This window comes from Petromyzon marinus, chromosome 75 (genome assembly GCF_048934315.1).
Source record: "Petromyzon marinus isolate PM22_M1 ecotype Great Lakes invasive population chromosome 75, UKy_Petmar_22M1.pri1.0, whole genome shotgun sequence".
In the NCBI taxonomy this organism is placed as follows: Eukaryota; Metazoa; Chordata; class Hyperoartia; order Petromyzontiformes; family Petromyzontidae; genus Petromyzon; species Petromyzon marinus.
In genome coordinates this window covers 1,605,551-1,831,211 of record NC_133741.1, presented here as the reverse complement: position 1 = coordinate 1,831,211, position 225,661 = coordinate 1,605,551, and the positions used below count along the sequence as shown (strand labels likewise).

General features: G+C 47.1%; 6 protein-coding genes and 1 long non-coding RNA gene across 10 annotated transcripts; 1 reads left to right on the top strand and 6 right to left on the bottom strand.

Moving 5' to 3' along the window:
• Positions 1-6,847: 6,847 nt before the first annotated feature.
• ENDOD1 (endonuclease domain containing 1) lies at positions 6,848-19,952 on the bottom strand. Of its 2 annotated transcripts, none has more exons than XM_076056255.1 (3): positions 19,838-19,952; positions 13,531-13,864; positions 6,848-12,483 (listed from the first exon to the last, which is right to left on the bottom strand). In XM_076056255.1, the coding sequence occupies exons 2-3, from the start codon at positions 13,837-13,839 to the stop codon at positions 11,134-11,136; spliced, it is 1,659 nt and encodes a 552-aa protein (XP_075912370.1). In that variant the 5' UTR covers positions 13,840-13,864; positions 19,838-19,952; the 3' UTR covers positions 6,848-11,133. The 2 variants fall into 2 exon arrangements, with proteins under 2 accessions (XP_075912370.1, XP_075912371.1); XM_076056256.1 differs by lacking the exon at positions 19,838-19,952 and adding an exon at positions 17,105-19,810.
• Positions 19,953-52,225: 32,273 nt separating this feature from the next.
• LOC116957472 (protein mono-ADP-ribosyltransferase PARP14-like) lies at positions 52,226-162,147 on the bottom strand. Of its 3 annotated transcripts, none has more exons than XM_076056253.1 (19): positions 161,544-162,147; positions 134,094-134,161; positions 132,632-132,680; positions 122,958-123,113; positions 119,820-120,083; positions 110,023-110,256; positions 103,242-105,556; positions 100,711-100,794; positions 98,300-98,536; positions 96,497-96,718; positions 94,568-94,697; positions 79,602-79,751; positions 71,962-72,024; positions 70,569-70,739; positions 66,266-66,472; positions 62,909-63,517; positions 59,731-59,891; positions 54,587-54,773; positions 52,226-53,376 (listed from the first exon to the last, which is right to left on the bottom strand). In XM_076056253.1, exons 1-19 carry the CDS (start codon positions 161,722-161,724, stop codon positions 53,069-53,071), a joined length of 5,796 nt encoding a protein of 1,931 aa, XP_075912368.1. In that variant the 5' UTR covers positions 161,725-162,147; the 3' UTR covers positions 52,226-53,068. The 3 variants fall into 3 exon arrangements, with proteins under 3 accessions (XP_075912368.1, XP_032835533.2, XP_075912369.1); XM_032979642.2 differs by having other exon boundaries at positions 134,031-134,161; positions 161,544-162,145; XM_076056254.1 differs by lacking the exon at positions 119,820-120,083 and having other exon boundaries at positions 134,031-134,161.
• Positions 161,640-169,662, top strand: LOC142907130 (uncharacterized). The gene is made up of 3 exons (XR_012930819.1): positions 161,640-161,758; positions 168,718-168,833; positions 169,425-169,662. It is a non-coding gene; the product is annotated as an uncharacterized LOC142907130 (long non-coding RNA).
• Positions 169,663-185,566: 15,904 nt separating this feature from the next.
• LOC142907129 (uncharacterized) lies at positions 185,567-190,143 on the bottom strand. The gene is made up of 2 exons (XM_076056251.1): positions 189,717-190,143; positions 185,567-187,331 (listed from the first exon to the last, which is right to left on the bottom strand). Exons 1-2 carry the CDS (start codon positions 190,127-190,129, stop codon positions 186,698-186,700), a joined length of 1,047 nt encoding a protein of 348 aa, XP_075912366.1. The 5' UTR covers positions 190,130-190,143; the 3' UTR covers positions 185,567-186,697.
• Positions 190,144-191,551: 1,408 nt separating this feature from the next.
• Positions 191,552-197,370, bottom strand: LOC142907191 (dual specificity tyrosine-phosphorylation-regulated kinase 4-like). The gene is made up of 5 exons (XM_076056445.1): positions 196,775-197,370; positions 195,854-195,935; positions 194,653-194,825; positions 193,868-193,928; positions 191,552-191,673 (listed from the first exon to the last, which is right to left on the bottom strand). Exons 1-5 carry the CDS (start codon positions 197,162-197,164, stop codon positions 191,552-191,554), a joined length of 828 nt encoding a protein of 275 aa, XP_075912560.1. The 5' UTR covers positions 197,165-197,370.
• A 499-nt stretch (positions 197,371-197,869) lies between these two features.
• Positions 197,870-207,136, bottom strand: LOC142907190 (dual specificity tyrosine-phosphorylation-regulated kinase 2-like). Its single transcript, XM_076056444.1, has 6 exons — positions 206,276-207,136; positions 204,751-204,853; positions 201,497-201,651; positions 200,800-200,936; positions 198,040-198,186; positions 197,870-197,876 (listed from the first exon to the last, which is right to left on the bottom strand). The coding sequence occupies exons 1-6, from the start codon at positions 206,327-206,329 to the stop codon at positions 197,870-197,872; spliced, it is 603 nt and encodes a 200-aa protein (XP_075912559.1). The 5' UTR covers positions 206,330-207,136.
• A 5,538-nt stretch (positions 207,137-212,674) lies between these two features.
• Positions 212,675-225,152, bottom strand: LOC142907189 (uncharacterized). Its single transcript, XM_076056443.1, has 7 exons — positions 224,656-225,152; positions 223,735-223,816; positions 222,567-222,739; positions 221,781-221,841; positions 219,499-219,616; positions 213,016-213,466; positions 212,675-212,692 (listed from the first exon to the last, which is right to left on the bottom strand). Exons 1-7 carry the CDS (start codon positions 225,043-225,045, stop codon positions 212,675-212,677), a joined length of 1,293 nt encoding a protein of 430 aa, XP_075912558.1. The 5' UTR covers positions 225,046-225,152.
• Between the last annotated feature and the right edge of the window lie 509 nt (positions 225,153-225,661).

The following is a 225,661-nucleotide window of genomic DNA, read 5'->3' as shown; positions in this document are numbered from 1 at the left end:
CTGCCCGTGCTTCACGGGGGGACGTTGCCGAAAGGCAACGGACCCCCGGGAACCCGCTGAACCTAACCCCCCCCCCGGCGAGAGAGAGTGCGGTATGCGCCACAGAGACCCCCACAGGTGGAGGCGCGGACCCAGTCGACCGCCCGGCGAGCGCAGGGCCCACGACTCGGGACCCAGCGGACCACCCCGCCCCGATCGGACGGATCCAGGAGGACGTCGGCTGCGCCTTCCCGGGCCTGAACGACGAGCAGCTGAGGCAGACCCAGCAGCGGGATCCGGATCTGGCGGCGGTGGAAGCGGCCCTGCGGGAGGAGAAAAGCACCCTACCAGGGCCCTGGAGCGGTTTGTATGGCCGGTTGTGTGTGCAGAACGGGGTGGTACGGGAGTTAACTGAGGCCGGCCAGCCGGGGTGCATCTGTGTTCTCACCCAGGTGCGACCCCAGCTGCTACGGCTGGTACACGACCACCCGCTCGGGGGCCATGACGGGGAACGGCGCACTCAGGAGACTCTGCGTCGCCAGTATCTCTGGCCCAAATTGACGCAAGATGTGGTTGCCTGGGTGCAGGGCTGCCGCGCTTGTCAGCAGTGCAGACCGAAACCGGCACGATACCAGGTACCCCTAAGGCCGTTCCGTGTCAGTCGGACGAACCAGCTGGTCGGCATCGATCTCCAGGGGCCGTTCCCACGATCCCACCGGGGCAACCGCTATATCCTCGTAGCGGTGGAATACTTCACCCGCTACCCCGTGGCGGTGGCCATCCCCGATAAAACGGCCCTGGTAGTGGCCCGGGCGTTCGTGGAGCACTATGTACTTAAGCCCGGGATCCCGGAGCGAGTCCTTACCGACCAGGGTAGCGAGTTCGAGGCCGAGTTGTTTCAGGCGCTGTGCCGGGAGTTCGGAATCCAGAAAGACCGAACCACGGCGTACCACCCCCAGGCGAACGGTATGGTTGAGCGTATGAATCAAACTCTGGCCGGAAAGCTCAAGCGTATGGCGGCCGCAAACCAACGGGATTGGGACGAACACCTCCCCTACGCCCTGTTCGCCTACGCCACCACGGTGCACACATCGATGGGACAAACCCCGTTCCTAATGATGTTTGGTCGTGAGTCTCGTCTACCCGCAGACTTGCTGTTCGGCATTCCTCCACCCCAAACGGAGGAAGGGAGTCGCCCCGTGGAGCATCTGATGGAGACCCTACGAGGGGCCCGGGACCGGGCCTACCCGCAAGGGGAGGCCGCGCATCGGCGACAGGAGCAGAGCACCCGACCCCGCGTGGAGCCCCCCCTTTTCTTGACAGGCACCAAGGTGTGGCTACACACCCCTCGCGTCGGGGCCGGACAGGTGGAGAAGCTGACCACCTACTGGCGGGGACCCTGGACCGTGGTACGGCAGATCTCTCCCTGGACGGTATTAATCCAGGGTGGAGAGAGGGGCCGAGAAACGGTGGTTAACGTCCGCCGCTTAAAACCATGGAGGGCAGCCCCGGTGGGGGAGAACCTCGCCGCCCGAGTACCGCGAAATCCCGGTGCCCCTGCGCCACCCGTGCCCGGGGGCCTCGCGCACTACATGGGCCCCGCCGGGCCCCCAGCCCCGAGGCGTCCCGGCCCCGCCAGAGGACGGCGGGGACGCCGCGCCTTAAATCCCGCTGCCGCGGAGTTTGTTCCCCAGCCCCCAGGTGCCGAGGGACAGGAGGAGCCACTGGAGTGGAGAAGGAGACCGCCGCAGGAAACCCCGAGGACGGAGCCACCTCCCCCGAGGCCAGCCACGAGATCCGGGCGGATCCCCCGGACCCCGCAGCGCTACCTCGTGGGCGCGGCCCAGGCGAGGTGCTCCAGTCAACCCGTGACGGGGACTGGCACCTCGGGGGGCTATGTGAAGCCACCGCCACGGAGCCGATCGGCGGGTGGCCCACCTGCGATCTCGCCGCCCCGAGCAACGAGGCCGACATTGCTCCACCCCACCACCTCCCCACCCCCCCCACTGGAACACACACGCACGCACTCCCCCCACCATTAGAGCGCTTGGGGAGACATCCTGGCCGACAGGTTTTCACCCAGAAGCCCTCGTAAAAGGATAATCTTCACGGTTTCCTGCGGCCAGGGAATTGGACGGTCTCCTCCGACGCTAACACACACCGTGGCGCCGTGACTTGAGTAGAAATGACATGTTCACGGCGGGGCTGCCCCGCCACCGCGGTTAGTACGCACCTCACGCACACGGGTCGGCAGGGCAGGTAGGGAGGAGGGCAGAGCCACGAGCGGCGGGAAAGCAGGGTCGCCCTCTGGCTGGATGGCCGCTGAGCAGGTAAATTTAGATGCGGACGTCGCTGAAAGCAACGGCCTGGGGGATGCTGGGATACAGATGGGCCTACCGATTGGCGGGTGATCCCAGCGAGCTGATTGGCCCGCGAGTCGGCACCAGGTAGCCCCTTTGATGTAGAAAGAATAAAGCGGGTCAGGGCGAAGGAAAAAGGCTCTCTGGCTACTCGAGTCAACCCCAGGCCCGTCAACTCCCGAGTCCAGCCGCGCGAACGTCCGTGGGACGTATCGACGCGACGCGAGGACCAGCCGGCAGTGATGGCGAACCGTGAGTAAGGGAGGGAGAGAAAGAGGGAGTTGGGACTTAGCTTAAGAAGAAAACCGGAGAGGGTAAAGGGGAGAAGGACAGAGAGATAGATTGGTCCTGCCCCGCCGATCCCGACTGACTCAGTTAAATAAGGGCTCGCCGACCCGGTGGAGTAAATCGTCGGCGATTACATAACGAACTGGTGTGGTTTTTGCGAGGGTGTGGAAAGAGAGTGGAAGCGTGGGTGCGCTCGCTGTTCGCGGTGGTCACCGCGTGTGTGGAGTGGCGCCGCGTGGGGTGTGGGCGCTACAAACCGTCGGCGGCGGACTCCCCCGTTGCGAGCGGATACCCATCTCGCACGCATGCCCATCGCATAGCCCTTTAAACCCGTTTAACCCAATCCCCCCAATCGCCAGAGTGGGTACGAACGACGTCGCTTACCCTCCGACCTCTAACCCCCGGTTACCCGCGTGTGATTGGTGCGTGGGACCGCGCGGGCAGGGAGCGTCGCGTTCGGGTGCCGGCGAAGCGCTAGCGGGCCCCAGGGCGGTCGAGGGCGATGCCTCACCGGCAGGAAACCCGGACTCGGGGGGGGACAGCACAGTGGGGGGGAACAGGAGCGCGGCGACCTTTCCCCGCCCGGTGAGGAGTGCAGCGGCGACAGCTCCCACACTAGTGGGGAGTCTGGGAGCGTCGGTTCTTCGCGGACAGGGTCGCAGGCGGGAGAGATCCCGGGGGCCGGCGACCCTAACAGTTCCATGAGGTTTTGTGAGGATTTCCGATGACTAAACAAGATTACGATCACGGACGTGTATCTCCTACCAGCATAACAAAAGGTGCAGCATAACAAAAGGTGTTTTTACGTGCAAGTACACCACCACCTTCCCCAGAACCCCCTGCAGAATAACAAAAGGCGGCTTAACCCACCCACGTCCCTTCCTGGCTCCTCCCCCCCCCCCCTTTAACCTGTATATAATCTCGTGTGTCCCTGAGCTGTTCACTTGATACAGCTAATTTTGCTGTGTCTGTTCCATCTGAAGACGGAAGCTTGTGTTGCCTCCGAAACGTCGTGATTTATTTTAGTTGTTTTCATTGATTTTATTTTACCTACGTGACTTTACCGAAAAAAAACAAAGAGTATGAATCCTTTCAGTCACGAAAGCTTCAAATCTAGAATTATCAGAGTTGTTTTTTTTTGCATTCTGACTGCAGGTATTGTGGTTAATGCAAACATGATTCCTCATAAAAGGTGTCAGTTTTGTTGCAAAAAAAGGGTAAAAAACCTATTATTATATTTTGCTACTGGCAAAGGAGGCCTCATGATATTGACGGCTTGTTGTAGATGTGTAGGGGTGTCAGGGGAAGGATTCCCACCAATAGGAGAGTTGGTGGGACGGTGACAGGAGAAGGGGGAGGGGTAATCGAGGAGATATAAGGAGAGAACTGGCGGGAAGAAGGGGCCTTGGGCGGGAAAGAGATTGAGGGACGGCTGGAGAGAGGTGTGGATGAAAACAGAGGAATAAACATCGAACCCCCTGCAACCCTTGTGTCGGCTCTCCTTTACAGATGTATGGCCAATGATGTCGTGTATGTCTTGCCTACTAATGTACAACCTTAATAGGGTAGCCCACATAAGAGTTTAGTTATGATACGGAAGGGTCAAGTTGGGTTGTAACGCCTTCCCCCCCTTTATTCAAGGGCCTATGCTATGCGTTAACCCAGAGGTTAAATGTTATGCACTCAATGCGCCCAGCGTTGAAACGCTTGTGCGATCCCATTGTTGCCAACATACAGTCCCGATTTGTAGCCGGGACGGTTTTTTTATGGGAGGGGAGGGGGGTGTAGGGTACTGTAGATGGCAAGGGTTATAGTAGGGTCAGTGGAAATGGGTGGAAACAGGTGCAGGGCATTGTACAAGGGAAGGTTTGAGAAGGGAAGTAGAAGACGGTAGAGTCCGCTGGAAGAATATACCGGGGGAAAGTGCTGGAAGTTACCAGGGCATGGCCGAGCGGGTATATAAAGGGGAGCGAGGCCCGCGATCAGGGTGCTGGCTCAGGGCTGAATGACGACTGCAGGTGGACATCGGGGCCGATTGCTGGAGATCGACAATGTTGAAAACATCAAGAAGGACTGTTCGAGATTAATCTAGTGGAAACCACTGGGCTGCAGATAGTCATAGCCTTGCGAAACGTGAGTCGTACTCTCACCTTGTAAATACATTACTGTAAAATAAATCGCCTCGAAAATGGAACCTGCAAAGGAGCTTTTTTACATAGGTAATGCAAACACGACAGGCTACCAGATTTGTAATGGATAAACCTACGGTCATATGAGGTGGTACCAGCGTGGTGCAACTCATATCTTACACCGTTGATACATGGGCTTGTAACTGACAACCTGTGAACCAACTGGCCGAGCATTAAGTTTGAGATTTTGTGTGTGTGTGTTAGGTAGTGGGAGCAGTAGTGTAGTGGTTAGCGCGCTGTGCTATGACCCCAGCGACCCGAGTTCCATTCCCGCTCGCAGCCAACACCAGTGACGAATATCTGAACCGATTCTGGCCCTCCCCTAGGTCGATTCAGCCTCAAATGATTACCTGGTGTGGTGTGTAAACATCTTCATTTGGGAGACAAACGCGGTCGGGCGTGGTGCTGGCCACCCATACCCTCGTGTATTGTGCCGGCCCTCATAGGTGCTCGCTAACAACACTTGCCCCAACAGTCTGTTAAGGCTACACGGGGGGGTTCTTTGTATGTGTGTTAGGTATAGCAGTGTTCTGGTTGTGCCGGCACTCTGCCATTCGATCTCTTTTCTATCCCGGAGGGGAGGGGTGAGTTCTGATATTAAAAGTGAATTCGGATCCTCTAACTCCACGCACGCTACATGCCCAAAGACTTGCCTGGGGTTTTTTTTTCTCAAGTGATCCCAACAACAGAGGGAAAGGGTCTGGTGAAGGTACCCTGGCATGGACCCTGAGTTTCCTCACATCCGAGTGTGCAGCCCGTGTGAGATCACCTGTGATTCATGATCGCACGTATGATCGTGCACTCTGCTCATTGCTACGGAGAGTCATGTGCGTTTTTAATTATAATTATTATTATATGAGCATGCAATGATGATCGGGGATGGGACGGCGAGCATTACATACACAGCAGAGTATAGGGTATGACCTCCATTTGCGGGCCGTCCATAAATGACGTCACGTACCTGGGGGGGGGGGGGTCAGACATTTGTGACGATGTGTGACGATCGGGGGGGGGGGTGTTTGAGAAACGTGACGTCACATCAAAATGCGCAACTTTAAATATAGACAACACGTTCTACTTATATTTTTGGTTCTTTCGGTAAAGTCACGTAGAAGGGAAACAATAAAATATTTAAAATATAAAACAATAAAATTATCACGACGTTTCGACTGCAACACAAGCAATCATCATCAGGTGTGAAAACCACAGCAAGAAAATTTGAAAAAAGTGGCGGTTTATTATTTTATTGTTTCCCTTCTACGTGAATTTACCGAAAGAACCAAGAATATGAATCCCTGAAGTCACGAAAGCTTTAAATCAAAACGTTCTACTTAATTAAATATTTTTTTAAATAAATGTTTTCTCCTACAACATCAGAGTGCAGCGCCACATTAAATACGCACTACAATGACAATAGTTTAAAACGATTTGGAGCATGTTTTTTTTTAATTGGGGGGGCAGAGCTTTGTGACGTCATATTTGAGGGGGGTCTGACTTTTTGTGACGCTGTGTGACGAAGGGAGGGGGGGGTAAAAATTCGTCCAAAATCGCGTGATGTCATTTATGGACGGCCCCTCAGGTTTGGGCAGACTCCGTGCTGAGGAACTCAGCTGCGGTGTTGCGACATGGAGCGGGTGAGTGTTGCCTGGTCATTGTTGCAAAACACTTTTCAAATAATGTTTTCGCCGTTCCACAAACCTCCCAGCGCTCAGCTGTTGTTGAGTGGCCCACTTCTCCCAGAGGACCAAACACAGCGCGGAGTGTGTCTGGTCATCATCGTCTCCGAACTTTGTTCTTTGTATTGTCCATTGAGCTGACCTGTCTCCATCGTTAGGATTCGCGGGAAGAGAGGGATCGGGTGATACCAGCTACCCCGAGCCTTCCGTGACAATCGTCGGGGCTGAGAGCAGAACCCTTTCGATGATTTGAGAATCTCGGCGAGGATCTCGGAGGAGCCAACTGGGTGCGCTCTGACGTGTGGCCCACATCCCCTAACGCGACCTTAACTACAGTGAACACATTTTTTGCAAATGTTGGTCAAAACTTTATTAAGACAAGCACGCAATAATTCGGCTGATATCATTACATCATCAAATGCTAGTTTTTTTTTACAAGATAATCGAATACAAAACACTTTCAAACAAGCATGAACATAAGCCTAATAATTAATCTACGTATCTTTGCCGTCGCTGGGTAAGTGTCCTTCGACGTGTGCAGACTTGTCACTGCAGGGCTAGTTTCATTTCCAAGGTTATTATCCATGGATCTGCTCTTTATTTGTCTGACCCGTTATTACCATTGGACAATCCTAAAAATCTGCGACGCGTGTCCATTAACAGTTCCCAGATTCCACGCGCAATTTGGAGTGGAAGCATTGAATGTACCCACCCCAAAGTATCTGGAACCACCTCGGTCTCCTCGCATCTCCATTCTGCCATCTCTGTCCTCACTTAAAGCGACTGGTATTAAAATAACTTAAAGTTTCAGTGTGAATGTAATTTTACAACATAATATCTATTCCGTGTTTCTATTCAGCTAAAACTATAAACTATTTATTTTACCAGATAAGGCCCACTGAGCTATGTAGCTCTTTCATTTCAGATGCGACCTGGCCATCACAAATGATAGCTCGACGAAGTGGCTTATCGTATGAAAATGTATAGCGGCCAAAGGCATGTTTATAAATGTGAAGGGAAAACCCGGAGGACCCGGAGAAAAATCCACGCGACCACGGGGAGAGACACGCGAACTCCAAATATAGAGCAGGCGACAGGGTCTGGATCCAACCCACGACCTCCTGTATACCAAGCAAGGAAACAAACATCTCCTAGTCACTGTGGTGAGATGTTGCGGAATGCTTTGTCTGCCAGCTGAGTCGCCCTTGGGGGAAAAAAGAGCGTCTTTGCTCAAGAGGCTTTACTCTGGAAACTCCAACTGATTCTGATCTTCATCTACTGTCAGGAATTTACTGCCTAACCCAAGCCCCTGTCACCCCCCACGATCGTGAAATGTAACAATACAGCCAACATACATTAATAGATTTCATCTTTCCATCTCCTCGGTGTATGTAACCACGTTGAACAGAAAATGTATTTAAACTGGAGGAATCTAAGCTTTTTCACAGATGTTGTCAAATGGGGTCACGGGGTCAGAATGTTACACAAAATAAATGCGATCCAAAAACATGATAGGAGTATAAACTATAGGAAAAGTTAGCAGATCACTAAAACATACAAATAAAACTGAACTCTTTATATTCCATGCGCCAAAGCCCAGTGAGTGATTGAATTCGTGAGTTATTTGAACCTGTGGCGTGGTGGTTGAATGCAGATTGCGTGCGATTAAAGTTAGTCTGGTAGATTCGACATCAACTTTGCTTGTATGTTGAACTTCTTTCGCATTGCACATCGCCAACGGTGCTAATCTGTGGGTCTCTATGAGTGTCTATATGGGTGTCTGTGGGTATGTGTGAGTCTCTATGGGTTTGGGTGTCTGTGGGTCTCTGTGTATTTATGTTGAACTTTTATCGAACCGTTCGCAACCAACCGCGCTAATTAGAAGTGCGGCAGAACGACAACAAACTCGACACAAAAGCAGTTCTAAAGAAATGCATCCCCCTCGGGCGAGATCCATTCCTGTGGCAAGCATCCCATGAACAGTATTCACGAACTCGGTGCGCTGTCATGTAGCCAAACAAGCAAGGAATTATCTACCCAGCACAATCAAGAATAACAACCTTAAGTTTAACCACTTAGACTCTTAGAGGGAGACCTTAACAGTCATTTGAATGAACACAACGTGACGAGACGGGCGATATGCACTCGAGATGCTAATTAGTTTAATTGTTTGCGTTTCTTAAATGACTTTACACCGAAGCAGCCTTGGCTACGAGCACAACGCTTGTGCACTTGTGGTGCAGATTGTTTTGCACATCGTGTAGGATTTGGTGAGATGGCGGCGGCAGCAGCGGCCATCTGCTCGATCCCTACTTTCCCTCTTCCATCCCCTACCTCCACCTACCCCTCTCTCTTTCTCCTCTCTTCCCCTTCTTCCCATCCTCCACCACTTATTTGTGGTGTTGGAGGCGCTGCTCCCCGACCACGTCTCTTGCCTTCCCCCCCCCCCCCCCCGCGCCCACCGGGCCTCCTCTTGGTGGCCCGGCTGCCGGCGGTTCGCCTGTCGAGCCGTGCCACTTTGCGCCAGCCGATGCATCGGCAAGCCCCAGGATGTTGGGGGCTTTGTTCAGACCGCCAGGATGAGAGGTCGAGCTCCTCTGCCCGCGGCGGGAGTCTTCAACCATGTCGGTGTAGCCGCGCACAGAGGGAAGCCTTGCATTTGTGGCAACGCTGCGCTTCCTGTCTCGTTACGGGCCCAGCCGGGACTCCACTGCTGCACCCCGCGGACGTTGCGGGAACGTCGCCGGCAGTGCAGAGGACTCGACCACGGTAGCCCTCTTCTCCCTCCTGGCTCCAGCTCCTCGCCACCCCCTCTTTGAATTTGATATTATCAAAGTTGTCTTTTTTGTTTGCATTTTGACTACTTGTGTTGTGGTTATCGCAAACATGATGCCTTGTATAAAGGTGTCAGTTTTTGTGCCAGATAAAAGGGTAAAAACCTATTACAATATCTTGTTACTGGCAAAAGGAGGTATAATGTAAGTGCTTACCCCGAGCTCTCAATCCTCTGATTGTGCGCTGTTTTTGAGTTGTATGCCTTTTGGCGTCTTCTCGTCCAACACCATTGGAGACTGGGTTCTAAGAAAAGCCGTCTCGGGTGTGGACCAATCAAATTCAAGGACAGTGCATATTATCAGAGTTGTCTTTGTTTGCATTTTGACTACTTGTGTTGTGGTTATCGCAAACATGATCCCTTGTATAAAGGTGTCAGTTTTTGTGCCAGATAAATGGGTAAAAACCTATTACTATATGTTGTTACTGGCAAAAGAGGTCTCATAAAGTGTGGAGACTTTTCAGTGTGGTGCTTTAACAGACAATGGATGAGACCCGATGGTTATCCATAACAAAAGTATATAGGGTTGGATCTCGTAAATAGAAATGTCGTTAACCCACCACCACCCGACACGGCCAATTAGTCAAGTTTGTCAAGTGAACAAAACGTGCCGATTAGCCACTACAGCACATGGCCTGTGACGTCGTACTCTCAAATAGTGAATTCCGTGGGTTTACTCTCCTTCAAACCCGTGTCGTGTCACGGCTGTCACGGTCGACGTTGTAACACTCGCTGATATTTTTTTATTTATTTTACCAGGTAAGGCCCCACTGAGCTATGTAGCTCCTTTTTCAGAAGCGACCTGCTTATCAAAAATCATAGCTTGGCGAAGTGGCTTATCATGTGGAAATTCATAGCAGTATCCAAATACCCTAAACGCGTGATGTTGATTCTAAATGTGGAGAGGAAAGAAAACGGAGGGACTCGGAGGAAAAATCCACACGACCACGGGGAGAAAATGCAAACACCAAATATATAGCAGGTGCCAAGGTCGGGATCAAACCCACGACCTCCTGCATAACAGGCGAGGTAGTTAACATCTCACCACTGGCACCCACGATCCGCCAGTACGGCCTGGATCTTGCTCCCTTCAGACTACCATTTTCGGAACCCTAAAAGACTATCCGTAAGCAAGGATATTTTTGGCGACGGTGAACCAAGTCACTTCGAGAGTTGGGACAGGACTTTTACTGACAAGACTGTCGCAGCTCTCGTTTTTCGATGGCGTATTCTCACTTACAATGCTGTTGTCGGTAGATCTGCTCATTGTTTGTCTCACCCGTTGTTATTAAAAAAAAATCTATGACGCACCTCTCATTTTTGTCTATGAATAGTTCCCCCGATTTGGCATGCAATTTGAATCGAAAGTATTCAATGGAGCCGCCCCAACGTGATTGGGACCACCCTGAGTGTCGTCCCTTTGCATCCTGTCAACCCATACTTCTATGATATTTTTGGCACGTACGTATACTTCTACAGGGAAATTGAGTTTTCAGGTCCATACGGCATACAGCCATTTCAATACGGGCAAAAAAAATGTGTCTCTTTGTTTGTGTTTCTCCCCTGTGATGGGATTTTGTAGGATGAACATTGAGACGTATAATGGCACAGGGTGACCAATAAGGTCTGAATTGATCTGCAATAAGATTGGCACTGATAAGGGGTTGACAGGTATGGTCATGTCATAACGTAACTACGTATTGTATTTAGATATGGGCCTCTGCTGTGTGGAGGAATGAAAATTGCTTTATGAATCTCGAGTAATATAATAACGTTGTGGTGAGTAATTTGGCAGCTTGTAGAGGCTACTATTCCAGCCCATTACTCGGTGCCAGAGAGTTGCGACACTCTAGAAGTTTCTTCCCTATCACGTCGACGTAGCACCCGTCGAACGACTTACCATTCTTGTGGCAATACGTATCTGGTGCACAGCAATATTCCCAGTTATTGTTCATGTCCGTGTAGCACCAGAAGTACTGCTTGGAGTGGGAGCCACACGGGAAATCAAATCGGCACCGTCTCCCACTCACGGTCATCATGGAGTATGCCGGCGAGCACGAGACCCACTTGATGGCCGACATGCACACGTACCCATTGTGTGACGCTTGATAGGTGCACTCCGAAGTGCAGCAGTGGTCCCAGTGCTTCGAGTAGCTGGTATAACACCACGATGCCTTGTGATCGTGGGTGCCGCACGCGAAGTCGGGTCTGCACGGGATCCCGTGGGCAGTGACTGCGTTCTGATTGTGCCTCTGCTCCTCCAGTATACAGGAAGTCGCTGCCGTCTGTAATGCTAGCTCACCGGACTCCGGCAATGAATCAGTGTGAACGCAGGCCAGACCGCTCTCTTTACGCAGCACCCGCACGTGGTCGAACCAGTCTTTGTTGCTGTCGAACTTCAACCTTATCCTGATGCTGTCCACGTTGGTCCTGGTGCTGCTTGTCCCGCCGGAGTAGATGTTGCCAAGGCTGCTGTTCAGGAGTTTCTGTTCAGATGGCGAAATCGACTGTGGAAACTCTGCAAAGGACGCTGTGTACCTCACGATGTTCGCCGTGATCAAAGCGACGATGACATTGGCCGCAATGCTATTTCTCCCATTGCATGCGTCATTGAAGAGACTCAGTCTGCCGTACGAGTATAACCTCGCCAACTCTCTTTCGAGATGCTCAATTGTCATTGGCCGAATTTCCACGGCGGGAATGTTTTTCCCAATGTAGCCAAAACTAAATCCTTCGTTCCTGTGTACGTGGTCACAGCACACTGCTGACCACACGTAATCTGGAATGGTGACTCTGTCATACGCTCTGGTTTCATTTTCCAGTGCGTCGTCGGGATCGATGGGAATTTTGAACTTTGAGGGAATGGCACCAGTGATGAAGTAAGCTACAGAAGGCGATGGGCACTTTTCCTTCACGATGTATTGGGTTTCATTTTGGTATTTTCTCCATTTCAATCCGTTGAAGGACCGATCCAGCGGGACGGCATTCGTCAAGGTGAAAGTGGCCGTTCTTTCCTCGTCGCAGTGATAAGAACTGGGGTTGAGGTGGCCTCGGTCGTAGCTTGTCACCGCATAATCTTCGTTCACCGCCTGCGTGTAGGCCACACCCATGACGCTTATTTCGGGCGCCATGTTGTTGTTGAAACTGCGATTGGTGACCTGGAAAAATGAAGTGTTATTAAGACTTAAGAACAAACGATTTAGTTTTGGCTACATTGGGAAAAAAACGTTCCCAGCGTGAATCTTCGTCATTTTAGTGGTGCTCGTTAAATTAAATCCAATAACGTTGATGATAAAAAAGATACCTTAAGCGTAAATCCGCATTTCATAAGAATGGGGAACAGGCTCTAGGGTGGTGGCGTGTTTAATGATACCTTTATATTTTGCGCAACCTAACACAAAAAAAAACGTTATGGATAATATTTGGTCGCGAAAGTCTACATGTTAAACTAATTAATATTTTGCTTATGCTATTTAATAAAAAATATAATTAGATAAACTACCCTGATTAAACTACCGTAACCCTAAGATCTAAACCATAGGGTGCTATGGTGGCGATGTTAACTACCTCGCTTGGAATGCAGGAGATCGTGGGTTCAATTCCGACCTAGACACCTTGTGTGTCTCTCTCCCCGTGGTCGTGTATGTTTTCTTTCTCCAGGTCCTCCGTTTCTTTTTTTCCCTCCACATTTATAAACATCCACTTAGAGTATTTAGATAATTTTGCTGCTGTATATTACTACATGACAAACCACTTCGTTGAGCTATCGTTTGTAATAGCCAGGTTCCTTCTGAAAAATAGCTACAGTACATAGCTCACTGGGGCCTTCACTGGTAAAATCGTAAATTGTTTAGTTTTAACAGTTGCAGTAGCCATACCGGCGAACCCCTTGTCAGTGCCTACCTTGTTACAGACCCATTCAGACCTTATTGGTAATCCTGTGCCCTTATAAAGTTCAACGTTCATTCTACAAAGTCCCATCACAAGAGAGAAACACAAACAAAGAGACATATTTTTACCCATATAGAAATGCAGTCAATTTCCCTGTACAAGAATACGGGGTAAACCACATGGGTTGACAGGTATGTGTTTCTGAGAACGCATTCTGATTTGATGTGCCATAGGCTCAATTGCAATGCATAGTACAGTGTGCAAAACACATTGATATGCAACAATGGTGTGGTCATTGGAATGCTAATCATTACCTGTGGTTCAACAAACCAAACTCTTCGTTTATTGGGCTCCCCTTCACACAACGACCTCGAACTGTGCTCGTATTTGTACGCAGAATAGACAGGGATACGGCTGTTGGGGTTGTACAGGGTGGCGAAGCGAGTCCTGCCATTGTATGTCTGGCAGATTTTGTTGCACCATCGGCAGTTGGTCACTCGCGGTTGAAGCTTCTTGTAGAAGAAGTCCTCGCACGCGCCGCGCTGAAAATCGTTCACCACTTTCGCTCGGGTGAGCATAACGCTCAGGGCCAGAGACGTGACCAAGAAAAGCAGAGCCGCCATCTCCTCGTCCACCTCTGCGGTTTACCTGTGTCAAATGTGTTAGACACAAAACGACAGTCTCCAGTTATTAATTATATCAAGAAGTACGTGTTTGTAAAACGTGCGATGTTCATACGTCATCAGCTCCATTAAACAGTTCTGGCTTGCATTTTCTACTGAACCGGTTAAATATCTGCAAATAAGTCTCGAACATCATGCAGCAGAAGTGATTTTCAGGCCAATGGACCACTGCCTGGGTGGGTGAGTGGGTGGGTAATGGTTGAATGGGTGGGTGAGTAGGTGAGTGGGTCGGTGAGTACCAAGCCGATGGACCGCTGAGTTGGTGGGTGAGTGGGTAGGTGAGTGGGTGGGTGGGTGAGTGGGTGGGTAGGTGGGTGGGTCGGTGAGTACCAGGCCTAGGGACCACTGCGTTGTTGGGTGGGTAAGTCGGTGAGTGAGTGGGTGGGTGAGTGGGTTGGTTTGTGGGTGGGTCAGTGGGTGAGTGGGTGGGTGGTGGGTGAGTGGTTGGGTGGGTGGATGGGTGAGTGGGTGAATAGGCGAGTGGATGGGCGAGTTGGTAGGTGCGCGAGTTCGTAGGTGTGTGAGTGCATGGGAGGGTGGATGAATGGGTGGTTGGGTGAGTAGGTGAGTGGGTAGGTGAGTACCAAGCCGATAGACCACTGAGTGGGTGAGTAGGTGGGTGAGTGGATGAGTAGGTGAGTGGGTGTGTATGTGAGTGGGTGGGTGAGTGAGTGGTTGGGTGGGTGAGTCATTGGGTGAGCAGCTGGGTGAGTGGATGGGTGAATAGGTGAGTGGGTGGGCGAGTAGGTGCCTGGGTGAGTAGGTGGGTAAAGACGGTAATTGGTTTAACGAAACCAATTGTTAAGTGATTTGATCATTAGGCGAGTATAGGAGATACACATTAAAGGGCTTAATTCGTTCCGACAGCATCGAAATTTAAATCCCATTTTAACCCCCACAAAAACGTACTATATCATATTTACACGATGGATATTAATACACAGAGATACGACCAATATTATAAACGCGTGATATTACAAGAAACTCGATTAATAAATCCATTAATAAATATTTACTCTACCTATAAAAGCCCGTAGTTAACAGGGGAGTGGTTAGTAAGTGAACATATTTGGCTGTATGGAGGAACTACACTACTATACACTACATTATAACTACACTACTGTAGTGAGTTCAACTGAGTCGCAGACGTATACTTGGAGGCAACACATTTATTTAACTCCAACACATGGGCTAACATCCCCGTAACAGAATAACAACCTATGGTGGTGACCACCAGGCCAACTACACTAATTACAACGTAACTGCTACTATGGACCGGGACCACAGCTCGGGTCCAGGTCTAAGTGTTGGAGACTCGTTGATCGGAGAACGTAGACGAAGGTTTCTTCAGGATGAACAACAACGCCGGTCCCTCTGGGGGACCCGGCTTATATTCTCTGCGTCGTGGCTGGCTCCACCCTTGGCCACGACCACCTTCCAGAATCCTCGAGCAGAATTTGGACCCTGACCACGTGACCACCCCTAGCCCCCACTTGAGGCCCCTATGTAGACTTAATTGGTCACGCGTCCTCTCGGGTCAACAAAAGTGCCATGGCCTTTAGTAACCTCATTCGTACAGCCGGCACTCCCACACCCTGTCCTGTAGGGCTGGCACTGCACGCCAAGCGTGGTGCCATCCAGCGCTGTCAATCAGCGCTCACCGAGCCCCTCTAGGGCCGGTACTACACCCACACCATAGTGGTATCTGTGATGTCGTTACACTGCACGCCGTGCCTCTCTCGGGCCGGCACTATTGTACACTACATTATATACTACACTGCTTAAAACTACACTAACGTACACTACATTATATAATACACTACTGTACACTACACTACTATATACTATACTACTGTATACTACACTACTGTACACAATACACTACTACACACTATACACTTCAATACACTATACACTACACTACTCTACACTTTTCACGATACACTACATATTAGGCTCTATGGAGGCCTGTCGTTAAGCGATTAGTCGTCAACAGGGGTGCTCACTAAGAGGGGTTCTACTCTGTACTACTATACACTACACGACTATACACTACACTATACACTACAAATTGGGCTCTATGGAGGCCCATCGTTAAGCGATAAGTCATTAACAGGGGGTGGTTGTTAAGAAGGTTTCTTTTGTACACTTCTATACACTACATTATACACTACACTACTATACACTACACTACTATAAACCACACTACTAGACACTACATTATATACTAGACTACTTTACACTACACTACTATACACCACACTATACACTACACATTGGGTTCTATGGAGGCCCGTCTTTAAGCGATTAGTCTATAACAGGTAGTGGTCGTTAAGAGGGGTTCTTCTGTACCTATGTGCACAGCATTAAATCAACCCTTTGTTTATTTGGCAGCCAGTGCCGGCCATCTCACCAACGCTCGGTGTCACGTGGCCGTATTTGCCCCTTTTAGCACCATCAGACGCTGAGTTCAGGATGGGCCGGAGTAAATTCAAGTAAGGCATCGTTCCTAGAATATGTGCGTGCATACCGTGATATTCCCTTCATTTGCAACAAGCACAGGAACATCGTCTTAAATTGTCCTATTAACACACCAAATGGTGTCTTGTTTGTGTATTCCATTGGTACATAATAATTGTGTGTCCACAGTATACCCTCGTTATTCACGAACTTGCTACCCGCAATATTGGCTATTTGTGAATTGCATCTGGAACTCCACGCGACTGCATCGAGAAAGAGAGAAAGTGATGAGAGATAAAGTGATGAAAAATAATTGATGAGAGATAAAGTGATGAGAGATAAAGTGTTGCCTAGCATAATTTTAGGCAAGTTCATTTATCAAGTAATATTTAATACTTTATAATTTATATCATTTATGTTTATTATAACCAATTTTTATTTTTTGTCATAATTTTAATATATTTCATAGCTTAGTTATGTATTTTTATAAAAGATAAGAATTCGTAGGCCAACATCAATATTCACGAAATTTGCTATTCACGAGTATCTCGGGAACATATCCCTCATCGTGAATAACGAGAGTGCTGCAGTAGTAGTAGTAAGATTTAAATTCGGTAGTATCACCGATTTTGTAGAGGCAGTGCAGCTTCTTAACATGGGGATACGCGATACATGGCCAGATTTTTGGTAGATATTAATTAATCGAAAACACAAATGAAGCACGGTGCACGTAAGTGCAACTTACTTTGTTTCAATCTTGATTTGAAGCTTTCATGACTGCAGGAATCCATACTCTTTGGTTCTTTCGGTAAAGTCACGTAGATAGAAAATTGTTAATAGGTCACGATGTTCCGATCGCAACACAAGCGACCGTCTTTAGGTAAGAGAGAGAAAGCAACTGAAACAAGATCTTACGTAGTCTTGAGATGGGTGCAGCCTCAGGGTAAGAGGGCAGGGCTAGAGATGGTCTGCCTGAGGCTATGGAAGTGGCTATTGTATTGTGAAAGATTAGCATATCAATGCACGAGCTTAGTGTACCGCAGCATCGGTGACTTGCCTAGTATGTCGTAGCATCGGTGACTGAGAGAGAAGGACATCCAGCCCGTCAATACAAAGACATCCAACCTAATAATGCAACTCAGAGAGTCAGCTAAAATCGCAGGAAGGATGGAAACATCACCTGGTTAATCACGTCCTTCCAATGATTGCTCAATTTGTACCCATATTCTCAGTTGAAGTTGTGTCTGTGTTTCTTATCTGGATGGCTTCATGAACAAATCTCTGATGATAGCCAGTGGGTTTGCAGAGTACCTTTGCCTTGGAAATATCTATTTCGTATGTTCCCACAGTGTTAAAACAGATGTATTGGTCCTACTGTGCTTCAGATCTGCCTCGTGTTCGCGAACATGGTCCGAGACGTGTCGTTTCATTTCCTCAATGTAACTGCTGCCGCAGCCACAACTTAGTTTGTAGACACCAGGAAATTGCATGTCAGGAATCACATCCTTTACAGATGGGATCAAATCACGGATTTTGTGTACTGTACTTTGTTTCATCAAACCCTGTCTATTTTTTTACATTATACTTTGTTTTAAAGATTGAGAAGCAAAGGTGGTGCAAGGCTGCAGTAAAGGGTAATAACCACTTGTCTAGACACATGAGAGGACTGACACTTAATGGGCTGACTCCGCCCTTAGCCCCGCCCACCTTCCAGGCTTCTCGAGCTCCCTCTCGAAGGTTCCCGAAAGCTCTCCGGGACAACGTGACCGCCCCTCGGCCCCCGTCCACCGGTAGCCCCCCTCCAGTATCGTCTAGTCACGTGACAACAGGTCAGCCAGAATATCATGCTTCAGGGTAACCCTGGCTGGCTGACGCTCGCTCTCGCTCCCTCACTGGGAGCCGGCACCGCACGCTGCTCGCGGTGCCTTCGCGGTAACCAGGGATCACCCAACCACCACTAGAGTTGGTGCTGCAGCCCGCAACCCAGACTACCCGCAATGATAACATTACCAGCCGTGACTTCGTAAGTCCCGGCACCACACAGTGACAAGTACAGTCACTACAAATGCATCTAAATAAAGTATAGAAGTACAAACATTACTGCCAATTTGTCAACACCAAATGGAAGCTTGGGGCAAGGCAGCAAAACAACAACAGTCTCAGACCACACCAAGACAACAACAGTCCCAGACTACACCAAGACAATAACAAATACAGTCCGAGACCACACCACGACAATAATAACAGTCCCAGACTACAACAAGGCAACAATAGTCCCAGACTACATCAAGACAATAACAAAAACAGTCCGAAACCACAACATGACAATAAATTTCGATTTAAAGCTTTCGTGACTGCAATGATTCATCTTCTTTGGTTCTTTCGGTAAAGTCACGAAGAATGAGAATAAAATAATAAATTGATAAAATAAAATAACACAATAATATTCTCACGACGTTTCGGCCACAACACAAGCGGCCTTCATCAGGTGAAGGGACGAGACTGTCTGGTAGGACAGCGCTGGAGTGAAAGAGCCACGTTCAGATCACAAAGTTGAGGCTTAAAGGTCGTGATCTGAACGTGGCTCTTTCACTCCAGCGCTGTCCTACCAGACAGTCTCGTCCCTTCACCTGATGAAGGCCGCTTGTGTTGTGGCCGAAACGTCGTGAGAATATTATTGTGTTATTTTATTTTATCAATTTATTATTTTATTCTCATTCTACGTGACTTTACCGAAAGAACCAAAGAAGAAGAACACGACAATAGTAACAGTCCCAGACCAAACCAAGACAACAAGAACAGTCCCAGACTACACCAAGAAAACAACAGTCCCAGACCACACAGACAACAATAAGAGTCAATGGATAATTGAGTCATATTATACATATGCTACTTGATGGTGTCTATAACATTATAACTAATGTTTGTGAAAAACATTACTTTGCAGATTTCCAGGACGAAATATTTAAGGTATCACATTGATCTTTAAGTTAGACATCTGTTAATTCAACCTTGCAGATTATACATAGATGCTTTTGTCATTAGTCTATCAACTATTACACTTTTTATTTTAATTTACCAGGTAAGCCCCACGGTATAGACATTTTTCAGAAGCAGCCTGGCTATCACAAATGATCACATGATGGCCCAACGAAGTGGGCTTATCACGTGGAAATACCCGAAACGCGTGGCGATGTTGATAATCAATACATGTGGAGGAAAAAAACCGGAGGACTCGGAGAAAAATCCACGCGACCACGTGAAGAGAGACACGCAGACTCCATATATACAATCTAGATTTGAAGTTTTCGTGACTGCAGGAATCCATACTCTTTGGTTCTTTTGGTAAAGTCACGTAGGTATAAAATAAAATTTATGAAAGTCACGTAGGTATAAAATGATTAAAATACAATTTTATTTTATGTATACCTACGTGACTTAACCAAAAGAACCAAAGAGTATCCATTTATGCACTCACCACTCAATCGTATCGTCTCTTTCGCGCGAAGAAGCTCCTGCGAGATACGCCATAGGTCTCAAGAATGCGAGCAATATATATATACCTCTATTATATCAATATTATAAATATACAATGAATATAATGTGTGTAAATATATAAATATTGCTGTGGAAGGGGCCTCCACCTTTAAAACCACAGCCTGCGGTCATTGACCAATTATTGGTCCGAGACGAGGTTTGGGCAGACCGCCACATTGCGCAGTCATCAAATGCGAGACTGCGGGTTCGTCGCCGTTCCAGCGGACGCGTGGTATTGTGTGGTGTGCATGTGGTATGCGTGTGATGTGCATGTGGTGTGAGTGGTGTGCGTGGTGTGCTTGTGGTGTGCATGTGGTGTGCGTGTGGTGTGCTTGTGGTGTGCATACGATGTGCATGTGGTGTGCGTGGTGTGCGTGTGGTATGCATGTGGTGTGCGTGGTGTGCATGGTGTGCGTGTGGTGTGCATGTGGTGTGCGTGGTGTGCGAGTGGTGTGCATGTGGTGTGCGCGTGGTGTGTGCGTGGTGTGCGTGTGGTGTTGTGTGCATGTGGTGTGCGTGTGGTGTGCATGTGATGTGCGTGGTGTTGTGTGGTGTGCGTGTGGTGTTGTGTAGTGTGCATGGTGTGCGTGTGGTGTGCGTAGTGTGCATGTTCTGTGGTGTGTGTGTTGTCTGGGTATGTGCTTGTTGTTGTTTGGTGTAGTGTTGTGGGGTGTGCGTGTTGTTGTGGTGTGCGTGTTGTTTGGTGTGCGTGTTGTTTGGTGTTGCGTTGTGTGCGTGGTGTTGTGTGGTGTGTTGTGGCGTGCGGTGTCGTGTTGTTCGGTGTGCAAGGTTGTGGTGTTGTGTGGTGTGCGTGGAGTTGTAGGGTGTTTCGTGGTTTGCGCGTTGGTGTTTCGTGGTTGTGTGTGTTGTGGTGTGTTTTGTGGGGTTGTGTCCTGTGTGTGTTGTTGTGTGTTGTTCAGTGGTATTGTGTGGTGTTGCGTTGTGTGCGTGTTGTGGTGTGTTTTTGTGTGGTGAGCGTGTTGTTGTGTGTTGTTGAGTGGTGTTGTGTCGTGTGCTTGTTGTGTGGTGTTGTGTGGTGTGCGTGGAGTTGTGTGGTGTGTGGTGTTTTGAGGTGTGCGTGGTGTGTGGTTTGATGTTTCTTAGTGTGGGGTTGTGTGGTGCGTTTGGTGTTGTGTGGTGCACGTGTTGTTGTGTGGTGTTGTGTGGTGTTGTTGTGTTTCGTGGTGTGCGTGGTGTGGTGTTGTGGGGTGTGTGGTGCAGTTGTGTGGTCTTGTGTGGTGTGCGTGATTTGGTGTGTTGTGTCGTGTTGTGTGGTGTGTGTGGGGTGGTGTTGTGTGGTGTTGCGTGGTGTTGTGTGGTGTGCGTGTTGTGTGGGATTGTGTGGTGCGCGTGGTGTTGTGTGGGGTGTTGTTGTGTGGGGTGGTGTTGTGTGTTGTGTGGTGTGCGTGTTGTTGTGTTGTGGGGTGTGGGGTGTGTGGTGTGGTGTTGTGTGGTGTGTGTGCAGTTGTGTGGTCTTGTGTGGTGTGCGTGATATGGTGTGTTGTGGTGTTGTGTCGTGTTGTGTGGTGTGGTGTATGTGCAGTTGTGTGGTCTTGTGTGGTGTGCGTGATTTGGTGTGTTGTGGTGTTGTGTCGTGTTGTGTGGTGTGTGTGGGGTGGTGTTGTGTGGTGTGCGTGGTGTTGTGTGATGTGCGTGGTGTTGTGTGGGGTGTTGTTGTGTGGTGTGGTGTTGTGTGGTGTGCGTGGAGTTGTGGGGTGTGTGGTGTTTTGAGGTGTGCGTGGTGTGTGGTTTGATGTTTCTTAGTGTGGGGTTGTGTGGTGCGTTTGGTGTTGTGTGGTGCACGTGTTGTTGTGTGGTGTTGTGTGGTGTTGTTGTGTTTCGTGGTGTGCGTGGTGTGGTGTTGTGGGGTGTGTGGTGCAGTTGTGTGGTCTTGTGTGGTGTGCGTGATTTGGTGTGTTGTGTCGTGTTGTGTGGTGTGTGTGGGGTGGTGTTGTGTGGTGTTGCGTGGTGTTGTGTGGTGTGCGTGTTGTGTGGGATTGTGTGGTGCGCGTGGTGTTGTGTGGGGTGTTGTTGTGTGGGGTGGTGTTGTGTGGTGTGCGTGTTGTTGTGTTGTGGGGTGTGGGGTGTGTGGTGTGGTGTTGTGTGGTGTGTGTGCAGTTGTGTGGTCTTGTGTGGTGTGCGTGATATGGTGTGTTGTGGTGTTGTGTCGTGTTGTGTGGTGTGGTGTGTGTGCAGTTGTGTGGTCTTGTGTGGTGTGCGTGATTTGGTGTGTTGTGGTGTTGTGTCGTGTTGTGTGGTGTGTGTGGGGTGGTGTTGTGTGGTGTGCGTGGTGTTGTGTGATGTGCGTGGTGTTGTGTGGGGTGTTGTTGTGTGGGGTGGTGTTGTGTGCATGTTGGTGTGTGGTGTGCGTGTTGTGGTGTGTGATGTGGGGTTGTGTGGTGTGTGTGGTGTTGTGTGCGTGGTGTGGGGTTGTGTGGTGTTGTGTGGTGTGTGTGGTGTTGTGTGCGTGTTGTCCTGTGTGCGTGTGGTTGTGCGTTGTGTGGTGTGCGTGTTGTGTGGTATGCGTGTTTGGTGTTTCGTGGTGTGTGTGTGTTGTGGTGTGGTGCTTTGTGGGGTTGTGTGGTGAGCGTGTTGTTGTGTGTTGTTGTGTGTTGTTGAGTGGTGTTGTGTGGTGTTGTGTGGTGTTGCTTGGTGTGCGTGTTGTTGTTGTGTGTTGTGTAGGGTGCGTATTGTCGTGGTGTCGTGTTGCGTGGTGTGCGTGGTATGGTGTTTTGTGGTGTTGCGTGGTGTGCGTGGAGTTGTGTGGTGTAGTGTCGTGTGTTTTGTGGGGTTGTGTTTTTTGCGTGTTGTTGAGTGGTATTGTGTGGTGTTGTGTCGCGTGATTTGTTCTGGTGTCGTGTTGTGTGGTGTGCGTGGGGTGGTGTGCGTGGTGTTGTGTGGTGTGCATGGTGTGTGGTTTGGGGTTGTGTGGTGTGCGTGGTGTTGTGTCGGGTGGTGTGCGTGTGGTTGTGTGGTGTTGCGTGGTGTGCGTGTTGTGCTGTTTTGTGGTGTTGTGTGGTGTGCGTGTTGTTGTGGTGTGTGTGTGTTTTGTGGTGTGGTGTGTTTTGTGGTGTGATGTGTGGTGTGGTTTTGTGTGGTGTGCGTGTTGTCATGGTGTGGTGTGCTTGTTGTTGTGTGGTGTTGTGTGGTTGGTGTTGCATGGTGTGGTGTTACGTGGTGTTGTGTGTTGTGCGTGTTGCGTGTTCTTGAGTGGTGCTGTGTGTTGTGTGTTCTTGAGTGGTGTTGTGTGTTTGTTTGGTGTGCTTGTTGTTGTGTGGTGTTGCGTGTTGTTGTGTGGTGTTGTGTGGTGTTGCGTGGTGTGCGTGTTGTGGTGTTGTGTGGTGTTGTGTGTTGTGCATGGTATGGTGTTGTGTGGTGTTGCGTGGTGTGTGTGGAGTTGTGTGGTGTGGTGTTTCGTGGAATGCGTCTTGAGTGGTATGCGTGTTGTTGTGTGGTGTTCTGTGGTGTGTGTGTGTTATGGGGTTGAGTTTTGTGAATATTGTTGCGTGTTATTCAGTGATGTGCGTGATTTGGTGTGGTGTGCGTGGTGTTGTGTGGGGTGGCGTTGTGTGCATGCTGTCGTGTGTTGTGTGGTGTGCATGGTGTGGTGTTCTGTGGTGTGCGTGTTATGTGTTTCTGTGTGGTGTTCTGTGGTGTGCATGTTGATGTTTCGTGGTGTGCGTGTGTGTTGTGTGTTTTGTGGGGTTGTGTGTTGTGCGTGTTGATGAGTGTTGTGTGTTGTGTGGTGTGCTTGTTGTTGTGGTGTGGTGTGCTTGTTGTGTGGTGTGGTGTTGTGTGGTATGCGTGTTTGGTGTTTCGTGGTGTGTGTGTTGTGGTGTGTTGTTATGTCGTGTGATGTTGTGTGGTGTGCGTGGTGTTGTGTGGTATGGTTTTGTGTGGTGTTATATGGTGTTGCGTGGAGCTGTGTGGTGTGGTTTTGTTTGGTGTTGCGTGGTGTGCATGATTTGGTGTGGTGTTGTGTCGTGTTGTGTGGTGTGCGTGGTGTGGTGTTGTGTGTTGTGCGTCTTGTGGTGTGGTGTGCTTGTTGTGTGGAGTGCGTGTTGTTGTGGTGTGGTGTGCGTGTTTGGTTTGGTGTTGTGTGCGTGTTGGTTTTTGGTGTTGCTTGGTGTGTGTTGTGGTGTTGTGTGGTGTTGCTTAGTGTGCGTGTTTTGGTGTGCTGTGTGGTGTGCGTGTTGTCATGGTGTGGCATGCTTGTTGTTGTGTGGTGTTGTGTAGTGTGCGTGTTGTTTGGTGTGGTGTTGTGGGGCGTGCGTGTTGTCGTGGTGTGGTGTTGTGTGGTGTGGTGTTACGTGGTGTTGTGTGTTGTGCGTGTTGTGTGTCCATGAGTGGTGTTGTGTGTTGTGCGTGTTTTGTGGTGTTGTGTGTTGTGGTGTTGTGTGGTGTTGCATGGTGTGCGTGTTGTTGTGTGGTGTTGCGTAGTGCGCGTGGTGTGTGGTGTTGTGTGGTGTGCGTGGTATGGTGTTGTGTGGTGTTCTGTGGTGTGTGTGTTGTTTGGTGTCTCGCGGTGTGTGTGTTGTGTGTTTTGTGGGGATGAGTTTTGTGCATGTTGTTGTCTTGTTGAGTGGTATTGTGTGGTGTTGCGTGGTGTGTTGTTGCATGGTGTGCGTTGAGTTGTGTGGTGTTGTGTGGTATGGTTTTGTGTGGTGTTATATGGTGTTGCGTGGAGCTGTGTGGTGTGGTTTTGTTTGGTGTTGCGTGGTGTGCATGATTTGGTGTGGTGTTGTGTCGTGTTGTGTGGTGTGCGTGGTGTGGTGTTGTGTGTTGTGCGTCTTGTGGTGTGGTGTGCTTGTTGTGTGGAGTGCGTGTTGTTGTGGTGTGGTGTGCGTGTTTGGTTTGGTGTTGTGTGCGTGTTGGTTTTTGGTGTTGCTTGGTGTGTGTTGTGGTGTTGTGTGGTGTTGCTTAGTGTGCGTGTTTTGGTGTGCTGTGTGGTGTGCGTGTTGTCATGGTGTGGCGTGCTTGTTGTTGTGTGGTGTTGTGTAGTGTGCGTGTTGTTTGGTGTGGTGTTGTGGGGCGTGCGTGTTGTCGTGGTGTGGTGTTGTGTGGTGTGGTGTTACGTGGTGTTGTGTGTTGTGCGTGTTGTGTGTCCATGAGTGGTGTTGTGTGTTGTGCGTGTTTTGTGGTGTTGTGTGTTGTGGTGTTGTGTGGTGTTGCATGGTGTGCGTGTTGTTGTGTGGTGTTGCGTAGTGCGCGTGGTGTGTGGTGTTGTGTGGTGTGCGTGGTATGGTGTTGTGTGGTGTTCTGTGGTGTGTGTGTTGTTTGGTGTCTCGCGGTGTGTGTGTTGTGTGTTTTGTGGGGATGAGTTTTGTGCATGTTGTTGTCTTGTTGAGTGGTATTGTGTGGTGTTGCGTGGTGTGTTGTTGCATGGTGTGCGTTGAGTTGTGTGGTGTTGTGTGGTGTGTGGGGTTGTGTGGTGTGCGTGGGGTACGTGTTGTGTGGTGTGCGTGTTGTGGTGTTTTGTGGTGTACGTGTTGTGTGGTGTTGTGTGGTGTTGCGTCATACCCAGTGGCGTCTAGTGACATGTCCACGAGGTGGCGCTGTTGGGAGTGACCTCTGACAAGACGGTGTTCTCATTCAGAAAAACCTCGTCATGCTATTGTCCTTCCCGTGAAAGTGGTATCCCTGTCTTACCTACCAATGGTTGGCATTTATAAACAATACGACACAAAACAACAAAGCGCTAAAATGCTGTCCCCATGACCCTCAAGTCCACACTACACAACCCTTTTGACACTGCCAAATGCCTAGACTGTGTAGGAATGACTAATTCCTGGCAACCCCTTATTACAGACAAATTCAGACCTTATTGGTCACCCCGTGCCCTCATACATCTAAACTTTCATCCTACAAAGTCCCATCACAAGGGAGAGACACAGACAAATACACACAAAAAGTGTTTTGCCCCTCATGAAACGGCTGTATGCTGTATGGACCTGATAACTAAATTTCCCTGTACGAGAATACGGGTAAACCGTATGGGTTGACATGAATGCGTGTCTTGTGTGCTTTGCGTGTTGTTGTGTGCTGTTGTTCGTGTTGTTTGTTGTGCGTGTTATTGGTGTGTGTTGTGCGTGTTGTGTACATTGTTGTGCATGTTGTGTGTGCAAGATGGCGCCGATGATGGCAGCCTCGGCCGGTTGGTGCGCCCTGTTTTGTCCAGTTTTGTCTTGAGAGGGGCTTGCTGTTCAACACACTCGTGCTGGTGAGAGAGGCCTGCTGTTGAGGGGCCTGCTGTTCAGCACACCCGTGCTGGTGAGAGGGGCCTGCTTTTCAGCACACCCGTGCTGGTGAGAGGGGCCTGCTGTTCAACACACCCGTGCTGGTGAGAGAGGCCTGCTGTTCAGCACACCTGTGTTGAGGGGCCTGCTGTTCAGTACACCCGTGCTGGTGAGAGAGGCCTGCTGTTCAACACACTCGTGCTGGTGAGAGAGGCCTGCTGTTGAGGGGCCTGCTGTTCAGCACACCCGTGCTGGTGAGAGGGGCCTGCTGTTCAACACACCCGTGCTGGTGAGAGGGGCCTGCTGTTCAACACACCCGTGCTGGTGAGAGGGGCCTGCTGTTCATCACACCCGTGCTGGTGAGAGGGGCCTGCTGTTCAGCATACCCGTGCTGGTGAGAGAGGCCTACTGTTCATCACACCCGTGCTGGTGAGAGGGGCCTGCTGTTCAGCATACCCGTGCTGGTGAGAGAGGCCTTCTATTCATCACACTCGTGCTGGTGAGAGGGGCCTGCTGTTCAACACACCCGTGCTGGTGAGAGGGGCGTGCTGTTCATCACACCCGTGTTGGTGAGAGGGGCCTGCTGTTCACTTCCATGCTGGTGAGAGAGGCCTACTGTTCATCACACCCGTGTTGGTGAGAGGGGCCTGCTGTTCACCACTCCCATGCTGGTGAGAAGGGCCTACTGTTCAACACACCAGTGCTGGTGAGAGAGTCCTGCTGTTCAGCACACCCGTGCTGGTGCGAAGATGGCGCTGATGATGGTAGCCTCAGCTGGTCGGTGCGCCCTGTTTTGTCTTGTTTTGTCTGTCAATTCAGTGTTTTGCCAAGATTTTCGGAGTTCTCTAACAAGAGACGAACTTTTAAATATCAGGGAAACAACTCCTGTGGATTTAATTCCTACTTTTCTGCTTCCAGCGGCAGAATTAGTAGGCATTCTAGTCAATGCCGCGCTAGGCTTTGCTCAAGCAACGAAACGCCGCCCAAGGGGTAAACGGTCGGGGGCTCTAGTACGGCTACGCAGACGCGGGATCCGAACAGTGCTTCCGAGCTTTTTCCTCTCCAACGTACGTTCACTGTACAACAAAATGGATGAACTTCAGCTACTGATGGTAAAAAAACAAAGACTTTCTTTCAGCTTCTGCATTGTGCTTCACGGAAACATGGCTGTGTGATTTGATTCCGGACACTTCGCTACAACTAGCAGGATTCCATCTTGTAAGATCGGATCGTGACATAGCACTCTCCGGCAAGACGAAAGGCGGTGGTATTTGTTTTTACATTAACAGTGGCTGGTGTGTAGATGTCACAGTGATTCTGCAACATTGTTCTCCACTCCTTGAATCAATTTTTATAACCTGTAAACCGTTTTACTCGCCTCGCGAGTTCGCGTCGCTCATTTTGGTCGGAGTTTATTTGCCGCCTTGTTCTCAGGTTAAAGAGGCCCAACGCATGCTCGCCGATCAGATTCTGAGTGTGGTGCGAGCAAATCCAGATTCGTTGGTTATCGTACTTGGTGACTTTAACAAAGGTAATCTCAGCCACGAACTCCCCAAATACATACAATTCATTAAATGCCCAACCAGAGAAGGGAACACTCTGGATCACTGCTACACTACAGTCAGTAGAGCCTACCACGCCGTCCCCCGAGCAGCACTAGGACACTCTGACCATGCCATGGTCCACCTGATTCCTGCATACAGGCAGAAACTAAAACTCTGTAAACCTGCTGTGAGGACATCTAAACAGTGGACCAGTGAGGCTGTGGAAGATTTGCGGGCGTGCTTAGACTGTACTGACTGGGATATGTTCACGACTGCTACCAATAGTCTGGATGAACTCACAGAGGCTGTGACGTCCTACATCAGCTTCTGTGAGGACTGCTGTATCCCAACACGTACCAGGGTGAACTTTAACAACAATAAGCCCTGGTTCTCAGCAAAGCTCAGAAGGTTGAGTTTGGAGAAGGAGGAAGCGTTTAGGAGTGGAGATAGAGACAGATTCAAGGAGTCGAAGAACAGGTTTAGCAAAGTGGTGAGAGAGGCTAAACGACTGTACTCAGAGAGACTAAAACACCAGTTCTCTACAAAACGACGCTGCTTCTGTCTGGAGAGGGCTCAGGCAGATCACCAACTACAAACCCAGAGCCCCCCACACCACTAACGACTCCCGCCTAGCCAACGACCTGAACGAGTTCTACTGTAGATTTGAAAGACAATTGGACTGTCCTGAACCACCCCTTCCAACCCAAGAGGCCCCATCCCCCACCAATACTACAGAGACGACTATCTCCTTTCAGGAGGGAGAAGTTAATAGACTTTTCAAGAGGCAGAATCCACGCAAAGCAGCCGGGCCGGACTCTGTCTCTCCAGCCACCCTCAGGCACTGCGCTGACCAGCTGTCTCCGGTGTTCACCAACATCTTTAACACCTCCCTGGAGACATGCCATGTACCAGCCTGTCTCAAGTCCTCCACCATCATCCCTGTGCCCAAAAAGCTAAGGCCAACAGGACTAAATGATTACAGACCGGTCGCCCTTACATCTGTGGTAATGAAGTATTTTGAGCGCCTGGTCCTGGCACACCTCAAATCCATCACAGACCCTCTCCTGGACCCCCTTCAGTTTGCCTACAGAGCCAACAGGTCTGTGGACGATGCAGTTAACATGGCCCTCCACTTCACCCTACAGCATCTGGACACCCCAGCATCCTACGCCAGGATCCTGTTTGTGGACTTCAGCTCTGCCTTCAACACCATCATCCCTGCCCTGCTTCAGGACAAGCTCTTCCAGCTGAACGTGCCATACACCACCTGTAAATGGATCACAGACTTCCTGTCTGACAGGAAGCAGTGCGTTAAGCTGGGAACACAAGTCTCTGACTCCAGGTCCATCACCACCGGAACTCCTCAGGGCTGCGTCCTTTCCCCTCTGCTCTTCTCCCTGTATACCAACAGCTGCACCTCCAATCATCTGTCCGTCAAACTATTGAAGTTTGCGGATGACACCACCCTCATTGGGCTGATCTCTGGTGGGGATGAGTCTGACTATAGGTGGGAAGCTGACAACCTGGTGACCTGGTGTAGCCAGAACAACTTAGAGCTAAATGCTCTAAAGACAGTTGAGATGGTTGTGGACTTCAGGAAGAATACAGCACCACTCACCCCCATCACCCTGTTAGACTCCCCAGTCAAAATTGTAGAGTCCTTCCGCTTCCTGGGCACTATTCTCTCCCAGGACCTCAAGTGGGAATTGAACATCAGCTCCCTCACCAAGAAAGCTCAACAGAGGATGTACTTTCTACGGCAGCTGAAGAAATTCAACCTGCCAAAGACAATGATGGTGCAATTCTATACAGCGATCATTGAATCCATCCTCACCTCCTCCATAACCGTCTGGTACGCTGCTGCCACTGCCAAGGACAAGAGCAGACTGCAGCGTATCATCCACACTGCTGAGAAGGTAATTGCCTGCAATCTACCAACCCTCGAGGACCTGCACACGACAAGGTCAATGAGGCGAGCGAGGAAGATTATGGCCGATTTCTCCCACCCTGGACACTCTCTGTTTCAGCTACTCCCCTCCGGCAGAAGGCTTCGGTCCATCAGGACCAAAACCTCACGCCATAAAAACAGTTTCTTCCCATCTGCTGCTGGCCTGTTAAACAAGGCCAAGGGCTAACACTGTTTTTAACATTTGATCTACATAACGACACCTTGCCGATATTAACTATGTTACCCTATTTGTATTTTTTATTTTTAAATTATATCTTAAAGCTATTTTATATTCGATATTTATTAAATTTTATATACTTCAGCCCCTTGGTGTTAGACTTTTAACCCTTATTATAGTAAGACTTGTTTAAAACTTATTTAAGATTTTAGATTCCTATATGTTGAATGTATGCACCATTCTGCCAAAGTAAATTCCGTGTCGGTGTGAACTTACATGGCGAATAAAACCCTTTCTGATTCTGATTCTGTTGATGTGTGTTGTGCGTGTCGTGTGTTGTTGCGTGTTGTGTGTTATTTTGTGTGTTGTTGATGTGTTGCTGTATGTTGTTGTGTGGCAGTGTGTGGTGGTCAAAGTCATCGTTGTGCCCCATTGCCCCGAGCATCCATTTGGTGTTGACAAATCGACAGGAATTGTTGTGCCTGTGTGCAATCTGTACTTCTGTATTTACATATAAATGTTAATATACGTGAGGCACGAAAGAAGTTCTACATACATACACATTTGAAGCATGTTCAGAATGCGGCTGCTGGGGTGTTAACCAGAACAATCTTCAACATCGTATTACACCCGTGTTGGCCTCCTTGTACTGGCTTCCAGTTTCACACGGAACACGTTTCAAAATCCTCTTGTTAACTTCACAAAGCAGTGTCCTATCTTGCTCCAACCTACATCATTATCGTGCTGCACACCCCCATGTGTCGCCTCAAGGTCCCTAGGATCTGAGGGATGCAGATCTTTTCTCTGCATCCCCAGCACGATGTTTTGGTCTATGGGGTGATCGAGATTCGTCCCCGGGTTGCCCCCCAGGCGCTGGCATGCTCTCCCACACGAGATAGCAAAGATATCAAGGAGTCTGTGGACATTTTTTAAAAATGTCTCAAAACCTATTAATATACGCTTCGGCCTATTCAACTTTTAGTTAATTTAATAAATGGATTATGGTAAATGTTTATGCTGGTGCTGCTGCTGTGTGTCCTGTACAGCGCTTTGATATAATTGATGAAGATCCACTCTATCAATGGACTTATTATTATCATCATTAAATAACAAATCTAGGAAATATACAGCACAGCCGTGAAAACACAGGTAAGGAAGTCAGAATGACAACGCTGTTTGTGTGTGTACAGATACCAGTTTTGTCTGGACAGATTATCCAGCTTGCAAATTAACCCATGCTGCTTGAAATCAAATATGAATCATTAACAATTGCGTATTGTGACACCAGTGAGGCTTTCATGGAAAATAACAAGTTAAATATTTAATTAAACTGCTGAAAGCGGTAACTTACACGGAACATTTGGTTTTACCCACACCAACATTTTCAGTTTCTTCCTACCACTCAATTTGCAAGCACAAATGAGGCACGAGGCTTGCGTTGTGGTTTTACTGTGCCTTGCCGATACATTTTAAAGGAACTGTGCACTGAGAATTCATCTCCTATAGAAATAATTTTGGAAGTTTTAATATCCTTGTGTCTGTGTATGTCAGTATCACGCCGTGAGCGCGCTCCGCTTCAAACCCGGCAACCCGAGTTCGATCCCCGCTCAATAGCCAATACCCAGTGACGATTATCTGAATCGGTCATGGGCTTCCTCCCCTAGGTCGACTCAGCCTCAAATGAGTACCTGGTGCGGTGTATAAAAACATCGCCACTGTGGAGACAAAGGTGATCGAGCGTGGTGTTGGCCACCAATCCCCCCTCCCTCGTGCGTCGTGTCGGCCTTCACAGGTGCTTCTCGCTAACTAAACTTTTTTGAACTCATACACTTTACCCTGTCTGGCAATAACACGGGATAAAGAAGGCTGTGGTGTGTCGGCACATCCGTTTCAAAGACAACGCATGTAACATTATCAGAGCTTGTGTTGTTTGCATGTTGATCACAAGTACTGTGTGTGGTTAATGCAGTACTTGATGCCTTGCAAAATGTTTCATCTATTTGGTGTGTGAACATGTTGACACAACTCCTGTTTTATTACCAGAAAGGGTACAATCCTTTTCTTATTTTTCCATATTTTGATACTGGGCAAAAAGGTGTTCCACGATGTACGTATTGTGCTCTGGACTTTCAGCGGGTAAACATTTCATTCCCGGGCACACACGGCAAAGGGCAGAACGATGTGAATCGCCGAGTTGTCTTTAGCTTGGTGCTCGAGCAGTACCCTTTATGGGTCACAATGCGATAAATGAAATCGCTGAAATATACGAATGGGAGTCGAGTATATCCAACCAGTTGTCGAGGTAATGATTATAGTGACCCCATCCATCGGTGGTGGCCGCGTGGCTCAGAAGTTGGAGTGGTCAGAACTCGCCAACGAACACCGCCTTGTTGTGAAAGACCCAGCGCAGAAGGGTCTTGGGTTGAAAGTGTTGCGCAGGAGAAATATCCCAAGGCAAGCCGACATAACTCCCTGGGATATTCCGTCAGAGGAGACATCTTCACTGCAGGGCTATGTTCATTATTTACAAGGGGTTTTTTTTGTCTGTAGAGCTGCTATTTATGTCTGACCTGCTATTACCAGCGATCAATCCAAGACCGAATCTGCGACGTGCATCTGATTGTCCATTTATAGTTCTCAGATTTGCACACAAAGCAAAAGAGCCCTGGGGGTTTATCTTCCACGAAGCTGCTCATGGTCCACCCCGAACCACACAAACCATGGCCGAAGTAGATGCGGATACCTGATGATGCATAAATGGAAAATTAACAAACTCTCCAATAGTATGCGACTGTGGTCATCCAGAACAGACCGTTCCACGTATAGTGATACGACGCCCCGATCCACAAATACTAAGGAGACATCAAGCGATGATGATAATTCACTACTCCGATACTGCTCCTGACGCGGCTTGACCATCCTGAATGTGACATTGTGGTTGTTGGAAGAACATGAGACTCGTAGAGATCCTTTGAGATCCAGACCCATAGAGACGCACAGAGACTCAGAGACCCATAGAAACTCATACAGACACAGAAACTCGGAGATTCACAAAGACTCATAGAGACGTACAGAAACTCGGAGACCCACAGAGACTCGTAGAGATCCGTGGATACTCAAACCTCGAGACGCATGTAGACCCAGGCTCCGAGACCCACAGCAAAACAATTTTTGCTTTGGGTTTCCCACCTGATGATGATTGATTGTGTTGCAATCTAAACGTCGTGATTTAGCTTATTTCATTTTATACCTACGTGACTTTACCGAAAGAACCAAAGAGTAAGACGAGAACCGTCTCATGTGTTCAACAGAGATTGCTTAGAACGGATTGCGGAGGTCGTTTTGTGACATTACGATGTCGTGTACCGACCTCTCGAAGGGTTTCACTGATCTGAATGTATAATTTGTCTTATGAATATCATGACTTGGAACAGCGCAATAGGAATGGATTCCTGGAGAACAATATATGCGTATTAAACAAGTGGCCAGATTTGAGGGTGTGGATTCTCATCGTTGTTCACGATACATCATCCAAAGGAGCTTGACGGATCTGTTTTAATTATTTCAAATCTTCACCCCACCATTCTGTGGCCAGAGTAATAATAATCATACTCTATTATCGTTTGTATTATAATATATTAAGGATGTCATATTATAATATTATACTATTAATAATATTATATTAGAGCATCGTCAATGCAAAAGCTGCATCTCACAACGCTGTAACAAGGCAACATTAGTAAAATAAAATAAGTGAAATGTTGCGCTTTACAAAACGACAATTAAAGGCCGTTAGTGAACAACAACGTATTTTAAATGGCATTTAAATAGTGGAACAGGCGCCGCGTGGGCTATGAGATGTTAACTACCTCGCTTGGTATACAGGAAGTCGTGGGTTCAATCCCGGCCCTGACGCCTGATGTATATTTGGAGTTTGCATCTCTCTCTCTCTCCTCGTGGCTGCGTGGATTTGTCTCCGGGTCCTCCGCTTTTTCCCTCCACATTTTAGAACCAACATTTTAGAACCAACACCAGGCGTTTAGTATTTGGCTGCTATATATTTCCACCTGAGCAATGCAGCTCTCTTTTGGCTACAGATAACAGCTCAACGAAATGGCTTATCACCTGGAAATGTCAAAACCTCCTCCATCCCCCTACTTAGGCTCAATAAATAACTTATCTCTCTGAAAAAACCATCATACAATTGACCTCTTGTCTGCTTTAAATACAAAATCTATATCAATCGATTGACCGTGGTAACGAACGCCTCGATTGCTTTAAAGGAAAGTGCCGATGGGGCACGTTGCTTTGTGAAATCGACGGAATGCTCTCAGCTTGGCGCAGGTGGTCGACATGTTCAGTGTTCTCCCCCTTGCAGTGTGTGGGCTTTCGGAATTCACTCCATTGTCTACTTGTGTTCGCGTGCAGATAACGAGTGAGGTTTACCTCGGGGTCATAGTATTGCACACAGCTTGCTGAGCGCAGGTCCAAAATGGCCCCAACGTGGCAAGCGAGAGATTGAGCAGCAACATCGCAGACGCAGTCGGTAAGAAGAGAAAACATGTTATTCCATACCTGTCAACCCATGCGGTTTACCCAGTATTCTTGTCCAGGGAAATTGACTTTTCAGGTCCATACGGCGTACAGCCGTTTCAGTACGGGCACAAAAAAATTGTCTATTTGTTTGCGTTTCTCCCTTGTGATGGGAATTTGCAGGATGAACTTTGAGATTTATGAGGCTCGGGGTGACCCATAAGGTCTGAATCGGTCTCGAATAAAGCAGGATACTGATAAGGCGTGTGGAGAATGTGTTGGAAAGTTGTAGAGTAAATTCACAAAATTTACAATGAGTTAGAGAGTAAATCCAAAACACTTACAAAGTACGACGTTTCTGGCAAATCGCCCGATGATGCTGGATGTAATTCCCAGCAAAACAACGTACACACCGGTGGGCTGAAGTAGTAACTAATTGGTGCGTTTTGTTTACATCACAAACCTGACTGGCCGTGTCGGGTGGTGGATGGTATACAACACATTTATACTTATGCGATCTAACCCAAAACAAAATTGATCATGATAAATATGAATCTATTTACAATGGAGTATTGAAACCCAGTGAGGCTTTCATTGCAAATAACAAATTATATATTTAATTAAACTGCTGAATAGCGGTGACTTACACGGAACACATTTGGTTTTATCCACACCAATATTTTCAGTCTCTTACTCTCAATTTGCAAGCACAAATGAGGCACGAGGCTTGCCTTGTGTTTTTACTTTGGCTTGCGGTTACATTTTAAAGGAACTGTGCACTGAGCGAAGTTATCTCCTATAGAAATAATTTTGGAAGTTTCAATACCCGTGTGTCTGTGTTTGTTAGTATTCGCGCGCTGCGTTTCGAATCCAGCGACCCGAGTTCAATTCTCGCTCACGGCCAACACCCAGTGACAATTACCTTAACCGGTTCTGGGCCTCCTCCCCTAGGTCGACTCAGCCTCAAATAAGCACCTGGTGTGGTGTGTAAAAACATCGCCGCAGGGGGGACAAAGGCGATCGGGCACCACCCACTCCCTCGTGTGCTGCGCCGGCCTTCATAGGCGCTCGCTAACAGCGCTTGCCCAAACAGTCTGTTAAGACTATATGGGGGATATTTGTCTTTGTATCTATGGGACCTTTCTTGAAAAAAGGAGAATATCAGAATCAGATTATGTATGTACGAGTGTAATTGCTGTCATATGACGTGTTCATAAAAATGTAACTGAATGAAAAATACGAAAATGAAAATATTATATTGAATGTATTTACTCAAGAATGTATCTCTATATATCACATTTGGTGTAAATGGACGATCATCTCCCAAAAGTTTTCCTTGATATGAATTTTGTTCTCATTGGATTCTGTATTGATGTGAATAGAAACAAAATTTAAACTGTATATAATCCGGAAGGACAGGAGGTCGGTGTTCACTAATTTTCACAAATTTTGGCAACAAAATGTTAGCAGAAGGTCGCTCTTGCCACAATGAATATGGACTGAGTTACAATAACTTGCCAGATTCTGAATTGACGTGAATGTGGATAAAGTGAAACTATTTGTTATCAATCGGAAGGAGAGAGGTCAGTGTTCACACATTTTCATAACAATGATCACTCTTAGGTGCGAGCACAAATCATCAATGTAAAACTGCACCGAGTTCAAATTAAAAGCTGATTCTTCTTCTTTATTTCAACATCTATTCGATGTCCAAAACATACAAAAATTAACTATCGTCACGCATAAATTAAACGAAGAGATTATTTATTTATTGGTATTCTGTAATGAGTGCAAAACAAAAATATAAAATACTAAAAACAGCGGGGAGCACACGACTTTCATTGAATGCGGCCGCTGCGTATATTTATGGAGAAAACTGATCCTTTAACAGCAAACAAATAATGAACTACCATCTTAATAATAAGACTTTCATGGAAAACAACAACAACAACAACAATATTTCAATTGCATTAAAATCCAGGCAGTCTACCTGGGGCCGGAATAAGGCTTTAGGGGCTGCAGCCCAGGGGGCCTCCGCCAGCTGGAGGACCTCCAGAAATTAAGTGAAAAGCTGTTTAATTTATAAAAGCTGAATTTTATTTGTTGTTAGCCTTGTAAACATTTAATTTATTTTTCTTTAACTTTGTTTTCCTTTTGAAAATATTACTGGGGGCCTCACAGTACCTGTAGCCCAGGGGCCTACAAATCTTAATCCGACCCTGAGCCTACCCAGCGTTACAGCTTTACAGAGGTGTCAGGCATTAGCCACAGATCACCAAAACCATATGTACAATACTGCAAAAGAAATCCTATAAGCCGTAAAGCTATTTATTTCAGAGATGTCCAGTAAGGGGCACGGGGTCAGAACGTTATAACAACAAACACAATACTCAGAAACACAATAGGAGTGCAAAGTATAGGTAAAGGTAAACAAATCACTTTAAAAAAAGATAAGCTATGGTAGTTGAACACAGCATGCGTGGGATGAAAGTCAGTCTGGTAGACAGTTATCAACCATGCATGTATGTTCAACTTTTAAAACATTAAAATAATATACGGAATATATTTAAACAAACCCTACACTAAAATAGAGGAGCACAAAGAGCCAAATAAAAAGCGCGTCAGCATAAACCAGTGCAAGCAGAGCTATTAATGTTAATGCATATTTTGAATGCATGAGTATCAAGAAGAACAAGGTTACGTGAACAATAGTTTCGTTATCAATACCCACTATTTGTTTTTCTTCCAAAAACAAATGAGATCACATAGACCTTGAAGTTTTCCTATATTAATTCTCGACAATGCCGTAGTACATCGTCTCGTTTCTTTAATATATCCGCCCAATGGGCAGTCCTTGGCCGAGCAAACTCCATATTCTTTTTTACAATATTTGGTTTTCTTCTTAATTTGGGTGCGGTGGTGGCTAGGATATGTTAACTACCCAGCCTGGTATACAGTAGGTCGTGGGTTCAAACCCGACCCTGACGCCTGCTGCGTTTCTCTCTCTCACATCATCATCACGGTAGCTAGATGTTAACTACCTCGCTTGATATACAGGAGTTCGTGGGTTCAATCCCGACCCTGACAATGCCTGCTGTATATTTGGAGTTTAAATGTCTCTCTCCCCGTGGTCGCGTTAATTCTTCTCCGGTTTCCCACCCCACATGTAGATTCACGCGTTTAGAGTATTTGGCTGCTATAAATGTCCACATGATAAGCCACTTCGTTGGGCTATCATTTGTGATAGGCAGGTTGCTTCTGAAAAAAAGCTGCGTAGCTCAGTGGGGCCTTACCTGGTAAAATAAAAATCTTTAGTTTTAATTTCACTGCTCAAACTTTCATTAATGTCATAAAGAATCATCACCATCTCTTGCTCATTCCTATTCTCATGTTTGCCAAGCCTCCTTCCTTTCAGAACTTCTTTCATGAAGCTGCCACCTTCTGAGTATGCGTAACGAAAATAATACGTCCGGAATAAATGACTACTTGTGAAAACGAAAAACAAGGTTGGAAATTGTCATGTCAATAAATCATAGACTGGAAACTCAGAAAACCCAGAGAATACCCACTTGCAAAGAGTGTGTGCATAATAGAGGTTATTGGCTGTCATGTGGTGGCGGGTTTTAACGACAGATTATTATATTTACGCGATCCAACCCAAAAACCTCTTTCATGGATGATATTGATCACGAAAGCCTACGTTTCAAAGGGTGCGTGCCAAACATCCTCATTCAAACCCCTTCTAAAAATAATATTGAGACTTAAAGGAGGCTTTCACGATTCAACTATTTACATTTACGTAATTACGTATTAATGTGTGTGAGTGTTGAACATCTTTCGCACCGTACATAACCAACCATGGCGATGCAGGGGAAGGACAACAAACTACACGCAAAAAAACTTCTAAAGAAATTAGTTTTCATTCTGAAATATATGCCAATCTATGGGTGGTAAGTCTGTGGGTCTCTGTGTGGTGATGAGTATATGGGTCTCTGTGTAGTGAGTCTGTGGGTCTCTGTGTGGTGAGTCTATGGGTCTCTGTGTTGTGAGTCTATGGGTCTCTGTGTGGTGGTGAGTCTATGGGTTCTCTGTGTGGTGGTGAGTCTATGGGGCTCTGTGTGGTGAGTCCGTGGGTCTCTGTGTGGTGAGTCTCTGGGTCTCTGTGTGGTGAGTCTATGGGTCTCTGTGTCGTGAGTATATGGGTCTCTGTGTGTTGGTGAGTCTATGGGTTCTCTGTGTGGTGAGTCTATGGGTCTCTGCATGTATGTATGTTGATCTTCTTTTGCACCGTATGTAGCCAACTTTGCTAATCCAATGGGTGTCTCTATGGGTCTCTGTGTATCTCTATGTGTCCGGGTGTCTGCGGGTCTCTGTGTATATTAAACTTCTTTAGCACCGTGAGTAGCCATCCCTGGCGAATTGGAGGTGCGGGGGAAAGACAACGAACGAAACACAACCAAAAAATGCTGCAGAACAGCAATTCCTTTATAAGTGACTTATCTGCTGATACATTGCTAATTCCGACTTCCGCTTTCTACTTGTGTGCACGTGCAGATAATGAATGAGGTTGTATTGCGGTTGAATAGTTGTATTGTGGTAAAGAAAAGTGCAAACGAAAGGCAATGACCACATTAAAACTCTTTAAGTTGCAAAGGCTCAAAGGTTGCTAAATACGCGCACCTCTTGAAAATCACTCACCGCTGTGCTATGTTCTTCCGTATGTGAGACCAGGACAATATAGCAGTGCGTGGTGAGCAGTGCACAACTCTGTGTTGGAAAAAGGCCATGGAAGACGACGTTACGTGACACGTTACCGTTACTCGTAGACCATCGCTGTTCGCTGCACTCGGGGCACACGTTGTCGTGTCTTACAACATGTTTTTTTAATTAATGAGCAAAATCACACGTTTACATTGTCACGGATTCAAATCCTGCGAAAGGTTAATGTGGTTGCGAGTGTAGATATACGGACATTGTTGATCGAGATGAAAACATAAACCCACTTGGAAAATCCCCCGTTTAATCACGGGTAACGAGATTCAAAGCCATGGCAATAATGATATGAAAAATTATAATGGGTGTATTCTTTGGGTCTTTCGGTAAAGTTACGTAGATAGGTTCAAAGAAAATAACAAAAAACTACGGCATTTTGATCGCAACACAAGCGTTCGTCATCAGGAAAAGGGGGGTTAGCTTCTAAAGGCAAACTGTTTATAAAGGTTTGAAATGGGCGTAGCCCAAATGTCAGCAGCCAATGTTAATGTAAGTGGTGGGCAGCGACTGCGGTGGTGGGGGGTTTCCACCAAAGGGCTGCCAGGTAAAAATGAGCATGTTAATGTAAGATTGCCGAGCATCCTCCACGGCGAGCGCGCCAAGGTGGCTATATTAATGTGAGAGATTAGCATGTTAATGGAAGGTGGCCGAGCATCCTCCACAGTGAGCGTGCCAAGGTGGCTATATTAATGTAAGAGATTAGCATGTTAATGGTAGATCGCCGAGCAGCGACATCGAGAATGGTGTGCGAGGTAGCTTTGTTAGTGTGAGAAATGTAATTTGTTAATGTAAAAATTCAGGGAGCCGAAAATAACAACTAACATCGGAAGGTGGTAAGATGGAAACATCACAGCCAGTTATGACTTAAACTGGTTAATAACGTCCTTCCAATGATTGCTCAGTTTGTACCCATCTTCTCGGTTGAAATTTGTGTCTGTGTCTATATATATATGGATGGCTTCATGAACAAATCTTTGTTGATAGCCAATGGGTTTGCAACGTACCTTTGTCTTAGAGAAATACATTTCGTGTGAGCCCACCGCATTAAAACAATGATCAGCTGCGGCCGAGGTATTGGTCCTACCGTGTTTTAGATCTGCCTTACGTTCACGAACACGCTCTGAGATATCTCGCTTAGTTTTCTCAGTGTAACTGCTGCCGCAGACACAGCTTAGTTTGTAGACACTGGGGTATAGCATGTCAGGGATCACATCCTTCACAAATGGGATCAAATTTTACGTACTGTTGAAAACGTACCTGGATCATGTGTTTGCTCATGATTTGGGAAATATTTTTGGTTACCCCTGCTATGTATGGCAATGTGATGCTTTTGATTGGGTCCTCAAATGGTTCTTTACCAACGGTTGTGGTGATAGCTTTATGGATTGTGTAGTCTGAATATCCATTCATGCTAAGAGCTTGGTGTACGTATTCCAGTTCACTGGCTAGGTGATGATGGTCAGAAATACATCAAGCTCTATGGTGTAGCGTTTTGATGATGTACATTGAACACTTCTGTCTCAATATACCACTCCTTGGCACACGTGATTCTCATGAGGCCTTGACCCGACTGGTTTTGTGACGACCTGCACCAGGTGACGCGCAACTTGATTTGGTGTAACCGGTGGACAGGTTGCAAGGTGGAGGTCGCTGGACAGCACCGATCTTGCTGACGAGTGTCCAGACCCTCTCTGCTGTTCAACCTAGAGAAGTCTGCATTGGTCAGCGGTTCCTCCCAACGAGCACGCCGCACAATGTCGAGGCTGTCTATCGGATGAGACGCTTATCTCCGGATCACTAGGACGGTTCTTTTATTGTTGAAGTAGTTCGGCACACTCAGCATCAAGGCACAGCGTGTATTGACGGACTAAACACCATGTGGTACGGTATTTGTGGCTGCTTTTGTCAGTGCCCCCATAAAGCGCGAATAGGCTTCATCTCTTCATAAGAGGTTTTTGGGTTAGATCACGTAAATATAAATGTGTTGTTAAACCAGCCAATTAGTAAGGATTGTCATGAAAACAGAACAGGAGGTGTAACTGTAGTCACTACTTGGCCGGGATCATGACAATTCGGCCCAGCTAGCTGCAGCTTTGGTTTCCCCCAGAACATGGCTGACATGGTCGGCTCTTGCAGGGGACACGACCAGGACGTAGCTGCATTTGTCCTTGATTTTTAGTAGCGCAGATCACTGTTGCACTACCGCTCCCCAAACAAGCACGCACACATGCTTTGGATCATCATCAGTAAGTACAGTTAACTTATTGTTAACCCATTCCACGAAAACTACTGCTTACCGAAATAACTGTTAATCACATATAGGAATTACAGGAGTCTGCAAGGGAGCTCTTTCCACTGCCAAAACAGAAAACATGCAATGTTAACAAAACTTGTCGAGGACTGAACCCACTCATAGATGGTTATCGCTGATTGGCTGAGGGCCTGGCTCAGTCCCCACTTACGAGTGCTCAGATTGGCCGAAATTTATACCCTGCGTGCGTACCGTAAACAGGTTCCATTTCGATTTAAAGCTTTCGTGACTGCAGGGATTCATATTCTTGGTTCTTTCGGTAAAGTCACTTAGAAGGGAACAATAAAATAATAAAAATATAAAACAATAACATTCTCACGACGTTTCGACTGCAACACAAGCAATCATCATTAGGTGTGAAAACCACAGCAATAATTTTTTTCAAATTTTCTTGCTGTGGTTTTCACACCTGATGATGATTGCTTGTGTTGCAGTTGAAACGTCGTGAGAAATTAATTGTTTTATATTTTTATTATTTTATTGTTTCCCTTCTAAGTGACTTTACCAAAAGAACCAAGAATATAGGTTCCCTTTCGTCACAATGGTAATGTTACTGGAAACCACGGGGGTCCTATGGGAGGTGAAATGTGAACTGAAAAACCGTTAACCGATGGCACTGTCAACCGAGTGTCGACTGCACAGTATTTAATTAGTATTTGAACTATTTATTGTCTAGGAATGTTTTTTCTGTTCGTTTTTTTTACATTTTTCAGTTATTTAGTTTTGTTTTTTGGCGTACAGCCTGGCACTTGTTTCAAACGTGATCTTGTCTACTTGTGGTTGTTGTGTTCCTTAACCCCATTATTCAGGTGCAGCTTAAGTACTGAGCATCGCGTTTTTTTGGTTTTCGCAGCATTTTCCAAGAACGTAACCCCCTCTCCTCGAGATATTCAGGATTGGGAACATGTAGAGAATATGACTACCTCTTCGGCTGCCGCTATGTCGACTAAATGTAGGGACAATTTGATTTCCAAATTCAATCACCTCTCCAACAAAAAATTTGGATCCACACACCGAAAAGATAGACGTCAACAAAGTCGTAATTAATCACAGTAACAGTTCCATTTCTGATGGCCTGAAATCCGTTTTAGCTAAAGGTCTAAACTTTGCTGTCACACCGAGACACATACCGGTTAATGATATCATTGCCCATGTCGACGTTGCACTCAAGGGCTTGAGTCACATCCCTGCAGACGTAGCAAGATCAGAAATCGCTGCAACCCTCAAAAACGCTAAGATGCCACCTAGCAACATCAGCAAAGATGAACGCTTTGAATTATCTCAATTAAAAAAGAGAGATGATATTGTCATCCTCTCAGCCGACAAGGGCAATGCCACTGTCATCATGGACAAAACAGAATATAACAACAAAATTCAAGAACTACTCAACGATGGCAGCTATACAAAAATAAAAAGAGATCCCACCAACAGCCTGGTTACCAAAACGAACAAAATAATCTCTGATTCAACAGCATTAATTGATCAGACTGAACAGTTCTCGTTGAAACCCTCTGCTGCCAGACCACCAATATTATATGGCCTCCCAAAGATACACAAAGAAGATACACCCCTTCGTCCCATCGTCTCTACTATCAACTCCCCCACCTATAAACTGGCACGTTTTCTTGCTGATATACTACGACCTTTCACTGGAAAAACCACCTCTGCGGTACTAAATCCCACTCACCTGGTATCGACAATCAAAGGCATTTCCCTGTCTCCAGACGACCTGCTTGTCAGCTTTGATGTGGTGTCCTTGTTCACCAAAGTTTCGGTACCTGACACCATCGCTATCATTGAGGACCTGGTTCATCAAGGACTGCACACTGATGTACCCCCCCTGGTGAGACATTGCTTAACCAACACATACTTCACCTGGAATGGAACTTTCTACAAACAAACTGAGGACACCCCAATGGGCTCCCCCCTATCTTCGGTTGTAGCCAATTCGAAACTGACGCCATCCAGACTGCCACTCTACGCCCGACCTTATGGAAGAGGTACGTGGATGACACTTTTGTCATCTGGCCACATGGCTAGCCTGCTCTAGACCAATTTCGCGACCACATCAATTCCATACACCCAGCCATCAGATTTACCATGGAGGTCGAAAAAGATGGCAAACTACCCTTTTTGGATGTCTTAATTAAAAGGAGACCTGATGGTTCAATGAGCCACTCTGTCTACAGGAAAGCTACCCATACAGATGCTTACTTGAAACCGGATTCCCACCACCATCCATCCCAGAAGAACTCACTCATCAAGACTCTATACCATAGAGCCCAATGCATTTCCGACCAGGAACACATTACCAGTGAACTCAAGCACATACACCAGGCTCTCAGAGCTAATGGTTACTCCGACTACACAATCCGCAAAGCCATCACTCCAGTCAGGAAGAAGGATCCTCTTGTGGAGCCACTCAAAACCATCACCTTACCCTACATTGCAGGGGTCACTAAAAAGATCTCCAAAATCCTGAATAAACACAAGATCCAGATCCGATTCAACACAGTGCATAAAATCCATGATCTGGTTCCATCTGTAAAAGATGCTCTTCCAGACATATCCGGGCATTTATAAAATAAAGTGCTTCTGTGGTAGTAGCTACATTGGAGAAACCAAACGACATATCTCGGACCGCATCCGAGAACATAAAGCAGACTTGAAACACGGTAGAACGAACTCCTCTGCCGTGGCAGTTCACTGTTATAATTCAGTGGGCTCACATAACATTGACTTCTCCAAGACAGAGGTTCTTTGCAAACCAACCGGCTACCATGAGAGATTCGTTCATGAGGCCATCCACATATACAAACACAGAGACAATTTCAACCGAGAAGATGGATTCTGGCTTAGTAACCACTGGAAATATGTTTTAAACCATTTCGGTTCTTAATTGTATTTTACGAGGCCCTTCAGACTGCAGCTCTTTCGCTGGCACTGACTCTTAATACCTCTCACACCACGGTTAATGGTATGGTTCATAACATGGAGTATAACAGTGCCTCGCAGCTGTTTCTCCCCTCCTTCCTCCTCCGCTCTAACCATTGATGGACTCGTCCGTCTGAACGTAGCTGTCCGTGGTGCTGAAGTGGAAGGTAAGAATCCACCCGTTTTTTCACCATATAACATTGTGATATAACATTGAGGTAGTTTATATTTTAGTTTGTATTGGTTTACTGTATGGTATTCATTATATAGTGTAGTGTATACCCAGTTAATGTTAATAGCTCAGCTTATTGAAGAATATATTGAGTACATTTATTATATTGATGTAATTTAGAATTAGGTTTTTCACATCGGTTTACTGTATGACAGTTGAGTTGTTGCAGCCCCCTTTGGCGTCCATGTACGAGGTGCCTCTGTGGATGTGTAGGCTTTGACTTTAACATCTATTTCTGTGACCAATCACAAGCTAATCCCTTAGCTATTTCAATGCTAAATTACTAGTTGCCTCTGTGGATGTGTAGGTTTTGACTTTAACATAGACATTTCCGTGACCAGTCACAAGCTAATCCCTCAGCTATTTGATATGTAAACCCCTTTGTCAAGGTGCCTCACTTCTCCCAACCAGCTTCAGACCGCAGCTCTTTCGCTGGCACTGACTCTTAATACCTCTCACACCACGGTTAATGGTATGGTTTATAACATGGAGTATAACAGCGCCTCGCAGCTGTTTCTCCCATCCTCCTCCGCTCCAACCATGGATGGACTCGTCCGTCTGAACGTAGCTGTCCGTGGTGCTGAAGTGGAAGGTAAGAATCCACCCGTTTTTTCACCATATAACATTGTGATATAACATTGAGGTAGTTTATATTTTCGTTTTTTTTGTTTACTATAATGTATTCATTATATAATGTAGTGTATACCCAGTTAATGTTAATAGCTCAGCTTATTGAAGACTATATTGAGTACATTTATTATATTGATGTAATTTAGAATTAGGTTTTTCACATCGGTTTACTGTATGACAGTTGAGTTGTTGCAGCCCCCTTTGGCGTCCATGTACGAGGTGCCTCTGTGGATGTGTAGGCTTTGACTTTAACATCTATTTCTGTGACCAGTCACAAGCTAATCCCTTAGCTATTTCAATGCTAAATTACTAGTTGCCTCTGTGGATGTGTAGGTTTTGACTTTAACATAGCCATTTCCGTGACCAGTCACAAGCTAATCCCTCAGCTATTTGATATGTAAACCCCTTTGTCAAGGTGCCTCACTTCTCCCAACCAGCGTAAAAGTCGCTACGAATCTTAACAGCGTTCATTGAAGCTCTGTGGATGTGTAGGCCTTTACTTTAACATCTATTTCTGTGACCAGTCACAAGCTAATCCCTTAGCTATTTCAATGCTAAGTTACTAGTTGCCTCTGTGGATGTGTAGGTTTTGACTTTAACATAGCCATTTCCGTGACCAGTCACAAGCTAATCCCTCAGCTATTTGATATGTAAACCCCTTTGTCAAGGTGCCTCACTTCTCCCAACCACCTTAAAAGTCGCTACGAATCTTAACATCGTTCATTGAAGCTCTGTTGTCCCGACAGGTCTGTACCTTTCACCTGAAGACGGCCGCTTGCGTTGTGGCCGACACGTCGTGAGAATTTTATTGTTATTTTATTATTTTATTCTCATTCTGCGTGACCTTACCGAAAGAACCAAAGAAGATATTCAGGGGTCTCCAGTAGTTGACGCATTGTTTCAACTTAAACACTCCAGTGCAACAAAATAATGTTGGTTGTCTTCGTAAAGGCTTTACGATTGTAATGCAACGCGTGCTACGCTGCACCAATGTGCAGCGCCCCGTTCGGTTCTTTTTTCGAAGTTTACACCCGTTGTGTAACTAATGAACACTTGCATGAGGCACGATCCGAGTGATAAATTAAGATTCGTGAGAATTGGTATAATGGTGTTTACACACAAATGCAAGAAGACTGGCCCTTTTCTTTGTCCACAAGGTAAGGTCTTTATTCCACAGCACGGGTCCACACCTTCGTTCTCGCTTTATCCTACAACGCCCCAAACTCCGCCTCAAGCTCCCGCTTTTAACCTCTTCCTGGCTCTGCCCCTTGTCGCACTGTCTTCCCCAATTGTTGCAAACAGGGCTGTTAGCGAGCACCAATGAAGGCCGGTATGACAAACGAGGGAGTGGATGGCCCACATCACGCCCGACCGCCTTTGTCTCCCCAGCAGCAATGTTTTTACACACTGCACCAATAACTCATTTGAGGCTAAGGCCCAGGGCAGGTTCAGATAATCGCCACTGGTGTTGGCTGCGAGCGGAAATCGAACCCGTGTTGCCGAGTTCGTAGCGCTAGCCACTCCACTACCGCTCTCCACCATACAACAACCGCCATTCGCCACTAAATGGCGGTGACGTCACCACGACGCTTGTGGCAGGCTATGTGCACCCTGAGGCCACGTGAAGTGTCGAACGCCCGCTGGCAGGAGGTCACGGGGCAGACCCAGGTGCCACGGGTCGACTGACTGAGATGACTGGCTGATGCACCACCTGTGCCCCCTACTGTGCCAACCTGCTGTGCTTTAGCCACCCGGCGCTCCGCTCGTTGTTGTGAGCGTCGCTCCTCCGCCCTCCATTGTTGTCGGATGGCGACTACCTCCAACTGCCCAGTAGCATCCTTCACGAGCTTCCTCCACAGAGGCCGATCTTGACACCGCTGGTACCAGTCATCGGCAAGTTCACTCAGCTCCACGTCCTCCTGTACCACATCACTCCATCTCCCCTCTAGCCCGTGCCACGCCCGCCCAGCCCCCTCAATCCGGCCGAACAAAAGCTGTCTCGGCATGCGGCGGCCGGGCACGCGGGCCACATGACCAAGCCATCGCAGCCCCGCCCGCCGGAGGAGCCCACCGATGGGACCTTGCCCAGATCTTTCAAAGATTTGTGAGCTCCTCACACAATCCAGTCTGGTCAAACCCAGGATGGATCGTAGGCAGGCCAGCCTAAATGTTTCTAACCGGCGAAGATGCTCCATCAGGGGAGTCCACGTTTCGCAAGCACAGAGAAGGGAGGGAATGACCGTGGCCGAGAAGACCTGAAGCTTAGTGCGGAGCGACAGACCAGGTAGCTTCTACACAGCGTTACGCAACCGATGAAAAGATATTGCCGCTCGACTGATTAGGAGTGAGACCTCTGCCGTTAAACTGGAGCCAGTCATAAGCACACCGCCCAGGTATGGGAAACTCTCCACTCTCTCTACAACTGCCCCATCACCGATTGGGAGTTGTGGGGGTGGAGTGTCCGATGGTACAAAATACCCAGGCAGGTGCTTAGTTTTGGTGGGGCTGATGGTAAGGCCCCACCTCTTAGTGGCACGCTCCAGTTTCAGCAGCAGCGTCTCCAACTCCTCCTCTGAATGAGCAGCAATTACCAAATCATCGGCATACATAACGTGGTTGAGCAATAGGGAGCCATCCCTTGACCGCACCCGGGCATCGATCACCCTCCCATTATATCTGTACCATATGGAGATTCCCCCGGTACAGCTATTGAAGGCTTCACAAACTACGTGGTCAAAATAGATGTTAAATAATGTGGGAGCCAGAGGACATCCCTGTCGCACCCCAAGGTGTACAGGGAATGGCTCTGACTTCCGGCCACGTAGTTTTACCCGGGCCCGCTCACCATCATGAAGGTCCTTAATGATCGTGAGCAGAGGGTCAGGTACTCCAAAAGCACGAAGAACGACCCAGAGCCCAGGCCTACTGATGGTATCATAGGCCTTGACCAGGTCAATAAAGCAGAGATGTAGGTCTTGTTGGAATTCCCTACACCTCTGCTGTAGCAGACGGACAGAAAATATGGCATCTGTGCAGGACCGCCCTATCCTGAAACCGCATTGGGGCTCCGCAAGCCTCTCCTCAGCGTGCCTGGCAAGGCGATGCTGAATAATCCTTGCCAGGACCTTTCCCGGCACACTGAGGAGTGAGATGCCCCTGTAGTTGTTACAGTCTGTGCGGTTCCCCTTCTTAAAAAGGGGGGCCACCAGGGCATCCTTCCAATCCTGCGGAACCCGTCCAGTGGTCCAGACTGTTGTTATGATGTCATATAGGGCAGTCTGTGCACAAACGCCACCCTCCCTCAGCATTTCGCTTGGGAGATCATCTCTTCCCGCTGCCTTTCCTGGTCTCAGACTCCGGATCGCCTTCAGTACTTCCTCAACAGATGGCACCTCAGCCAGCCACTCACAGGGGGTGACTTCTTCCAATATTTGAGGCACCGCAGCCTCAGCAGGGTCATCCTCACTTTGTGCCACGATGTTTTCCTGGCTGAGGGATTTTCCCTCCCCCAGGACCTCACAGAAATGCTCAGCAAATCTGCAAACCTGTTCCTGGGGGTCAGAGATTGGATCACCGTTTTTTCCCCTAATGATGGTAATAGGTGTGGCGCTGCAGGTTACTTTTTTGATGGACTTAAATAGAGATTTGTGATCACGGGCCACTGAGGCAGACTCCATCTCCTCAGCAACCCGCGACCACCACCCATCCTTGCAGCGCCTCACGGCTCTCCGAACCTCCGAGCGAAGGCTGCGGTAAGCCTCCTCATTCTCTGACGTGGGATTCTGTAGCCGATGACAGTGGGCCTGTCGCTTTTTCTCAACCATCCTGAACACCTCCTCTGTCAGCCAGGGTCTCTGGGGAGGTCTGGACCGCGTACCCAAAGCAGCCATTGCAGCTGCATGAGTCACAGTCCTAACCGCCCATTTACCCTCGACATCAGGAGGAGTCGGGGACGATGCCAATCCCAGTCGCAAGCGATGATGAAATTCTCGCTTGCAACTTTCATCAGATAACTGGGAACAGGCCACTTTAGGTCGGAATAGGGTCCTGGGTGTACACCCACCACCGGAGTGGAAGAATGGCAGGTGCATCTTACAGATGACTAGTCGATGGTCAGAGGGCAGATCAGCTCCACGGTAGGTCCTGGTGTCAAGGACATGGGCTCGCATCCGCTGGTCCGTCACTATGTAGTCCAGCAGATGTTCTTGCTTGGACCCGGCATGCATCCATGATGTTGTGTGGATGCGCCGATGCCACCATACGTACACACACACACAGACACATACACACGTACATAAGACACGTACATACACACACACACATGTACATACACACAGACACGTACATACACACATACATACACATGTACATACACAGACACATACATACACACATACATACACACGTACATATACACGTACATACACAGACACAAACATACATACACACGTACATACACACAGACACATACATACACATGTACATACACACGTACATACACACGGAGACATACATACACACGTACATACACACAGACACGTACACTACACACGTACATACACACATATATATGTAGTGACTCAACTCGGAGACAGTAATACTTAGAGGCACTTATTTATTTAACGAGCATCATCGGGATAAACACACACCCTACGCAGTTGCACACTATTATACTTAAGACCGTCGATTGTCGACGGCACTACTTAGAACAGTTGAACAGGCTGTCTGACTAGCAGCGCCCCGGGATGGTGAAGACGGAGACGGCGATGAGGGGATGGTGACGACGACGAGATGGTGACGACGACGATCTCGAACAGCACGAAGGGGATCCAACTTCCAGCAACAGCCCCGAGGTCCCCCACAGGGGCCCCACTTCGACTCTCCACGTGGCCTCGCCCCCCCTCTGGAACCTACCAGCGGGTTCCCGAGGCTTCCCGATGGGCCCCCTCCCTGACGTTTCCCCTAGACGCCCCCCCTCTCGTGTCTATCGTGGTCTGCTGACGTCAGTACTGCCGTACACCGCAGATCTCCTTTTTTGCCAGCAGCCGGCGCAATGCCGCTACACATGGATGAAAGCCAGAAGCAGTGGTGCTGACAGCATTGGTGCTGACAGCAGTGGTGCTGACAGCAGTGGTGCTGACAGCAGTGGTGCTCTTGTAATAAATGCGTCGGTGTATCGGGATTGAACAGTGTTTTGGGATCTAACCCACAACGTCCTGTACACCGAGCGAGGTAGTTAACATCTCCGAGCCACTACGACGTCCGTCACGGCGTGCCGGGCGGACCAGGAGTTGTTGCCCCCTGCTGGAGGTCGGAGAAGACTGTCACGTGGCTTTGACTACGTGGGGCTAACATCCATTCACACACAATGTAACTCTGACATGCATAATAATGTAATAAATGACTTTCAATTGTGTATCAGGTGCTCTAACTGCGTGAAAGTCAAGTGCAAAAGCATAATAACTAGTTTCATTTTACCAGGTATGGTTACGTGTAAAAGTATTTTATAAACAAAACTATGTATAGCAGTAGCCAAATAATATGAACACACGTTGACTCTAAATGTGGGGAAAACCCGGAGGACCTGGAGGAAAAACTATCACGGAGAGAGAGAGACAGGCAAACTCCAAATATACAGCAGGCATCTGGCTGAGGTAATTAACATCTCCGAGCCACCGCTATACAGTCATACCTCGGTATACGACCGCTTTGGAATACGTCGAATTTGCTATACGTCGTGTTTTGACGAGAAAAAAATGTCTTGGGATACGACGTCTTGCTTGGGATACGACGCGCTTGCTATAACTTGTATGGGTCGGGATGAGCCACCGCGTACAGTACCCGCGTATACCACACCCCCAATAAAGCTCTAACAAGCCGTAACAGTATTGTGTGGAATGACCAGACAATGTCACACTTCAGGAACATTTTTAGAAGAAGGCAAAAACAAACTTCAATGGACAGGTTTTTGGTAAAACTCAAACCTGGTGAGCCTCAACAAGGTCCAAGTCAAGAAAAAAGACAGCAAAGAGAAAGAGAAAAAAAATGCTGTATCACTTGATATAGCAATCACTTGATACAGCAATTTTGCTGTGACGGTTTCCACCTGAAGACGGAAGCTTGTGTTGCTTCCGAAACGTCGTGATTTAATTTAGTTGTTTTCATTTATTTTACCTACGTGACTTTACCGAAAAAAACAGAGTATGAATCCATGCAGTCACGACAGCTTCAAATCTACAACCACATTAATGTATTAATGCCATATAAAATATAATTTCTTATACTCTGGAACGGATTATTTCCTTTCCCTGTATTTCTTATGGGAAATATTCGTTTGGTATTCGTCATTTTCGGTATAAGTCCTTTCTTCTGGAACGAATTAACGACGTATACCGAGGTACCACTGGAAAAGCACCCACGCTGGGCGTATGGAAGCTGCAGCGCCACCTTCAGGAGAGGAGGTGATCTTTAGGTTGATGATGATGATGCTGTGCCGAATCTTCAGTGCATGGGTAGCTTGGCTGTGAGTCTGTGTGGCTATGTTGTTGATGATGTCGTTGGTGTCGATGAAGTTGCTGACTTTGACAATCATGTTGTTGATTATGATGATGGTGTTGATGTTTGATGATGATGTTGTTGACGAGGAACGATAATGATGATGCAATGCTACCGCTGATGATGTTCACAGCAACGCTGATGATATGGATGTTGGTGATGACGATGTTGAAGTGAAAACCCATCTCTTCTGCCTAGCCCAGCATCATCATCATTATTCTGCCCCACAGCTACGAACAGGCCGAGAACAACATCTACCACTACCCCTATCACTACCACTATCACTACCCCCACCACTACCCCCATCCCTATCACTACCCCCACTACTACCCCCACCACTACCACCACCCCTATCACTACCCCCACCACTACCACCACCCCTATCACTACCCCCACACGTAACACCACCCCTATCACTACCCCTACCATTATCACTACCCCCATCACTACCCCCACCCCTACCACTACCCAACCCTTCCTTAACCACCCCCATCTGTTGTCACCATAGCTACACCACCACTGTCGTCGTAACATGCATTTTTATCTATTATTGTAAAGCCTTGGAATAAGGCCCTATGTTATTTCGATTATGATGATGGAAGTGGTGCTGATAACGGTGCTGACGTTGATGCTGTTGATGTTGGAGATGGTGATTTTTAATGCTGGCGATGGGAAGATTGATGGCGGTTTTGATGATGATCCGTTTAACACGTAGTAGTAGGAGGCTTTTTTACCAATATTATCCATAGTAGGATTAGATCGCGTGAATATATGTGTCCTCAAACCTGCCACCACCCAACACAGCCAATTAGTAAGGTTTATCATGTCAACAGAACGTACCAATTCCTTACTAGTACAGCACACCGGTGTGTTGTAGAGTACTCAGATTGTAAATGTTGCGGCTTTGTTCTCCAACAAACATACCGGTGTGCTCTACTAGTAACGAATTGGCACGTTCTGTATACGCAACAAAACTTACTAAATGTCTGTGTCGGATTGTGCCGGGTTTAATGACACATTAATATAACAACGCGATCTAACCTAAAAAAACCTGTTATGGATATTGGTCGCGAAAGTCTACGTGTTAAACTGCAAAACGTGCCGATTAGTGAAGAGTTCAGCATTTACCAGTTGTGCTGGAGAGTAAATGGTGTAGTGGGATTACTCTCCAACACAACCAGTTAGTGCTGAATTAGTAACCAATTGTGTCGGGCGGTGGTGGCGGGCTTAACGACGCATTTATACTTAAGCGGTTTAACCCAACAACAGCAACAACAAAAAACTCCCCGTTATGAATTTTATGATGATGACGACAGTACCTTGAACTTAATAATATGTTCAGGGTAAGCTTGATTGTCATTGAAGATGACGAACATCGACGGCCGGCTGGTGTTGTCAACCACGCTGTCGTACAGCAGCACCGAGTTGACGATGGGATCCTTGGGCGGAGGCTCGAGCATGCCCACACTGCCCGCCGTGTAGTTGCCCGTGAGCACGCGTGCCCGGTAGACGTATTTGATGCCGTCGGAGTCCGGTGGGGAGTACGTGTCGCGCGCGGAGTACATCGCACTCACCGCAAAGTAGACTCCGTTGCCATAGGCCACGGCTGAAAAATGAAAAAGTGGAACGGCGAGGGTGAGAGGAGGCCCGCGGAACCGTCACGCTACTTGAGACCGAAAATGGAGGGGGGATTTCTCCACACCTCTGGCTGTCGCCTGATGATGCTGCTGCTGCTTGTTGTTGTTGTGATTACCGGCAAAACGTCACGGCTAGTCGAATTGTAAATGTGTGTAGTGGGTTTCCTCTTCAGCACACAACCAGTGTGTATGGAACGAGTAACGAATTGGCTGTGTTGGGTGGTGGCAGGTTTAACGACATTTATATTTATGCAATATAACCCAGAAAAAATATGTTATGATTCAACAGTCGTTTTGTAATGGGGAATTAAAGGTATAAACACACCTGTTTATATCCCAGGCGTGGAATGGGAGTTCCACACCTGGGGTTCCACCAGGAAAGAGTCCCACACCTGGGGTACCACCAGGAGAGAGTCCCACACCTATACGACCACCCCAGTAAATGTGCGATCACCCCAGGAGTTGTGTTAAGATGTTCAAACCCCAAATAGACAGCTTTTGCAAGGCATCAATTGCCGCATTAACCACACGTACTTGTGGTAAAACAGGCAAACAAACACACTCTGATAATACTGTTAAATGCATTGTATTTGAAGCTGATTGGCCTACATCAGAGACAGCAGCCTTCTTGGTGGTCTTGTCTCTGCACCACCGGTGTTAGACCAGAGAACATCAAGAGGCAAACAGTGCAAAGACATACTCTTTGGTTCTTTCGGTAAAGTCACGTAGGTATAAAATAAAATAAATCACTACGTTTCGGGCGCAACACAAGCGTCCGTCATGTGTTGCGCCCGAAACGTCGTGATTTACTTTATTTTATACCTACGTGACTTTACCGAAAGAACCAAAGAGTATGGATCCCTGCAGTCACGAAAGCTTCAAATCAAGAGTGCAAAGACAATGCAAATATCAGGACACTTATAGCTCGGTTTGAGCAGTTACGTTTCTGGCATACCTTTCTTTGCCAGCATTAACGTACGAAAAACAAGGATAGACTTTCCCCTTTCTGGCAATACAACAGGAGGTGTCAAGATGTTCAAACGCCTCGGCCAAAGCTGTATCTATTTTTTGGTGTTTGGACGTCTTCACACGACTCCTGTTTTACCAGAAAGGGTTCACGCCGATTCTTATTTGTCATCGTCGTCTATTGTAGGTGTGCCGCGTGCACGGTCCCGTTACCGTTTTTGCCGCAGTAGCTTCTGTTGAAGCCGTTGGCGTTAATTTTCTCGCAGGTATCGAGGGCCGTCCCGTGGAAGAGAATCTTCTCCACGGGCGTCTTCAATGGAGACGCTTTGTCCGCGTTTTCCATGTCCCTTTTCTTCGTCGTGTACAGATTCCACAGCTCGCGATTCTGCACTGATAAAATCTTGTACACGTAATAAATGAAGGTTCATGTTATTGACACTGGGGAGGCAAAGGAGACCGGGCATGGTGCTGGCCACCCACCCCCTCGTGTACCGTGCCGGCCTTCATAGGTGCTCGCTAGCAGCACTTGTCCAAACAGTCTGCTCAGTGTTAGTCTATGGGTGATGTTAGTCTATGTGTGATGTTAGTCTATGGACTACATTAGTCTATGGGCAGTGTTAGTCTATGGGCGATGTTAGTCTATGGGCAGTGTTAGTCTATGGGCAGTGTTACTCTATGGGTGATGTTAGTCTATGGGCAGTGTTAGTCTATGGGCGAAGTCAGTCTATGGGCAGTGTTAGTCTATGGGCAGTGTTAGTTAATGGGCAGTGTTAGTCTATGGGTGATGTTAGTCTATGGACGACGTTAGTCTATGGGCAGTGTTAGTCTATGGGCAGTGTTAGTCTATGGGCGATGTTAGTCTATGGGCAGTGTTAGTCTATGGGCGATGTTAATCTATGGGCAGTGTTAGTTAATGGGCAGTGTTAGTTTATGGGCAGTGTTAGTCTATGGGCAGTGTTAGTCTATGGGTGATGTTAGTCTATGGACGATGTTAGTCTATGGGCAGTGTTAGTTAATGGGCAGTGTTAGTCTATGGGTGATGTTAGTCTATGGGCAGTGTTAGTCTATGGGCAGTGTTAGTCTATGGGCAGTGTTAGTCTATGGGCGATGTTAGTCTATGGGCAGTGTTAATCTATGGGTGATGTTAGTCTATGGGCGATGTCAGTCTATGGGCAGTGTTAGTCTATGGACAGTGTTAGTCTATGGGCGATGTTAGTCTATGGACAGTGTTAGTCTATGGGCGATATCAGTCTATGGGCAGTGTTAGTCTATGGTCAGTGTTAGTCTATGGGCAGTGTTAGTCTATGGGTGATGTTAGTCTATGCTCAGTGTTAGTCTATGGACAGTGTTAGTCTATGGGCAGTGTTAGTCTATGGGCAGTGTTAGTCTATGGACGATGTTAGTCTATGGGCAGTGTTAGTTAATGGGCAGTGTTAGTCTATGGGCGATGTCAGTCTATGGGCAGTGTTAGTCTATGGTCAGTGTTAGTCTATGGGCAGTGTTAGTCTATGGGCAGTGTTAGTCTATGGGCAGTGTTAGTCTATGGGCAGTGTTAGTCTATGGGTGATGTTAGTCTATGGGCAGTGTTAGTCTATGGGCGATGCTAGTCTATGGCAGTGTTAGTCTATGGGCAGTGTTAGTCTATGGGCAGTGTTAGTCTATGGGTGATGTTAGTCTATGGGCAGTGTTAGTCTATGGGCGATGCTAGTCTATGGCAGTGGTTCTTAACCTTGTTGGAGGTACCGAACCCCACCAGTTTCATATGCGCATTCACCGAACCCCTCTTTAGTGAAAAATAAAATGTGATTTTTTTCAAATTCAAGACATAGATATGTTTTTTACTGGTACACAAAATGAGCCGTGCATGAACATTACCTTGTTCAAAGAATAAAACCAACACAATGCATAAACTCACAACAAATTACATACCTGGAAATCAATGTGACTTCTGCTGTTGCCTTTGAGAGATCAGTTCAGATATGCGTGGCTTCACCTTGGCAAGTGCCACTCTCATGTCATTTTCACAGCAAAGTCTGTTCCTTTTCTTCGTTTTTATGTCCAGCATCCTCGAAAAGGATTGCTCACAAAGATATGTTGTAACAAATGGTATAAAAAAAAATCCAGGGCTTTCTTAGCAATAACTGGATACTTGTTCATTTGTCGACACCAAAACGTTGAGAGCGTTGTTGTTCTGAAGAGTTGCTGTTGAACCTGGCTCTGCTGAATTTCAATGATTTCGTCGAGGAATTCATCATTGACATCTGCTGTTTCAACAGCAAACGTGAACGGCTGTCTCACCCATGCTGGATATGACTCTCTTGTAGGGAAATATCCGTCGAGAGACTTTGCAAGCTCATCTAAGTGCGTGGCAATTGTTTGCTTCAGTTCCGTGGATGCAGAAATATCTCCGATTCCAGACACATCTTCGATCTTACTTGCACAGTCGTCCAGAAGCGGGAAGTTTGCGAAGTTATTGTTCTCTGTTCGTCGTTTCCATAACGGTAGCTTTTTTTGAAAAGCCTTCAGGTGTTCTTCCGCTTCCATGATATTGACTCCACCACCCTGCATCTGCTGATTGAGATGATTGAGAGCTGCGAATATATCAGCCATGTACGCTAAAATGAGAATGAACTCAGGATTTTTGAAGCAATCTGCATGGCAGTGTTGGTGCTCTTGCAAAAACAGGGCTAATTCCACACGCATGGCAAAAACACGATTCAGCACCTGTCCCCGGGATAACCACCGAATATTAGAATGGAGCAGAAGTACCTAAAATTCAGAGCCCATTTCTTTACACAGCTCACTGAAGATGCGGTGCCTCAGAGCACTTTTTCGCACATAGTTCACACATTCCACCACAGTTTTTAATACTTCTGCCATTTTTGGAGGTAAGGTTTTTGTTGCCAACGCATGCCTGTGCAGAATACAATGCGTCACAATGATGTGTGGTGCATCGGCCTTTACTAGCGCACCAAAACCAGACTTTCTTCCCAGCATGACTGGAGCTCCGTCCGTACAAACTGCAGAAACCATATCCCATGAAAGATTGTTGTCTCTGAAGAAGTCATCCACAAGCTTCTTCACATCGGCTGCCTTCATTGTTGTTGTAAGAGGCTTACAAAATAAAAACTCTTCTTTTATCATGTCGTCTTTCACATAGCGTACAAAAACAGCAAGCTGGCTTAGATCAGAAACGTCTGTGGTTTCGTCGAGTTGAAGGCTGAATTTTGCCGGGCTTGAAATCAGATCCGCGACTACTTGAGCCAAGATGTCTTTACTCATGTCTTCTATTCTGTCACTGACGGTGTCATTTGAAAGGGGAATTTGGGATAATTTACCTTCGGCCGCTGTTCCGAGTATCAGATTCGCCATCTTTAATGCAGCTGGTTTCACAAGTGTTTCACCAATGGTGTGTGGCTTGCCCTGCTTTGCGATCAGGTAAGCAACTTCGTACGATGCTGTCAGGATCGGTTTGTTAACAGGTACAAATCCAAGAGCAGGCAGAGTGGCCCTTTCATCGAATCTGGCTCTCTTCACCCTGAATTCAGCAAGTGTTGTGTTCTTGTATTCCCCGTCTCCATGCAGCTTCAAGAAGTGTTCCTTTAGTTTTGCCGGTGCAAGACTAGAGTTGCTCAACTTGGCGTTGCAAATCATGCAGATAGGACGCTCACTCCCATCACGTTCCGTGATACATGAGAATCCATGTTGTACATATTCGTCCGACCACTTTCTTCTTTTGCCCGACATAGTTAGTATGGATAAAATATTAAAGAAATCACACGACGTACGACAACAGTCACACGTTGACTACTGAGTATGCACTAAATTCCCCGCAGCGCTGATTGGCCAAGCAGTGTAGCATGATCATCTGCAGCCAGTGATGGCCAAGCGGGCCGTGTGTGTCATCACAAATTTACACAATAATTCAAGTGTGTCCGGACCTCCGTGGCGGGGGCTCTGCCGAACCCCTGAGATCGACTCACCGAACCCCTGGGGTTCGATCGAACCCAGGTTAAGAACCACTGGTCTATGGACAGTGTTAGTCTATGGGCGATGTCAGTCTATGGGCAGTGTTAGTCTATGGGCAGTGTTAGTCTATGGGTGGTGTTAGTCTATGGGCAGTGTTAGTCTATGGGCGATGTCAGTCTGTGGTTTTCACACCTAATGATGATTGCGTGTGTTGCAGTCGAAACGTCGTGAGAATTTTATTGTTTTATATATTTTTTATTTTATTGTTTCCCTTCTACGTGAGTTTACCGAAAGAACCAAGCATATGTAGAATGATGACCAGAAATTTGAACGTGATCCGATGCAGATCCAAGCCGATGAGTGCGCTTCCAACAGGTGGCACGCGAATCAAGGTGAGAATTATTGTGAAAAATACGAACAGGTTTTTTTACCCTGTCTGGCAGTACTAAAACAGGTGTGTCAATATGTTCAAATAACTTTTGGAAGGAATCAAGTGCTGCATTAACCACAAACAGTGCTTGTGGTGAACATGTAAACAAACACGCTCTGATGCATGCAGTGTCTTTGTACTGTTTGCCTTTTGAAGTTCCCTGGTCTGACACTTATGGTGCAGAGACAAGGCCACGAAGAAGGCTGCTGCTGTCTCTGGTGTAGGACAATCAGCTTCAAGTACAATTAATGTCACATCATTATCAGAGCATGTTTGTTTCCATGTTCACCAAGTACTACATTAACCACGTGTGGTTAATGTAGTTTGAACATCTTTAAACAACTCCTGTTTTATTACCGCAAAGGGTTAAAACCTATTCTTAGTTTTCATACTTTGTTACTGGGCAAAAAGGTTCCATGGGAATTATGAATGATAAATATCCCTCTCTTCTCCTGCTTCTCCCATCCTCTCTCTTCCCTCCTCCCCCTCCTTCCTTCCTCCCTCCTTCCTCCTCCCCCCTCGTCCTCCCCCCTCGTCCTCCCCCCTCGTCCTCCCCCCTCCTCCTCCCCCCTCCTCCTCCCCCCTCTCTCCTTCCCCCTCTCTCCTTCCCCCTCTCTCCCTCCCCCTCTCTCCCTCCCGCTCCCCCCCTCCTGCTCCCCCCTCCTGCTTCCCCCTCCTCTCCCCCTCCTTTCTCCTTACCCCTCTGCCCCCCTCCTCGACTTGACAAAAACTACAACTTACAGTCCGTGGCGGTTGCGCTGTCAGACCACTTTCCCCGGTCAGATTTGCGTTGTCAATTCCCCCCCAGAGGTGTCTTTACTATATCGTGTTGACCCCCCCCTCCCCTCCTCCCCCCCCCCCCCAAGTGAGCGAATGTTAACCGAGACAGGGGGCATGCTTCCGACTGCTGGTCCCTTTTAATGACGATGAAATAACTTTTTTTTAAGTGTTGCGTTACCTGTACAACTTTAAATCCGGGCTGTTGCGAAACTTTTCCCAGGGACTTTCTGAATTCCTTTTCGATTTGCTGGTATGCTTTGGAGGAGCACTTTAAGACTTCGATGAGGACTCGCTGATTCACCAGCTCGTTCTCGTCTGCCCAGTGAAGAGGAATGTCGTCTGAAAAGAGACGACAAGAGCATGGGACGCATTTCTACAGCCTTAGCCCGTGCTTGCCTGTGCACCGAGATGTTTGAATTGACGATCAATAATTCGAATTATTTGTTTGTATGCATGTGCAGCTTAAATGTGCAGTTTAAAAAACAGAGCTAAAATAAGTTGACTCACTGTGTGTGTAGTGATAGGGGTAGGGGTAGCGATAGTGGTAGCAATAGTGATAGGGGAATGGGTAATTATAGGGGTAGGGATAGTAATAGGGGTAGTGATAGAGGTTGGGTAGTGATAGTGGTAGGGGTAGTGATAAGGGTTGGGGTAGTGATAGGGGTTGGGGTAGTGACAGGGGTTGGGGTAGTGACAGGGGTTGGGGTAGTGATAGGGGTTGTGGTAGTGATAGGGGTTGGGGTAGTGATAGGGGTTGGGGTAGTGACAGGGGTTGGGGTAGTGACTGGGGTTGGGGTAGTGATAGGGGTTGGGGTAGTGATAGGGGTTGGGGTAGTGATAGGGGTTGGGGTAGTGACAGGGGTTGGGGTAGTGACAGGGGTTGGGGTAGTGATAGGGGTTGTGGTAGTGATAGGGGTTGGGGTAGTGATAGGGGTTGGGGTAGTGACAGGGGTTGGGGTAGTGACAGGGGTTGTGGTAGTGATAGGGGTTGGGGTAGTCATAGGGGTAGTGAAAGGGGTAGAGATAGGGGTAGTGATAGGGGTAGTGATAGGGGTTGGGGTAGTGATAGGGGTTGGGGTAGTGATAGGGGTTGGGGTAGTGATAGGGGTTGGGGTAGTGACAGGGGTTGGGGTAGTGACAGGGGTTGGGGTAGTGATAGGGGTTGTGGTAGTGATAGGGGTTGGGGTAGTCATAGGGGTAGTGAAAGGGGTAGAGATAGGGGTAGTGATAGGGGTAGTGATAGGGGTTGGGGTAGTGATATGGGTTGGGGTAGTGATAGAGGTAGTGATAGAGGTAGTGATAGGGGTAGGGGTAGTGACAGGGGTTAGGGTAGTGATATGGGTGGGGTAGTGATAGGGGTTGGGGTAGTGATAGGGGTTGGGGTAGTGATAGGGGTAGTGAAAGGGGTAGATATAGGGGTAGTGATAGGGGTAGTTATAGGGGTTGGGGTAGTGATATGGGTTGGGGTAGTGATATGGGTTGGGGTAGTGATATGGGTTGGGGTAGTGATAGAGGTAGTGATAGAGGTAGTGATAGGGGTAGTGACAGGGGTTAGGGTAGTGATATGGGTGGGGTAGTGATAGAGGTAGTGATAGGGGTTGGGGTAGTGATCGGGGTTGTGGTAGTGATAGGGGTTTGGGTAGTGATAGGGGTAATGAAAGGGGTAGAGATAAGGGTAGTGATAGGGGTAGTGATAGGGGTTGGGGTAGTGATATGGGTTGGGGTAGTGATATGGGTTTGGGTAGTGATAGAGGTAGTGATAGGGGTAGGAGTAGTGACAGGGGTTGGGGTAGTGATATGGGTTTGGGTAGTGATAGAGGTAGTGATAGGGGTTGGGGTAGTGATATGGGTTTGGGTAGTGATAGAGGGAGTGATAGGGGTTGGGGTCGTGATAGGGGTAGTAATAGGGTAGTGGTAGTGATAGGGGTAGGGGTCGTGATAGGGGTTGGGGTAGTGATAGGGGTTGGGGTAGTGATAGGGGCAGAGATAAGGGCAGTGATAGGGGTTGGGTAGTGGTTAAATAATTAATCAAATGTTTTATTACGAATCTTAAACGTGACATTTAGTCAGAAATCAAATAAAAGATCAGCTCAGTTTAGCGGGGTTGGCTACGCATGGTGCGAAATTGGTTCAATATACACACATACATACAGTACAGCAGCAGGAGCAGCACCTCAGATTAGCGCGGTTGGCTACGCATGGTGCGAAATAAGTTTAGCATACAGCAAATGCGTTGGAGAACAGTGCCGCGTGAAGCAAAACAACAATTCCCCCGTAAATAATGAGGTAGCGATAAGATTTTAAAGTAGAGGTTCGTCAGATCGTTGTAACGGAATGCGCTCCGTGTTGTGAGGGTGAGCGTCGTGTGGGTGAACCTCGTGAGGGTGAGCGTCGTGTGGGTGAGCCTCGTGAGGGTGAGCGTCGTGAGGGTGACCCTCGTGAGGGTGAGCGTCGTGAGGGTGAGCGTCGTGAGGGTGAGCGTCGAGAGGGTGAGCGTCGTGAGGGTGAGCGTCGAGAGGGTGAGCGTCGTGTGGGTGAGCGTCGTGTGGGTGAGCGTCGTGAGGGTGAGCGTGAGCGTCGTGAGGGTGAGCGTCGTGTGGGTGAGCCTCGTGAGGGTGAGCGTCGTGAGGGTGACCCTCGTGAGGGTGAGCGTCGTGAGGGTGAGCGTCGTGAGGGTGAGCGTCGAGAGGGTGAGCGTCGTGAGGGTGAGCGTCGAGAGGGTGAGCGTCGTGTGGGTGAGCGTCGTGTGGGTGAGCGTCGTGAGGGTGAGCGGGGACTTCCTGGCCAGTACCCTTTCTGGCAATAAAACAGTTGTGTCAAGATATTAAAACACCAAATAGAAACATTTTGATAGGAAGAAAGTCTGCGTTAACCACACATGTTAGCTGTGGTGAACATGCAAACAAACATGCTCTTTCATAAAGGTGGTAGTGGTAATCACCAGCAGAACATCACGACTACTCCAATTATAAATGTTGTAGTGCGTTTACTCTCCAACACACAACCGGTGGGTTACTGAACTGGTCACTAATTGATTGGCGCATTTTTTTACGTGACCAAATCCTACCGATTGGCCGTGTCGGGTGGTGGAGGGTTTAACGACACATTTATACTCACGCGATCTAGCCCCGAAGATAACATTTTTAATGACTGCGAGTTAATGTCTGGCTGGAATTATGGTTCATAGCTTGTCGAGTGTGAATGCGAAATGCACAGTGATGCCTTGCGAAGGACGTAGATGCACTTCAAAAGCGTCTCATATGAATGACAATCGTGAGCGTAATACAATTGACAACGACGACGGTAATTTCGTAGCGGTACACACGCTCAACTTCCACGCAATTTCACCGACTTGCCTGCAGGCGTCACCCGCTTAACCCTGAACGTCTTCCCACGTTCAAAGGTCACATTCATTCTGCTGAAGTCGACGAGCACCTCTTGGCCTCGAATGGAAACGCGCCGCTCGTCCCTGCGCAGGGCCTTCTCCAGAGCGACATTGTCGGCTTTCGAGAAGGGGGTGAACTCCTCGTCCTCGCCAAGGAACATCCACGTCACGGCCTCCGCTAGCTTATCTTCCTCCTCGGCGTGCTGCCTCCTCTCCCTCGCCTTGTTGATCATCGCCTGCAGCTCCAGCGCCACTTGGCTCACGTCCGTGATGTTGCCGTGGATTTTCAAGCAGTCGCCCGCGACCGCCCGGATCACGACCTGGTGCTTCTTCTGTAGCGCGTTGATCTCGTCCCCCGCCTTGGCGTAAATCTCCCCGATGATGGCGTCCCTCAACTCCAGCTTGCTCTCCTCGGTCGTCATTTTCTTTTCAATCTCCATGAACACGTTCTCCACGTTCTCCAGTGTGGCAGAGTACACCTGCACGTGCACTGGCTCGATCTCAAATGACACTGGCTGAATTTCCCGTTGGGCTTCGCTGCCCCCCCCGGACATCAGCGATGTCATGTACTGAAAATTTCCTGCGGATCATGCAACAGCAGTAAGTGGCAATTCAAACAATTATATTATGAAATTATTTTTTTCTTTAACCAGGCGTAAGGCCCCCACTACTGAGCTAAGTAGCTATTTTTCAGAAGCGACCTGGCTATCGTAAATGATAGCTCAGCGAAGTGGCTTATCAAGTGGCAATTTATAGCGGCAGTCAAATACTCTAAAAGCGCAATGGTGTGGAGAGAAAAACCGGAGCACCCAGAGAAAAAATATCGCCGTGACCGCGGGGAGAAAAAGAGACACAAATTCCAAATATTCAAGCTTCAGGGTCAGGATCAAACCCACAACCTCCCGTATACTGGGCAAGGTAGTTAACATCTCCGAGCCACCTCAACGCCCTATATATCAGTGTACAATTCTGTAAAGGAATGGCAAATAGATTCGAGGCCTGGTAAATATGTAGCAGTGTGAGATGCAATGGCATTCTTGTCTTGATTTCTTAGTTTTTCTTCATTTGGCAGCACTGCTTTGCTTGGCCTCATCTCTACCTGCAACACCGCATCTCCCTCCAATCTTCGGGCACACTCAACACTCCTCAACTCCATTCCGTAGGAAGGGCCACACTTAGGACAGCCTAGGATTGAGCGTTCACCCGACGACGACACTCAGGTGGACGAAACCTTCCCGAGCACAGCCCCAAACAATCTGCAACTCCGCGCTGGCTGCCACGGGAACATCCAGAATGGAGCGCCGAGTGTGCCGCTCCATTCTGGAACAAAGCACCGAGCGTGCCGTTCCATTCCTGTAGCGCTATTTCCTATTATGCTGTGGGTACGCATCTCCATTGGAACCATGTTATAGTGACCTCGTATAGCACTGTGGGTAACGCATTTCTATAGGATTCTTGTTATATTGACCTCCTATAGCACTGTTTCCTGTTGCGCTGAGGGTAATGCATCTCCATTGCAACCGTGTTATAGTGCCCTCCTATAGCGCTGTTTCTTATAGCACTGTCGGTAACGCATCTCCATTGGAACCATGTTATAGTGACCTCCTAGAGCGCTGTTCCCTATTGTGCTGTGGGTAATGCATCTCCATTGGAACGATATTATATTGACCTCCTATAGCGCTGTTTCCTACAGCGCTGTGGGTATGCATATCCATTAGAACCATGGTATAGTGACCTCCTATAGTGCTGCTACCTATAGCGTTGTCAGTAACGCATCTCCATAGGAACGATGTTATAGTGACCCCTATAGCACTGTTTCCGGGTTGTGCTGTGGGTAATGCATCTCCATAGTAACCAAGTTACAGTGACCTCCTATAGCGCTGTTCCCTATTGTGGTGTGGGTAACGCATCTCCATTGGAACCATGGTATAGTGACCTCCTATAGCACTGTTTGCTATTGCGCCATAGATAACGCATCTCCATAGCAACTGTGTTATTAGGACCTCCTATAGCACTGTTTTGCACAGTGCTCCATATACCGCCAACAACACCTCCTGAGAGCTATCGGAAGAATGCCTGTGCATAAAAAGACTTAAATAACCATCGATGTCAAGCAGCATTTCACTGATGTCTATCTTATTGCGAGCAGCTGCGGAGACACAGTGTGCTCTATTTGGCATGCACTCCACCCTTATGATGTAAAGCAGGGTGACCGTAACATCGAGGCATCGTTCCAGGCCACTCTTTGCAAACGAGACCTATCCTGGTCTCCTGAGTTCTCAGAATCAATATAATGTTCACTTCCTGAGTAAAGCCCAATGAGCTGAGAATATCTTCTTCAAGCATTCCACAAAATGTGTAGGTTCTTAATTCGCGAGTTTTCGCGTATTCGCGAGTTACTAAATTGTGTACCAGTTCGCTCTTCGCGACTCCGGTATTCCTCGAGTGTACGTAGCACCAGACCACCGATACCGGGGAGGTATGCCCAGAATGTTGTTACATTTGAAACGGTCTGCGAAGATTAGGCACGCCATCTCAGCTGCCCGCTTAGTCCTCAGTCAATCATTAATGCCGTTCCGAACTCGCTACTGTGGATTTTTTACTTTATATACAGTACACATAGTCAACTCGTTTATACGTCTTGGTATAAACGAGTCGAATGTGAGGTCCGTTAAAAAGGTGATTGCAATCAGGAAAAGTGTTGTGGCGAGCAGTCCGCCAGAGTGCAAAACTGATGACAACTGTGTGGCATTGTTATCAAAAGCCTGCATCTCCCGAAGAGTCATCCTCCTGCGTTCCTCACCATCACCACAATCACCAACCACCTCATCCATCGTCGTCAAATCATCATCACTCCCGCCATCATCAAAGGTCATTTAAAAACACACCGTTCTTTATAACGCATCGTGTGTTGTAGTCATTGTTATTAAGCAGTTACCATTTTCCCCCTATGTTCACTCGTACCAGGAACCCAAGTCAATTGTTCCCCTTGGAACGAAGTTTCTGCTGTCACGAATTCTGCAAAGACGTAACGCCCACGCACAGATAGGCTTTACTGTTCTGCTAAACAAAAACAATACCAGTTATGTTGTGAAATTACATTCACACCTAAAACTTTAGCGATATTAATTGAGGCTAAACAAAACACACTTAGTGATGACACAGGATTCCTATGTACACCGTTGCCTACAAAGATCCAATGGTGGTCCTCCTGACTTCCATTGCTTGTCTGTTGACGATTATTCTCATAACTGCGTCTAGTCCTTTCATGATCAGCAATGTTAAATATATAATATATAAAAAACAATAATACATCATGGTTACGTACTTGTCACAGTGGACATAATTCCCTTTTGCAATGGTGCGGGTTTGGACTGTCTGTTGAGTAGCTCCCGATGGAAGTCCTGCAGCATCTCCTCCATGAACACCACAACTCTCACTTCCATGAGACTTTTGGGCTTCTTCTGGACGTAAAACTCCGCGATGGCGTCCAGGATGATGGTCGCTGATTCATGCGGGTTTAAGCCGCCCGCGCCTGGACAACAACAACAACGTGAACGCAGGTCAACAAGCGACAGACGCGCTCATGCCTCGTCTTGCCCAGTGTAGATTTGCACAGCGCCTTACTTCAAGGGGCTTTTACGACAAATTAGAGGCGCTCTAACAGGATAAAATGAATCCGTAACAGTATGAATGATATATTATATTCTTAGTTTTTTCGATAATATATATTTTATTATTTTGTTGTTTCCCTTCAACGTGACTTTACCGAAAAGACTAAGAATATGAATTACTGCAGTCACGAAAGCTTTAAATCAAAAGTATGAATGATAAATTATGTTAATGCAGGAAACCCATATATGGAGTAGTGGGGTGTCGCTTTGCTCATAAAAGGAATACTGGAACGGGGAATCGACGTGTTTTTTAACAATTCAATGCTGGAATAAATGGGAATCAACCTGGATCAAGCGTGGATCAAGCATGGTGATTCCTGTCACATTATTTCTGGATCTAAAGAGACGATTTGTGGATCTAAAATCCCTACATTAGTAGGCCACCCCTTGACACTGATTGGCATCCCTTCCACATTAACATAATTTATCACTCATTCTGCCGCGGATTAATTTTATCCTGTTACAGCACAACTAACTCATGGCGCTTGCCCCGACAGCCTGCTGAAGGCTATAGGAGGGGGATGTTTTTGTATTCTGTTCCACTGGTAATTGTTTTGATCTAGATTGAAAACTAATTTCCTTAGAACTGCTTTCTGTGTTTACCATTCCCCCTCAACTCCGATTAGTGCGGTTGGCTACGTCCAGTGCCAAAGAAGTTCAACATATATACTGTACATACTACACTATACACTAAAATACACACTATAGACTACACTTTACACTACACTAAGCACTCCACTATACACTACTCTATACTCTTTGGTTCTATTCGGTAAAGTCACGTAACAAACAACAACAAAAAAATAAAAAATTCACGACGTTTCGGCCACAACACAAGTGGCCTTCATCAGGTGAAGGAACCGTGCTGTCATGAGGACAGCGTTGGAGTGAAAACAGCCAAGCCCAGGTCGCGTCCTTTAAGCTGTGTGGGAGGAAGCAAAGCGCTTGACAAAGGAATTAGTATAGAAATGAGCACGATATACGTAGGAGGTGTATGGGCCATGATGGACCAGGAGCGGGTGGGGACCATAACGGACCAGCAGCAGGGGGGGGGGAGTAGAGTGAGTGGAGTGAGTGAGTGGAGTGAGTGGAGTGAGTGAGTGGAGTGAGTGGAGTGAGTGAGTGGAGTGAGTGGAGTGAGTGGAGTGAGTGAGTAGAGTGAGTGGAGTGAGTGAGTGGAGTGAGTGAGTGGAGTGAGTGGAGTGAGTGGAGTGAGTGAGTGGAGTGAGTGAGTGGAGTGAGTGGAGTGAGTGAGTGAGTGGAGTGAGTGAGTGGAGTGAGTGAGTGGAGTGAGTGAGTGGAGTGAGTGAGTGGAGTTAGTGGAGTGAGTGAGTGGAGTGAGTGAGTGGAGTGAGTGAGTGGAGTGAGTGAGTGAGTGGAGTGAGTGAGTGGAGTGAGTGAATGGAGTGAGTGAGTGGAGTGAGTGAGTGAGTGGAGTGAGTGAGTAGAGTTAGTGGAGTGAGTGGAGTGAGTGAGTGGAGTGAGTGAGTGGAGTGAGTGAGTGAGTGGAGTGAGTGAGTGAGTGGAGTGAGTGAGTGGAGTGAGTGAGTGAGTGGAGTTAGTGGAGTGAGTGGAGTGAGTGAGTGGAGTGAGTGAGCGGAGTGAGTGGGTGGAGTGAGTGAGTGGAGTGAGTGAATGGAGTGAGTGAGTGGAGTGAGTGAGTGGAGTGAGTGAGTGAGTGGAGTGAGTGAGTGAGTGGGGTGAGTAGAGTGAGTGAAGGGGACAAGACTGTCCAGAGGGCAGCGCTGGAGTCCACACAGTCAAGCTCAGACCGCGACCTCTAAGCTGTGTGAGAAGAAGCCGAGCGCCCTGACAAAGGAATTAGCATAAAAGTTAGCATTTCATTGGCGGACTTAGAAAGAAGGACGATGTACTGGGGGGGGGAGCATGTGCAGACAGGCGAGGGGGAGAGGGGGGAGCCCACATATTGATGGTGTGAAAAGGGAATTTAAGCAGCTGCAAAAGTTTGGGATACCACTGGGTGGGGACCATGACGGACCAACAGCGGGGGGGGGGGAGTAGAGTGAGTGAGTGGAGTGAGTGAGTGGAGTGAGTGAAGTGAGTGAGTCATGGTCCCCACCCGCTCCTGGTCCATCAATTAAGCAACCATTGGAAAGATGTTCTGAATCAAACCAAACATTAAGCTAATTTTCAATGGTACAGTATATTTTTTAAGCAGTGGTATCCCAAACTTTTGCAGCTGCTTAAATTCCCTTTTCACACCATCAATATGTGGGCTCCCCCCTCTCCCCCTCGCCTGTCTGCACATGCTCCCCCCCCCCAGTACATCGTCCTTCTTTCTAAGTGCGCCAATGAAATGCTAACTTTTATGCTAATTCCATTGTCAGGGCGCTCGGCTTCTTCTCACACAGCTTAGAGGTCGCGGTCTGAGCTTGACTGTGTGCACTCCAGCGCTGTCCTCTGGACAGTCTTGTCCCCTTCACCCACTCTACTCACTCCACTCACTCCACTCACTCACTCACTCCACTCACTCACTCCACTCACTCACTCCACTCCCCCCCCGATGCTGGTCCGTTATGGTCCCCACCCGCTCCTGGTCCATCATGGCCAATACACCTCCTACGTATATCGTGCTCATTTCTATACTAATTCCTTTGTCAAGCGCTTTGCTTCCTCCCACACAGCTTAAAGGACGCGACCTGGGCTTGGCTGTTTTCATTCCAACGCTGTCCTCATGACAGCACGGTTCCTTCACCTGATGAAGGCCGAAACGTCGTGAATTTTTTATTTGTTGTTGTTTGTTACGTGACTTTACCGAATAGAACCAAAGAGTATGGATCCTTGCAGTCACGAAAGCTTTAAATCTAGAATATACACTACTCTATACTAAATAACTACACTATACACTACTATACACTACACTACATATACTACACTACGATACACTACAATACACTACTGTATACTACACTACACTATACACTACATTACCATGCCCTGCACTATACACTACACTACCATACACTACTATATACTACACTGATTAATTCACAGTGATGATGTCATCTTACTTTATTTAAGACTATTCTGCCAAATCGCCCGACGATGCTGGATGTAATTACCAGTGATACGTCGTACTAATCAAATTGTAAAGGTTGTGCATTTACTCTCCAATACACCAGTGGGCTGAAGTGGGTAAGTAATTGGCGCGTTGTTTACGTGACAACCCTTACTGGCGGTGTCGGGTGGTGGAGGAATACGACACATTTACACTGAAGCGATCTAACCCAAAAACATTTATTATGAATAATATTGGTTGCGAAAGCCTCTGTGTTAAACTGAGTACTATACTCTATAATAGAGGTTTTTGGGTTAGATCGCGTAAATATATAAATGTGCCATTAAAACCTGCCACCAATTGACACAGCCAACTAGTAAGGATTGTCATGTAAACAGAACATGGCAATTCGTCACACGTACAGCACACCGGTATGTTGGAGAGCCAAGCCACACTAGTACAGCACACCGGTGTGTTGGAGAGCCAAGCCACAACAATTGTAAATGTGTTGGAGAGCCAAGCCACAACATTTTCAATCTTTATATAGAGGTGTAACGAAACAGTAAGACTTCTCCAAAATCTGGCTGTCGCCTGATGAAGCTTGTTGTAATTACTGGCGAAACATCGTACACAAATTGTAAATGTTGTAGCTTGGCTCTCCAACACACCGGTGTGCTGTACTCGTGATGAATTGGCATGTTCTGTTTATGTGACAACCCTTACTAGTTGGCTGTGTCAGGTGGTGGCGGGTTTTAACGACACATTTATACATTTAAGCACTATAACCCAAAAACCTCTCTTATGGATGATATTGGTTCTATACACGACACACTATACTATACGCTACACTATACACTACACTACGATACACTACACTACTATACACTACACTATGATACACTACACTACGATACACTACAATGCTAGATAGCATTCACCTGTTCCAACAGCTGGCAGAGCAATGGACTTCAGTTGGACGTCTTCACACACAACCAATGCATTGTAGACTTGCTTGGTGAAGAGATTCTTGGCAAAAATAAGGTGGATGATTTTTTTCAAATGCAAATCTCCAGAGTCGGTCACGACCACCCCGTTATAGGCTCCCTGACCTGAATAAAATCGCACGCACATACAAGTGCTGTTAACGAGCAGCAGCGCCTATGAAGGCCGCCCCGTCGCACTGGGTTTCAGTTTCATTTATTTGGTATAGCCCTGTGAGCCATTCGGCTCTTGAATCGGGTGCAACCGCAACAAACAATAAACAAAAACATGAACATTAACAAGAAAACATCTTAAAGTGACTATGCGAGGGGGGTGGTGGGGGCGGCCAGCACCACGCCCGACCGCCTTTGTCTCATCAGTGGCGATGTTTAAACACCGCATCAGGTACTCATTTGAGGCCGAGTCTACCTAAGGGAGGCCCAGGACCGGTTCAGCTATCGGTCACTGTTGTTCACCATGATCAGGAATCGAACTCGGGTTGCCGGACTCGTAGTACAGCGTAGTGCTAACCACTGCGCAAACGCTTACCAATACCCATAATACCAATACCCGACATTTGCCACTCAATGACGGTGACGTCACCACGGCGCCTGCGCCAGGCCAGATGCACTTTGAGGCCACGTGAAGTGTCGAAGGATCGCTGACAGGAGGTCTCGGGACAGGCCCAGGTGCCGTGGGTTGATTGACTGAGATGACCGGTAGATGCACCAGCTGTACCCCCTACTGTGTCAACTTGCTGCATTTTGGCCACCCGGCGCTCTGCTCGTTGTTGTGAACATCGCTTCTCTGCCCTCCGTTGTTGCTGGAGGACGACTGCCTCCAACTGCCCAGTAGCAGCGTCCTTGACAAGTCTATGGAGGATGCTCATGAAGGACGCTACTGGGCAGTTGGAGACTCCCCACAAAGATAAAACCCCCCGTATAGCCTTCAACAGACTGTTGGGGCAAGTGCTGTTAGAGAGCACCTATAAAGGCCAGAAACGGCACACGAGGGAGTGGGTGGCCAACACCACGCCCGACCGCCTTTGTCTCCCCAGTGGCGATGTTTACACACTGCACCAGGTACTCATTTGAGGCTGAGTCGACATAGGAGAGGAATCCCAGGACCGGTTCAGATAATTGTCACCGGCAGTTGGCCGTGAGCGGGAATCGAACTCAGGTCGCCGGGTTCGTAGCGCAGCGTGCTAACCGCTACAAAGCTGCTCCCCACTTTGGAGGCTCCCAACACGCACACATGCACAGACGCACGCCCCGTGAACACAATTTGAACTTGAAAACGAATTCAAACGAATGCGTGGCAGAGTGATGCGGTGCAATAATGATCGCTTACATTTTCGCAAAAACTCTTCCCGTACTCTCTCTCCAGCCGCCTTCAGAATTTCGCCGCAGACACCTGAAAGAGTGAAGTCCCAAACAGAGTGAAAGCTATGAAAAAATAAAACTAGGTGTTTTACCCTTCCTGGCAATATAACAGGAGGTGTTAAGATGTTCAAATACCAAATAGATAATATACATTTTTTGGGGGGTTAGTTCGCGTAAATATAAACATGTCGCTAAACCCGCCACCAGCTGACACAGCAAATTAATAAGGTTTGTTACGCAAACAGAACATGCTAATTCGTTACTAGTACAGCACACCGGTGTGTAGGAGAGCAAATCCACAACATGTACAATCTGAGTACAACGTTTCACCAGTAAATACAACTAGCTTCATCAGGCGACAGCCAGATCACTAATTGGCTGTGTCAGGTGGTGGCGATCTAACCCAAAAATAAAACCTATATTATGGATGACATTGGTCATGAAAGCCTATGTGTTAAACCAAATAGAAACCTTTTTGCAAGGAATCAAGTACTGCATTAACTACACACAGTACTTGTCGTGAACATGCAAACAATCATGCTCTGATAATAATGTGTGCATTGTCTTTGAAACGGATTGGCCTACACCAGAGACAGACTTCTTTAGGGCCTAGTTTCACCAGTGTCAAACCAGAGAATGGCAAAAAGCGAGCATTTATAGATCGGGTTGGGCAGCTACAAAATGGGACCGTTTTGCCAGTATCAAAGTATGAAAAAAGAATAGGTTTGACCCTTTCTGGCAATAAATCCTGTTTTAAATACTGTGTTAATGCCAGAAATGGTAAACACCTATTCTTATTTTTTCATACTTTGATAATGGCAAAAAGGTCCCATTTTGTAGAGTGAAAGCTCGCGACGTTACGGGAACGCCAACAGCAGCAGCAGCAGCACCGACGACGCCACGCGGCCTTCACGATATCGGAAGAGAGTGGTAAGGGGAAAGATCAAAGAAATGAAGAGATTTACAACATTGTCACAAAAGGCAACACGATATGCCCCTTCGTGACTTTGGAGGTACGGATCCAGGCTCAGGGATACTCCCTCACAAATCAGATTAACTAAAACTAAACTTTTTTGTTAATTTCACCAGGCAAGGACCCCCACTGAGCTACACAGCTCTTTGTCAGAAGCGACCTCGCAATAGCGAATTATAGCTCAACGAAGTGGCTTATCATGTGGACATTTATAGGAGCCAAATACATATCTATCAACCACTTATCAATGCCTACCTTATTACAGACTAATTCAGACCGTATTGGTCACCCCGTGGCCTTATAAATCTAAATGTTCATCCTAAAAAGTCCCATCACAAGGGAGAAATACAAAAAAATAGAAGAAAAAATTGCCCACATGGAAACGGCTTACACTGTGTGGACCTGAAAACTCAATTTCCTTGTACAAGAATACGGGTCAACCGTATGGTATGATAGGTATGCAAATACTCTAAGCAAGTGGTGATGTTGATTTGAAATGTGGAGAGACTACTATCCACGCGACCACTGGGAGAGAGAGAGAAAGACATGCAGACTCCAAACATACAGCAGGCATGAGGGTTGGCATAAAAGCCACGACCTCCTGCATACCAGGCGAGATAGGTAACATCTCACCAGCACGGTGTTGCATATTAATTGGTTGGCATATAATTAATGTACAGCGTTCTGAGATGCAATTAGAACATACTATATGTTGACGTATGGTGAATTTATTTCGCACTCTATGCTATGTAAAATTAAATGAATAATATTATAATGTAGATTTGAATATTATGTTGATGCTCAGGGAAATCGAGGAGATTCCCATTCCAGTATTCTTCATTTAGAAAAAAACAAATACTTAATTGGCCAAAGTGACTGCCCAATTGCTCCACATATGGGTCTGAAACAATTACGCAATCTTATCATTAATTATGTCTCTGTATTCATTCTGTCTCCTCAAGAGGAGGCATCTGCTGCTGTGCTGCGTGTTGCTGCTACTGCTGTCTGCTGCTAGTGCTATCTGCTGCTGTCTGCTCCTGCTGTCTGCTACTGCTGTCTGCTGCTGTTAGTGCTGTCTGCTGCTGTCTGCTCCTGCTGTCTGCTACTGCTGTCTGCTACTGTCTGCTGCTGTCTGCTGCTGCCCGCTGCTGCTGTCTGCTGCATGGGGCTGCTGCTGTCTGCTGCTGTCTGTAACTCAACAGATAATCCATCCGTGGTTGGTTACCGATAAAATTAACGATGAACCACCTGCGGGTATTTGGCTGCTGCTATACACGTGACCATCATACGCCACTTCCTTTCGGCTATCATTTGCGATAGCCAGGTTACTTCTGAAAAAAAAGACCCACATATCTCTATATATATAAAAGGCAAAGCTGTGATTGTGTGTTGTGTGTCTGTTCAAAATGTTTAGCGTACTTCCCGACATGCACCAAACTTGAAATTTGCCATGTGGGTACTTTCCAGACTGTACACCATGTAAAAATGATAAAAATACACTTTTTTCGGGGGGGGGGGGGGGGAGCTCAATAATGCATATACTTTTTGCACGGCAGGTGAGCTGTGACGTCAAATTTGTCACGTGACCCTCGCATGTGAAAGCGTAACGCATTGTAGTGTAGCGGTTAGCGCGCTGCGCTACGAACCCGGTGACCCGAGTTCGATTCCCGCTCATGGCCACCACCGGTAATGAATATTTTAACCGGTCCTGGGCCTCCTCTGGGTCGACTCAGCCTCAAACGAGTAACTGGTGTGGTATGTGAATATCGCAACTGGGGAAACATCGGCGGGCGGGCGTGGTGAATCCAAGTCCCGGGCGAAGCCGGGTAGTAAAGCTAGTATATACAGTGAGGAAAAAAAGTATTTGATCCCCTGCTGATTTTGTACGTTTGCCCACTGACAAAGAAATGATCAGTCTATAACTTTAATGGTAGGTTTATTTGAACAGTGAGAGACAGAATAACAACAAAAAAATCCGGAAAAACGCATGTCAAAAATGTTATAAATTGATTTGCATGTTAATGAGGGAAAAAAGTATTTGACCCCTCTGCAAAACATGACTTAGTACTTGGTGGCAAAACCCTTGTTGGCAATCACAGAGGTCAGACGTTTCTTGTAGTTGGCCACCAGGTTTGCACATATCTCAGGAGGGATTTTGTCCCACTCCTCTTTGCAGATCTTCTCCAAGTCATTAAGGTTTCGAGGCTGACGTTTGGCAACTCGAACCTTCAGCTCCCTCCACAGATTTTCTATGGGATTAAGGTTTGGAGACTGGCTAGGCCACTCCAGGACCTTAATGTGCTTCTTCTTGTTGCCTTGGCCGTGTGTTTTGGGTCATTGCCATGCTGGAATACCCATCCACGACCCATTTGCAATGCCCTGGCTGAGGGAAGGAGGTTCTCACCCAAGATTTGACGGTACATGGCCCCGTTCATCGTCCCTTTGATGCGGTGAAGTTGTCCTGTTCCCTTAGCAGAAAAATACCCCCAAAGCATAATGTTTCCACCTCCATGTTTGACGGTGGGGATGGTGTTCTTGGGGTCATAGGCAGCATTCCTCCTTCTCCAAACAAGGCGAGTTGAATTAATGCCAAAGAGCTCCATTTTGGTCTCATCTGACCACAACACTTTGACCCAGTTGTCCTCTGAATAATTCAAATGTTCATTGGCAAACTTCAGACGGGCATGTATATGTGCTTTCTTGAGCAGGGGGACCTTGCGGGCGCTGCAGGATTTCAGTCCTTCACGGCGTAGTGTGTTACCAGTTGTTTTCTTGGTGGCTATGGTCCCAGCTGCCTTGAGATCATTGACAAGATCCTCCCGTATAGTTCTGGGCTGATTCCTCACCGTTCTCATGATCATTGCAACTCCACGAGGTGAGATCTTGCATGGAGCCCCAGGCCGAGGAAGATTGACAGTTCTTTTATGTTTCTTCCATTTGCAAATAATCGCACCAACTGTTGTCACCTTCTCACCAAGCTGCATGGCAATGGTCTTGTAGCCCATTCCAGCCTTGTGTAGGTCTACAATCTTGTCCCTGACATCCTTGGAGAGCTCTATGGTCTTGGCCAAGGTGGAGAGTTTGGAATCTGATTGATTGATTGCTTCTGTGGACAGGTGTCTTTTATACAGGTAACAAGCTGAGATTAGGAGCACTCCCTTTAAGAGTGTGCTCCTAATCTCAGCTTGTTACCTGTATAAAAGACACCTGGGAGCCAGAAATCTTTCTGATTGAGAGGGGGTCAAATACTTATTTCCCTCATTAAAATGCAAATCAATTTATAACATTTCTGACATGCGTTTTTCTGGATTTTTTTGTTGTTATTCTGTCTCTCACTGTTCAAATAAAACTACCAATAAAATTATAGACTGTTCATTTCTTTACTCTTTGTTTTTTTCGATAAAGTCACGTAGGTAAAATAAAACAACTAAATAAAATAAAATAAATAAAGGAAAACTAAATTAAATCACGACGTTTCCATCTTCAGTTGGAACAGTCACAGCAAAATATCTTGACACAGATATTCTGCTGTGACTGTTCCACCTGAAGACGGAAGCTTGTGTTGCCTCCGAAACGTCGTGATTTAATTTAGTTGTTTCCTTTTATTTTATTTTACCTACGTGACTTTACCGAAAAAATCAAAGAGTATGAATCCTTGCAGTCACGAAAGCTTCAAATCTAGAATTGATAATTTCTTTGTCAGTGGGCAAACGTACAAAATCAGCACGGGATCAAATACTTTTTTTCCCTCACTGTACATATAACTCAGCGGGCCTTACCTGGTATGTAAAAAAATAGTTGAATTCATATATAAGGGCCGTATCCAACGTAATTTACCATTCATTTTGTCGCGGATTAATTGTGTCCTGTTACAGGACGTAATGATGGCGTCTTTGTTCTGATAACTTGTTTGCTGTTTGTGTCTTTTTTTTGCTTTGGTGCCACTTCTTAAATTTATTGATGCATTTGTAATTTTGCTCGGGAGTTGTATAGAGGTGCTTTTCATCTGCTGAGCAGTGGTGGCTGTATATCGGACTTGATCCTCATGTATAATTACTCTACAGCATTATGGGATGCAATTAGCATGAATGACGTTCTATGAAATGGACGTATTATTATTACAGCGCCAATTTGCAACTGCTTATGGCTGATGACATAGTTTGCGGTGTCTCTCTCCCCGTGGGTTTTCCGTACCGAGGTTTAGGATCGACGTCACGCGTTCGGAGCATTTACCTGCCACTATAAATTAACCTTATGGCGGGACCCCGGGGTCCCGAATAAACGGAAGTCAAAATCGTAATTCATTCATTTATTTTTGGCGACTCCGTCCCACCGCGCACATAAACGCCGCGACCCACCAGAAATCAATCCTCTCGTTCTTCACCAAGCATTCGTCGTTGCCAACATTGCCGTAATCATAAACAAAAATTTTAAACTTTGATTAGCGCATCGTGTAGAGATCGTTGAGAGGAATAACGTGCCATATCGTTCGCCTTCAACAGACATAAAATGACGTCGCAACGCAGTTTATGCAAGAGCCGGGGCTAATGGGACCCCGGGGTCCCGCTATAAGGTTCAAATGTCCACACGACGACGATAAACCGCTTATGTTGAGCTATCGTTTGTGACAGCCAGGTCACTATTGAAAGAGCTCAAGTACAGACAGGGGCAGCCCGTTGCCCAGGGTGACAAGTTAAGTGGGGGGGGGGAGGGGCACCAAATTCGAGTGATAAAAATACAAAATAAAATAACGAAGATGTCATTAGTTCAAACCCCGTACGCGTATGGAGGGAATATGAATTATACTACATTTCTCAACATTTCCGAGAATGTATTGACAACAAATCTTTAAAATTTACCGCGAAAATAAATGCAGTCAAATCGCGGCTTGGTGGTAATGGCAGTTAAAGCAGGATAGCGTAATGGGTGATGTTTGGATTTGTAATCATAAAAATTGTAATTGACATTTTAAACGCATTTTCATTTGAAATCGGACATATATCGTTTAGCTGTCGCACACAAATCTATGTTGAAAATGTCGCGCGTCTCTATTTTACCTGATCTCGGAAAGGTCGGTTGGACACACGGATGGACGGACGGACAAACCGAAAAATGATGCCTCTTTAAAAACGAATACGCTTACAAAACAATTAAACGGAAGATAGGGGCAAAAATATTTTTCCAGCCTAGATCTTGCCCTCGGAGTTTTGGGGTGGGGACGCTTTTTGTGTGGTTCTCCCTCAGGCGCTGCCAGTCGCTGGCAGCAGCTAGCCTAGGGCCGTGCTCTTATATAGCTCAGTGGGCTTTACCCGGTAAAATAAAAATAATTTAGAATGTTATAGTTTGCAGCGAACACAAGGATTAAAAAGGCCATTGTAACCCACGTAGGACTCTTACCTCGTTCTGCTATCCAAATACTGGTTGTTTTACTTGTTTTTGCATTCCAATCGATGCACATCTTGGAAGTTGTGCATTTTATGGGAAAAAAATTGGGTCATTTTCGGAGTGGAGATCGGCTCTCCCAAGCTGCATTGGCTTCTGGGTGCCGAGCGAATGCCACATTTCGAGGTCGCACTCATTACAAAGTCGCTCGCCACAAACGAACCACAATTATCTCGCTGCTGTTCTGGTGAAGGAGCATAAACCACCATCACATGAACTCCGCTCATCCTCTCAAGAGCAGAAAATGTTGAATGGCCATCAAACAAAGACGGTCACTGCATCGTGCACGTTCAGATGCGCTTCTGCGGCCAACTGGAACGCTTTTTGTTCAGAAATTCGGAAGCCACGTTTACATCATCTTCTAGATTGACAAACTCACTTCTTTACATCTGCTTTTATGTGCATAAGAGGTTTTTTTTTGTTATATCGCGTAAATATATAAATGTGTCGTTAAAAAGCGCCACCACCCGACACAGCCAACTAGTAAGGGTTGTCACCTAAACAGAACGTGCCAATTCGTCACCGGTACAGCACACCGGTGTGTTGGAGAGCCAAGCCACAACATTTACAATATTTATATAGAGGCGTAACGAAAAGTAAGACTTCTCCAAAAATCTGGCTGTCGCCTGATGAAGCTAGTTGTAATTACTGGCGAAACATCGTACTCAAATTGTAAATGTTGGGGCTTGGCTCTCCAACACACCGGTATGCTGTAATCGTGACGAATTGGCATGTTCTGTTTATGTGACAACCCTTACTAGTTGGCTGTGTCGGACGGTGGCGGGTTTTAACGACACATATATTTATGGCATCTAACCCAAAAACCTCTATTATGGATATTGGTCGCGAAAACCTACGTGTTCAACTGCTTTTATGTGTTTAGTTTGTTGTCCTTCCCCCGCACCTCCGATTAGTATAGTTGGCTACATACGGTGCGACAGAGGTTCAACATACACACTGCCTGTAGACTCAACACTCTCCATAGACTCAGCACTGTATGTAGACTCAACACTGTCCATAGACTAAACATTGCCCATAGACTCAACACTGCCCATAGACTCAACACTGCACCTCCGATTAGCATGGTTGGCTATATACAGTGTGGAACTAAAAGGTTGTGTGTCTTGATGTCATCGCCAATTGAAATTGACGCGTCGCGATGCGCTACGTGAACATGTTTCCGTCCGTAGTACCCGTTTTGATGCTGCACGAGCTGTTGGTCACGTTCATGATGGCCTCGGTGTCCTCCTTGACGATGTTCCCGTGCTTTATGAGCACTTTCCCCTTCCCGAAGTTCATCTGCAGCGATCCCAGCCCGGGATCTATCAGATTTGTGTAGAAGTCTGCGGAAAGTCAAATATCGGAGTGTTGATTCATGCCGTTAAGCCCGCCAGCACCACCCGACACAGCCAATCAGTCAGGTTTAGTCATGTAAACAAAACGTTACTGGTACAGCGGTCACTGCTCGTTTGTTGGAGCGTAAACCCACTACACACATTTACAATTCGAGTAACCGTGACGTTTCGGCAGTAATTACAACAAGCAGCAGCATCATCAGGCGACAGATACAGAGTTGTGGAGAAATCTTCATGTGTCGGTCTATTATGGATAATATTGGTCGCGAAGGGCTGCTACATGTTGAACTGTTTTTTTTTTATCTCTGTACAATTCTCTGAAAGCAATGCATTCACTTCGAAGACAAATCCGCTAAAGTCCATCTAAAATACGTATAAATAAGTATAGTTCAAGACCAACACCATGAAGTCTGGCATAAATACATGCGTTAGGATGTTCCAGCTCATTGTGTGTGTATATATATGATTAATGTATAGCATTGTGGGATGCTGTTGGCATGAATGACGCCGCTATGTGAAATGAAAGTATTATGATTAGAAATTATAAAGCATATTCTTCTTCTAATTCAATATCTCGATACTGGCAAAAAGCTCCCACGGTTACAATGGCTTCTCAATCCAAGCCATGAGCACGTTGTTGGTGTTTGCTTCGTCCGTGCGCTAGTCACCTGTCAGCAGCCTCTGGCCCAGCACTGGTGGTGAGACAGGGATACGGAGGAGGCAGCCTCCGGTGCAGGCCAGGTGCGCACACGAATCGAAGCGTGTTCGCTGGCAATTTTTCTTACCATGGAGTCAATCTATTTGATGTTTGAACACCCTCGCACATTGCATTTACGCAAGAAAACATTAAGCCCCTTTTTTACATACATTTATTTTAAGTTTACCCGTCTGTCCGTTTATATCCTTTCAAATCTTTGCCGCTCTTAATATTATCCGATCTACAAAGCCTACCGAGCTGAAATTTTCTACAGATTCGTCGTCTGGCGTGACAATTCAAGATTTCATTTAAAGAACCGGGGCCAGGTCCAGTCGATCCTGGGCCTCTTCCTGTTTTATTGAATGTTTCGTCGCACAATTTCCAATACGTTCGAATTATCCAGACAAGAATACACAAGTATTATTGCCTAGATTGACATCTTCGAATTAATATGTACACAAATTATGTTTTACTTTGATTGACCTTAAAATAATATAGGTAAAAAATTAGTTTATCAATGCACACATACATTCATTTATTTACACTCAAACGTAGAAAATTTAATAGAAATGTTGATGTGCTGAATAAAAGTGGGTGGCTTGTATAAAAGCAAATTAAACATATTTAAAGTAAGCCACTCACTTTTATTAAGCACATCAACTTTGATTAATTCTGGAATCACAATAACGTATTTGCTACTGTTGAGCACAAGCAAAAGTGTGTGCATTGCATCATTCAATACCTTTAACCATTACTCCACCGTGCTGTGCCTCCTGCTGTGCAGCTCGATAACTGGCATACAAAAAAGCATGCCATGACTCTCTCCAACCCTTTCCTTGATTGTCTTATTTTGTCTTGGAAGAAAATTCGGATGTAATGGTGGAGATGAGGCGATTGAAATACAGGCAACCTGCGCACCCATGACCTAATTGGTTCCCGGATGACAGTCAGCAACTTGAGTCGTCGTAAGTCGAACCCTCGTTTCCCATAGGACACGACGTTATTAATTGGGGGTTCCGTACCTGGAAACCCATTACGTACCATAAAAATACCAAAATTGACCACGAATATATATGAAAATAACCCTAACAAACATTTATTGTAACTCAACATTGCGTTTACAAACATTTACTTTAACGAGTAAAAGCAAATACTTACATTTGAAAATCCTTCAGTACTTTTCTGCATGTGCATCACATTTACTCTTCTCAGACGAAGCGAAAGGCGAACATTTTTCAAAATTGGAAGAAAATTTTCAAAAAAAAGTGAAGAGCGTTGAGAAAGATACTGCTGGGTTCGCTCTCGGCACAGCTGGAGACTGTCGGGCAACCATGTACATATGCATATGGCGGAAGAGCAAAGTAGCGGCATCTGGCGACGAGTCTGCACATGACATGTCGCCTGTACACTACACTACACACTACTATACACTACACTACTATACACATCATTAGGACTATATGATCTGTATAAGCAGACAGAGTTATTCTCATTTCTGGCTCATTAACGACGAGCCCTGAAAGCCTTCTCCTTAGCAGGCACAGAAAATATTTCCAGGACAACTGAATACAGCTGCCCCGACAGGGGACAGCCTTGACTAATCCCTCTGCTGAAAGGAATGGGTGCACATAGAGATCCTTTCATCTTTATCAAACACTCTGCACTGCTGTAGAGCAATACAACGTGCCGAAGCAAGTTTCCTTCCAGACCAAATGCGCTCAAATTACCCAGGAGGTATGTATGGTCTACACGATCAAAAGCCTTCTCCTGATCTAGAGACAAAAAAACTAGTGGGATATTAAAGTATCCGGACAAGGTGATTAGATCCCGTTATGATGAATATATTGTATTGAATTGTGCATCCCGGAACAATGTATGACTGGTCTGAGTGAATTATGTGTGCTAGAACGACTTCAAGCCTATTTCATAGTACTCTTGCTAGAATCTTATAGTCAGTGCAAAGCAAAGACATGGGGCACCAGTTCCTAAGGTGCGGCAGATAACCATTTTTGGTATGAGGGCAAGTACTGCCCGCCTCTAGGATTTTGGCATCTCTCCTTTGTCCGTTGCTTTGGTTAGCACTTGTAGATATTCATCCATAAGGAGCTCCCAGAAACTACAGTAAAACTCCATCATAAGGCCATCTAGTCGGAGGAATTAATTTCGAACCGGTCCTTTGAGGGCTGCTGTTATTCTCCTTCCAGTATTTCGTTCGTGAAGGTCTAGTCATCCCAGGCTTAATTTCGGTAACTCTTGCCAATGTTCTTGTTAAGCAGCAGGAGGCGCAGATTCAGGGAAGAACAGATCTGAGTAGAACTTCCTCGTCACTCCGCTCAGGCTTTCTCCGCTAACTAGCTGACCCACCTCCATTGTACAGGCACGGTATGTGGCTTAACTGACCGCTCCTCTTTTCAATGCCGGCAAAGAATGTGCAGCCTGCATCAGCCACCTTGAGAAAGCTGAATCTTGATGGAACGTAAGCCCCTTTCAGCCTTGTGCAACTGGACTTTTCGAAGCAACTCTTTTTCTTCGTCGTATCTGTGTACTGCAGCAACATCGCCTGGGCTAAGTTCAGCCTCCAGTTTTAGTGCCTCCCTTTTAAGTACAGCAACATCATGTCTTGTACCAACAACGGTGAATGCGGCTGTATTGGGGTGGCGTTCTCTCCATAAGTCTATCAGAGCCCTGTCTTTTAGCAGCCACATGAGTTGCACACTGGCATAAGGGCTCTATCCCAGACCTATCCATTGGTCCAATGGTGCAGTTGAAATTGTCACCTACTACACATTCGTCCATATACCTGATAAATATGCAGCTACATGCTTAAATAGGGAAACATCCCTATCAGAGGTAGGTGCCTAGACATTGATGAGGTGAACTGTAGTTCCATGGCATTTTGCAACAATGTGAAAGACTCTACCATCTACTACGTTTTTTGCATTGGACCCCTGATGAGAACCCTGGGAATACCAGAGTTGCCACCCCTGCAGTTTTGTTAGAAAGGTGATTGAAGAAAATCTTATAATCCAGTCAACCTTCCAGCATATCTCACCCTCCTCCATGAGATGTGTCTCTTGTAGGAAGAGTGAGCACTTTTGCTCTTTTGCTAAATCAATTACGCAAAATCTGCGAAGTGCACTCCTGCATCCATTTACATTTAAAGACGCCAAAAGCCACGTAGCTATTAGCTAGCACGTGACTTTCATCATTCCCTCTTGTTGATGTGGCCTCGTCATATTGCACATCCGGCATTGGTTCCTTCACACATGTTGGCTGTTCAGCTGGAGTGATTGAGGACTCCATTTAATCTGAATCATGCACTTCTGTTTGTGGGTGCTTCTTGTGTCCCCCTCATGCCTCTTTCCACTGAGGCATGTGCATTTCTGCTGTATTGAGCAATGACCTCATCACTCTGTTGACTACAGTGGAGGGATGTCGCTGTCGGTATCCACCACCTCCATCTCTGTTTCTTGTGAGCTGAAACTAGATCTGTTGAGCTTCCTCTTGTAAGACAGCACAGGGCAGGGACATGCTTAATCCTGCATCAATACACTCAATTCGGGAGTAGGAACCGACGTTTGGCAATGGAAGTCGCGGCCTGAGGATGCAGCCCTGCTTCCACTGGTTCTAGCTACACCTCCTTGCCTGTTTGCAGGCTGTACCACAGTTTCACCACCCTCCAGTCTCTTTTTTCTTTGATTTCCCTATTATTGATGACCCTGGGAGTAGGACAGTTCTTGTGGTAAACTGTGAGCAATATCCTAAAAATGTCCACAATTAAGGTCCCTTCGCACTGCTCTTGAGGATTGAGCAGCACTTGCACATGGCGTTGAAAGGAAAGCACGTGTCTTATCCTGGGAGTCTTGGTCCCCATAGGGAACGGATAGAGAGGCGGCGTGATCGTGCTAAGCTTGACAATATGCTCTCTCAGCATTTCATCATGGGTGTACGGGGAGATATTGGAGGGAGCGATCCTCGTGGTTGGAGAGTCCAGTCTCCACAGCACGGTTCACTGCAGACTCGGTTGAGATGTAGAACACTGCCTTGCCGCTAACCTTTGCAGCTGCGCATGTGATTTCACGAGCTGGGATGACATCTGCATATGCATCCACGTATGCCTCGATGGTTACATTCGACGAGGCAAAACAGCGCATGCCGCGGTGTCGCATAGCCGGCTCACGTACATGACCATTACAATTATTAAAACTATAACACGGTGCTACACTAACATCAATGCTACACTATCAATGCTAAAGCTTTAGAGCATTGGTAGCAATGCCTAACACTAGATGTATTCATCGCTACTGCAGTTATGCTCATGTGTTTATGGGGGGTCAGGACACTGTAGTCAAGCCAAAAATTGGAGGGCAATACACGCATAAGAAATGTATCAATGGCAGTGGAGACAGTGATGGAAAAATAACTAAATTATTGAAAAATAACTAAATAAGGGTTACAAAGGGAGGCTTGCCTAGATGGTAGGCCTCCACAAGGCCTGATGCAGCATTACAAGACACAATAACATAAACCAGCTAAATATCGACAAATATCACAACAGATAAACACAGAGAAAGCAACAGAGATGTGAGTTAACAGAGGGAGAAGGCGGGAGGGCAGGCGTTTAAGCAAAGGGCTAGGCTAGGCCGATCTAGGCTAGTCAGGCCTCGCCTACACAACAGGGTGACAAGGCCTCACTGCCAGAAACAATTGTCGCATAACTATTTTAAAAAAACGAAATACATACAAGAATAAGACACGTAAGTATTCACTACACCTCCGCTAACGAGAAAGCAACAGATATGAAGATGTCCAAATTGTGATATTAAAAAAAATCAGCTGAGCTAACTGCTGCATGACATCTTTAAGTTGGTGTGGGTGTGTGGGGAGCGGTGGTGCAGTGGTTAGCGCGCTGCGCTACGAACCCAGCCACCCGAGTTCGATTCCTGCCCACGGCCAAAACCATTGACGATTATTTGAACCGGTCCTGGGCCTCCCCCAGGTCGACTCAGCCTCAAACGAGTACCTGGTGTGGTGTGATAACATCGCCACTAGGGAGACAAAGGCGGTCGTGCGTGGTGCTGGCCACCCAGCCCCTCGTTTGCTGATCCGTAGGGCTGAACGATTAATCGATTTAAAATCGAGAAATCGCAATTTGAAACAAAATCGCAAAGGCTGCGATTTGAAAAGTCCTATTACTTATTGGAATTGTTATAATTTTTATTATTATAACTTAATAATTGTCAGTTTAACAATTGTTCTATGTTTCATTATTCTATTTCAATTAAAACATTTTAATAAATGCATGTTGGAAGCAAATAATATATTTTAAGCTATCATTCTTGCATTAGAATATATAGAGCAGTTCATATTTTGATGGTATCACGTGGCAATGCTCCATCACATGTTTTAAATCTATTACACAGTGAATATTGAACTAAAGCTTGATTTAAATTTTTTGTTATCGCAAATCAAATCGTAATATCTCTCAGAAAAATCGCAATTAGACATTTTCCCCAAATCGTTCAGCTACTTCTCCGCCCTTGATAGGTGCTCGCTAACAGCACTTGCCCCAACAGTCTGTGTAAGGTGTGTAAATGCGTACGTGTGGTAATTGCTGCTCATTCAGAGGAGTTAGAGACGCTTCTGCTGAAACTGGAGCATGCCACTACGAGGTGGGGCCTTACCATCAGCCCCACCAAAACTAAGCACCTGCCTAGTTATTTTGTACCATCGGACACTACACCCCCACAATTCCCAATCGGTGATGGGGCAGTTGTGGAAAGAGTGGAGAGTTTCCCATACCTGAGCAGCGTGCTCATGACCGGCTCCGGTTTGGCAGCGGAGGTCTCACTCCGAATCAGTCGAGCGGCAATACCTTTTCATCGGTTGCGTAACGCTGTGTGGAAGCTGCCTGGTCTGTCGCTCCGCACGAAGCTTCAGGTCTTCTTGGCCACGGTCATTCCCTCCCTTCTCTACGCTTGCGAAACGTGGACCCCCTCTTCGTCGGTTATAAACATTTAGGCTGGCCTGCCTACGATTCATCCTGGGTTTAACCAGGCTGGATTGTGTGAGGAGCTCACAAATCCTTGAAAGATCTGGTCAAAGTCCCATCGGTGAGCTTCTCCAGCAGGCAAAGCTGCGTTGGCTGGGTCATGTAGCCCACATGCCCAACCACCGCATGCCGAAACAGCTTTTGTTCGGCCGGATCGAGGGGGCTAAACGGGCGCATCACGGGCTGGAGAAGAGATGGATTGATGTGGTATAGGATGACGTGGAGCTGAGTGGACTTGCTGATGACTGGTACCAGCCGTGTCAAGATCGGCCTCAGTGGAGGACGATCGTGAAGGATGCTACTGGGCAGTTGGAGGCAGTTGCCGTCCAACAACAACAGAGGGCGGAGGAGCGACGCTCACAACAACGAGCGGAGCGCCAGGTGGCTAAAGCACAGCAAGTTGGCACAGTACGGGACACAGGTGGTGCATCAGTCAGTCATCTAAGTCATCTCAGTCGACCCGTGGCACCTGGGTCTGACCCGTGACCTGCCAGCGGGCGTTCGACACGTGGCCTCAAGGTGCACATGGCCAAGGCACAAGCGTCGTGGTGACGTCACCGCGACTTAGTGGCAAATGGCGGTTGTTGTTGTACGTGTGTGTACGTGTGTGTGTATGTGTGTATCTGTACGTGTGTGTGTGTGCGTGTGTGTGTGCACGTGTGTGTGTACTTTGGGCTCGCCTTCCCATGAACCAGAGGCGAGGAGTGGCGGTCGTGATTACTTATGCCCCCACCGAAGACGAACATCCATGGAGGGATGCAGGTAAGACCGATGAGTCAGATGCCTTCTCTGACCTCCTGTCACAGGTGCTGGCTAAAGTGGCCCCTTGGGATAAAGTCATCTTGTTGGGTGACTTCAATGCCAGAGTTGGTCATGATGCCGGCACCTGGTCTGGAGTGATTGGAAGGCATGGGCCAGATCAGCTCAATAACAACGGTTGGAGGCTGCTAGATTTTTGTGCAGCCCATGGGCTTGTAATTACCAACATGCTGTTCTGGCATCAGCGCATCCACACAACATCATGGATGCATGCTGAGTCCAAGCAAGAATATCTGCTGGACTACATAGTGACGGACCAGCGGATGCGAGCCCATTTCCTTGACACCAGGACCTACCGTAGAGCTGATGTGCCCTCTGACCATCGACTTGTCATCTGTAAGATGGTGGTCGGTGTAAACCCGGGACCCAATTCCAACCTAAGGTGGCCTGGTCTCAGTTAGGTGATGAAAGTTGCAAGCGAGAATTTCATCATCGCTTGCAGCTGGGATTGGCATCGTCCCCCACTTCTCCTGATGTCGCGGGTAAATGGGCGAGGTTTAGGACTGTGACTCATGCAGCTGCAATGGCTACTTTGGGTACGCGGTCCAGACCTCTCCAGAGACCCTGTCTGACAGAGGAGTTGTTCAGGCTAGTTGAGAAAAAGCGACAGGTCCACTGTCATCGGCTACAGATTCCCACGTCAGAGAATGAAGAGGCTTACCACAGCCTTCACTCGGAGGTTCGGAGAGCCATGAGGCGCTTCAAGGATAGGTGGTGGTCGCGGGTTGCTGAGGAGATAGAGTCTGCCTCAGTGGAATGCGCTCACAAATCCCTATTTAACTCCATCAAAAAAGTAACCTGCAGCGCCACACCTATTACCATAATTAGCGGAAAAAACGGTGATCCAATCTCCGACCCCCAGGAACAGGTTGGCAGATTTGCTGAGAATTTCTGTGAGGTCTTGGTGGAGGGGAAATCCCTCAGCCAGGAAAACAACGTGGCACAAAGTGGGGATGACCATGCTGAGACTGTGGTGCCTCAAATATTGGAAGAGGAAGTTACCCCCTTTGAGTGGCTGGCTGAGGTGCCATCTGTTGAGTAAGTACTGAAGGTGATCCAGAGTCTGAGACCAGGAAAGGCACCGGACAGAGATGACCTCCCCAGCAAAATGCTGAGGGAGGGTGGCGTTTGTGCACAGACTGCCCTACATGACATAATAATAAGTCTGGACCACTGGACGGGTTCCGCAGGATTGGAAGGATGCTCTGGTGGTCCCCCTCTTTAAGAAAGGAGACTGCACAGACTGTAACAACTACAGGGACATCTCACTCCTCAGTGTGCCGGGAAAGGTCCTGGCAAGGATTATTCAACATTGCCTTGCTAGGCACGCTGAGGAGAGGCTTGCGGAGCCCCAATGCGGTTTCAGGAAAGGGCGATCCTGCACAGATGCCATATTTTCTGTCCACCTGCTACAGCAGAGGTGTAGGGAATTCCAACAAGACCTACATCTCTGCTTTATTGACTTGGTCAAGGCATATGATACCATCAGTAAGCCTAGGCTCTGGGTTGTTCTTCGTGCTTTTGGAGTACCTGACCCTCTGCTCACGATCATTAAGGACCTTCATAATGGTGAGTGGGCCCGGGTAAAACTACGTGGCCGGGAGTCAGAGCCATTCCCTGTACACCTTGGGGTGCGACAGGGATGTCCTCTGGCTCCCACATTATTTAACATCTATTTTGACCACTTAGTTCGTGAAGCCTTCAATAGTTGTACCGGGGGAATTTCCATTTGGTACAGATATAATGGGAGGGTGATCGATGCCCGGGTGCGGTCAAGGGATGGCTCCCTATTGCTCAACCACGTTATGTATGCCGATGATTTGGTAATTGCTGCTCATTCAGAGGAGGAGTTGGATACGCTGCTGCTGAAACTGGAGCGTGCCACTAAGAGGTGGGGCCTTACCATCAGCCCCACCAAAACTAAGCACCTGCCTGGGTATTTTGTACCATCGGACACTCCACCCCCACAACTCCCAATCGGTGATGGGGCAGTTGTGGAGAGAGTGGAGAGTTTCCCCATACCTGGGAAGTGTGCTTATGACCGGCTCCAGTTTAACAGCAGAGGTCTCACTCCGAATCAGTCGAGCGGCAATATCTTTTCATCGGTTGCATAACGCTGTGTGGAACCTACCTGGTCTGTCGCTCCGCACTAAGTTTCAGGTCTTCTCGGCCACGGTCATTCCCTCCCTTCTCTACGCTTGCGAAACGTAGACCCCCCTAATGGAACATCTTCGCCAGTTAGAAACATTTAGGCTGGCCTGCCTACGATCCATCCTGGGTTTAACCAGGCTAGATTGTGTGAGGAGCTCACAAATCCTTGAAAGATCTGGGCAAAGTCCCATTGGTGAGCTCCTCCAGCAGGCAAGGCAGACTTGGCTGGGTCATGTAGCCCGCATGCCCAACCACCGCAGCTTTTTTTCCGGCTGGATAGAGGGGGCTAAACGGGCGCGGCACAGGCTAGAGAAGAGATGGAGTTATGTGGTACAGGAGGACGTGGAGCTGAGTTAACTTGCCGATGACTGGTACTAGCGGTGTCAAGATCGGCCTCAGTGGAGGAGGCTCATGAAGGACACTACTGGGCAGTTGGAGGCAGTCACCCTCCATCAACAACGGAGGGCGGAGCAGCGATGCTCACATCAATGAGCGGAGTGCCGGGTGGCTAAAGCATAGCAAGTTGACACAGTAGGGCGCACAGGTGGTGCATCAGCCATTCATCTCAGTCAGTCGACCCGTGGCACCTGCACCTGCTGAGTCTGCCCCGTGATCTCCTGCCAGCAGGCATTCGACACTTCACGTGGCCTCAAGTTGCACATAGCCTGGCACAAGCGTCGTGGTGACGTCAAAGCCACTTAGTGGCGAATGGTGGTTGTTGTTGTTGTGTGTACGTGTGTGTGTGTACGTGTGTGTGTATGTGTGTGTGCGTGTGTACGTGGCTTAGTGGCAATTTATTAAAGGTGGAGGGGTTACCAGCCCCTCGCACCCGTCCATGTAGCCCGCATGCCCAATCACCGCATGCCTAAACAGCTTTTCTTTGGCCGGATCGAGGGGGCTGGGCGGGCGTGGCATGGGCTAGAGAAGAGATGGAGTGATGTCGTACAAGAGAATGTGGAGCTGAGTGGACTTGCCGAAGACTGGTACCAACGGTGTCAAGATCGGCCACTGTGGAGGAGGCTCGTGAAGGACGCTGCTGCTGGGAAGTTGGAGGCAGTTGCCTTCCAACAACAACAGACGGTGGAGGAGCGACGCTCACGACAACGAGCTGAGCGTCGGGTGGCTAAAGCACAGCAAGTTGGCACAGTAGGGCGCACAGGTGCTGCATCAGCCAGTCATCTCAGTCAGTCAACCCGTGGCACCTGCACCTGCTGTGTCTGCCCCATGACCTCCTGCCAGCGGGCGTTTGACACTTCACGTGGCCTAAAGGTGCACATAGCCTGGCACAAGCGTCGTGGTGACGTCACCGCCACTTAGTGGCGAATGGTGGCTGTTGTTGTACGTGTGTGTGTGTACGTGTGTGTGTGTACGTGTGTGTGTGTGTGTGTACGTCCGGCAAAACAACCCCCTACCTCCTCGCGGTGCCGGACGGGCAACTCTGTCGTGGACAATGCTGTGGGGGGAGGGCCAATTCCGATTGGTTCCTCCCCTCATGGCATCTGTGACCACCACAGGGGCTAAACGGGGGCTCTGGACGGGTGCGAGGGGCTGGTAACCCCTCCACCTTCAAAAAATTACCACGAAACTACGACTTAAACTTAAATATGTACCAAATAAGCTTGTGCCGGAGGCCCCGGGGGGACAGGCGTCTATGACGTCTCCTGGCCAAACCCCAATTGGCAGAGCCAGGAGATTGAATCTCAACCCTCGGGGCTCCTCCAGAAACAACGAAAAGCCATTACGGATGGCCACGTGGAATGTTCGAATGCTCACTGCGGAGGAGAGGCTACCACTCCTCTGTCGGGAGCTGGACCGGTACCGCCTGGATCTCTGTGGCATTCAGGGGGTCCGGTGGACCGGTTTTGGCTCCTGCCACCATGAGGGGTGGACAGTTATCTACTCGGGGCAGGAGACTGCCAAACAACAGGGTGTGGCTCTTCTTTTGAACAAAAGAATGAAGGGGGCGTGGGAGCGTGGCGGTGAGGTGTGGGAAGCTTTAAGCCCCAGGCTACTTTGGGCTCGCCTTCCCATCAATCGGAGGCGAGGATTAGTGGTCGTGGTTACTTATGTCCCCACCGAAGATGAACATCTGTGGAGGGATGCAGGCAAAGCTGATGAGTCAGATGCCTTCTATGACCTCCTGTCACAGGTGCTGGCTAAAGTGGCCCCTCGGGATAGAGTCATCTTGTTGGGTGACTTCAATGCCCGAGTTGGTCATGATGCTGGCACCTGGCCTGGAGTGAGGGCATGGGCCGGATCAGCTTAATAACAATGGTAGGAGGCTTCTCGATTTTTGTGCAGCCCATGGACTTGTAATTACCAAAACGCTGTTCCGGCATCAGCGCATCCACACAACATCATGGATGCATGCCGGGTCCAAGCAAGTACATCTGCTGGACTACATAGTGACGGACCAGTGGATACGAGACCATGTCCTTGACACCAGGACCTACCGTGGAGCTGATCTGCCCTCTGACCATCGACTTGTCATCTGTAAGATGCGCCGCCCATTCTTCCGCTCCGGTGGTGGGTGTACACCCAGGACCCCATTCCAACCAAAAGTGGCCTGGTCTCGGTTATCTGATGAAAGTTGCAAGCGAGAATTTCATCATCGCCTGCGGCTGAGGTTGTCATCATCCCCCACTCCTCCTGATGTCGAGGGTAAATGGGCGAGGTTTAGAACTGACTCATGTGGCTGCAATGTCTGCTTTGGGCAAGCGGTCAGGACCTCGCCAGAGACCCTGGCTGACAGAGGAGGTGTTCAGGATGGTTGAGAAAAAGCGACGGGTCCACTGTCATCGGCTACAGAATCCCACATCAGAGAATTAGGAGGCTTACTGCTGCCTTCGCTCGGAGGTTCGGAGAGCCGTGAGGCGCTGCAAGGATGGGTGGTGGTCGCGGGTTGCTGAGGAGATGGAGTCTGCCTCAGTGGCCCGCGATCACAAATCTCTATTTAACTCCATCAAAAAAGTAACCTGCAGCGCTACACCATCATTAGGGAAAAAAACGGTGATCCAATCTCCGACCCCCAGGAACAGGTTTGTAGATTCGCTGAGCATTTCTGTGAGGTCCTGGGGGAGGGAAAATCCCTCAGCCAGGAAAACATCGTGGCACAAAGTGAGGATGACCCTGCTGAGGCTGCGGTGCCTCAAATATTGGAAGAAGTCACCCCCTGTGAGTGGCTGGCTGAAGTGCCATTTGTTGAGGAAGTACTGAGGGCGATCCGGAGTCTGAGACCAGGAAAGGCAGCGGGCAGAGATGATCTCCCAAGCGAAATGCTGAGGGAGGGTGGAGTTTGTGCACAGACTGCCCTATATGACATCATAACAACAGTCTGGACCACTGGACGGGTTCCGCAGGATTGGAAGTATGCTCTGGTGGTCCCCCTCTTTAAGAAGGGGGACCACACAGACTGTAACAACTACAGGGGCATCTCACTCCTCAGTGTGCCGGGAAAGGTCCTGGCAAGGATTATTCAACATCGCCTTGCCAGGCACGCTGAGGAGAGGCTTGCGGAGCCCCAATGCGGTTTCAGGAAAGGGCGGTCCTGCACAGATGCCATATTTTCTTTCCGTCTGCTACAGCAGAGGTGTAGGGAATTCCAGCAAGACCTACATCTCTGCTTTATTGACCTGGTCAAGGCCTATGATACCATCAAAAGGCCTGGGCTCTGGGTTGTTCTTCGTGCTTTTGGAGTACCTGACCCTCTGCTCACGATCATTAAGGACCTTCATGATGGTGAGCGGACCCGGATAAAACTATGTGGCCGGGAGTCCGAGCCTTTCCCTGTACACCTTGGGGTGCGACAGCGATGTCCTCTGGCTCCCACATTATTTAACATCTATTTCGACCACGTAGTTCGTGAAGCCTTCAATAGCTGTACCGGGGGAATCTGCATATGGTACAGATATAATGGGAGGCTGATCGATGCCCGGGTGTGGTCAAGGGATGGCTCCCTATTGCTCAACCACGTTATGTATGCTGATGATTTGGTAATAGCTGCTCATGTAGAGGAGGAGTTGGAGATGCTGCTGCTGAGACTGGAGCGTGCCACTAATAGATGGGGCCTTACCATCAGCCCCACCAAAACTAAGCACCTGCCTGGGTATTTTGTACCATCGGACACTCCACCCCCACAACTCCCAATCGGTGATGGGGCAGTTGTGGAGAGAGTGGAGAGTTTCCCATACCTGGGAAGTGTGCTTATGACCGGCTCCAGTTTAACAGCAGAGGTCTCACTCCGAATCAGTCGAGCGGCAATATCTTTTCATCGGTTGCATAACGCTGTGTGGAAGCTACCTGGTCTGTCGCTCCGCATTAAGTTTCAGGTCTTCTCGGCCACGGTCATTCCCTCCCTTCTCTACGCTTGCGAAACGTAGACCCCCCTAATGGAACATCTTCGCCGGTTAGAAACATTTAGGCTGGCCTGCCTACGATCCATCCTGGGTTTAACCAGACTGGATTGTGTGAGGAGCTCACAAATCCTTGAAAGATCTGGGCAAGGTCCCATCGGTGAGCTCCTCCGGCGGGCAAGGCTGCGATGGCTGGGTAATGTATCCCGCATGCCCAGCCACCGCATGCCGAAACAGCTTTTGTTCGGCCGGATCGAGGGGGCTAAATGGGCGCGGCACGGGCTACAGAAGAGATGGAGTGATGTGGTACAGGAGGACGTGGAGCTGAGTGGACTTGCCGATGACTGGTACCAGCGGTGTCAAGATCGGCCTCTGTGGAGGAGGCTCGTGAAGGACGCTACTGGGCAGTTGGAGGTAGTCGCCCTCCAACAACAACGGAGGGCGGAGGAGCGATGCTCACAACAACAAGCGGAGCGCCGGGTGGCTAAAGCACAGCAGGTTGGCACAGTAGGGGGCACAGGTGGTGCATCAGCCAGTCATCTCAGTCAGTCGACCCGTGGCACCTGGGTCTGCCCCGTGACCTCCTGCCAGCGGGCGTTCGACTCTCCACGTGGCCTCAAGGTGCACATGTCCTGGCACAAGCATCGTGGTGACGTCACCGCCACTTAGTGGCGAATGGCGGTTGTTGTTGTTGTACGTGTGTATATGTGTGTGTGTGCGTGTGCGTATTCACCATCCTGTTGGCTGTCTCGCGACTGTGCTGCATCTTGTGGGCTCGGCACATGGAGGGCCTCGCCGCTTGCTGACGATTTTGTCTTGCTCGCGCTTTTTTCTTTTTCCTTTTGCATTTGTGCCATGAACGCCTGGTGTGGAGAGAGTTACAAACGTAAATCGTGAGCATAAAAAAACCTCACATTTAAAAGCCTTAAGTAAATTTTCGGCCTCATTATTCACAAACTCGCTATCGGTCATTGTGGCTGTCCGCAAATATTCAAGATTTTGGAGATCTTTTTTTGTGATCCTCGCAATGTAGGGTAAACACAAGATCCAAGTCCGATTCAACACATCACATAATATCCGTGATCTGGTTCTGTCTGTAAAAGATGTGATTCCGGACATACAGTACCCTGGCGTCTACAAACTAAGTTGTCTCTGTGGTAGTAGTTACATTGGAGAAACCAAACGACATGTCTCGGACCGCATTCGTGAACATAAAGCAGACCTAAAACACGGAAGGACCAACACCTCGGCCGTGGCAGATCACTGTTATAATTCAGTAGGCTCACATGACATTTACTTCTCCCAGACAGAGGTTCTTTACAAGCCATCTGGCTACCATGAGAGATTCGTTCATGAGGCTTTCCACATACACAAACACAGAGACAATTTCAACCGAGAAGATGGATTCTGGCTTAGCAATCATTGGAAGGATTTGATAAACCATTTCGGGTCTTAATTGATTGATCACGCTTAAGGTGGCTTTCAGACCACTTCCATTATTTTCGTCTCCCCCCTCCACTTTTTCGAATATAGATGGACTCGTCCAGCTGAATAACTGACAAATCGCTCTCCGTGGTGCTAACGTTAAAACAAAAAAACGCCACTTTTTAAAAAAATTCTTGCTGTGGTTTTCACACCTGATGATGATTGCTTGTGTTGCAGTCGATACGTCGTGAGAATTTTATTGTTTTATATTTTTATTATTTTATTGTTTCCCTTCTATGTGACTTTACCGAAAGAACCAAGAATATGAATCCCTGCAGTCACGAAAGCTTTAAATCAAAATTTAAGGGCAGTGTTAGTCTATGATGCAGTGTTGAGGCTAAGAGCAGTGTTGAATCTAAGGGCAGTATTGAGTTTATGGGATGTGTTGAGTCTATGGGCAGTGTTGAGTATGTGGGCAGTGTTGAGTCTATGGGCAGTGTTGAATCCATGGGCAGTGTTGAGTCTATGGACAGTGTTAGTTTATGGGCAGCAACAATCGCATATAGTCTGTGAGAATCATATCGCTTCATCGACCTAAATCGAACATGGACACACATTTAACTGAATAACAATGGGTATCCATGACATTTTTCGAGAAGAAAGTGCATCTAATGAAAAGCCTTTCTCGGACAATGAAAACATTGTGAACGAAATGCAATACACACGACAAACCCACCTGCACCCTAATTGGTTCCTGTCATAAGTCGAACCCTTGTTTCCCATACGGCACAATGTTATAAATTGGGAGTTCCGTTCCTGCAAGCCCGCTACGTACCATAAAATTCCAAAATTAACCACGAAAATAAATTAAAACTTCTTAAATAAATTAAAACTTCTTAAGTTTTAATTTATTTTAATTTATTAAAACTTAATTTGAAACTTCTTAAGTGCTTTTCTACATGGGCCTGGACTGGCTGAGGCTTCTTAAAATACGAGCCAATTGACACGGCGTCGGCAGCAGTCATTAGGCGGTCATAGATACGAGTTTTGGTTTGTAATTTTGGGACGGTGGGTAGCGTCTAACTCACTAAAATGAAGGTCGTAAAAGTGGGGGGGAGGGTCGCAAGTCGAGCCTTCATCAGTCGAGGGGGGTTATTCATTATTCGGTTATTTTTTGTCATTCTTGTGTCGGAACACAGGGAAGGGAGAATAGCAGGCGCCGGTGGTGTACACTCACTCTGAACACCTCCTCATCCTGCCCGTGCACGACGATCCTCACTGCTGTAAGTGACGACCGGGGGTTGCGTTTGCCAAAGCGTTTCACTTCGGAGAAAAATACTTCAGCGGTGACCTCCTTAGGGAATTGCAGGAAACCGGTGCCGATGACCGGGAAGGCGATGGTGCCATAGTTTGATTTGCTGGCCATGTTGAGGCAAGTTGAGATGATTTGCTCCAAAACCTTATGGATGAGGGAAAACAAAGGCGTTCATTTAACTTTTGCAAATTCACAACCGCGGGCATAAAACAATGTGGTGGGGTAGTTTTCTTCCTTTAAGAAAGGTTTTTGGGTTAGATCGCGTTATTTAGAAATGTGTCGCAACCCTCCACCACCCGACACGGCCAATCAGTAAAAAATGTGTCACGTTGACAAGAGACAAATAGTTCACTACTTTAGCCCACCGGTGTGTTGAAGAGTGAATCCACAACATTTACAATTTTTGAGTACGACGTTTCGCTGATTACTAATCATAACAATTGACTGATTGCTAATCTATCATATAATTACAATACCCCCCTCCGCCTCAAATCACTGCACCTAAATGGGTTAAATGATGACGTCACCCTTGCTCCTCTATTTAAGACCGGGAGCAAGTGGAGGGCTTCACTATTCTGGCAAATTGCCCGATGGTGCTGGATGTAATTACCAGCGAAACGTCGTACTCAAAAATAGTAAATGTTGTGGATTCACTTTTCAACACACCGGTGGGGTAAAGTAGTGAACTATTTTGTTTTTTGTTAAACGTGACACTTTTTTTTACTGATTGGCCATGTCGGGTGGTGGAGGGTTAAGACACATTTATAAATAACGCGATCTAACCCAAAAACCTTCATAATGAATAATATTGGTCGCGAAAGCCTACGTGTTAAACTGCCTTTCTCTATTGAACTTCACTTTTAATGGTTACGTTAACACTAGTTTCGTGATGTACAAGTCAACTACATTGCAGATGTATAATGTTCGATGAATGGAAAGTAGAGAGTGTGACAAATGTCTGTTTGTGTAGATAGTGATGTTGGTGTCTCGCGTTTACATAGTGGTCCGGTGTTTAGTCTAACGTTCATTAGTTCCCGCACCTCCGATAAGCACATTTGGCTATGCACGGTGTGAAAGAAGTTCAACATACATACTGTTTAACACATAGGCCTTCGCAATTTCTGGCGAAACGTTGTGGGTTTACTCCCCAACACACAGATTAGTGCTGTACAAGTTAATTGGCCACATTTGTGTTTACGTGACAAACCTTCACTAGGTGGCTATCGGGTGGTGGCGGGTTTAACGACACATTTCTATACGCGATCTAACCCAAAAACCTCTATTGTGGATATATACATACTACAGTAATAAAGATCCCATTCAAGAGAGGTATAAAAACAATGGAAAATGCTGAAACTGCATGAACCACAATACCTTGCTGATCTTATCAAGGAGCATAAAACATCATCCTCGCAGCTTTTGGCTAACCACCGAACAAAGACGGCGGTCACCGTATCACCGCGCGGCACTTCCGGGTGCGCTTCTGCGGCCTTCTGGAATGCTCTTCCCTTCCAATATTAGGAAGGCACTGTACCTATGCACTTTTAAATCATCATCTAGATTGACAAACTCATTTATTTACAACTGCTTTTTGTGTTTAGTTTGCTGTCCTTACCCCCACACCTCCAATGAGCACAGTTGGCTACATACGGTGCTAAAGAAGGTCAACGTATGCACATACATGTGGTTCTCATGCCTTTTTTGTGATACCCAATTATAGTTTACCTTTGTGGCATTTTTCGAGTTCCATCGACAACAGGCGGTGTGGTAGACCTCTTTGCAGGACAGGGTGGGCTGACTCCATCTCACAGCCATGGCGTCTCCGTCCGCGAGCGTTTTACTTTTTGAAACCTTCCAGGTGAGATCTTGCAGTAGTTGCCCAGCCTTCTTAAGGAGCGCTGCAGAAACGGCGCCTTGGGACAGGTCGAGGTTGTTGGAGACCGTGTTGACGATCACGTCTGCCTGTTCATGAGATCATCATTTCGCTCAAGACGTCCAATACACGGGACCCGTCGTGAAAAGTGGAACAATGTTTGACGAGTGCGTGGAGAAGCACGGCAGGGCGCATACTGGGAATTATTCCGCGACGCAGGAACAGGCAAACGCTTTTCACGGCTCTAGTAGGTAAGCGTTTGCGACCAATTCACGACGATCCACATTTACGATGTTTGTTCATGGCGTTCCCTCGTTATTCACGAACTTGCTATCTGCGATGCGTATATTGCACCTGGAACTCTGCACGACTGCCATCGAGAGAAAGATAGAGAGAGAAAGAAAGTGATAAAGTGACGAGAGATGAGAGATATAGTGATGAGAGATAAAGCGATGAAAGATAAAATGATGAGAGATAAAGTAATGAGATAATGCGATGAGAGATAAGGTGGTTGAGAGAAAGTGATGATGCACAGCATAATTATAATTTAAGGTAAGTTAATTAATAACCTATTATTTATGCTTTAACTCTTATTATTTACTTAATGTTTTATTATAACCTTTTTTATATTATGCTAATTTCCATAAATTTAAAGGTTCATTAACATATTTATTTAATGCAATTCATTTAAAAGATACGTTGTTGTAGGCCAATATTATTCATATCGAAATGTTGCTGTTCACGAGCATCTCCGAAGCGTGTCCTCATCGCGAATGACGAGGGAACACCGGAATGTGGATCGGTTTACGACCTTAAACTCGATCCACGATGCATCTTCCGACTCGACCCCTGGACGGGCTTGAGTAGCGTGGGTCTGTCTGGCTTCCCGACGTGACTTGGTGTTGAACTTTCTGTTGTTTTCACGTTGTTTGTTGTAATTTTTTGTGTGGATGTTTACCTCCATAATATAGGGTTTTTTGTGTCGCGTAAATATGAATGTGTCGTTAAACATGCCACAATTGTAAATGTTGTGGATTTGCTTTCCAACACACCGGTGTGCTATACTAGTAACAAACTAGCATGTTCTGTTTACGTGACAACCTTACTAGTTTGCTGTGTCGGGCTGTGGTGGGTTTAACGACATTGAAATTAACATGATCTAACCCAAAAACCTCGATTATGGACAACAATGTTAATAAAAAAATAACTAAACAAATTTCTTCATAAAAATCACCTGCAGTCTACCAATAGACCATACCCGATTAAGGCATCTGGCTACCATATATAGAGCAGCGTAATGGAGCGTGATCCACCAACAAAGCAAATCCTAGACCTATCAGGGTGGCATGAAATCCAGACGCACGATAACGTAATTGTGAGTAATTTTAAGCATTAAATCTTTTGATTATTGACTCTGTCACTGTGAGAAGGTCTTCCTCTACACCCAATACATGGTCCAGTAACTCAACTAACAATCATAAAATGTAGTTATAGACTAACATAGTATTGGACATACGGGGTTAAAACCCATCCATAGTCGCTAATTCAGTAAAAGTCGGGAGAAAGAAGGATCTTGCATAGCCCTCCACGCATATATATACATTATGTGTATACTATATATAGTATATATAAGGTAGCCCCTCACGCATATATTTTATATATAGTAATAATATATTATTAAATATATTTTATATATAAATTGGAAGAATATATTATATACTAGCTTTACTACCCAGCTTCGCCCGGGACTTAGATTCATCACGCCCGGCCGCCTTTGTCTCCCAAATGGCGATGTTCACACACCACAGCAGTTACTCGTTTGAGGCTGAGTCGACCTAGGGGAGGCCCAGGACCGGTTCAAATAATCGTCACCGGTGGTGGCCGTGAGCGGGGATCGAACTCGGCTCGCCGGGTTGGTAGCGCAGCGCGCGAATCGCTACGCAGTCGCTGCCACCCCCCCCCCACCGCTCACGGCCAACACCGGTGACAATTATCTGAACCGGTCCTGGGCCTCCCTTAGGTCGACTCAGCCTCAAACGAGTACCTGGTGTGGTGCGTTAACATTGCCACTAGGGAGACAAAGGCCGCCCGGGCGTGGTGCTGGCAACTCACCCCCTCGTGTGCTTTGCCGGCCATCACAGGCGCTCGCTAACAGCACTTGCCCCAACAGTCTGTTAAAGGTTATACGGGGGTATTCGTCTTTGGTATAGAATGAAAGGACGAGTGAACGGAAAGTTGATGTTTAAAAAAAATGTCAACTTACCATTTCGTTCTCTATATTTCCTTTCACAACGTTCATGCTCAGTCCAGACTTGGTTTTATACACATTCGACTGCAGGTGTGTCATCTGTTAAACATGAATGAAAACACATTGTGGAAATAAATATATTTATACACAAGTGTAGATATTGACCAAGCTGACCAGACGGGGTTCATAATCTTATACTGTACCTATTACAAGACGTAACAATACAGGGGCTCCTCTACTTATGAACATTCGACTTACGAACTTTCAGAGATACGAACAAACCCGTCCGTGCATCCAGTTACTTGTTTGGACCGACATTCGGAAGTGCATAGTGCATTGTACAGGCGATATGTTACGTTCACACTCGTCACCAGATGGCGGTGATTTGCTCTTCTATCTGCAGCTGCGCCGAGGGCGAACGCAACAGTATCTCTTTCTCAACGTTCTTAACTTTTTTTGTAAATATGCTACAAATTTTCACTTTTCGCTACGTCTGAGAAGAGGAAATGTGATGCACGTGCATAAACGTACTTAACGATTTTCATATGTAAGTGTTTGTTGTTACTCAATAAATTTTGGTAAAGGTTATGTTAAGTTACAATAAATGTTTGTTAGGGTTATTTAAATTATTTTCCTGGTCAATATTGGTATTTGTATGGTATGTAATGGGTTTCCATGAATGGAACTCCAACGTATAGCATTGGGTTTATGGGAAACGAAGGTTCGACTTACGACTGCTCGAATTGCGACACTCGTCCAGGAACCAATTATGTCGTAAGTGCCGGGGTCGCCTGTATACACTACACCACTATACACTAGTTTACACTACATTACTATAAACTACCGTATTGTACACTACTATACACCGCACTACTATACACTACGATACACTACTATACTATACACTACTATAAACTACACTACTATATAATCTTGAATCTAGATTTGAAGAGAGTATATAATCTTGATTTGAAGCTTTCGTGACTGCAGAAATCCATACTCTTTGGTAAAATTTTCTATCTACATGACTTTACCGAAAGAACCAAAGAGTATATGCTACCATACACTGCACCACTAGACTAAATTAAAAACACATTTCTTTAGAGCTGCATGTGGTGTTCAGCCTGCGATGCTCACCCTGAGCCATAAATACTCTGATAGTGCGTTATCTTTGTGCTGTTCGTCTTTTTGCGTTCACTGGTCTAACACTGGTTGAGACTAGACACTTAAGAAGGTTGTCTCTGGTGTGGGCCAATCAGTTCAATAGACAATGCCATGTTATCAGAGCATGTTTGTTTGCATGTTCACGACAAGTAATGTGTGTGGTTAATACAGATGGAGTGTTGTAAATACTGACAAATGAACTTCTTATGAGGCAACACTTTGGTTTATTGTCTTTACTACAAGGTCCCTACACGAAGGGTATACCGGTCTCCTCACCCGATACCTAGGGAGGTATGGCCTCCGAACTATATGGGATCTAACACTGGTAACCCGTTCCCTATCGTCCTCCGGCTGGCACCAAGGGGAGGCTGACTAACCCGACCTCCTGGTCCGTGGGTCCTGACCACTGGCCTCACTGAGCTCCGGCCCTTAGAAGGACTGCGGAGCTTGGGGTCCAGGGTCCTATTCTCCAGGGACCTATTCTCCCGTGACCACTGGCCTCATTGAGCTCCGGCCCTTAGAAGGACTGCGGAGCTTTGGGTCTAGGGTCCTATTCTCCAGCCCGGTCTTCAGTCTTCAGTGTGGAGATAACTGAGCCAGAGCTCTGAGTGCTCTGGCTTATATCACTGGTCTAACGTGGCTTGCTCCGCCCTAGCCATGCCCTCCTTCTGGAACTCTCTGGAAGGTGACATCATTCCTCCAGTTCCCCCCCACCCGGGAGCCTGGGGAATGTGTCCCAGGATCCATTTACTGGGATCTGCCATTGGCCCCTTTCTGGCCCATGGACATTTGCCCTGGCGAGGTAATGCCTCTGCCCCCTATTGACAATAGGTGAAACTACAGGCCTGCTGAATGGTGAGTAACAATCACCCCTACACAGACATGATTCTTTGAAAAAAAATTATATTTGGTGTTTGAACATCTTAACACCTGTTTAATTGCCAGAAAGGGTAAAACCTATTCTCATTTTTTTCAGACCTTTTCTTATTTTCATGCATGTTGTGTGTTAGTTTGCTGTCCTTCCCCTCCGCACCCTCCGATCAGCACAGTTGGCTATGCACGGTGCGAGGTTAGTTAAACATACATTGAATTAAAAAATACCCATAAAACATACCACAATCTTCTTTATGCATTATCCACGTCGTGTTACTTTCGCACAACGTTTTGAGATGATGCAGTTAGCATTCACACTCTCCATGAAGTCAAAGTGAAATGTATTTGCACAGAGTCTTGGCATTGTATTATTAGGTTTTTTTGTATCTAGATGCTTTGCAACGTTACATTTTACTGGGAGACGTAACTTTATACATGTACCGTAACAGGGCATGGGGAGAAGCAGTAGGTGTTAAACAACATTATTTATTGGTAATGTTTCGTCTTACCGTATTTGTTCGTTGCTGTTGTTTGTAATCGGGTCCAGGTGGTGATTGCTGAGCATCGTGAGGCACGCGACTGGCACTCGCTTCGCGCCCATGACGATGTTTAGCCAACGATTCCTCGCTCTCTGCAGCATTCAGCGGCAGTTCGCCTCTGGCAACGGGTCTGCGATCACCCCCATCGTGAATACTCCTCAAACACTTCTTGAATTCCATCACCGTGGCGTTGTCGATGCTCATCAGCTCCACGCGCCGTACCGACGTTGGCTCCTCCAAATGCCTCTCGCAGAAACCTCCCACCGCTGCAGTGATTGCCTCGCAGCACAGCGCGAGTGGGAAGCCAAAGCGCCTCTCGGTGCCAAGGGCGGGGATTATGATGGACTGGCACTTCATTTCCGCAGCGAGCTTCAGGCTCTGGGTGACCGAGTGCTTCAGGCCGTTCAGCATCGGAGTCGGTGGCTGATGGACATCCCACTTGATGCCAACCACATTGATCAGGAACTTGCATGGCAGCGTCCCCGCGCCCGTGAGCACCACGTCTCCTGATTTGAATGGGCCTCTGTTTGAAGCGACTTTCTTATCTCTTTCACTCTGAATGATTTGGCCACCCACGTCCACCAACGTCTTGGACAGGTGACCGACGATCTTCAGGTTTTTATCCACGGTATTGACCATCGCGTCCGCATGTCGAAGCTGCATCTCCCCCTTCTCGACAGACACTGTGATTCCATTAATGGCTGAAACACCATGTGGTGTTTCAGCCCTGAAGGCATTCTGCCAGGTCTCCTGTTGTTCTTCTCGTGGCTCTATCATAATAATGGATTTGTTTCTCAACTCCAAGAATTCCAAGAATATGGTGCCCCTGTCGTGTAAAAAATTGGCACCTCCTGGCTTTTGAATGCACTTCTTTTTCGAGACAATGCTCTTAGAGAGACTGTTAAAATGTTTGACCACCTCATCCTTGTCTTTAGCCATCAGAGTAACTGTGTAGCCGATCTTTTGATCGCTTTTCTCTTCTTTTATGAGCTTGCTAACTGCTGGTAGTTGGCTGTGCAGGTCACTAAATTTATCAATGTATTTCAGGACTCCCTTTGAATTGATTGGAATAAACACGGTTTCGGTTGAGTGATCAGCGATGAATTTTTTTACTTTTTGTACGACCCCATCAGTGACGTCACTCAGTCCCACGATAACTACTTCCCTGTCAACCTGCTTATCACAATGCACTTCAAAAGAGACTTTATCGGCTCCGGTAAGACCATCGTGGACATCACTGCTTCTAAGACTTCCCAAGAATTCTTCCCAATCACTTCCGTGCTGTTTTATGTCAAAGTCCTGTGTGAATTGGACTTTAGTGTCTACTAGCGCTTTACCAATCGCTCCAACCGCTCTGGTCATATCTTCAACGCTCGCTCCAATCACCATGACGACACCTTCCCTGTCATCAATCGTGGCCTTTATCCCTTCCCTGATGAATGTATTTTGAACGAAATCGTCATGGTTTAGGCCCAGAATGAAGGACTTAAGTTCTTGGGAAACATTCAATTGCGTAAAAGAAAACTGCATACACAACTGAACAAGCCTGGTGTACATTGCCGTACAAACTTCCTTGGGTCCTTTGAGAGCCACGGTGTTTTTTTGCAGGTCCTGGCGCATGTCAACTTCGGGGAATTGTTGTTGTAGTTTTGTGTCGTATGTGCTCTGTCTCATCAGATCCAAGCAACCCTGTTTCATAGTTAATTGGAACTGTGCTAGGTTTTGTATTTTGTCCAGCTCTGCCATCAGGCTCTCTTTGAGTGTGGACAACTGCTTCACGACAGCTTCCACCTCGGACTTTGGACCAATGACATCAACCCGACTGTCCCTCTCATCCGAAGTAATCTCAACGGTGTCTGTTTGGCATCGGAGAATCTTCGAAGCCAGGTCGTCGAATATGTGTGCATTCACTCGCTCAGAGTGGTGGGAATACCTGCCGAGAAATAATTGGATATGTTCACAAATATCTTGCGGCCATTTTTTACGCACAACGTAACTCGACGTGCGGAGAGACAAGGCTGGTGCGACTTGCAGGACCTGAGGGGAACGTTGGTTATCCCACAGAAATGTCGCTTTGTTCTGCGCCAAGAGCTCATCGAACTCGTCAGGGCGTTTCAGAATGAATTCCATGAAGCGCGGTTCCACCGAAATGGTCTGAGGATTCGGAAGCTCAATTTCTTCCGCGTCCAAAGAGATTAATGCCAACCGATGCTTCTCATAGTAACGGTGGGCCGTGAGAGCTTTTCCTTTGAAGGTCCACTTTCCATTCAGGACCTTCTCAACATCTGCAAAGGCAGATGCACGATCAAATTGTTATGATCACAGTATTTAAAATACATACGCACTAAATAAATCGATGTACAAATATTAGACGCGCCACATTCAAAGCATAAAGGTAATGGTAATACATTGGATATCCCAACACAGAAGATCTCTGGGTTTGATCTTCCACGAAGCTGCTCATCATCCACTGCAAAAACCATTGCAGTATATGCGGATACCTGATGAAAAAATGTAAAATGAAAAACTCTCCAGTGTGCGACTGTGGTCATCCAGAACAGACAATATAACGTATAACGACACAACGGCCCGATCCACAAATGAGGGAGAAATCACAGCGATTATGATGATACACTACTCCGCTACTACTCCTGACGCGGCTGTATGGGCTTGACCACCTGAATGTGACATTGTAATTGTTGCTCTGCATCTACATCAACAGCAGTACGGAAGAAGAAGAGACTCATAGAGACCCATAGATATACACCTCTATCTCTCACTTTACTCCCCCTCTCTTCCTCTATCTCTACCCCCCCCCCCCCTCTCCCCATATCTCTACCCCCTCCGTCCCCCCATTGTCTAACACACTTGGACTGCGCCCCTCGCCTTCAGCTCCACATCTATCTCGCATTTTATTCCTACATTAGCAGTGGCTGCCCCGCCCATGCTGTTTATGACGCACAGCTCTCCTCCTCGCAACCCTAGTCTCTCCGCCCACTCACTTTGGGAACCCTTATAAGCAGTTGCATTTGGAGGCTTGCCCCAAATGCACTTGTGTTGCGATTGAAACGTCGTGGGTTTTTTGCTTTTATTATTTTTACTTTATTTTTTTATTTTTATTTTCTATCGACGTGTCTTTACCAAACTAACCAAGAACATAGAGATCCACAGAGACGCACAGAGACTCGAAGACCCATACAGACTCACAGAGATGTGTAGACACCCACAGAGACTCGCAGAGATCCGTGGAGACTCAGACCCAGATACTCATGTAGACCCAGGATCAGAAACCCAAAGATTCATATAGATCCACAGAAACCTACAGAACGCATAGATCCATAGACTAATAGCGTCATCACATCAATGATGATGATGATTATACACTACTCTGCTACTGCTCCTGACATGGCTATCTGGGCTTGACCACCTGAATGCGAAGTTGTAGTTTGTGCAAAGGAATTTGAACATATAAGGGGCTTAAGGAGGGGAAGTGATTCATGTAAACGGGAAGATCATTCCAGTAATAAAAGTTTTCGCTTGTTGGTATGATGGTGATTGATTCATTCCAACTTATACAAAATGTATGTATGTTGTACGTATGTTGAACGTCTTTTGCACTGAATATAGCCAACCAGAGGTGATAAGAATCGATAAGGTGGGTGTTGTCTTGAAATTAAACACATTAAACTATCACTTTCACACGAAAAATGTGATTAGCCGTCAATTTCTACCCAACGCAAATTCAAGATCTTCCTCCTTTTGTATATAAGGCTGCCCTATGTCTGCCACAAAATGATATAAGCAGACTCTCGATTATCCACGTGCGGTTTATTCAATTTGTGGATTAACCGCGCATCTCAGATTTTGACAAATTAATAAACTCATGGATTTCCCCTTAAGTCCAAATTAATAATCTAAAAGCAGTTATACAAATTGTTATTCATGGAAATGTTATTACAAGTCAGACGGTGCTTAAACCAAAAAGATATGTGGCTCCACTTTAATCTGAAATCTGCGTGATCACCCTACAGTACAGTAGTTGCCATATCTTTACAACAGTTGGGCGTAGTTTGATTTATGTTTATTGGCTGTGGCTCTGCTATCATCCACTCAGTGGGATGAGTTTGATTGATGTTGATTGGCTGTGGCCCTGCGATCATTCTATCAGTAGGCAGAGTTTGAGTGATGTTGATTGGCTGTGGCTTTGCAATCATCCACGAAGTGGGCTGAGTTTAATATTGATTGGCTGTGGCTCTGCTATCGTCCACTTAGTGGGCTGAGTTTGATTGATGTTGATTGGCTGTGGCTCTGCTATCATCTACTCAGTGGGCCGATTCTTCTGCTTGGCAGCAGCCAGGAAAGTGTTATTATCACTGAGCATGTGCATCATCAATCGGTTGATTGTTAGTATTTGTTCGAAATCAAAAGAATAACAATCGATATAATCAGTTGTATTTCGTTTTGAGCGATTTGTCCGATAATTTATTTGGTGAGTTTTAACTTAAAAAGCCAGTTCATTGAAACAGAAACCCATTTTAGGAATTTTAAAACCCGTTTACGTCTGAGTGTGTTTTTTTGTTATGGACATTTGTATTTAAAAATATCAATACATTCTCTGTTACAAATGTTAATTTTGTTAAATAACAAACTACATTTTATTAACTTAAACACTAATTGGACAATCATTATTGTTGTTGAAAACAAGCTGACATTATATGGCTGCGGTCATGGTAGAGTCCTTGCTTTGTGATGGCTCTCATTGGTGATGAAGTTGGTTGATGTAATCAAGCATTGTGAACTCAAAACTGGAAATATGTTGCCGGTTCTCCAACGCGCAACCTGTGTGCTCAAGTGACAAATAAATTGGCATGTTTAACACAGAAGCTTTTGCGACCAATATCCACCCGAAACAGGTTTTTTGGGTTAGATCCCGTAAATATCAATGTGTTGCCAAACCCGCCACCACCCGAAACAGCCAACCAGTAAGGCTTGTCACGCAAACAGAATATGCCAATCCGTAAGTAGTACAGCACACCGGTGTGTTGGAGAGAAAATCCACAACATCCACAATTCAAGCACGACGTTTCACCAGGAATTACAACTAGCATTGTCAGGTGGCAGCCAGATAACAAATCAGCACACCGGTGTGTTGGGGAACAAATCCACAACATCGACAATCTGAGCATGTTCTGCTTGCGTGAAAAACCTTACTGGTCAGCTGCGTCAGGTGGTGGCGGGTTTAGCGACACATTTATATTTACGCGATCTAACCCAAAAAACCTGTATTATCGAAAAATTAGCATGTTTTGCCAACATGACGAACGTCACTGATCGGCTGTCGGCTAGAGGTGGGTTGATGACACATTTACATTCAAGTGTGCTGTGCACGTTGAACTTCTTAGGCACCGTACGTACCCAACCGTGCTCATTGGAGGTGCAGGGGAAGGACAACAAACAAAACACAAAAATAAGTGATTTGAAGCTTTCGTGACTGCAGGAATCCATACTCTTTGGTTCTTTCGGTAAAGTCACGTAGGTAGAAAAATCAAATAAAACAAAAAAAAACATATCACGACGTTTCGATCACAACACAAGTGGTCGTCCTCAGGCGGAAAAAACAATCCAGCAGTAGAACTGCTGAACCAGCGAGAGAGCCGTTACAACAAGAGGTTATTTACGTGGCGATGGGCAAGCAAACGGGGTCTGAGCTGGAAAGAAATTCCATCCCCGGACGCAAGCACGTCAGTTGTGTTAATGGGGGAGATTAGGGAGAGAGATTAGCATGAAATGAGGTTCCGTCGCCGTATAAGAGTATCGGCCCCGCATATGCGCACAACAGCAGTGTTAATGAGAGATTAGCAGCACTATGTTGATAGGAGAGATTAGGCAGGGAGATTAGAGGGATTAGCAAGTTAATGTCATGTCTATGTGTAACACAAGCTGCGGCGCTGCCAACTGCGCTGTGAGGCAAGCGCGTCCACGCAAGAAAACCACCGTAATGGTGGTCATTCCAGTGAGACACACAGCCCATCACACAGCCAGAACCATCGATACATCGAGGCTAAGGGAGCAGAGGTGGGAATGTTAGTGAGAGCCCGGCCCGTTAACGCAGAGGCACCTAACAGGGCAATGCAACTCAGAGAGTCGGAGATAACAGCCAAACGTCAGGGAAGAATGGAAGCACCACAGCAAGTTACGACTTTGCTTTGTTAATAATTTCTACCGACGTGACTTTACCGAAAGAACCAAAGAGTACACAAAAAGAAGCTCTAAAGAAATTAGTTTTCAATTTAGTAAAGTATTGTATAGTGTATAGTAGTGCAGTGTACAGCATAGTGTATGTAGTGTATAGTGTGCATTGTAGTTTATAGTCGAATGTATGTTGAACTTCTTTCACACCGTTCGTAGCCAACCATGCTAATCTGTGGGTCTCTGTAGGTCTCTATGAGTGCCTCTATGGTTGTCTCTGTGGGTGCTATCGCTCTATGGGTGTATATATGGGTCTCTGTAGGTAGCTATGGGTATGAGTGTCTGTAGGTCTCTTTAGTTGTATGTATGCTGAACTTCTATCCTTCCGTACATAGCCAACCATGCAAATAGGGGGTGCAAGGGGAAGGACAATGAACTAAACATAAAAATAAATTCGTTTTCAATTTAGATTTAAAAGTGCAGAGCAGATTTAGGCGATCTAACCCAACACAGCGTTATTTATCAATGGAGTCGCACAGACCACATCAGTGCATCACATTACCTTGCACACTGGACAGGTGTATCAGTGCTGTGTCGGCCGTCGATCCACGTTCTGCCGCCTCCACCTGAACGTTAGGCCCGCATCTGTTCTCCAAGTAAAGCATGAGGTGATCTTCGCTCCCCTCCTCTTTGAGGTTCTCGATGCGCACCACCTTCGTGATGGGAAGCTGCTCCGCCCTGATGACGACGTTTGCGAAACCTCTCACTTTGCAGCAATTGATGAAATACTCCATGTCTGCAGAAAGTGGGGCGCAGTTTTTTGCCATTGCTCACAAAACCCGCAGTCATCTCCTTCCTACGTACGTCGAACTTCCTTCATCGCACAGTACGTAGCCACCCGCACTGATCGGTATTGTAGGGGAAGGACGACAAACTAATACACAAAGAGCAGTTCTAAAGAAATTATTTTTAAATGATAGTATCGTGGTGCAGTTTATAGTAGTGTAAGCTTTTCTCCTGTGTCACTTCATTACCTTCGCATCCCATGGGGATGCTCCTTGCACGAACACAACACACCCTTGCTCCGAACTCCCTCTGTCTATACTCTGCGAGCCTGTCACTTTATCCTCTGCTAGCCTGTCACTCTATACTCCGCTAGCCTGTCACTCTATACTCCGCTAGCCTGTCCTGCTTCCCTCACACCTCCACCCTCGTCCTTGCCCCCAGCAGGGGATCAGCCAACACTGCTAGGGAGGACGAGGTGTGGGGGGCAAGATCCCAGGCTTCTTCTCCCCGACTCTTGTCCTCTTTATCCCTTGAGCTCCAACCAAAAACCACCCCATGTTGCTCCGCACACACCCTTATATACCCTCCTCATTAAGGGTCCTCAGTTACCCCCAATTTAGCTGGCGCCTCAGCGGCGCCTCCTGCACGTGCTCTCTCTCTTATCATCTCCATCTCCTGCCTCTCCGACGTCTACCCTGTGTTCTCACGCTCGCACCTGCCTGTCCCCAAATGCACCCGCTTAATTACCGCTTCTCCCCCTAATTGCTGGCGCCTCTCTGGCGGCTACTCCATGTCTTGACGCTTGCTCCTGCTCGCCCTCAAATGCACTCACTGTTTGCAAACCTCGTGCGTTACGCCACTACAGTAGTATAATGTACGTAGTATAAAGTATGTATTGTAGTGTATAGTGTATGTATGTTGAACTTCTTTCGCACTGTACATAGCCAACCGTGCTAATCGGAGGTGCGGCGGAAGGACAACAAACTAAACACAAAAATTAGTTCTATAGATATGATTTTGTCAATCTAGATGATGTAAAAGTACATGGCTCCAGCGGCTTCCTAATATCGAAAGGAAGAGCGTTCCGGACGGCCACAGAAGCACATCTGAAAGCGCACGATGCGGTGACAGTCTTTGTTCTATGGCCAGCAAAAAGCCACTGCTGGCAAGGATGACCGGAGTTTGTATGATGATGGTTTATGCTACTTGACGAGATCAACAAGGTATTGTGGTTCATTTGTGGCAAGCACTTTATGTGTAATGAGCACGACTGGATAATGTATTAATTTGGCAACCGTAAGCCAATGCAGCTCGACGAGCACCAGACGGACATGGTCGGATCTTGAAGTACCCATCAAGACACGCACCAGATAATTTTGTACACACTGCAGCTTGCTAATGAGTTGCAATAATCGAGCCTTGTCAATATACCACGCTACACGCCACCGTGTTTCCTACATGACAACTCATTAGTAGCCGAATGTGTCACAGAGCCCTGATATAAAAATTGCAGGACCTGACTACATATTGCATTTTGTTATCAATATCTGGTCGAGTATGGTGCCGAGGCTCTTTAATCAGAATCAATATTTAAGCTGCAGGAGGAATCTGATGAGCGATGAAGCTCTTTTTGAACAAATGTCCAGTAGGGGCACGGGGTCAGAACATAGCAAATACAATATTCACAAACACGATAGGAGTGCAAAGTACAGGAAAGGTAAACAATTACAAATAAACTACCAATAAACTATATTTATTCGACCAGGAAAAGTCCACTAAGCTATTCGTTTATTTAATAGAAGCGACCTGGCAAAAAATATTTGAGCACAATTTGTTTACATCTGGATGAGTATGTCGCCCAGACACCTCGCTTTCTTTACAGATGTCCAGTAGGGGCACGGGGTCAGAACGTTACAACAACAAACACACAAATACTCACAAACACGATAGGAGTGGAAAAGCAGGAAAGGTAAGCAAATCAAATGATGTATTCTGGTTCGCGTATGCTTCTGAGGCTCTTTAGAGGAGTACAAAACCGAATCCTGGAGTCCGCGACTGCCCTCGTCCTAATTCACCTTCTACCTTGACCCCGTGACCGATTCGATCGTCAGTATGACTCGATCGTCGCTATCTTGGGACTCCAAAAGCAGTCAGGGAAGGCTGAATCTTTTTTAGTTTTCAGCATTTTGATACTGGGAAATAAAAGGTCCCCTAGATATAGCTGCTCAACATGAGCTATAATTGATAAGCCACTTCGTTGAGCTATCATTTATAATAGCCAGGTCGCTTCTGAAAAAAGAACGTCGTAGCTCAGTGGGCCTTACCTGGTAAAAAAATATACTTTAGTTTCATTGTATTAATAATTTGATGCTTGCATTGCCTGTTTAATTATAGATTTTTCTTGTTTCATTATTTATTTTTCTTGTAAAAGCATTCGCTAAATTAAAATAGCATTTGTACTGTTCGCATTTGGCGTTGTTCGCTAACGCCTGTGGTAATAATACGTTTTTACCCTTTTTTCTGGCAACAAAACTGAAACCTTTTTACGAGGAATCATGTTCACATTAACCACAATGCCTGCAGTCAAAATGCAAACAAAAAACACACTGATAATGTATGCATTGTCCTTGAAATTGATTGGTCCACACCAGAGACCGCTTTTCTTAGAGCCTAATCTCATACGGTGTTCGACCAGATGACGCCAAAAGGCGCACTATGAAGAACAAGGCTGCTGTTTCTGGTGTAGGCCCATCAGTTTCAAAGACAACGCATGTAACATTGTTATCAGAGCTTGTGTTGTTTGCATGTTGACCACAAGTACTGTGTGTGGTTAATGCAGTACTTGATGCCTTACAAAATGTTTAATCTATTTCGTGTTTGACCATCTTAACACACCTGTTCTATTGCCAGAAAGGGTACAGCCTATTCTTGTATTATTATCACCAGCCTGGACAGTGTTTCTCCAATCCACTGTTCGACGTTTAAGAACCAGGGTCTTCCATTATCTGCCTTTCTTACACGTTGTAAAGGCGATGTTTAGCAGAGCGGAGATTTAATTGCTAAAAAAAAACGTAATGCTCTCCGCTAGCAGATCTGTACAATATTTTCCTTTAAGTTTACATCTTGCCTGGTAGATATGAGGCCATGACCAAATAAACACTCAGGTTTTTGCCTTTACTATGAGAGCATGAAAGAGTGTGTATTTAATTATTATAGCCCACTTCCAACCATGCAATTATTATTTTTGGTGTTTTTTTTAAAGACTCAGCACTGTCCAGAGACTCAGCACTGCACCGTAGACTCAACACTGCACCATCGACTCAACACTAACAATAGACTCAAAACTGCACCATAGACTCAACACTGTACCATAGACTCAACACTAACAATAGACTCAAAACTGCACTATAGATTCAACACTGCACCATAGACTCAACACTACCATAGACTCAACACTGCACCATAGACTCAACACTGCACCATAGACTCAACACTGCACAATAGACTCAACACTGCACCATAGACTCAACACTGCACCATAGACTCAACACTGCACCATAGACTCAACACTGCACTATAGACTCAGGACTGCCCATAGACTCAACCCTACTCATAGACTCAGCACTGCCCATAGACTCAGCACTGCACCATACTCAACACTGCCCATAGACTGAACACTGCCCATAAACTCAACATTGCCCCTGGACATGAAGCCTCCTCTCTCGAAGCCTCACCATTGCTTCTCCATCACCCTTTCCCTTCCTCTTCCCTCCCCTCACCCCTCCACTCCTTCCCCTCTCTCCCCGGTCGCCTTCCCTTGATCCCCTCTAAGCACCTCTCTATTATTATATTCTTAGTTTTTTCGGTAAAGTCACGTTGAAGGGAAACAACAAAATAATAAAATATATATAACAATATAAAAATTCTCACGACGTTTCGACCATAACTCAAACGGTCGTCTTCAGGTGTGTTGGTTTGCATAAATTTATTTTTAAACGGCACATTTATTTATTTATAAAAAACGTTAGCGCCACGCGCAACGATTTAGCAGTTTATTTAGGACTAGTCCATCTATATTCTGAAAAGAGGAGGGGGGAGACGAAATTTTTATAATATATGCTGTCTGAAAGCCACTGTAAGCGTGAACAATCAATTAAGACCTGAAATGGTTTATCAAATCTTTCCAATGATTGTTAAGATAGAATCCATCTTCTCGTTTGAAATTGTCTCTGTGCTTGTATATGTGGATAGCCTCATGAACGAATCTCTCATGGAAGCCAGATGGCTTACAAAGAACCTCTGTCTTGGAAAAGTCAATGGCATGTGAGCCTACTGAATTAGAACAATGATCTGCCACGGCCGAGGTGTTGGTCCTACCGTGTTTAAGGTCTGCTTTGTGTTCACGAATGCGGTCCGAGACATGGCGTTTGGTTTCTCCAATGTAACTACTACCACAGAGGCAACTTAGTTTGTAGACACCAGGGTATTGTATGTCCGGAATCACATCTTTTACAGACGGAACCAGATCACGGATTTTATGTAATGTGTTGAAACGGACCTGGATCTTGTGTTTATTCAAGATTTTGGAGATCTTTTTTGTGATCCCCGCAATGTAGGGTAAAGTGATGGTTTTAAAAGGCTCCTCAAGAGGGTTCTTCTTCATGGTTTGAGTGATAGCTTTACGGATTGTATAGTCGGAGTAACCATTAGCCCTAAGAGCTTGGTGTACGTGCTTGAGTTCACGGCTTATGTGTTCTTGGTCGGATATGCTTTGGGCTCTATGATACAGAGTCTTGATGAGAGAATTTTTCTGTGATGGATGGTGGTGGGAATCCGGTTTCAGATAAGCATCCGTATGGGTAGCTTTCCTGTAGACAGAGTGGCTCATTGAACCATCAGGTCTCTTTTTAATTAGGACATCCAAAAACGGTATCTTGCCATCTATTTCGACTTCCATGGTAAATCTGATGGCTGGGTATATGGAATTGATGTGGTCGAAGAATTGGTCTAGAGCAGGCCGGCCATGTGGCCAGATGACAAAAGTGTCATCCACGTACCTCTTCCATAAGGTTGGGCGCAGAGTGGCAGTCTGGATGGCGTCAGTCTCAAATGTCTCCATGAAAATGTTAGCTATAACTGGAGAATGGGGGGAGCCCATTGGGGTGCCCTCAGTTTGTTTGTAGAAAGTTCCATTCCAAGTGAAGTATGTATTGGTTAAACAGTGTCTCACCAGGGGGGGTACCTCAGTGTTTAGTCCTTGATGAACCAAGTCTTCAATGATTGCAATGGTGTCAGGTACAGGAACCTTGGGAATAAGGAAACTACATCAAAACTGACAAGCAGGTCGTCTGGGGACAGGGAAATACCCTTGATTGTCGATACCAGGTGAGCAGAATTTTGTACCGCAGAGGTGGTCTTTCCAGTGAAAGGACGCAGGATTTCAGACAAAAAACGAGCTAGTTTGTAGGTGGGGGAGCCGATAGTAGAGACTATGGGACGAAGGGGTGTATCTACTTTATGTATTTTTGGTAAGCCGTATAATCTTGGTGGCCTGGCAGCAGAAGGTTTCAACGAAAACTGTTTAGATTGATCAATTAATGCGGTTGAATCAGAAATTATTTTGTTGGTTTGTGTGACGAGGCTGTTGGTGGGATCTCTTTTTATTTTGTATAACTACCATCGTCGAGTAATTCTTTAATTTTGTTGTTGTATTCTATTTTATCCATGATGACAGTAGCATTGCCTTTGTCAGCTGAGAGGACTACAATATCATTCCTCTTTTTTAATTCATATAATTCAAAACGCTCATCTTTGCTGAGGTTGCTAGCTGGCATCTTAGCGTTTTTTAGGGTTGCAGTGATTTCAGATCTTGCTACGTCTGCAGCGATGTGACCCAGGCCCCTGAGAGCAACGTCTACTTGGGCAATTATATCATTAACTGGTATGTGTTTAGGTGTGACTGCAAAGTTTAGACCTTTAGCTAAAACGGATTTCAGACCATCGGAAATAGAACTGTTACTGCGATTAATTACGACTTTGTTAACATCTAACTTTTTGGTGTGTAGGTCCGGTCTTTTGTTGAAGAGGAGGTTAAATTTGGAAATCAGGTTTTCCTCACATTTGGTCGACATAGTAGCAGCTGAAGAGGCAGTCATATTGTCTACATGTTCCCAATCCGATGTGGACATTGTTGCCGTCAATGATAAGTGTGATTTGTAGAGTGTCTTGTCTAACTGATCTAGTTCGGTGCTTATAAGTCTGATTTTTTCTAAAAATAAATTTATGCAAACCAACACACCTGAAGACGACCGTTTGAGTTATGGTCGAAACGTCGTGAGAATGTTTTATTGTTTTATATATATTTTATTATTTTGTTGTTTCCCTTCAACGTGACTTTACCGAAAAAACTAAGAATATGAATTACTGCAGTCACGAAAGCTTTAAATCAAAATTTTATCGCCTCTACGGGGAGGGTTTTCACATAACTTTAAGATCCTTCAACAAACTCCGGGATAAGAAAGCTCAGCTGATCGAGTCTCTCACCTTCCTGAAGAGATGCCGCGACTCTGGGGTAATACCAATCGCATTTACACTGACCTCTGCTGCTGTAACTTCTTCTAATGCGAAAGGAATTCTTTTCAAAACTAGCTTAGCTCTTATCTCAGAAAAAAATCAGACTTATACGCACCGAACTAGATCAGTTAGACAAGACACTCTACAAATCACACTTATCATTGACGGCAACAATGTCCACATCGGATTGGGAACATGTATACAATATGACTGCCTCTTCAGCTGCTACTATGTCGACCAAATGTAAGGAAAACCTGATTTCCAAATTTAACCTCCTCTTCAACAAAAGACCGGACCTACACACCAAAACGTTAGACGTTAACAAAGTAGTAATTAATCGCAGTAACAGTTCTATTTCCGATGGTCTGAAATCCGTTTTAGCTAAAGGTCTAAACTTTGCAGTCACACCTAAACACATACCAGTTAATGATATAATTGCCCAAGTAGACGTTGCTCCCAGGGGCCTGGGTCACATCGCTGCAGACGTAGCAAGATCTGAAATCGCTGCAACCCTAAAAAACGCTAAGATGCCAGCTAGCAACCTCAGCAAAGATGAGCGTTTTGAATTATATAAATTAAAAAAGGAATGATATTGTAGTCCTCTCAGCTGACAAAGGCAATGCTACTGTCATCATGGATAAAATAGAATACAACAACAAAATTAAAGAATTACTCGACGATGGTAGTTATACAAAAATAAAAAGAGATCCCACCAACAGCCTCGTCACACAAACCAACAAAATAATTTCTGATTCAACCGCATTAATTGATCAATCTAAACAGTTTTCGTTGAAACCTTCTGCTGCCAGGCCACCAAGATTATACGGCTTACCAAAAATACATAAAGTAGATACACCCCTTCGTCCCATAGTCTCTACTATCGGCTCCCCCACCCACAAACTAGCTCGTTTTTTGTCTGAAATCCTGCGTCCTTTCACTGGAAAGACCACCTCTGCAGTACAAAATTCTACTCACCTGGTATTGACAATCAAGGGTATTTCCCTGTCCCCAGATGACTTGCTTGTCAGTTTTGATGTAGTTTCCTTATTCACCAAGGTTCCTGTACCTGACACCATTGCAATCATTGAAGACTTGGTTCATCAAGGACTAAACACTGAGGTACCCCCCCCTGGTGATACACTGTTTAACCAATACATACTTCACTTGGAATGGAACTTTCTACAAACAAACTGAGGGCACCCCAATGGGCTCCCCCCATTCTCCAGTTATAGCTAACATTTTCATGGAGAAATTTGAGACTGACACCATCCAGACTGCCACTCTGCGCCCAACCTTATGGAAGAGGTACGTGGATGACACTTTTGTCATCTGGCCACATGGCCGGCCTGCTCTAGACCAATTCTTCGACCACATAAATTCCATACACCCAGCCATCAGATTTACCATGGAAGTCGAAATAGATGGCAAGATACCTTTTTTGGATGTCCTAATTAAAAAGAGACCTGATGGTTCAATGAGCCACTCTGTCTACAGGAAAGCTACCCATACGGATGCTTATCTGAAACCGGATTCCCACCACCATCCATCACAGAAGAATTATCTCATCAAGACTCTGTATCATAGAGCCCAATGCATATCCAACCAGGAACACATAAGCAGTGAACTCAAGCACGTACACCAAGCTCTTAGGGCTAATGGTTACTCCGACTATACAATCCGCAAAGCTATCACTCAAACCATGAAGAAGAACCCTCTTGAGGAGCCTTTCAAAACCATCACTTTACCCTACATTGCGGGGATCACAAAAAAGATCTCCAAAATCTTGAATAAACACAAGATCCAGGTCCGTTTCAACACATTACATAAAATCCGTGATCTGGTTCCGTCTGTAAAAGATGTGATTCCGGACATACAATACCCTGGTGTCTACAAACTAAGTTGCCTCTGTGGTAGTAGTTACATTGGAGAAACCAAACGCCATGTCTCGGACCGCATTCGTGAACACAAAGCAGACCTTAAACACGGTAGGACCAACACCTCGGCCGTGGCAGATCATTGTTCTAATTCAGTAGGCTCACATGCCATTGACTTTTCCAAGACAGAGGTTCTTTGTAAGCCATCTGGCTTCCATGAGAGATTCGTTCATGAGGCTATCCACATATACAAGCACAGAGACAATTTCAACCGAGAAGATGGATTCTATCTTAGCAATCATTGGAAAGATTTGATAAACCATTTCAGGTCTTAATTGATTGTTCACGCTTACAGTGGCTTTCAGACAGCATATATTATAAAAATTTCGTTTCCCCCCTCCTCTTTTCAGAATATAGATGGACTAGTCCTAAATAAACTGCCAAATCGTTGCGCGTGGCGCTAACGTTTTTTTATAAATAAATAAATGCGCCGTTTAAAAAATAATTTATGCAAACCAACACACCTGAAGACGACCGTTTGAGTTATGGTCGAAACGTCGTGAGAATTTTTTATTGTTTTATATATATTTTATTATTATTTTGTTTCCCTTCAACGTGACTTTACCGAAAAAACTAAGAATATGAATTACTGCAGTCACGAAAGCTTTAAATCAAAATTCACCCCTCTATTGTCGCTGTCACTCATTCCTCAACCCTCGTAGCAACTCCACTGTTCCATTCTGCCATTGTTTTCTAAGCCACGTCATTAAGTGCCTTCAGTGAGTTTCCCATCCAGACGGTACTGGATGCTGATGCCCCCACTTTATTCTGTCTGGTGAATGAGGCGGGGGCGATCACACATCCCAGTCTGACACCCGTTCGGATAGGAAAGGCGTCTATTTCAGATCTCCCAACTCGCCACGGTGGTGGTCGTGTCGTCCTGCAGGAGCCTCAGGATGGTGACAAACTTCTCTGGACATCCAAGACGGTGGAGGACACGCCAAAGGGCTTCCCGTTTTTAGGGAGTCAAATGCCTTGAAGTCAAATGCACAGGAGGGAGCTTTAGAACGACAGACAACAACAAAAAACGCCCACCCTACCGGCATTCGGCGTTCGTCCGACTTACTGATATCATCGAAGAAAGTGACGATTCGGCAGTGTTCGTCGTCCGTCTCGTGAAGTTGGAAATTTTGGGTGCCACTGCAGTTCTCGACGAACATCCTCAGTATGTCCACGTTCATGGGAGCCGTGAAGCCACTCAGCAGAACCCTCCATGGGTCCAGATACTCTGGTGATCTCTGCACCGCCGCCATCGGCCCACCCACAAAGCTAACGCACATTAGCTCGTGTCCCTTCAGGGAATGCTTCCGCTTCAGCACCCGCTCCCCCACTAGTAAACCACAGAGACATCGACCACACAGTGAACATAATCAACTTGTTGTACGTACATACGTGTTGTACGTTGAACTTCTTTGGCACCGTATGTAACCAACTGTGCTAATCAGGAGGCATGGGGATAAGGATAACTAACACATAAAGAACAGTTCTAAAGAAATTGGTTGTCAATTTGGTATAGCGGTGTAGTGTATGGTAGTGTATAGTAGTGTATAGTGTAGTGAACGGTAGTATAGTGTTGTGTATTGTAGAGTCGTGTATAGTAATGTATAGTGTAGTGTGTAATAATGTAATGTATGGTAGTGTAGTGTATAGTAATGTATAGTATAGGGTGTAGTCATGTAGTGTTTAGTGTAGTGTGTACAGTGTGTTGTGTAGTGCATTGGGTAGTATGTATGTGTAATGTAGAAACTTCAGACACGGACTGTAGAGGGCTTCTCATTTATTCCTCGTCGGCATAGAGTTACCACTTTAATGACACAGTCACTAATTCTTATCCCTGACTGACTATATAACTGGCTGACTATACAGCGACAGTGGCGATGTCTGACTATACAGGTGGTCAACTATATAGCAATGACGACGATGTTTAACTATATAGTGAGACAGCTACATAGCGACAATGACGAAGAGACAGCAGCGACGACGATGATGACAGCGGGGACGGGCGAGGACCCCGAACTCCTCGAGCGCCCAGAATCTCATTCCACTCTCCCTTATATGCCCCTAGCGCGGCCATGCCCCACCCCTGGCCATGCCCCTCTTCATGAAGTCTCTCGCGGGTTCTGGGAAATTCCTGATAGACCCTCTCTTTGACCCTTGGCCTAGTTTTTCCCCTCTTGTGGTCACTCCCATATAATTAGACTGTGTGCTGTTTTGCCAACCGCGATTAGTCCTTACGGCCACCAGTCAGTGCACTGACACTACATATGTATGTTTGTTGAACTTTTTTGCAACCGTACATAGCTAACCAGGCTATTCTGAGGTGTGGGGGAATGGCAACAAACTAAATGTAAAAAAGCATTCCAGATGGCCACAGGAGTGCATCTGAAAGCGCGCGATGAGGTGACCATCTTTGTTCAATGGCCAGCCAAGAGCCTCTTCTGCTGTGAGGATGATCGGAGTTTGCATGATGGTGGTTTATGCTCCATGTATTGTTGCATTAAAACCTTGCCCGTCGCGGGTTTTCCCATCGCAGATTTCATCATTCGCGCCAAACTTATCGATGCATGAGTTCACCGACCGCACCCCCTGTGGCTCTCGACCATTTCCGGTTTTAATTTTTTTTTTATTTTACCAGGTAAGGCCACACTGATCTGTGTAACTTTTTTTTCACGAATCTTTGTTGATGGCCAGTGGGTTTGCAGAGTACCTTCGTCTTGGAAAAATCAATTGTTATAACGCTGTGGGCACACACGAAATAGATTTTTCCAAGACGAAGGTACTCTGCAAACCCACTGACTATCAACAAAGATTCGTTCATAAAGCCATCCAGATATATAAACACAGACACAATTTCAACTGACAAAATGGGTACAAACTGAGCAATCATTGGAACGACGTTATTAACGAGTTTAAGTCATAACTGGCTGTGGTGTTTCCATCCTACCTGCCGATGTTAGCAGTCATTTCCGACTTTCTTTGTTACATTACCAGGCTAAATGTCTCACTAACAAAGCCACTGCTGCTTCTTTCCCTTGATGTGGTGGTGGCTCTCGTTTTTTAACAGGCTAAATGTCTCACTAACACAGCCACCATTGCGGTGGTTATCTTACATTGGCATGCTAATCTCTCACAATACAATAGCCACCTCCACAGCTTTGTTTTCCTCTATCTGGCGGTGGTGCCTGTTTTTTTTACATGGAAATGCTAATCTTACATTAGCCGGCCTAATTCTCTCAACACAGCCACTGTTGCGGTGGTTTTCTTACATTGACATGCTAATCTCTCACAATACAATGGCCACCTCCACTGCTTCAGTGGCGCCCGGCTTTCTTACATTGACATGCTAATCTTACATTAACAGATTGACATGCTAATCTCTCACCCACAGCTTCGTTATCGTGGAGGTATATCAGCTCTCCGATCTTACATTTACACGCAAATTCCATCTCTAGCCCACCCTACTTACCCTTGGGCTACACCCATCTCAAACATATATAACATCCTGCTTCAGCACCTCTCCCGCTATATTTTTTCCTGCCTCAGCAGCTCTCCCGCTATATTTTTTCACCTGATAACGATTGCTTGTGCTGCGATCGAAACGTGGTGATATTTTTTTTATTATTTATTCTTTTTCTATCTATGTGGCTTTACCGAAAGACCAAAAAATATGAATTCCTGCAGTCACGAAAGCTTTAAGTCATGATTGCAAATGAAGTAAGTGCACTGATATGACAGCTCTGTGAAGATGCCCACTGTCAAACAGCCACGTGAGTTGCACTGCTCGATGTGCGACAGTTGCTCACAGCATCTATCCTGGAGTGCCGTAAACATCAGAAGTACCAATTGGGTCGAGGCTCAAAAGAAAGCCGTCCCTTGGTGTGGACCAATCAGTTTCAAGGACAATGCATATATTATCGTAGCATGTTTTTTGTTTGCATTTTGACTGCAGGTATTGTGGTTAATGCGGACATGAATCCTCGTAACAAGGTTTCAGTTTTGTTGCCAGAAAAAGGGGAAAAACCCTATTATTATATTTTGGTACTGGCAAAGGAGGTCTAATGATGGAGATACAGAAGTATATATTTTCAGACCGCTCGCCATCGCACAAAAGCGGCAAATTCTTATCTTTGAAACAGGATTTTATTTTTTTCGTGAGCAAAAAAAAAACAATATGAAGGCATGGCGTGAGTGTCCCGTAAGTCACCTGTGGGGTCTTCGAAAGTGATGATCCAACATTCGGCCTCCTCCTCCATGCTTGCAATGTCTCCCCCACCAGACCGCTTTTCGCTTTCAAAATACATAGACACAAAATCCTTGTCCAGATGCGCTACTTTGTCCACTTTAATTCCGGACGGGGGCACTGAAACAAACAACCAAAAGATATCTAAATTATACTTATATATCTTCTTGGTTCTTTCGGTAAAGTCACGTAGAAGGGAAATAACACAAATAAAACATAATAAAATAAATCTGAAATAAAAATAAAATACATATATACTGTAAAACCTCGTTATTTCTATATTTGATCCTTCGTAATTGGGGATAATTCAGCACAGCTGTGCTTTAGGCATATACACAGTATTAGTAATTCGCCATGAGCTGAATTGCTATACCGAATGGTCCAATTTCGGCATACCCGTGGAGCAACACCGTGCACCACGACCAAAGCAATGACTCAGTCTAGTGGTGATGTGCATGGTGAACATTAGTGCAGGCCTGTTGCTTTAGACTTTACCTTGTTTGTGCACTGGGCAAGCCAACCCTCTCAGATGTGTTGTCTACACCTACATCAAGAGGTAATAGTAAGGGATTGAAGCATAAATACCTTCGTCTGCGAGACAAATACGACATTTTGGATGGAATTGATGCAGGAAGTGAGTCAATGCGTGTGGTATGTGAAGAGTTTGGAAGTAAATATGGATTTTTTTTTATATAGGGACAGGAGGAACTGGGGAATACCATTGTACATAATTCGGAATATTTGATAATTTGGCAAGGCCAGAGCCCCATATGTCTCAAATTAGCAAAGGTTTACTGTATGTATAAGTACAGTTTATCATCGATTATCTGGCAGCTTCCAACATTATCCAGCTGGTCCCAGGCCAATCCAGCGAAACCGGCAAACACCGCTTCAAAGGCTGCAACGCAGTCCGGTGATCAGCACCGTTTTCGCGAACAAAATAGCTATGCTTGTTTTTAGTGTGAAATATTACATGCACTACATTGTACACTACACACAGTTTAACACTAAGGAGGCTTTCGCGACCAATATTATTAATAACAGTTTTTTTTGTTAGATCGCATAAATATAAATGTGTTAGTAAACAAAATTTTAGGTTTTAATTTTGATTTCAAGCTTCCGTGACTGCAGTAATTCATATTCTTAGCTCTTTCGGTAAAGTCACGTTGAAGGGAAACAATAAAATATTCTCGTGAGAAACAATAAAATAAAATATATATTAAAAACAATAAACATTCTCACAATAATTTTTACTGTTTTATATATATTATTATTTTATTGTTTCCCTTCAACGTGACTTTACCGAAAGAGCTAAGAATATAAAAAAATTTAGGTGACAAATCTTACTAATTGTCTGTGTTGGGTGGTGGTGGGTTTAACGACACATTTATGTTCATGGGATCTAACCCAAACACCTGTATTATGGACACTACACTCAACTTAAACAATGAAAATACTGCACATAATATACATCACCCCATGATGCAGTCTTCGAGATTAAAGCGGTAAGTACGGTACAGTAAATACGGTCACTTGTTAAGGTAGGGTGTTTGTGTCTATTTGTATGTTTATTCATGCCAATTGCATAGGGTAAACATGTCAAAAACTAATAAAAACATATAATGATGACGAAAAACGTAATGTCATGAGAAGCCGCTGAATAATTGATCAATAATCTACTGTATAATCGATTATCTACAGTAGGATATCGAATATCCGCTGTAATGACGGGGAGGACGTTCGCGGATAATTAACAAAAATATATATCTATTTTCCGCGGATCTCTCTATGCCAAAAACTAACGATTGATTATCCTCGCACTCAGTGATAATAATACTTTCCTGCTCCCGCCCAGCAGAAGACTTGGCCCACTGAGCGTATGATAGCAACGGCACAGCCATTCAACATCAATCAACTCTGCACACTTAGTGGATAATAGAGCCACAGCCAATCAACATCAATCAAACTCAGCTCACTGAGTGGATGATAGCAGCATCACAGGCAATCAAAATCAATCAAGCTCTGCCCAAAGAGTGGATGACAGCAGAGCCACAGCCAATCAACATCAATCAAACTCAACCCACTAATTGGATTATAGCAAAGCCAATCAACATTAATCAAACTATGTCCACTAATTCTATAATAGCAGAGCTATCATCCAATTCGGTGCGGCGCGGCCAACGGCCGCCATTTTGTACGCAGTGTAGGAAAGCGAAAAGGGCGCGTCGCCCCCACGGTACACGAGGGTGCGATGTGCCAATCCATGACGGCTGCTTTCCCCAGATAGGCTTACTATGGCTAACACCACGGTCCAGGCCTTGGTGAAGGAATCAGTTGGCAAATTCCGAGGTGGGGGTCCTCTTAACCCCATCCAAACTCGGGGCCTCACGCTGGTGGGTGCTCAGTCGATCGTTAGGACAGACCAGGAGCTGTTCCTGCAGGTGTTAAATGTTGGATTGATTGCAGCGGTTGTCCAGGCTGGTACGGTCTTAGCTGACGCGGCAGCTGTGTGTTGCGAGGATGTCGACACAGCTGCAGCAGAGGTCGTGGGCACGGTGGAAGAGAGAGGCGAGTCAAACGAGACATGGGCTGATAAATTGTGTACCGAGAATCCGGACCTGTCTCGAGATCAACGGGACAAGTTGCGTGCTTTGCTGCAGGAGTTAACTGATATTTTCAACCAAAGGAAATTTTATATTGGCCGCACCTCATTGATGCAATACCGCATTGATATGGGTGGCGCAGCTCCCATTAGGCAAAACTCGTCCGCACCTCATTGATGCAATACCGCATTGATATGGGTGGCGCAGCTCCCATTAGGCAAAACTCGTCCAGGCTGAGCCCGAGGGAGAAAGAACATGTTCAACAGGCGGTTGAGGAAATGTTGGCCGCTGACATTATTTCCCCCTTTGTGCTAGTTTAAAAAAAACGGGACAGGAGCCTGTGGTTTTGGGTAAATATTCATAAATTAAATATGGTGTCAGTGGCAGATGCATACCTGCTCCCTCGGATGGACGATTCCCTGGATGCGTTATCAGGTGCTCGGTTCTTCTCAACTCTTGATTTTCTATCGGGGTTGTGGCAGTTACCCCTTGACGAGGGACTCTAAACCGAAGACCACATTTCGACCTCTCCAGGGCTTGTTTCAATTTAACTTCATGCCTATGGGATTGACATTTTTTTACACAAATATCTGTGTGGTATTTGCGTTACATTGTCAGTGCTTTCGTCAGGTTAGCATCTTATTACTGACAATTCATTCATAATTTCACGATGATTCCAAACCGCTCCATGCTTTGACCACTAAAAACCAAAAGTTTCGATAGGGGGAGGAGGAGGGGCTGTGTTTGTCACTTTATGTGATCACCTTGATAACGCGCCCCCCCGCCCCCCCTCGGCTATCCTGATTTCTCCCTGCCATTCGTTTTAGATACGGATGCCAGTGATACGGGCATAGGAGCTGTCTTGTCCCAAGTAAAAAACGGTGTGGAGAGAGTGGTCGTGTATGGTAGTCGCGTGCTGTCCACCGTGGAGCAGTGCTACTCTGTGCCATGCAGGGAATTTTTGGCCATGGTATATTTTATACAGCAGTATAGGCCATATCTTTATGGCAGGGACTTTGTAGTGCACACGGACCATGCGGCTCTCCAGTACTCCTTGCGAATTGACCAGCCGTCCGGGAAGCTTTCACGCTGGCTGGAAATGCTGCAAGAATACTTGTTTATGGTAATCTACAGAAAGGGTCTAAGGCACTGCAACGCAGATGCACAGTCCCGCCTGCCACTGAGTGAGCATTGTGCATGCTCGGCGGGTGCTCCCAGGTGTAAACCACCTGCGATGGATTGCCGACTGAGGTGTCACGCCTGGGAACAGTACATTGGGCCTCATGCACGCCGAGTGGGGACGGCTGCATGTCACTACTGAACTTGCGGCACCGCGCTGACGTGAAGCACGATGATTCTGCCCCAGCGGGAGTGTCCCGCATAGTCCTTCGTGAGGGACTTTTGATGAGGTGGGATGAGGAGCTGCAGCACCATTGTAAAATGGTTCCCACCACTTTGCGCGGAAGGGTGACGGGGGTGCACGAAAATAAATTACTGCACCTCGGAGTCCGGAAAACGTTGTTGACGCTGCAGAAATATTTTTATTGGCCAGGTATGTCAGACATTGTGTACCATCTGGTCAAGGGCTGTATTGATTGTGCACGCCGGAAACCACTGCTGAGAATGGATCAGACTCCATGGCAGTCCATCATAGTGTCCAGAATTAATGAGCTGGTTGCGCTTGATATTCTGGGGCCGTTTCTGGCTACCCAAAGGGGAAACAAATTCCTCCTGGTCAGTGTGGAATATTTTTCCTGTTGGTCAATGGCTTGGCCACTACCAGACCAATCTGCAGCAGCCATTGCCGATGCATTTTTGCGTGGCTATGTGATGGACAAGGGAGCACCTGGGCAGCTTCTCACGGATCAGGGGCATAATTTATCGTCGAAACTGCTGCAGGAGGTATGCTATGCTTTTGGCACCAAAAAGATTCGAACGTCACCATACCATCTTGAAATGGACGGTATGGAAGAACGCCTGCACAAGACCCTAACATCGATGCTCTGTCAGGTGGTTAATGAGGCGCAGATGGATTGGGATTTGCACATCCCAGGGGTCCTAGTGGCATACAGGATGGCCCTACACACCTCGACAGGATTTCCCCATTCTATCTTATGTATGGGCGAGAGAACGAACCCCCATGGTAAAAGAAGGCCGCCATGCCTGTGCCCATGCAGGTTAAGCTTGCACGATTGTCTGAGGCGCGCAAAGCAGAGAGGGAAAATTACGCCAAAAATCAGGGTGCTAATGAAAAGAGCGCCGAGCAGTGGAAGTACGTGCTCCCATGGAAGGCTGGGGAAAAGGCTTGGTTGAACTGCCCTCAGGTGCCGCCGGGTACATCCCCCAAATGACATCGGCCATGGCGGGGCCCGTTGAGGTGGTGGAGGCTCGACAACCGCAGTGTGCGTGGATACAGGCAGAGCATCACCGTTGATTCATTCACCCGTCACGCCTGAAGCCCTATGTTAATTCCCAGTTAGACAGTTCATCCCCAAATCCTGTACGGCCAGTGTCTGATGTATCCGACGAGCCGGGGCAGTCGGCCTCGGAAGCTGTGCCTCAGAAAAAGTGCGTTGTGCTACCCACAGGATCTGAGCCACTGATGTCTGGGAATCCTCCTGAAGCCACCTCGCGTGAAGAATCAAAGGCTGGAGCCTGGTTGAACTCTTCTGCAGGGAGGGTCCAGGCCCTTTAGGCCGCTTGTGCAAGAAGTACAAGACCCCGTCCAAGATGAGGGCCCAGCGTCCAGGACCCGGTCCAAGTGCGCTACATTCCGATGAGCGTGTCCCAAATTGTGTATTCTAATGCCATGGTCGGTTGAAAGGGGGATATGTGTTGGGGGATCGTAAAATGTTGTTGGGTGCCTCCAGATGGTTTTGCCTGCAGCATGTGCTGTGTTGCAGTCAGCTGGAGTGCTGTTGCCGTTGTCTATTCGCGTGTGCGTCAGGATTGTGTTCGTTAGTCAAGGGGTCGTTTTTTTATTCCCTCACCCTCATTGAGTGTTTCATTTACCGCGTTGTTAATTCTGCGGAGTTGCTCTGTCCTATATCAGTTGCTGCGGGTTGTTGTTTTGCCCTACTCATGTTGCTGTCGATTCTGCGGAGTATTACTCTGCCCTAATCACCTGGTTCGTTGCTAAGTGTTAGCCGGGAAGGGCTATATTTTTAAGAAGGGGGGGGGGGGGGTGATGTAGTGTAATAGCGCCGGCTGGTGACCAGAAGTGGCAACTGTGGTGTATAAACAGTACACACGCAAGTGAGCGACAGTTTCCAGGGGTGTTGTATATCAGGGTATTGAAAATTTTATGAAAATAATAACAATTAAATGAAATTTGGCAAATTTTGTAATTATTCGAAGTTATGTTAAGTGGTGTAATTATGCGCATAAATTATGCTATTACGAGGGATAAACGTATCAATTTATGCGAACACGTGCGATTATGCTAATGCGAGCCGCTATGATAATTAGGCCCTGCCTCGCTGACGAGGGCCGTATCATCAATCGGGATCGTACAGTTAATCGTATGAAGTTATGCAGGAGGGCTGTAAGTATGCCAGATTAAACTCGGCTTTGTTGTCTAGGTTCGTATTATCAATCGGTATAATACAATTGTTCTCGCTTGAACATTTACGGATTATGTATTAGTGTGTTTATGTCAGGTCTCCAAATTCAAATCTCACCGCAGGATACAGTTCTTATAAATAAGATTATTATTGCATGAACTCAGGAAAGAAACACTCAAACACTTTTGTGTTAAGCAATTTAAAATTCTAAACAAAACCTTAACACTATAATATGCGAACTCTCATGCTTGGAATTACCCCCGGTACCATCGGGGAATTTTCCTTGCGCGAACAGTACATTTAACCATCAATGGTTGCGTTGTTTCACTTTGGGAACCGCACATATGATTAATTCTACCGCGTAACACGAGCTTAGTAGGTGATAGGGAGCGTCTTTAAAACAGGTATGCAGCGATATTCTATACAAAAACCCCTACACTACAATATGCAAATTATTATGCTTGAAATTGTCAACACAGTGCTCAAGGCGATGTTCCCTTCATTGATCCATACATTTAACCCACAATGGTCATGTTGTTAATTGGGTAACAGAACAACCGATTATTCCTCAGAGTACGCGAGCATACATGGCGAGAGGAAAAGTCATTAAAAAGTCATGCAACCATATTCATGCGAAGGGCAATAAAGAAACATGTCCCGAAGGCAAGAGTAGTTATCAATTAATTAGTTTGTAAGCTTATGCAATTAGAAAAAAAACGAACTAAAATACTTCTAAATGACCGTATCCACGTAACTCAATGGGCAGCAATGTTCTTCACGATCAGTTGATTTTTAATGCACCACCTTGGAATGGCAACCCTTCTTGATTTGTCCCGATATGCGTGTTGGGTGTCTTCGTAAAGCAGACGCCGGGTGATGCGTCGTGAGGGTGTGGGTGTGGGGGAGGGTCATCCAAACGGCTTCGTTGCTTTTCTTGCTCGGGGTGTCGGCTTAGATGCTCGCCCGCTGGCAGATACAGGCTCTTTCCACTGCTGGAGTAGCTGCATCGGCACATTGCTTGTCCTTGAAGATGCTCGATCGCGCTCGCCGCTGGTCCACTGACAGCAGCAGGCTGGTCAGGCTCTTTCCCCTGCTGGATGAGCCGAGTCGGCACAGCGCTTGTCCGCTGGCAGCTGGCACCCTTGCTTGGTGGAGCTGGTTGCGCTGGTGCACGCTCTCTCTTGCTCCGTCTCTCGCTCTTTGGTGGACGATTGCTTTCGTCGCTCGTCACTCTTCCTCTCGGGCTGCAACTGCTGCTGGGAGCTGGCACTCGATGTAGAATAAAACTATTTTAGCGATACTTCGTCTTTGAGCTCTGAACTCACTCTCGATGACACATCGCTGCTTGCAAGCCTCGCCATCCTCGGTTGATTGCGGGGCCCACCCCGGAGTTTGCCGCTTTCCACCCTCTTCTGTAGCTCGCCGAGCTGTTCCTTGTCCAGTTCAATTGTTGAGCTGTGTTGTTGTTATATACGAAAAATCTCCCCTCTGCGCATCTCTTGCGAGAGAAAATAAACAGATGCTTACTCCACCTGCTCCCTCACGAAGGACCGGAATCCCTTTGAACTCGCCTGTGCGTGGCGTCTGATTGTCTGTGGCCTCCTTCCTCTGGGGAGGGGGGGGCGTGTGTGTGTTTTTTATGACTTTATGACTGACCCTCTCCGTTAATGGGAGGGGAGGGTGTCATTGTCTTTGAGAGGGTGACAAGGCAGCTGTTCGAAAGGGGGGGGGGGGGTGGGGGGTTTCGTTTGTTTGTGCTCCCAGCGACCCCACAAGTGATTAACAAAAAATATCGGCAAAATCATTATTAATATCAATTTTGGAAAAAGGCCTATATCGAAGAGTGTGTCGGCAGAGTGGAAGAACTGGGGCAAGGGTCATAGAGGGGGTCCATACAGAAGTTCTTAGAACCTGCTAATAAGGGTTCGAGAAGCTGGGCCACGTTGGTTGGTTAAAATAAGCTGAGAGCGGTGGCTGAGGGCTGTTGGTGGGAGTCGGATCATCTTGTCGTTGCTGTCGTCTTCGTCTTTGTAATCGCTCGACGTCACCACTGCTAGATAGTCAGCCAGCTGTGTAGTCAGTTAGCGCCGTCGATGCTAGGCAGCTAGTGTTGTGCTCAGGCTAGCAAGTGTCGAGTGTACAGTCCAGATCGTGTGTGTTAATAAAAAAGGTGCCTCTACACTACACAGGTATTACAAATATAAAAGATTGACACAATTCCGTAAGATGCAGATTTCACCAGGGGGACAGCCTCGCAATGCAGCTTGGTCAAACAGCAGCATTGCAAATGCTCCCAACAGGATGGCATGGCAACAATTCTGAAAATATTATAAACTGGCAGTTCCAAACTACCGTCATCCGGCAAGACTATTTAACATTTTTTTTATTTACCAGGTAAAGCTCAACGAAGTGGCTTATTGCGTGGAAATTTACAGCAGCCACATACTCTCAACACACTTTGATTCTAAATGTGGAGGTGAAAAACTGGAGTAGCCAGAGAAAAATCCACGCGACCACGGAGAGAGAGAGAGAGAGACACGCAAACTCCAAATATACAGCAGGCGTCAGGGTCGGGTTCGAACCCATGACCTCCTGTATGCCAGGTGAGGTGGTTAACATCTCCTAGCCACCATGGCACTCCTAACATCTCTATTGTGCAATTTTACATAAGACTGGGATGAAGATTTAATTCTACATTTTGGTATACAGATGGTCGTGGGTTCCATTCCAACCCCAACGCCTGCTGCATATTTGGAGTTTGCATGTCTCTCTCCCTGTAACCGCGTGTATTTTTTTAATCTGGGTCCTACGATTTTTTTTCCCTCCACATTTAGAATCCACATCAAGTGTTTAGAATATTTGGCTGCGACTGTAAATTGCCGCGCATTAAGCCACTTCGTAGAGCTATCATTTGTAAAAAAAAAAAGTTTACTGATTAGTCCCACCCACCCTCTATATGTATCCTAATAAGTGAGTAGAGTACATAATACATGCTCCCTCCCTTTGTCAATGCACTGCTAATTGAATGGTGGGGCTTTGGCACTAAAGATATCAACTAAAACGAACTATTTTACCAGGTGTAAGACCCCACTGAGCTATGGCCATCATCATAAATGATAGGTCAACGAAGTGGCTTATAATCATAACGTGGAGATTTATAGTAGCAGCCAAATACTCCAAATGCGTGACGTCGATTCTAAATGTGTAGTTTTTTTTAATTGACACGTTTTGACATCTATGAAGACCGATGAAAATCCCACGGCCCTGGATGTGCCACGCAGGCTCTGAATTAGAGTGATTACTAGAATTAAGTAGGGCCTGATGAGGGTTTACACCCACAAGATGAATATCGACCAGAGATACGCAAAAATACGCAAATCGCATCCCTAGTATCTCACACACACACACAGACGTTTAAGAAATCACGTAACAGACAAAAATTACAATAACGTTCTCCTATGGCTTTACTTACATTTTGGACACACGTCAGGGGTCATCGTTTTGGCAGAAGTCGGCTCCACCTAAACGAGAACAGTTGGCGGTTGTTCAGCTGATCAATTATTTCACAATTGGAAGCTTGCACTTATAGGAACTTGTGACAAACCAGGAGGTTTGTTTTGATTGGGTTAGATCGGGTAAATATAAATGTGTCGTTAAACCCGCCACCACCGCCCGATATAGCTAATCAGTGCGGGTTTGTCATATAAATAAAACGTGTCAATTGGTTACTAGTTCAGTAGACTAACCGCTTGTATGTTGGAGAGTAAACCCACTCCGACATTTAAAATTTCAGTTAACGGCATTCCGCCAGCTTCGTCAGGCGATTTGGGTGGGTTCATGACACATTTATATTTACGCAATCGAACCCAAAACATGCCTTTTAGTGTGAATAACATTGGGAGAGAAAGCCCAACTACTACTAAAATGATGACGGGTCGCACAATCAATTTATGTGACTGCAGTCGGGCGCCATACATTGAGATTATTTAGATTATTTTGCCGCTATAAATTTCCACGTAATGATGAGCCACTTTGTTGAGCTATCATTTACGGCCAGGGCATGAAAAAAAATAGTTTAATTGTATTTGTATGTTGGTTGGGTTCACAATGGCCATGTAGGAGGAGTTCACGATGGCCATGTGGGTGGGATTCACAATGGCCATATCGCTGGGGTTCATGATGGCCGTGTGGGTGGGTTCACGTTGGCCGTGTGGGTGGGGTTCACAATGGTCGTGTGGGTGGGGTTCACAATGGCCATGTGGGTGGTGTTCACGATTTCCGTGTGGGTAAGGTTCACAATGGCTGTGTTGGTGGAATTCACGATGGCCATGTGGGTGGGGTTCATGATGGCCGTGTGGGTGGGGTTCACAATGGCCATGTGGGTGGGGTTCATGATGACCGTGTCTGTGGGGTTCATGACGGCCGTGTGGGTGGGGTTCACAATGGCCTTGTGGATTGGGTTCACTATGGCCATGTGGGTGGGATTCACGATGGCTGTGTGAGTGGGGTTCACGATGGCCGTGTCGGTGGGATTCACGATGGCTGTGTGGGTGGGGTTCACGATGACCGTACGGGTGGGGTTCACGATGGCGTATGGGTGGGGTTCACAATGGCCGTGTGGGTGAGGTTGAGGATGGCCGTGTGTTTGGGGTTCACAATAGCCGTATGGGTGGGGTTCAAAATAGCCGTATCGGTGGGGTTTTTCGTAATTTATTTACCTTTTCTAGCATCCCAGTCGTGTTTTTAAGTATTATGCATGTTGTAACATTCTGGCCCCGTACCCCGCTACTGGACATCTGTGAAGAAAGAGCTCCTCCTGCAGTACACATAAATATTCTGATGATTCTAATTCTGATTATTGTCATCTTCACCTTCACAGCAGCAGGTCCGATGGGTTTGGGCTTTACCAGGCACTCGTCACCAGCCCAACGCACCTCCAGCAGGTACTGCTGCTCGTTGAGCTCCAGCGAGTGCTTGCTTCTCGCCAGCACCCTCTCCATTGCTGAGTCACAAGGAGACACGCGCAACACAACTTGATAAAATAAGAATAGGTGTTTACCCTTTCTGGCAATAAAACAGGAGTTATGTTAAGATGTTCAAACACCAAATAGAAACCTTTTGCAAGGAATCTAGTACTGCATTAACCACACTTACTTAAACATGCAAACAAACCTGCTCTGATAATATATGCATTGTCTTTGAAACTGATTGGCCTCCACCAGAGACAGCCTTCTTTTTTAGATCAGAAAACGTCAAAAGACGAACAGTACAAAGACAATGCAAGTATCAGAGTAGATACAAAATGGGACATTTTTGCTAGTACCAAAGTGAGGATTATCTGAGCACAGTCCTGCCCCCCCTAGGTTGACTCAGCCTCAAATTATATCCCGGTGCGATGTGTAGTCAACATCGCCACTGTAGAAAGAAAGGGGGCCAGGCAGCCCTCGCGTGGTGCTGGCCACCCACCCCTTTGTGTGGCACAGTTCCGGCCTCCATAGGTCCTGCTACTCACTAACAGCACTTGCCCCAACAGCCTGTCGAGGTTATACGGGGGAGTTTTGTCTTTGTTACAAAATGCTTGGGTAAAGATTTGTGGTGAAATTCTCTTCGATGTCAAATTGTAATCAACAACAACAAACAAGTTTGGGTTAGATCGCGTACATATAAATGTGTCGTTAAATCCGCCACCATCTTACACAGACAATTTGTAAGCTGTCACGTAAACAGAACGTGCCAATTCGTTACTAGTACAGCACACCAGTGTGTTGGAGAGCAAATCCACTACATTTACAATCTGAGTACGACGTTTTGCCAGTAATTACACTAGCTTCATCAGGCGACAGTCAGATTTGTGCTGTACTCGTAACGAATTGGCACGTTCTGTTTACGTGACAAACCTTACTAATTGGCCGTGTCGGGTGGTGGCGGGTTTGACGAAGCATTGATATTTATGCGAACTAACCCCAAAAAATCTCTATTATAGATGATATTGGTCGTGAAAAACCTTCGTATTAAAGTTCACCAATACTTATCTATTTAACCATTGCCTTCCGTGGCATGGCGATAGGTATACGAGGCACGTCACATAAGTATCAGACAAAAAAACGAACACGAAGACGAATGCCGTAAAAAAAAAAAACACTCCGGAATGAAAACATAAAAACTGTCGAAAAAAAACAACGAATCGAAATTCCACTCGAAAAAAGGTGGCCATAGTTTCCCGCGGGACGTTGGCCAAATCTGCGGCGAGGCTAGACGCTCTTGAAAACTGCGTGAATCCGTTCGGAAGCACGCTGTTGGCTCACTGCTATTTCATTTCAGCAGTTGTGTGCGAATGTGGTCATCCAGAACAGACCGTAGTAGAATGACGCAACGCCCCGATCCACAGATACAAAGGAGACAGAGCGATGATGATGCACTACACCGCTACTGCTCCTGATGCGGTTGTTATCTTGGCTTGACCACCTGAATGAGAAGTTGTAGTTGTTGCTCTGCATGTACATCAGCAACCGTCCCGAAGATGAAGAGATTCATAGAGACCCATAGAGAGCCAGACCCATAGAAACACACAGAGACCCATAGAGATGCATAGAGACAAAAATAAACTCGGAGACCCATAGAGATCTATAGAAATCCATATAAACCCATAGAACCACCACAGAGATGATACACTCTGGCTTGACCACCTAAATGTGACATTTTGGTTGTTGCTCTGCATCTACATCAGCAGCCGTCCGAAAGAAGAAGAGACTCATAAAGACACATTGCGATACAGACACAAAGAGATGCACAGAGACTCTTAGAGATGCACAAAGACCCAGAGACACATCAAGACTCACAGAGAGCCAAAAAGACTCAGAAACTCGTAGACCAATACAGGCAGTGGTGAGTCTATGTACAGTGTTGAGTCTATGGGCAGTGAGTGCATGACGACGATTATCTGAATCGGTCCTGGGCCTCCCCTAGGTCAACTCAACCTAAAATGAGTACCTGGTGTAGCGGTGTGTAGTAAACATCACCACTGGAGAGACAAAGGCGGCCGGGCGTGGTGCTGGCCACCCACACCCTCATGTGCCACAGTGCCGGTCTTCATAGATGCAAGATAAAACGCACCTGCCCCAAAAGTCTGTTAAGGTTATATGGGGCCAGCATCAGTGGCGAGTGATAACAGCACGGGTCATGGGCCTCCCCTAGGTAAACTCAGCCTTAAATGTGTATGTGCAGTGGGGTATGACCATAAGTGGTGGAGAAACAAAGAAGGTTGGACTTGGTGCTGCTGACCAAGCCCCTTCAGCAGTCCGGTACGGATCTGTTTTTGAATCTGCGCGTTCATCGACTGCAGTGGTCCTTAAGCTTTACCGCAACCTGGCACCCCTCTGGGTCTCAATCGTTACAAAAAGTGTACAATGTTAATAAACACATCGGGTTTTGAGAAAACAAAGTAAGTTGTAACTTAATGTGGCCCGTGCTTCATGTGTGGTTTCGATGATTTACCTTCGAGAAATAATCTGGCCATGTCTCACACCACCCCCAGAAAGGGCATCTCGCACCCCCAGTGGGTGCGAGATGCAACCCAGGTTAAGACGCAGCACTGATCTACAGCAGTGTGTGCATCCATCTCGGAATCTGTATTAAATACTACAGGAGGAATCCGATGAGCTATAAAGCTCTTTTTTCATAAATGTCCAGTGGAGGCATGGGGTCAGAACGTTCCAACAAAACAAACACAATACACGCAAATACGATAGGAGTGCAAAGTATAGGAAAGGTAAGCAAATCGCTTCAACTAAATATACAAATACAACTAAATCTTGATTTGAAGCATTCGTGACTGCAGGAATTCATACTCTTTGGTTCTTTCAGTAAAGTCACGTAGATAGAAAAATAACTAATATATTACGGCGTTTCGATCGCAACACAAGCAATCGACTTCAGGTGAAACAATACAGCAGGCGGACTGCTGAGGCAGGAAGGCATGTAGCGAGAGAGCTACTGCAACCAAAGGTTATGTAGGTTTTGAGGTGGGTACAACCCAAGGGTAAGTGGGCGGGGCTAGAGATGGAATTTGCAAGCAAATGCAACTAAACTAATTTTATCTTTCCCGGTGAAGCCCACTGAGCTATTAGCTTATCTTTAGACTGCTATAAATGTCCACACGATATGCCGAGCTATTATTTGTGATGGCCACGTGGTCGCGTCTGAAAGGTGGACACCTCGACAGGTGTCCACCTTTCTTGGAGTGGGCGAATGAACCACACACACGTGCTCGCCGCATCCGAGCGACATTGCACGTCAGACGTTTTGCGCGCAACGAGCGAAGGCAGAGTGTCTGAAATGACTCTCCTCGCCAGAGCCGCCTGCACTGAATGTGTTGAACTTCTTTGGCACCGTACGTGGCCAAGGTGTGGGAGAAGGACAGTAAACTAAACACAAAAATAATTTCTAGAGAAATTAGTTTTCAATTTAGTATAGTGGTGTAGTGTAAAGTAGTATAGTCTATAGCAGTGCAGTGTATAGTGGTGTAGTGTATAGTGTAGTGTATCGTCGTGTATAGTCGTGTAGTGTATAGTTGCATAGTCTATAGTAGTGCAGTGTATAGTCGTGCATAGTGTATACTGGTGCAGTGTTTAGTGGTGTAGTGTATCGGAGTATAGTCTATAGTAGTGTATAGTGTAGTACTTAGTAGTGTATAGTGTAGTGTTTCGTGGTGTCGTGTTTAGTGGTGTAATGTATAGGAGCATAGTGTATCGGAGTATCGTATATTATAGTGCAGTGCATAGTTGTAGATAGAAAAATAATAATAAATAATTTGATGACGACCGCTTGTGTTGCGAAACGTCGTGGTTTTTTTGTCTTCATATTTATTTTATTACCGAATGAACCAGAATACGTCTACAAAATAGACTGTCAAAATCCTCACTAGCTTAAAAAACAGGCTACAGTATACATTATAGACTGCCAATATGCTCACTAGCTTAAAAAACAGGCTACAGTCTACATTATAGACTGTCAGTACACTCACCCAGCTTAACAACCATTCTCTCTGGTTCTATTCGGTAAAGTCACGTAAAAAAAAATTCAGGACGTTTCGGCCACAACACAAGCGGCCTTCATCAGGTGAAGGGATCAGACTGTCTCGAGGACAGCGCTGGAGTGAACACAGCCAAGCTCAGACCGCGACCTTTAAGCTTGTGTGAGAGGAATTAAGGTGCCTTGACAAAGGAATTAGCATAAAAATTAGCATTCAATTGGCGGACTTAGCATGGTGAACGGTGTAGAGGGGGTGAACATGTGCAGACCGGCGAGGGGGGGAGGGGGAGTTTACATTTTGATGGTGTGAAAAGGGAATTTAAGCAGCTGCTTAAAGCTGCACATGTTCACCCCCTCTACACCGTTCACCATGCTAAGTCCGCCAATTGAATGCTCATTTTTATGCTAATTCCTTTGTCAAGGCACCTTAATTCCTCTCACACAAGCTTAAAAGTCGCGGTCTGAGCTTGGCTGTGTTCACTCCAGCGCTGTCGTCCCGACAGTTCTGTTCCTTCACCTGAAGAAGGCCACTTGTGTTGTGGCCGAAACGTCGTGATTTTTGTTTTATTTTTTACCTACGTGACTTTACCGAATAGAACCAAAGAGTATGGATCCTTGCAGTCACGAAAGCTTCAAATCTAGAATAAGGATACGATTATTCTCGCTTTAACGTTTATTGGTTATGTGTGTTAGTGTGCTTATGATAGGTCCCCCAAGATTCAGATTTCAATCGCAGAACAATTATTATGCAGAATCATGGAAAGAATCACACACAACCCTTCTGCTTTAATCAATTTTATTTTCTCGCTAAACTTAAATTTTTGGATAATATGAGAACTCTTAATCTCGGAATTTCAACACAGCATTAACACGGTAACTATCACGACTGCGTTGTTTCACTTCGATAACGGCACCTGTGGTTAATTCCCGACGCGTAACGCAATTAATCGGTTGTTGAGAGAGAGATTAAAACATGCAGAACTATTCTACCAAAACCTTAACTCTATCATATGCAAATTCGGATACTTTAATTGTTACACAACACGGCACTCGGTCATTGATCATACGCGACCCTTAATGCAAATTCTTGCCACGTTGTTAACCAATAGGACGTTTGATTATAATGCAACTCAATGACAGCAGTGTTTTTCGTTATCAATTGATTTTTTAATGCACCACCTTGGAGTGGCAACCCTTCTTGATTATCCCGATATGCGTATCGTGTGTCTTCTTTATCACTGGTTCAATTCTTTGCGTAAAGCAGACGCCGAGGTTGGCATCTCTTGTGTCAAAAATGTGTTTGTTCGTTGCGGAGCAGTGGGGGAGTGAGGGGGAGAGTGTGGGTGTTGTATACGGCCCCTTTTTCCACAATTAATATCCATTAGAATATTTACGGATGCATACACGTAGATTTCTTTTTCCTTTCTTTCGTGACAAACAATATATATTTTTTAATAATGAATAAAACCCGTAAGCCAGAAACACGAAAAACCAGATGTCGGTCATAAACAGGCTATATATATAAAGAAATAATAAAACTCTCAAGGCGAGGATGTAACAGCTATCGGCGAAAATCTCCAGATGAACAAGAGTTTGATGGGCCCCTTAGGACAGGTCCCTCAGAGGTCAGAACACCAAGAGAGTAGACACGGAGACGCCAACAGGGTAAATCGTATACATATTTTTTTCCTTATTTGCCAGTAAAACAACAACAAAAAATTAAAAGGCAACAACAAGAATAAGATAAAATTAGTGGTCCTAACGCTCACTCCAATTAAGAACAGGCCACCAGACACATCAGTGAATTATTATTCAATGATTAATTCGCTATCAAATGATTTTCACCTTTAATACATTTACTGTTAAAACAAAGCTTGGAGCAGGAATACCGAGTCACATCAAAGGTTATCGAGAAGGAATGAGGCGAACGGGCAAACTTACGAAAGAGTTTCAACAATATCCCAAGCAACCCCGACCACCTTTGTCTCTCTCACAGCGCGGAGAAGCAGGAATTACACCTTATCACAAGGGGCCATCTGGAAAAGCCAGCCGGGGTTGATGAGGAGACACACCCCACCCCACACACGGCAACCAGGCAAACACGTTTTAAAGGAAATTGCAATATAACATTAATAATAACGTTAAACGATATTCCATTATAGAACCTTACAGAACCAAGGGATATGGATTCCAACAATCTGGAAACGGACCCCTTAAACTCAGGATGAAAATTATTTATCTTTTTAATAATTCCATCATAACAATGCGAACCTCGTTAAACCGAGAGGGGTGTCGGGAGGACGTAGTTACAAACACGAGTCTTGGCGAACATGGGACCAAATGGTATTTGATAAATATAAAGTCGAAAGTATAAAGAGATAGGTACTCCCGACCACCTTTGTCTCTCCCTGCAGCACGTGATAAAATGCATATGCTCGGAAGAGCATCTTCACTTGGAAATAAATCAAATACTATGAATCACAAGCAGGATGATAACTGTGTATGATAAGATATCAACTGTGATGTGAAATGTCAAACTTTAAAAATCTTAACCATTTCTATGTGCGTCGAAAACGTGTACGAAAAAGGGGGGGGGGGGGGAACCCGCCCCTCTCTCTGGATGGATGGAGTAGACAACCAGACGCCTTCAAGATGAATCGAAGTGTCTGTTGTCTTGATGTTTATGGCTTGAGGAAAGACCCGAACAGAACCGTGTCATAAATGACACACACACAAACATACACACTGACACACGAACCCCCCCCACCACCGACACACGAACCCCCCCCCACCGACATACGATCAGATCAAAGATAGCTCCGCCTCGTGAGGAGGAGCCGAGAAGGAGAGAGATTTTTGGCATAAAAAGGAGCCGTTTCAGCATTGAAATAAACTCATCAGCCCTCGGGGCCAGCTCAACAGAAGAAAACTCATCTCAACTCAGCTCAACAGAAGAAGACTCATCTCAACTCATCTCAGCAGAAGACCCGCTCAACTCATCTCAGCAGAAGACCAGCCATCACCGACGCCGGAGACGCCTCTACAACTCGCCGAATTGGCGAGTGTCGCGGATTGGCGACCCGCTGCCGCTGTTGGCGGCCAGCGCCACCACGAGCGAATCGTGAGCCTGCAATCTACAACCGCCGACGACGGAGCACCAGCGTGCCAGCTGCTCGCAGACGCACTGCGCGCATTACCTACCGTCCGCGTACAACCGCGCCGCTGCGGGCGTGCTTCTAACGCCATCTACCAGACGGTCATCGCAGCTACAACAACGTATATACTCGTTCACCAACGTCCGTTGAGTCCGAACCAACTACTGAAAGAAGAATCAACTGATACGTATGATACACTGCCCCCCACTACACGACAAACCAGACGTCTGCTTGACGCAAAGAATCGATTCCGAACATTGGCCTACTCTTTCACCACTCATACCATTCAACACACACACACGGGTCATTAACAAAGCCTAAAACCTCAAGCTATTGAACCATCCGTGATTGTGGAAACATCGCAACGACCGAGTGAATAATCCATCGTTTTTAAGAGTGTTCATAATTTTCCTCTGTAATATTGTGCTGGGGCTGTACTTCTAACCGCATAAATTACCAACTGACCCATTAAGAAGGATTAATTCTTGGCACCTCACCACGGAGCGCCGCTCGCGGGGGTGAAGAGCGTGTTCAACCGGTTCCCTGTCAGGGGTCTGGCCACAATTAATTAAAAGATCGGCCCGAGATAAGGATCTTAAAAGGAAACATCGCCACCCATTGAGTCGCGTTGAGAAGTCGATTAGAAATACTTGAGTCGTTCGTTAATATTTTTCTTTCTACATAATCTTGCTGGTATCCACGAATGAAATAACGAATTCAAACGCATATTTGTGCCTCCAAGAATAATACTGGTTGGAGTGCCCTTTCAACGAGTAGCGTTGCATAATAATCAGTCATCCTATTGTTAACCACGTGACAATAATTGCATTAAGGGCCGCACATGATCAATGACCGAATGCTGTGTTGTGTGACAATTCAAGTAACGAAGCATTGCGGCCATCGAGTGGTGTTGATAAGGCAATTAGAAGTATTTCAGTCGAACGCTTTAAATTCATAATCGTTATGAATCAATGAACGAACATCAACGTGGTACTGTGCTGACGATTTCAAGCATAATAACTTCGCATATCAGAATGTATTAAGGATTGGATACGAATCAAAGACCAAGTGCCGTGTTGTGTAACAATTTAAGTATACGAGTTTGCATATTATAAAGTTAAGGTTTGATAGAATAGTTCGTATGTTTTTAATCTCTCTCTCAACAACCGATCGATTGCGTTACGCGTCGGGAATTAACCACAGGTGCCGCTATCGAGGTGAAACAACGCAATCGTGATGGTATCATGTTAACGCTGTGTTGAAATTCCAAAATCCCGAGATTGAGTTTTCATATTATCCAAAAATTAAAGTTAGCTAGAAATAAAATTGATTAAAGCAGAAGGTTTGTGTGTGATTCTTCCTGAAATTCTGTATAATATTGTTCTGCGTATGAGATCTGAATCCTGGGGACCTATCATAAGCACACTATCACCACACATAATTCATAACACACATAATTCGTAATGTTCAATCGAGAGTAATCGTATCCTTATCGATAATACGGAATTAAAGAGCAGAGTCGAATCGACTCTCTCTCATTCACGTTCACAACGCCTGCGTCACTGCATACGATTAATTGCGTCATTCCAATTCATAACACAATCCTAGTCACCGAGGCTCGACCTGATAATCCATAACGACCTGCATTATCCTAACCACGCCCACTCGCATAAATTAATACGATTATCTCTCAAATCAGCATAATTTATGCGCATAATTACACTAATTAACATAATTTCGGATAAATTATGCAAATTTCTATTTTCATTTAATTTTCATTATTTTCATCAATTTTCATAACACCTATATATACAACATATTGGGGGCGTCGTCCGGGATCTCTCGCAGACAGTTTATGCTTGAATTAAGGAACAAATCACTGTTGTATTAACAAGGTTTTATGATCTAACGTTGCCCTGTGACTGTAACGGGTGTAAAACAAACAAAAACGCACTCTGAAAGGAAATTCCAGAGTAGCAGGGTATAACAAAGACAGTTGAAGTAAGATTATTTGCTCGAGTCAAACTGACCATATCCTGTGATACAATTGTTTTATACGTGCTCTGAAGGGAATTTCCAGAGTAACTCACACCACACATGAAATGTCAGAATTAAGATACACTCTTAAGTCTATTAACTACACCACATAAGATAGATGGAACTGGATCTGCAACATTCGGAGGCTGACACCCCAACGCATACCACTGACTCAGAGGGGACCACCCCGGAAGAGATGGAATCTATGGAAAAACAATATCGTGAACTTATGTTAAAACGTACTGGCCGGACTGCTAAAGAGCAGGCAGAACAGAGAGACATATGGGAGGGGACACATATCGAGGACATTAAGGAACATCGGAAAAAAACTTCTTAAGGACGTGATAAAATGTAACAAAGCCGAACGTGATGTAAAAATTGCGGAAATAGCAAGGTTAGACTCACACCTCCTCATACAGACAGACAGGGAAAGGGCATGGAATGCGGAAAAATTTGAAAGGGAAAGAGAGGATAAACTGTCCCTGATGGGGGAGATAGAACGTCTGCGCGCCCTCGTGGGAGAGAAAGGATCAGAGCTAGCTGCACCAGTGAAACCCCCAGACGTTGATACACATAACACATACGAGAGTAGCAGTTTACCATACTCCGAGCCACGCGTACGTAGCCCAGGGCAAAAATCCCCAAAAAGTACGGCCACCAAAGAAAGCAATTTTGACAGAGAGACCCCTTGCAATTCGAGAGGAAGGAAGGAGAAATAGGGATAAAAGTGGGAAAACATGCGGACGACAACCTCGAAATTAGAGAGACACAAAAATCCAAAATAAAATTGCCAGGATACGCAGTACGAATAACACCAAAAGGGGCGGAACCAGGGCGGAATGAGCGGCACAGAGACAATTCGCCAGAAAGACGCACGCTACGCAAAAATGACCGATATGATGCAGAGGACAGAGACAGCTCACTAGGAAGACACATTCCACACAAGCCCGACCGACGTGGAACCCACAGCTCTCCAGAGAGGCGCACAGCACGCAAAAATGACCAGTCAGACACAGACGGCTCACCAGAGGAACGCACCTCACGTAAACATGACCGACATGACACGGGTACCAGGGACAGCTCCCCAGAGAGATGCGCAACACATAAAACTCACCAACGCAAAACAACCCGCACCACAGAGAACAGACACAAGAATCCTGACAGTCACAAAATACGAGACCAACGTAAACACAGCACATCACCCAGCAGACCCCACGCACGTGATAGACGGCATGAAGGTCAAGGACAAAGACACTCACCACATAGACACAGCTCAAGGAGATCACACACACCAACCCACAAGCACGATTCACCAGACCCACATAGGAAAAACAAAGGACACAAGCCACGGGACAGATACAAATCCTCGGACAGAGGGAGACCACGGCACAGGCAAGGGAAACATGACAGTGATAGCGAAGACAGGGACAGCTCGAGTGAGCACTCCTCAGGAACAGACACCACTGACGACGAACAACACACTTTTAACAGTAAAACCCTCAAACGAATGGATAAAGCGCTCGTGAGAATTCCCTACTTCGATCCACACAACAAGAACAGGGATATCCACACTCACATAGCCACAGTAGGACAGGAGGCTAAGATCCGGGGTCTGGGTAAATCAGCAGAAAAAGCATGTCTATTATCAAGGAGCTTGCATGAGTCAGCCAGACCATGGGTAACCTCCCTGCCCAATAGGGTCAGGAGCGATTTCAAGCAATTAAGCCGAGTAGTAGTTAAGAGATTCGGGGAATACTCCACACTGTCTGAAGGATTGAACGCGGCAAAATTGATGACTCAGCGTGCAGACGAGGACCCACGAGATTATCTCCTACGCCTCAAGAGAGCGTATTATGCAGGCAACGTGGATAACGCCCAAGAAGAAGGGAAAATATTAAAAGTTATGTTCTTCCAATCCCTAAGACCTGAAATAATGAAGATAGTAGGAATGATGTTGGATCCCGAGACTGCCTCCCTGTGCCAGATTGAAAGCAAGGCTCACACGGCCTGGGTGAACGGCCGAAGAACCACAAACATAGCCAAAACACACATCATCACCAAAGATAAAGAACGACTTGATCTGGAGGGAAGCGAATGTCCAAGAAATAATAACAACACCATACGGGACGGACATGAAACCCCCCTGGAGAGGGCGCCTAATCTACTACAATCAACACCCATCAACGGCATGCTGAATAACACTCCACGTGGGGAGAGGAGCGAGGCAAGAGGGACTTGGCATCCACGGACAACACAGCCATGGAATACAGAAGGAGGCGGATCCTGGAACTATGGAGGAGGAAGAGCGAGTGATGAATCATACCTACACCACGGGGGCCGACGCCCACCGAATCAAACACCATATCGTCTTCCACTGCCGCCTCCACTAGCAATCGAGCATAGACCACAGTCAGCCAACAGGAATCGATACGCCCACCACATTCGGATGGAAAGAGGACACCAAGAGAGTATGAAGATTCCGATACCAACATCAAAGACAAGAAGACCAACAGAACACACACAGGAAGAGGGCACACCCAACGCCAAAGTAGCCCAAGTAAACATAGGAAACTCAAGAAACACCAAAGCAGTCGCCGAGGTGATACCAGAGGGCAAAGGGTACCATCTGGGAGAATTAATTCCCGCAGGACCGGTCGGGCGAGTCCACATGGAAGTAACACTGCAAGACACACTGACCAGCCAGGGCCTTTGTGATACTGGAGCAGAAATATCAATGATATCCAGGGACCTATTTGACGAACTCCAGACTGCCCTCCAGAGGAAGAATGAAGCACTGCAGATGATGCCAAGCAAGCTTACCTACTCTGGATGTGAAGGGACCCACATGCGACCATTGGGCAAGGTCGCGATGAAGCTCAAGTTCAACGAAGTCAACATGAGCCATCCATTATATGTCGTACAGAACCCAGGAAAAGAGCTGATCATTGGGATCGAACTACTGAATCGCCTTAAACCCATTATGAACCTTGAATCCCGACAAATATGGGCACAGTCAATGCCGGAGCAGCATAGGGATCCAGAAGAGGAAGAAGTCGCAGAAGACTCTATGGGAATTCAAGTAACCACACCAGAACTCAACGACCTATCACAGACAACCAAGAACAGAACCAAGCGTCCAGCAGGAATACGAACCACTCAACTGCTGACAAATAAACTGGGAAAGGACCTTGAGGAAGCCGACCTACGACCAGCAGTTCCCAAGGACTGTCCCCTCGTGGGGTATATACCGCCCACTAGTGGTCAAACAGGTGAACAGGGGACTTTTGAAGGACAACACAAGATCAAGAGCATATTCCACTCCAGTAAAGCAAAGGCAATTCAACCGATAATAACACAAGGGAAACAACCCACTGAGCAACCAGGAATCACAGAAGCCTTAGACCCAGACCAAGGAAAAAGAGTCCCTACAATAGAAGAACAAATTGAACAACAAATTGAAGCGGCAGAGGCCCTTGAGAATGACACTCAACGAAACGAGCTCCGACAACTGCTCCAGAAATACCACTTCCTGTTCTCAGAAGACTCCTATGACTGCGGCAAAACCGACCTACATGTGGTATCTATTCCCACACTGGAGGGAGCACCAGCGGTATACGTGAAACAATACAAGATTCCACTGGCCGCCTACGAATCAATCCAAGAAACATTGGGAAACCTACTCAAGAAGAATATAAGTCGGGAATGCAATTCAACCTACAACTCACCAATTTGGCCTGTGCTAAAACCCACTGGCAAGTGGCGACTCACCATCGACTATAGGCAACTCAACAAAACGGTTCCCCTATCTCGATGGCCCATGGCGGAAATCGACCAAAGTCTCAACCAAATAAAAGGCACAAAAATACTCACCACAATGGACCTATCAAATGGTTTCTGGACCATGCCCGTGAAAGAAGCAGATCAATACAAGTTGGCCTTCACATTCAACGGGATACAGTATACTTGGAACTGATGCCCATTTGGATACTCAAATTCACCTGCAGACTTCAACATATTCCTACACAAGGCAATGGGTGACGCAAAAGAACGAGGCACCATCGTCTATGTCGACGACATTCTGGTCAAGGACTCCTCATGGGAAGAACACCTCGAGAACCTCCAGCATACCCTCGAGCAGTTAAAAGAAGCAGGTGCAAAGATATCAATACAAAAGGGACAGTGGGCACGTAAAAGGGTGGACTACCTCGGGTTCCAGATCGACACTGAAGGAATGTTACCCCAAACGAAAAGACTTGAAGCCCTCCACGTGCTCAAACCGCCCACCACAGTCACGACTCTTCGGAGCTTCTTAGGGATCTGCAACTACCTTCGACAGTTCATGGACGACTACGCAGGGATCGCTCGACCCCTAGTCAAACTACTTCAAAAAGATGAACCATGGGAATGGGGACAAGAACAGGAATCTGCAGTGGAGGAGTTAAAACGACAGATCACAGGGGCATCCTGCCTGGCAAACCCAGAGAAAGGAAAAGAATACTACCTAGAGACCGCATACTCAGATCATAGTATCAGCTCGGTACTGTACCAGATACAGGAAGCAGGGAAACGAATTATTGCCTATGCCAGCAAGGCCCTCCGTGGGGTAGAGACAAAGTTCTCTGAGTGCGAGAAGGCAATATTCGGAAACATCTGGGCTATACAACATTTTCGGAACTTGTTGAACGGAGAGAAAATCATCCTAGAAACGAATCATGAATCCTTGGCGTACCTCAACAGTAAGAAGATTCGAGAGGGCCGCGTAACCAGCAGCCGGATAGCCAATTGGGCACTGACACTCCAAGGCCTACCAATCACAGTAAAATACGCAAAAAACAAGAAAAGTCCAATGGCCCAAGGTCTGGCTGACTTACATGATTGCACCCTAAACAGCATAGAAGCATGTGCCGCAAAGGTACCTCCGGAGGACAACAGGCACCTGCCCTTCAAAAAGGAAACATGTGCCGACCTACCAATGGTGTACATCGATGGATGCTCCAAAATGAAGGAAAACAAACTCCACGCCGGATCAGGAATCGTTTGGGAAACTGGCCCACTCACAGGGATTCAAGTGGGATTTCAACTGGGACCAAAGTCCAACCAGTATGCAGAATTGGCCGGGGTACACATCGCCGTCCAAATGGCATCCAATAACCAAATACAGACCATGGTGGTGTGTACTGATTCCAACTACGTACAGCACAGCTTCCTACACCACTTGCCCATATGGAAAAAGAACGGTATGAAGAACCATAGAAATAAACCAATTCACCATCAAGAACTGTTCGAGGCCATAGATACGATGGTTCAGAACAAAGATATGAAGATATTTTGGAAAAAGGTCAAAGGGCACTCCAAGATACCTGGGCAAGAGAAAACTGGAAATGACCAGGCAGACGCCCTAGCAAAAGCGGGAAGCCTGGAAGGCACACCGTGGAAGCTAGAAAGCCAAACGGAAAGAGACGGACAACAAGAGTCGACGAACCAAGACCCCGCCGTAATAAGACTGATCACCAGAAGTGGGAAGAACCCTGCAGAAGTTGGAGCCAGAGCCCAATTGAGCAGTGCACAGCCTTCCGAAGATCTAGTCAGAATGCAACAAGAGGACGAAACACTAAAAACACTGGCTGATCATATCCAGGATCCAACAGGAAAACCAATCACTACCGACAACCTGAATGACAACAAAGAGCTCGAGATCATGCATAACCAAATCAAAAGGTTCTCAATGCGAAAAGGGCTACTGGTATATACGAACGAAAAAAACGGTAAAACTAGATGGGTAGTCCCCTCACAATATCGAGAGATAATGTTACAACACGCCCACGACGAACCATGCAGCGGCCACCGATGCGAGATGAACACAGGACAGATGCTGCGGCAGGTGGCCTACTGGCCTAAAATGAGTCAAGACATACACGAACATGTGTCCAACTGCCTCGTGTGTTGTAAGTACAAGCCAACGACCTCACAGCATAGGGCACCCCTACAGAAGAGGGGAACAGACTATCCACGGTCCAACCTACAAATCGACTGGATAGGACCTGTCAACCGATCAACCAAAGGAAATAAGTACATGCTGACTGTGACCTGTGCATTCTCCAAATGGATAGAGTGTTTACCAGCACCCAACAACACCGTGGAAACGACAGCTATCCTACTGATCAACCAAATATTCAGTAGGTGGGGCCTACCGTCAACAATCGATTCAGACAAAGGAAGCCACTTCACAGCCAAAGTCATCACAGAAGTGTGGAAGATGTTGGGAGTAAGAAGACAACTACACATCGCCTACCATCCACAATCCTCAGGACAGGTGGAAAGAGCCAACAGGACCATCGTGAGCCTCCTAAAGAAATATGTGTCCACCACGGGACGCGACTGGGATACGAAACTACCCCTAGACTTGATGGCCATGCGAGCCACACCCAACCGAGCTACAGGCAGGACACCATTCGAGATCATGACAGGGAGACTAATGACCCTCCCAGTGCACCTGCTGTATGTCCCACTGGAGGACGAGACCCCGACGGCAATGACGCCCACTGAATACCTAGCGGGACTGAACAGTCACCTACAGAGCACATTCGCTAGGGTCAGAGACCAGTTGCAAGCAGAGGCTCAGGGGAGCAAAGCATACTATGACCAAAAAGCCAGCCACGCAGAATACCAGCTCGGAGACCAGGTGTTGTACCTCAATTACGAAAAAAGAAAGCAGAAGTGCAGGAAATTCCTCCCTTCCTGGACAGGACCACACGAGATTGTTGACAAAATGTCCCCAGTTGTATATCAGCTAAAAATCACAAAGACAGGAAGAGGGCAGCAGTACAAGTGGGTACACATCAATCAAATCAAACCGTACCCTGTGTTGGGAGAACAAGAGGAAGAATAAAGAGACAAAAAGGGGGGGGGGGACTAAACTAAATTGGACATGTCACACTAAAATAATGTATAAATGTTTTCCAGGGAATGGCAGCCCTCCTGCTCGCGCTCCTGCTAACTTGCTTTGCCAAGCTAGAGGGCAGCCAAGATCTACTCAAGCCAGGACCAGAATCCGGGGTGATGCTGAGAGATTCTTCCGGCTTCCTAGTGACCGAAACGAAAATAATAACCCAACAAGTCTATGTTTCCTTGGAACCTGCCGTAGTAATAGAGAAACACTTCGAGAAGATACCACCCTCAGCTACCAGAGCAACCCGAATCTGGTACCATGACTTCCTAAGATACAGTAAACTGAATATCGGAACGATCCTGAAGCAATTACAAAGAACCATGATACTTCCCCCCACCACTGCCAACACCACACGCTCCAAGAGATCGATCGGCATGGGAGGGGCCTTCGGAATACTCTCCGGCCTTAGCTCTTTAATCACACTAGGAGTATCCATATCCAACGCCGTGAAGATTGGACACCTCACACAAGGCGTCGAGAATTTACAGCTCGATATGCGTCAAATCCGTCAGCAAATCCAACACCAACAAAATAATCTGATCGAAATGGCATCTACCCTCAGAGACACCGTAGTTCTTGTTAACCTGCATTCCGCCATGATTAACTTAACAATCCAAGAATTGGGTTTCGTAATCCGAGACCTATACGAAGAAGAGAGTACTCAACAGCCAATTCAATGGTTGATCCAAGACTGGTTGCGTAGCACCAGCGGCAGCATCAGTGATCTTATCCAAGGACAAATCCCTTCATATCTGGTAACTCCAACACTGATAAAGAATGTGCTGCAAGCAGCATCCCCAGAAACGATCAGTCCAACACAAGTACAAATTGCCTTTAACATGGGTACAGCCACACCCATACATGTAGACCCCCAAACCAGACAGCTGGCATTCCTGTTAAATTTACCACTGGTTAAACCCGGAAATGTATTTCGATTGCGGACCGTATTGAACGTGGGTACATGGAAAAATGACATTTACTCCAAGATGGAAACCCCCTTAGTGGTGGCCTACCAGGAAGAGGATCCCCTTAAGCACCTAGTGCCTGACCTAAACATGTGCCAAATAATGAAAGAAGTTCATTGGCTCTGCCCAGGGGAACCATTCCTAATCAATACAGCAGAAATAATGTGCGGTCTGTCAAACCTAAGCTCCAGGGAAACGTGCAAGTTCAAGTTAAGTAAACCCAAAGAAAGAACCGAAACAGTAGCCATGATAGCCGATGCTCAGTGGTTAGTAAGCACCCCTCTAGATACGGCAACCGTTTCCACGGACCAACACTCCGTAACCATGAAAGTGCCGATTCCAAGCCACGTCGCACTGATCACAGTACCAAGAGGAACATTCGTACACATAGGGGACAAGGTATTATATAATTTAGACAAAAGCCTACATCAAGCAGAAGTAGAAGTAGTAAACACACTCCGAAGCCACAAGTTCGAAATAAGCAGCACTCTGTCTAACCTGTTGAACAGCAAGGAATTTCATACGGTGAAATTAGCCATCAGCGAGTCAGAGATCAACGTAACAGACCTAACTTGGGCAACCGAAGAAGCCGGATATCAGAGGAATCAACAGATGGGACTGGGGATCACAGGGGCAACAGGAATGATCGTATTAACCATGGCTATCCTAACCCTAGCATACCATATGGCCAAAATGAATGCCGAACTTAAGAGACTAATCGCGGGTACAAGCCACATACCATTCGAGCCCAGGAACAAAGGTAGAGTCAAGGCCTGACAACCCTCCCCCCCCCCAGGGATAACAAAAAAAATTTCAATCAACAACTTCCCCTATAACATGTAGTCAGTAGAATACTTCCTTTTCTTATTACAAAAAAAATCCCTTAATTCAAATATAATCATGCTAAGTTGTGACACGTACACGCGCATTGTAAGGAATATCAGCCAAAAATTGAAGACAATCGATGGTTCATGGTGGAAAAAGGCATTTTTCTTTAATATTAAAAATAACCGGTGGCAGACCACCGATCATTTTCAAAAGGGCAGAATGTTGTATACGGCCCCTTTTTCCACAATTAATATCCATAAGAATATTTACGGATGCGTACACGTAGATTTCTTTTTCCTTTCTTTCATGACAAACAATATATATTTTTTAATAATGAATAAAACCCGTAAGCCAGAAACACGAAAAACCAGATGTCGGTCATAAACAGGCCATATATACAAAGAAATAATAAAACTCTCAAGGCGAGGATGTAACAGCTATCGGCGAAAATCTCCAGATGAACAAGAGTTTGATGGGCCCCTTAGGAAAGGTCCCTCCGAGGTCAGAACACCAAGAGAGTAGACACGGAGACGCCAACAGGGTAAATCGTATACATATTTTTTTTCCTTATTTGCCAGTAAAACAACAACAAAAAATTAACAGGCAACAACAAGAATAAGTTAAAATTAGTGGTCCTAACGCTCACTCCAATTAAGAACAGGCCACCAGACACATCAGTGAATTATTATTCAATGATTAATTCGCTATCAAATGATTTTCACCTTTAATACTTTTACTGTTAAAACAAAGCTTGGAGCAGGAATACCGAGTCACATCAAAGGTTATCGAGAAGGAATGAGGCGAACGGGCAAACTTACGAAAGAATTTAAACAATATCCCAAGCAACCCCGACCACCTTTGTCTCTCTCACAGCGCGGAGAAGCAGGAATTACACCTTATCACAAGGGGCCATCTGGAAAAGCCAGCCGGGTTTGATGAAGAGACACACCCCACCCCACACACAGCAACCAGGCAAACACGTTTTAAAGGAAATTGCAATATAACATTTATAATAACGTTAAACGATATTCCATTATAGAACCTTACAGAACCAAGGGATATGGATTCCAACAATCTGGAAACGGACCCCTTAAACTCAGGATGAAAATTATTTTTCTTTTTAATAATTCCATCATAACAATGCGAACCTCGGTAAACCGAGAGGGGTGTCGGGAGGACGTAGTAACAAACACGAGTCTTGGCGAACATGGGACCAAATGGTATTTGATAAATATAAAGTCGAAAGTATAAAGAGATAGGTACTCCCGACCACCTTTGTCTCTCCCTGCAGCACGTGATAAAATGCATACGCTCGGAAGAGCATCTTCACTTGGAAATAAATCAAAAACTATGAATCACAAGCAGGATCATAACTGTGCATGATAAGATACCAACTGTGATGTAAAATGTCAAACTTTAAAAACCTTAACCATTTCTTTGTGTGTCGAAAACGTGTACGAAAAAGGGGGGGGAACCCGCCCCTCTCTCTGGATGGATGGAGTAGACAACCAGACGCCTTCAAGATGAATCGAAGTGTCCGTTGTCTTGATGTTCATGGCTTGAGGAAAGACCCGAACAGAACCGTGTCATAAATGACACACACACAAACATACACACTGACACACGAACCCCCCCCCCACCACCGACACACGAACCCCCCCCCCCCCCCCCACCGACATACGATCAGATCAAAGATAGCTCCACCTCGTGAGGAGGAGCCGAGAAGGAGAGAGATTTTTGGCATAAAAAGGAGCCGTTTCAGCATTGAAATAAACTCATCAGCCCTCGGGGCCAGCTCAACAGAAGAAGACTCATCTCAACTCATCTCAGCAGAAGACCTGCTCAACTCATCTCAGCAGAAGACCAGCCATCACCGACGCCGGAGACGCCTCTACAACTCGCCGAATTGGCGAGTGTCGCCGATTGGCGACCCGCTGCCGCTGTTGGCGGCCAGCGCCACCACGAGCGAATCGTGAGCCTGCAATCTACAACCGCCGACGATGGAGCACCAGCGTGCCAGCTGCTCGCAGACGCACTGCGCGCATTACCTACCGTCCGCGCCGCTGCGGGCGTACTTCTAACGCCATCTACCAGACGGTCATCGCAGCTACAACAACGTATCTACTCGTTCACCAACGTCCGTCGAGTCCGAACCAACTACTGAAAGAAGAATCAACTGATACGTATGATACACTGCCCCCCACTACACGACAAACCAGACGTCTGCTTGACGCAAAGAATCGATTCCGAACATTGGCCTACTCTTTCACCACTCATACCATTCAACACACACACACGGGTCATTAACAAAGCCTAAAACCTCAAGCCATTGAACCATCCGTGATTGTGGAAACATCGCAACGACCGAGTTAATAATCCATCGTTTTTAAGAGTGTTCATAATTTTCCTCTGTAATATTGTGCTGGGGCTGTACTTCTAACCGCATAAATTACCAACTGACCCATTAAGAAGGATTAATTCTTGGCACCTCACCACGGAGCGCCGCTCGCGGGGGTGAAGAGCGTGTTCAACTGGTTCCCTGTCAGGGGTCTGGCCACAATTAATTAAAAGATTGGCCCGAGATAAGGATCTCAAAAGGAAACATCGCCACCCATTGAGTCGCGTTGAGAAGTCGATTAGAAATACTTGAGTCGTTCGTTAATATTTTTCTTTCTACATAATCTTGCTGGTATCCACGAATGAAATAACGAATTCAAACGCATATTTGTGCCTCCAAGAATAATACTGGTTGGAGTGCCCTTTCAACGAGTAGCATTACATAATAATCAGTCATCCTATTGTTAACCACGTGACAATAATTGCATTAAGGGCCGCGCATGATCAATGACCGAATGCTGTGTTGTGTGACAATTCAAGTAATGAAGCATTGCGGCCATCGAGTGGTGGCTCGACCTGATAATCCATAACGACCTGCATTATCCTAACCACGCCCACTCGCATAAATTAATACGATTATCTCTCAAATCAGCATAATTTAAGAGCATAATTACACTAATTAACATAATTTCGGATAAATTATGCAAATTTCAAATTTCATTTTATTTTCATCAATTTTCATAACACCTATATATACAACATGGGGGAGGGGGTGGGGCATACGAACGGCTTTGTTCTCTTGCTCGGCGTCTCTCACGCTGGATGAGCTGCGCCGGCACGCTCCCTCTCCTTGAAGATGCGCAAACGCGCTCATGCTGGTTCGCTGACAGCAAATTCTCTCCACTGCTGGATGACTCGTTCGAGGCGCTTGGTTGCTGGTTTGCTGGCAGCAGATTCTCTCCACTCCTGGATGACTCGTTCGAGGCGTCGGTTTTGCTGCTCATGCTGGCAGATACAGGCTCTTTCCGCTACTGGATGAGCCAAGTCGTACGCGCTCTCTCTGTAGAGACGCTCGAGCGCTCTCAGCGCTGATTCGCTGACAGCAACAGGCTTTCTTCACTGCTGTAGTAGCTGAATCGGCACAACGCTTGGCCGCTGGTTCGTTGACTCTTTTGTTTGTTTGCGCTGGACACGCTACAGCTGGATTCGATGTAGAAAATAAATGTCTTTAAACGATACTTTTGCGTGTCGGCTCTGAATTCACACTCAGCGACGCCTCGCCACCCTACGAGCCTCGCCATCCCTTGTGGATCTTCTGCAGCTCGCCGGCTGACAACTTGCTGAACTCCTGTGCCTTGTTGAACTTCTTGAACCGTTGATCTGTCTTGACTGAACTTTTGAAAGATGCTCAGCCGTTATATTCAAAAATAATTCTCCGCTCTGCGCAGTGAGGGGGGGGGGGGGGGCGTGGTCTGTGTGTGTGCGTTCGTGTATGTGTTCGTGTGTGTGTGTTCGTCAATCCATCTGCGTTATACAACCCTGGGGGGGAGGAGGGGGCGACCCTCTTCGTAACAACAGCCATCCCTCACTAGGGTGTTAAATTATTTTCTCGTGCTGCGGGGAGAGACAAAGACGGCCGGGAGGCTCTTCCTCTCTCTCTCTGCCTTTGAGTTAACTTCCCCTCCCCTCTTGGTGACCCTGGAGGCTGTGTCCATCAAACCGGTTTGTTTGTGAAATCGTCCCCTGGCCATCTGGTGATTCGCAGATAACGTAACCTCTCTTTGGCCTGGGAGTGTATTATTTATATATTTTATGGCCTTTTGACGATTTACATCTATCTGTGTTTACTGCGCTGGGTTTGTGTTTTTCATTAATTATTTCGGGTCATTAAAAATATATATGCAAATATTATTATTGATATTAATATTGGAAAAAGGTCGATATCCAACAGTAGTATATAGTGTAGTGAAGAATGTAGTAGTGTAGTGTATAACGGAGTATGTGTAGTGTACAGTGTGTATTGTTGTGTAGAGTGTAGAGTATGTATGTTGAACTTCTTTGGCACCATGACAAACTAAACACAGGCTCGTGAGCACGCACAACTATTCTGGCAACTGACCTCCAGACCTTGCCGAGGGTGACTCAGCCTAGAATTAGTTCGAATGTTCTCTGTCAACACGATAAAATGAAAGTGGAACTAAGTAGCCAGTTGTGGTTCTGCATCAACACCTCAGCATGCATCTCACCAGCCTCAACAACACCCATTGGCTCACCACACAAACACCCACAGACTCACCACACAGATACCCATCGACTCACCATACAAAGTCCTATAGATTCACCACATAGAGACCGATAAACTATTCACACAGAAACCCATAGACTCTCCACACAGATACCCATAGATTCACTATAAAGTCCCATATACTCATCACACAGAGACCCATAGACTCACCACACAGACCATTATACTCATCATACAAAGACCCATAAACGCTTCACACAGAAACCCATAGACTCTCGTTAAACCTGCCACCACCCGACACAGCAATTTAGTTGCTAGTTCAGCCACACATCGGTTGTGTGTTTGCAGAGTAAGCCCACTACACACATTCACAGTCCGAGGTGTGACGCTTCGCCGGTATTTACAACAGCAAAAAACAACCAACCGAAACAGGAAGAAATCCTTTTCCAGTTTAGGTCTTAAATGTATTGAGTGAAAGAGAGAGATGAAAAAAAGAGATTAGTCGCGTGGAGCTGATGGTGGCTAGGAGATGTTATCTCCCTCGCCTGGTAGGCAATAACTCGTGGGTTTGGTCCCGACCCTGACGCCTACTGTAGATTTGGAGTCTGCGTCTCTCTCTCCGTGGTCACGTGGATATTTCTCCAGGTCCTCTGGGTTGAATCCCTCCGCATTTATAAATCAGAATCAAGCGTTTAGATTATGTTGGCATCTGCTATAAGGGGCCGTCCATAAATTACGTCACGCAATTTTGGACGATTTTTGACCCCACCCCCCATTCGTCACACGGCGTCACAAAAAGTCATACCCCCTCTAAAATATGACGTCACAAAGCTCTGCTCCCCCCCAAAAGAGATAAAACATCCTTCAAATCGCTCTAAACTATTGTCATTGTAGTGTGTATTTAATGTGGCGCTGCACTCTGATGTTGAAGGAGAAAACATTTATAAAAAATCCATTTAAGTAGAACGTGTTGTCTATATTTATTTAAAGTTGCGCTTTTTGATGTGACGTCACATTTATCAACAACCCCCCCCCCTCGGCACATATCGTCACAAATGTCTGACACCCCCCCCCCCCTCAGGTGCGTGACGTCATTTATGGACGGCCCCTAACAACGATGATAAGCCGCGTCGTTGCACTGTCGTTTTTGCTGTTGCCTAGGCTGCTTCTGAATAAAAGTGAAATGAAATAAAATCGTTTCATAGTTAAGTTCACTTGTATTTGGTGTGGTAGAGATATCTACTGCTGCACTGAAATGGATATTAGTTTGTGTGTATGTTTAACTTCTATGGCGCCGTGCGTAGCCAACCGTGCAAATCGGAGGTGCGGGGGAAGGACAACAAACTGAACACATAAAGCAGCTCTAAAGAAATTAGTTTGCAAGTTGGTATCGTGTATAACGCGTATTTTAGTGTAGTGAATAGTAGTGTTGTAATAAAATGTAGTCTATAGCAGTGTATAGTGTGTATATTATTGTAGTGTATAGTAGTGCTGTCTAGTGTAGCGTATAGTAGTGTAGTGTATCGTAGCGTAGTGTATACAGATAACCATAGAGACACATATATGATTAGTACGGTTGGCTACGCACGGTGTTAAAGAAGTTCAACATACTACACTATACACTACATTACATACTATACACTCCACTTACTACACTATACACGACATTACATACTATACACGCCACATACTACACCATACACTACACTACTATACACTACACGACGATACACTACACCACTATACACTCCTATACACTAATATTCACTACACAATACATTGCTGTACGCTATACTACTTGAAAAGTTCTTTAATGCTGCTTTTTTTGTTTAGTTTGTTGTCCTTTCCCCGCACCTCCGATTTGCACGGCTGGCTACGTACGGTGCCAAAAAAGTTTAAAATACACAGAGACCCACAGACACCTGGACCCATAGAGAATCATAGAGATATACAGAGACCCATAGACACAACCATAAGATTAGCACGGTTGGCTACGCACGGTGCCAAATACGTTTAACAAACATACATACTACACTATGCACTACATTACATACTAGACACTGCACATACTACGCCATACACTACACTACTATACACTATATCACTATGCACTACACTATGCACCACTATACACTACACCACTATACATGACACTACTATACACTACACCATACACTATTGCACACTACCCAACTAAACACTACACTACCATACACTACACCACTATCAGCAGGGACCTTATAAGTGTAGTGGATTAACACGCGCATACAGGGGGGAATGGTAAAGACGCGCGAGTTATGGACAGCGGGGTTAAGTCGGGCCGGCCAGGTGTGGCGGCGGGGAACTGTGCGGTAATGACGGGCCAATTAAGCTGGAGAGCGATGTACGGCTGTGATTGGCTGGGGTTGTTGTCAAGGGCGAAGTGGCGCCGGAATGTCTGGTAATAAGGGGCGTTGGGGGGCACGCAGCCTAATTAATTGGTTGGTAATGAGAACGGGGGATATATTCGGGAGACGGGAAGAACGAGGGGGAGTTGTCGCTGGGACTGGAACGAAGCAGGTCGGGGAGAACCGGAGCGAAGGCATAGGAGACGGAACAGGCTAGCAGTAGAGCAGAGAGAAGCAGAGACAACCAGAGACAGCCGAGACAAGCAGAGAGAGACAGGCAGAGACGGCGGGAGAGAGACCGAGGTACAGCGTGAGACAGAGACAACGGGAGAGAGGCCGAGATACAGCGTGGGACAGAGACAGCGGGAGAGAGACAGAGATACAGCGTGGGACAGAGACAGCGGGAGGGAGAGAGACAGAGATACAGCGTGGGACAGAGACAGCGGGAGAGAGACAGAGATACAGCGTGGGACAGAGAGAGAAAGAGACAACGGGAGAGAGACAGAGATACAGCGTGGGACAGAGACAGAGGCAACGGGAGAGAGACAGAGATAGAGCGTGAGACAGAGACAACGGGAGAGAGACCGAGATACAGCGTGAGACAGAGACAGAGAGAGACAGAGACAACGGGAGAGAGGCCGAGATACAGCGTGGGACAGAGACAGCGAGAGAGAGACAGAGATACAGCGTGGGACAGAGACAACGGGAGAGAGACAGAGATAGAGCGTGAGACAGAGATAGAGCGTGAGACAGAGATAGAGCGTGAGACAGAGACGGAGAGAGACAGAGACAGTGGGAGAGAGACGGAGATACAGCGGGAGACAGAAACAGCGAGCGACGGAGAGAGACAGGGACAACGCAGAGGGACAGTGAGGGATAGGGGAGGAAGCGGAGTGAGCGAGACGGGCGGAGCGCGGCGAGCGAGCTGCGGCTAAGCGGAATGACGGGGTCACAGACGTAATGTGAAGAGTTGCAATAAAAGTGGTGTCGGAGAAAACAAGAAAGTTATCCGCGTCAAGTCGACCACTACATAAGTGTGAGCGAGAGAGAACACGTGGAGGGGAAAATGTAGTGGGAAAAACCGGAAAAGAACCCGGAGAAAATTCCACGCGACCACTGGGAGAGAGACGCCGCAAACTCCCACAGTAGGCACTGGCACTGTGCATAGGGCCTACTCACACACCCACTCACTCACCCACTCAGTCACTCACCCAGTCACTCACCCACTCACTCACCCACCCACTCACCCAATCACCCACTCGCTCACTCACTCGCTCACTCACCCACTCAACCAATCACCCACTCACTCAACCACCTACCCACTAACTCACCCACCCACTAACTTACCTACCCACTCACTCACCCACCCACTCATTCACTCACCCACCCACTCCCCCACTCACTCACCCACCCACTAACTTACCCACCCACTCACTCATCCACCCACTCATTCACTCACCCACCCACTCACTCACCCGCTAACTCACCGACTCGCTAACCCACCCGCCCGCTCACTGACCCACTCACTCAGCACCTACTCACTCACCCACTCACCAGCGCCGTATTTATCAAAAGGCTCACAGGAGGCACTGTGCCTACGGCCTCCGAAAAGAAAATGTGACCCATGTTTTTTTTGATTGTACGATTTAAAAATGTTTTACAAAGCTATCGTTCAGAATAAATATATTTACAGAGAGCAAGGAATCTGCTTTTCTGCGGCACACAGCTCGCTACCATAGAATGAGGGCACAGACTAGGTACTAATGATAATTATTAATCGTGTCAGCAGTTGCGATATCTGTCCAGCGGCTGAACGAAACGGAAAAACAAGCGGAGTGACAGTGGCGGTGGTGGTAACACGGGGCAGCACTAACCAATTGTCGAGTTATCACTGAAGGCCACACGGTGCATAGAGCCTAAAATTATTTTCATCCGGCCCTGGCGGTGAGCGAGGCATATACTTAGGGGTAGGCATTATCCAGGAATACTCTCAAGTACCTGCCATCATCCCATTTAATTTTCTTTAGTCCATGATTATGCCTCTTGGCTTGCGTGCGGTGTGGGGAATAACTTCTACCGTTGCACTTACAGAAACACAATGGTTATTATGACATTGAGCGCGAGATGAAAGCAGGTTATTCCTCACACCGTCGAACCCACGACCTCCTGTATACCACGCGATGGAGTTAACATCTAGCCATCGTGGCGTCAGGGGTTCGGGATCGAACCCACCGCCTCCTGGATACCAGGCAAGGGAGTTAACATCTCTTAGCCACCGTGGAGTCAGGGGTTCGGGATCGAACCCACGACCTCCTGTATACCAGGCGAGGGAGTTAACATCTCCTAGCCATCGTGGCGTCAGGGGTTCGGGATCGAACCCATCCCTAACCTGTATACCAGGCGACGTAGTCAACGTCTCCGTGCCACCATGAGAGACAATGGAGTGGTCACCTTCTCTCTCCTTGAAGCGCAGGCGGACTCCTCCGCCAGGCAGCCGCGTGAGTTCCTCGCACTCGCCTCCCCCCGACAGCCGCTTGCTCTGGAAGTATTTGAGGAGCTTCGCCTCCACGGCTTTGTCTAGGGCTGGGAGGCCTCTCACGTCAACCTCGTTGCTGCCGCTGCAGCCTTCCATCGCAGCAGCAGTATCGGCACCTCCGACTAGCACGGTAGGCTATGCGCGGTGCGAATGAAGTTCAACATACAGCAGCAGCAGTTGCAGCAGGAGCCCCTGGTCGCGAGATGTTGCGCTGCTGCTGCAAGGTGGGCTAAAGGCGGTGGTGGAGCGTTCGAGTGTTAACGTGAAAATGTAATGGGAATAAATTGGAACGACGTTGGCGCATCCGCACCCAGCCCAGCACCCTTCCCACTTTCGACAGCGAAAACGAAACCGAGAAAGGGGAAGTTTACACTTGGCTCAGCCGTGACGCGCGTACACGCGCGCGGTGGGTGGCGGAGTGTCGCAGTTTCGATAAAAACAAGTAATGAAATGAAACATAAACTTAAAAATTATTAAATGTAATATTAGCAGAAGTTACTAAATACAAGCTAAATAAAAAAAATACTGAGATAAAATAAAACTAATTAGATTTAAAAAAATAAAGGTAAATAGAAATTGTAAAAAAAAATTAAGTTAAGAATAATTAAATAAAATCTACATAACATTATTAAATAAAATATAAATATAAAAATTCGAGTGAGCGTGATTGAATTTAACATAAAAACAATTTCAATTGAATTTAAATGAGAAAAAAATGCATTAAAATAATTAACTTGAATATAAGTAGATATAATAAAATAAGCTATGCGTGAGTGTTATTGAATTAAATTAACACAATTAAATGAAATATGAATAAGAATGATTGAATAAAATACAAAAAATTATTATACATACGTAAATATAGTTGAACACAAAATAAATAAACAGTATTTAAATACCAGCGCTAAACCATTCATGCGAAGTGAGTTTTGCGTGCATCAGCAGCGGGTCAGGCGTGCCGGTTAATACATTAATTATCGCGTATTTTAGTTGTGTTGTGGTTGTCCCTTTTGCTGTTTATCGTACTCTGTGGCAGTGTTTCCTCAAACTTGTTTTTGAGCGCGGTGACAGGACGCACCCACCTCCCTAAATGCCAGGAACACAGAACCATCACAATCTATATTTAGACCGCCGGAGGAATCCAGTAAGCTATGAAGCTTAGTTTCACAAACGTCCAGTAGTTATCTGTAGGATATCTTTTTATGCCGGTATCAAAATATAAAAAGTAAGAATAAATCTGGCTGCCGCCTGATGATATCGGTTGTAATTACTGGCGAAACATCGTACTCTGTAAATGTTGTGGATTTGCTCTCCAACACAACGGTGTGCTGTACTGGGTCTTTCGGTAAAGTCACGTAGATATGTTGAAAGAAAACAAAAAAATACAAAAAACTACGTTTCGATCACAACACAAGCGATCGTCCTGATGACTTTACCGAAAGACCCAACGAATATTAATTCCTACAGTCACGAAAGCTTTAGGTCAAGATGTAACAGTAGCCTTGTTCTTGATGGCCGTGTCTCAACCACCAGTGTTAGACTAGAACACAACGCCAAAGTGCGAACGGGACAGAGGCGAGTTTTTACTTATTAAATGCTCTTACACTTGGTATTCACACAGAAAACCAGATATACCAAAAAACATTGACCAGGCAATGCAAGTATCCCGTGGTGAACATGCAAACTAGCATCCTCTGCTAATGTATGCATTGTCTTCGAAACTGTTTTATTGCCAGAAAGTGTAAAAGCTACTCTTGTAATTGTTTTCCATCATCTGTGAAACTGGCAAAGAGGTATTTCAGAGATATCCCTGATGCTCGACCGGACATACAAATGCTCTGATGCGCGCATTGTCCTTGTACTGTTCGTCTTTTAACGCTGTTATCTGGTCTGATGCTGGTGGCAGAGACGAAGCCATGAAGCACACGGATGCTGTCTCTGTGTAATGAGTCTATAGGTCTCTATGTGGTGAGTCTGTGGGTCTCTATGTGTGGGGCTATGGGTATATGTGTAGTGAGTATATGGGTCTCTGTCTCTGTGTGGTGAGTCTATGGATCATTCTATGATGAGTCTGTGGTTTTCTATGTATGAGTCTATGGGTATCTGTGCAGTGAGTCTATGGGTCTCTATGTTTGAGTCTTTGGGTCTCTTTGTGGTGAGGTTATGGGTCTCTGTGTGGTAAGTATATGGATTTCTGTTTGAGGAGTCTATGAGTCTCTGTGTGATGAGCCTATGGGTATCTGTGTGGTGAGTCAGAGGGTCTCTATGTATGAATGTATGGGTCTCTGTGTGGATCTCTGTTTGAGGAGACTATGGGTCTCTGTGTGATGAGTCTATGGGTCTCTTTGTGTTGAGACTATGGGTCTCTATGTGGTGAGTTTATGATTCTCTGTGTGGTGAGTATATGGATCTCTGTTTGAGGAGACTATGGGTCTCTGTGTGCTGAGTCTATGGGTCTCTGTGTGGTGAGTCAGTGGGTCTCTATTTATGGGTATCTGATGGGTGTATGGGTCTCTATGTGGTGCGTCTATGGGTCTCTGTATGGTGAGTTTATGATTCTCTGTGTGGTGAGTATATGGATCTCTGTTTGAGGAGACTATGGGTCTTTGTAATGAATCTATGGGTCTCTTTGTGGTGAGACTATGGGTCTCTGTGTGGTGAGTCTGTGGGTCTCTATGTGTGAGTTGTGGGTCTCTATGTGTGAGTATATGAGTATCTGTGTGTTGAGTCTATGGGTCTATGTGTGGTGAGTTTATGATTCTCTGTGTGGTGAGTATATGCATCTCTGTTTGAGGAGACTATGGGTCTCTGCGTGATAAATCTATAGGTCTCTTTGTGGGGAGACTATGGATCTCTGTGGTGAGTTTATGATTCTCTGTGTGGTGAGTATATGGATCTCTGTTTGAGGAGACTATGGGTCGCTGTGTGATGAGTCTATGGGTCTCTTTGTGGTGAGACTATGGGTCTCTGTGTGGTGAGTCTGTGGGTCTCTATGTGTGAGTTTGTGGGTCTCTATGTGTGAGTATATGAGTTTCTGTGTGTTGAAGTCTATGGGTCTATGTGTGGTGATTCTACGCATCTCTGTGGGAGGAGTCTATATGTCTTTGTGTGGTGAGTCTATGGGTCTCTGTTTGAGTCTCGGTCTCTGTGTGGTGAGTCTGTGGGTCTCTATGTGTGAGTCTATGGGTCTCTGTTTGAGTCAGTTGGTCTCTGTCTGGTGAGTCTACGCATCTCTGCGTCTCTATGTGGTGAGTTTATGGGTCTCTGTGTGAGTTGGGTCACTGTGTGGTAAGTCTGTGGGTCTCTGTATGGGGAGTCTACAGTATGTATCTCTATTTATGGGTCTCTGATGAGTGTAGGGGTCTCTGTGGTGCGTCTATGGGTTTCTGTGTGATGAGCCTTTGCGTTTCTGTGTGTTGAGTCAGTGGGTAACTATGTGTGAGTCTATGGGCTCGGTGTCTCTGTGTGGATATTCTGTGGGGATTTATGTATGGGTGTATGAGTCTATGGGTCTCTGTGTCTCTGTGTGATGAGTCTATGCGTCTCTGTGTGGTGAGTCTATGGATCTCTGTGTCTCTGTGTGATGAGTCTATGAGTCTCTGTGTGGTGAGTCTGTATATCTATTTATGGGTTTCTGATGAGTCTATGGATCTTTGTGTGATGCGTCTATGTGTTTCTGTGTGATTAGTCTATGGGTCTCTTTGTGTTGAGTCTATGGGTCTATGTGTGGTGAGTCTACGCATCTCTGTGGGAGGAGTCTATGTGTCTTCGTGTGGTGAGTCTATAGGTCTCTGTTTGAGTCTGGGTCTCTGTGTGGTGAGTCTGTGGGTCTCTATGTGTGAGTATATGTGTCTGTGTATTTTGAGTCAGTGGGTCTCTGTCTGGTGAGTCTACGCATCTCTTAGTGAGGAGTCTATATGTGGGGTCGGCGTTCGCCGTGCCTTGCTGTGCAGGCGCTTGCAGACGTCACGGTGGAGGTTCCCCTGGCACACAAATGTTCATCCCATTACGCTATCGGAAACGTTTAGGGGAAGTTGACGCGACGGCAGGGGCTCTGCTGTCCCCATCTAACATCATTGCCAAGAGCTTTTCTCTTGTTGCTGCTCAGATCATTGTCGGAGTCGGTCAGGCCCCGTTCTTGCAAGTTTTGAACGAGGGCCCGGAAGGCATTGTGATCCCAGCCGGTACGGTTTTGGCTCACGCCACTACCGCGTTCACGGCCTACGAGGAGGGCCATCCGCACGGATTGGCTGCGGGAGTGGGCTACGGAGATGATTGTGACGATTGGTGGATCGCCGAATTGTGCCGGGAAAATTCGTCATTGACCATTCAGCAGCGTGGGGCGCTCGAGCACTGCTGTCTGACTACACGGACGTTTTTAGCAGGAACGATTTTGATTCGGGACGTATGTCTTTCTTGTCCCAGCACATTGACACCGGTGAGGCGATGCCCGGTACGAATTAACCCACACCGCATGAGTCCCAAGGAGAGGGACCATGTGCACAGCGCGGTGGAGGAAATGCTCGCCGCTGACATAATTTCGCCATCTAATAGCCCTTGGGGCGCTCCTGTTGTGCTCGTGTTTGCTAATAAGGTATCTGTGGCAGATGCATACCCTCTGCCATGGATGGACGATTCCCTCGCTGCCTTGTCTGGGGCGAAATTATTTTCCACCCTCGATTTCTCGTCGGGGTTTTGGCAGCTGCCCCTCGATGATATATCTAAACCGAAAACAGCGTTCCGTATGCCTCGAGGCCTGTTTGAGTTCAAATGCCTTCCCATGGGCCTGAACGCTGCTCCCGCCATGTTCCAGCGCTTGATGGAGATGGTTTTGGCCGGGTTGCAATGGGACACGTGTTTCATATACTTGGACGATATTATTGTGTTGGTCGTACGTTCGAGGAACACCTTCAATGGTTGAAGGTGGTTTTCGACAGGATGCGGTCCGTTAATCCTCAATTCAAGCCTAAAAAGTGTCATCTTCTGCAACACTCCATGCGTTACCTTGGTCACATTGTCAGCTCCGATGGTGTCGTCATGGACCCAGACAAAATCTCTTGCGCCCATGACTGGCCAACCCCTATCTCTGTGCGTCGATTTGTCGGGTTCGCGTCCTACTACCGTCGTTTCATTCCAAATTTTGCTACCATTGCGAAGCCTCTGCACATCCTGACAGGGAAGAATGAGATGTTTAAATGGGGATCGGAAGAGGAGTCGGCGTTCCGAACCCTCCGGGATCGATTGGCGACCGTGCCCACACTCGATTATCCGGACTTTTCATTGCCCTGTGTCTTGGACACTGACGCCAGTGATATCAGCATCAGCGTAAAAATGGCGCTGAAAGGGTGGTGGCATACGGTAGCAGGGTTCTCTCTCCGGCGGAAACTCACTACTGTGTTATGCGCAGGGAACTATTGGCGATCGTCCATTTTGTTCGCCAATATCGTCCTTACCTGTATGGCAGGAAATGTATTGTACGCACTGACCATGTGGCCCTGCAATACCCATTAAAGATCGAACAACCGTCAGGTCAGCTGTCGCGATGGCTTGAGACGTTACAGGAATTCTCTTTTGACATGTGCCACCGTAAAGGTGCTCGCCACGGTAATGCGGACGCGCTCTCCAGGTTGCCGCGGGGCTTCCCTTGTACATGCGCATCGGGCACAAATCGATGCATGATTCTTCATCAGCCCCCTCGGCCTGTCATGTGGCAGATTCCGCAGACCATGCCGGGCTGGGGCCGGCTGACAGCACGTTAAACCTGCCGCGATCAGTATGGATACGCGAGCAACTGTTGGATGACTCGTTGGTTTCGCTGCGAGGTCGGGCTGACAGATCGCGGATTGCCTCGTCCAAGGACGACTCCCAGCAGACTACCTTCCAAGGCGGGTTGTTTATGTGAAGGGATGATCTGTTGGGCCGTTGGAGTCTGGTGGTTCCAGTCGTGTTTAGGCACAAACTGATTTGGGCGCTGCATACCGAAAAATTGCTGCATCGGCATGAAGAAAACCTTGCTCACGATGCAAAGGGATTATTTTTGGTCCGGCATGACAGCCGATGTTGCCACGGCTATTCACGCATGCCCGGAATGCGCTTGGCGGAAACCTCCACGCAAGAAATATATTCCACCCTTAAAATCGATTAAGGTGACGCAAATTAATGAACTTGTGGCTCTCGATGTCCTCGGGCCATTTCCTCCTTACGTCGTGGGTAACAAATTCCTGTTGGTGGGGGTGGAATATTTTTCACGTTGACCGGTCGCTTGGCCCCTGCCTGATCAATTGGCAGCGTGCATCACCGATGCATTTCTTTTTGGTTATGTGATGGACAAAGGTGTTCCGGAACGGCTGCTCACAGACCAGGGCCGAAATTTCTAATCCAAATTGCTGCGGGATGTGTGTGATGCCTTGAGCACCAAAAAGATATGGACTTCATCTTACCATCCGCAGATGGATGGGATTGTGGAACGACTGAACCGTACCTTGTCGGCCATGCTTTGTCACACGGTGAGCGAAAAGCAGGCCGATTGGGACCTTCACATTGCCTACCGTATGGCCCCACATACTTCTACAGGTTACTAACGGTTCTTCCTCATGTACGATCGGGAGAACGTGCTGCCGATTGGCGTGCAACTGGGAGTGCCCACTAAGGAGCCCGCGCTGACAATACCGGAACATGTCCCCGAATTGGTTCGTCGTGTCACAGAAGCACGCGAAGCAGCTAGGATTGCTACGGCCAAGACGCAGGGACAGAACGAGCGATGTGCTCGTCGGTCACGACGCGACATGAAATGGGCTGTGAGCGACCGGGCCTGGCTCCATTGTCCCCAGGTGCCAGTGGGTACTTCTCCCAAACTGCACAGGCCATGGCAAGGGCCTGTTGAATTCATAGTAATACGCAATCCTCAATGTGTACATATCCGGGCTGGGTCGCGCCGTTGGTACATCTACACGTCTCGGTTGAAACCTTTCTTTGCTCCGCGTGTTCATCCTTCATCCCCATTGCCTACCCTGCCGGGGTTTGATGCGTCCGATGTGCCACCTCGGTTGCCGGTTGATCCCCAAAAGGGGCCTGTTTTGCCTCCCACAGACTCACAGGCCCTGAACCTCCTGGCTGCTGCCGACAACCCTGCTCCGGCTGGACCTTGCCCCGCCGCGGCGGAAGCTGAACCTTCCACCCTTCCGCCCCCTGTTGCGCTGGAACTGGTAGGGGCCTCGTGCTGTTGCTGGGGATGGACCGGCGTCGCGTACACGTTCCAAATCTGTTCCCTTTCGTTGATAATTGTTCTTACTTATTTTGCATCTTCTTGTTGTTGCTGTGCTGTGTTATTGTTATTCTTACTTACCTTGAGTAGTGCGTTCGTTATGCGCCTTATTATTGTTGTTGTTGTGTTGTTCCTCATTCTCAGTGGCTCTCGTATTGTGTGTTGCTTCATTCCTAGCTGGGACGGCTAGTCTTTTTCACCAGGTCGAGGGGATGATGTAATACGAGGGTTCCCCGACGGTCGCCGATCGGTGAGATAGGCTCCGCCGCTTCAGCCATCAGCCAATAATATGGATGCGCCAAGTTCAAGGGCGGAGCTCAAGGGCTCTTGTGGGTAACCATCCAGAAGGTTCGCGAAGATGGCGTGGCTATAGGCGGGGCTTAGTGATGCAGGTGATGGGATATAAGGGGAAGCAGGAAAAAAACTTGGGGTCAGTGTGTGGAGTCTAGAGGCGAGACCACGTCTCGCCCCTCCGGCACGCCAGTGGCCACGTGGCGAGCCGGAGGCTGTCTCCTTGCGTGCCGTCTGCCAGCGGCGCGCGGGAGCAGGGAGGGAGCGTGATCGAGCTGTGCGCGGAATGAGTGAAGCGGTGTCGTTGTGAAGAGAACGCGGAGCTGTCTGGCCGACGGGGAATAAATAATAAAGAAGACACGAACTTCAGATCGTCGTCGAAGTGCTTTATTACAAGTGTATGGGTCTCTGCGTGGTGAGTCAGTGGGTCTCTATGTATAAGTCTATGGATGTCTGTGTGGAGAGTCTAGGCATTTCTGTGTGAGGAGTCTGGGTTTCTATGTGATTGGTCTATTAGTCTCTGTGTGGTGAGTCTATGGGTCTCTGTGTAATGAGCCTATGGGTCTCTTTCTGCTGAGTCTATGGGTCTCTATTTATGGGTCTCTGATGAGTCTATGGATCTCTGTGTGATACGTCTATGGGTCTCTATGTAATTATCCTATGGGTATCTGTGTGATAAGTCGGTGTGCCTCTATGTATGAGTCTATGTGTCTCTGTGTCCCTGTGTGGTGACTCTGTGGGTCTCTGTGTCGAGAGTCCATGGGTCTCTATTTATGGGTCTCTGATTATTCTATGGATCTCTGTGTGATGCGTCTATGGTTATCTGTCTCATGAGTCTATGAGTCTCTTTGTGGTGAGTCTTTGGGTCTCTGTGTAGTGAGTCTATGGGTCTTCATGCGGTGAGTCTGTGAGTCTCTATGTGTGAATCTATGTTTATCTGTGCATTGAGTCTATGGTGCTCTGTGTGATGATTCCATGTATCTCTGTGTGAGGTGTCTATGGGTCTCTTTGTGGTGAGTCTATGGGTATCTCTGTGTTGAGTATATGAGTCTCTATGTAGTGAGTCTATGGGTCTCTGTGTGATTCTGGGTCACTGTGTGATGAGTCTGTGGATCTCTATGAGTCTATGGGTCTCTATGTATGAGCCTATGGGTCTCTGTGTTTCTCTGCGGTGAGTCTGTGAGTCTCTGTGTGATGAGTCTATGTATCTCTATTTATGGGTCTCTGATAGTGTAGGGGTCTCTTTGTGGTGCGTCTATGGGTTTCTGTGTGATGAGCCTTTGCGTCTCTGTGTGGTGAGTCAGTGGGTCTCTATGTGTGAGTCTATGGGTCTCGGTGTCTCTGTGTGGATAGTCTGTGGGGATCTATGTATGAGTCTATGGGTCTCTGTGTCTTTGTGTGATGAGTCTATGAGTCTCTGTGTGGTGAGTCTATGAGTCTCTGTGTCGCTGTGTGGCGAGTATGTGGGTCTCTGTGGTGAGTCTATGGGTCTCTGTGTGGTGAGTCGATGAGTCTATGTGTGGTGAGTCTATGTATTTCTATTTATGGTTCTCTGATGAGTCTCTGGATCTCTGTGTGATGCGTCTATGTGTTTCTGTGTGATAAGTCTATGGGTCACTTTGCGGTGAGTCTATGAGTCTCTGTGTGGTGAGTCTGTGGGTGAATCTCTGGTTCTCTATGTATGAGTATGCGGGTATCTGTGTTGAGTCAATGGGTCTTTGTCTGGTGAGTCTAGAAATCTCTTTGTGAGGAGTCTATGTGTCTCTGTGTGGTGAGTCTATGGGTCTCTGTGTGAGTCTGCCACTCTGTGTGGTGAGTCTGTGGGTCAATATTTACGAGTCTATTGGTCTCTATGTCGCTGTGTGGTGAGTCTTTTGGTCTCTGTGTAGTGAGTCAATCGATTTCTATTCATGGGTCTCTGATGAGTCTATGGGTCTCTCTGTGGTGAGTCTATGGGTGTTTGTGTGGTGAGTCTGTTGGTCTCTGTGTGATGAGTCTATGGGTCTTTTCTAGATTTGAAGCTTTCGTAACTGCAAGGATCCATACTCTTTGGTTCTATTCGGTAAAGTCACGTTGGTAAAAAATAAAACAGAAATCACGACGTTTCGGCTACAACACAAGTGGCCTTTTTCAGGTGAAGAAACATAACTCTCGGGACGACAGCACTTCAATGACCGCTGCTAAAATTCGCAGCGTCTTTTAAGCTCGGTGGGAGGTGCAGGGCGTCTTGACAAAGGAGTTTACATATAAAAAATAGCTGTGTTAAAGTGTTGAATCAGCAGGGTGTTAAAGTCAGAAAATTAGCTGGGGGATTAGCATGTTTTTGTGTAGAGGGTGCGGATGATGGGTCACTTCTCCGATACCAAGGTTCTCTGTAAACCTACAGGTTATCACCAGAGATTTGTCCACGAACCATTCAGATATACAAACACAGACATAACTTCAACCGAGAGGATGGTTTCAAATTAAGCAACCATTGGAAAGACGTTTTAAATCATACCAAACGTCAACTAATTTCTAACATAAATTTCAAATAATGGTATACCAAGCATATTCCTTCCGAACTTTCCATCAAACCCCTTTTTCCTACTCTCCCCTGACAGCACAATCTTGCCGATCTTTAATTTTGTCCGTTTCTATTGCACACACACAGTGACCCATCCTCCGCACCCTCTACACAAAAAAACATGCTAATCCCCCAGCTAATTTTCTGACTTTAACACCCTGCTGCTTCAACACTTTAACACAGCTATTTTTGATATGTAAACTCCGTTGTCAAGGCGCCCTGCTCCCCCCACCGAGCTTAAAAGACGCTGCGAATCTTAGCAGCGGTCATTGAAGTGCTGTCGTCCTGACAGTTCTGTTCCTTCACCTGAAGAAGGCCACTTGTGTTGTGGCCGAAACGTCGTGATTTTTGCCGTTTTATTTTGTACCTACGTGACTTTACCGAATAGAACCAAAGAGTATGGATCCTTTCAGTCATGAAAGCTTCAAATCTAGAATTTATAACCTCTACGGGGAGGGCTATCACCTATCTGTTAGAGCTTTCAACAGACAACGGGACAAGGAGTCACAGCTCATCGAGACGCTGACCTTCCTCAAAAGATGCCGCGACAACAAGGTAATACCCATCGCTTTGACACTCACATCTGCTGCTGTATCCTCACCGAATTCTAAACAGATTCTGTTTAAGGCCAGCCTATCTTTAATCTCAGAGTATAAGACAACTCCGTTTTGAACTCGATACTTTAGACACGACTCTCCTACAAGCTCATTTAACGTTAACACAAAAAATGTCACCTTATTGGAACCACCTAGACAACATGACTGCTTCTTCTGCCGATTCACTTTCAGTCAAATGCAAAGCTAACCTGATTTCTAAATTCAACCACCTATCGAAGAAGAACCCAGTACCACATATAACAAAACTAGACGTTAACAAAATCGTCATTAATCAGAGTAACACCCCGGTTTCGGACAATATGAAAACAGTACTGGCTAAAGGGCTAAATTTTGCTGTCAATCTGAAACATATTCCTGTAGATGATATCATCTCTCAAGTCGATGTAGCCCTCAAAGGCATAGGACACATCCTAGCAGACGTTGCGAGAGCTGAAATAGCCACTATTCTTAAGAATGCTAAGAAACCCATTAGCAACATCAGCAAAAATGAAAGCTTTGAACTCGCGAATAAAAAAAAGCAGAAGTGATATAGTCATCCACTCAGCTGACAAAGGCAACGCTACTGTAATTATGGATAAAGATTCGTACAACAACAAAATCCAGAACCTAATCAACGATGGAAGTTACTCAAAAATTTAAAATGACCCTACTAATAGCCTAACTATAAAAACCAACAAGATTATCACAAGTTCGACCTCCCTAATCGAACCAACTAAACGTCCCTCCCTAAAACCTTCTGCTGCTAGACCCTCTAGATTCTATGGTCTCCCCAAGATTCATAAAGAAGGAACTCCACTACGACCCATCGTATCCACGATCAACTCCCCTACCGATAAGCTAGCACGTTTTCTGTCAGATACCTTGCTACCTTTCACTGGCAAGACCTCCTCAGCAGTACTTAACTCAGCCTAATTGGTCTCTATGGTCAAAGACGTTGTACTGTCCCCTGACGATATCCTTGTCAGCTTCGATGTGTTCTCCCTGTTCACCAAGGTCCCGGTACCTGATACCATTGAAATAATTGAAAATTTGGTACAATATTGACTAGACCCCGATACACCTGAGCTGGTTAGACACTGCCTCAACAATACATACTTTACTTGGAATGGCACCTTCTACAAACAAAATGAGGGTACCCCCATGGGTTCTCCCTTATCACCAGTGATAGCCAATGTTTTCATGGAGATATTTGAATCAGACGCCATCCAGATTTCCACTCTCAGACCTTCCCCGTGGAAGAGATACGTGGATGACACTTTCGTAATTTGGCCACATGGCCTCCCAGCTTTGAACCATTTCCTACACCACATCAATTCCAGACACCCCGCCATCAAATTCACCATGGAAGTGGAGAAAGATGGCAAGCTACCATTCTTGCATGTTCTGTTTGAGAGAAGACCTGATGGCTCATTGGGGCATTCTGTCTACAGGAAACCCACCCACACAGATTCCTACTTGAAGCCTGATTCCCACCACCACCCAGCTCAAAAGAATTATCTCATCAAAACGTTATACCACAGGGCTCATTGCATTTCGGACCAATACCACCTGACCAGTGAATTAAAACATGTGCACCTGGCCCTCAAGAGAAACGGATACTCTGACCGTACCATCCGCCAAGCTGTTTCTCCCTCCATACAGAAACAACCACTTGATACTCCGGTCAAAACCATCAAACTACCTTATATAGCAGGCGTTACCAAAACGATCTACAAAATTCTAAACAAACAAAAGATCCTGGTCCGGTTCAATACAGTACACAAAATCCGTGACCTTATCCCATCCGTGAAGGATGTCATCCCTGACTTACAGTACCCCGGAGTTTACAAATTGAGTTGTACTGTGGTGATTGCTATATCGGGGAGACACAACAACATATATCTGACCGAATTCGCGAGCACAAATCAGATCTGAAACACGGCAGAACGAATTCATCTGCTGTAGCTGATCATTGTTACAACGCTATGGGTGATCATGAGATTGTCTTCTCCGATACCAAAGTTCTCTGTAAACCTACAGGTTATCACCAGAGATTTGTCCACGAAGCCATTCAGATATACAAACACAGACATAACTTCAACCGAGAGGATGGTTTCAAATTAAGCAACCATTGGAAAGACGTTTTAAATCATACCAAACGTCAACTAATTTCTAACAGCAATTTCAAATAATGGTATACCAAGCATATTCCTTCCGAACTTTCCATTAAACCGCTTTTTCCTACTCTCCCCTGACAGCACATTCTTGCCGATCTTTAATTTTGTCCGTTTCTATTGCACACAGTGACCCATCCTCCGCACCCTCTACACAAAAACATGCTAATCCCCCAGCTAAGTTTCTGACTTTAACACCCTGCTGCTTCAACACTTTAACACAGCTATTTTTGATATGTAAACTCCGTTGTCAAGGCGCCCTGCTCCTCCCACCGAGCTTAAAAGACGCTGCGAATCTTAGCAGCGGTCATTGAAGTGCTGTCGTCCCGACAGTTCTGTTCCTTCACCTGAAGAAGGCCACTTGTGTTGTGGCCGAAACGTCGTGATTTTTGCCGTTTTATTTTTTACCTACGTGACTTTACCGAATAGAACCAAAGAGTATGGATCCTTGCAGTCATGAAAGCTTCAAATCTAGAATTTATAACCTCTACGGGGAGGGCTTTCACCTATCTGTTAGAGCTTTCAACAGACAACGGGACAAGAAGTCACAGCTCATCGAGACGCTGACCTTCCTCAAAAGATGCCGCGACAACAAGGTAATACCCATCGCTTTGACACTCACATCTGCTGCTGCATCCTCACCGAATTCTAAATAGATTCTGTTTAAGGCCAGCCTATCTTTAATCTCAGAGTATAAGACAACTCCGTTTTGAACTCGATACTTTAGACACGACTCTCCTACAAGCTCATTTAACGTTAACACAAAAAATGTCACCTTATTGGAACCACGTAGACAACATGACTGCTTCTTCTGCGGATTCACTTTCAGTCAAATGCAAAGCTAACCTGATTTCTAAATTCAACCACCTATCGAAGAAGAACCCAGTACCACATGTAACAAAACTAGACGTTAACAAAATCGTCATTAATCAGAGTAACACCCCAGTTTCGGACAATCTGAAAACAGTACTGGCTAGAGGGCTAAATTTTGCTGTCAATCTGAAACATTCCTGTAGATGATATCATCTCTCAAGTCGATGTAGCCCTCAAAGGCATAGGACACATCCAAGCAGACGTTGCGAGAGCTGAAATAGCCACTATTCTTAAGAATGCTAAGAAACCCATTAGCAACATCAGCAAAAATGAACACTCTGAACTCGCGAATTAAAAAAAACAGAAGTGATATAGTCATCCACTCAGCTGACAAAGGCAACGCTACTGTAATTATGGATAAAGATTCGTACAACAACAAAATCCAGAACCTAATCAACGATGGAAGTTACTCAAAATTTTAAAATGACCCTACTAATAGCCTAACTATAAAAACCAACAAGATTATCACAAGTTCGACCTGCCTAATCGAACCAACTTAACGTCCCTCCCTAAAACCTTCTGCTGCTAGACCCCCTAGATTCTATGGTCTCCCCAAGATTCATAAAGAAGGAATTCCACTACGACCCATCGTATCCACGATCAACTCCCCTACCGATAAGCTAGCACGTTTTCTGTCAGATACCTTGCTACCTTTCACTGGCAAGACCTCCTCAGCAGTACTTAACTCAGCCCAATTGGTCTCTATGGTCAAAGACGTTGTACTGTCCCCTGACGATATCCTTGTCAGCTTCGATGTGGTCTCCCTGTTCACCAAGGTCCCGGTACCTGATACCATTGAAATAATTGAAAATTTGGTACAACATTGACTAGACCCCGATACACCTGAGCTGGTTAGACACTGCCTCACCAATACATACTTTACTTGGAATGGCACCTTCTACAAACAAAATGAGGTTACCCCCATGGGTTCTCCCTTATCACCAGTGATAGCCAATGTTTTCATGGAGATATTTGAATCAGACGCCATCCAGATTTCCACCCTCAGACCTTCCCCGTGGAAGAGATATGTGGATGACACTTTCGTAATTTGGCCACATGGCCTCCCAGCTTTGAACCTTTTCCTACACCACATCAATTCCAGACACCCCGCCATCAAATTCACCATGGAAGTGGAGAAAGATGGCAAGCTACCATTCTTGAATGTTCTGTTTGAGAGGAGACCTGATGGCTCATTGGGGCATTCTGTCTACAGGAAACCCACCCACACAGATTCCTACTTGAAGCCTGATTCCCACCACCACCCAGCTCAAAAGAATTCTCTCATCAAAACGTTATACCACAGGGCTCATTGCATTTCGGACCAATACCACCTGACCAGTGAATTAAAACATGTGCACCTGGCCCTCAAGAGAAACGGATACTCTGACCGTACCATCCGCCAAGCTGTTTCTCCCTCCATACAGAAACAACCACTTGATACTCCGGTCAAAACCATCAAACTACCTTATATAGCAGGCGTTACTAAAACGATCTACAAAATTCTAAACAAACAAAAGATCCTGGTCCGGTTCAATACAGTACACAAAATCCGTGACCTGATCCCATCCGTGAAGGATGTCATCCCTGACTTACAGTACCCCGGAGTTTACAAATTGAGTTGTACCTGCGGTGATTGCTATATCGGGGAGACGAAACAACATATCTCTGACCGAATTCGCGAGCACAAATCAGATCTGAAACACGGCAGAACGAATTCATCTGCTGTGGCTGATCATTGTTACAATGCTATGGGTGATCATGAGATTGTCTTCTCCGATACCAAAGTTCTCTGTAAACCTACAGGTTATCACCAGAGATTTGTCCACGAAGCCATTCAGATATACAAACACAGACATAACTTCAACCGAGAGGATGGTTTCAAATTAAGCAACCATTGGAAAGACGTTTTAAATCATACCAAACGTCAACTAATTTCTAACATAAATTTCAAATAATGGTATACCAAGCATATTCCTTCCGAACTTTCCATCAAACCCCTTTTTCCTACTCTCCCCTGACAGCACAATCTTGCCGATCTTTAATTTTGTCCGTTTCTATTGCACACACACAGTGACCCATCCTCCGCACCCTCTACACAAAAAAACATGCTAATCCCCCAGCTAATTTTCTGACTTTAACACCCTGCTGCTTCAACACTTTAACACAGCTATTTTTGATATGTAAACTCCGTTGTCAAGGCGCCCTGCTCCCCCCACCGAGCTTAAAAGACGCTGCGAATCTTAGCAGCGGTCATTGAAGTGCTGTCGTCCCGACAGTTCTGTTCCTTCACCTGAAGAAGGCCACTTGTGTTGTGGCCGAAACGTCGTGATTTTTGCCGTTTTATTTTGTACCTACGTGACTTTACCGAATAGAACCAAAGAGTATGGATCCTTGCAGTCATGAAAGCTTCAAATCTAGAATTTATAACCTCTACGGGGAGGGCTATCACCTATCTGTTAGAGCTTTCAACAGACAACGGGACAAGGAGTCACAGCTCATCGAGACGCTGACCTTCCTCAAAAGATGCCGCGACAACAAGGTAATACCCATCGCTTTGACACTCACATCTGCTGCTGTATCCTCACCGAATTCTAAACAGATTCTGTTTAAGGCCAGCCTATCTTTAATCTCAGAGTATAAGACAACTCCGTTTTGAACTCGATACTTTAGACACGACTCTCCTACAAGCTCATTTAACGTTAACACAAAAAATGTCACCTTATTGGAACCACGTAGACAACATGACTGCTTCTTCTGCCGATTCACTTTCAGTCAAATGCAAAGCTAACCTGATTTCTAAATTCAACCACCTATCGAAGAAGAACCCAGTACCACATATAACAAAACTAGACGTTAACAAAATCGTCATTAATCAGAGTAACACCCCGGTTTCGGACAATATGAAAACAGTACTGGCTAAAGGGCTAAATTTTGCTGTCAATCTGAAACATATTCCTGTAGATGATATCATCTCTCAAGTCGATGTAGCCCTCAAAGGCATAGGACACATCCTAGCAGACGTTGCGAGAGCTGAAATAGCCACTATTCTTAAGAATGCTAAGAAACCCATTAGCAACATCAGCAAAAATGAAAGCTTTGAACTCGCGAATAAAAAAAAGCAGAAGTGATATAGTCATCCACTCAGCTGACAAAGGCAACGCTACTGTAATTATGGATAAAGATTCGTACAACAACAAAATCCAGAACCTAATCAACGATGGAAGTTACTCAAAAATTTAAAATGACCCTACTAATAGCCTAACTATAAAAACCAACAAGATTATCACAAGTTCGACCTCCCTAATCGAACCAACTAAACGTCCCTCCCTAAAACCTTCTGCTGCTAGACCCTCTAGATTCTATGGTCTCCCCAAGATTCATAAAGAAGGAACTCCACTACGACCCATCGTATCCACGATCAACTCCCCTACCGATAAGCTAGCACGTTTTCTGTCAGATACCTTGCTACCTTTCACTGGCAAGACCTCCTCAGCAGTACTTAACTCAGCCTAATTGGTCTCTATGGTCAAAGACGTTGTACTGTCCCCTGACGATATCCTTGTCAGCTTCGATGTGTTCTCCCTGTTCACCAAGGTCCCGGTACCTGATACCATTGAAATAATTGAAAATTTGGTACAATATTGACTAGACCCCGATACACCTGAGCTGGTTAGACACTGCCTCAACAATACATACTTTACTTGGAATGGCACCTTCTACAAACAAAATGAGGGTACCCCCATGGGTTTTCCCTTATCACCAGTGATAGCCAATGTTTTCATGGAGATATTTGAATCAGACGCCATCCAGATTTCCACTCTCAGACCTTCCCCGTGGAAGAGATATGTGGATGACACTTTCGTAATTTGGCCACATGGCCTCCCAGCTTTGAACCATTTCCTACACCACATCAATTCCAGACACCCCGCCATCAAATTCACCATGGAAGTGGAGAAAGATGGCAAGCTACCATTCTTGGATGTTCTGTTTGAGAGAAGACCTGATGGCTCATTGGGGCATTCTGTCTACAGGAAACCCACCCACACAGATTCCTACTTGAAGCCTGATTCCCACCACCACCCAGCTCAAAAGAATTATCTCATCAAAACGTTATACCACAGGGCTCATTGCATTTCGGACCAATACCACCTGACCAGTGAATTAAAACATGTGCACCTGGCCCTCAAGAGAAACGGATACTCTGACCGTACCATCCGCCAAGCTGTTTCTCCCTCCATACAGAAACAACCACTTGATACTCTGGTCAAAACCATCAAACTACCTTATATAGCAGGCGTTACCAAAACGATCTACAAAATTCTAAACAAACAAAAGATCCTGGTCCGGTTCAATACAGTACACAAAATCCGTGACCTTATCCCATCCGTGAAGGATGTCATCCCTGACTTACAGTACCCCGGAGTTTACAAATTGAGTTGTACTGCGGTGATTGCTATATCGGGGAGACACAACAACATATATCTGACCGAATTCGCGAGCACAATTTAGATCTGAAACACGGCAGAACGAATTCATCTGCTGTAGCTGATCATTGTTACAACGCTATGGGTGATCATGAGATTGTCTTCTCCGATACCAAAGTTCTCTGTAAACCTACAGGTTATCACCAGAGATTTGTCCACGAAGCCATTCAGATATACAAACACAGACATAACTTCAACCGAGAGGATGGTTTCAAATTAAGCAACCATTGGAAAGACGTTTTAAATCATACCAAACGTCAACTAATTTCTAACAGCAATTTCAAATAATGGTATACCAAGCATATTCCTTCCGAACTTTCCATTAAACCGCTTTTTCCTACTCTCCCCTGACAGCACATTCTTGCCGATCTTTAATTTTGTCCGTTTCTATTGCACACAGTGACCCATCCTCCGCACCCTCTTCACAAAAACATGCTAATCCCCCAGCTAAGTTTCTGACTTTAACACCCTGCTGCTTCAACACTTTAACACAGCTATTTTTGATATGTAAACTCCGTTGTCAAGGCGCCCTGCTCCTCCCACCGAGCTTAAAAGACGCTGCGAATCTTAGCAGCGGTCATTGAAGTGCTGTCGTCCCGACAGTTCTGTTCCTTCACCTGAAGAAGGCCACTTGTGTTGTGGCCGAAACGTCGTGATTTTTGCCGTTTTATTTTTTACCTACGTGACTTTACCGAATAGAACCAAAGAGTATGGATCCTTGCAGTCATGAAAGCTTCAAATCTAGAATTTATAACCTCTACGGGGAGGGCTTTCACCTATCTGTTAGAGCTTTCAACAGACAACGGGACAAGAAGTCACAGCTCATCGAGACGCTGACCTTCCTCAAAAGATGCCGCGACAACAAGGTAATACCCATCGCTTTGACACTCACATCTGCTGCTGCATCCTCACCGAATTCTAAATAGATTCTGTTTAAGGCCAGCCTATCTTTAATCTCAGAGTATAAGACAACTCCGTTTTGAACTCGATACTTTAGACACAACTCTCCTACAAGCTCATTTAACGTTAACACAAAAAATGTCACCTTATTGGAACCACGTAGACAACATAACTGCTTCTTCTGCGGATTCACTTTCAGTCAAATGCAAAGCTAACCTGATTTCTAAATTCAACCACCTATCGAAGAAGAACCCAGTACCACATGTAACAAAACTAGACGTTAACAAAATCGTCATGAATCAGAGTAACACCCCGGTTTCGGACAATCTGAAAACAGTACTGGCTAGAGGGCTAAATTTTGCTGTCAATCTGAAACATTCCTGTAGATGATATCATCTCTCAAGTCGATGTAGCCCTCAAAGGCATAGGACACATCCAAGCAGACGTTGCGAGAGCTGAAATAGCCACTATTCTTAAGAATGCTAAGAAACCCATTAGCAACATCAGCAAAAATGAACACTCTGAACTCGCGAATTAAAAAAAACAGAAGTGATATAGTCATCCACTCAGCTGACAAAGGCAACGCTACTGTAATTATGGATAAAGATTCGTACAACAACAAAATCCAGAACCTAATCAACGATGGAAGTTACTCAAAATTTTAAAATGACCCTACTAATAGCCTAACTATAAAAACCAACAAGATTATCACAAGTTCGACCTGCCTAATCGAACCAACTTAACGTCCCTCCCTAAAACCTTCTGCTGCTAGACCCCCTAGATTCTATGGTCTCCCCAAGATTCATAAAGAAGGAATTCCACTACGACCCATCGTATCCACGATCAACTCCCCTACCGATAAGCTAGCACGTTTTCTGTCAGATACCTTGCTACCTTTCACTGGCAAGACCTCCTCAGCAGTACTTAACTCAGCCCAATTGGTCTCTATGGTCAAAGACGTTGTACTGTCCCCTGACGATATCCTTGTCAGCTTCGATGTGGTCTCCCTGTTCACCAAGGTCCCGGTACCTGATACCATTGAAATAATTGAAAATTTGGTACAACATTGACTAGACCCCGATACACCTGAGCTGGTTAGACACTGCCTCACCAATACATACTTTACTTGGAATGGCACCTTCTACAAACAAAATGAGGTTACCCCCATGGGTTCTCCCTTATCACCAGTGATAGCCAATGTTTTCATGGAGATATTTGAATCAGACGCCATCCAGATTTCCACCCTCAGACCTTCCCCGTGGAAGAGATATGTGGATGACACTTTCGTAATTTGGCCACATGGCCTCCCAGCTTTGAACCTTTTCCTACACCACATCAATTCCAGACACCCCGCCATCAAATTCACCATGGAAGTGGAGAAAGATGGCAAGCTACCATTCTTGAATGTTCTGTTTGAGAGGAGACCTGATGGCTCATTGGGGCATTCTGTCTACAGGAAACCCACCCACACAGATTCCTACTTGAAGCCTGATTCCCACCACCACCCAGCTCAAAAGAATTCTCTCATCAAAACGTTATACCACAGGGCTCATTGCATTTCGGACCAATACCACCTGACCAGTGAATTAAAACATGTGCACCTGGCCCTCAAGAGAAACGGATACTCTGACCGTACCATCCGCCAAGCTGTTTCTCCCTCCATACAGAAACAACCACTTGATACTCCGGTCAAAACCATCAAACTACCTTATATAGCAGGCGTTACTAAAACGATCTACAAAATTCTAAACAAACAAAAGATCCTGGTCCGGTTCAATACAGTACACAAAATCCGTGACCTGATCCCATCCGTGAAGGATGTCATCCCTGACTTACAGTACCCCGGAGTTTACAAATTGAGTTGTACCTGCGGTGATTGCTATATCGGGGAGACGAAACAACATATCTCTGACCGAATTCGCGAGCACAAATCAGATCTGAAACACGGCAGAACGAATTCATCTGCTGTGGCTGATCATTGTTACAATGCTATGGGTGATCATGAGATTGTCTTCTCCGATACCAAAGTTCTCTGTAAACCTACAGGTTATCACCAGAGATTTGTCCACGAAGCCATTCAGATATACAAACACAGACATAACTTCAACCGAGAGGATGGTTTCAAATTAAGCAACCATTGGAAAGACGTTTTAAATCATAGCAAACGTCAACTAATTTCTAACAGCATTTCAAATAATGGTATACCAAGCATATTCCTTCCGAACTTTCCATTAAACCGCTTTTTCCTACTCTCCCCTGACAGCACATTCTTGCCGATCTTTAATTTTGTCCGTTTCTATTGCACACACAGTGACCCATCCTCCGCACCCTCTACACAAAAACATGCTAATCCCCCAGCTAATTTTCTGACTTTAACACCCTGCTGCTTCAACACTTTAACACAGCTATTTTTTATATGTAAACTCCGTTGTCAAGGCGCCCTGCTCCTCCCACCGAGCTTAAAAGACACTGCGAATCTTAGCAGCGGTCATTGAAGTGCTGTTGTCCCGACAGTTCTGTTCCTTCACCTGAAGAAGGCCACTTGTGTTGTGGCCGAAACGTCGTGATTTTTGCCGTTTTATTTTTTACCTACGTGACTTTACTTAATATAACCAAAGACTATGGGTCTTTGTGTGGTGATTCGGTGGGTTTCTGTGTCCATGTGTGGTGTGTATGTTGGTCTCTGTGTGGTGTGTCTATGGGTCTCTGTATCCCTGTGTGGTGAGTCTGTGGTTTTCTCTGGGTCTCTATTTATGGGTCTCTGATGAGTCTATGGATTTTTGTGTGATAAGTCTATCGGTCTCTTTGTAGTGAGCCTATGAGTCTCTGCGTGGTGAGTCTATGAGTCTCTGTCTGGTGAGTCTGGATATCTGTGTGGTGAGTCTGCGGGTCTCTGTGTGAGTCTATGGGTCTCGGTTCTCTAGGCCGTGTATACGTCTCTGTGTGGTGCGTCTATGGGTCTTTAGGTGTTGAGTCTATGGATCTCTTTGTGGTGAGTCTCTGTGTGATGAGACTATGGGTCTCTTTGTGAGTCTGGGTCTCTGTTTGGTGAGTCTGTGGGTCCCTATGTGTGAGTACTTGGGTCTCCATTCATGGGTATCTGATGAGTGTATGGGTCTCTGCGTGGTGAGTCAGTGGGACTCTATGTCTGAGTCTATGGGTCTCTGTGTGTAGAGTCTAGGCATCTCTGTTTGAGGAGTCTATGGGTTTCTATGTGGTGAGTCTATTAGTCTCTGTGTGGTGAGTCTATGGATCTCTATTTATGGGTACCTGACGGATGTATGGGTCTCTATGTGGTGTGTCTCTGTGTCTCTGTGTGGTGACTCTATCAGTCTCTGTGTGGTGAGTCTGTGAGTCTCTATGTGTTAGTTTGTGGGTCTCTATATGTGAGTATATGAGTATCTGTTTGTTGCGTCTAAGGGTATGTGAGTCGACGCATCTCTGTGTGAGGAGGCTATGTGTCTTTACGTGGTGAGTCTATGGGTGTCTGTGTGTGAGTCTATGGGTCTCGGTGTCTCTGTGTGGTGTGTCTGTTGGTCTCTGTGTGGTGAGTCTAAGGGACTCTATTTATGGGTCAGTAATGAGTGTATGGGTCTCTGCGTGGTGAGTCAGTGGGTCTCTATGTATGAGTTTATGGGTCTTTGTGTGGAAAGTCTAGGCATCTCTGTTTGGTGAGTCTATGTATTTCTATTTACGGGTCTCTGATGAGTGTATGGGACTCTATGTGGTGCGTCTATGGCTCACTGTATGGTGAGTTTATAGGTCCTTTGTCGTGAATATATGGATCTTTTTTTAGGAGTCTATGGGTCTCTGTGTAATGAGCCTATGGGCCTCTGTGTGATGAGTCAGTGGGCCTCTATGTATAAGTTTACATGTCTCTGTCCCTGTGTGGTGAGTCTATGGGTCTCTATTTATGGGTATCTGATGAGTCTATGGATCTCTATGTGTTGCGTCTATGGGTCTCTGTGTCATGAGTCTATGAGTCTCGTTCTGGTGAGTCTATGGGTCTTTGTGTGGTGAGTCTGTGGGTCTCTATGTGTGATTCTACGTGTATCTCTGTGTTGAGTCTATGGGCTCTGTGTTGTGAGTCGGTGGGTCTCTGTCTGGTAAGTCAATGGTGATGATGGTGATTATGGTGGTGGTGTTAGTCACGATGTTAATGCCACCACTCTGCCCTGTCTGACTCGCGTCACAGCCGCTCATTCACCCACACTCACTCATCCACCAACTCACTTTCCCACCAACCCATTCACTCCCTTGCCCATTCATTCATCATGATACCTGCCCACTCACTTAGCTACTCACTAACTTAATAACACACCCACCCACACACCAACCCACACACTTTACCATCCATCCTCCCACCAACCCACTCTCCATTATGAACCCCACCGACACAGCCATTATGAACCCCACCCACACGGCCATCGTGAACCCCACCAACACGGCCATTGTAAGCCCAACCCATACGGCCATTGTGATCCTAACCCACACAGCCATTGTGAACCCCACACACACAGCCATTGTGAGCCGCACCCACGTGGCCACTGTGAGCCCCATCCACATGGCAATTGTGAACCCGACCAACACGGCCATTGTAAACCCCACCCACACGGCCATTGTGAGCTCCATCCACACGGCCAATGTGAGCCCCCACCCACACAGCCAATGTGATCTCCACCCACACAGCCATTGTGAACCCGACCAACACGGCCATTGTAAACCCCACCCACACAGCCATTGTGAACCCCATCCACACGGCTACTGTGAGCCCCATCCACACGGCCATTGTGAGCCCCATCCACACGGCCATTGTGAACCCAATCCACACGGCCAATGTGAGCCCCACCAACATGGAAATAGTGAACCCCACCAACACGGCCATTATAAACCCCACCGAAATGGCTATTGGGAACCCCATCCACACGACCATCGTGAGTCCCCACGAGCCAGGCAGCACTCGCGAAACATTGCAACATTATATTGAGTCCTCGAGGGTTTATAAAGCGAGATACAAACAACGACATACAACAATGATATATATACATTATAACTTTTTATGGATCCTAACTCTTAACACATCACATGGCCAGGCAGGCTCTGGCCATTGTCTGCACCAGGCATCCCCCTTCGTCTCCACTCCCTGGGGGGCGACTGCCCCCCTCCCCCCACCCCTCCATGTCCTGGAAATTGCTGGCGAGGTCATCCCCTTGAGGACTGCCATCGGATGAAAACTCGCATGGGTGGGAGCCTGGGGTAACGGTGCCTGGATGCACTACTAGGCTAGTCCCGTGTGGTGTGCATGTGATGAATGTAGTGTATGTGTGGTGTGAGTGTGGTGAGTGTGGTGTTCGTGCATGTAGTGTGTGTGTGTGTGCTGCGTGTGGTCAGTGTGGTGAGTGTAGTGTGTGTGCGTGTGGTGTGTGTGTGGGGAGTGTGGTGAGTGTAGTGTGTGTGTGGTGCGTGTGGTGAGAGCAGTGTCCAGTCCATTTCTGGTGTCTGCTCTTCAGTCTTCTGCCACAGCCTGTTCCATGGTGGTGAGTGTGTGTACATGTGGTGTGAGTGTGGTGAGTGTGCTGTTCGTGCATGTAGTGTGTGTGTGTGCTGCGTGTGGTCAGTGTGGTGAGTGTAGTGTGTGTGCGTGTGGTGTGTGTGTGGGGAGTGTGGTGAGTGTAGTGTGTGTGTGGTGTGTGTGTGGTGCGTGTGGTGAGTGCAGTATTCCAGTCCATTTCTGATGTCTGCTCTTCAGTCTTCTGCCACAGCCTGTTCCATGGTGGTGAGTGTTGTCAGTGTGGTGAGTGAGTGTGGTGTGTATCTGTGTGTGTAGTATGTGTGTGGTATCATGCGGGGGTGGGTGGTGGGTGCATGGTGCTGCTTGTGGTGGTGGTGGTTGGCACCGACTCCACCACCATCGCCACCCCCTACTGTGTGGTGGGCCGGCCACCACACAGCAGCATGCGGCGGAGAAGCGAGCGGAGTGAGCGGAGCACCCTGCCCACACACACCAGGCCCCCTCGCTTCCTCTTCTCCTGCTCCTGCTGCACCTCCTCCATCTTCTCCTCGTCCTCCTTGTTGTCCTCCTTCTGTGCCTTGTCCTCCCCCTCCTCTTCCTTGTCGTTACTCTTCTTCTTGTGCTCCTCCTTGTCGTCATCCTCCTTGTCGTCATCCTTCTCCTTGTCATCGTCCTCCTCCTTGTCATCCTCCTTGTCATCCTCCTTGTCATCCTCCTTGTCATTGTCCTTGTCATTGTCCTTGTCCTCCTCCTTGTCGTCATCCTTCTTGTCATTGTCCTCCTCGTCCTCCTTGTCATCCTCCTTGTCGTTATGCTTCTCCTTCTCGTCATCATCTTCGTCGTCCTCCTCATCATCCTTCTCGTCCTCAGACTCTTCCTTATCTGTCTCCATCTTCTCCTCATCCCCTGTCTTCTTCTCCACCTCCGTCGCCACCACCTCCTTCTTCACCACCTCCTCCACATCCTCCGCCCTATCTCCCGAGTTCTGGGCGAGCGGTGAGGATGTTGATGATGATGATGATGGGGGCTGCTCCGGCTCCGCTCTGTGGAGAGAGATGCAGCACCACAGCAGTGCTCCAGCATACTGCGACTACAGCCAGAGGTCCAAATTTTGATTTAAAGCTTTCGTGACTGCAGGGATTCATATTCTTGGTTCTTTCGGTAAAGTCACGTAGAAGGGAAACAATAAAAGAATAAAAATATAAAACAATGCAATTCTCACGACGTTTCGACTGCAACACAAGCAATCATCATCTGGTGTGAAAACCACAGCAAGAAAATTTGAAAAAAGTTGCGGTTTTTTAACGTTAGCACCACGGAGAGCGATTTGACAGTTTATTCAGATGGACGAGTCCATCTATGTTCGGAAAAAAGGAGGGGGGAGACGAAAATAATGGATGTGATCTGAAAGCCACCTTAAGCGTGATCAATCAATTAAGACCCGAAATGGTTTATCAAATCCTTCCAATGATTGCTAAGCCAGAATCCATCTTCTCGGTTGAAATTGTATCTGTGTTTGTATATGTGGATAGCCTCATGAACGAATCTCTCATGGTAGCCAGATGGCTTGCAAAGAACCTCTGTCTTGGAGAAGTCAATGTCATGTGAGCCTACTGAATTCTAACAGGAATCTGCTACGGCCGAGGTGTTGGTCCTACCGTGTTTCAGGTCTGCTTTGTGTTCATGAATGCGGTCCGAGACATGTCGTTTGGTTTCTCCAATGTAACTACTACCACAGAGGCAACTTAGTTTGTAGACGCCAGGGTATTGTATGTCCGGAATCACATCTTTTTACAGATGGAACCAGATCACGAATTTTATGTAATGTGTTGAATCGGACCTGGATCTTGTGTTTATTCAAGATTTTGGAGATCTTTTTTGTGATCCCCGCAATGTAGGGTAAAGTTATGGTTTTGAAAGGCTCCTCAAGAGGGTCCTTCTTCATGGTTGGAGTGATAGCTTTTGCAGTCACACCTAAACACTGATGATGATTGCTTGTGTTGCAGTCGAAACGTCGTGAGAATTGTATTGTTTTAGCCAGAGGTCCCATTCGCACCCCCACCACCCGCCATTGCCCGTGGGTGGACTAACTGACTGACTGACTCTAAAACTAAACAATTTTTTGTTTATTTTACCAGGTAAGGCCCCACTGAGCTATGTGGCTATCTTTCAGCGAAGCGACCTGGCCATCACAAGTGAAAGCGGCTCAACGAGTGGCTGATATTATCAGCATTGTCACGTGCAAATTCATCATAGCAGCCAAATCCTCTAAATGCATGTTCCTACAGACTCTGAGCCCCATAGAAACCCATACTTAAAGAGATCCATACAGACCCACAGAGACCCGTACTCACAGAAGTCCATATATACCCACGGATACTCATACTCACAGAGACCTATAGAGATCCAGAGACTCATATGGAACAATACAGACCCACAGCAACCCAGAGAGACCCATACTGAAAATAAACTTTTTGTATTTCACCAGGTAAGGCCCCACTTAGCTATGTCGCTCTTTTTCAGATAATTTACCTGCCTATCACAGGTGATATCAGCTCAGTTAAATGTCTGATATCATCATCGTCCGGTGGGAATTCATAGCGGCAGCCAAATCCTCGAAAAGCACGTTTCAGTAGACTCGCAGAGACTTGTACAGACCCATACTCAGATACTCATTCAGATCCACAGAGCCCCATACAGACCCCCAGAGACTCATACTCACAGATACGCATACAGACCCACAGAGACCCATACTCGCAGAGACCCCTCCAGACCCACAGAGACCCATACTCGCAGAGACCCCTCCAGACCCACAGAGACCCATACAGACCCACAGAGACCCATACAGACCCACAGAGACCCATACAGACCCACAGAGATCCATACTCACAAAGACCCATACAGACCCACAGAGACCCATACTTGCAGAGACCCATACAGACCCACAGAGACCCATACTCATAGAGACCGATAACGACTCCCAGAGACCCATACTAATAGAGACCTATAGAGATCCAGAGAATCATACAGAACTAAGGGACTCACAGAGACTCACAGCAACCCACAGAGACCCGTACTAAAACTCAGCTTTTAATTTCACCAGGTAATGCCCCACTGAGCTATGTAGATATTCTTCAGAAGCGACCCGCCTATCAAAAGCGATAGCAGCCCAACGAAGTGGCTTATATCATCATCATCAACATCATCGTCTGGATATTCATAGTGACAGCCAAATACTCTAAACGCGTGATGTCGATTCTAAATGTGGAGAAAATTCGACGCAACCACCATGGAAAGAGAGAGCAAGAGACACGGATTCCAAATATACAGCAGCATGCATTGTCAGAGTTGGGATCGAACCCACGACCCCTGCATGCCAGGCGAGATAGTCAACATCTCCATACCACACAGCAGAGAGAGAGGCTTACCGTGGGTCGACAGCTCCAGAGCCAGGAGTGGCGGTGGTGGTGGTGGTGGTGGTGGTAGCGGTGTTGATCATTGTGGCACTGGTGGTTGTGGCGCTGGTGGTGGTGGTGGCGCTGGCGATCCTTTTGGTGGTGGCGGTGGTGGCGCTGTCAGCGATGGCACTGGCGGTGGTGGCGCTGGCAGTGGTGGTGGTGCTGGTGGCGGTGGTGGTGGTGGTGGTGGCGTTGGCGCTGCTGGCGGTGATGGCGGTGGTGGCGGCAGTGTTGGTGGTGGCGCTGGGGATCCTAGTGGTGGTGGTGCTGGTAGCGGTGGTGGTGGTGGTGGTGTTGGTGGTGGTGGTGGTGGTGGCGCTAGTTGTGGTGGTCGTGGTCGCGGTCTGCAGCCAGCTGTGACGCAGCGCCTGTTCGGGCGTCATGCGGATCTTGGGATCCCATCTGTTGAGAGATGGAGGGAGGGATCGCGGGAAGGGGCATGGGGGTGGAGGGGGTAGGGATCAAGGAGGGGGAAGGACAGACGCGTGGTAACGTTCATTATACGTTTGTTCTATGTGTGTCTCTATGGGTCTTTTTGGATCCGTATGCGTCTCTGTAAGTATTGGTCTCTGTGGGTCTCTATAGGCGTGGGTGGGGGGTAATTATTGGGGGGTGGAGGGGGTGGGAGGGAGTGGTGGTTAGGTGGATGAGAGGGGGTGGGTAGATGTGGGTGGGGATGGTGGGGTGGGAGGGTGTTGGTGGGTGTGGTGCTTATTTGATTTGATTGATTTGGTTGATTTGGTAATAGCTGCTCATTCAGAGGAGGAGTTGGAGACGCTGCTGCTGAGACTGGAGCATGTCACTAAGAGATGGGGCCTTACCATCAGCCCCACCAAAAGTAAGCACCTGCCTGGGTATTTTGTTCCATCGGACACTCCACCCCCACAACTCCCAATCGGTGATGGGGCAGTTGTGGAGAGAGTGGAGAGTTTCCCATACCTGGGCAGTGTGCTTATGACCGGCTCCAGCTTAACAGCAGAGGTCTCACTCCGAATCAGTCGAGCAGCAATATCTTTTCATCGGTTGCGTAACGCTGTGTGGAAGCTACCTGGTCTGTCGCTCCGCACTAAGCTTCAGGTCTTCTCAGCCACGGTCATTCCCTCCCTTCTCTACGCTTGCAAAACGTGGACCCCCCTAATGGAACATCTTCGCCAGTTAGAAACATTTAGGCTAGCCTGCCTACGATCCATCCTGGGTTTAACCAGGCTGGATTGTGTGAGGAGCTCACAAATCCTTGAAAGATCTGGGCAAGGTCTAATCGGTGAGCTCCTCCGGCAGGCAAGGCTGCATTGGCTGGGTCATGTAGCCCGCATGCCCAGCCACCGCATGCCGAAACAGTTTTTGTTCGGCTGGATCGAGGGGGCTAAACGGGGGCGGCACGGGCTAGAGAAGAGATGGAGTGATGTGGTACAGGAGGACGTGGAGCTGAGTGGACTTGCCGATGACTGGTACCAGCGGTGTCAAGATCGGCCTCTGTGGAGGAGGCTCGTGAAGGATGCTACTGGGCAGTTGGAGGCAGTCGCCCTCCAACAACAACGGAGGGCGGAGGAGCAACGCTCACAACAACGAGCGGAGCGCCGGGTGGCTAAAGCACAGCAGCTTGGCACAGTAGGAGGCACAGGTGGTGCATCAGCCAGTCATCTCAGTCATCTTAGTCAGTCGACCCGTGGCACTTGGGTCTGCCCCGTGACCTCCTGCCCGCGGGCGTTCGACGCTTCACGTGGCCTCAAGGTGCACATGGCCTGGCACAAGCGTCATGGTGACGTCACCGCCACTTAGTGGTGAATCGCGGTTGTTGTTGGTTCTTACCGCAGGCAGCAGCTGATGAAGTTTATCAGCTGTTGGCTGTGTCCCCAGAGTATGCGTTCCAGGGGGTACCTTCTCGGTATCCGTCGCTTTTCTGGGCTGTACGGTTTGCCCCGACGGTCTGCAGGTGGCACAGAGAAAGAGATAGACAGAGAGAAACACAGAGTCACCAACCACCATGTCGCCCACTGACCTGTCTACCCACCCACCTACCTATGAATCCACTCGCTCACCTATCCACCAACCCATTCGCTCACCTACCTACCAACCCACTCATGTACCCAGCAAACCACTCACCTCCCCACTAACCCACCCAGCTACCGAACTACCCACCCACCAACCTACCCACCCACTCCCCCACCACTCCCCCACCCATCCTGCCACCCCCTCTGCCACCCACTCCCCCACCCACTCCACCACCCACTCACCCACCCATCCACCGACCTATTTACCGATCTACCCACCCATCCACGTACCTACTCACCCACCGAGCTACTCATCCCTTCACACACCAAACCACTCACCCACCTATCCACTCACTCACCTACTCATCCACCCACTCCCCACTCAGCCACCCGCTCCCCCACTCACCCACCCATGTTCAGACCCAACCACCTATTCACCCACTTACCCACCGACTCATTCACCCACCCGCCTACCGACTCACCCAATCATTTAGCCACACACCCACTCACCAAACCCACCTACCGACCTACTCACCCACCTACCCACGCACTCACTCACTCACCCGCCTACAGACCCACTCACGCACCCATCCACCTTCCGACACACCCACTCACTCAAACACCTACCGACACACCCATTCACCCACCTAACCACTAACTCAAACACCCATTCACCCATATATCCACGCACTCTCCAACCTACGGACCCACTCAACCACTCACCCATCGACCATACCTACTGACCTACCCACCCACTCACCAAACCTATGGTTCTTGATGACCACAGGGGGTTACTGGGTGGCCCAAACAACAACAGCACCAGTGCCACCCCGTGAAACTGAATCCGGGCGCCACGGTGGCTAGCAGATGTTGACTACCTCGCATAGTATAGAGGAGGTTGTTGGTTCAATCCCAACCCTGACGATGCTTGCTGTATATTTTAAGTTTGCATCTCTCTCTCTCCCCTTGGTGATCGCGTGGATTTTTCTCCAGGTCCTCCGGTTTATTCCCCTCCACATTTAGAATCGACATCATACGTTTAAGAGTATTTGGCTGCTGCTATGAATGCCCACGTAACGATATCAGCCACTTCTGTCGAGCTATTATCATTTGGTGATAGCTATGTCACTTCTGAAAAAAGAGCTGCATAGCTCAGGGGGGCATCAAACCGTTCAAAATTAAAATAGTTTAGTGTTAGTGTAGTGAATCACTTCTGAGACACTAATAAGTAGGAGGCAACATACATTTATTCTACATTTTTAGAAACTGTTCACACACGGGATAACTACAAACAGGTCAGAGCAGCCGGCACGCTGTTTGAACCACGACGCCGGAGACGAAGACTTAGCACGTTGGGTTCCATTCCACCAACAGACAGCCCCTATCCAGCCTCAGTACTTCCCTTTTATGTCCTCCGGCGTGGCCTGGCTCTGCCCCCGGCTACGCCCCCTTCTGGAACCTACCAGAAGGTTCTGGGCCACCTTCCATGTGTCCCCTGCCTGGCTCCGCCCTTGGCTACGCCCCCTTCTGGAACCCACCAGAAGGTTCTGGGCTATACCCCACGTGTCCCCTCGGTCAACTTTGCCCCACATCCCTTACCCAGGCCTATCAAGTGCTCCGCCAGCCGGCCGGGGTGCTACGTCCGCATATGCCCCTCTCTGCCAGCAGCCAGCGCCACGCACCCTAGTGACCCACTCCGTGGCATTCCATGCTCGGCTGGCAAGTCGGCTGTTACGCCCATATTTCCTGTCAGTAACCAGCGCTACGCGCCGTAGTGACCCATTCTATGTAACTAAAATAGTATGGGCCTGTGGGTTTCTGTGGGTGTCTATGGTTCTATATGCGTCTCTGTCTTTATAGTTTTCTTTGAGTATGGCTCTATATGAGTATGGGTTTCTGGTTCTGTATAAGTCTGTAGAACTGTGCATTTAAGAGTATTTGGCTGCCACTATAAATTACCATGCCATGATGATTATGATATCAGCCACTTCGCTGAGCTGCTATCACTTGTGATCGCCAGGTCGCTTCTGAAAAAAAAGCTATGTATCTCCGTCGGGGCCTTATCCCTGGTAAATACAAAAAGGTTATAGTTTTAGCTCGCTCCCGCCCACCGCCAACCCTTCAACTCACCAAAGTATTGATTTCTGTAGGGGGCTCCATCCACCAAGCATCTTGGGGGCTTCCCGAGAATCTGCAGACACGGGGTTTACAGACAGAGACAAAAGGGTCACAACAGTCTTAGCCTCGACAGAGCCCTGTTTTTAGTAGCGAGTTAGCAGCAGGACTGCCTAGCAATGCCGGCACTGTGGCACACACATAGACTATCTGAGTGCGTGTGTGTGGAGTGTCGTGGTTAGAGCGCTGCACTATCAACCTGGCGACCCAGATTCCATTCCCGCTCACAGCTAACACCAATGACGATTTTTGAACCGGTCCTGGGCCTCCCCTAGGTAGACTCAGCCTCAAATGAGTACCTGCTGCGATGTGTAAACATTGTCAATGGGGAGACAAAGGCGGCCGGGCGAGGTGTTGACCACCCATCTCCTCGTGTGCTGTGCCTGCTCTTATAGGTTCTCGCTAAAAGCACTCGCCCCAACAGTCTGTTATAGGCTATACGGGGAATCATCGGCTTCAGCTTGTGTACACAGTGTGAAAAGACAACGATCTTTGACCCCGTATGCACAAAGTCAAAGAGCCCCGTATCGCCTTGTATGTGTGTATATTGAACTTCTTTCGGACCATACGTAGCCAACCATGCTAATTGGAGGTGTGGGGGAAGGACAATGAACTATACACAAAAAGCAGTTTAGTTAACAGATTTTTTTGGGGCGCAAGTGCTTTTAGCAGAGAGAGATCAGACCGGACCAGACTGGACCGGACTGCCCCGGACTGCCCCGGACCGCCTGCTCCGTTACCTCGATGCAGCAAGGGAGGTGGTCCTCGTTGCTCAGCGACGAGAAGAGCTCCCTGCCGGTAACCAACTCGGCCACGGTGCAACCCAGGGCCCACATGTCGATGGCATAGGTGACAAGGTAGCCCAGCAGCAGCTCCGGGGCCACGTAGAACCGTGTCCTACCCACGTGTGGGGCTGCAGCAATAACAACAACTATAAATATATATATACGTACATGTGTGTGTGTGTCATCATATGTCTGTGGCTGGGTAGCAGTGGTGTAGCGGTTAGCACTACGCTACGCTACGAACTCTGGCGGAGACTCGAGTTGGATTCCCCTTCATGGCCAGTTACGGTTGTCTGAACCGATCCTGTGCCTCCCCGAGGTCGACTCAGCCTCAGATGAGTACCTGGTGTGGTGTGTAAACATCGCCACTGGGGAGATGAAGTTGGCCGGACATGTTGTTGGCTACTCATCAAATCGTGTGCCGTGTCAGCTTTCATAGGTGCTACTTGCTAACAGCACTTCGTCCTACAGTCTGTTAAAGCTATACACTCATCTGTTAGTCATCTTAGTCAGTTAACCGCATGGCACCTGCTGGGTCTGTCCTGTGGCCTCCTGCCAGCGTTGCGTTCAACACTAAATTTTGCCTGAAGGTGCACATAGCCTGACACAGGCGCCGTGGTGACGTCACCGCCACTTAGCAAATGGTGGTTGTTTTTTTCACCGTGTGTGTGTCTGTGTGTCTCTGTCTTTGTGTGTGTGGGGAGAGGTGGCTGCAGCGGTTTGCACACTGCATTACGAACCCGGTGACTCGAGTTTGATTTCTGCTCATAGCCGACATCAACACTGGTGACGATTATCTGAACCGGTCCTGGGCCTCCGATAGGTCGAATGAGCCTCAAATGAGTACCTGGCTGCGGCGTGTGTAGTAAACATCGACACTAGGAAGACAAAGGGTGCTGGACACCCACCCCTCGTGTGTAGTGCCTGCCTTCATAGCTGCTACTCGCTAAAACCGCTTGCCTCTACAGTCTGCTTAGGCTACACAGGGGATCTTTGTCTTTGTGGAACTCAAAGAGCTTTGATCAACATCATCAGCACACAGTCACATATACACACATATACTCACATTTTGATATACCCACACACAGACACTCACGCACAGACACCCACATACACATACAGAGTCAGAGACAAAAAACAAAGACACGCCACTCACGTTGACTGTACATGAAGAAGCTGCACCCAAAGTCTGTGACCCTCACGGTGCCAGCCACAGTGTCTTTGACCAGAACGTTGTCCTGTACGAAGAGGAGAAGCAGGAAGGGGATTGACACTCGAGAGGTTATGGGGATAGCATTCAGCCAGCAGTGGATCGATGACGCACCGCCACAATACATGTATACACACGGGCAGTCCTTGAGTTACGAAACGGGCTATGTTCCCGAGATCCATTCGTAAAGTTGGATTTGTTCGTACGTCAGAACTCGCCAATTAATTGTATGTACAGTCAGTCATAAGATGTGTTGCGGTTCCACTAATGAAGTCATAAATTAGATTAAATGTTGTACATGATGCATCAAACGAACGTCAAATCCTTGAACCACCCCTCTGGCCAGTAGCAGTGCAAAAATAAATTGGTGTTATTTTCACTTACATTTAGTCGGAATGGTTTCACTGTTGTGGGTCACGTGGGATGCTGAGACTTTTTACGTCTTTGTGGAGGATCGCTCCGCCGAACAAAATAGTTCCGTGGTTCAGTTCGCAAGTCATGAGTCAGACGTCTTACGGCGGTCCGTTCATTCATTGCGGATGTTCGTGAGTGTGGACGTTTGTTTGTGCGGACGTGCATGAATGCGAATGTTCGTATCTCGGGGACTGCCTGTACTAAACAGGGGAATCAGATGGAGATAACGCATCGACCCTGCGATCCCTGTGACTGGGATTTGTCTGCACTACGAGTCCTCAACAGCGAATCGACTCTCCACACTGCGGTTTCGCTCGTACCAGATCATCTTCACCAGAGGTGTATCGTGACCCCTGCCTCCGCTACCACCACCTCCTCATTCCAGATTAGCGACTCGACCTCCGCACCCAAGTCACGCGCGCGAGCCTTAGCGCCGCGTGCGTACCCACTCACCGGCTTGATGTCCGCGTGGACGATGCCCCTCGACTTGACGTGGGACAGGAAGAGGAGAATGCCACAGGTGTACGTCTTCACCATGTCCATGTCGATGTGCTGTTCGCCCGCTTCCTTAATCACCTGATGGAGGTTCGCCCTGTGAGGGGAAAGGCAGCAACGACAGCAACAATGGCGCAGCGTCAGTGCCGTCCCCCTGCGGCGCTGCGTCGATTCTGATAACGACAACCCAATGGTGGTTAGGAGATGTTCACTACCTCGTCTGGTATACAGGAGAATCATGGGTTTGATTCTGATCCTGACCCTGATGCCCGCTGTATATTTTGAGTTTGCCTCTCTCTCCCCGTGGTGATCACGTGGATTTTTCTCCGGGTCTTCTGGTTTGTCCATTTACCACATTTCGAATCGACGTCGCGTTTTTCGAGTATTTGGCTGCTGTTATCAATTCCCACGCGATGATAAGCCACTTGGCCGAGCTATCATTTGTGATACCCAGGTCGCTTCTGAAAATTAGCTATACGTATATAGAATCGTGTGCCTTACCTGGTAAATAAAAAAAATATATACTTTTAATATATTTTGAGTTTCGGTTAGAATCTACAATACTCCACACAGAAAGGAGCCCGACTTTTTTAGTCGAACCCAGGCCCTTCCAATGAGAGGCTCGAGCGTGGCCACCGCGTCTTCAGGTGTGTGTGTGTGTGCGTGTGTGTGTGCGCGTGTGTGCGTGTGTGTGTGCGTGCGTGTGTGCGTGCGTGTGTGTGGGCGTGTGTGCGTGCGTGTGTGCGTCCACCGTTGAGCGGTGGACGCAGCAGCTAGCACTGTGTTACGAACCTGGCAGAGACCCGAGTTCAATTTCCGCTCACCACCACCACCGCCAGTGATAGCGAATTATCTGAACAACCTGTCTCAGGCCTCCCCCCCGGACAACTCAAATTAGAGGCCGTGGTATGTGTAGTGAACATCGCCACTGGGGGGAGAGACAAAGGCGGCTGAGCCCGCTTGGTGCTGGCTACCCACCCCCCCCCCCCATCGTGTGTCACAATGCTGACCTACATAGGCAGTGCTGCCACTTGCTACAAACAGCACTTGCCCCTACAGTCTGTTACAGGTTGCACGGGGGTAATGCGGGGGGGGGGGGCTCCACGATATCACGACACGTGGGTGGCGCTGGGCATCTCAAAAGTATCCACGCTATAGGGGGGGGGTGGGTGGCATAGGGAGGGGTGGAGAGACACACATACACGTGGTGGTGGTGTGCGTACTTCAACAGCTCCAGGACAATGCAGCTGTGCCCACGGAAGTGGAAAGTGGACAGGACTCTGATCACACCATGGTCCACATCGCTGCGCTCGCTCTGGAGCTCCCGGGATATCTGCAGCTCCCTGCCTTGCGACTTCTCGTCCATGGGGCTTTGTGAGTGGCGATCGCACGCAGAAAGGGATAGGGTGGAAGTCCACAAAATACAATGACGGCAATGTCAATGTGGGTGCTCCTCGCTGAAGTGATTGCCTCCCTCCCCTTACCCGAGAGATACAATTCTGTTTAGGAAATGAATCAATAATTCAACATTCCACAGGACACAATTGCTTACACAATTTCCAAAATCGTGCACGCACGAGCTCGACTCTCATTGGCCAGTCATCCTCGCAGTGGCAGCAGTGGCAGCGGCTTTTGGCTGCTCGCCGCGGTGCTTTCAGATGCTACTGTATATCCACTGCACAATACACTGCACTATACACTACTCTACACTGCTATACCCTACACTGTATTTTAAACTAAACTACACTATACACTACTTTACACTACTACACGATACACTACATTTAACATGACTATACACGATACTATATGATACACTACACAATACGCTACACGATACACTGCTATGCATAATTATACTATACACTACACTATACACTACACTATATACTCCTATACACTACACTATACATTACACTTTTGGCTGAATGTCGGACAAATAGGGTCACCGCATCATCATTGCACGGCGCTTTCAAATGTGGCGCTTCAAAGACAATCTGGAACGCTCTTTCCCTTCCGACATTAGGAAGCCACTGGGAGCTGTGCACTCTTAAATCATCATCTAGTTTGACAAATTCATGTTTTTAGAACTGCTTCTTAAGTGTATTTTGTTTTTCTTTCTACTGCACCTCCAATTAGCACGGTTGGCTACGTACGGTGCCAAAGAAGTTCAACGTATGTACGTACAAACTACTATACACTGTACATTACACAACCATACACCACCACGATGCAATACACTATACACTACACCACTTTGCTACACCACTTTACACGACACTATACACTACACCATAGATTGGCCAGGAGCTACTCCAGGGGGAGCAGCATAGACTGGCGTAGGCTGAGGTAGGCTAACGTTAGGGCTCCCAATCGGATTTGAAGGTGGAGATCCGTTCAAATCTGATTGGTCATGGGGGAAAACTAAATGTAAATGATGGGGGCCATGGCGGGTGTTGGTTGTGAAACACAGCCACGCTCAGACCGCGGACCTTTAAGCTGTGTGCGAGCAAGCAAGGTGTCCTGACAAAGAAATTAGCATAAAAATAGCATTTGATTGGCCAATTTTAGAAAAGAGGTGGTGTACGTGCCGGTTGACTTGCCGTTTGGCGCGGGGGCGGGGGGGAGTTTACCTATTGATGGTGTGAAAAGGGAATTTATAAGAGCATCGAAAGTTTGGGGTAGCACTACTTGAAAAATATACTGTACCATTGAAATTAGTTTAATGTTCAGTTCGATTTAGAACATCTTTCCAATGGTTGCTTAATTTGAAACCATCTTCTCGGTTGAAATTATGTCTGCGTTTGTAGATCTGAATTGCCTCGTGAACAAATCTCTGATAAAAACCCGTGGGTTTGCAAAGAACCTTGGTATCGGAGAAACTTATATCGTGATCACCCACAGCGTTGTAACAGTGACCAGCCACGGCAGAAGAAGTCCACCGGCACGTACACCACCTCTTTTCTAAAATCGGCCAATCAAATGCTATTTGTTATGCTAATTTCTTTGTCAAGACACCTTGTTTGCTCGCACACAGCTTAAAGGTCCGCGGTCTGAGCGTGGCTGTGTTTCACTCCAGCGCTGTCCTCGAGACAGCCTGATCCCTTCACCTGATGAAGGCCACTTGTGTTGTGCCCGAAACGTCGTGATTTTTGTTGTTTTATTTTTTTTACCTACGTGACTTTACCGAATAGAACCAAAGAGTATGGATCCTTGCAGTCACGAAAGCTTTAAATCTAGAATTAGGTGCTGGTTGGTTGGGCATGACAATTTGGGAGAATCTATGAACTGCTTAAATTACAAACTATTGTAAGTATCAGCTATATAAACTATAAACTGCAAAAAGATTTTAAATTATAAACTATTCAACACCTTTTTTTATTTTACCAGGTAAGGCCCACTACTCTGTGTAGCCCTTTTTCAGAAGCGATCTGGCCATCATAAATGATAGCGCAACGAAGTGGCTTATCATTACGTGGACATTTATAGTGTCAGCCAAACACTCTAAATGCGTGACGTCGATTCTAAATGTCTCTCTCCCCGTGGTCGTCACGTAGATTTTTCTCCGGGTCCTCCAGTTTTTCCCTCCACATTTAGAATCAACTTCAGAGTAATTTGGTTGCTGCTGCTACTGCTATATATTTCCATGTGATGATGATGATGATGGTGATATCAGGCACTTTGTTGGGCTATCATTTTTGATGATCACCAGGTCGCTTCTGAAAAAGAACTACAAAGCTCAGTGGGGCCTTACCTGGTAAAATAAAAAATATATATTTAGTTTTAGTGTGGGTTGCTGTGGGTTTCTGTGGGTCCCTATGGTTCTCTACGAGTCTCTCGATCTCAAAAGGTCTCTGGCTCTGTATGGTTCTATATGAATCTCTGGATCTCCGTAGGTCTCTGCGAGTTTGTGGTTCAATATGAGTCTCTGGATCTCTATAGGTCTTTGTGGATGTCTATGGTTCTATAGGAGTCTCACGTACTTGGAAGGCGACGCCAGTATCTTGACGGCCACCAGGTTGTTGGTCTTGTGGTCGAGGCACTTTACCACCAGGCCCTGACCTCCCTCTCCGATCATATTTAGCACCTGATAGCGGAAGTTGAGGTGCTCGTGCTGGACCTGCAGCGGTCACGGAGGGAGGTCACACGCAAAGGTCATGCGGAGGTCACATGGAGATCATGTGGACATCAGCACCAGCTCCATCGTCAACAAACATCCCCCCCACCCCGTTGATCCAGGGCTCGCTTGGACAGAGCTGTCACGCATGGGATCAGTCACTTACACGTAATCTATTAACAGCAGCAGTGCTGGGTACAGCAACCCCGCATCTGCAAACGTGATCTGTAATAGGAATAGGTTTTACCCTTTTTACTGGCACAAAAATTGACACCTTTATTCAAGGCATCATGTTTGCAATAACCACAACACAAGCAGTCAAAATGCAAACAAAAAAGACAACTCTGATAATAATATGCACTGTCCTTGAATTTGATTGGTCCACACCCGAGACAGCTTTTCTTAGAGCCTAGTCTCCATTGGTGTTGGACCAGAAGACGCCAAAAGGCGTCTTCTGGTCTTCTTGTCATGATCATCATCATGTCCCCAGCTATAGATGATAGATATATGCAGCAGCAGCATTAGCGGTAGTAATCCCCTTTGTGTACGAGCGAAGGCCTCACCGGCACGTAGTGTTCCTCATCGTTGTCGTAACCGCCATTGGAAAATCCCCCGGGTCTGTCGCCGCTATCCAGGGAGAAGTACCAAACCTCCCGCATGGCGGCAAGCTCCTTACGCTCGCGCCGGCTCAGATGAGGCCCGAATAGGTTCAGGATTGCTGCCAGACGTGAGAATGAATAAACAACAACAAACAGACAACATGATACAGGGACTCCTCTACTTATGAAGGAGTTAGGTTCCAGAGGTCTGGTCGTAAGTCGATTTGTCTGTAAGTCCTACTTTACTCCTGTCGATTCCAAACATGTTGTATGGTGTGTACACTAAACATGGGGAATGGCTTTACAAGTTGTATAATCTCCTGCAAATGTAGAAGCAACTGGTTCTTCATGCTCTGCAGATGTAGATGCAACTGGTTCTTCATGCATAATAAGTTTTTGGGTTAGATCGCTTAAATATATAAATGTGTCGTTAAAACCCTCCACCACCCGACACAGCCAACTACTTAGGGTTGTCACGTAAACAGAACATGCCAATTCGTCACTAGTACAGCACACCGGCGTTTTGGAGAGCCGAGCCAAAACAATTACAAACTGAGTACAACGTTTCGCCAGTGATTACAACTAGTTAGTGCTGTACTAGTGACGAATTGCCATGTTCTGTTTACGTGGCAACCCTTACTAGTTGGCTGTTTTTGGGTGGTGGTGGGTTTTAACGACAAATTTATATATTTACGCGATCTAACCCAAAAACCTCTATAATGGATGATATTGGTCTCGAAAGTCTACGTGTTCAAGTGGTTCTTCATGCACTGCAGATGCAGATGCCACTGGTTCTTCATTTACTGCAGATGTAGATGCCACTGGTTCTTTATGTTCTCCAGATGTAGATGCCTCTGGTTCTTCATGTTCTGTAGATGTAGATGTTACTGGTTATTCATATTCTGCAGATGTAGATGGCACTTGTTATTGATGTTCTGCAGATGCAGATGCCACTGGTTCTTCATGTTCTGTAGATGTAGATGCCAGTGATTCTTCATGTTCTGCAGATGTAGATGCAATCACCACCATCCATTGCGCAGCAGTTGAACTTAAGACTCTCGATTCGAACAGGCAAATTGACTTATGGTTAATGTATTCATTTAGATTACAACGGATATCTATTAACACACCAGTTATTCAGTCTCCAACACACCAGTTAGTGCTGAACAAGTAACTAATTGACCACGTTTGTGTTTACGTAACAAACTTTCACGAGCTGGTTGTGTGATGCGTGGTGGTGGTGGGTTTAACGACCCAAGAGTGATACTTACACGATCTAACACAACAAAAACCTCATGAATAATATTGGTCGCGACAGCCCAACTACCCCGTGTCAAACGGAACAACTAAAACTCTGGTCCGTTCTGCTCGTTCAAGGTTCATGTGCAATTGAATTGGGGGGACTGCTGTGTGGTGTTGTTGTCTTGTTTGTGGCCTCGGACTGTTATCGTTGTATCACGAAGCAGAATATTGATTGCTTGGACACAGCAACCGCGTCTGCAAGCCGTGATCTGTAACTTTGGTCCTTACCCATACGTGTATGTATGTGTGTGTTGAACTTCTTTGGCACCATCAGTAGCCAACCGTGCTAAGCTGCTAGTGTCTCTGTGGGTTTCTATGGGTCTCTGGGTGTCTGAGATTCTCTGTGGTTGTGTATAAGTTGAACTTCTTTGGCACTGTACATAGCCAACCGTGCTAATCTATCAGTGTCTCTGTGAATCCCTGTGGGTCTCTATTTGTCTGGGTGTCTGTGAGTGTGTGTTTGTACTATGTTGAACACTTTTGTGCTATACAAAGCCAACTGTGCAAATCAGAGGTGCGGGAGGAAGGGCACAAAATTCAACACGCCAAAAAGCAGTTCCTAAGAAATACGATCTCAATGTAATATAGCGATGTAGTGTATAGTAATTTATAATACTAGGGGTTGTTCAGGGGCACCTGCGGCGCTCCTCACAACGGGAGGATCTTGTCAATGATCTCAAGGCAGCTGGGACCATAGTCACCAAGAAAACAATTGGTAACACACTACGCCGTGAAGGACTGAAATCTTGCAGCGCCCGCAAGGTCCCCCCTGCTCAAGAAAGCACATATACATGCCCGTCTGAAGTTTGCCAATGAACATCTGAATGATTCAGAGGACAACTGGGTGAAAGTGTTGTGGTCAGATGAGACCAAAATGGAGCTCTTTGGCATCAACTCAACTCGCCGTGTTTGGAGGAGGAGGAATGCTGCCTATGACCCCAAGAACATCATCCCCACCGTCAAACATGGAGGGGGAAACATTATGCTTTGGGGGTGTTTTTCTGCTAAGGGGACAGGATAACTTCACCGCATCAAAGGGACGATGGACGGGGCCATGTACCGTCAAATCTTGGGTGAGAACCTCCTTCCCTCAGCCAGGGCATTGAAAATGGGTCGTGGATCGGTATTCCAGCATGACAATGACCCAAAACACACGGCCAAGGCAACAAAGGAGTGGCTCAAGAAGAAGCACATTAAGGTCCTGAAGTGGCCTAGCCAGTCTCCAGACCTTATTCCCATAGCAAATCTGTGGAAGGAGCTGAAGGTTCGAGTTCCCAAACGTCAGCCTCGAAACCTTAATGACTTGGAGAAGATCTGGAAAGAGGAGTGGGACAAAATCCCTCCTGAGATGTGTGCAAACCTAGTGGCCAACTACAAGAAACGTCTGACCTCTGTGATTGCCAACAAGGGTTTTGCCACCAAGTACTAATTCTTGTTTTGCAAAGGGGTCAAATACTTATTTACCGCATTATAATGCAAATCAATTCATAACATTTTTGACATGCGTTTTTCTGGATTTTGTTGTTGTTATTCTGTCTCTCACTGTTCAAATAAACCTACCATTAAAATTATAGACTGATCATTTCTTTGTCAGTGGGCAAACGTACAAAATCAGCAGGGGATCAAATACTTTTTTCCCTCACTGTACATAGCCAACCACGCTAATCGAAGGCGTGGACGAAGGACAAACAAACTAAACATGAAGCAATTATAATGAGATAAGTTATCAACTTACCATAGTGGTGTAGTGTATATTAGTGTAGTGTGTAGCAGTGTAGTGTATGTATGTTGAACTTATTTTTCAGCGTACATAGTGAACTGCACTAATCAAAAGGTGCGGGGAAGGGGCGGGGGGGCAACAAACTAAACACAACAACAAACACAGAAGCCAGTTTTATGATTGCCGCTGTTCTCACCTTGGGGCGATTGGCTGCGGATGGAGGCCGTGCCAGCCGAGGACAGCGCGCTCCACGTGGTGCCAGACATGGCATGGCTCACTGCCTCTCCAGCTGGGGTCGTCTACATACACACGCACATAGACACACATATGAAGATATACTTGAATTAGAGGAAGTCCCCACGAGAGGGTGACGTCATGAAGGACAAAGGGGAGAGCAGTTGGGGCAATAGAGGGAGGAGACTCCCCGGAAAGGGGTGACGTCAGCGGAAGAGGCGGGGATCGGGCCGCTTTCTCAGCGGGAAAGGAGTTAAGAGAATGCGAAATAAGGAACATTGTGCTCACCCGATCCCGGACTGGTCTACTCTTTACACATACATAGACACCTACATACACATACATAAACACATCACTCGATATCTTCTACAGCCCATGCTGCGCCCATTTAGGCCCCTCTATCTGGCTGAGGAAAAGCTGTTTAGGCATGCGATGACTGGGCATGCAGTCTACATGACCCAGCCTACACAGCCTTGATTGCCGGTGGAGCTCACCGATGGGACTTTGTCCAAACTTTTCAAGTATTTGCGAGCTCATCGCACAATCCAGCCTGGTTAAACCCTTTTTTAATCCAGGATGGGTTGTCGGCTGCCCAGCCTAAATGTATCTAACTGTTGATGTTCCATTAAAGGGGTCCACGTTTTGCAAGCATAGATAAGGGAGGGCATGACTGTGGCCGAGAAGACCCAAAGCTTTGTGTGGAGCGACAGACCAGTTAGCTTCCACACAGCCTTATCCAGCTGATGAAAAGATAATGCTGCTCGGCTGATTCGGAGTGAGACCCCTGCTGTCAAACTGGAGCCGGTCATGAGCACACTGCCCAGGTATGGAAAACTCTCCAATCTCTCCACAATTGCCCCATCATCAATTGGGAGTTGTGGGGGTGGAGTGTCTTATGTTAGAAAATACCCAGGCAGGTGCTAAGTTTTAGTGGGGCTGATGGAAAGGCCCCACCATTGAATGGCACGATCCAGGTTCAGCAGCAGTGCCTCTAACTCCTCTGAGTGAGCAACAATTACCAGATCATATGTAACATGGTTGACCAATAGGGAGCCATCCTTTGACCACACATACGAAAAAAATTCCCCCGTATAGCCTTTACAGACTTGGGGCAAGTGCTGTTAGCGTGCACCTATGAAGGTCGGCACGGCACACGAGGGGGTGGTTGGCCAGCACTACGCCCAGCCGCCTTTGTCTCCCCAGTGGTGATGTTTATACACCACACCAGGTACTCATTTGAGGCTGAGTTTATCTAAGGGAGGCCCAGGACCGGTTCAAATAATCGTCAATGGTATTGGCCGTGAGCGCGAATCAAACTCGTTTCTCTGCCGGGATCATAGCACAGCGCACTAACCACTACAATACCGCTCCATACGGAGATACAAACACTCTGGCGTGCGTACAAATGCACACCAATGTAGACAGGTAGGCACACGCAGAGTGGAGATCGCATACTTCACCACACGAGTGGAGGGCTCTATGCGTACCTTCATGGTGTTGATTGTGAGAGCGCCGTCGTCGTTTTGCTGCGTAGAGCTCATGGCGACTCTCGCGCGCTGCTCCCAAGGGTCTCTGCGTGGATAAGCGATGGGTGGGGTGGACGGGAGTGTAGGAGAGTGGCACGTGGAGCAGTCAGGGAGAGCGCGACGACACCATTACCCATGTCACAAGGACGTGGATTCGCATCACTACACAGACTCACAGAATCAAGAGGGACTCACATCATCAACACTTACTCGCATGATCAACCCGGACTCACATCCCAAGCACGAACCCACATCCTCACCCTGGAGCCACAACATGGACCCAAACACTCACCATGCCCATAACACGGACCCACATTCTCCCCAAAAACCCACAACACGGATCCATTTGATCATCAAGAAGCCATAAAACGGTCCCACACACTCACCACGAACCCACAACATGGACCCACACCTTCACCCCGGACCCACAACATGCACCCATACCATCCCCACAAACCCACAACATGGACCCTCACACTCATCACGAACCCACAACAAGGACCCACACACTCACCAAGAACCCACAAGAAGGACCCACACTCACCAAGAACCCACAACACAGACCCATACCCGCACCATGAACCCACAACACGAACCCACACCCTCCCCACGAACTCACAACACGGACCCACACACTCACCACGAACTCACAACACGGACCCACACACTCACCATGAACCCACAACACAGACCCACACACTCACCATGAACCCACAACACGGACCCACACCCTCCCCACGAACTCACAACACGGACCCACACACTCACCACGAACTCACAACACGGACCCACACACTCACCATGAACCCACAACACGGACACGCACACTCACCATGAACCCACAACACGGACCCACACCCTCCCCACGAACTCACAACACGGACCCACACCCTCCCCACGAACTCACAACACGGACCCACACCCTCCCCACGAACTCACAACACGGACCCACACACCTCTTCAAAAGTTTTTCTCGGATTGCTTCAGCATAAGCTTCTCGACGATGACGAAGAAACAGAAGCAGCTGCCTCCTACGCCTGTCTCGAACTCTGAGTAATCACGTGGTGCTGTGATGTCACCGGTGACGTTGAAGATCGCGCGTCGTAGCCACGCCCCTTCTAGCCACGCCCCAAGTGTCGCTAACGCTCGTGACCACGCCCCTTTTCGCGCGCCCTGTGCCCCCCCCTGGCTCCCCCCACCACCACCCCCCGCGGCTACTTCCGCTTCCGCCCTGGGCGAGTGGAGGTGGCGGGAAAATCTGAGCTGGTTCGCTGGCTGGGCCTCCTCTAGATCGACTCAAGTTTCATTTATTAGGTATAGCCCTGTGAGCCATGCGGCCTGAAGATGCGTACACGGGTCTCTGTGTGTGGGTCTATGGGTCTCTTGTGGTGAGTCTGTGGCTATCTATGTGTGAATCTACGTGTATCTGTGTGTTGAGTCTATGGGTCTCTGTGTGTTGAGTCTATGTATCTCTGTTTGAGGTGTCTATGGGTCTCTTTGTGATGAGTCTGGGAATCTGTGTGGATAGTCGATGGGTGTCTATGTGTTGATTCTATGGTTTTCCGTGCCGTGAGTCTATGGGTCTCTGTGTGGTGATTCTGCGTGTATCTGTGTGTTGAGTGTGTTGAGTCTATGGGTCTCTGTGTGTTGAGTCTATGGGTCTCTGTGTGGTCATTCTGTGGGTCTCGGTGTTGTGAGTCTCTGGGTCTCTTATGTTGTGAGTCTACGGATCTCTGTATGCTGAGTATGTGGGTCTCTCTGTGTGGTGAGTCGATGGGTTTTTGTGTGGTAAGTCTATGGGTCTCTGTATGGTGAATCTGGCTCTGTGTGTTTGCATGGGTCTCACCCACACAACCACCCACCCACTCACACACCCACACACATAACCAAGGTTCTCTGTAAACCTACACGTTATCACCAGAGATTTGTCCACGAAGCCATTCAGATATACAAACACAGACATAACTTCAACCGAGAGGATGGTTTCAAATTAAGCAACCATTGGAAAGACGTTTTAAATCATACCAAACGTCAACTAATTTCTAACAGCAACTTCAAGTAATGGTATACCAAGCATATTCCTTCCGAACTTTCTATTAAACCCCTTTTTCCTACTCTCCCCTGACAGCACATTCTTGCCGATCTTTATTTTTTTCCGTTTCTATTGCACACACACAGTGACCCATCCTCCGCACCCTCTACACAAAAACATGCTAATCCCCCAGCTAATTTTCTGACTTTAACACCCTTCTGCTTCAACACTTTAACACAGCTATTTTTTATATGTAAACTCCTTTGTCAAGGCGCCGTGCTCCTCCCACCGAGCTTAAAAGACGCTGCGAATCTTAGCAGCGGTCATTGAAGTGCTGTCGTCCCGACAGTTCTGTTCCTTCACCTGAAGAAGGCCACTTGGGTTGTGGCCGAAACGTCGTGATTTTTGTTGTTTTATTTTTTACCTACGTGACTTTACTGAATAGAACCAAAGACTATGGGTCTTTTTGTGGTGATTCTGTGGGTCTCTGTGTTCATGTGTGGTGTGTATGTTGGTCTCTGTGTGGTGTGTCTATGGGTCTCTGTATCCCTGTGTGGTGAGTCTGTGGTTTTCTCTGGGTCTCTATTTATGGGTCTCTGATGAGTCTCTGGATTTTTGTGTGATAAGTCTATCGGTCTCTTTGTCGTTAGCCTATGGGTCTCTGCGTGGTGAGTCTATGAGTCTCTGTCTGGTGAGTCTGGATCTCTGTGTAGTGAGTCTGCAGGTCTCTGTGTGAGTCTCTGGGTCTCGGTTCTCTGGGCAGTGTATACGTCTCTGTGTGGTGCGTCTATGGGTCTTTAGGTGTTGAGTCTATGGATCTCTTTGTGGTGAGTCTCTGTGTGGTGAGACTATGGGTCTCTTTGTGAGTCTGGGTCTCTGTTTGGTGAGTCTGTGGGTCCCTATGTGTGAGTATATGGGTCTGCATTCATGGGTATCTGATGAGTATACTCTTTGGTTCTATTGGGTAAAGTCACGTAGGTGAAAATAAAATAACAAAAAATCACGACGTTTTGGCCACAACACAAGCGGCCTTCATCAGATGAAGGGACGAGACTGTCTGGAGGGCAGCGCTGGAGTGAGAAAAAGCCACGCTTAGATCACGACCTTTAAGCTGTGTGAGAAGAAAACAAAGCGCCTTGACAAAGGAATTAGCATATAATTTAGCATTGAAATGGCTCATTGAAATAGCTAAGTTAAAGTATACACTTCCGCAGAGGCACCCCTTGACAAAGGAATTAGCATAGAATTTAGCATTGAAATAGCTGAGTGATTAGCTTGTAACTGGTCACAGAAATAGCTATGTTAAAGTCACAGCATATACATTCACCGAGGTACCTAGTACAAATCAAACAGGAGAATTTAGCGAAACACAACCACGCTCATACCTAGAGAGATTTGTTCATGAGGCAATTCAGATCTACAAACACAGACACAATTTCAACCGAGAAGATGGTTTCAAATTAAGCAACCATTGAAAAGATGTTTTAAATCGAACTAAACATTAAACTAATTTCAATGGTACAGTATATATTTTTTCAAGTAGTGGTACCCCAAACTTTTGCAGCTCTTATAAATTCCCTTTTCACACCATCAATAGGTAAACTCCCCCCCCCCCCCCGCGCCAAACTGCAAGTCCACCGGCACGTACACCACCTCTTTTCTAAAATCGGCCAATCAAATGATAATTTTTATGCTAATTTCTTTGTCAGGACACCGTGTTTGATCGCACACAGTTTAAAGGTCCGCGGTATGACCGTGGTTGTGTTTCGCTAAATTTTCCTGTTTGATTTGTACTAGGTGCCTCGGTGAATGTATATGCTCTGACTTTAACATAGCTATTTCTGTGACCAGTTACAAGCTAATCACTCAGCTATTTCAATGCTAAATTCTATGCTAATTCCTTTGTCAAGGGGTGCCTCTGCAGATGTGTATACTTTAACTTAGCTATTTCAATGAGCCATTTCAATGCTAAATTATATGCTAATTCCTTTGTCAAGGCGCTTTGTTTTCTTCTCACACAGCTTAAAGGTCGTGATCTAAGCGTGGCTTTTCTTACTCCAGCGCTGTCCTCCAGACAGTCTCGTCCCTTCACCTGATGAAGGCCGCTTGTGTTGTGGCCGAAACGTGATTTTTTGGTATTTTATTTTCACCTACGTGACTTTACCCAATAGAACCAAAGAGTATGGATCCTAGCAGTCACGCAAGCTTTAAATCTAGAATATCTGATGAGTGTATGGGTCTCTGCGTGGTGAGTCAGTGGGATTCTATGTCTGAGTCTATGGGTCTCTGTGTGGTGACTATCAGTCTCTGTGTGGTGAGTCTGTGAGTCTCTATGTGTTAGTTTGTGGGTCTCTATGTGTGAGTATATGAGTATCTGTTTGTTGCGTCTAAAGGTATGTGTGGTGAGTCGACGCATCTCTGTGTGAGGAGGCTATGTGTATTTACGTGGTGAGTCTATGGGTCTCTGTGTGTGAGTCTATGGGTCTCGGTGTCTCTGTGTGGTGTGTCTGTGGGTCTCTGTGTGGTGAGTCTATGGGACTCTATTACTGGTAGGAACGAAGTTGTAAACTGAGTGTACCAGCCTGCAATAGATTAATGTGTCCGTCCGTCCGTCCCCTTTCAATACTTTAACGAAGTGAAATCTCGTGCTGTTGGGTGTAAAATCAGCAATATACAGCGCAGAGACTTGTCCTACCAGCCCACCCTGCAGGGACCTGTTTATGGGTCAGTGATGAGCGTATGGGTCTCTGCGTGGTGAGTCAGTGGGTCTCTATGGATGAGTTTATGGGTCTCTGTGTGGAAAGTCTAGGCATCTCTGTTTGGTGAGTCTATGTGTTTCTATTTACGGGTCTCTGAGTGTATGGGACTCTATGTGGTGCATCTATGGCTCACTGTATGGTGAGTTTATGGGTCCTTTGTCGTGAATATATGGATCTCTTTTTGAGGAGTCTATGGGTCTCTGTGTAATGAGCCTATGGGCCTCTATGTATAAGTTTACGTGTCTCTGTCCCTGTGTGGTGAGTCTATGGGTCTCTATTTATGGGTATCTGATGAGTATGGATCTCTGTGTGTTGCGTCTATGGGTCTCTGTGTCATGAGTCTATGAGTCTCGTTCTGGTGAGTCTATGGGCCTTTGTGGTGAGTCTGTGGGTCTCTATGTGTGAATCTACGTGTATCTGTGTGTCGAGTCTATGTATCTCTGTGAGGTGTCTATGGGTCTCTGTGTGATGAGTCTGTGGGTCTCTGTCTGGTAAGTCAATGGTGATGATGGTGATTATGGTGGTGGTGTTAGTCACGATGTTAATGCCACCACTCTGCCCTGTCTGACTCGCGTCACAGCCGCTCATTCACCCACACTCACTCATCCACCAACTCACTTTCCCACCAACCCATTCACTCCCTTGCCCATTCATTCATCATGATACCTGCCCACTCACTTAGCTACTCACTAACTTAATAACACACCCACCCACACACCAACCCACACACTTTACCATCCATCCTCCCACCAACCCACTCTCCATTATGAACCCCACCGACACAGCCATTATGAACCCCACCCACACGGCCATCGTGAACCCCACCAACACGGCCATTATAAACCCCACCGAAACGGCTATTGGGAACCCCATCCACACGACCATCGTGAATCCCCACGAGCCAGGCTCTACTCGCGAAACATTGCAACATTATATTGAGTCCTCGAGGGTTTATAAAGCGAGATACAAACAACGACATACAACAATGATATATATACATTATAACTTTTTATAGATCCTAACTCTTAACACATCACATGGTCAGGCAGGCTCTGGCCATTGTCTGCACCAGGCCTCCCCCTTCGTCTCCACTCCCTGGGGGGCGGCTGCCCCCCTCCCCCCACCCCTCCATGTCCTGGAAACCGCTGGCGAGGTCATCCACTTGAGGACTGCCATTGGATGAAAACTCGCATGGGTGGGAGCCTGGGGTAACGGTGCCTGGATGCGCTACTAGGCTAGTCCCGTGTGGTGTGCATGTGGTGAATGTAGTGTGTGTATGTGTGGTGTGAGTGTGGTGAGTGTGTGTACGTGTGGTGTGAGTGTGGTGTTCGTGCATGTAGTGTGTGTGTGTGTGCTGCGTGTGGTCAGTGTGGTGAGTGTAGTCTGCGAGTGTAGTGTGTGTGGGGAGTGTGGTGAGTGTAGTGTGTGTGCGTGTTGTGTGTGTGGGGAGTGTGGTGAGTGTAGTGTGTGTGCGTGTGGTGTGTGTGTGGGGAGTGTGGTGAGTGTAGTGTGTGTGTGTGTGGTGCGTGTGGTGAGTGCAGTGTCCAGTCCATTTCTGGTGTCTGCTCTTCAGTCTTCTGCCACAGCCTGTTCCATGGTGGTGAGTGTTGTCAGTGTGGTGAGTGAGTGTGGTGTGTATCTGTGTGTGTAGGATGTGTGTGGTATCATGCGGGGGTGGGTGGTGGGTGCATGGTGCTGCTTGTGGTGGTGGTTGGCACCGACTCCACCACTACCACCACCCCTTACTGTGTGGTGGGTCGGCCACCACACAGCAGCATGCGGCGGAGAAACGAGCGGAATGAGCGGAGCGCCCTGCCCACACACACCAGGCCCCCTCGCTTCCTCTTCTCCTGCTCCTGCTGCACCTCCTCCATCTTCTCCTCGTCCTCCTTGTTGTCCTCCTTCTGTGCCTTGTCCTCCCCCTCCTCCTCCTTGTCGTTATTCTTCTTCTTGTGCTCCTCCTTGTCGTCATCCTCCTTGTCGTCATCCTTCTCCTTGTCATCGTCCTCCTCCTTGTCATCCTCCTTGTCATCCTCCTTGTCATCCTCCTTGTCATTGTCCTTGTCCTCCTCCTTGTCGTCATCCTTCTTGTCTTTGTCCTCCTCGTCCTCCTTGTCATCCTCCTTGTCGTTATGCTTCTCCTTCTCGTCATCATCTTCGTCGTCCTCCTCGTCATCCTTCTCGTCCTCAGACTCTTCCTTATCTGTCTCCATCTTCTCCTCATCCCCTGTCTTCTTCTCCACCTCCGTCGCCACCACCTCCTTCTTCACCACCTCCTCCATATCCTCCGCCCTATCTCCCGAGTTCTGGGCGAGCGGTGAGGATGTTGATGATGATGATGGGGGCTGCTCCGGCTCCGCACTGTGGAGAGAGATGCAGCACCACAGCAGTGCTCCAGCATACCGCGACTACAGCCAGAGGTCCAAATTTTGATTTAAAGCTTTCGTGACTGCAGGGATTCATATTCTTGGTTCTTTCGGTAAAGTCACGTAGAAGGGAAACAATAAAAGAATAAAAATATAAAACAATACAATTCTCACGACGTTTCGACTGCAACACAAGCAATCATCATCAGGTGTGAAAACCACAGCAAGAACATTTGAAAAAAGTTGCGGTTTTTTAACGTTAGCACCACGGAGAGCGATTTGACAGTTTGTTCAGATGGACGAGTCCATCTATGTTCGGAAAAGAGGAGGCGGGAGACGAAAATAATGGATGTGGTCTGAAAGCCACCTTAAGCGTGATCCAATCAATTAAGACCCGAAATGGTTGATCAAATCCTTCCAATGATTGCTAAGCCAGAATCCATCTTCTCGGTTGAAATTGTCTCTGTGTTTGTATATGTGGATAGCCTCATGAACGAATCTCTCATGGTAGCCAGATGGCTTGCAAAGAACCTCTGTCTCGGAGAAGTCAATGTCATGTGAGCCTACTGAATTATAACAGGGATCTGCTACGGCCGAGGTGTTGGTCCTACCGTGTTTCAGGTCTGCTTTGTGTTCATGAATGCGGTCCAAGACATGTCGTTTGGTTTCTCCAATGTAACTACTACCACAGAGGCAACTTCGTTTGTAGACCCCAGGGTACTGTATGTCCGGAATCACATCTTTTTACAGACGGAACCAGATCACGGATTTTATGTAATGTGTTGAATCGGACCTGGATCTTGTGTTTATTCAAGATTTTGGAGATCTTTTTTGTGATCCCTGCAATGTAGGGTAAAGTTATGGTTTTGAAAGGCTCCTCAAGAGGGTCCTTCTTCATGGTTGGAGTGATAGCTTTACGGATTGTGTAGTCGGAATAACCATTAGCCTTAAGAGCTTGGTGTACGTGCTTGAGTTCACTGGCTATGTGTTCCTGGTCGGATATGCATTGGGCTCTATGGTGCAGAGTCTTGATGAGGGAATTCTTCTAGGATGGATGGTGGTGGGAATCCGGTTTCAGGTAAGCATCCGTATGGGTATCTTTCGAAGAATTTTTCTAGAGCAGGCCGGCCATGTGGCCAGATGACAAAAGTGTCATCCACATACCTCTTCCATAAGGTTGGGTGCAGAGTGGCAGTCTGGTTGGCGTCAGTCTCAAATTTCTCCATGAAAATGTTGGCTACAACCGGAGATAGGGGGGAGCCCATTGGGGTGCCCTCAGTTTGCTTGTAGAAAGTTCCATTCCAAGTGAAGTATGTATTGGTTAAGCAGTGTGTCACCAGGGGGGGTACCTCAGTGTTTAGTCGTTGATGAACCAAGTCTTCAATGATTGCGATGGTGTCAGGTACAGGAACTTTGGTGAATAAGGAAACTACATCCAAACTGACAAGCAGGTCGTCTGGGGACAGGGAAATACCCTTGATTGTTGATACCGCAGAGGTGGTTTTTCCAGTGAAAGGCCGCAGGATTTCAGACAGAAAACGAGCCAGTTTGTAGGTGGGGGAGTTGATAGTAGAGACGATGGGACGAAGTAGTGTATCTACTTTATGTATTTTTGGTAAGCCGTATGATCTTGGTCGCCTGGCAGCAGAAGGTTTCAACAAGAACTGTTTGGTTTGATCAATTAATGCGGTTGAATCAGAAATGATTTTGTTGGTTTTTATGATGAGGCTGTTGGTGGGATCTCTTTGTATTTTTTGTATAGCTGCCATCGTTGAGTAATTCTTGAATTTTGTTGTTATATTATATATTTTATATTATATTTTATCCATGATGACAGTGGCATTGCCCTTGTCGGCTGAGAGGATGACAATGTCATCCCTCTTTTTTAATTTATATAATTCAAAACGCTCATCTTTACTGAGGTTGCTAGCTGGCATCTTAGCGTTTTTGAGGGTTGCAGTGATTTCAGATATTGCTATGTCTGCAGCGATGTGACCCAGGCCCTTGAGAGCCACGTCTACTTGGGCAATGATATCATTAACTGGTATGTGTTTAGGTGTGACTGCAAAAGCTGTCAATCCAACCATGAAGAAGGACCCTCTTGAGGAGCCTTTCAAAACCATCACTTTACCCTACATTGCGGGGATCACAAAAAAGATCTCCAAAATCTTGAATAAACACAAGATCCAGGTCCGATTCAACACATTACATAAAATCCGTGATCTGGTTCCGTCTGTAAAAAGATGTGATTCCGGACATACAGTACCCTGGCGTCTACAAACTAAGTTGCCTCTGTGGTAGTAGTTACATTGGAGAAACCAAACGACATGTCTCGGACCGCATTCGTGAACACAAAGCAGACCTGAAACACGGTAGGACCAACACCTCGGCCGTGGTAGATCCCTGTTAGAATTCAGTAGGCTCACATGACATTGACTTCTCCAAGACAGAGGTTCTTTGCAAGCCATCTGGCTACCATGAGAGATTCGTTCATGAGGCTATCCACATATACAAACACAGAGACAATTTCAACCGAGAAGATGGATTCTGGCTTAGCAATCATTGGAAGGATTTGATAAACTATTTCGGGTCTTGATTGATCACGCTTAAGGTGGCTTTCAGACCGCATCCATTATTTTCGTCTCCCCCCTCCTCTTCTCTGAACATAGATTGACTCGTCCATCTGAACAAACTGTCAAATCGCTCTCCGTGGTGCTAACGTTAAAAAACCGCCACTGTTTTCAAATTTTCTTGCTGTGGTTTTCACACCTGATGATGATTGCTTGTGTTGCAGTCGAAACGTCGTGAGAATTGTATTGTTTTAGCCAGAGGTCCCATTCGCACCCCCACCACCCGCCATTGCCCGTGGGTGGACTAACTGACTGACTGACTCTAAAACTAAACAATTTTTTGTTTATTTTACCAGGTAAGGCCCCACTGAGCTATGTGGCTATCTTTCAGCGAAGCGACCTGGCCATCACAAGTGAAAGCGGCTCAACGAGTGGCTGATATTATCAGCATTGTCACGTGCGAATTCATCATAGCAGCCAAATCCTCTAAATGCATGTTCCTACAGACTCTGAGACCCATAGAAACCCATACTTAAAGAGATCCATACAGACCCACAGAGACCCGTACTCACAGAAGTCCATATATACCCATGGATACTCATACTCACAGAGACCTATAGAGATCCAGAGACTCATATGGAACAATACAGACCCACAGCAACCCAGAGAGACCCATACTGAAAATAAACTTTTTGTATTTCACCAGGTAAGGCCCCACTTAACTATGTCGCTCTTTTTCAGAGAATTTACCTGCCTATCACAGGTGATATCAGCTCAGTTAAATGGCTGATATCATCATCGTCCGGTGGGAATTCATAGCGGCAGCCAAATCCTCGAAAAGCACGTTTCAGTAGACTCGCAGAGACTTGTACAGACCCATACTCAGATACTCATTCAGATCCACAGAGCCCCATACAGACCCCCAGAGACTCATACTCACAGATACGCATACAGACCCACAGAGACCCATACTCGCAGAGACCCCTCCAGACCCACAGAGACCCATACAGACCCACAGAGACCCATACAGACCCACTGAGACCCATACAGACCCACAGAGACCCATACAGACCCACAGAGATCCATACTCACAAAGACCCATACAGACCCACAGAGACCCATACTTGCAGAGACCCATACAGACCCACAGAGACCCATACTCATAGAGACCGATAACGACTCCCAGAGACCCATACTAATAGAGACCTATAGAGATCCAGAGAATCATACAGAACTAAGGGACTCACAGAGACTCACAGCAACCCACAGAGACCCGTACTAAAACTAAGCTTTTTATTTCACCAGGTAATGCCCCGCTGAGCTATGTAGATATTCTTCACAAGCGACCCGCCTATCAAAAGTGATAGCAGCCCAACGAAGTGGCTTATATCATCATCATCATCGTCTGGATATTCATAGTGACAGCCAAATACTCTAAACCGTGATGTCGATTCTAAATGTGGACAAAATTCGACGCAACCAACATGGAAAGAGAGAGCAAGAGACACGGATTCCAAATATACAGCAGCATGCATTGTCAAGAGTTGGGATCGAACCCACGACCCCTGCATGCCAGGCGAGATAGTCAACATCTCCATGCCACACAGCAGAGAGAGAGGCTTACCGTGGGTCGGCAGCTCCAGAGCCAGGAGTGGCGGTGGTGGTGGTGGTAGCGGTGTTGATAATTGTGGCACTGGTGGTTGTGGCGCTGGTGGTGGTGGTGGCGATCCTTTTGGTGGTGGCGGTGGTGGCGCTGTCAGCGATGGCACTGGCGGTGGTGGCGCTGGCAGTGGTGGTGGTGGCGGTGCTGGTGGCGGTGGTGGTGGTGGCGTTGGCGCTGCTGGCGGTGATGGCGGTGGTGGCGGCAGTGTTGGTGGTGGCGCTGGGGATCCTAGTGGTGGTGGTGCTGGTGGCGGTGGTGTTGGTGGTGTTGGTGGTGTTGGTGGTGGTGGTGGTGGCGCTAGTTGTGGTGGTCGCGGCCGCGGTCTGCAGCCAGCTGTGACGCAGCGCCTGTTCGGGCGTCATGCGGATCTTGGGATCCCATCTGTTGAGAGATGCAGGGAGGGGGAGGGATCGCGGGAAGGGGCATGGGGGTGGAGGGGGTAGGGATCAAGGAGGGGGAAGGACAGACGCGTGGTAACGTTCATTATACGTTTGTTCTATGTGTGTCTCTATGGGTCTTTTTGGATCCGTATGCGTCTCTGTGAGTATTGGTCTCTGTGGGTCTCTATAGGCGTGGGTGGGGGGTAATTATTGGGGGGTGGAGGGGGTGGGAGGGAGTGGTGGTTAGGTGGATGAGAGGGGGTGGGTAGATGTGGGTGGGGATGGTGGGGTGGGAAGGTGTTGGTGGGTGTGGTTCTTATTTGATTTGATTGATTTGGTTGATTTGGTAATAGCTGCTCATTCAGAGGAGGAGTTGGAGACGCTGCTGCTGAGACTGGAGCATGCCACTAAGAGATGGGGCCTTACCATCAGCCCCACCAAAACTAAGCACCTGCCTGGGTATTTTGTACCATCGGACACTCCACCCCCACAACTCCCAGTCGGTGATGGGGCAGTTGTGGAGAGAGTGGAGAGTTTCCCATACCTGGGCAGTGTGCTTATGACCGGCTCCAGCTTAACAGCAGAGATCTCACTCCGAATCAGTCGAGCAGCAATATATTTTCATTGGTTGCGTAACGCTGTGTGGAAGCTACCTGGTCTGTCGCTCCGCACTAAGCTTCAGGTCTTCTCGGCCACGGTCATTCCCTCCCTTCTCTACGCTTGCAAAACGTGGACCCACCTAATGGAACATCTTCGCCAGTTAGAAACATTTAGGCTAGCCTGCCTATGATCCATCGTGGGTTTAACCAGGCTGGATTGTGTGAGGAGCTCACAAATCCTTGAAAGATCTGGGCAAGGTCTCATCGGTGAGCTCCTCCGGCAGGCAAGGCTGCGTTGGCTGGGTCATGTAGCCCGCATGCCCAGCCACCGCATGCCGAAACAGTTTTTGTTCGGCTGGATCGAGGGGGCTAAACGGGGGCGGCACGGGCTAGAGAAGAGATGGAGTGATGTGGTACAGGAGGACGTGGAGCTGAGTGGACTTGCCGATGACTGGTACCAGCGGTGTCAAGATCGGCCTCTGTGAAGGAGGCTCGTGAAGGATGCTACTGGGCAGTTGGAGGCAGTCGCCCTCCAACAACAACGGAGGGCGGAGGAGCAACGCTCACAATAACGAGCGGAGCGCCGGGTGGCTAAAGCACAGCAGCTTGGCACAGTAGGAGGCACAGGTGGTGCATCAGCCAGTCATCTCAGTCATCTTAGTCAGTCGACCCGTGGCACTTGGGTCTGCCCCGTGACCTTCTGCCCGCGGGCGTTCAACGCTTCACGTGGCCTCAAGGTGCACATGGCCTGGCACAAGCGTCGTGGTGACGTCACCGCCACTTAGTGGCGAATCGCGGTTGTTGTTGGTTCTTACCGCAGGCAGCAGCTGATGAAGTTTATCAGCTGTTGGCTGTGTCCCCAGAGTATGCGTTCCAGGGGGTACCTTCTCGGTATCCGTCGCTTTTCTGGGCTGTACGGTTTGCCCCGACGGTCTGCAGGTGGCACAGAGAAAGAGATAGACAGAGAGAGACACAGAGTCACCAACCACCATGTCGCCCACTGACCTGTCTACCCACCCACCTACCTATGAACCCACTCGCTCACCTATCCACCAACCCATTCGCTCACCTACCTACCAACCCACTCATGTACCCAGCAAACCACTCACCTCCCCACTAACCCACCCAGCTACCGACCTACCCACCCACCCACTCACCTACCCACCCACTCCCCCACCACTCCCCCACCCACCCTGCCACCCCCTCTGCCACCCACTCCACCACCCACTCACCCACCCATCCACCGACCTAATTACCGATCTACCCACCCATCCACGTACCTACTCACCCACCGAGCTACTCATCCCTTCACACACCAAACCACTCACCCACCTATCCACTCACTCACCTACTCATCCACCCACTCCCCACTCAGCCACCCGCTCCCCCACTCACCCACCCATGTTCAGACCCAACCACCTATTCACCCACTTACCCACCGACTCATTCACCCACCCGCCTACCGACTCACCCACTCATCTAGCCACACACCCACTCACCAAACCCACCTACCGACCTACTCACCCACCTACCCACGCACTCACTCACTCACCTGCCTACAGACCCACTCACGCACCCATCCACCCATCCACCTTCCGACACACCCACTCACTCACCTAACCACTAACTCAAACACCCATTCACCCATATATCCACGCACTCTCCAACCTACGGACCCACTCAACCACTCACCCATCGACCATACCTACTCACCTACCCACCCACTCACCAAACCTATGGTTCTTGATGACCACAGGGGGTTACTGAGTGGCCCAAACAACAACAGCACCAGTGCCACCCCGTGAAACTGAATCCGGGCGCCACGGTGGCTAGCAGATGTTGACTACCTCGCATAGTATGGAGGAGGTTGTTGGTTCAATCCCAACCCTGACGATGCTTGCTATATATTTTAAGTTTGCATCTCTCTCTCTCCCCTTGGTGATCGCGTGGATTTTTCTCCAGGTCCTCCGGTTTATTCCCCTCCACATTTAGAATCATCATACGTTTAAGTGTATTTGGCTGCTGCTATGAATGCCCACGTAACGATATCAGCCACTTCTGTCGAGCTATTATCATTTGGTGATAGCTATGTCACTTCTGAAAAAAGAGCTGCATAGCTCAGGGGGGCATCAAACGTTTCAAAATTAAAATAGTTTAGTGTTAGTGTAGTGAATCACTTCTGAGACACTAATAAGTAGGAGGCAACATACATTTATTCTACACTTTTAGAAACTGTTCACACACGGGATAACTACAAACAGGTCAGAGCAGCCGGCACGCTGTTTGAACCACGACGCCAGAGACGAAGACTTAGCACGTTGGGTTCCATTCCACCAACAGACAGCCCATATCCAGCCTCGGTACTTCCCTTTTATGTCCTCCGGCGTGGCCTGGCTCCGCCCCCGGCTCCGCCCCCTTCTGGAACCTACCAGAAGGTTCTGAGCCACCTTCCATGTGTCCCCTGCCTGGCTCCGCCCTTGGCTACGCCCCCTTCTGGAACCCACCAGAAGGTTCTGGGCTATACCCCACGTGTCCCCTCGGTCAACTTTGCCCCACATCCCTTACCCAGGCCTATCAAGTGCTCCGCCAGCCGGCCGGGGTGCTACGTCCGCATATGCCCCTCTCTGCCAGCAGCCAGCGCCACGCACCCTAGTGACCCACTCCGTGGCATTCCATGCTCGGCTGGCAAGTCGGCTGTTACGCCCATATTTCCTGTCAGTAACCAGCGCTACGCGCCGTAGTGACCCATTCTATGTAACTAAAATAGTATGGGCCTGTGGGTTTCTGTGGGTGTCTATGGTTCTATATGCGTCTCTGTCTTTATAGTTTTCTTTGAGTATGGCTCTATATGAGTATGGGTTTCTGGTTCTGTATAAGTCTGTAGAACTGTGCATTTAAGAGTATTTGGCTGCCACTATAAATTACCATGCCATGATGATTATGATATCAGCCACTTCGCTGAGCTGCTATCACTTGTGATGGCCAGGTCGCTTCTGAAAAAAAAAGCTATGTATCTCAGTCGGCGCCTTATCCCTGGTAAATACAAAAAGGTTATAGTTTTAGCTCGCTCCCGCCCACCGCCAACCCTTCAACTCACCAAAGTATTGATTTCTGTAGGGGGCTCCATCCACCAAGCATCTTGGGGGCTTCCCGAGAATCTGCAGACACGGGGTTTACAGACAGAGACAAAAGGGTCACAACAGTCTTAGCCTCGACAGAGCCCTGTTTTTAGTAGCGAGTTAGCAGCAGGACTGCCTAGCAATGCTGGCACTGTGGCACACACATAGACTATCTGAGTGCGTGTGTGTTGAGTGTCGTGGTTAGAGCGCTGCACTATCAACCTGGCGACCCAGATTCCATTCCCGCTCACAGCTAACACCAATGACGATTTATGAACCGGTCCTGGGCCTCCCCTAGGTAGACTCAGCCTCAAATGAGTACCTGGTGCGATGTGTAAACATTGTCAATGGGGAGACAAAGGCGGCCGGGCGAGGTGTTGACCACCCATCTCCTCGTGTGCTGTGCCTGCTCTTATAGGTTCTCGCTAAAAGCACTCGCCCCAACAGTCTGTTATAGGCTATACGGGGAATCATCGGCTTTAGCTTGTGTACACACAGTGTGAAAAGACAACGATCTTTGACCCCGTATGCACAAAGTCAAAGAGCCCCATATCGCCTTGTATGTGTGTATATTGAGCTTCTTTCGGACCATACGTAGCCAACCATGCTAATTGGAGGTGTGGGGGAAGGACAATGAACTAAACACAAAAAGCGGTTTAGTTAACAGATTTTTTGGGGGGCAAGTGCTTTTAGCAGAGAGAGATCAGACCGGACCAGACTGGACCGGACTGCCCCGGACCGCCCCGGACAGCCTGCTCCGTTACCTCGATGCAGCAGGGGAGGTGGTCCTCGTTGCTCAGCGACGAGAAGAGCTCCCTGCCGGTAACCAACTCGGCCACGGTGCAACCCAGGGCCCACATGTCGATGGCATAGGTGACAAGGTAGCCCAGCAGCAGCTCCGGGGCCACGTAGAACCGTGTCCTACCCACGTGTGGGGCTGCAGCAATAACAACAACTATAAATATATATACGTACATGTGTGTCATCATATGTCTGTGGCTGGGTAGCAGTGGTGTAGGGGTTAGCACTACGCTACGCTACGAACTCTGGCGGAGACTCGAGTTGGATTCCCCTTCATGGCCAGTTACGGTTGTCTGAACCGATCCTGTGCCTCCCCGAGGTCGACTCAGCCTCAGATGAATACCTGGTGTGGTGTGTAAACATCGCCACTGGGGAGATGAAGTTGGCCGGACATGTTGCTGGCTACTCATCAAATCGTGTGTCGTGTCAGCTTTCATAGGTGCTACTTGCTAACAGCACTTTGTCCTACAGTCTGTTAAAGCTATACACTCATCTGTCAGTCATCTTAGTCAGTTAACCGCATGGCACCTGCTGGGTCTGTCCTGTGGCCTCCTGCCAGCATTGCGTTCAACACTAAATTTTGCCTGAAGGTGCACATAGCCTGACACAGGCGCCGTGGTGACGTCACCGCCACTTAGTAGCAAATGGTGGTTGGTTTTTTCACCGTGTGTGTGGGGAGAGGTGGCTGCAGCGGTTTGCACACTGCATTACGAACCCGGTGACTCGAGTTTGATTTCTGCTCATAGCCGACATCAACACTGGTGACGATTATCTGAACCGGTCCTGGGCCTCCGATAGGTCGAATGAGCCTCAAATGAGTACCTGGCTGCGGCGTGTGTAGTAAATATCGACACTAGGAAGACAAAGGGTGCTGGACACCCACCCCTCGTGTGTAGTGCCGGCCTTCATAGCTGCTACTCGCTAAAACCGCATGCCTCTACAGTCTGCTTAGGCTACACAGGGGATCTTTGTCTTTGTGGAACTCAAAGAGCTTTGATCAACATCATCAGCACACAGTCACATGCACACACATATACTCACATATAGATATACCCAGACACAGACACTCACACACAGACACCCACATACACATACAGAGTCAGAGACAAAAAACAAAGACACGCCACTCACGTTGACTGTACATGAAGAAGCTGCACCCAAAGTCTGTGACCCTCACGGTGCCAGCCACAGTGTCTTTGACCAGAACGTTGTCCTGTACGAAAAGGAGAAGCAGGAAGGGGATTGACACTCGAGAGGTTATGGGGATAGCATTCAGCTAGCAGTGGATCGATGACGCACCGCCACAATACATGTATACACACGGGCAGTCCTTGAGGTACGAAACGGGCTATGTTCCTGAGATCCATTCGTAAAGTTGGATTTGTTCGTACGTCAGAACTCGCCAATTAATTGTACGTACAGTCAGTCATAAGATGTGTTGCGGTTCCACTAATTAAGTCATAAATTAGATGAAATGTTGTACATGATGCATCAAACGAACGTCAAATCCTTGAACCACCCCTCCGGCCAGTAGCAGTGCAAAAATAAATTGGTGTTATTTTCACTTACATTTAGTCGGAATGGTTTCACTGTTGTGGGTCACGTGGGATGCTGAGACTTTTTACATCTTTGTGGAGGATCGCTCCGCCGAACAAAATAGTTCCGTGGTTCAGTTCGCAAGTCATGAGTCAGACGTCTTACGGCGGTCCGTTCATTTATTGCGGATGTTCGTGAGTGTGGACGTTTGTTAGTGCGGACGTGCATGAATGCGAATGTTCATATCTCGGGGACTGCCTGTACTAAACAGGGGAATCAGATGGAGAGAGCGCATCGACCCTGCGATCCCTGTGACTGGGATTTCTCTGCGCTACGAGTCCTCAACAGCGAATCGACTCTCCACACTGCGGTTTCGCTCGTACCAGATCATCTTCACCAGAGGTGTATCGTGACCCCTGCCTCCGCTACCACCACCTCCTCATTCCAGATTAGCGACTCGACCTCCGCACCCAAGTCACGCGCGCGAGCCTTAGCGCCGCGTGCGTACCCACTCACCGGCTTGATGTCCGCGTGGACGATGCCCCTCGACTTGACGTGGGACAGGAAGAGGAGAATGCCACAGGTGTACGTCTTCACCATGTCCATGTCGATGTGCTGTTCGCCCGCTTCCTTAATCACCTGATGGAGGTTCGCCCTGTGAGGGGAAAGGCAGCAACGACAGCAACAATGGCGCAGCGTCAGTGCCGTCCTCCTGCGGCGCTGCGTCGATTCTGATAACGACAATCTCATGGTGGTTAGGAGATGTTCACTACCCCGTCTGGTATACAGGAGAATCATGGGTTTGATTCTGATCCTGACCCTGATGCCCGCTGTATATTTTGAGTTTGCCTCTCTCTCCCCGTGGTGATCACGTGGATTTTTCTCCGGATCTTCTGGTTTGTCCATTTACCATATTTCGAATCGATGTCGCGTTTTTCGAGTATTTGGCTGCTGTTATCAATTCCCACGCAATGATAAGCCACTTGGCCGAGCTATCATTTGTGATACCCAGGTCGCTTCTGAAAATTAGCTATACGTATAGAGAATCGTGTGCCTTACCTGGTAATAAAAAAATATACACTTTTAATATATTTTGAGTTTCGGTTAGAATCTACAATACGCCACACAGAAAGGAGCCCGACTTTTTTAATCGAACCCAGGCACTTCCCCTGAGAGGCTCGAGCGTGGCCACCGCGTCTGCAGGTGTGCGCGTGTGTGCGTGTGTACGTGCATGCGTGTGTGTGTGTGCGTGTGTGCGTGCGTGTGTGCGTCCACCGTTGAGCGGTGGACGCAGCAGCTAGCACTGCTACGAACCTGGCAGAGACCCGAGTTCAATTCCCGCTCACCACCACCACCGCCAGTCATAGCGAATTATCTGAACAACCTGTCTCAGGCCTCCCCCCAGGACAACTCAAATTAGAGGCCGTGGTATGTGTAGTGAACGTCGCCACTGGGGGGAGAGACAAAGGCGGCTGAGCCCGCTTGGTGCTGGCTACCCCCCCCCCCCCTCCATCGTGTGTCA

Coding starts and splice junctions, on each gene's coding strand:
- LOC142907189 (XM_076056443.1), bottom strand. CDS start 225,045: ATGGACAAACCAGAAGATCCGGAGAAAAATCCACGTGATCACCACGGG. Junction 221,842..222,566: donor ACCTCCCCTGCTGCATCGAG/GTAACGGAGCAG, acceptor CCGTGTCTGCAG/ATTCTCGGGAAGCCCCCAAG. Junction 213,467..219,498: donor TTCATCAGCTGCTGCCTGCG/GTAAGAACCAAC, acceptor CTCTCTCCACAG/TGCGGAGCCGGAGCAGCCCC.
- LOC142907190 (XM_076056444.1), bottom strand. CDS start 206,329: ATGAGCTCTACGCAGCAAAACGACGACGGCGCTCTCACAATCAACACC. Junction 204,854..206,275: donor TCACAATCAACACCATGAAG/GTACGCATAGAG, acceptor GTGTGTATGTAG/ACGACCCCAGCTGGAGAGGC. Junction 200,937..201,496: donor ATGAGGAACACTACGTGCCG/GTGAGGCCTTCG, acceptor TGACCGCTGCAG/GTCCAGCACGAGCACCTCAA.
- LOC142907191 (XM_076056445.1), bottom strand. CDS start 197,164: ATGGACAAACCAGAAGACCCGGAGAAAAATCCACGTGATCACCACGGG. Junction 193,929..194,652: donor ACCTCCCTTGCTGCATCGAG/GTAACGGAGCAG, acceptor CCGTGTCTGCAG/ATTCTCGGGAAGCCCCCAAG. Junction 191,674..193,867: donor CTACAGAAATCAATACTTTG/GTGAGTTGAAGG, acceptor TGCCACCTGCAG/ACCGTCGGGGCAAACCGTAC.
- LOC116957472 (XM_032979642.2), bottom strand. CDS start 161,724: ATGGAAGGCTGCAGCGGCAGCAACGAGGTTGACGTGAGAGGCCTCCCA. Junction 132,681..134,030: donor TCGGACCTGCTGCTGTGAAG/GTGAAGATGACA, acceptor GTTCTCGTTTAG/GTGGAGCCGACTTCTGCCAA. Junction 100,795..103,241: donor AACAGCAACGAACAAATACG/GTAAGACGAAAC, acceptor CATGTTTAACAG/ATGACACACCTGCAGTCGAA.
- LOC142907129 (XM_076056251.1), bottom strand. CDS start 190,129: ATGACGCCCGAACAGGCGCTGCGTCACAGCTGGCTGCAGACCGCGACC. Junction 187,332..189,716: donor TCTGGAGCTGTCGACCCACG/GTAAGCCTCTCT, acceptor CTCTCTCCACAG/AGCGGAGCCGGAGCAGCCCC.
- ENDOD1 (XM_076056255.1), bottom strand. CDS start 13,839: ATGGCGGCTCTGCTTTTCTTGGTCACGTCTCTGGCCCTGAGCGTTATG. Junction 12,484..13,530: donor TTTGGTTTGTTGAACCACAG/GTAATGATTAGC, acceptor TCATTTTTCCAG/GTCACCAATCGCAGTTTCAA.